Source organism: Panthera leo, chromosome A2 (assembly GCF_018350215.1).
Source record: "Panthera leo isolate Ple1 chromosome A2, P.leo_Ple1_pat1.1, whole genome shotgun sequence".
In the NCBI taxonomy this organism is placed as follows: Eukaryota; Metazoa; Chordata; class Mammalia; order Carnivora; family Felidae; genus Panthera; species Panthera leo.
The window spans coordinates 36,936,107-37,224,464 of NC_056680.1; the positions used below are offsets into that span (position 1 = coordinate 36,936,107).

Consider the following 288,358-nt stretch of genomic DNA (forward strand, 5'->3'; position numbering starts at 1 on the left):
TTAATTTAAATGATCATTTTCTAATCACAGAAAGATTATATTTAAACTACAAAAAATTCAAATAACACTGGAACATAAAACAATTTGCCCATCTATTTTCTCCTGCTAGAGATAACAATTATCAAGAGGTGGAGTGGGCAACACCATTCAAGATCATTTTTTCTCAGCTTGTTTTTTTTATTTAGCAGTGTTTTCTTGGACACTTCTTGTTTTTAAGTCAGAAAACAATAACCACCAGTACTACTAGAAAACATTAACAACAATCATTTGTTGATCACCTGGGTTATGCCTCCACTGGTTTAGGGATGGGGTACTCACCACTGAACAAGACAGCATCTCTGTCCTATATTCTGCTAAGGAGAGATCTGTACCTGGTCCTGCCTCTATCACTAATAGTTATGAGACATTAGTCAACATCTTGATGTTATTGTTTCTGCGTGTTTTTGACTCTTTTTCAACAACAACAGAAATCAAGGTGTGAGCCAGATGTTCTCACTTGACCTATGGGTCTAATTCTAACTGTATGAGGATTTGTGGTGTTGTTGCTGTAAACAACAGATCCTGACTTTCACTAACTAAAGCAAGAAGAAAGAAATTAATTGGAAGGATATTATGTAGCTCAGAAACCAGAAGGAAGAGTTGAACAATCATGTCTGGGAAAGGGCAGAAACAAGGGGTCATTGGGGGAATCTCAGCAGCAGGAACTCATGGGTTGGTTTCGAAGGTTGCTGTTCTTGGATGACTCAGCTCCAACAGCCTTCCCTCCCAGGGTTTCTCTGTAGAGGATTCAGCTTTCTGGGAGAGAAAAACTTATTGTTCTAGCTTGGGCCAGCAGTTTGTTCCTCTGACCAGAGGGAGTGGGATACTGTTGAAAGACATTTGTACCGATACCACCTGGGATGGAGGTTGGGCAGTTCCCCAAAAGCAAAAGGAGGTGCTCTTAGGAGGAGAAGGAAAGAAGACAGGCAGGCAGACACAACCAAAAACGGATGTTCACTGCATGAATTTCTTCCTTTTTCCTCATCCTGTCCCTATTTTTCTCCCTTACTTTCTTTTTTAAATTATTGTTTATTTATTTAATTATTTTTTGGGAGAGAGAGAGAGAGAGAGAGAGAGCGTGTGCATGCTCACGAATAGGGCAGGGGCATAAGGGAGACAGATAGAGAATCTCAAGCAGGCTCCACACTGAGTGTGACCCACAGGTGGATCTGACAATCGTGAGATCATGATCTGAGCAGAAATCAAGAAGCCCACACTCAACTGACTGAGCCACCCAGGTGCCCCTCCCTTACCTTGTATTATGAATTTTCCCAATTTTCTGCTGTGTTCTGCCTATTGATGGCTTAGGTTTGGCCAATGCTAGGCTTTGTTTAATTGTGCTGGTGGGATTTCAGTGTCTGAGGTTTCTAAACTCTTCTTTGATGGCTCTACGAAAATGCCTTCTGGATAGATCCTTGAATGGTATAGCACATTCATCTATTCATTTACATAAGGAGACTCAATGATATCACAGTACTTGGTGCCTTCCTTGTTTTCCTGAACAGCAAAACTGAAAATTCCTAAATTTATTTGTGGCACTGTTTATAATAGTGAAAATGGGAAACAAACAAAATAATCAGGAAGGGATTGGTTAGATAAGTTATGCCATCTCTTCCACAGGCATATCAGCCAGTGACTCAACTCTTTTTTTCTTCTTAAGCTGTGGAATCCTCAGACAATGAGTAGAGATACGAGCTCTCTCTCTAGAAAGATGCAGATGTATTTTGCATGCAACCTAGATGTTTTGGATATTTGCAAACCCAGTAAAAGTTTACATATAAATCCAGAGGTGTTTTATAACCATTTTATATGCTATTGATGTAATGGTTTAATCATTATCATAGTTTTAATCATAGGTTTAATCATTATCATAGGAGTATGAGTTTTTTAAATTTTTTTAATGTTTATTCATTTTTGAGAGACACAGAGAAAGAGAGAGACAGAGAGACAGAGAGACAAGTGGGGGAGGGGCAGAGAGAGGGTGACACAGAATTGGAAGCAGGCCCCAGGCTCTGAGCTATCAGGACAGAGCCCGATGCGGGGCTCGAACTCACAAACCATGAGATCATGACCTGAGCCGAGGTTGGACACTTAACCAACTGAGCCACCCAGGTGCCCCAATATGAGCATGTTTTTAATATGAGAAGTTGTTCAAAATATATTATGTAAACAATTATACATTGAAAACAATGCATAGAATATTACCCATTACTTTGAAAGGAAGAGAATAGTTTGTGTGCATGTGTGCATGTACATATGCATGCATGTGTGTGTGTGTGTGTGTGTGTGTGTGTGTATAACACTAGAAATAAGTTTGGATAGTTGTTAGGAAAATACTTAAAAGCATTTCTCTCTGGTGGGTCAATGACAGGTAATTTTTTTCTTTTTGTTTGCTGTAGTATTTTCCAATTCTTCTCAAATGCACACAAATCATTTATGAAATTTTAAAGACAGTAAAGTGTGATAAAGGAAATACATGCTTTCATCACTTATGGCTCACTTTTTATGCTGTGTGGTTCTCATAGCTCTTTGATGTACAAATCATTGGGAAAAATGGGTAAGAGAAGATCCTAGATTAGGTACTCAAGAGAATCAGAAGGGTTAAATCTGTAATTTATCACTCTTTCTCATCACAATCATTGACATTTTTATTATTGACGCAAATGGCATATTAAAAATTTACTGCTTCTCTCCCTGCTTTCAAAAGAAATATGTATATGTTGTAACGAAATAAAATATTACAAGCATGCGTGATTTTGAAAGCCAAATTTCTTTATAATTCCTTAGTTCCTGTAACAGCTGTTAATGATTTAATCCAGGTACAACATTATACACACACACACACACACACACACACACACAATTTGTTTCTTAAATGAAAATAGAATTGACATACATCATTTGCAGCATGCTTCTTTTTCCCCATGTAAGATCTGTTTTGTGCATCTTTCTATGTCTGTTCACAGAGTTCAGTCTCATTATTTTTTTAACACACTTCTGTAGTATTTTTAACACTTACATATAATTCAACTGTAAGGATACACCCTAATTTATCTATAGCCTCTGTGCCATGGATCTAGTTTTTCAAGGTCATGAAAAACATTGCAGTGAAAACTCTTGTATATACATCTGTGTAACCTTTGTGAGAGTAGTTTTGCCCCATAGATTTCTAGAAATGGAATCTTACTCTTAATTTTTCATTAGGTGCCTGCCTTGCCGCCCACATTTCTTAGTTAATCTGTGGGCCCTACTGAAACAGTGGCAGAGGGCAAACAACTGAACTGTCCTGCTTCCTGTTAATTGGAGGTGCTCAGGACTCCTGCTTGGCCACACAGCTTCAATGTTAAGGAAACATGACTTCCTGAGTCTGCAGTGGCCAAAACGTTTGCTTTGGTTTAATTGCCAGTCAGAGGAAAATACATCCCGGGAGAGAGGGCCTGTCTCTACCTCATCCTCTTTTCTCATTTTTATTTGAGAAGCAGAGAAGTCCAGGGGCTGTTGGGGCACGATGAGGGATAGTAAGTTTGTCATTCAGGATTGTCAGATGACTTTTGTGACAGTGGAAAGAAGAATTCTATATGATAATGAAAACAAACAAACCCCACACAATGTCATGGATGAATCTTTGAAAAATGTTGAGTCAAAGAATCAAGATACAAAAGAATTTGTACAGCGTCATCTCTGATTATCTCCCGTTGTGTAACAAATTACTCCAAATCTTCTGGGTTTAATACAACAGAAATCACTTATTATTGCATATGCTTTCTGTGTGTCAGATATTTGAGAGTGGCTTGGAGCAATTCTGCCTCTGGGTTGCTCTTGAGGTTGAGATTGCAGTCGAATGCTTTTTTGGGGGTGCAGGCATCGGAAGGCTGGACTCGGGCTGAGGATCCACTTCTAAGGTGGTTCAATCACAAGGCTGGCAAGTTGGTGGTAGCCACTGGTGGGAGGCCTCAGTTCCTGTCCACAAGGGCCTCTTCAAAGGACCACTTGCATCTCCTCATGCTCCCCTCAGAGTGAACAATCTGAGAAAACTGGGAGGAAATCACAGTTAACTTTTGTGACAGCCTTAGAAGTTAGTCACACTAGACCAGCTCTGATTCAATATAGGAAGAGACCATTAAGAGACCTGTATCATTGGGGGCCATCCTGGAAGCTGGTGGCCATAATTTCATTTATCTGAAGTTCGAAAATAGGCAGAAAAACCCTATATTGCTTAGGGGCCAAGCTTATGTGTTAAAATTATAGAAGAAAAAGGGCAATGATCACCATAAAAGTGGTTGTCTTTTGAAGGGAAATATTTGTGAGAGGGTAAGGATCAATTGTGAAAGAATACATTTATGTTTTATGTACTTTTCCCAAGAGTAATAAGTTTCATGATTGCAAGAAAATACTCTTTAGAAAAATTAAACCAAAAGAGAATTGACATGAGAAACAGAAAGTGTTCTTTTGTCTTTTAGGTCTCAAACATAGGATTCCTGAAGGCTAATTGAAAGTCTGGCCAAAAAAGGAAAAAACAATAGCAACAATTAACACTTAAAATTAGCCAACGGTTCTTATGTGTTTCAGAAAATAAAAAGCAAATGCTTTATACAGATTTCCTTGCTTAATCCCCACAATAACTAGTTTATTTTTGATTATCCCCTTTTTTTGTAAATTAGGAAACTGAGAATTAGGGTGATTTAGGCATCCTACAGACCAGGCAATAAGTGGTAGATGTAGGGTTTGAATCCAGCCACTGTGCCTTTCTGATGCAGAAAAGAAGGTCAGACCATTGGTATACATTTTAACTCTATTTTTTGCCTAGATTGAACAAACTTTGGAAACCCTTAGCTGGATCAGTCAAGTAGTCGGTCCCAGTATGCGACTGGCACGGAGTAAGTACTGTAAACTATACTTCAATTAAAAAAAAATGAGAGGGGCGCCTGGGTGGCTCAGTCGGTTGAGCGTCCGACTTCGGCTCAGGTCACGATCTCGCGGTATGTGAGTTCCAGCCCCGCGTCGGGCTCTGTGCTGACTGCTCAGAGCCTGGAGCCTGTTTCGGATTCTGTGTCTCCCTCTCTCTCTGACCCTCCCCTGTTCATGCTCTGTCTCTCTCTGTCTCAAAAATAAATAAACGTTAAAAAAAAATGAGAGACTGAGGTTCCTGGGTGGCTCAGTTGGTTAAGTGTCTGACTCTTGATTTTGGCTTAAGTCATGATCTCAAGGTTTGTGGGTTCAAGCCCCGTGTTGGGCTTTGAGTTGACAGTATGGAGTCTGCTTAGAATTCTGTCTCTCCCTCTCTCTGTCCCTCTCCTGCTTGCACTCTATCTTTCAAAAAAATTTTTTTTTAAATGAGAGAAAAAAATGAAAAGAAACAGATGTTTCCTAAGTGAATAAAGAATTAAAGATTAATTTATTCTATTTATTTATTTATTTTGCAAAAATCTTGTATAAAGCACATTATGTGGCATGCCCTGGCTAATGGTCTGTGTGTCTTACAAGTATTAATTCTTTTACTGTTTTGTAACTGTCCCCTGATGTCCACTCTAATTCATCTCTAAAAGGTAAGTCGCTGGGGATATTCCCTTCTTCACTTGCCTTGAGGCAAGCTGGAAGTTTTCTATTTTTCCAAGTACTTGACTTTTGCCCCCTGGGGCTTGATATTTTAGCATCTTACTTTTGCAAATCAATTCCACAGCAGTACTGCTGAACTCTTACCCCTACTGGATTTGGGGGGGGGGGGGGGAATGAATGTATTTCCTTCTGTAACCTAACAAATGAGTCCTTGTTTTGTCAAACTTTCAGACAACTTTTTGGGTTAATGTGGATGGGAACATCAAAACCCTTGAGGTTTACCTTGTAAACTTCATGACGGGAAATGTGCATAAATCGTGGTTTATTTCAGTTTCTCTTTTTAGTTTCTTTAACAAGTGCTAAATAAGATTCATTCAGTTATTTTCTGGCATGATATTTCTCCAAATCACCCGTTAGCAAGTCTGAACGTGTCTGCTTGTTGTTCTAATGAAGAAATCTCAGCCTCCTTATCAGCAATGCCTCTGGGACACAGGCTAAATTCTACTGTGATAAATCAATTTAGACTGGGAGAGAGTCCTAGTGATGGAAAGTTATTTCGTTCAATCAATATTTGCCTGATGAACAAATGGACACTGGAAAACTTAAGTTAAAAATTCCATTTTAATTTGTATTATCTTTGCTATCATTATAAAAAGGAACAGTGTAAATTTGCTAGAAAACATATTTTCTTTTACTTGATGGCTAATCCATTTGTTTATTCAACAGTTATTGAGTATCTATTGTGGGCATGGTCCCAGCCCTCAGAGGGCTCACAGTTTGGGCAAGGGCAGGGGTGTGTTGGGTCTGTGTACCTGTTGGTGATGATAGTGGGGTAGTAGGGTTGGAGGGGGGGATTTGTATAAAAAGTTAAACAAATAAATATAATGTGGTATATTGCAGATAGTGTATTTGGGGAACTTAGGGATGGGGCTTCTAAATCAATATGGGGGCCTGGTGAGGGTTGGTAGGGTACAGCAAGACTTCCTGATGAAAGTAACATCTGAACTGTATGTTAAGGTTAAAGATGTGTTTGGGGCAAAAGAAGAAGAGAAAGGCACTCTGGACAGAGAAACAGTCTGACCTATTTCAGGAGCTCCAAACAGTTTGGGGTTGGTGAAGCTACTTAATATGGAAGTTAGAGAGTGATCTGAGAGGAGGAAAAGGGCGTGGGAGAATCCAGGGCCTGAAGAGCTGGGTATCTAATATTAAAGAGCCTGGTCTACATATCTATAGCAGTGGGGATCCTAAAATGCCTTAAAATAGGGAAAAGACAAGATGAGGTTTGTGTTCTAGAAAGATCTCTCTTGGCAAAAGTTCAAAAACCTGTGCTTTTTGGTGTAGCAATTCAATCTCCAGGCAATTGGTGTGAATGGGAGTAAAGATTTAGCCACTGAGAAAGAAGTGAAATGCTCTTTATCTCTAATAGTAAACAATTGAAAATAGTCAAAAGGTTCAACAATGCAGACATTAGAAAAATAAATGTAATAAATTTGAAAATGGCAAATGTGTTTTAGAAACATTAAAACGAGGTTTTAGACAAGGAAAGCTATTCATGATACATGAAAAGGAAAGGTGTGACCAAGAAGTGGTATATTCAGTATTACCTTTCGAATATTTACTGAGACTGTACATACATATATATCTATATAACGAATATATTGAACATTGAGTGACATATACTTAGGTATGGGTATCGCTGGAGAGTGGTATTATGGGTATTCAAAAATGTTTTTCTTTTATTTATCTGCATTTTGTAAGTTTTAAATAATAAATCTTTTTACTTATCCAATAAGAAGATAACTTTAGGGGCACATGGGTGGGTCAGTTGGTTAAGCGTCCGATTTCAGCTCAGGTCATGATCTCGCAGTCCGTGAGTTCGAGCCCTGCATCAGGCTCTGTGCTGACAGCTCAGACCCTAGAACCTGTTTCAGATTCTGTGTCTCCCTCTCTCTCTGACCCTTCCCCGCTTGTGCTCTTTCTCTCTCTTTGTCTCAAAAATAAATAAACGTTAAAAAAAATTAGAAGATAACTTTAAAATATTTTACATAGAAGCCAGTAACATTTGGCTACTTTGGTAGCTGTTTAGAGGAAGACAAAAAAAGCAGGAATGCCCTTTCTGGAGTATGTATTCCATCTTTTGGAACATTTTGTATTGTACTGCTTACTCTAATTCCTGTGACTTCAGATACCTTGGAACGAGAATGTACAGCATGACCTTTATTGATTGTTCTGTATTGGGTTTGGAGTCACCAAGTTCATACCAGGGTCAAATCACTCTTCCACCATTGCTGTTGTATTTGTGAGGTGAGAGCTACTTGGTGCCATTGGCTTGTCTTTAGGGTCTATTAGCTACAAAAGGCACTTTTTTGGTTTGAGTCTCTCCTCGATCAAATTTTAGCCACCCTCATCTGAATCTTCTTCTCAAATAGGCCTTGACTTTTGGGCTTCCATTTACATTGACCAATTTTAGCAACAATCCTGTCAAGATGGTTTGGCCATCATCCCCATCCTCCATATCCGATCACCTTCCTTATCTCCCATCCCTCCCCTTGCCTGCCTCAGGAAGAATCCTATTAGGTCAGTTTAGCAAAGAATTATGCTATGGCTAACCATAAGAGACTCTTAAATACTGAGAACAAACTGAGGGTTGATGGAGGGGTGGGGGAGAGGGGAAAGTGGGTGATGGGCATTGAGGAGGGCACCTCTTGGGATGAGCACTGGGTGTTGTAAGGAAACCAATTAGACAATAAATTACATATATATATATGTATATATGTATGTATATATATATGTATGTATATATGTATGTATATATATATATGTATGTATAAAAGAATTATGCTACCTCTTTAATACCCACCCACCACCTTCTATGTCTACCTCACTTATGTTCTGCTTCTTGACTAGAAATCCCAACTTTTCGTGGGGCATGTGGGTTGCTCAGTTGGTTATGTGACTGGCTCTTGATTTCAGCTCAGATCGTGATCTAATGGTTATGAGTTCGAGCCCTGCCTGGAGCACACTCCACCTATCCCTGCCCCCACCTTAGGCTCCATGCTTACAGTGCAGAGAAACTTGGTAAAAATGTAGGTTCTCAATCTCTACCCCTTCAATATCTTGATTTAGTCGTTCTGTTGCTGGGCTTGGATATCTGCATTGTAATGGCACCTCAAGCGATTCTGATGGACATGGATCATAGACAACCCTTTGAGAAGAGCACACCACTTTCCTCTCCTGGTCTACACAGCATATCACCCTTCCCTCTCCCTGGGCCCCTGTCCAGTGGCTCTGGAAAACCATGGTAGACAGTACTCATAAAAACAATATATTTAGAAGACCAAGATCCAGAGACTCCTGAGGAGCAATAAATGACCACAAGGTGGTCTGTGGCACCTCTGAAGTTGCAATGGTATTTGAGCATGTTCTCTTTTCTGGCAAAAAAGTGTACAGCTTTCAGATTCTCAAAGAAATCCACTATCCAAACATTAACCCTGCAAAGCCATGAAGCAGTTTTATGCCTTGAAAATTAATTATCTTCCCTCTTGATATGTTTCACGTCTGAGCTTTGTATAGCTTAGATTGTTTTTCTCCGAGCACGCCCATGTCTGGGCACATAGTCTACTGCCTTGGCAGATGTAGGAAGGACATATACTGGAAGGGTAGTGGTGAAGGCTTTTCTGTTGAATGCCTCATTCCCTTCTCCTCTATTATCCTTTTCCTTAGCATTTTTCTGTCATTTATATTGTTCTGGGCCTTTTTTGCCTTCTTTTTGAAGTAATTGAACTGGCTTCTTCTTTTGAAGTAACTGAGCCTGAGTGGTTCCGTTGATTGAGCGTCTGACTCTTGATTTTGGCTCAGGTCATCATCCCAACCTCGTGGGATGGAGCGTCAGCTCCACGCTAAGCCTGGAGTCTGCTTAAGATTCTCTCTCTCGGTCTCTCTGCCTCTCTCCCATGCTCTCTCTCTCTCTCTGTCTCTCTAAAAAATAAACAAAAATTATGTAAATCGACAGCCTCATTCGTGTTCAATCCTGTGCTCATTAAAATATGCTTCAAATAAGAGAAACACAAGTTGAAAAGGGGGGTAGCTTTATGTGTTTCTGTCTACATAACTGAATTTTTTGCTCCTAGGGAGACTGCAAAATGGTGGGTTTTCTTTGTTTGTTGTTGTTGTTGTTGTTGTTATTGTTGTTGTTGTTTTTACCTTAAGTCTCTAAAGTAGTGAGAGAGAAACAGGGTAGGGAATGGCTTTGGGTAGCTAGCATCCTTGCAGTCAGAGGTCAGAGTTTGGGCACAAAACCTAGGTCTGCCAATTGCATCAAGCCTTGACCTTGGACAGGACAACACCTAGGTGAAGCAGCTGGGACTCAGCCTAATCCCTTCTGGTGATGGGCAGTTGTGGCTATATCCAGTTCCCAGAGGCAGCATCTCGACAGTGTGCCATGTTCAGTGTCAAAGGCACAAGCTGTGATGTTTCGTGACAAAGTGTTATCGGTGGTGGTGGCTTCACTAGCCCAGTTGTATGGCATAGATTTTGGAGTTGTTCCTGGTTGCACAACTTCTGCGCCAGGTCCTGCGGCCCTTCCAGAAGGTCTGGGGTTACTCAGTCTACTTTCAGTGAATTGCTTTCTGCTGAAATCAACCATCTCCTGTTGCTCTTGGATGTTTCCTCCGAACATACCTTGAGCAGCTTTGCTTCCACATCTTCCTCATGTCCCGTTTCTCCTTTTCAACGACATGTTTTTTAAATCTAACTTTATCAGCAATGGTATACCATTTAAAAAATCATTCTGACTGTTCCCTTTTTTTCTGTTTATTTATTTATTTATTTTTTTAAATTTTTTTTTTTTAACGTTTATTTATTTTTGAGACAGAGAGAGACAGAGCATGAACGGGGGAGGGTCAGAGAGAGGGAGACACAGAATCTGAAACAGGCTCCGGGCTCTGAGCGGTCAGCACAGGGGCCTGATGCGGGGCTCGAACTCACGGACCGCGAGATCGTGACCTGAGCCGAAGTCGGCACTCAACCGACTGAGCCACTCAGGCGCCCCGCTCTGTTTATTTTTTAACATGGAGATGTTAAAATGTACGCAAAGGTACGGAGAGTTGTATAGTAAACTTCCAAAGCACATTACCCAGTTTTACCATCTTATTCACATTTCCGCTCTCTTTTTCCCACTTTATGGGGGGATAGTATTGTATGGAGTATTTTATGGCAATTCCCAGACATCATATCATCTCACCCATAAATACCTTATATGTATGTCTGACTATCAGATAGGAACTTCGAAAATAAGATAAGCACGATGTCACTATCACACCTAATAAAGTTAACAATAATTAAGAAAATCTTTTTTATGTTTATTTGTTTTTGAGAGGAGAGAGAGAGAGAGAGAGAGAGCGAGAGAGAGAGAGAGAGAGAAAGGAAAGACAGAGAGACAGAGCACCAGCCAGCGAGGGGCAGAGAAAGAGGGAGACACAGAATCCGAAGGAGGCTTCAGGCTCTGAGCTGTCAGCATAGAGCCTGACGCGGGCTCAAACTCACGAACTGTGAGATCATGACCTGAGCTGAAGTTGGACACCCAACCGACTGAGCCACCCAGGCACCCCAACAATAATTTTTTAATATCATCCAATTCCAGTCCATGTTCCTACACTTCTAGTGTTCTCCAAAATGAATTTTGACAATTGGTTTGTTCAATCAGACCCCACATAATATGTACACGACATATGTGGGTGATATGATGTGTCTGTTTTCCCAATTTGTTTTCAAAATTAAATATAATTCACATAGATCTTATGTATGTCTCTTACTTCTTTAAAAATCTGTAGCAGTTCCTCCTTTCTCTTTATTTCATGCTATTTATTTTTTGAAGTATTTCCCAATGTCTTGTAGAATTTCTCAATTTCTTTGTTTGTCTGAGTGCAACCTCACATGTTCCTCTATCTCCTTTCCCCCCCTAAATTGGTGGTTAGATCTAAGGGCTTGATTAGATTCAGTTTTCATGTTTTATGTCCTATATTTTTCTCTTCTTTATTTTTCTTCACTTTATTTATTTTTAATATCTAGCTTAGTCACATCTCCTCCAAGAATTCTTCACTTTATCTCCACCTCTGCCCTCGGTGGTGGCTCCTTTCTCAGACACATGTAGCATTTATCTATCTATTTATTTATCTATCAAAGCATTTTCACTTCTATTCTTAAAAAGGCAAGGACTAGGTCCTGAGTGCAGAGATCATGTATGGCTCAGAACTGCTATTTTTCTCCGTATCTAGCACATAATGTGGCTGACACAGAGTAGGTGCTCCATAAATAGGTGTTGAGATAAATGGATATGAAAGTCCAAATCATAGATCAACTATCAGCTGCTTAGTACTTGCCGCCTTCTATGTGGTTTCTCACTGGGTTACAAGCCTTGACTCAACTCCTGGACTATGAGTCTCTTGAGGGCAGAGAGGAAGTCAAATACATTCTTGTAGTCTGGTTACTTAACACTATGCTCTGTTTATGACCAACGCATGTACAATGTGTCTTCAAGTGAGGACCCTTTCACATTTATCCTTGCTGTTGGATTTTTATAAGCTTAAATGAGAGGTGCGTGTGACAAGCATGAGCAAGAGTAAAATATTACATAAATGTAGGTAAGTGTGACAATAATAATCTTCTGTACTTCTTTTGCTCTTGTACTCTGAAGAGACCCAATCTCTGTTGAAATGTATGAAGATATTGACTTTCATCACCTTTTTATTTAAAAAAAAAATTTTTTTTAACATTTATTTATTTTTGAGACAGAGAGAGACAGAGCATGAACGGGGGAGGGTCAGAGAGAGGGGGAGACACAGAATCAGAAACAGGCTCCAGGCTCTGAGCTGTCAGCACAGAGCCCGACGCAGGGCTTGAACGCACAGACTGTGAGATCATGACCTGAGCCGAAGTCGGCCGCTTAACCGACTGAGCCACCCAGGTGCCCCTCATCACCTTTTTAAAGAAAAGGTATCTAATCCTAGGGTTTAATTCATTCATGAAGAGGGATTACAGGGCCATCTACCAGGGGGCCAACTTTTTATCATGTGGATTAATGGTATGGCCATCCCTCAAGATGGGCCATCTATTTAAAGGAGTGAAAAGCTTTTAGGGTGATTACTCAAAGGTCTTTTGGCTGCAACTGACAAAAACCTAAAGCATAATAGTTTCAGCAAAAAGAAAAGAGTTTTGGATTCATATCTCTGAAAAGTGTAAGGATATCTGCTTCTCTGATTGTTGATCTTATCTTACTGTCTCATTTTTGGTCAGCTTTCCAATGTGGCCATAAGTAATTAGCTTTAGGTTGTCTATGTTTGAACACCAAGCTTCCACAAAACAGACAGTCTTTCCCTGTTGCCCTGTAGAAAGGTTCAAAGGAGAACTTTTAATCATGTTACTGTCCTGTGTCCATCCCTAAAGGAATCACTGTGGCTAAGGAAAAGGGGTCATTCATTGGTCAGGATTAAATCACATACCCACTCTCACTGGGTGGTAGATGGCGCTCTAAATGACAAATGTGTCACATGTGACGGAAGAGGAGTTTTCCCCAACTCAGAGTAGGATGAGACTAGAAGAAAAGGTGCAGGGGAAAAATAGCAGCTGTATGTGCCTCAGGGCAACCTCAGCTCAGAGCTCTGTAGCCTACAGATCCCTCTGGAAGGTGCACTTGTCTGGTGGTAAGTTCAGGGCTCTTAGTTTTCTTGATAGTTTTTTCCCCTTCACGTTTGGTCCCTTTGGTCTAGTAGGTCACTACTTGATATGAGTGCCATAATGGGCTGTTCCATTTCAGTTCTAAAGACGTTACACAGTGCAGTTCTAACATGAACTTCTTGATAGCCTTTAAGGGGTCAATGGAATTCTGGGAGATGCCCAATCATTAATCCAAACTTCTTAGAATTTTATCCTAGCATGATCATTTAGTTTAATACTTCTGGAAGGAAAAACTCACAGATGAAATGTTAGTCTGAACGGAATATGTTTAAGATATTATTTATTTTTAAGATATTTACCTTAAAGAAAAATAAAAGAATGACCAGGAAGCATCATTTTTAAAGACTACACATCACCTTCCCTTGCATTTGACCTTGCAACATCTTCAAAAACAGGTTTGCTAATCTCCTCTTTTACAGATGAAGAAATTGAGGCTTCTAGGAATCAATGACGTGCCCAAGATTACACAGTGCTTTAGACAGGATTTCAGGATTTCACCTCTGAGTCTCATAACTTTAAATACCACCCTCTCTCTACTGCCTCCCTGATGCCTTAAGACATTTTTTAGAAGAAAGAACACATTCTACTGGAAGTAATCAGAGGAAAGGTCTGGAAGTAAACATGAGCCATAACTGAGCTTTTTATTCTGTTACCTAAATGAGTGATGGGAAGCTCAGGCGGGAGGATGACACTCAAACAGTTTACGCACCCCCAAGTTCACTCCTGAATTGTTAGGACAATCTTGTTTGAACTCCCAGACAAGTGAGAAATTAAAAGCAGACAGTGACGACTCTGTTAACTTGGTGCCTTTTAAATTAACCGGACCTTTCAAGTGCTGCTTTAGATTAAAAGTGGCTAATTGGATAAAGGGAGCAGAGCCACTCAGCTGGATGGATAGTATTGTAAAAGCTCAGACTGAGTTACAGAAAAGGAACGCACAAGAATAATTTTTACGATAATGTTTTAATTATAAAGTGAAGGCAAATTCCTCCACTCTATTCCAATCCGAGGACAAGGTAATATGTCACCGCGGCGCTGAAAAGCATACAGGCTGATAGATAGTTAGGTCCTTTTATTTTAAGGCAGGCTTGAAGGCAAAAACTTTCTAGTGCCAAAACCCTTCACGATTAAAAAAAAATTTTTTTTTAAAGGATTTGGCGTGCCCTCGCAAATATCTGCACAGGGAGTAGGGCTGACGGTAGGAGAGCAAGGCTGAGGCCATTCTTATTAATATTAAATAGCCACGTCCGTATCCTTGAAGCAAGAGAGGAGAGAGGAGGGAGAGGAGCTGCTGACATTGACAATGAATCCAAACAGGAGTTGCAATAGCGGTGTCCACCACGTTGCCTCTGCCCCCGCCTGGCCTTCTGGGAGTTGTAGTTTTCACGGGAGCGGCTCCCCTGGAAAGCCAGGAACGCCCCGTCCGGACCGAACTACAGATCCCAGGCTGCGCGCGGCCGCCCGCCCCTCCCTCCCGGGTGCGAGTGTAAACTCGCCGCGCCGGGGCGGGTGGCCGCGCGCGGGTAAGCGGGCTGAGCTGGGCACTGCGCGGGGGCACACCGCTCGGGGGACCCAGGCCCCGCCACCTTCCCTCCGCCCCAGGCTCTGTTCTCACTTTTGAGCAGTGGAAGGACGGGAAGCGGGAGCCATGCAGTCGGAATCGGGGATTGTGCCGGATTTCGAAGTCGGGGAGGAGTTTCACGAAGAGCCCAAAACCTATTACGAACTCAAAAGTCAACCTCTGAAGAGCAGGTGAGTGGTGACAGCTGGAGGGAGGCGCGGAGCGCGGTTGGGGGCCCCGTGCCCCACACCGTGGGGCGAGGAAAGCCGGTTGTCCGGGCTCTGGGACAAGGACCCCGTGTCCTTGCCCGGGGGCAGAGGGCGAACTGCCCCCGCAGTTGGGGGGCCGCGTCCGCCCGGGCGGTGCGCCGCCGGGGGCTCCGTTCAAGTGCGCTGCGGGGGCGTCGCAGGCAGCCTAAGACCGCCGGCCCAGGTGAGGGGTCCCTGGGCACTGCATACTGGCCGCTGAGACCGGGTGGGGGCAGGGGAGCGACCGGGCGAGCAGGTGGGGGAGGAGGAGCGCGGGAACCGGACGCTGTCCAGGTGGGAAGGAGGAAAAAAGAGTTTCTAGTGAACCTCTTTTCTGAAGATCCCGGCGGGCTGAGTACTCGGAGAGGGAGTGCTTGGGGTGGATTGAAACGCGACGTTGATGGAAGCAATTAATTCTTTGGGTCTCCTCCTCGGAGTCGGGCTCCTCTGGGAAAGTCCGCCCCTGGCCGCCTCCAGGTGATGTTTCCCGGAGCCCCGCCTCTCACCTTGCCCACCTGGGCACGGCGGCTCGGGCGGGTCGGGGGCAGCGGGTGGGCGTGTCACCTCGTTCAGATTAAACAACTCCCTGGGCACTAGAGTCCCATTCAAATCCAGGCCTTCCCTGGAGGGAAAAAAAAGAAGCCTCGTAACTGGCGGGTATTGGGACAGACCTGCTTGGCAGGGCCCCTGCTTGGCAGCGACACGCGTTTAATTTGCAGGGGAGTTCAAAAACTTTTTGGAGAGAAGTGAAGACACCCGCTGGTCTGGCGCCCCACCACCTCTAGTGCCCATTTCTTATGCTACCTCCGTTCCCACTCCGTTCTGTCGGAACGGGTTGGGTATCTTTCTTTCTCTGTCCGGGGGCCGCTCCAGACATTTCCCGTGTTTACGAAGAGGGACATGGTCATTGGAGGTTGTGATAGTAGAGAAGGTTTTATGTCCACCCCTCTCAGTTCTGAAATAAGGTGAAGCTATAGCTGGAGGGTTAAGCAGTGCTTCTGCACACCCATCTCAAACCTTCCTGCCTGCCCCTCACGTGGGTAAAGTCAGGGTGAACAGACCTGGCTGGCAGAGGGGGAGGAGGGTTCAGTAATCAGGGTGAATGAAGAGAAGGACAACTGGCCGGGGGGTGAAGTAGTACATAGTCCAGTCTTTGCTTCTGGGGTGCACGGGGCTCCTGTTTGCTCTAGCCGCAGGCAGAGCCAGGTTTGTTTCCTTCGGGGCTGCGTCAGGACTCTGAGTCCAAGTTGGGGAAGAAAATCTGGGAACGGCGTATCCACTTCCCCAGGTTGCTGAAGCAGCCTCTTTGCAGTCGCTTCACAGTGATTGGAAGGAAATGCAGTTAGATGCCTACAAGCAGCCTTTAGTTGATGGTTTCTCTTCATAATGGCTGTTTTGTGTGTGAGAGGAGATTGTGTGTGTTGGGGGTGGGGGGTTTTGAGTAATATTGTGTGAAGGGTATTGTTGGTTATGCTCATTGGGGCTTTATGTGCATTCGGCTGAAGGGACCAGTGTTTTACTGAGCAGTCTCTGCTTTTGCTTCTATAAGCAAATGCTTACATGGCCAGAATGAGGGAGTGAGTGTTTGAGTGTGTGTCTGTAGTCCTGAAAGAAATGAATTAACCGGACTGTTTGGAACATTTTTGATGGGAGCTGATACATAACATTAAATGAGTTTGAGAGAGTGAGGAAAATACCATCTGGAAAAACCCAAATGAGTGCCATGAAACTCATGTTGAAGGATTTGGGCCTGTTCTTTTTCAGAGTCGGCAAAAAATTACTTGCAAGGGTGAGCGTCCTCGGTAGCTAGCTAGCATGTGTAAGGAAAAATGTGGCTACGTGGGAAGCAATGGCTTCACACGTTGAAGCTAGAAACAGGTGCGGGACAGAACCGGTATGGAGAGGAATGCTAAATTAAAAAAGTTGTTGTAAAACTTGTCTGTGGAGCAGACACATGCTCTTTGAAATAAACCAGTTAAATAAAATCTGTGAATAAATATATGGGGTTGGCAAAATTTCCCTATACTGTTTTCCACAGTTGTCTAACTTATTGTCATCGGCATCTGTTGTGTGACTTTAAAAGGGCTACATGTTGTTGGGGGCCTCCTCATGGCTTTTTGTCTGAAGTCTTTGCCAGGGTATCTCCTTTCTTGCAACTCTTGGTTGGAAAAAGTAGAATTTGAAAGGTCAAGACTGCTGTAGCCATTTCGTCTCTCAGTTATATTCCCTAGATCGTCTCTTGGAGTTGAAAATATGTTCAGAATCTGCCCCCCTCTCAGCAGGTCCCCTGCTACCACTTTGGTCCAAGTCCTCACCAGCCCGTGCCATGGTTATTGCAGTAGCCTCTTGCTTTCTACTGTTACCCCTTCCGGTGGATTTTCTATGTGACAGCCACAGTGTTCCTGTTAAAATTGGTTCTCAGGCAGGATAGATATTGCTGCCCTCCCCAGGGGTCATTTGACAATGTCTGGAGAGATTTTTCGTTGTCAGAATGGAAGGGTGTTGGTACTGGTCTTTAGTACATAGAGCCCTGAGATGCTGCTAAACTTTCTGTAATGGACAAGGTAGCAGCAGAGAATTATCTGGCCCTGAACTGTCACCGCTGAGGCTGAGAAACTGTGGCTTAAAACGTGCCACATCATGTCGTTCTCTGCTTAAAACTCTCCAGTGGCTCTTAGTTTCAGTAACACTCGAGATCCTTTAAACGGCAAAAGGCAGCCTGTATGGTCAAGTTCCCTGTCAGCTTCCTTGCTGTCCCGGAACACTCTGGGCTCCTCCACCATAAGGCCTTTGTATATTGTACTTGGCTGGTGCCTCTGCCTGGCCCATCCTTTGCCCAGAGAGCCACAGGACTCACTACCTCACCAACTTCAGGTCCTTTAATATTCCTAGCAGGCCTACCTTGACCTCACTAGGTACAATCACTATCCCTCCAGACTCTCATCTTCCTTGCCCTGTACTATTTTTTCCATTGTACATCTATTATAACCGACTCTCATTTCTACTATGTTTATAATAGGTTCCTCCACGCTAGACTGCCAGCTTCAAGGGAGCAGAGATTTCTGTCTGTTCCTTGTTTACTGTTGTGTCCCTAGAGTCTAGAGCAGAGTTTCTCAACCTCAGTGCAATTGACATTTCATGCTGGATTACCCTTTGTTGTGGGCACCGTCCCGGCCATTGCAGGATGTTGACCAGCACCCCTGGCCTCCGTCTACTAGAGGCCACTAGCGCCCTACTCCCAATTGTGACGTCCAGAAACGTCTCCAGACACTGCCAAATGTCCCTGAAGGGTACAGTCACGCCTGCTTAGAACAATTAGCCTTGAACATTGCCTGGCACGGGAATGATTTGTTGTTTGAACAGGTGTTGCTTTCTCCCTTAGGAGTCCACCCAGGATGGGGTGCTTGGTTCTGATTTTGCCTTCAACCTGGCGGCCTTTTAAAGTAGGTATCCATCAGGGTCTCTCCAAAGTGGAGATTATATATTCTTCATTTGGGATGAGCTCGGATGTGCAGGTGTTTCATGAGGAAAGACACGTTTTCATTCCTAACCGAGACCTCCTGGCCTTTAGGAGTGTGAGGTTGCTGGAATTAGATCACGTGACCCTCCTTTTGGTCATAGTCACTGGCAAATCTGCAGTGGAGGAAGACACACGATGAGGAAAGGTTCTAATGAAGAATTGTTTGCAGTGTGGTTCCCCCAGCAAGATTTTTGAAGCCTCTGTGTGTTCTCCTGGGAATGAGCTCTGAATGGAGGGCGGCAGGGGAAATGTGCCGAATTTCAAGGGTGAACCCAGAATTCACACGCTGATGCAGTCACATCAGGGAAACAAATGTGGAGCTGTTAAATGAGCTCCTATCAGTGTAGGCACTCTCTCTAGGTCTTTGGGACCTGAAAACAGCATTTTATTTTATTTTATTTTATTTTATTAAAAAAAATTTTTTTTAAGTTTATTTATTTTTGAGACAGAGAGAGACAGAGCATGAACAGGGGAGGGGCAGAGAGAGAGGGAGACACAGAATCCGAAGCAGCCTCCAGATTCTGAGCCATCAGCCCAGAGCCCAACGCGGGGCTTGAACTCACGGACTGCGAGATCGTGACCTGAGCTGAAGTCGGACGCTTAACTGACTGAGCCACTCAGGCGCCCCTGAAAACAGCATTTTAAAACATGTTAGCCTCTGTCAGGTTTATGGTCCTCTTATTCGATTGACTGGGTGCACAATTCTGTGGCTTTGTACTTGCTAATGCCCTTTTCCTGGACAGACTTCAAACTTGGCCTAATCTAGTTCCAGTTTCTTCTGTCAGAATTTTAGTTATGTTTCAGATAACTGTTGTTTAACTTCCTGCAAATTAGAAATGGGAATGAGGGCAAGTCTTGGGTTTATTATGGCAGGACAGGATACAGCGGTGGTTTCCGAAAGCTGATTCCTGGAGACATGTGTGAAGTTTTCACAGGTTTGTGGTGAATGAGAAAGACAACGACTGTTGTGTCACACGCGCACATACACGTGTTTTGGGATAAGGCCACTGCCATTTCTTGGATTTATTCTGAGAGTTTCTCTCCTGTCTTCGTAGTAAAACTACCCTTTCTTTTATGAAATGATAGTCCATTCTTGGCAAAATACAGCTGTCAATCTTTTACTGGTTTCTGAGAGTTGTCTTGATTTTTCTGCCAGTCCAGTCTGCAGGGAATTGTCAGCATTATTCTGGCATCACTGTCTCCAGCTAGCTGAGACCTTAGGCAGGCTGGGTCTAACTAACTTTAGTTTCCTCATCTGACAAATGGCGGCCTGCATCCTAAGGGGTCTTAGGAACATTCGCTGTCATGTTGACTGTGGAAGAGTATTAGCCTGGTGCCTGGCCCATAGTAAGGGTTCAGTAAAATGTTAGCAAGTGGTGTTCTTGGTGTTATTTCTTTATTACTTAACAGTGAGTCCTGACATTCCATGAAGCATTTGCATGTGGTTGTCCTTGGCTTTCTACCTTAAGGCCAGGGTTGTTCGTGAACAACAACCGATCTCCTAATGAATACTACTGCCACCTAATGTTTAGATTTTTTTTTTTTTTTTTTTTACATTTTATATTTTTGATCCAACCCATAAAAATTTATGCCGGTTAAAAAAAAAAAGCAATTGTGGCATCAGTACCTACAGAAAACTTCATATTCAACATGTGTCTGTTGAGCCCTGTGCAAATTGCTTGTGTAAATTAATACCAGTAAATGTAGCTAACATCTATTGAGCATGCATCACGTGTCAGTGCCTATTCTATGTGTTTTTATGTGTGTGGACTTAATATTTGCACACCTGCGAGAGATGATAATGATGAATAACAACATTAATGATCTTAATTATATTTTTAAAACTGGTAATTCTTAACGCAGTGCTTACTACCTGCCAGGACCAAGTCTGAATATTTTACTTGTGTTAATTCAGTTAGTTTTCACGTCCACCCTGGGTGTCTGTGCTTTTATTATTCTTATTTTCCAGAGGAAGAAACCAAGGCATAGCAAGTAGATGGGCCCAGGTTTAACCTGAGGCCATCTGGTTCTAGCCCCAGAGTCTTGTCCACTAGCCTGTACCGCTGTGTAAAAGGCACTGTGCACGACAGCAGAAATGGAGAGGAACATCATTCTGCATCTTCTCTAGAACTCTCAGTGGGTGGAGCACCTGGGGGGCTCCATCCGTTACGCGTCTGGCTTCAGCTCAGGTGATGATCTCACGGTTCATGAGTTTGAGCCCTGCATCCGGCTCACTGCTGTCAGCACCAGGCTGGCATCGGATCCTCTGTCTCCCTCTCTCTCTGCCCTTCCCTGGCTTGTTCTCTCTCTCCAAATAAATAAATAAACTTAACTTAAAAAAAAAAGTCTCTGGGTGAAGGAAAGAACACATGGATCCAGCTAACCATTCAAGACAGAGTGTGACCTCATGGGAAGGTGGGCATCAACAGTGGCCATTTCCTAGAGGACGGGAAATAGGAGGCCAGTTTTGTGAACGAGCAGGGCTCTATGAGTTTGGCCTGGACGTTCAAGCAATACTCAAGCATATTTCTCTATAACATTAAATAAGATGTTAGACACCCTGGAAGACATATCCTAAAATAGACTTCTGGGGTTTTGGTTGCCTTTCAAATGTTTAAGCAGACTCTCAGACCTTCCTCACGGTCTGGGAGCTCCTGGTGGTGGCAGAGATCTGATGCGCGTGAACAGGTTCAGAGGGGGCTGTCCTGAAGTGCTGTGCCCACGGCTCTGTCACTTAACTGTGACGTGTGTGCTTGAGACACTTAGCTTCGAGGAGCCTCAATTTCCTTACCTGTAAAATGGGGCCAACATACTATTGGTAGAAGTTTTAATTTTTTTAAAAAAATTTAATGTTTATTTATTCTTGAGAGGTGTGAGCAGAGGAGGGGCAGAGAGAGAGGGAGACACAGAATCCGAAGCAGCCTCCAGGCCCTGAGCTGTCAGTGCAGAGCCCGAAGCGGTCTTGAACTCACGAACCATGAGATCAGGACCTGAGCCAAAGTCGGATGCTTAACCGACTGAGGCACCCCTATTGGTAGAAGTTTTGAACTGGAAATAGAATCTGTGAAAATGCTTTACAGAGTGCCTAGCACACATCAGTAATAAAACTCCTTCTTTTCTACTTTACCACGGTAATTTTTTCCTTCCTCATAACAATAACTAAGAGGCAATCTCCGAAGCAAAAGAGGCAAGATCGAGGTGCCTCATGCTGGCAGATGTTCAACTCTTCTTATGCAAATTAGTTTTGTGGTATGATTAGATGGAAAATTTGATTAAAGTGGATTCTAACTGTTGGTTCTGTGTGTTATTGGAGATTTCCCTTTCCTGAGTCCTATTTATAGAATTTATTTAAGCGTGTGTATATGTGTGTGTGTGTGTGTGTGTGTGTGTGTGTGTGTGTGTGTGTGTTTAAATCCCTTTGAGTTCTGCGGTGCAGTTTGCACAGGCTGATGTTTATATCTGCTCCAGTTGTGCAAGAAGTGGAAAATATCCTTTTTTTAGAACAGGTCACATGTGCTTACTGTCAGGAATAGGACCTCAGTGTAAAAAAATGTATCTTGGGACAAATCAAAGTTACTAAATTTCTCCCTCCAACTGCTTTGTTTCAGAACTGGCAGTATTAGGATAAATAATAGGAAAAAAAAACCCACTTGGCTATTTTTTTTTGTCATTTTTCAAGGACAATAAGCAAGAATTTCACTTGTTTTGTGTGTGTGTGTGTGTGTGTGTGTGTGTGTGTGTGTGTGTTTGCGTGTTTTAAGTATAAAATGTACTTTGGTGTTATGTTCATCTCATCAAAGTAAATTGTAAAAATATGTTTGACTGCCTTCCAAATACACATAATTTGGAGAAAATAATCAAGAAGGTGGGTCAAAGATATTAAATGCTGTTACTACAGGCTTTTGATATTGTAAAGTCAAGTTTACAGTTTATACGGAGGTTTTTGTGAGGCAAGTGAACATTGTGTACTCGAGGTAGGGCAAGAGGGAGTCATGCAGTCTGAGTCTTGATGGGGGCAGATGGAGGCTGAGGGCAGGGAACTGTGTAAGCAGGTCTGGGTCTCTTTTCCAGTTCCTTCCTCCCTGCCTGCACTCTCTGTTCCTCAGGATTTGGGGAGAGGCCCGGGCTCCTCATTTCTCTAGGTTGCTTCTTAAATGTGGCTCCCTTAATTCTTTGCTACATCATTGCCTCCTGTGGCCCTCTATGCATGCCACAGAGAATAGAGTACGCCTTTGTGGTGTCCACGCGAGACATCTGTCTTGAGATTCAGAACCGTGAGGTTTTTGTCTTCAAGTGCCTAAATTCCCAGGGTTCTCAAGCTCTGGGCACTGCCCAGAGTGTGTTGCAGATGGTAACCCATTGGCTGTTTTCCACCTGAGTTGGAAGTTGAGCCGGGGGAGGAGTGGAGTAAAGGTGAGAGAAAAACCCGTAGGGAAGTAAGTAAATGGTACCTCAGAATCATGAGGGCCCTGGTATCCTCCCCAAGGTGCATCGAAAACATCCCTCGGTCACTTTTAGCAGGGGCAGTAGAGCTTTGGGTCAGAAGGACCTGGGGGGCGCCTGGGTGGCGCAGTCGGTTAAGTGTCCGACTTCAGCCAGGTCACGATCTCGCGGTCCGTGAGTTCGAGCCCCGCGTCAGGCTCTGGGCTGATGGCTCGGAGCCTGGAGCCTGTTTCCGATTCTGTGTCTCCCTCTCTCTCTGCCCCTCCCCCGTTCATGCTCTGTCTCTCTCTGTCCCAAAAATAAATAAAAAAAAAACGTTGAAAAAAAAATTTAAAAAAAAAAAAAAAAAAAAGAAGGACCTGGATTTATTTGTTTTTTGTTTTGTTTTTTTCTTTTTCCCTTCCCTCCCTCCTTTCTCTCTCTTCTCACAGCAGTTATTTATTAAGCGCCTCTGGTGTGTCAGGCTCTGTGCTGGCCAGAGGGGATCAAAGGTAGAACCAGATAGGCAAGGTTCCCACCACCATGGTGCATCCATGTTGGAGATGCGAACACAGTTAACGATGTGCCAAATAAATGCACAATATAATTTTTGTTGCTGAAGAGGGAGTAATTGATACAGTGTGATTAGGAAACACAGGGGCTTTTTAGAATGGGTCTGATATCAGGAATCACCTCATGGAGGAGGTGATTTTGAGGCAAGGCTTGAATGCCTGAAATAAGTGTGCAAATCTTGGTGCTTCCCCTCCCTAGCTGTATGACTTTGGACCAGTTGCCCAACTTCTTTGAATCTCAGTTCCTTCTTTTGTAAAATGGGGCAATAACTACCTTATAAGGCTGCTGTGAAGATAAAAAGTATCGCTTGTAAAGCAGCTAACGTTAGGCTTTACCTTATAGGTGCTCAGGGAGATGCATTGGAAGGGTTTAAGGTCATAAATTGAATAGTGGAGAAAAATACAGACGTTAATCTTCCCTGCAATTGTTTATAACTTGGTTTTAAGTGTTTTCCTAATGTTGAGTGAGTCAGAGATTTATGGTTGTCTTTATAAACCTACCCTCGGACTGAAAGTGAAGATGGGTCTTGTTCTTTTTATTATCCTTTTTTTTCCTCCGGGATCATCTTACTTGAGTTGTCCCCTTGCTCTTCTCACTGTTGTCACATTGAGATTATTCATGTTTGACCATGCTTTCACGTAGGAATGGTTTCTGGCTGGGTTTTGAAGTAATATTTGGTATATAGGACAAGTCCAAGGGCTCTTGGAGAAAAACGCAGAGCTTAAGATTCATTTAAGAAAATACACACGCGTACCACAACCAACTCTTCTGGAACTCCTGACTCGCAGTCCTATGTTTCGACCCCTAGATCATGCTTCCTGTCCACACTGAGGTGAAAGAAGCCTCTCCTCCCACACAGCACCTCGCAGCTTTGGTCAGTGTTGACATCTACAGGCAATAGCGTGTGTTTTTAATTCAGCAACTTAAAACGAAAATCTTCAAAGCTTTTGAATTCCAGTAGCTGCGTTCTTTGATTCAAGTACCCATGGAGTGGTGACTTTTAAAAGGAAATATCCTGGGTCATGTGAGAACAAACATTTTAAATACAAATGCAACGACTTACAAGTCTCTGGAGTACACTGGTAGAATCCTGTTCTTCTATAAGAAAATTGTGGGTTGTTGAGCAACTTCAGGAAGGCATGTGTAGCCTTCACCCTTTCCACCCCCACCCCTTCCCCAAAGTGGGATAACTTGCTGAATCATTCACATGCATTTGTCTGTTTTCCTATGTGATCAAGGGCAGAATGGGAAAAGTGGTGGTCGCCGCTGTTGGGCATGCGTAACTTGTTTTTGTAGAACACATTTTCTCTCTAGGAGGCTTAACTTGTGTCAGTGAGAAGAAGGTTTGAAGCAGGGAGGATTCATTTCTCCTGATGGCTGAGATTATATATGAAATTATGGGCTGACAGATAGGACTGCTATGTTGACTTCAGTACCTTTATTATAAAATGTTCCTAGGTACTAACTCGTTTCAAGAAGTATGTTTTTCAGAACATACCTTTTATTTTTCTAACTGGAGATTTGAACGTTGGTGGAAAGAAAAGGAAAGATGATTTTCCTGATTAACTTGGAACCTAGCACAGTCCTCACAGAGCCTACCAGAGGACCTCAATGAGATATGGCCATGCTGTTCGTGTTGCATGCCTCTGTCCCAAGCAGCTGGAGGTAGTACTCTAAAATTGAGTCTGTGAACAGACACACAGATATTGTAACAATCCCTTCTCCATCAAAAGAACTGGGTACAGTTTTGCTTTATTTTTCAGCATTTGAAGTTTTTCAATAAAAGATGGAAAGGTACTATTTCAGGGTTAGCTTTGCTTTATTGTATTACTGAGCCTGCATAACAGCACCATCTAAATTTAGAACATTGGCACCTTGGCCAGTAGAACCCTTTGCAACTAATTTATAATGTTTTGGCAGAGAATAGCTATGAATAAACATGAAAATAGTATTGGCCAGGTAGGGTCATTTACTTTCAAGAGAAGAGGATGACACCAGCCAGGCGTTCTTGAAAATTCCCTTTATTTATTTTTGAAGGAAGAGCTTGCGGTAGCTTAGTAAAACAGCCTCTAAAAATATAAGCAACTAGTGCGATTCCTGGTGACATTCCAAATAAATAGTTTGTCCATTTGCTGCAAGGAAGCATGCCTGGAGAGTCACTTGAGAGATTGGCACTGGCTTGTGTATTGGACGATTGGTGTGTGCAGACTTTTTGGAACCATACCTTGCATCATTTAGCAAAGTCATTTGTCCATTCATCTTTAGGTAGATAAACACTAATAATGTTTTATCTAAGTAAATGCTGTGTGTGTATGTGCTAAATGATGGGATAATGGAACGCAGCTTTAATGACACTGATTATGTATGGAAGCTTTAAATCTTTGTTGATTCAGAAACAAACAAGAAGGTTTGATGGCTCTTGCTTGGTCATAGCATCATAATCACCAACAGGCACGATTTAACAGCAGGAGGCTGAATGGCAAGGACAATTAATTGGGGTTTGTTTTTGGAGTCAGTGGTACTGACTGGAGTCAGTCATTTCTGCTGGTCCAGTGGACCCCTCTTTCTCACACTTGGGTTCATATACATGACATCTTTCTAATCACTTCTCACTGGCAGCCAACTTCCCTTTCTTTACGTGTTTCCCCTAGGGGACACTTCTGCCTGCCCTTAATCTCCTTTCCAAATTCTTGCAACAATCCCTTCCCACATGCTCGGCCCATACTTCAGTTTTGTGGCTCCGGGAGTGGAGGATTTGCCACAGGCCCGGCCACGTTTCTTTTTCAGGGAGACTGGTTTTGGGGAGGTACATGTTGACTAGTGAAAATGAATCCCAGGATTTTGCTAGGGTGCTAACAGAAAGAGATTCTCCCTTTATTTTCATTGATCTTGAATTTGGGAAGATGTTGAGGTTTAGAATGAAACCATACCTTGTAGACAGAGAAAAAACAAGTTTTTAAATTAGGTTAACTTTGTGACACCTGGGTGGATCAGTTGGTGGCGCATCTGGCTCTTGATTTTGGCTCAGGTCATGATCCCAGGGTCATGGGATCAAGCCCCACATTGGGCTCTGCACTGGGTGTAGAGCTCGCTTAAGAGTCTCTCTCTCTCTTGGGGCACCTGGGTGGCCAAGTCCGTTAAATGTCAGACTTTGGCTCAGGTCATGATCTCACAGTTCATGGGTTCAGGCCCCGCATCAGGTTCTGTGCCGATGCTGGAGCCTGGAGTCTGCTTTGGATTCTGTGTCTCCCTCTCTCTCTCTCTCTCTCTCCCCTTCCCCTGCTCATGCACCTGCTCTCTCTCTAAATAAAACATTGAAAAAAAAGATTCTGTCTTTCCCTCTGCCCCCTCCCCCACTCAAATGGGCAGCTTGACAGGCAGCTTTCCTCCACATGGCAAACCAACTACTCAGTCTCCTTCCATCTTCTGGTTTTCCCGTTGCCTAGGGCCCTGGAGTCTTATGTCTGGTGGTAGAAAGGAAAAGAAGAGAAGGCATAACTAAGGTCCACAAATGACAAGCATCGTTTTTGCTCAAATTCTATTGGCAAGGACCAGACTCACGTCTTTTTCTGGTTACAGGGGTGGGAGCTGGGAAAAACAGACCCCAGCTGGACAGCGACACCTCCGTGCTAGAAAGGAGCATACAATTTTGGTGGATGGCTAGCTATCATTGCCATGATCCTGGTAGGAGTGTTTTCACCTCTGGACCAAGTTAGGCCTCTCCTTGGAGTCTTCTCCAATTAATTGTGTATTTAACCAATAAATTCCTTTTCTAAGTAAATATATTTAGTTTGGATCTTCTGCCACCTCCATGGAGACTGTTCCAGCTTATGCATTGTCTGAATCCCACCTTTCTGCACTGCTTCCTATTCCACATTTATTGAGCAAAATCACCACCCCACCTCCCCACAAAGCAAGACATCCACCACTACTACCACCTGAGTGCAGCAGTTTTCAAAATGTAACCCTCAGGCTTGTTAGGAATGCAAATTCTCAGATTCCACTGCAGACCTGTTGAATCAGAAATCAGTGGTGGGTCCCACTTGTCTGAGCAAGTCCCCCACAGTTGGTGGTACTTCCTCATGTTTGAGAAACACTACCCCAGTGCTTTCACCATAAATCCTTTGTCTCCATATTGAGTTATTCGCCTCTTTCTGTTTTGGAATGAAATACTTCCTGGGTTAGAATACATTGAGTAAAAAAATGGGGTGCTGCTTGTTATGATCAGGCTAGAGGTGATCCTTGACAGTAATTCCTCACTGATTAAAAACCAAAAACCAAAAACTTTGCCTTCTAGGAAGTTAGCTTTCGGGTCTACATTAGTGAAAACAGGTAGGATTCTTGGTTTTCTAAATGTGATTTTTGGGTGACTTGAAGTTAACTTTAAGCTTTACTGCCATCAGGAGCCCTGGCCCACATCTCAAAAGAGGGTTGTAATCTAGACTCAGAGTGTGAAGCTTGAATCGTGCTGCAGTCACTTGACTGAAAAGATATGGTTGAGAAACAGGGTGATGATGATTTTGAGCATGCCTGCATGACCAAATTGTTTTTCACAAAACTTCTGCTGAATAAAATTTGAAATACGGCTTTCAGCCTGTTTTCCCATCTTAATGAATTCCAGACAGTTTGCAGAGCGTAGGAGCTTCCAAAACAGAGGGACAGAATGGCTGGGACCCGCCAGCCTCTGTCTTGTCACAGTGGGGGTGTTGTGACTTCGTAGAGTTGTTCCCCTTGTTCTGAATCTCACCTGGCTGTTCACTTCTCTGATGGAGAGGTATAGACTGTAACAGGGAAGGGCAAGGCCAAGGTTGTCAGACAAATAGAGCCTATAGAAAATTTCCAGACTCCTTACTTTAGCAGGAAACTCAACCTACCCTTATGTATTTAGACCCAAGCATTTTTCTTTTCCTTCCTTCCTTCCTTCCTTCCTTCCTTCCTTCCTTCCTCTTTTCTCTTTTCTTTTCTTTCTTTTCTTTTCTCTTTTTTTCTCTTTTCTTTTCTTTTCTTTTCTTTTCTTTTCTTTTCTTTTCTTTTCTTTTCTTCCTTTTCTTTCCTACATGCTGATCTTCTCCAGAGAAAAGACCCTCACCTCTTTTTGTGAACTGGTTAAAAGCCCAAACCCATCTAAAAAGTCTGAAGTTCTGGGTTTAACTTCCAGAATAAGACAGATTTTTAACTTAAATTCCAATATGATGATCTATTAGCTTTTTTATAGTTGGGCAAGTTTTGCTTGTAGCTTCTGTTTCAATAGAGGGCTAAATGGGGCTCATGGATGATAGTATGATCTAGGCTATAGGGTAATTGTGTGAATTAAAAAGAAATAGGTGGGTAAAGTGCTGGGCCCAAAGCCTGGCTCTTGCTGCTTAATACCTGGTTCCCACATTTTGGTTCCCTTTGCATCCATGCGTCAAAAAAGGTTTTGACTTGAAATGACACTTTAGTAGGCAGGAAAAGAAGAGGGTCCAAAGAAGCGAAGGGGAGCCCTAAATGATTCGTAAACTGGACAATCAGCATCAGGATCTTTGAGAGTTGATGCAGATCAAGTAGTGGTGAAGCGTGGGGAGCCTAGCAGGGCGTTTTTCAAAGATGGTGCCTGCTGTTTATAGGTAAGGCGTTACTTTTGTGGCCAGAACAATCTTTGCCTTTATCAACATGTTTCCTTTCATCATAATTACAGACTGTAGCTAGGTGGAAGAATAAATAATAAGATGCACTAATTGAGGTGTCACAACATTGAACAGTATAGCAGCTGGTCTGTATTGCACTTGACACACGGGTATCTGTCATTCCTAACTGTCATGTTTCATCTTTGCCTCTAGTGAGTGCCTGCTTCATCTTTTCACATTTAACTTGGCAGCCTCTTTGGCTGCCTCTTGGATAGTTGTCTTTATCCAATATAAGCCACAATGCCCTGTGTTCTTGAACCTCAAAATCTTTGTTATCTTTTATTGTTTTAAGATTTTTCCCTCCTTGTTGCAATGTATAGCTATTTTTGAGACTAGACCCTAAGTTTTATTTATTTATTTATTTATTTATTTATTTATTTATTTATTCATTTTTAAGACACTGTTTAATTTATGCTTGCTTTTTACCCTTCATTCTGAACTTTCGGAAAACTTGATTGCTAAAGTCCCTCTCATTTGTATGAGCCATTTCATTCAACCAGTGGGTTTCCATCTACTGGTTAAATGGATCCTGTGATAAAACTTAAATGTTGTACATCACACATCAATATGATAGCTTAACTGTCTTTTTAGTTTTTTTCCCCTTTATTAAGGTATAGTTGACAAATAAGAATTATATATATTTAAGGTGTGCAGCTTGATTTTTTGCTGTGTATACGTTGTGGAACGATCACCACAAGATAGCTTGCTTTTCTTGAGCCTCAGAAAGTTTCCCCCTCAAACCTAGGGCCAAACTGGTCACTAGAAAGCAGAAAGGGGGGTTAGCCCCAATAGTGACCATCTGTCTTAGGAAAAACATTCACCTGATACTGCAAACATAGGTGGTTGCCTTCATTGTTACGGCTTTGATGTGTTACATGGATAATGAGGTCACCTGCCTCATCAGATCTCTGAAGATTCAGTGAGGTAACAAGGACTCTCTATAGGAAAGGGGCAGTAGATGCCGGCTCTCTGTCGGTGCCTGATTGCCCTACCATTCCTGCCGTGCCACCATTATGTCTGTCTCGGCTTGCCAAGCTCCCATGTGCTATTGCTGGTCATTGCCATTAGAATTTAGGGGTTTACATACGAATCAAAGAAGTGGTTAATCTGTGCAGGGGCTTTGACTCTACCATTGTGTTGTCACTGTTAAGTAAATAAATAATTGGATTCTCCATAGCTTAAAACCCCCAGCCATATAGTCAATTTACAGATATTGGGGATATATGCAGCAAATCTTCAGACCTGTACTAGCACTCATGTTTCTCCCAGGAATCTGCCAGAACACTTCCGCCAGCTATCAGCTGTTGTGTGCAGAGGAATGGAACTAATTTGATTACCAATTAATGGGAGACATGTTTTGGAAGAATCCATGCACACATTCATACCGGTACATACTGGATTCTCAAGGCAGTGTTTTTCAGAGTGTTTGCATCTTTTCTCTGGTATTACCATGACTAATCAAAACTTCACTCTTGGTTAAACAATTCCCGTCCTGAGTCTTATAAAGAAACAGCAAAAATGACAGTTTTCCTCTTTCCCTGTGATTGAAACACACACACACACACACACACACACACACACACACACAGCCACATGCACACACGGAAGCAAAAGTCCATAGAGGGAGATGCTTTTGAGTAGAGCCAGTGTGCTGTGAGAAGTAATGAACACAGGGGAGAATGAAGTCTGAGGATTGTCAGATGTGCACAGTCTGAGGGCTTCTGAGCTCTGTGTTTTTGTGAGAGGGCAGGATGAATCAGGTGCGTAGGGTAGAGTTGAGAGTTAGCACACCCATAACTAGGGGAAGAGCCAACCATTGGCCATGGACAGGGCAGTTTGGGAAGTTTTCAGAGTCGATTTAATTCTTGGGCATCTAAATAGGTGGATGTTAAGAGATCTGACACTTTACTCTTACTTTCTCAGAGTCATGGTTTGGGAATGATTGGCAGGATCTTTGGGCCAATGTTCCCTGCCCTCTGAGGTAAAATGATATTCAGTAAGTATTTGTTAAGCTCACTGTGGAGTCAGGGGATAATGTTGAGCATATACCTTTGTCATCTTTGGCAAATGAGTGGCCACTGAGGGATGGTATGCAACCCAGATCAAGCCATCAAGGGCTAGGGGTGTACTCTTTCTGGGATCGGGAAAAGAGCCCACTTGGTGGTCACATCAGTTACCCTCTGAAAGAAATGTATTTTAAACGGATATTCGCTGAAGAGAGCCTTCAGCTGTCACTTCACTTGAAGCTCTTATTTAAAAGATAATGAGTATTTCATTTTATTTTATTTTTTAAAAATGTTTTTATTTATTTTTGAGAGAGAGAGACAGAGCGCGAGCAGGGGAGGGGCAGAGGGAGAGAGACACACACAGAATCAGAAGAAGGATCCAGGCTCTGAGCTGTCAGCACAGGGCCCGACACAGGGCTCTAACCCACGAACCGTGAGATTATGACCTGAGCTGAAGCCGGATGCTTAACCGACTGAGCCACCCAGGCACCCCAGATAATGAGTATTTTAAGAAATCAAACATCTTCTGCCTACAAGTAGGTACTTTATTGTCTGTCAATTCTCACTTGAAAGAGGCCCAGTGACAATGGGGAGTTTGTTCACTGAACATCTCCAGAATCCAGGATAGCAAGAGCCCAATAAATAATTGCTGAATAAAAGTGACCAAAATGATGAGGTGTTTCTGGTGTGCAAGAAGGGGTCAGTAGCTCTTGGAAAGTCGGTTAAGCTCTTTAAGGAAAATGTGCAAGAAGTTATTTTGACTTTTTTTCTTATTAGCTGTGGGCCCTTAAGTTTTTCTGAGGCTTATTTTTCTCCCTTAAAATATGGGAGTGGTCGTATTCCTTCTTAGCAGAGCTGTGAAGATTATAGAAGGTAATGTGTAACACACCCGGTGTATGTAAACACCTGATTAGGCTAGTAGTGGCCATGAGTGTTATTGCTACTATGGGTGCTCAGAGATGAAATAAATATACAGTCTGTTCTTGTTATCTGTGACAGTTAGGTTCTACAAAGCCATTCATTTAGGGAGCACTGAGCCATTGCTCCTAGAGGAAGGACACAGTTGGGTTCCTAGGAGCCTCTGGTTACATTTTTGTCACCTGATTGATCCATAACGTTGTTTTATGTGTGTTTCTGTTTAAAGACACTTTATTTAACATATATTATTGATTCATTAATATTGAACTCAAGGCTAACACCGCTGTAATTCACACTTTATTGAACCTTATTCAACACATGTATTTTCTGGGCAAGCCACATCACAGCCTTCTTATGTAGAGTAACACTAGATAACACTTCAGTGCTGGTCTTTAAGCAAGTAGGTGAATTTGCAAATAGCGAATCCATGCACAATGAGGGTTGACTGTATTAAAAATTGTTTTCTTGAATCTTTCTCTAGCAGTTCTTTCTCTGAAGAACTTAAAACACGCTCATTTGGGAAAACATTTTCAAACACTGTTTTCCTCCAACCTTGTTGCAGGTTCTACATGAAACCTCATTAATGAAGCTTTTCTAAGCACTAGATCTTCAATTTTTATGTTTATTTGCCAATAAAAATGGCCCATTACTTCCAAATTTTTAAAGTTGAGTGGGATTGTTCAGATATGTTACTTTTCATTTTGATATATTTCTACCATTCTTTAGGAAGTGGAGTGTGAGAGTGAGGACCTGGAAAAAGAGCACAGAGATATTACAGGGGCCACTGTTGATGACATGGAAATTCTGGTGTAGGGAGTTTCTGAAGAAACTGGGCTCATCTTACTCATGGCCTAGAAGACGATGGTGATGATTTTGACTTCTCGTATTGCAAATTAGCATATTATAAGGATCAGCATGGTTATTGTTACAAACATTACCTGAGCACTTGTTGGGAGTGCTTGAAATTCTTTTAAGAAAGGAGAGAAGAAAAGAATTGTTTTCAGTGGGTCCAGTAGTTTCAGGTTGCCTAGGAGACAGATCACCAAATTTAACAACAGCAAAGAAACCCAAACACCAATGATAGTAACACCAGCACCTACCATTTTTGAAGCCCTTACTACAGTGTGTGTCTTGTAGTGGTTCTTTAATCTCTTATGCTTTGAGGAAACAAACTCGCTGGGATTAAAGTTTTACCTTTCATATGTCACCCACCTTGTGCATCTTCCTACTGTACTTATGTGTAGTATAAAAATAATAGCTTGTTTAGTTTGTATGCATGTGCACATGTGTGCATGTGTGTGTCTAACTAAGTCCTGGGATCAGGAAGGTACCTGTGTACATTTTTTTCCCCAGATTTTTCCTGTGTTAGAAAAGTCAAGATGCTGAAAGAGAAGGAATGAATAATTCAGATCTAGTTGAATTAAAAACATATTAAGACACCTCCTATCTACCAGGCACTGTGTGAAACATTTGAAATGCCTCCTATAATTTAATTCTAATATGAGGTAGGTAGGATCCCATTTTATAGATGAACAAACTAAGCTTGGCCGTCTTCATTTCAGTCACTTGCCTGAAGCCATTCAAATAAGGGTGGAAGCAAGACTTAAACTGAGGACTGTCTGACTTCAAAGCTCACCCTCTCTAACTGCCATACTGCAGTAGTTACTGCATATATTGGGGTGCAGAGAGGGAGGCAGGGTAGGAAGTGATCTGGGGTGACAAGTCATGTTGATTTTGGAATAGCAAGAGGACTAGGTTTCTGATGAAGCAAAGACAGACTCTGGGTGTGGTTGGACATCTGTATCCAAGATAAATAGGTCTATCTATTAAAGATAGTCCTTTGTTTTCAAAGCTGTTTCTAAAGAAAGAAAGGTGTGAGGCTGTGAGGACTCCAAGAAAGGTAGCAAAAGGTGGGATGGTGGACGCTTAATTATTCACAAGGATATGGTATGTAAGTTGTAGGTGTTCCTCATTCCTCATTCCAGATCTTCAGATTTTCCTTGCTGATGACATCAAGAAGTCTTGTCTACATACCCATCCTTAAGGCCTGCTACTGAACATAGAGCTCCTAACATCTTGATGTTTTTCACTTATCTTTCTCTCCTTATCTCTCCCTCCCTCCTCAACTTGACTGGTTAATTGCTTTTCCTGTGTGTCTTCATAAAGTTGTAGCTAGTTTATTCCATTCTGGACTGTTTATCTTTGAATGCCAAAGGTCTTGAAACATCATAATGTTGTGTAATGAACATAACTTCTGCCTTGACATGTGGGTGTTAAGAACATTAGTCATTGCAAAGTATTGAGTTAAATATTTTCAATAAAAAGATATAATGATCTAATAGAGAAGAAGGAGTTATAAAAATACTAGTTGGTGACTTTACTGGTGGACTATATATTTAGTGGGTTCCATCAGTGATGGGCTAGAGATTCACAGAATGAACATAAAAACATTCTTACTCCATATTAGTGGGAGAGGAGAAAGATCAACAATAGGAAAAAAGCACTTGATTCTCTTAAATACTGAGAAAAAGGCAGGCCATCAGATTTTCCAATGCTTTTGCTCTCGATTTACTTCTTCACATGCACCTTTAACTACCCCAAGAAATGTTGGAGATGACCATGAGATAGTTACCATAGGCACTCCTGGGAGGCCTCTTGCTGGAAAGCCCTTAGCTTTGTAATGATGTCTTCTTTTTTTTAGAAAGCCATCAGGGCATCCCTTGCAGCACCATCTGAGAGCCAGGGCCTTCCTGAGCAAACAAGGTGTTTCTTTACCCGTGGAGTTGATTTTATTGAGAGTTTTGGTCAGCATTAGTCATTGTGAAACTATGTACCTGCTGTCCTGGTTTATCTCTGTAGACATCTCCCTGAGGCAGAAGATTGAGTCCTCATCTCTCCAGGTCTCTGGGCATCTAAAGATGTTGGAGGTGCCCTGTTTTGCTTCTTGCTGGGGAGTGTTTAGTAGGTACCGGTCTTCTCTGATGGAATATTGCCTAGATGAGTGACAATCCATTTAACAGGTTGATGTGCTCTCTTGTTCCTTGGGGAGGTTTAAACCAGTGACACTGTGCGCTAACTCTCCCTTACCTTGCCGGCAGTCTTCAGTCATTCCAGTAGATAACTTCTGAGCTAAATACCTTTTCTTTCCTAGAGAGGCTATAAACAAGGAAATTAATATCGGAGTAGAAGGCCTAAACTCTGTCTATGGCTGCCAATAAAAACTTCTCAACAATACTGGATGTTATCAAACGATGTCCAAATTAAAAAAAAAAAACAAAAAAAACAAAAACGCAGGAGACAATTTTTTCCTAGTATGATACCTTTTACCAATGGATAATTGTTTTCATGATCATGTTAGGCAATGAGGCCATTTTTGTGGTTGGGGAGTGTGTGGAGTGCGTGGAGGGGAGATCTATTTTCACGAGGTTTCCTTGCATTTGTGGCGATATTTTTGGAAGGATTATTGATCTCTGGTCCTCCCGTGTAGGATTTTGAATGTAATTGCTATGCTTATTAACTGAATCTATAGTTAAGAAGGTAGTGTTGAATGGGAGCCAAGGAACCTGTTGATGTAAAGTCTGTTTTACCTTTTATGATTCCCATCATTTAGCACCTCCCTCCTTCCTGGCTCAATCCCCTGTCATTTTAAGTAGGCAGCAATTACTGGTTTACTAAAGAAGCTGGCTCCTGCTGCCAAGGATCCTATTAATTATCACTCTATCTCTAATTTAGCCTTACTAGTGTTGAGAGAAGGTGCATGTAAGCGTGTGGCAGAGCAGTTGCAATCACATCTTCTTTGTAGTAATCTCCTTTCTGAGACGGTTCAGCGGACTCAATGTTCAGCCAAAGGGCCGCGGAGGCCCTGGTGAGTGTTTTCACCTCTCTTCTGTAGGTTGTTTCGTAGGTCAAGTTCGGGGTGGTTTTCTTCTCCCTTTGACTCTGACCTCAGTAAAAGCTAATGCTTGGCATTTATGTTGGGAATTCAGACCTACTTCTGGTCTGCCTGTGAACTCAGATGGGACACCTTGAAAATACTATGGTGGTTTCCCCGAGAGCTATTTTCTCTACCTGGGAAAAGGAGAGCATGGAATTGACCCCCTGCCTGCCTTCAAGAAGGTAATGCAAACGCTAACGAAGGTAACTCAGTTCACAGGTTGTTTTATAGCAGATTTTTAAAAAAGAGAGTGGCGTGCTTGATAGAATATCGAGTCTTGGCTTCTTATCGTTCATCAATGGCTAGATCGCTTGCTGTTTGTTTTTAGAAATGTTCAGTTCGCTTGTTTGAGTGAACCTTTTTTTCAGACGTTCCACTGGATCATTGGATTAGGTTTGGAGTGCCTAAGCTTCCTTTTCCACTTTTTTTTTTTTGTTGTTATTTTTGGCAGTGTTGGTGTTTGAAGCTGTTGAAGTGATTCACTGCAAAGTGAATTAATTTTCCACATTTTCAAATGTGTTTTCCAGTCGCCCCCAAGTTTCTTTTCCCCTCTCATATGATTCTGCAGTTGTAGTTCTGTCGTTCTTGCTGGATTATATATAAATGCTGATGTCACCGAATTTCTTAAATTACAGCTGGTGGGGATTAACAGAAATTGTAAAAGAATACCACTTCCTCATTTTGCTCCCTTCTTGACTAATTATTGTCCTTTCAAGTCCTGTCGGAGGATGGGGATTTGGAAGTAAGTTCTCTGTCCTCAAGTCAGAACAGCAATTTTCATTTTCCTTTTTTTCTGTTAAATCTTGTTTTTCAAAAATCATCTCGAGTTACGGATGCTACTTGCATATGCCCTTTAATAACCCCGACAGACTCTCCCCACTCATGACCTTGCATGCTCGGTTGTCTTCTATCCCGGGTGAAGGGTTTTGAATACTTCCCTTAAGTAAGTTTCCTTATATAGAATATTTTTACTCAACAGTCTTTTGCCAGCTCCAGACAGTTACTGGTATTAGGTGGAGAGTTGTGATTCATTTGTTATGTTTTTCCACAGCCTTTTGTTTCTCAAGGAACGCCGACTTCTTTCCCCATTGTTTTCTTGTTTCGAATCTTCTATGTTCTTTGCGAGAGTTCTGTTTGCTTGACACTCTCAAACATTTATTTTTCTGACCTTCTAGCCCTTGTTCTAGGAGTTGGAGCCCAGAACCCAGGCTTTCTGGTTCCCGGTTTGTGGTGTGAGTGATGGCTCCCTAAACCTTGTCCTGGGAATTCTCTGGACTTCAGGGCAGAATATCAGAGGCCACCTGGAAGTGTGTATAAATGGTGGCTGAGCACTGCATGGCTGTGGTATTGATCGAATTGCAGTCCCGTGGAAACAGAAATAGAAAGGGTTCAGCATTTGCACTTTCCTCTGGTGGTGTTTTTGCTTATTTTGTGTATTTGGAAAAGGCAGCCGTATGCAAACTGCTGACTTACTATTTTCCCTGGAATGGAAACCATTTGGATTATTTCAATGAGTTTTAGCTAAGATTTGTTTGTTCACAGTATTAGTTTTGTTTTCTGGTGTCCTGTTTAGAATAAGACCAGAATGTGTCTTTTTACTTTATGGAAATAAGTGCTAGTTGGTAACTTGGGATTTTGCAAAACAACGTGAATTTGAAAAATTATGTTTACTTCAGAGTCAAAATGGAAACTCTGTAGTGAAAATTCTAGGTACTTAAATATTTCCATTTTGGGTCACTTTCTTTGAAAAAAAATTTTTGATTAAATTATTTAAGGTTTCAGAGGAGTCTCTTTCTGGTGAATTTTTCCTACTAATTAATTTTTTCTAATTTTTAGAAAAGAAAATGAGATTAAATAGAAGAATTATAGGACACAAATCACACGCTCCATACTATTTGATGGAGGATGGAAAATGATGACGTGTACTTTTCTGTCGCCTTTGAGGATTGAGTGAATCTAGTTCAACTTTTAGTGGTGAGGTTTAGATTAGGAATAAATATAGAATTTCCTTACTATAAGAACTATTAAGCACAGGTTTGAGTTCCTGAGTATAAGTTATGACTGTTCAGCCTCTGGAAAACGTGCACTGTAAGATCTGTATGTTCTTAGCCAACACTTGCTTCCAACATTGTGATGTTAAATTCTTTGAATTGAGATGAGAATGGTATAGCTATCTGCAAAATATTTCAAATATCATCACAGAGCTTTTGGTTAAATGTGAGTTTCAGAAAGCTTGGATAAATAGAATAAAGGTCAGGAAGGATAGAATAGTTATGAATTGATTTAATTGTTGGGAATGAATTATTGTTTTAAAAAGAGTTTTTATATCTATTTAGATGACTACATCTAAGAAAATGGGCATTTAATAGTTGAGGGGAGGTGGGAATTGGAAACATATCATGAGGTAGTAAGAGGATCTATGGATGAGGCGCCAAATATATGGTACAGTTTACTAGGTTGATGACTGTGAATGTTTTTGTTCATTTTATCCCAACAAATGGCACCATGCAGTACCTAATAGTTACTGAATACATGCTTAATGAATGAATGTTTTGGGAGGCCTGGATTCAGGGTCAGTTGTGCCACTAACTAATCCTGCGACCCTGAGCTAACCACTTATGGGAACTCTGTCTCCTCTTATGTATAGTGACGGATAAGGACTAGATCAGGGTGGCTGTGTGTTCCTCTGCGGCCCCTTCCCCCAGCTACACCATGGTAGATGATCGCCTTGCTCTGTCCGATGAACCTGGGAGGAGCCTTAGGCCCTTCTGAATTCAGTGTGCGAGGCTTTCACAACTCATCATGGATACTACAGGGGAAACGTACTTGTTATTTCGGAAGTACCTTCTCTCTGAGGTCCCTTGATTTGGGGTCATTTTCTTTTTGATACCTCAAGCCCACTTACAGATAGGGAATAGTCTATGAAGTTTCTTGGTTAGCATGCGTTCGCTCAAAAATGCAATAACAATATCATACAACATTGTCTCTCCTTTCAATAATTTTTTTTGGGAGATTTAGCAGATAAAGATAGACTTAATGAATGGGTAGAGACCCTATGTCTCCAGTGGAGTAAGATATCTAGAATTGATCAAATTAACAAAGGTTTTCACTTTTACTCTCTAAACCTTACTTAGCCATCTAGGAAATGATTGTTGAACACCTATTACATGCTAGACTTTATGCTAGTGGTAAGATGGCCAGCCCATAAGGCATGGGCTCTGCTTTACAACTTACAGCGACATGAGTATTATCCTGGGTTCGTAATTGTATCTTTGGGGATACAGGGATCACTTCCTGAGAGGGGAGGAGGGAAGAGTAAAGTCTTACAGAAGAAATGAAGTTTGTCTTCATTATCAAAATTTGACTGCCAACCAGATGAGAAGAGGGCTTTCCAGGTAGATGGGAGATGCAGACGTATAGTCCAGTATGGTGCCTTTGGGGCAGTGTAAGCTTTTGAGCATGACTAGAGCATCAGAGAGCATGGTTGGATGGAAGCAGAGGAGTAGCACTCTGGCTGCCAAATGAAGAAAGGTTTGGAGGATGGCCAGATCTGGTGTCATGGAGGCCAGTTAGGATAGTTCCAGCCTAACAGTCTCTGTGAAAATGATGATGCACATACACACTGTTCGGCCCTTAGAGCGATTGTGATTGTGAGAGGATGCAAACTGTGGGCACAGATTTTAAGGGCATGAAGGCAAAAGTAAGACTGTGTGCACACTGCTTATTAGTGACAAAAGTGAGCGCTCATTCATTTATTTTTAAAACATAGTTGGATTCTTATTCTGTACCACATACCTGGAAAACATAATGGTCCCTCCCCTCAGGGAGCCTATATTCTAATGGGAGACGTGGTCAAGTAAACAGACAATGAAAGATTACTGTGTATTCTTTATAGGTTACGTGAGAAGAATTCTAAGTGTCCATCCTGTGAACAGACCCACCCCTCTTTTTCTTCAGCTAACTCGTACTCTGACATGCTCTCTCATCCCTATAGTGGGTTTTGAGGATAAAGTTAGATAAGCATAATATTTTATACACCTTGTATGGCACATGCTTACACACACACACACACACACACACACACACCCCTGGTTAAAGACATCTGTCTTTACTCCAGAGGTAAACAAGCACCTAGAATAAGACATACGAGACTTCCTAAAGGTAAGTCTGCTCCAGGTAAAGTGCCAGGTTCCGGATATCTTCTGACATTTTCTAACTCTCCTGTTTTATGTGGAATAATCCTGGCTGTTGAGTTTCAGATCCAAGAAGAAGCATCTTGGCTGTTGTGGTCCTTGCTGGTTTTGATGGCTGCTTTGAATTGGGTTTCATGTCTGTGTTCCAGGTTGCTTCCAATGTTTGGGATTCATGTGCAGGAGCAAGAATTTGCTTTAGGGCAGCAAGCAAGACTGTTTGACATTAGATAAGTGACTTATTTTAAAGAGATGCTTTGGTACAAAAATGGCAGCAACAAGAAGTTCTTCCCCCAAATAGAAATCTCTACATTCCCCATGCAACCCTGGATAACCTCTTGATTCTGAGGAGTCAAAGTTTAGCTGAGTGGATCTGATAAAAATTCCTAGGAAGCCGTTTGAGGTTCAAACAGGGTTCTTTAAAGACAGAGCATTACAATGGCAATTGCAGCTGGTTTTTGTGGGAAATGCTCCTTTTGCATTTTTCCTGGCTTGTACAGGTGGTAAACTGTAAGTGCTAAAACTCTGGAGTCAGACTGTCCTAGGCTTGAATTCTAGGTGCACTGATGAGCAGCTGTCTGAATTGGGTAAATCACTAAGACTCTCTTTTTCTTCACCTGTATATTGAGGTCATGGTTAAGCTTGTAAGCCCTATTGTTAAACCTGCCCCTGTTTGAATCTCTGCTCTCCTGTTCCATGACATTGGGCAATTCTCTTTGTCTTTTGCTTTAGTTAAAAAAATTTTTTATTTTAGAGAGGAAGGGGCGACAAGAGCACTGAGAGGTGTGTGTGTGGGGGAGAGAGAGAGAGAGAGAGAGAGAGAGAGACAGAGAGAATGAAAATCTCAAATTCCAATGTGGAATTTGACCCCATGACCCTGGGATCATGACCTCAGCTGAAATCAAGAGTCGTTGCTCAATTGACTGAGCCACCCTGGTGCTCCAAGTATTTTGCTTTCTTTACAGGTGAAGTAGTAGTAGTAATGTGATGATGATGATGATGATGATGACGATGATGATAACTCCCACCTCATAAGGATGTGGTTAGAATTAAATGAGATGATGCACGCAAAGGGAATGGTATATAGTACTTGGTACATGGTTAGCCCTCAGTTATTTTTCTTACATTGAGCTTCCTAAAATATTCTGTAAGGCTATTTGATGACTTATATTCTTTTTGAAAATTAAGGCTTCACAAACTGCACATGTGCTTTCCTTTTTTCTGTTTTAAAATTGAAGACACAATACAATGTTAAGGTTTGGAGTAGGGTTGGCAGATTAAATTCTGGATGTGCAGGCAAATTTGAATTTCACATAAACAAAGAGTAATTTTTTTAGTATAAATATGCCCCAGATATTTCATGGGATACTTGTTCTGAAAACTGGTCTTTGTTTATTTAACTTCAAATGCTACAGGGCATCCTATGTTTTTATTTGCTAGATCTGGCAACCCTAGTTTGGGGGCAAAAGTTACCTCTTCATGTTCTCATCTGTTTTTTTATGCAGATAGATGTATATGGATGCTTATACAAGCACAGTGAATGACACCTTTGGAACATGAGCATGGAAATAGTGACACAGATTTGATGTCATATTCCCTAGTATCTCTAGTAAATCTGTCTCCTGATTCATGTAAGCAATGGGACTATCAAACTGAGATTATGTTGACACCTGAGTGTATATAGTACGAAGTTGCTTGAAAATTCTGAAATGTTCTAGTGTTGGTTCTACCCAGAGGGAATTACTAATAGTGACACATTATTGGGTAGGTATGCATTCCAGAGAATCCTGAAAACGTAATCATCTTTGAAGGAAATTACCTCATTACTCTTTGAGTCGCCGATGTAGGGAGGGTCATTTCCTATGGCTGGCCTGGTTTTCCAGGTAAGAAAATAAACATACCAAGTGGTTAGGTTAATAACTTAGAATAATTTTATTTTACTTACAGTTGAAGTTAATTTTTTGGTAGGTTTGGTCCTTAAGCTATTAGACTGTTTGGAGACTTTGAGATAATTAAATCCGAGACTGAGATCGTTTCATTTCAACCAGTATTGACAGAGTGTATAGTGGGCAGAAAGCAACTGCATAGGGGTAGAGAGGAATTTAAGGTTAGCTTCAGCCTTCAAACCTTCAAAAACTGTAGTGTTAAATGGAGCAGCAAGGCCAGAAACAATTATGATAAAAGACAGAATACATAAGGTCAGGATCCAAGGCAAGTAAAGCCAAGTCGCAGATGGTTGAAGGTAGGAAGTGATTAATTCTGAAGAATAAGTAGAATAGGAACATAATATATTAGGAATGACTTTCCTAGAGGGTCATATTTGAGAGAACTTTTCAAAGATGGGAATGATTTCTTTTGGGAAATAAATTGTTTGAGCTGTAGGCTTAGCATTAACAAAGACCTAGAGGTGGACACATTTTGAAATGTATATTATTTAGACTCAGCAAAAATATATCCAGCACGACAACTGGCTGTGACCTCTTCTCTCCTGTGTCACTGTTTCTGGTCTAGAATTTCCAGATCAGAAACTTGACTTTCTGTAGGTGGAGCTGGATTTGTTCCATGTTGGTTTCTTAAATATTTATCATGGACCTGATGTTGCTATGTATGTAGTGGCCAGAGAGACTTGAGCAAGTTTAGACATTGTTTCAGTTGGTCACTTAAAACCAACTGAAAGTCACTCTCTTTAAGTATTTTTAAGTGGAATGAACATTTTTTTTCCCCCTGAAATGCCCATTTCCAGTGATCTTTCATTTAAATTGGGCAAAAACAAAGCAAGGATGTCTTACGAGGCAGTCTGACTTTGGGCATTTGCTTAAATGACTCTGAAGGCCAGCTGAACTCATTTCCTGTTGGGATGACACTTGTTTATTAGACTTGGCCCAAGTTAGAGTTAATAACCTTAATGGTTTCGAATCGTCCCCAGTGATTCTCTAGCAGTGTTCCATTACCAAATGGGGAGGTTTCTGTAAATGGTGGGCAACACACATACCTGCTTCAGCCATAGTAGATTAAAGGGAAGAGCTGTTGCCAATAGATTTACCTATGGACATTTGGAATCCTAGAAAGTAAGAATTACCATTGTAGTAAATATTAAATTATTTTCTAACAGTTCTTTCCTAGCACTTTTGGTTTTGTTTGTTTGTTTGTTTGAAATGATTACATGTGAAACGAATCCCATTTGAAAATGGTCCCAGCATTCGGAACTTGTTCAGATCACCCAGCTTCTCCAGTGAATGAATTAGACTATGATAGGGTGTCCATGTTGTCAAGGGATAATAAGGCATGTCCTGAAGAGCAGTGGGTTGGCAGTGTGCCCAGTGCCTGAGACAGACTGCTCAGGCTTTGGAATGGAAGACTCCAGTCTTCAGTCACTATGTGTATTGGGCTGTAAGGCTCTGAATTAGGCTGGAAATTAGCAAGGCATTTAGTGATCCCTGGTATTTTATTTTTGTAAATTAGGATTAGCCAGTGTCTTTCAAGTTCTGACAGGTAGTGCTTTGTGGATATTATGCTATTTTAGGTACTGGTGGAGTGAGATAAAGCCTGGATGTAAACCTTTTCGGGGTTCTTAACCATGAAAAAGCATGAACTGCTTATGTCAGTTTGAGTCTGTCTGAATGTTATTATTTTTTTTTTTCCTTGATGGCTGGGCCAAATATTTTGTAGTTTTAGTATCTACCCTTGGTTCCTACCACCTTATTTTTGGCCTCTCTTAATATCTTCCTTGATATATCTGTCATTAAGTTATAATTGAAGCTTGGTGTTTTATATTTAGAATGATGCATGGAGGTTTAGCTGTGCCAGCCATTCAGGCTTAATAGCAAATGTTGGCTCATGCCAGAAAGTTTTTGAAATCTGGTCTCTTTGGGATGTCCAATCTAAGCAAATCACCCCTTTCTCCTCTTAAGCTGAAGGCCATGGGGAAGCAATTCAGAAGAGATTTCCGTATCTGTACATGTAAGAGCATCTTGTTTCTGATTAAAAAAAAAAAAATTGGTTGGCTAGTTCACTCTTCAACCCAGAGTCATGCAGCCTCAAAGGGACTGCTTTGACAAGTCTTTATATCGCTGCGTTTCTTAGTTTACCAACTTTCACACAAGGTATCAGTGAATGCCAGTTCTAGAGTGGGCGCATAGTGATGGTAGATGACGCCCAGGCCACAGGCTGCTTCCCAGGGGCTGCCAGACACTATCAGACATTTCACAGCTCTTGAATTCTCTGGATTTGGGCCACTTTTGAACTTCATCCATCAATCCACATAACCAGTTATTCAGCTAATATTTACTGAGGTTATGCCATGTGCCAGGCACCCATCTCAATTTGAGGAGTAGAGCAATGAACCCAACTTTTGAAAATCCTCTTACTCATGGAGCTTATATGTGGGGGAAGGGAGGGCTGTAGAAATAAATACATACATAAAGAGTATAATGTATAATATGGTAAAGGGTGATAAGTCCTATACAGGAGATAAAACTTGGATGGGCTTAGGGTGATGGGCAGTTTAAAACTGAGTGGTCAAGGAAAGCCCTCCTGAGCAAATGACATTTGAAGAAAGGTCTTGAGGGGGTTAGAGAGTGAGTCATGCCAGCATTTGGAGGAGAAGCCTAGCAGACAGAGGGAAGCATAAGTACATAGGCCCTGGATAGGGTGTGCCCAATTCAGGACCAGCATGAGGGCCACAGTGGCTGGGACAGGCTGAGCAAAGGGAAGAGTGGTAGGAAAGGGATCCAAATGGAGGCAGGCACTACAGGGGTTTGTAAAGACTGCCCTTTTACTCGCTGAGAATGGGGAGCCATTGCAGATTTCCAGCTGGAGGAGTAACATGACCTGATTAGTTCAGGTGGCCCCTCAGTATGGTGAGGAACACAGTTGTCTGAGAATTTGGAGATCCTTTTAAGTCGTGGTTTTGTCATCACACAGGGAAAGATTTGCTCAGCATTCTGAGCTTCCATTGTTTTTCCTCCTTATAGAGCAGAGCTGGTGGACTAGATAGTTTTTATTGGCCTTGCAGATTGTGATACTGTCTCTGCATTTATTGATCCCTGCCTTCATCTCCGTGTGTGTGAGCATTTCGTGTTTGTGGCTTATTACATTTCTCTTTGAATATGCACAGCTGGACCTCAAATGTGTGACATATCTTACTGCCCTTTACTTTATATCTTGAAATTTTCCATAAACATTTCACATTGAAAACCTTGTAAACCATGAAGTAATTTTATATATTGATGTTAAAGATTGCTTACCAGTTAAGTGGTAGGGGTAAACCCAGATTAAAAGTTTTATCATATAGGCTCAATACTATTATTATTATTATTATTGTTACAGAAGATAGAGCTAATTTATTGAGTGTTACAGTGAGCTTTCAATTGAGATAGAGTGATAAACAAAACACAGCTTCTGCCCCTCAGGAAGTTGAGCAAGAGGAGACCATCCTGGTTAAGGGAGTGCTCCACAAAGCAGTCTTAATGGCAAAAATCGGGCAGGAAACATGGCCAGCTGAAGGCCTGTGGGAGTCCCACATAGACTAATATTCAGATGCACCTTCACATTGGTATTACATCATCCAGTTATACCTAGTGCCATGTAGCATGGGAGGTGCTAGGGACCCAGTAGCTTCTCTTCTGCAGCTTTGAGCAGTTTAGCTCTGCCCCAAACTTGCATCTCACCGTTGAGCACATCAAGGTTGTGCAATTAGCTGTCTCTAAGGCAGTTTAGGGACCATCTTTTGTTCCTCAAGAATTTGGGCATCTCAAGTCTCTGCCTTCTAACAGAATATTTCTTCCACTTCCTGTGAGAGTTTAATGCCTTTATAGACTGGTGCTTCCGGTAGGCAACGGCTGGTCAGTTCACTTATCTCCCCCGTGGAAAAATACTACCCTAGCCTTGCCTTGCCTTCAGGTCTTCAGTGTGCATTCTGCCAGGACTCAGACAGACCCCCGGTCATGTCTCCCACTGACAATCTATGCCTCATGTTCTATTAACTGGCTTCATCTTGGGCAGCTATGAAATGTTGTAAGTTTCCAGGTTGATGATTTTGGGAAGAACTCCCCAGGAGATAAGAGGGCTGCTGGTCGCCCACACTGGCCCTTCAGCTGTCTCCTGGCATCTGCTGGGGCAGTGGAGGCCTTGATGCTGAGGACAAGCTACCATGGTTGTGAGCACCCAGACTCTCAGATGGACGAGGCCAGCCCTTTGGCACCTAAGCTGGAAACAGAGCCAAGAACTCTTGACTCTGATGTCACACTGCTTCCTTTATTTTTTTTTCTATCTCGAGCCTTTCACACTTTCCTCCTGCCATCTGGAATACTTTTCTATCACTCTCCTCTCTTCCCCATCTTTCAGTCTCAACTTAAAGGTTGCCTCTTGACCCACTTCCTTGCCCCTTCACCTGCATTAGCGGTGCAGTTCCTTTATGGTTTCCTGATCTTTTCCTTCATACCACTTACTTACATACTTAATTACTTCCATAATTATCCTGTTTTTATCTGCGTGTTCAGTATCTGCCTTCCAACTTCATGAGGCCAGGGAGCACAGTGATTTGACTCGCTATTGTATTCCTAGAGGTTAGCCCAGGGCTTGCGCAGATAGGCACTGTATAAATATTTGTCAAGTGAGTCCATAAGTGAAGGAATAAAATGATTAAAAGGCAAATTCTGCATTTTGTCTTGTCTAGTCATATTAAGTGTCTATGTCTATCCTGGCGAAGGGTAACAACTGTTATTGACTTTGCATTTTATTGAAGATGCTGAAGATGTGATTTTTGTCTCCAGCATAACTCTGTGGCCTTGCAGAATTTTATTAAAGTTGTCTCTGCAAAAACCAAAACTCAGCGACACACACAAATCAACACTGTGTAACTGGTGTAGGCTTGACATGTTGGGCTGTGATTTATCAGTTTATTTTGCTGTAGTTGCATTTTTATCCCTTAATTCTGTTTCCAGAAATGAGCTTTAGTTCTGTTTACATCCTCCTCCATCCAATTTGTTGAAAATGAATAGAGAAACTTTTGCTTTTTCTTAATAGGATTCATAATGCTTTCTGGAGGGAATTATGTTGGCTCACATAATGGAACTTTTAAGACAGTAGGAGTAGAAAACTGAGTAGTACTTTCTCTAGAAGGAAGAGCAAACTTTCCTACTGTGTGTGGAAAAGAAACACAACAGCAGCAGTGGGCTTTCTTTATTTCTAAAACTAAACTGTCTTAAGTGTTCATATCACAAAGATGGGCTTTTCCCAAGCCTGGTTGGCATGTTTAATTTATAGAGAAAGCATGCATTGTTCTGCAGTGTGCATTGTGGTTACACTGGCTCCCATAAGATTAGCTCAAAGGTATCTATGAATAGTCACACCCTAAATTACATGAACTGAACAGTTTTAAAGAGGTGGAAAATCTGATGCATACTGTTTCCCAGACATACATGCCTCAGGAAAAAACTTGGGGAGGTGGGGAGTGAAACCCAAACATTGCTTACTTTATATTTCCCATTGTGCCACTTGTTGGTTATGTGACCCTGGAAAATGAAATTAACTTCTCTGAGCCCCGGAACCTCCATGTGTAGAGTGGAAATAAAAATATCACCTACCTCAGAGTTGTCAGAGAATTTCATGAGATAATATATGGAAAGTGTCACAATGCTCAGCACATTATAAATGCCTTAGATTCAATTATTCCTTGGAGGATAGTGCAGTGAATAGGGTGGTAGTTAAGGGCACAGACTCTGGACATCCTGGCCTGTGTTTGAATCCTGGATCTGCAGCTTATTGGCTGGGTCATCTTGACCTAGTAACTTGACCTTTGCATGTTTGAATTTCCTCATATGTAAAATGAGTATAGTAATAATACCTGCTACATAGGGTTGTTATGAAAGCTATTTGTCAACCCCTGGTACATGCTAAGTGCTATGTACATGTTTGCGGTTGTGATTAAGAAGGCTTGTCCTACGGGTAGATGATGTAGGGTCATAAGTCAGGTTCCATTATGTACCAGATGTACCAGCACGGAGTTGTCAATGTCTTTGACAACTTGGTTTCCTCTTTTTGTCATTTGAGGATGATGCTAGTTGTAGTGCCAAGAAATCAATGAAATAATGCATATGTAAAGTGCTTAGCATAGGGATTGGAACATGGAAAATACTCAATAAGTAACTACAGCGAAGACTTTTCTTATAATTGTTACTACTATTATATTTCTACTATTGTATGTTTCTACTATTATATGTTTCCACTATTATTTAAAAAATTTTTTAATGTTTATTATTTTTGAGAGTGAGAGAGACAGAGCATGAGTGGGAGAGGGGCAGAGAGAGAGGGAGACACAGAATCTGAAGCAGGCTCCAGGCTCTGAGCTGTCAGCACAGAGCCCGACACGGGGGCTCGAACCCACGAACCGCAAGATCATGACCTGACCCAAAGTTGGCTGCTTAAGCCACCCAGGCTCCCCTATTTCTATTATTTTTAATTCTATTGCTAGCATATCTCTGGCTTATGTAGAACCTGTATTCTAAGATGTATTGTATTCCATGGAGATCAACATGTTTCATATGTAGGAGATAACGTTGAGGTCTGTTGTTACTGTTGGTGTATTTATATAAATGGGAGTTATTTCAGGAAATTGAAAATAGTAGAATTCTTACAATTATGCATTTATGCTTTTATAGGTCACAGAAGATCGAAGTTAGTCAGGGTCAGTGTTAGGTGGGCAGTTTTATATTCATGGAAAATGACTCATAGGAAATACTAGGAACTAAAATTGCCAAAATAAAGAAATAAAAAGCTAGTACATAAACCATGTTCAAATCAAGTTTGTATGTATTTCATATCTTCACTGGGATTGTGTTCATAAAGTTTTGACATTTTCTGATGTTGAAGCTCACTCATGACTGATAACCATGCATCATCATTATAACCACGCGTCACCAGAAATGGATAAACACTGATTCCAGTGTTGGTAACATTTTCCACTGTAGTCATTTAGGTCACTATTTCTACAGTATCTGTATTTGAACTTTTGTGCTGTTTTGCAATATGTCTTTAAGTTCAACTTCCTTTTTTTTTTTTTTTTTTTATTTTTATATATAAGGTAGGGAAGGAAAAACAGTGGTTGTAATACGGAGCTATAAGTGGCTTTTGAGAAAAGCAGGCCTTTGACTAGCATTTGGTCCCAAAGTCCCCTGTGTTAATGGAAGGTAGAAGCTTGCATTGGGCAGTTGGATGTACAAAGAAGTGCAAATGGTTGTACTAAGCCTAGGTAGTTAGATACTTTTAAGTCAAAATGTGGAAGTGTTGATAAAATTCCTAGATTATATATTCTGGAAGGATGGGTAAAGTGGTTCAGCCAAAAGTGCATGGTAGAGTGTCCTTGGGACATGTGCAAACAATGCCAAGAGTATGGGAATGGTTTGAAGGCTGAAACCTGGAGAAGAAATTAATTCAAGTTCAGTGTCATGGGGGCCATAGAATGACTTTTTAATCCGTAATTAGGAGGATGGGCTTTATTCACAGGTTAATAGGGAGGCATGGAAAAATTTTAAGTAAGAACTATGGGATTCTGTTTATGTTTTTGAAAGATCATTGTGGCAGTGCCACAGAGAATGGATTACAAAGGGTGGTGACAAAGAAGACCAATGAAGAGTGAGCAGTTCAGGCAGGGGATGGTGCTAGCTGGGACTTGCCTGGTGGTTGGAGAATTGGAGAGAAGGGGGTAGAAATAGTAGATGCTGGGGGATGAAGAAGCAGAGGCCTGGGTGACTTAAATGGGAAGAGAGTGAGGAATGAAGAATGGCTTTCAATCAGGTTTACATTTTCATGCCTGAAACTCAATAGCCAATTAACATTTGTTGAACCAACTAGGGATTCATTTATCTCCCATTTAAGAAGCCAGATGTCTGTGACCACTGCCGTTCTTTTGGTGGCTCCCTGGTGTCAGAACCATCCACAGTGATTTGTCTTGGCGTTTTCCTAGTGTATTTCACTCTGTGTTTGCAAAATGGCTGCTACCCCTGCAGGAGCCACATCTGCTTTAAGAAAAGGGGAACGTGAGGAGGAATAGCAGCTCTACCGAGGGAAAAACACAGGCTTTCCCAGAACCGCTCCACCCGCCCTGCAGATGCCTCCTTGCATCTCAAAGGCTGGAACTGTGTTACATGGCACATTACCTCCCTGAGCAAGTTCTGGTTCTATTAGTAGGAAACAAAGGAAGTGGAACTTAGATCTGCAAATAGCTGCCGAGTTTGCCTCACCCAGGTTTCTGGTAAGGAGTGGAGGACCATCCACAGGTACTTTTCTCTCAACTCTGCACTTGGCCCCAAGCTGTAATTTCTCATTAGCATGTAAACTACCAAGTTCTATGTAGTTGTTAGTTACCTTCAAACACATAGAACTCAGAATTGTCTTTAAAATATATTAAACATACCTTGTGTCTTGTTTGATTATAAAATTCTCAGCCTCCAAAAAGACATTTTTCTCAAATTTATTCCAAAGTTTCCTTATCCCTAATCTCTCAGGGGACCTCTTTGGGTTTAAAGCAAATGAGAACAATTCCATCTGACATTCAGTTACTGATGTGCAAGTGAAAGCAGGGATTGCATGATGGTAAATGTCATACGCTTCACTATGACTTTTGTGTCTGTGAAGGATACAATTATGCCACGTTTATAAGCAGAGAGGGGAAATGTCTGTTCACTTTTTTTGAAGGTAACGTCATAAGATGCAAATATTTGTCTTCTACTCTTTTAATTCAAGCAAGTCTTCCCACCCAATATATGCAGAATTCTGTTAGTGACTGTTTTAGCTAACAGAGGAGAAATTATTTTCCAGTTTTTGAGGTATAGCAGAAAAGCAGAGAGTTTTGGAAAGAGGCTTCTCAAGTGTGCTGCTTTGCTGTGTGATTTTGGGAATATCACTTTACCTCTCCGAATTGGTTTATTCTATGGATTGCAATGACAGCAGGAGATAGTGTTACAGTCCCTACCATATATGTATGCAGAAATGGCTCAGACACAAGGATGGCTGGGCACACTGTGGGTGCAAGCAAAACACAGGGGGCTAGGGTAGGGAGAGATTAATTTCTTCTGGGAGACTTTAAAAAGACTTTGTGGCAGAGGGAATTTAAACTCCATGTTGGAGAATGCAGAGGGTTTACAAGATAATGGAGGATGGCCCTAGGCTGGACAAATGCACACAGCATGCAGGATGCATTTGAGGATTCCAGAGATTTATTGTTTTCAATAAAGGACAAAATGAGGAAAGCCTTGAAAGTCTGTTTGAACGAGTTTGGACTTTGATCTGTAGGTGATGGGGAGCAACCAAAGACGTTTAAAAATGTCATACACATTTAATTTTGATAGAAGTAAAATATATGGGTCCAAGAATATATGTACATTGAACATATTCATCGATTTAAAAATTAAACTTTTTATTTTGAGATAATTGTAGATTCCCAAAACACATGATTTTAAGAAATTATCTTGAGAGAGCCCGTGTGCCTGCCCATTTTTCCCCACTGGTAACATCTAGTACAGTATCACAACCAGGAAACCTATTGAAGGCTTTTGGGGGGAGTCCATGATATACCTGATCTGTGTTTGAAGTGGGTGGTCCTAGTGGGGATGGACTGGAATGGATTGGAGGTACAGCATGGGGGCTAGGAGACCCTTAGGAGAGAACCTTAGGAGGTTCTTGCAGTGATCTAAGAGAGGCCATGAAGGCAGTGGTGATAGGATTGGAAAGGAGGGGATAACTGAGGTAGGAACAATAGGATTTGGCAATCACGTGGGATAGACAATAAGACCAGTTGATACTTAGTGCAATCGCTCAATCAGGTGTGGACCAACTAGTGTGCCAGTCACTCTGCTAAGGACAGTAGGGGTGAAGAGATGATCTAGCAGAGACTAAGCCAGGCAGAAACTCAGTTAGACCCAATAAGACCATGAACCCTTAGTAGAGGGGCAACAACTATTCTCTCCTGCTGCTGCTGGTTATTACCGTGATGGACTGGAGGTCCAGTGTGCTGCTATTCCGATTTCTCAGAAATCAGAAATCTAGATTTTTATCTGATGTCTTCCAATTTTAAGTGTTACCTAATATATAAAAAAAAAACAAAAAACAAAAAACACAAACAAACCAGTGCTAACTAGCACTCATTTGTGGGCTGAATTCACCTCGTGGATGCCCTGTTCCTACCCTCTGTTTTCTCAGTGGAATGTTTAGAGCTTATTTCAGTTACCTACTCTTGTGTAACAAATGACCCAAACTAAGCGGCTCAAAACAATAATGATTTTATTATCTTTCACAGTTTTGAAGGTTAACTGGGCTCAACTGGGCAGTTTTTCTGCTGGTCTTGCTTGGGATCTTTCCTATAGTCGTAGTTAGGCGGTGACCAGGGCTGGAGAAATCTGGAGATCTGCCTTGGGCTCTGAGACAATTGAAACTTTCTTTTCCTCATATAATTTCAGGGTCTCTTGTGGCCTCTCTATGCAATCTCTCTAGTAGGGTCACTGAATTCCTTGCCTGGTGCCTCAGGCTTCTCTCCACAGTGAACGTTTCAAGAGAAAGTAAGTGGAAGCTACCAGTCTCCTTATGGCTAGGTCCAGAATTGCCAAAGCATCACCCTTGCCACATTCTCTTGGTTACACAAGTCAGGGGCCAGGCTAGATTCACTGTGGGAGGGAACTACAAAAGGATATGAACACTGGGCAGCCTGGTTCAATTGATTGACAGCCATCATTGGAAACTACCTGCAGCTAAAGTCAAGATGGCCAGATGGTGGTGACATTGTGTATTAGGATAAGTTGGGAAGACAGGGTAAATTCTTCTGTTTGCTAGCTCATGTCACTCTGAAGTTTTTGGAGCAAACATAATTTTTAGGTTTTTTTTTTTTTTTTTTATGGTGATTGTGATTACAGAGACATTTGGTTTTTGATATAATGACTTTCTTTGAATGCATAAATCATTTGTAGTAATTTGGATTCCAGCCTTTAAAAAATGATACGATTAAGTGACTAGACAGATCTATTCTGGTTTTGATGAGGGTGTGTTTTTCACATATGTGACCAGCTTGTTAATGTTTCATCCCTAATCATCCCTAATGTAGCCCTTCAGAAAAGGGGCTCTCAAATAAACTCTGTTGAAGAATTGTAAATCTTTCCTCGCTCCGAATAGGTACAGCTCAAAGGTCCACTATCCTGGTGCTTTTATATTCCTAAAACCTAGAACCAGCTACATAATTTGTGGGGCCCAGTACAAAATGGAAATGTGGGACCCCTTATTTAAAAATTAATAATTTCAACACATCAGCAGCAGGGTATTTAACCAAACCCAAGCCCTGTGCAATTACATAAGTGACTGCCCCTCTGGCTGGCCCTGCTTAGACTCTTGAACCTGTGGGCAAATGTTGGGGTAAAGTATATTTTTCCAATAGAGGGTTTTTGGCTCTGATGAAATTCTCAGTTGATTTTGACACCCCCAAAAGTTTCTGAAACACTGCTTAGACAAATCAGAAAAGGTAGAAGCTTTGTGTTTAAACAATCCTCTCTTCCAAGCAGACAGTATACCTTCTGGCCACAGCAACTGGTCTTGGCAGGTATTAGGGCAGGTATTAGAGCTTCCTGCTGTTCAGTCTTCCAGAATTCCAGTGGTGCCAGTGCAGTAGGGACAGCACATGTTGTGTAGTGTTTGACAGGTTGTCGCCTGCGTGTACTTTCTGTGCACCGAGCTCTGTTTCTGAAGGATGCCGAATAGATTGCCTGTCTCACCTGTGGGCACGTATGTTCGTTTGGGACAGACACTAGCACAGTTCATTGTGTTAGGGATATGGGGGTCAACATCTCTGGAAGGTAGTTGGTAGATTGTAGACAGGTCTGCCGCATTGCATTTATCGTCTCCTGGTTCTGGAGGTGTGAGTCCAGGATCAAGGGGTCAGTAGGGACATGCTCCCTCTGTGAGTGCTAGGGAGAGATACGTTCTAGGCCTCTTTCCTAGAACGTTTGGATGGTTCTTAGCATGTGGTAACGTAACTCCAAGTCCTCACATGGCTTCTCTTTGAGTGGGTGTCTGTGTCCAGATATCCCCATTTTATAAGGACATCAGTCATACTCATTTGGGGCTCACGCTATTCCAGTACAACTTCATCTTAACAAATTAGATCTGCAATAACCTGGTTTCCACATAAGGTCACATTCTGAGGTATTGGTGGTTGGGACTTGATCATATGAATCTTGGGGGCACATAACTCAACCCGTAGCAGGAGCGTGTTCTGACAGTGGTCTGGGAATGGCAGCCCCTGGCATTGTGCCATGCACAACCAAAGTGGCCATGCCCTGTAAGAATTTCAGTCTCCTATAACCAGTTTTTAAACAGTTTTAATTAATTAATTAATTAATTAATTAGTTTTGAGAGAGAGAGAGATAGTGTGTGGGAAGGGGCAGAGAAAGAGGGAGAGGGAAAGAGAATCCCAAGCAGGCTCTGCATCCGTCAGCACAGAGTCCTGTGTGGGGCTTGAACCCACGAACTGCGAGGTCGTGACCTGAGCCCAAGTTGGACGCTTAACCTACTGAGCCGCCCCGGTGCCCCCTAACATAACCATTTAAAGAGGTGTTTGTGCAGCTGAATTTTTATAATACATGAGCCACTTTGATTTACTTGTTTGGGCTCCTGATTTGTAGCATCATAATCTCTTGAGGTTTTTTTGTTTTGTTTTGTTTTTTGTTTTTTGTTTTTTTATCTTCCCTGTCAATCAGTGGATGCCAAGGTCAAATTACCCTCACACCCACACACCTGACCCTCATAATAGAGTAATAATAAGCTAACATTTATTGAATGCTCATTATGTGCTAAGAACTCTGCCTGCATTATCTAATTTTATCTTCACAACAACTCTATTAGATAGTTACTGTTATTCTTCTATTTAATAGACAAGGACACTGAGATTAAGGGTGGTTGTGTGACTTGCCCCTAGTCACGTAGGTAATTATGTGACAAGCTGTGATTTGATCCCACTTCTGTCTGATTTCCAAACCTAAGCACCATTGCTTGGGGTGTGCACTATACTTTTAGAGGAATGCTTACATATGACACTTCACCATTCAAATCCTGGTCTGTCAGGGGTCTGACAGGGGTTTTAGGGGTCTGTTTTCTTTCTTTCTAGATCATTCCTTGATTAAATATTCTCCATCCACGTTTATGTCTCTCAGGATTCTTAACTCTTTTCAAAGTAACCACCGGGCCTTCTGTTGGTTTTATTGGTATCTACTTAAGTCATTCTAGGAATATGCAATCTGAATTAATTGAAATTACAAATGGCAAACGGTGAGTGGGATTATATTCGAGCTGTGTGTTTTACAGATCCTTAAGAGAACATTAAAATTAACTCGTTTCCTTGACAGAGATGAGAATAGAGCCTTACGCATCACCAGAGAATTTCCTACTAGTGATAAGGAAAATTAGTCTCATCTAATTTATACTGCTTTTGGTATAATGTGCTCTGTGGTGAGAGGAGAAGACCATTCCCTTGATAAATATCTTTATGCTCTGTTCCACCCCCCCACCCCCACCCCGCCTTCCCTCGAGCCAGCACTAGAATTCTCTTTCTCTATCAGAGTGACTGTCAATTAAATTTATGCATATGAAAAGACAGGCTCTTTTCCAGGTGCGAGAACAATGCTGGTTTGGAAGCAGAGACCTGGGTAATCTCTGACGAATTATGGGGAAGTTCAGATACCGGAAATTTGGTTTGCTTGGATGCTTGTCTCACTTTCCCATCTGTACAGTATTAAAATTGCAAACAATATGATAGAGTCATCTTTCCTAAAGTTCAGATTATTTTTGACTATCAGTCTATGTTGAGCAAGTAGAAAAGAAAGACCAGGTGCTTTACTTGACTACAGTAGACTTAGCCTAGTATATACATATACACGTAGATGCATACATAGACACACAGATGCATGCATGTACATACATGTATCTGTGTGTATATGTATATCACCTTTGTTAAAATGCCAGGTCGGAATATATTGCTTTCGGCACTACAGATATTGACTGAGGACGTTCTTATTCTAACTAAAGTATTTACCAGGAGCTATGGGACCCTTGATTATACTTATCTGCATCACTTTGACGAAAAATGTTTTAAATTACCCAGAATATCTGTATTTTTCTGTGTCTAAAAGCAGTGTTTCACTAAACATAGTTTGAAGGTCACATGTGTCAAAATCATCTGGGAATGAATCAAAAATACGAATTCCTGGGACTCTAGTCCTACTGATTTGAGGGTTTTGGGAGCACTGTATTTTGCTCAGCCCCTCTCTGATTCCTTGCCACACCACGTTTGAGAACCAAAGGTCTTAAATGTATCAGCATGAGAATATAGGTTCAAGTTAATTTTATCTTTTTTTGGTTTACTTTCCTCTTGCCTATCTCTTCTCCTCTTCCCCTTCCTTTAAATACATTAAAGAAAACTATTTTAAGAGTTATTCTAACTGTTTATGTTTTTTTACTGTTTATGAAAGGCTTTTGTTAATTTTAGCAATATCAAAATTCCATCTTTTCCTTTGTGATCTGTATAAAAGGATCCATTGGGGAAGAGGTTTTTTTTTTTTTTTTTTTTTTTTTTTTTTTAAATACCCACTATTCTCTATAGCAGATCTCCAGGAAGGAACAACATGCTGTTTGTTCTTTTCTCAGGATGAACCATGGCTTTCTTTCCTAGTGGGTGTTAGAATCAATGCTTTTCAGTAATTTATGATTCCTCCTTTTTATAAATCCCAGAGTTTATTATAGACATTTCTAAAGATTATAAAGTTACTTTTTGGGGTGAGAGAAGGGCATCAGAATTCTTTGAGAAGTCATTTTGAAGGATTTTTTTGGATCTTGGAATAGGTCATAATGATTCCTACTGTTTAGTGTTAAGGATTTTAAGATTGCTAAGTATTGGAAATAGTTTTAGTGGATTTTTTAAAATGTGAAGTTTTTAAGTAAAAGTATTCCAGACAAGTGAATTTCCTCCCCTCCATCCCTCATATTAGAGAAGTTCCTTTGTTGAGAAGCTGAATTAGCAAATCAGTCTCTCCTTTAATCCATAGTATATAACTAGTTGGATTACTAGAAGTTAGGAATTTTTCAGGTGATTTGAATGGATATTAGTATCCAACAACTTAAGTGTTGTAAAGTTAACAAACTGTTGTGGTGACTTTTTTCTCAAGTGGCAGATCCGAGGTACGTTTTTCCATTGGAGACCCCCAGATAAATCTCAAGGGTTCTGTATCCCAATCTGGAAAGATTGGCCTGGATTGTGGGCTCTGGCAGCTCTTTGGCTCTTGTTTGTTCAGACTGGTTAATACAAGTGAGAGCCTGTGATCTTTGTCAAAGTGCTGCGGTTGGATTTTTTTTTTTTTTTAATGGTACAAATCTATTATGTTCCTGCTGTGTCTCTTCCATGAAAGCTTTGTACTGGCAGAGAACTCTTGGCTGCAGAGCTGGGCTGACGGTCATGGTGCTGAATATAATTCGGGTTATCCTGTGAGGGGCTCAAACATTCCTCATGAGGGCTGAGGCAGGGCAAGCTGAGTGGAGCAGTGAGTCATGGCGTGCTGGGGCAGTTGTGTCCTGAAATAACAACAGCAGTGGTGGCATTTTAATAGCAGTAGCCAGTCTAGCATTTATTGATGCTTCCAGCATGCCAGGCACTCTGTTAAGTGCCTCACATGCATTATCTCATTTACATCAGCAACAATCCCATTAGCCGAGTTCCGTCTCTTACCTCCACGTTACAGATAAGCATCTCAAAGTCACATGACTAGCAAGGAGTAGAAGTGGGACTTGAACCCTGATCTTTTGGATGCCCAAACTCATGCCTTTCACAACAGCACTATGCTCTCTTTTACTGAACTGCACGTTGTTATTGGCTTCCCTCTACCTCCTCTTAAATCACATCATCATCAGTGTTGACTTGGTAATTTTGATTTAGTAATCCAAGGACCTGGAGATACCCTCTTCTTGTTTTTCAGTGAGTTCAGGTTTTAAGTGAGAGGCAATATGACTTGAGAAAGTTTAACCTTGGGAAATTGAGCATGATCTTCTTCCTGCAACCATGTCCATTTACCAAATAGTCAAGGAAAAAAGGAATCTTATGGGGTGAAAGGTTGGGGGGCATTCGGTAAGAGAGGAGATAGGCAGGTGGACACATCTGGGGTGATTTCTCCTTTCAGAGAGAAGAAGGGGGGATAGTAAATAAATTTAAGAACTAGACTTGAGGGGCGCTTGGGTGGTGGCTCAGTCGGTTAAGCGTCCGACTTTGGCTCAGGTCATGATCTTGTGTTCATGAGTTTGAGCACCGCATCAGCTCTGTGCTGACCGCTCAGTGCCTGGAGCCTGCTTGAGATTCTGTGTCTCCTTCTCTCTGTCCCTCCCCTGCTTGTGTGTGCTCTTTATTTCTCTCTCTCTCTCAAAGAGTAAGTAAACATTGAAAAAATTAAAAAGAAAACTAGACTTGAAAAGTTAGCCAAAGGGGCGCCTGGGTGGCTTAGTCAGTTAAGCATCCAACTGTTGATTTCAGCTCAGGTCATGATCTCATGGTTTGTGAGTTCAAGTCCCCCATCGGGCCAGGCACTGACAGTGCAGAGCCAGCTTGGGATTCTCTGTCTCTCTGCCCCTGCCCTGGTTGCTCTCTGTTTGTCTCTCTTTCTCTCCCTCTCTCTGTCTCTTTCTCTCCCTCTCTCAAAAAACAAAAAACAAAACACATTGAAAAGCAACTACTTAAAAAAAAAGATCAGCTGGATAATTATTAATGACAAAGGAAGTTTTATGAAAAACAAAACGAAAGCAAAAGATTCTGTGATTAAGTAAATTTGAGGAACTATACACTCTAACATCCATTTGGGGAACAAGAACAACAACATTAGTACCCACAGCAGCTAACACTTACTGCTCTCTGTGTGCCCTTTAAACACTTTATATGCACCCGTCCTGTAAAGTAGGTGTTGCCGTTGACCCTTGAATGTCACAGGGATAAGGGGCGCCCACCCCTTGCACACGTGAAAATCCACGTGTAACTTTTGACTCCCCCAGAACCTAACTACTAATAGCCTCCCATTTAATGGAAGCCTTACCAATAATGTAAACAATTGACTAACACATATTCTGTGTGTTATCTGCATTACATGCTGAATTCTGACAATAAAGTAAGCTGGAGGAAAGAAAGCATTATTCAGAAAATCATAAAGAAGAGAAAGTACGTTTACAGTACTGTACTGTAAAAAAATCCATGTGTAAGTGAACCAGACTAGTCCAAACCCAAGTTGTCCAGGGTCAACTGTATTTTAATCCCCATGTCACGGATGAAGAAAGGTCATTCTGTTTTTGTGTGGTAGAGCTGGGATCCTAACCAGGGCTGTTTGGTTCTAGATACTGGACTTCTGTCTACTATTGCCTCTTCTGGTGACACCTGCTGAGCACATATGTATGCGTCAGGCCTTTTCTGAGTTCTTACACGTATTTGCATTTACTCACTTAACCTTCTCCAGTATCTTAATGTGTATCAGCATATTAAAGGTTCTGAAATGTGTGGTAATCAACAAACTGGTGTATCTGTGTCTGGTGTTTCTCAGATTTACTTGATGACACAATTCTCCTGCCTGTTTTTTGGAGACGGAAGAGAATTGAAAGCAGAATATCTGCCAGTGTGTACTTTAGGAAATCCCAAAAAAGAGAATCACTGTATTCTGACCCCTCAAACACATGTTTGGGACGTGATTTATTTTCAAGATAGAGTAGGGACTCCCTGAGAGCCTGGCTTCCTTCTGTAACTACCTGGCGCTTGGTGACCTTCATCAGAGCTTTATCTTTCTGCCCCCAGGCACATGAATACCTGTTTCTATCTCTTTTATAGGAATGTTGACAGTAAATGAGCATAAAGCTCTTTGGGCTCCTTAGAAGAAAGAAGTTGTTGATGTCCAAGGTCTTCATAATGTCATATCAGATCTCCACAGTTCTTTCATTTTGGTTAACATTGAAAAATGAATGTATATTCTAGTATGACAGAGTAATTAGCCTTAGATTACTCAGAGGAGGGGAAAGGAAATATACCTGGAAAATGTTTACAGCTCTCATGAGTTAAATCTTCAAGTTCTTAAGGGTGGCATTGAGATGGTGGGGGACAGTCAATTGAGTAACATTAATACTCAGTTTCCCATAAGACTGTGAGAGCCAGTCTTATGGGTTTGTATGGTCTTATCCTTTTGAAGTCCAAGTGTTTGAGGCCAGAGACCCAAATACATGACTGGGCATATATTTTTCAAAGTGTGTTTTAGCATTAGAGTTTGATCACCGTTTGTATAGGTAAAAATTCATATAGTTTGTAAATGGCATTAAATGCAACTCAAGTGAAAAAGATTTATTAGGGGCTCCTGGGTGGCTCAGTTGGTTGGGCGTCCTACTTTGGCTCAGGTCATGATCTCGCGGCCCATGGGTTCAAGCCCTGTGTTGGGCTCTGTGCTCACAGCTCGGAACCTGGAGACTGCTTCGAATTCTGTGTCTCCCTCTTTCTCTCTCTGTCCCTCCCCCACTCACTCTCTGTCACTCTCTGTCTCTCAAAAATGAATAAATGTTTAAAAAAAAATAATTTATTGGTTCATTTAGGTGAAGAGTCCAGGTCCTTTCAGAGTTGAACTTCAGGGTTGGTTTGACCAAGAGGCCTAGCATTACTGTCATGGGTCTGGTTTCTGATCCAGTCCATTCTGCCTTTATGGTGTGACATCACCTTTAGTGAATTGTTGGTTCTACTTCATGTCAGGAGACTACCATGTACTCCTGGGCCTGCTTATTCTCCATATCCAGAGAAGGAGAGAGAGAGAGAGAGAGAGAGAGAGAGAGAGAAAGAGGGAGAGAAAGAAAATGCAAATGAGAGAGAGAAAGAGAGACATACTTCTGGACGCTCTTTCAGAATAGCAAGGAAGAAGATCAGACCTTTCTTATTGGCCATAATTAAGTCGTGTTCCCAGTCGTCAACCACAGTGAAGTGAACTTTGCTGAAGGAGCTATGGATCCTGTAGGAAAATCAGGGTACTTTCCAAAGTAAGGAATGGGTGTAGATATAAACAGTTGGGACACAAGACACAATTTATCTGATAGTTTTCTCTTAGACACTCATTTTAACAGTTACTTGTGAAACTGGCCTGTTAATGAATGGTGCCTTTGAGAGGCACCTAGATTGAGATTTAACATTTATTTATTTATTTATTTAAAACATTTTTTTTTAAACGTTTATTTGTTTTTGAGAGACAGAGAGCATGAGCTGGAGAGGAGCAGAAAGACAGGGGGAGACACAGAATCCGAAGCAGGATCCAGGGTCTGAGCTTGTCAGTACAGAGCCCGATGCAAGGCTGGAACTCACGAACTATAAGATCATGACCTGAGCCGAAGTCAGATGCTTAACTGACTGAGCCACCTAGGCGCCTTGAGATTTAACTTTTAGTTTCACATTCTTAGTAGTACAGGCTACACCAGACTAAACTGAGATTGTTGAAAAGTCTTGTTTAGTATTGATTTGTAAAGCATTATGTTTGAGTCTGTATCTGCCCAGTGGTTCTCTGTGCCAAATACCTTTTGGACAAATGAATCTGAGGGTTCCTTAAGGTAGTATAGATTACCGTAACTTTGTTTGTTTGTTTCTTTCTATCGATCTCCTTGCTTCTGACATTGAACTTTTTGCTTTTAATAAGTAAAAGATATGTTTCCACCTGGGTCTTGTAGGTGCCTGACTTTATGTTTTATTCTATAAAAATTACGCCACTGATAAAAATAGAACATTTAATACCGAGAGTCCTAAATTCCAGGAAGACTGCTAGTAGCCAGAAGTGGATGGAGTGCTCACTGTGTGCCAGGAAAGTACTATACTAAGTACCTTATTTGACTCGTTCTATTTGTTTATCGCAGCAGCCCTGGGAAAGAGGTGCTGTCCTTACTTCCATTTTACACATGGGGAAACTGAGATTAAATAATATGGCCAAGGCCACCTGGACAGGAAATGGTGGAGCCAAAACACAGATCTCTTTGACTCTGGGGCTTGTGCTCTTAACCACTGTTTCTTCCACCAGCAAAGGCAGGGTACTTCCAGTATGCTGCATCTTTTGTTAAGTTTGGAATTCCTAGGAAGTTATGTCTTTAAGTCCTTCTGAAGTTAGAGACGTCTATATGTTAGTAGTGATAGAGGATTGGAAGAGAGCTTTTACCGGTGTGAGCCTTGGAAAAACTGGAGCCAGGAGTCTTTCATGAAAAATTTGCATCTGCCCCAGTAGCCAAAAGAATATTGAGAAAGAAGAACAAGGTTGGAGGGCTTACATTTCCTGATTTGAAAGCATATTGCAAAGCCACAGTAATCAAAACAGTGTGGTATTGACATAAAGACACACAAAGAGGCCAATGGAATAGAATAGAGCTCAGAAATAAATGCACCTGTGTGTGGCCAAATGCTCTTTAATAGGGGTGCCAAGACCACAGAATGGGGAGAGGACAGTCTCTTTAACCAGTGGTGTTGGGAGAATGGGATATTCACCTGCAAAAAAATGAAATTGTACCCTTATATTACACTGTAAAAAAAATAACTCAAAATGGATTTGTGATCTAAACATAAGAGCCCAAACTGTAAAATTCCTAAGGGAACACATCAGGGAAAATTTCATGACTTTGGACTTAGCGATGATTTATTCAACGGGAAAACCAAAACACAGGCAACAGAAGGGAATGATCTAAATGTGAGACTATATCAAACTTCAGAAAACTTTTGTGCCTCAAGGGACATAATCAGCAGAACGAAGAGGTGTGACCTATGGAAGGGTAGAAAATACTTGGAGATCATATACCTGGTAAGAGGTCAATATGAGAATATCTAAAGAAGTCCTGTAACGAAACAACAGAAAGTCAAATAACCCAATTTAAAAATGGGCAAAGGACCTTTCTCTGAAGCAGACAAATGACAAATAGGGATATGAGCAGATGCTCAACATCACAAATCATAAGGGAAAAGCAAGTGAAGACCACAAATGAGGAAAAACCTCACACTTACTAGGATGGCTTTTATTAAAATAACAGAAAGTGTCAAGTGTTGACACAGATGTGGAGAAGCTGGAAGCGTGTGTGCTGTTAGAGGGATTGTAAGATAGTGCCCATGCCATGGAAAACTTGTGGTGGTTCCTCAAAAAATTAAAAAAAGAACTACCGTGTGATCCAGCAATTCCTGCTGGGCATGTATCCAAACGAATAGAAAGCAGGGCATCAAAGAGATATTTTTATATGTTTGTTCTTAACAGCGGTATTTACAATAGCCAAGAGGTAAAAGCGTCCCAAATGTCTCTGGACTATTATTGAGCCTTAAAAAGGAAGGGAATCTGTTAAATGCTCCAACAAAGATGAACCTGGAGGACATTAGAGTATGTGAAATAAGCCAGTCACAAAAAGACAAATACGGTATGATTTAACTTAATGCGAAGTACCTAGAGTCGTACAATTTATCGAAACAGAAAGTAGAAGGGTTGTTGCTAGGGGTTTGGGGAAGGGGAAAAGGGGATTTTTGAAATGGGTGTTGTTTCTGTTTTGCAAGATGATAATGTTTTGGAGACTGGGCTGTACGCTTAAAAGATGGTAAATTTTGTGTGTGTGTGTGTTTTGTTTTGTTTTGTTTTAACCAGAATTAAAAAAAAATTGCATTTGTCTCCTGCTGCTAATTTAACTGCTTAATTGAGTTATGTGAACATTTTACTCAAAGTTGCAAACCCCAGGCCTACAGGCTGAGTGTGGCCTGCAGACACATTCGGATGGAGCAGTAAATCTGTCCTTGACAAAATATGAATTAGTGGTCAACATTTTAAAAAATTAAGAAATTTCACATAAAAATAACTTCTCTTAGAAGACTGGAAAATCTGGAAAGTCTGGAACCACATGTCTGTCTAATCACCAAGTGGCTGGAGCTGAGGAGTAGTCCAACCTCTTTTAAGACTAGGCAGGAAATTCAGACTACCTTTCACTTGTTCTGTAATTTCTTAGAGCAGACTCAAGTCCTCAGATGTATACTAACTTCCTGGCCATGGTATTTGTAGGTTTAACATACCAAACTTCTTTTTTTTTTTTTTTTTTTAATGTTTATTTATTTCTGAGACAGAGAGAGCATGAGCAGGGGAGGGGCAGAGAGAGAGGGAGACACAGAATCCGAAGCAGGTTCCAGGGCCCGAGCTGTCAGCACAGAGCCCGACGCGGGGCTTGAACTCACAAACTGGGAGATCATGACCTGAGCTGAAGTTGGTTGCTCAACTGACTGAGCCACTTAGGCGCCCCTAACACACTAAACTCCTTAATGCCAGGTGCGTCTCATAATAATACACTGTAGATGCTCTCTTAGTGCTACACTAACTATACTTAGGGGGCCTCAGCTCTAAAGTAGCATATTCTGTATTTAGGTCTGGGGAGTTAGGATCTGTCTTTCCATAGGAACAAATACAGCCGCAGTGTGTGTGTGCGTGCGTGTGTGTGTGTGTGTGTGTGTGTGTGTGTGTGTGTTTCCTTTGCTGTTTTGCTTGCAGCAAATGTTGCCCTACAACTCATGTTCTAAATATAGATGTGTTAAATTTCAAATGTGAAAGTTTTTGATGGGTCTGAAGCCAGTTTGCTAATCAGGGGAAATGCTGTGATTGGCGCCAGTGTCTTCACAGACCCTGGGGGGATTGTGAAATCCTGCCGCAACTGTGATTCAACTCTGGGGTTGAAAGAAAGCTCAGCGACCGCTCAAGAGTTTTCCAAGTTGTTTTTCTTCTTAACAGTGTGGTGGTTCTTTGAATGTCATAACTTGGAGAAGATAAATACTTGTTCCTTGGTTCATTTTACTAGTACCGGATTAATAGTATAGTAATAAATCATTTCTGCAAGCAAAAACAAATCACATTTTCTGATTCTTTATGTGCTATCCGTGAGTAGAAAGAAATACAGAGACCCAGGGCCTACTTGTCATGGGAACTTAAGAATGGTTACTTGTGCAAAATATAAGAAGTTCAGACTGGTCCAACTTTTCATCTTGTATCTTTTATTTTTATTTTTTTAATGTTTATTTATTTATCAGATAGGTGGAGGGAGGGGCAGAAGAAGAGAGAGAGAATCCCAAGTAGGCTCTGCACTGTCCCGATGCAAGGTTTAAACCCACAAACTGTGAGATCACTACCTGAGCCAAAATCAGGAGTTGGATGTTAACCTGAGCCACCCAGGGCTCCCCATCTTGTATTTTTAAATCTTATTATGTTGGCTTTCAAGATGGGGCTAGTGATGTGCATTGCAAGTGGGAACAGAACACTGGAAAAGTGTCAGTTGTACATTTTTCAAGGTTACACATTGCTTGACATTCATACGTGCACGTAGGTATGTGTGAGTGAGGCGTTATTAGAAATGCCTCTGTGGCTCATGCTGGGTCTGTTTCATTTGTGCAGTAGATATCGTTTATCTATCTATATTGACCGATATCGTTTGATGCTTTGAATAATAGTGACCAGCAGTAAAGGAGCCCTTAGTTTTGAGTACTGGTAGAATAGAGGTATTCAAAGAACTCTCTGGTAATGAGACTTGGGTAATTAAGTGCCTGTGCCCTGAGTTGCACCTCAAAGGAGACTGATGTGCTGAATCCTTATCTATGCTTGCCAGAAGTGAGGCTGCCATCTAGCACAGTCGGTGTCTCTTTTTGAGAAGAGATATGACCATGGTTGATCCCATCACTAGGCGGTACAGAATTTTTGAAGATGGGCAGTGGCTCCGAGAAACCAGACCAAACAAGCCAGTGGAACGAAACTGTGCATTGCTGGTTGCAGGGGCCCGATAGTGAACAAAGGGACAGATGTTTGGAGTTGCTTTCCCCATTTTTATTTCACTGCTTGTAGCCATTACATCGGTCAACAGCAACACTCACTGGTAAAAACAGGAACAGCAGATTCAGGTTTCCCTATCGGCTGCCCTAGTGATGCTCACTTTCCCTTTCCCCGCTCTTCTCTTTCCTTTACGTGCTCCATCTCTGCTTCCCTGAGCCCAGTGGCCTTGATATGGCTTTTGTAATTCCAAAAGAATAAAACATCTGAAGAAAAACTTGTTAATTTTCCTTCTCCCCATCTTTAATCCTGCCCTTCTAAAGACATCATTATTAACAGTTTGGTTTGTATTAACAATCCTTCTCTTGGTCATGCAAAACTATATATATATCTTATGTTTATATATTTTATATTTTATTTATTTATATATGCATATTGTATTTATTATTTTATATATTTATAAATTTATAAATATAATTTATATAATATGTACATATTTTATATTGTATACATCTAAATATACAAATTTATTCAACTTTTTACAAAAGGAGACTCATGCTGTCTACAGTGTTCTGTAACTTTATTTATTTTCCTGACACTGTTTCATGGGTGTCTCACCAAATCAGTACATTTAGCTAAAAACCATTATTTTTAATGGCTACAGAAGATGTCATGGTATGATGTTATCATAATTTATTCACATAATCCCCTCCCTATTCATTGATTCAGATTGTTTACAGATTCCCTTTCCGCCTCCCCCCCAAAACAAATAGTGCTGCTTATTTTTCATGTTTTTGGAAAAGCCATTAATTGAAGAGGAAAGTTAGTGGGCTTATTTTTTCACTTTGCTTTTATTTATTTATGTTTTGATCTGGCTTTATGAGCTTAAGTCTTTAAATTTGCTAATTTGCTAATTTGCCTCTTGTAGTCTTTGCATACTGGTTCCTGTAGGGCTTTTCAACCTAGGCACTATTATCATTTGGGGCCAGATGGTTCCGGTTGTGGGGGCTGTCCTGGGGGCTGTAGGATATGTAACAGCATCCCTGGTGTTTACCCACTAGATTCTGGTAATATGCCAGTCCCCACATCAAAGTTGTAATGACCCAAGTTTTTCTAGACACTGCCAGTGTTCCTGGCAAAATCCCCCTGGTTGAGAACCATTGCTGTAATGTATAATGTATAATGTATATAACAGGGTCCTCGCTTATAAGCAATGCTGTATTCATCAAACAGTTTATTATTTGTCTGTGTTTGGGCAATGCCTGTTCAAATTACAGAACCGTGGGAAGGAGTTGGGATTGCGAATTGAGTTGTATATGGTTTTATCTGACTGGGGTTCAGGCCCTTCATGTGGTCCGTGTAGACCTGCCCATGGCCCTCCGGACATTTCCTGTGTGTAGGAAGCAGTGGCACTCAGAAGCCAGTCACCTGCCACCACTCCTTATCTCTTTTCTACGGGATCTCCGCAGCTTGGATCTCCCCAGCTTCTAGCCGTGGGCGAAATAGCCCCACTTGGGAGTATCATTGGGGGGCTCTCTACTTTCCGGGATGACTTTTTTCTGGAAAGAGATGCATTGTGTAATGATTTAAGTAGCTTTACATTTTGCAAATGACAATTTTTGCATGGTATGCTTAATTAATAGGGTATGTGTTATCATATCTGAACAAAACTGGGCATCAAGCCCTTAATCAGAAATGAGACCCCTGATCAAAGCGTTGTTTGTTTGTTTATTACAGAAAGTTGGATGGCCTTGTGTGGGTTTGACTTAAAGCCTTATTAAGATAGGTGACTATAAAGATTACTCATGTGTCTGTGGGCTGGGGAATAAGCCATCTGCATATCCCTTCTTTGGCTTTAACTGAGAGCTTAGATGGTTGGGACTCAGTTGTCCTGTTTGGTTTGCTTTTTAGCCCTGATAGCTTTATTGTTAAGGTAATAGGCAAACATTACAATTTACATGCATTTAAGAAATGGAATGTTATCTAAGCTGCTTTGTGTTTGTGACTTATTTATTTATTACCCCCCACACCCCCAATACCCATGTAGCTACTACCAAGATCAAGAATTCAACAGTTTTCGGGGGTGCCTGGGTGGCTCAGGCCATTAAGCATCCAATTCTTGGTTTCGGCCCGGGTCATGATCTCACAGTTCTTGAGTTTGAGCCCCACATCAGGCTCTGTGCTGACAGTGAAGCCTGCTTGGGATTCTGTCTTCCTCTCTCTCTGCCCCTCCCCTGCATACTGTCTCATTCTCTCAAAATTAATAAATTCACATAAAAAAAAAAAAAGAATTAGTTTCCAGCACTGTAGAAGGTTCTCAGGTACCCTTCTCTGCCAGTAACCACCCTCCAAAAGAACCCCCACTTGTCTGACTTATCACTCTTAGTTTTTACCTGTTTTTGAACTTCATGTAAATGTAATCAACTAGTGTTTGTTCTTTGCTTTCTTTTTAAGAACGTCTGGTAAAAAACACTTCCACTAAAAAAAAAAAATACAGAAAGTTATGTAATCACTGTTCGTATGAGAAAAAGATCACCTTTGGTTTAAAAAGATAATTTTCTTTCATCGTTTAGAAATCAGTTTTTCATTGTAAAATCTTTTGTTAGGAAATAAAATTTTAATTTTCTCTCGTCAATTTTTGAGGATTTGTGTTTCCTTGTTATTCCTTTGAGAAATATGGCAATTATCCTTCTTGGTGGAAAAAGAGGATCTAGTCTGGCAGGAACTTTTCTTTCAGTGCTTATGAGGAATCTTTTGAAATAATTTTCCAGGTAGTAAAACCTTTAATGCCTTTTGGATTCGACGTGGTTTGAGAGGCTGACAAGCAGCATCTTTTTAGGATAGTTGTGAAACAAAACTGGGCGGGACTGACTTGTTACTTATTCCTCATCTGTTGCCTTGGCAATAAAGTAAACATTTCAAAATACTTGGGCAAATGCCACAAACAAATGATGCCTAGGGGTTACATTGTTTAAGCAGATGCACCAAGACCTCATTTAAATGATAAAGTTTGCAGAAACCATACCCATTTAATAGGGGATTTTTACTGTAGGTTTTCTGACTCTAATATAAGCTAAATGCATTAGCAAAGGGAGAGCTTTCTGCTCTAAGTTTACAAATTATATTTTTATAGCACCGTGCTGTAATTTGCACTGTACTTTAGTCCAAAAGGTATACCTCTAATTATTTGGCTTTCACCAAACCAGTGTAAGGCCACGTGTGAATAGAAAACTGGATTACACCTGTCACAGTAGCTGAAGGTTAAGGTGATTCAGGGAAACATGAAATACCAATCTCTCTAAGCAGCTTTTTTTTTTTTTTTTTTTTTTTTTTATAACCATCGTTCTCACTTTGTATGTATTCACAGAGGTGTTGGTTGGCTGGCTGGCAATATCTGCAAGTCATATAAATGAACATTTATTACAGTATCTATTATTACACTAGAGATCATTCATTAAATATTTTTGGGAGTGAACAGATGATAGGAAAAAGAAAAGATTCTCTTTGACCAAACAGAAGGGATTTTCTGTTTTGTTGGACTCGGTGTGAGATAAGTAAGTAAGTAAATAAATAAATAAATATCCTACCTCAGCGTTAGAGTTTTGGGAGAGGGCAGATTATGATGGAGTAATTAGGAATTCAGGGAGTCTCTTTCACTCTTTTCTGTTTTTCTGACTTCTCATAGTCTAAATTCTTCTTTGGTGGTAAGCGATGTTTGTTTTCGGTGTTGATTTTGAAATGTTGATACTTTCACTACACATTTGGTGAAAATCATGTGATTCGCCAGAGATGACTTGATTGTCAGAGTCATTTCTTCTTCTGCCCGATTTGGTGGAAAGACTCCCATGTTTTTCATCTATAACCGCGATTATCTTTGTCTGTAGGCGCTGTCAGCGGTGAGGTGACACATGTAGTGATACAAATCTGGGACTCCCAGGGCTGTGGGCCAGAGATTACAATGAAAACAGGAATGTTGATTTCAGAAGCAGCCTCATTTTAGGTTTTACAGACGGCTTTAACCCAATCAAGTGCTGCCTCAGAGTTTTAGTTTTTAATTAATCGCCATCCTAATGGAGAAGGAAAAACCCTCCAGAACTTTATTGTCGTGAAAGCGTGCAATTCCCTGTTCTATGGCTCTGTGACAACGTTTATGTTACCCTCAAGTGACTTGGCCCTGCCTCAGTTTCCCTGTCTGTACAGTGGGGATGCTGCTGTCCATGGGGCACCATTGTTGGGAAGATTGAAAACCTAACTGATTTTAAGCCTCACAGCATAGTTCCTGGCCCTACAGTGGTTGATATTTTTATTCCTTTTATGATAAGGAAACTATGTTGTCAGTGGAAGCTGGGCAGATAGACTTCATTCAGTTCCTTGCGTATCACATACCAATAGCCTGGGGTCCGGACCAGGTGATTTAAGTCACTTACCTTCCTCTGGGTCTCAGTTTCCTTGAATGCAAACTGGGAATCACAATATTTACCGTTGAGAGTTGTGAGGAAAAATGATAATATATTTAAAATACACAGCATGGATCTGGGCACGAAATAAACATTCAGCAAATGACACCTGTGGCCTGTTATTATGATTGCTGTTACCATTTTTATTGTTACTTAACTGTATATCCAGATGGTAAAAGTTTTGTTGCCATTTCCATAGCCCAGCTACTATCCTCTCTCCCTGTATTGTTGCAGTAGTTTTCTAACCCTTGTCCCTCTGTTGGTAAAAAGAGCCTGCATAATTAGGCCTTTGTCTATCACCTCCCCCGCCACCCCACCCCAACTCTCCCCAGTCCTTCTCCCAACATTGCTTCCCTACGGTTGTGGACTTCATTTATTTCTTCAAATGCTTTTTGCTAATTCTCTGCATGGGGGCCTTTGCACGTGCTGCTTTTTCTCCTTGGAATAGGCCTGACCTCTTTCCCCCTCCAGCTCTTCACATCCCTTGCCCGCTCCTTTATTAAGGATCCTCGCAGATCCTGGTCCTTAACCTTTGCCTTGTACTTAGTTGTTTAAATCAAGTGTCATTTTATACTTTTTGTGTGCTCGTTTAATGAACTCTCTGTCCCACCCTAGACTGTAGGTGCTGATGGAGCAGAGATAATGTCAGCTTTGGATTACCATTGTATCTTCCTATAGTTCCTTACCACGCTCGTTTGCTGGGGCAGGGGGTAAATAAGTGGATGAATGACTGACCCGGTAATAGAAAATATGTGGGCAGCGTTTGAGGGAAGCAAGAAGGTTGTGGGGTGTGAGGTTCATCCCTGGGAGAATGCATCCCAAGAAGCAGATTAGCTAAAGGTCTGGCCCACTGTGGAGGAAGAGCGATGTGTTTATGCAGGAGGGAAAACCTGGAAATGAAGGAATGTGGGGAGGAAGGAAGTAGCTTAGCAGGAAAGAGTGGCGGAGTATTGGAAAGGGGAAATAACTGAGAAGTGACTTGATAGAAAATCGTGCATTTATTTCCTCAGCTGTAGTTCTTATTTTTCTGGTTTACACATTTGTCACCTTTATTATTATTTTTTTTTAAGTCTGTTTTTACAATACTTACTTTCGTGCCCTAGGATGCCCTGTCTACTAATTTACACAGACAGGCTTATCTACCAAAAATGAGCAAAGAAACAATAGCGGTGGAGCCTTTAATTGTGTTCTGCTTTCCTAGGACACCTCCCCCCCCCAACCATGTATTAGTTTCTTTCACTGTCTTATTACTTATTCTTTCAAAAATACAGAACACTAATCATAAATTTATTTATGTTCCCTACAGCGAAATGGACTTAAACACCCTTACCACACTCTCCTTACCATTTCTCGTTGTTCAGAGCCTTACCATATGCTTCTCATCTCCATTGTCTCTGTCACTTAAGTGGACAGGGAGACTTTTCAGGGAAGAGACCACTGTCAGGTGCTGAGTGATTGCAGAGCGTGAGGAGACAACTCTACATCTCTAAGTTTAGTGCTTTTCTTTTATCATCTCTGACCTTTCCTTTGGCCGTTATGTTACATTAAGATATAATTCCCATAACACAAAATTCAACATTTTGAAGTATTCATGTCAGTGGTTTCCTGTGCAGCCATCACCACTATCTAAATTCTAGAGTGTCACCATCCCTCAGAAAAGAGGGCCTGAAATAATTAGCAGTTAGTCCCAACTTCCTTCTCCCCCTATCCCCTGGCAACCACTGATCTACTTTCTGTCTTGATGAATTTGCTTACTGCATGTTTCTTTTTCTTTTTTGTTTTAAACATTTATTTATTTTTGAGAGACAGAGTGAGACAGAGCACGTGTGGGGGAGGGGCAGAGAGAGGTGGGGACACAGAATCCAAAGCAGGCTCCAGGCTCCGAGCTGTCAGCACAGACCCCGACACGGGGCTCGAACTCACAGAACGGACTGCGAGATCATGACCTGAGCTGAAGTCGGATGCTTTACCGACTGAGCCACCCAGGCACCCGGCTTACTGGATATTTCTTATAAATGGCATCATGCAACATGTGGCCTTTTATGTCTGGCTTCTTTGAGTGTAGTATTTTCCAGTTTCCGCCTTGCTGTAGCATGGGTCATTGCTTCATTCCTTGATATGGCCAAGGAATGTTCCATTGTAGGGATATGCTAAATTTGCTTATCCAGGCCTCAGTTGACGGACCTTTGAGTTGCTTCTGCTCTTTGGCTATTATGAATAATGCTGCTGTGAATATTCTGGGACAGGCTTCTGTGTGAACATGTTTTCGGTCTTCTTGAGCGTGTACCTTGGAGTGGAGTTGCTGGGTCCTGTTGATACTCTGTGTTCACCTTTTGAGGAACTTGGAGATTGATTTTGACAACAGCAGTGCCATTTTACATCTCCACCAGCTGTGTACTGGTTCCAGTTCCAGTTTTCCCAATATTCTTGCAACACTTGTTCCTTTCACTTTTTTGATTAATGTTGTAATGATGTGTGTGGAGTGGTCGTTGTGTCTCTTAATTTTTTTATTTTTATTTAAAAAAAATTTTTTTAATGTTTATTTATTTTTGAGACAGAGAGAGACAGAGCATGAACGGGGGAGGGTCCGAGAGAGAGGGAGACAGAATCTGAACCAGGCTCCAGGCTCTGAGCATTCAGCACAGAGCCCGACGCGGGGCTCGAACTCACGGACCGTGAGATCGTGACCTGAGCCGAAGTCGGACGCTTAACCGACTGAGCCACCCAGGCGCCCCTGTGTCTGACTCTTTAAATGATGGTTTCTGGTGGGCCGTGATTAGTCCCTCTCCCCGAGTCCTTTTCACTTAGGGGTGCCTAGGTGGTTCAGTGGGTTAAGCATCTGATTCTTGGTTTTGGCTCAGGTCATCATCTCACGGTTCTTGGGCTCTAGCCCTGTGTTGGGTTCTGAGTTGACAGCGCAGAACCTGCCTGCTTGGGATTCTCTTTGTCCCTCTCTTCTGCACCACCGCCCCCCCCCCCCCCCCCCCGACCCCCTGGATGCACTCGCTCGCTCTCTCACACTCACTGTCTTTTAAAATAAGTAAATAAACTTTAAAACAAACAGTTTTGTTCTTGCTATTTTTTTAGACCTGGGTTTAGAAATGGGCCTTTTCTAGGACTGAGGGAATCTTGAACAGTGTTTGAAATAGTGCTTTATGATTGGGAAGGACATGCCTGGAGAAAGTCACTGAACCGGAAAATGATAGTTATGGCCTACAAATTAGGATTTATTTCACCAAAATAAGCCTCAAGCAAATATTCTCATGTATAAATTATAGAAACCTATCATTATAGGGAAAAAAAAGTCAAAAAAGAAGTTTGCGTAATAAAAATTTATGTCTATCTATGGTTTGTTCCCTCCCTTGTTTAACTTTTTTTTTTTTTAACTTTAAATGCTTATTCTTCATATGCTGTTACCATGATGATTATTCATTTGAAGGTGAATCTTATAAGATCCTTTAAACCTGTGGAAAAGGATTTTCTACACATTTTTTATTCTGTTGTTTTACGTGGATAAAACATCATGGCCAAGGGCCCAGCATTAGGAAGCGGAAACAATTACAGATTCCTTTTCCTCACATTCATTAGATGTAGTTTAGTGTTAAAAAAAAAAAAAAATTTTTTTTTTTTTCCTCAGCTTCCATTGAAGTTCAGCTGTTTTAACCCCTCCTAAAATTCTGTATGTAGCTTTTTGTTTGGGGGAAGAGAAACTTAAGAAAAATGTTGGAAGGAGACAAATATTTGTTGAGGGCCTATTCCTGACAAGCGATGCTGGAGGAGTATGGAGGGTAAGAGCTACGGGGCTTGGAGTCACATGGCTTCTAACTGAATCTTGGCTGTGACAGCTCTTGTTTGTGCAGATGAGAATGTTCACAGCCTATATGGTCATTGTGAGGCCTGGAGGGATCACTGTAGGTAACTCCTCTGTTCGCAGCCTGACACATAATGATCACCCAATTAATATTAGCCTTGTTGTCATCAGAATTGTTTGTAATTACTGTCATTTTATAATTGAATTATTTCCAGCATTACTTGAGGACCGTTTTACACTCATTTTTCATGTGAGAAAATGGAGATTAAATAATCAAGAAATTTGCCTACAGAAGTGGCTCTCGTCTGGGGATGATTTTGAGCCCCAGGAAACATCTGGTAATGTCTGCAGCAACACTTTTGGTTCTAGCCCCACATGGGGTTCTGAGCCGACAGGGCCGAGGGTGCACTGTGATAACATCACCTAGTGAGTTGAGGCCAGGGATGCTGCTGAACATTCTGCACCCGCAGTACAGCCTCCACTAACAAAGAATAATCCGGCCTAAGATGTCAGTAATGCCAAGGTTGAGAAACCCTCGCCAAGAATCATGGGCCTTCTAGGTAGAGGAATAGGATTTGAACCAACTTTTCTGAATCATCTGTTTATACTTTCCCCCTGAAACCATTCCATTTCTTCATGAGAGTCTAAGGAGTCAAGTAAATTAAGTTTTTGGCAAGTCCCTTTAAGATAATCTCATGGCTTGAGACTCAGATATGTCTTCCGGGGGAGGATGACAAGCCAAGTCCAGAGAAACCAAGGTGATACTGGAGGGAAATGCCATTCATTTATTCCCTCACCATTCATTCCTGTATTGGTTGGATATTCATGGATGGATTCACGTGTTGATCATTAGTTCTCTGAACACTTAGCATCAGCTCCGTGCTAGTTGATGGTCTCTGTTCTCATGCCACTTCTCTTCTGCTAGCCAGACATCCACCCCAAAATGGGAGAGAATATTTCTGAATTGTAACATAAGAGAAAAAAAAAATATTCAGCGTGCAAAAATCCAGTTTATGAAGTCGTCTGGTTGGAACCCTCCCATTACTCTTTGTTTCTTCATTGACACCTCAAATACATTGATGCCCTGGCATCTTCTTGCTAGGAACTGTGTTAGGTCCTGATCCTGTATACTCAAGGAAATCTGTCCTCCATTTATCTTTCCAGATACCCTCAGATAGTCCTCAAAAAGAATTTGCAGTTTTATCATTCTCATTACCAGTAAAAATCTTTTCAGAAATAAGAGATGTTTGGTCTGGATTTCAGATGACTTCTGGAATTGAGGTTAAGACTCGGGGAAGGAAGATTCTTCCTTGGATATTTACTGAGCCCTGTGGTTTACTTTTAATAAGTATTTTAGTATGAACTACTTTGCTGGGTTTTGTGGGCAAAATCATAAAATACCTAATTTCCCTCACAAAAGTAAATGCTTGACTTATAAAAAACAGAGAATGGGATTGGAATAAAGCAATTCTATTTTTTACAGTGTGTCTATTAGAATAGAAATTTCCTTACTAATGGAAGGCAAGTATGTGCACCCATACCTCAAAAAGGTAAATCAAAGGCCTTGATTCTCAGCAGTGTGGACTTCTTTCCTGTGAAGAAGCAAGAATTGCTACCGTTGTTGTTATTAATATGAACTCCAGTGACACAAGAACTGTGTTTTAAAAAATAAATTTTTTTTATTAACCACAAATTTTCTCATAGTGAGGAAGAGTTGAATAGTTTCCTTGGTGTTGGGAAGTCCCTTTTTTAGAAGCATGTCCATCATGGATGAGCTAGGCTAATATATGTATATTTCGTGTGTGTGTCTGCATGTGTGTTTCTGTTCTTGACTAAAGAGAAGAAAGAATCTGAGAGGCAGACATACCCTGTGGTATATGCAAGGAGGAACTGAGTCAATGCCACAGAGCTCGGTTTCTCTGGTCATTCCTGCATAGTCTGCACCATTTAAACAGTTTAAATGAACATGCACTGTCTGAGCAATTGAATTTTTTCACTGTGGGGCAGCCAACTGTACAATCTTTCTGAAGTTCTACAAATGCATGACCATTTGTCACGATGAATGGTATAATATTTTGTTGCTTGGTCAATTTTTGCCTGTTTGGTTTGTCTCCCCTCTCCTCCTGTCGACAGTTAATTTCCTTTGAACCCTCTGCACAACGTCTGGGGTCAAGGGCTCCTTTCTATTCTGCTTTTCCTCCCCTTTTCCTGTTCTTTACTGCCTGTTTCTTTTTTTCCCTATGATTCTTCCATGCCCACCTCTTACTAATTTTTATGGTCAGATCTCTTAAAAAGTATATACACTTGTTATTATTCTTGTGTTTATTTTTGTTGCTAGAAGTTGGGACAGCTCGTGTACATAATTGCAACTAGAGTTGATAGTTTGAAAATGTCACTTGCTTTTGTGACCAACGAGGACATGAGTTTTTATTTGGCCCTAATGTGTGTACCTTCAGCCGCTTTTTGTTTTGCTTTTCAAGAGCCTCTGAAGGCCCTCAGAGGGGCCCTGAAGAGGCAGAGACTGTCTTCAGCGAGGGAGCTGTGAGTGCAGGAAAGACGTACAGTGTTGGCTCTTGTGTGGAAGACCAGCCTGATGCAGTCCCGAGACTTCGCCATGTGGGATTTTGTCCCTTGATTTTGAAAAGCTCTGAAACAACTTGGTTCTGCTCATTGGAACAATGGAGCCACTTGAGGGTATGCACGGAGCTCACACATCTCTAGGACACATGTAGTGTTCATGACTCTACATCTTGTTTTCAAATAAAGCTTGTCATCTTCTGGATATATGGTGGAGCCGGGTGTTACAGGAATCGTTCTCTGACTTTTCCTGCAGGTTCTATTTAAACTAACAAGAAACTGAGTCTAGAAGATGAGGTCATTTTGTCTTGCAGCTTTTTATGACCTTATAATTTCCAATTTTGCTTTCTTAGCTAGCTAGTTCAAACTAGAAAAATAATTCATCTGTTGCCACATGTTTCTTAACCTCCTCTCCATTTCTTGCCCATTTGTTCTTACTTAGCTAGATGGTAGAATTTTAAAGTAATGGATATTTTAACAATGGTTCACTATTTAAAATTTTAATGGTTACTCGATATTTTATTTGCTTATTTATTTGTAATTTAATAAAATTTTTTTTTGTTACTTGATATTTTAAAGGTGCTCTCAGCTAAAAACAAGAAGCTCTTTGTGGTCTCTCTAGCTCCAATTATTTAAAGATTTTTTTTTTTTCCTTCGGGTTAAGGGAAAGAGAGTGAGGCCTTCCTTGACCACTTGATGTTATACTTAATCACGGTTGCCTATTGGTTTCTTTCATAGTGATTCTGAATATTAGTGATTCTGTATTTTAATGATTTACTTATTTGTTTGTTTATTGCCATCTCTTCCATGCTATAAGGACAGGAAGAATGTTAATTTTGTTTACTATACTCAGTACCTAAAATATTCACAATTTATAATAGATAATATTTGGTGAGTGAAGAAATGCGTTTTCAGAGGAAAGACATATGGAGTTATTATAATTTAGTCCATTTAGTGTGTAAGAGTTATGTGAAAATCTATCTTGCGAACCAAATTTTGGGTGCTGGCTATCTGTTTGCAGTACTTTTTTAAAATTTAAAAAAGAATTTTTTTTAACATTTATTTATTTTTGAGACAGAGAGAGACAGAGCATGAACAGGGGAGGGTCAGAGAGAGGGAGACACAGAATCTGAAACAGGCTCCAGGCTCTGAGCGGTCAGCACAGAGCCCAACGTGGAGCTCGAACTCACGGACTGCTAGATCATGACCTGAGCCGAAGTCGGCCGCTTAACCGACTGAGCCACCCAGGTGCCCCAATACTTTTTTTTTTTAAGCTGAGGGGTTCATTTTATTATCCTGAGAGATTTTTTTTTTAATGGGGAATTCATGTAATAATAAAGAAGCTCAACTCAAGAGTCAGTTTATAATTTGAAGCTAAGAATTCTTTCCCTAGAAAAATATAGTTAGCCTATTATAAATTTGTACATGTAACAGTAAGGTTTATGGACCTTTATATGGGATCCTTGAACCCATATGTTGAGAACTTAGGCTCTTGTCTCTGAAGCTTTGTATAAGGAACAAAACTCTGATAGGTTAAAGATGGAGCTCTTTTACTTAAAACTCTGTGAGCCTATAGACTTGTAATCAAAACCACAATTATTGTTAGATTGGTTCCATGTGTAATTAAGACAGGAAAAAAACACAAGCCAGTAAAATGAGTAATGCAAGGAAATTCTGATGCACAGCTTCCTTTTGAAGAGGGTTTTACACACTCATCCCTGTCTAGTTCTCTGTTGAAGATTCTTATCTTGGCTACATAGATTGTTCAGAATTTTCAACATGGAGGAAAACAAAGTGGTCTGCCTTTTCTCGCTGGAGCCCCCACCCCCGCCCCCAAGAAAGTAATCCTGGCTGGGCCAGATTCTCTTGTACATGGTTTCTCCCCAGCATGTTTGTTGGTGCTCTTATTGCCTGACTTCCCTTTTATCTAAAATTCCTGCGGTACATGATAACTCTCATGGAGCTGTGTTAGGGATGCCACAGTATACCTCAGATCTGAGGAACGCTTGGATGTTATTTTATTGCCTTGGGCAGTTTATGGGTCTCTAACTTCTTCATTCTGGTTAATGGGAAATTCAGAACTGAATTAGGAGATGGTTCACCCGAACCATTATTGCTTTCATGGAATTAGTGATCAGGGACTGGCTAGTGCCCAAAGCAAATATGTGAACTGTGCCTAGTTTTACATTGCCCTGCTCTAAGGCAGTTGTTCAACAAAGGCCTTTTATATTGATTAAAGCCAATTAATAAATGGGAAGGTAATCTAATTTCTTTCACACATATGGTTGAATTTGGTGAGTCTCAGTAATGTATATACAGGCAACACCTTTGTTTTGTTTTACTAGGTGCAGTAATTAAGGAGGAACACTTTTTATTGAACTTCTGTGGTAGATTAACCACTTTGATACCTTTGTTTGCGTCACAGTGTTCTTTACACGGTCTTTGAGGTACTGACCTCATCGAAGCAGCTAATCTTCCAGTGACCTATTTTGGCGTCATATGGACACAAAGGTGCTTCTCTCGACCGGATCTAAAGTATTGCATATTTAGTAACTCAACTTAGCGATTCTGAATGTCAGAGACTTAAGAGTTGGGTATATATTGGATGGTTCTCTCTGTTTAGCAATTTCCTATGTTGGAAAGCTACGTGGTAGATGTTTTTTAAAAAATATGAATATATATGTATATAAAATTAGACTTGATCCTCGTTAATAATTCAGTCACTATCTACTGACTCGAGAGTTCCTGTAGTAGTAGTTACTGGGGATTCAGTGGTGAACTAAAACTAGGATAACAGTATAAGTTTTAGTGCAATTGAATACCTTTAGGAAGCAAAGATCTGTGGGCCCATGGAGCTGCAGTTGGTGGAAGAGATGGAGACTGATTCAACAATCAGATAATAAATACCAATTTACAGCTGTAAAAAAACATTAAAAAATACCATATAATAAGGGAATTTGACCTGGTCTTGGGGTTAAGGAAGACCTCTTTAGGGAGGTAAATTATGTATTGGGATGTGGAAGAAGGTAGGGGTAGAGTCTTTAAGAAGGAAAAACAATAACCAAAAGTCTTTGGGGTCGGAAGGGAGTATGGGTGTGTAGGACACTACGAGAAGACCGGAGTGACTCAAGCATAGACCTCAAGCAGAGCACGGGGTGGGATGAAGCTGGTAAGCCTGGTAGAGCCTATACCATGCAGGACCTTGACTGCCCTGGCAGGATTGAGATTTTTACGCTAACTGAAATGGGAAGCCATTATTGAATTAAAAAAGTGGGTGGGGGGTTATATAGGTAGGTGGGCAGGTCACACGGTCCGATTTGGTTTTTGAGAGGATCATTTGGGCTGCAGAATGAAGAAGAGACTGAGTGGGGATGGCTGGAGGGAAGCAGGACTAGGGGCAGGGGTAAATCTGGGGAGGGTCGTTGTCCAAGCTGCGGTGACTTCAACCAGGGTGGTAACTAACAATGGAATTGGAACAAGCGGATGGATTTCAGAGGTATTTAGGAACAAAACTCAAAAGGACTTGGTAACAGAGTGTTATGAGGGAATGAATGGTGTTTAAAATTGTTTTGTATGTGTCTGGTCAGCCTGATTTGTAAATTAAAAACGGAAGCACTGAGCAGAAACCACAGGATAGGTAGAGCTGGCTTCACTGGCTTCTCAGATAGTCCCTGAGTGATTGGAGATAGAAGTTTGAAACGCAGAAATATCTTTCTTTTTCTGTAATTGTTCATCTGACTTTTTAAGTTTGTATTACAGTGTGCCATAAACACTTTTCCATGCGATAGACAAAAATCTGCTCCTGAAATACTGAGGGCTACGTTTGGATAACAGAGGTGATTGCTAAAGCAAGTATTAGCATAAGGTTAAAGCACAGGGTCTGGTGAATGCCTGCCAGGGACACTACACGAAAAGAATGTCTTCAAAGCCCCTTTGTATTTAAAAGTCGGACTCTGCACCCACCCCTGGAAACTCAGAGATATTTTAACTCTTCAGTATCACCAGGGTGCCTGCCATGTAGTGTGTGGCAGAAGAAGAGCACAAAGAATGAGTTGAGTGGGGCGTGGGGGGAGTGTATTGTTTTTTACATTCTTATGCAAGAAATGAACTTATAGTATGATCCCAACCAGCATTGCTGTGTCATTGATTTCTTACCCTGATCTCTTCTCAACTAGCCTGTAGGGCAGTGTGACTAAGGTATCATTTAGGAGGCCAGGACAGTAATTTTCTAAATAATCCCCTGGTGCATTGAAGGGGTTAAGGGAAGGATTCCCAGATGCTTCATCTGCGATCAGGGTGCATCTTAGACTTTGGGCCAACTGGTTTATCACATGGTTCTTTTATAAGGCTGTTGCTCATCTTGAAGTGTGATGTAATAGAGCTTATGAATTAAAAATAAAAACCCACAGGGTCACGTGAGTGTGTATTAACACCAGTGAACTAAGTATATCTTTCTTTGTAGGACATAATGCCGTGGGTACAAGACTTTTGCTTTTGCAAATGGCATAGCATCAGACTAACCTTAGTATTTAAATATTTGCCAAATGATGAAATATCGTAGGCTGCCTTTCTCCTAGACTCTGCATTCCTGTTTCATTCATTCTGCCTTTATCGCTGGTATGGCGTGCATACTTTTTTAGTGACGGTTAAACCAGGTCTGTCTCTGAGGCCTTCCTGCACTCAGTTCAGAGGCTGTGCTAAGAACATCAAGATTTATGTGAACATAAGAAAAATTCTGTTTACTCCTTGGATATTAAATGTCAGTTTTATGGCATTCTCAGATTCTTAATATGGTATCTTAAACGTTCTTCCCAAAATACTGTTTCAATTAAGTAAGAGGAAGAGGTTCCTTCCTCTTCACTTCTTTTGCTGAGCTCTTTTAGCTTGGAAAGTTATGAAATGTCTACCCCCGTTGGGACACAGAGATACAGTTTCCATCAGAAGTCACTTTTGTGTGACTGGAGGTGAGGAAGGATGTTGTTAAAAATTCTAATTTTCTTTTAATTTTTCGTCTCTTCCCTTTTTCAGGTTCATTTTATTTTTTCTAAGCCGAATATTTTAAGCAGGCTCATCTATCTTTAGTCCTTCATCCTGAGCCTGGCATTGGCTGGCCAGAAGAATTGGATATTATTTTTCAAAAGCTTAGAACAGATTTTGATACCTCGCTGCAGCATTTAACACTGGGAAGGACCAAGGCCAGTGTTCAGGGGTAATTCAGGTGGCTTTGACTCCTGCTTGCCAACTCATTACTTTAGTAAGCATGGAATCATATTGTAGATTAAATGTGGTTAATTTTTCCATTCATTTCTTAAAACCTTATATACTGAGTTAGATGTATGACTTGAGTTTAAACTCTGTTCCTGGATTATCGTTCACTATGAACTTGAACAGTCCAAAGATTTTTTTGATGGCAATATTCTCAGCTTTTGAAATTAAAAAAATTGAGCTAGTATTCAGAATAACTTTTTTAACAAGACACTTTTGATCTTTGATCAAAAGATCAGTTTTGGTTAAGTCCCTGAAAAGACATGTCGTTTCAACATTATGTGTATGGTAAGTGGAGCATATATGTTACTTTAAGTTTATGAGAGTCTTTCTCAGCTTCAAAAATCTGCATTAGTGACAGGGGCCACTGTGAGAGATAAGTAAGACCATTCATTTGTTCATTCAACAAATATTTCTTAAGCATCTACCATGTTCAAGACACTGTGGTAGATAGACATTGGGAATATGAGAGAAAAACAAACCAAAGTCTTGCCCTCATGGAGCTTATATTCTGCTTTATGTTTGTAAAACACATTATAGGTGATCAATAAATGGTAGCTCTGTCAGTATAGAAGATTTTTCTGAAAGTTTTGGTTCAAAACGTGTTAAATTATTTGAGAACTTTATTTTGAGTTTGAATTCAAGTAGGGTCACCAAAGAATTTCTGTGGATTTGCACATTAATTTTAAGGTTTTGAAATAGCGATTTTTAACTCTGCCCATTAGAATGAAATGGGGGGCGTTTAAACTAAAATACCAGTGTCAGAAGGCTGTCCTCAGCGATTCTGACATAATTAGTCTAGTGCGGGGCACAAGTAGTGGTATTTTTTAAGCCGTTCCTAAGGTGATTCTAATGGGTGACTGTGGTAGAGAGTTACTGCTTTACAGGTAGGAAATTTTATGAGTATTTACACATTGTGGGTAATCATGGATTTGCTATTTATATATCAAGATGATAGCTTGATATGAGAGAGGAACTATACCACTAGCTATGGATTGAAAAATTTCAGTGATGGGTTCCAGAATAAAATCCGTGGCCTCAGAAAACCAGGATATGTGGACTGTCGACTTTGACTGCCACAGTGCACCTGTTACTTTAGGTAAGTCATTTTAGCATTCAGACCTTAGTATTCTCCTGTTTAAAATGAGGGATTTGGTTAAATGCATTGAGGGTGCCTGGCAGTGCTAGGATTTTGCTGTGCTATAATGTATTGGTTTAATGGTTTAATGCCCCAGTGTATAGTTTACCTGTTACCGGAATGGTTTCCTCGCCTCCTGCCTCGTTCTCTCCCTTCCCCGTAGCTAACCAAACCAATGGTAGGCACCTAACCAGAGCCTGCCAGCCCTCGTGGGGCCAACAGACAGCTAATTCACTCTGGAGAGAGTTTGAGTAAAGCTGCAATGTTGTCTTAGTCTGTGAAGCATAGAAGCATGAGGAAAGGATGGGGGACCTTGATGTTCACTTTGGACCGTAGGTGAACTGAGGCCAAGTGCACAAAGGGAGACTCCATAGAGTAGATGTATAAGGAGAGGCATAGATTTCACAAGAGGGCCTCTAGATGATCCCTGAGAGTGATACCAAGGAGAGCTTTGCCTTTGACTTCATCCCCAGGGCCCCAGCCGTATGTAATTCTTGTCCTTGGGCAGCTGTCATGTCATCTGCTAATTCCTTCATATATTTCCTTCCTTGTACTCCCTTCAATGGGTTTCTGTCCTTTGCAACCCTGTGTACTTTGAGCAGGATATGAGGGTGGTAGACACTTTTGAGAAACAAATGGGGCAATAATAAAAATAGAAACGGGGTAAGGAGAATAAGCAAAATCGTGCAATGTTGTGGAAAGAATGAGGATAGTAAGTTATAGTCTTAGCTCTGTCCCAGAATAGCTCAGTGACCTTATCCAAGGTGCTTGACACTCCCAGGTTTGTCTGAAATGGGAACAGTACAGTCTCCTAGGGATGCTGTAGTGAACAATTAGATACCGTTAGCATTTCAAAATGCTTTGAAAAGGTAAAGGGGCACCTCAGTGAGGGGACTGCCTTGTCAACAGGTATTTGGAGAATGTGTTTTGAGATGTTTGCTCTCAGAGATGGAGATAGTAGAGAACAGAAGCTGAGTTATAAAATAGACTTAAAGGAGCAAGTTTTTAAGTGTGAATTTAACCCTAAGCGGAATACTTCTCTACTTCTGTCCGTTTTTAATTTCCATAGCGTGATTTTCCTCCCAGCGGTTATTATTTCCTTCTCAGAGCTTCTAATTATTTGTTGCCTAATTGTTTCTTGGATTCTTTGAAATATATATTTTTAGGTATAGTTCATTTTTTTCCACGAGGTTCTGCTGCAGATATGAATAACAGGGTTCTTTTGTGTTGTGAGTTCATGCTAAAGTTATTATTTTTCTTTCTTTGGGTTCAGTGAAGAGCAGGAATTGGGTCATGAATGCAAATGATATAGTTGGTTGATTTCCTTCTTGTCCTCATTTGGCACATCGTAAAATCATTTTGTTGTCTCCCACTCAGTGGGTTGGGCAGACAATGGGAAAGGCTTATAATTGGAGTAGTAAGGGTGTCAAGAGTTCAGGACTGAGGGAAATTGGCCCTCGGTGAACATGCTTAGCATTTGGACACCATGAAGCCTGACTCAGACAAGATTTTCTCATCCTTCTCTATTATTCTGGAAGATAACTTTTCATTGACATTGTTGGGTAACTAAGACAGTTAAGGTAAAATAAAAAGGAAGATTGGCTCAGTCAGCAGATAGAACATGTACAAAATCTTTCCAGTCATTTATGCATTTATTTACAACAAGTGGAATCATTTTCTCTTTTGGAAGTGCTGTTACATTTCCCAGTATACTTGGGCATCCATATCATCCCCTTGCTCAGAGCCACTTAACACATTCAATTGATGTAAGACGCAAATGTATAGGAATTTCGACAGATTTTACTGCTGGAAAGATCAAGGCCATTTTCCTTGCATTTCAAATTGTTTTCTATTACTTTAGTGGAAAAGGAAGTCCATCAAATGCTGCTCGTGGATCTGACGTTGAAACACAGGTCTCTTTGTCGGCAGCTTTTATGGAGTTACCTAGCTGATATTTAAGATTTCTTTAAAAGGTGTGAAGTTTATTATTTCCAGTCAAGTATGAATGGAGTATGCAGTACTGTTCTTTTTAAAAAACTTACTGACAAGCTGATTGAAGTTTGTAGAATTAAGTTCAGGGGACAACCAGTCGTTTTCAGAGGGTGCCTTTGTTCTTTGGGTTTTTTGGTTGTTGTTATTGTCATTGTTTATGATGGGTGTTGTGAACAGAATGCAAAAATACTGCAGGATTAATAGGTAACATTCTGCAAAAACAGATGTTCACCCTGAATCACATTGTTAGGAAAATTTTTCTAGGATAAACTTTTCTGGTACACTAGTACAGTATGGCCCATGGCCTCAGGCATACAAAACACTCTGATCAAGCAGAATATTCCAAGAGCTTAGAGGTTATCTCCTCAGAGCCAATGAAGGCCAGTCCTGAAGATAGACTTTTCTTTGGAATGTGCAGGGTTTGAGCAACCCAGGCCTGCTGAGTTAAGTCCCAACTGCCCACATGTCTAGCAGTATTGTATTGCCAGTAGTTGTGAATGTCATGCTTTTGTGTCTCTGGATTTTGTTGTGTGTTGAGTTTTGTTCTGGCAGGCAGTTAATTTACCCCAAGTCAACTTGATTTAAAAAAAAAAAAAAAAATTTTAACGTTTATTTAATCTTGAGAGAGATAGAAACAGAGCATGAGCAGGGAGGGCAGAAAGTGAGGGAGACAGAGACTCCGAAACAGGCTCCAGGCTCCACACTGTCAGCACAGAGCCTGACGTAGGGCTCGAACTCACAAACCATGGCATCATGACCTCGCTGAAGTCGGACGCCCAACTGACTGAGCCATCCAGGCGCCCCTGATTTTTTTTTTTTTAAAGGTTGTTTTTAATCTTTGTGAGATTAAAACCAGAGTAGCTTTATTGTATGGCTAGTTTATCCTTACTCCCAAGTCACGGACTTTCTGGAGCCTCTGTTGAATGCTGCAGGTGTTTAACGAAGTCTCTGCACTGTGAGGAGTTGGACTGTGAATGTCTCCCAGACCTTTGTGGGCTCTGAAAGTTGTTCGACCTAATAGCTTCCCAATAGGTGCTTTTTGTTGGTGGCCATTCTTTCTCTGACACCTGTTCTTTCCTCAGCCTTGTAGAGTCTCACCCTCTGCATATACATCTTGCTATTTACCTAGGAATCAAGGAGGCTCCTGTGAAGATTTTTAGATCTCTCTCTCTCTCTCTCTCTCTCTCTTTTTCTTTTTTTTTTTGGCATCGTCACTTCCTTTCTCTCTCTCACTCTGGCCTCTGTACCCCAACCTCCTCGTTCTCCCTGTTTTCCAGCCCTTTTCCTTGCAACTCATTGAGATTGCCGTGCTGTGCCCATGTGACCCCGTCTCTGCTTCACACTCTGGAAGGTACTTCTAGGCAGAAAGCTTGGTTGGTCATAATGCTTATTTCATTTGTTTCTGTTCCTTCAGAGACCACGGTCATGACATGCCTGTTGTTTTAATGACCAAAAACTGTGGTTTCATATATTTTGTCTAATTAATTTTTTCTAGTTAATTACAGTAGGAGAGATTATCTGGTATCAGTTACTCTGTATCGCTGGAAGTGGAATACCCCCCCCCCAACATAGTTATCATGTAATATTTAAGAGCAGGGCTTGAGAATCAGACATATGTGGTTCCATGAGATTCCGGCATTATCATTTCTTGATCTTTGGCATTTTGTTAACATCTCTCTGACTTACTTATTTCATCTGTAAAAACCCCTCATGGAGTTTTATGAGCATTATTTGTGAAAGTCCAAGTAAATCGCTTAGGATAGCTCTTGTCACATATTAGAGCCGTTTTTTGATGATGATGATGGTGACAGTGATGATGATGCTACTGATATTTACTTTGATAGTACTTGGCTGTATTTGTACCTTAAGTGAGGATATTACATGGAAAAAATGCTATTCTTTTGTTTTATTTTTAAATGTTTTTTTATTTATTATTTTTGAGAGAGACAGAGAGACAGAATGGAGCGGGGGAGGGCAGAGAGAGAGGGAAACACAGAATCTGAAGCAGGTTCGAGGCTCTGAGCTGTCAGCACAGAGCCTGATGCGGGACTTGAACCCACAGACTGCAAGATGACCTGAGCCGAAGTCGGATGCTTAACCGACAGACCCACCTAGCCCCCGCCACCCTGCCACCAAAATGCTATTCTTAATGTTTGAAAGTCAAGGTGCTGCAAATCTGTGGTTGTTAATTGTCACCAAAGTGGGATAGGATAAAGGAGACCATAGACAATTTTTCCTTTTCTCTGCCTACAGAACTGTCAAAGAAGTACACAAAAATTCACTGATGACTTCTAGGCATGATTGCCAGCAGAGTTGATCTTTGTTTTGAAACTACTCATATAGCCTTTAAGGGTACACAACTCCTGAACAGTTTAACTTTGTACTATGAAGTTGTCCCAGGGTAAAACAGAAAGCAGAATGTTTTTATCACATACAAACGTCCCCAAAAGCCTTGATAAAGAATGCCTTTAAAAATCAACTTGATTATGTCTTTAATATTTTATTTCTTAAGCTCTGTCGTGAGTGTGCTTATTATATTTGTTTCCTTTTTTGGGGGGTACACCTGAAATGTTCCATAGTTAAAAAAAACACCTGGGGCGCCTGGTGGCTCAGTCGGTTGAGCGTCCAACTTCAGCTCAGGTCATGATCTCACGGTTCGTGAGTTCGGGCCCCGCATAGGGCTCTGTGCTGACAGCTCAGAGCCTGGAGCCTGCTTCGGATTCTGTGTCTCCCTCTCTCTTTCTGTCCCTCCCCCCCACACACTCTGTCTCTCTCTGCCTCTCAAAAATAAAGAAAACTAATAATAAAAAAAAAACACACCTATCTTAGGCTCTCACATAGTCCTGATGTATTTTTAAAATTTATTTTTAATGTTTATTAATTTTTGAGAGATAGAGACAGAGTGCAAGCAGGGGTGGGACAGAGAGAGAGAGGGAGACACAGAATTCGAAATGGGTTCGAGGCTCTGTGCTGTCAGCACAGGGCCAGATGCGGGGCTCGAACTCACTAATTGTGAAATCATGACCTAAGCCAAAGTCGGAGGCTTGCTTAACCAACTGAGCCACTCAGGTGTCCCCTGATGAATATGTTTAAAAAAATATTGAGAGAAACAAGTGGCAGTATGATGGGTAGGATAGGTTGCACTTAAAATTTATATAGAACATTACCATGTAGCCTTAATGAAAGTGTGTGTGTATGTGTGCGTGAAAAACGTGGTTTGGAAAGAAACATCAGCTTCAGGAAAGCAATTTCTTTGTGAGGAGAGAAATGGGTGGGAGAAAGAGCAAGCAAGAATGCAAGAAAGTCTTAAATCGAATCCACGATGTTTTATTTCTGAAAAAAACAATAGAATCAGATATTCAGAATAGCATCTTAAGACCTGGATGGTACTTATGTGAGTGTTTGTTAATTTGTTGTATGCGAGGTACATATACATATAAATAGAAGTATGTAACATTAAGAAGAAATATAGTAAAAGAAATATAATAACGTTAGTCTTCAAGTTGGAACTAAAACTTTTTGCGTTAGTACCTTGGTTCATGTTTTATCAAGGTTTTTTGGGACGTTTGCATGTGATGAAAACATTCTGCTTTCTGTTTTACCCTGGGACAACTTCATAGTACAAAGTTAAACCAGAGGTCAAGAACACCTTTCCTCCTGTGTATGTATCTGCTGTTGCTGTGAAACTTGGTGCACGATCTACCTAAGTTTGAGTTTTAGGAATCCAGACTGCAGGAACTTTTTCCTGGGCCCGATTGTGTTCTATGCTTCCTCTTGACCTCCTCTGAGCCTTTCAAATCTTAAAATTATGGGATGGCTCCTCATTGAGGGGACAAAGTCCTCACACACCCCCTTTTTTTAATGTTTATTCATTTTTGAGAGAGAGAGAGAGAGAGAGAGAGACAGAGCACGAGTGGGGGAGGGGCAGAGAGAGAGGGAGACAACAGAATCCGAAGCAGGCTCCAGGCTCTGAGCTGTTAGCACAGAGCCCGATGTGGGGCTAGAACTCATGAAAGGTGAGATCATAACTTGAGCCAAAGTTGGACGCTTAATCAACTGAGCCACCCACTCTACCCCCCCCCCCCCCATTTTTTCTTTTTGAAAGATGTTTTCTTTTCAGTGTTCCATTCCATCTACTCAGGGCACTGGACGAAATGGCAGCTCAGAAGCAGAGAAGCTGGGGACCAACCTCCACCTTCGTGTGGGTACCGGGAGTGCCTGCTGACAATGGGGTGCGGGGGCATGCCCACTCGTCAGACCACAGACCCCACAGTCGCACGGTGCAGATAGGAGGGCACAGGCTGCACGGGACAGGAGGGCCCCACTCCAGCAGCCCTCACAGGACAGGACCTGACACACTGAGCAGGGGGTCCCTTCTCAGAGAAAGTCCTTCCCTCCTACCCTCTGAGGCTTGGCCCTGGGGAAAGAAGTCAGACCCAACCCAGGGAGATGGGGATGAGTTTGGGGCCTGGAGCATGAGCAGTCAGCAGGAGAGGACAGAAAGGGGGAGGGGGCCAGGGTGAAGGGCCACCCCCTGCCTGTAGCAGGGACACTACATGGTAGTAAGAGGAGAGTGTGGCAGAACGACAGTAGAAGCCGGGCACCTGTGAGGCCCACCCCCTTTCTCCCTTGTTGCCTCCCACCACCCTCTCTTCTTTCTTTTTGTCATTCACCCATCTTTGACTTACTTTCTTTTTCTTCTTTTGTTTCCTGTGGGTTTCTTGTTCATTCCCTCGCTTGTGTTCTGGCATCTGCAATTGATTTTTCCCTCCCACTTCCCTCAATTTTCTGGGCTGTACATCCATTAAGTCTTAGCATCACTATCCCTGTCTGTCTGTCTGTCTATCCATCCATTCATCCACTTACATTGTACAGTTCCCCCATGTTAATGTCATATCCTTACTGATATTATTTGCTTGGCCATATTTTCAGTTTAGATTTGGTGCTTCACCAAGGAGAGACTATATTTGTCTCCGTTTCCCAAGTACCTCTATAGCACCTGTCTAGTGTCTAGTATAACTTAGGCAGTAAATAAATATGTATCAAGTGAATACATGAATGAAGTACAGTTTGGGCTTTTGACTTAACATATTCTCATTAGCTATTTCATCATTTTTAATAGAAAGTAGATTTAAATGAAACATTTATGAATATTTTTATGAATACTTTCATAAAACATAGAAGGATTTGGGGTCAGAGGTATTTTAAAGCCAGAGAAGTAAAGTATTTACTCATAAAGGAAGCACTGTTAGAATCCATTAATAGACTAATTTTCTTCAAATAAATTAATCAAAACATTTCTTACAAGTAGCACATGGTATGCAAAAAAATCAAAGGGGAATGAATATTTCAAATAAAAAGCAGCAGTTCTCAGCTCCACTTTTCCTTAATTCTATCTGATTAATAGGTTGAAATTTCAATAAGAAGATTCACCTTCAAGAAGAAAAAAATAAACATTTATATATTAGAACATTGTAGTGGCTTAAGAAAAGCAGGTATAGTTGTTCAGTTGCAGGTAGGATAGGAATAAAGGTTCATACTGAAGAGACTTTTTAAGTCACGATTTGTTTTTTTAAAAGTGCCATATAAAGGGTGCACTGTCTCCTCCAGTGTTAGCTTGTGTTTCCTGTAACCTTCTTCCTCAAAGGCCTATCCTAAAAAAGGTTCAGCCTTCGGTTTTTTTTTTTTTTTTTTTTCCTTCTCTTTCAAAGACAGTATCTCAAAAATGGTACTAATTTAAGCCCTGCTAAAATGTCCAGATGCAGCACCTGGGAAAAATGAAGTTCAGAAGTTCAGAATTTGAAACTGCTTAAGCTAGGAGAATCTTCTTGCTGTCGTTGCATGTCTGGTTTTGGAAGCTGGTAACTTCTTTCGGGTGGGCATTGTTCCATTATAACAGATGGCCCCAAGTGTGGACATGCCAGAGAGTGAAGCCCAAGTGTGAACTTGTCCAAGAAGTTGAAACACTTCTCAGAATATCTTCTGATGATAGCCATGTCATTGCAACTGAGTTGAAAGAGCAAACTCAAAGAAGCTTAAAAGAAGCCTTTAGAGCTTTGCCGTCCAATATGGTAGCACCAGCCACACGTGGCTATTGAGCACTTAAATGTGACTGGTCCAAATTGCGATGCACTGTGAGTGTAACATGTACATCAGTTGTCTTAAGTTTAATATAAAAAAAAAGAATGTAAAATATGTGGTTACTGGTTTTTACTAGTGGTTAATGTTGAGACAGTATGTTGGGCGCCTTAGGTTAAATTAGATAGGATTAACTTCACCTGTTTTGTTTTTCTTAGAAACAGTTATGAGAAAATTTAAACTTATATATGTGGCTCACTTTATATTCCTATTGGACATTGTTGTTTGAGGGAGTATCTTTACCAGGGGTGTCCTGATAAACTTTGTCCAACTTACACTTCGATGTGATTGTTTATTCTGAAATACGTCAGGTCAAATTTGGAATAAAACCCTTGGAGTTTCTAAGTAACTTGCAGGTTAAATGTAGCAATAAAAGCAAGAGTAGGATTTTTTTTTTTGTAGTTTTAAAAGAAATTTCAAGAAACAAAGAGCGTTGCAAAGCTAAAAATTCATTCTCATTGTTTTATTTTTAAGCTCTATTTCAAGTTTCTTCCAGAACAAAAATGTTCAGTCCCTTTTGGGTTCTGATGGCCTGGTAAAACTTCTTTGTAAACCCAGGGGATGTGATAGAATTGGCACAGGAGAAAATTAATTTGGTTGGGATCCATGAGTGGAATGGAGGTAATGAGCAAAGCTTGCAGAGTCCATTGTAATCAGTCCTTGCAGAGTTTTGCTGCGGTGCTGGGCTGCCCAGCCCCCTGCACTGTGGGCAGCATCATGTCAAGGTACCTTCCTAGAGAACCCCACTCTTGTGTAAAAAAGAAAAGAGTAAACATACCCACAGAATATGTGTATAATTATAGGCCACATATATATACCTTCAATAACATTGCTTGGCAATGATTCTTGTGTATGTGTGTGCGTATGTGTTTTTCTGGAAAAAAGTCAAATGGAGTTTTCCACAACTTTTTTTTGTATCAACCTAGTTGTAGGATATTTTCCGACCCCATATTTTTCCAGTAACTTAAGCTCAAAACTCATAGCAGTGAGTCTTGTCAAAGGTGAGTCAAAAACAGGAACCTTTTAATTCTATCACATGATGCCGGATGTCAGAAAATAACAATCGCAGGGAGTTCTTCCCCCCCCCCCCCCCCCTTCATTCGTCAGACTCTTAGTTGCTTGACTTCTTCACCATCGCTAAAGCCAGAAATTCAGAGGCGTAAGTCGGATATTCTCCGTAGAAAATGCATTCAGGAGCATACACATTACACGGGTTATAAATAGTATCTACCCTGACAATGCTGGAATTTTCTCAGCTGCTGGAGACATTGAAGTCTTTGTTTTGTGAGTCGCTGCCCTCTCTCCCACCCCTAAGCTTGAGTCATAAAGCCTGAAAAACTAATGAGGCTACTGAAACTTAAAATCTAATTGGGAAGATGTACGGGGAAACAATGCGAGATCGCATAGACCGTGTGGAAGCCTGGATTCGGGGCACCTTCGCCGGAGCAGTGCTGTAACCTGCTCACTGTGCATTTTCCTGTTTCAGGACCCTGCATTTAGTTTTTTCCTTCAATAGCATCCAGTTAGATATAGATGGAAAAAGTTAAAACAAAATCTAAGGAGGTCATCATCGAAGCTAATTCTAGGTCCTGAATTCCCCACTTAGAATAGGAAAAAAAAAAAAAAAAATCTATCCATGAAGACAAAAGTACAAGCCAGCTTTTCTTGATTGTGTGTGTATGTGTGTGTGCATTCTGAGTTTGTATATGATACTGTACGGTAGGAATTAGTAAGCTATCATCAGCATCCCGCTTGCCACCTGTTCCATATATAGCCATAGAACTAAAAATGGTTTTATAATTAATAGTTGCTTTCAACCATTTAAACAAAACAAGACAAGAAACATGCACTAGAGCCCATATGTGGCCCACCAAGCCAAAAGCTAATATTACCCGGCCCTTTACCTAAATAGTTGCTGACCCTTGGTTTAGAATGTGCTTGCTGTTGTGACACTTGATATTAGGCATATAATTGAATAAAAAGTTCCTTTCTTGGATTTTTAAAAAATTCACCCAACAGAAATTTCATGAGTATTTGTTCTGTTCCTAGCATTGTTCTAGGTAACTGGGGAAATAAAGTTAAAAAAAGAGCTTTACCTTCCTGTCAAGGGAAAAAAAAAAAAAAAAAAAAAAAAAAAGACCAAACCTGACCAGATCCAATGGAAATAAGAAAACGAATTCGGGGGGAATCAAAGCAGCCGAGTGTGAGATAAAGAAAAAAATCCCAAAGGCAGTTCTGTGTGTCTTGTCCTCTGTTATTCCTTCCATGGACTGTGCATTGAAGTGGTGACTAAGTTATTTCCCACATTTTGAATTCACCCCCCACACGCCCACACACAAACAGAAGAAACACTTATTTGCTTTTCCCTGTGATTTCCTCATTTTCTGTTTCAGTTCTTTGCCAAAGTCGCTCTTTGGCCCGAACTGAAATTATTCAGCCTGGGCTTCTTGAACCCTTTAGATGGGTGCTCACAAGTTCTATTTATTTCCATCCTTCTGTTTTTCAGTCAGCTCTTTTGTGTCCTTCTACCTCAGTTTCGCTGCTTATATGCAGCATACAGTTGGGTTTTGAACTTTAGAAATCCTAAGCTCCCCCCGCCCCGGCCCTGCATCTTTGATCTTTGCCAAAGTGAGTTTCGGCAAATGTTTATTCTCATCATCTTGGGTCTTTCCTGTTATTGGAATCCTTTGTGACTCTACCTGATCGTTAACCCCACGATCCTGAACATATGAGTAGTTGAGTGATTTCTTCTCTGGTTTAAAATATGCCCTCCAGCCTGCATTTTTGGTTGCAGAATGACCAGAGCTTGGACGAAAGGCCATGGCTGACACATACACAGGCCTGAAATTATCTTGTTACAAACAGTGACCACATTCATGTAAATGGCTAGGCAAAGGTCAAAATATGAGCAACATTATTTATGGCCCAGTGAGCGATTTGTTGTTCAAAGTCTGTCCTCTTTTGTTAGAATACTGGTATTATCAACGTCGGTGCCAGGCTGAGGACTGTCTATACAGTGACTTAGTACAAATCAGGGGAGGGGACAATTGAGATGTATCCCAGGAAACCAAAACCCCACACCTGACCCAGAAGTAGTGCTATTCTCTGTGCTGTCAGACTTGTTTGTTTGCCTATTGACACGAGAATTTTCCTCCCTGTGTATCAGTGGTGTCATCTGTAGCTGGGGTAGTTCTCACAGGATTAAGTTAACATCTGTGGCAGGCCTGCGGGGTATTGGGGTATTAGAACTTACTGTAACTGCTTGCTGTAGGGTCTGTGCTGGTTGTCAGTTTATTGTCTCTCAGGTTCAGATTCATCTTCCATTGTCTGTTCTGTGACAATGGATATGGACTGTGAATGTTCTTCCTTTGCCAGTTGGCATGATGTGGAGCACTGTTCGGAGAGCGTTCTGGAGAGACTTTGTAGGAGGAAGGAGTTTTCTTTGCTGGCTTTTCCAGCCCCTGGCTCCTGCGGCATGAGAGACATCTCTAGTGCTTGTTTCCTGCACTGCATGTGCCTCTACTTTCCCCCAGCCCCTGTGGCAGGGTGCTTCTCCAGTGCCAGGCTCCTGTAGTCCCTGGTGGCCAGGGACTGCCTCTAGTAGCCTGCAGCTTCCTCTGACCTCCCTACTTGGGCAGTTTTGGAGCGGTGTGCCTCTGGCGAGCCACCTCTGTGGGGAACGGCTTTCCCTGGCACGCTGGAGGATGGATTCCGGTGAGTTCCACACATGCAACACCACAGTGAATTTCCCGCCCTGCTGGGAGCACAGTGGAACCTGGATCTCAGCCCTGGGGAGGAAGGCTGTCCCTTCGGCACTGAGGCTCAGCCCTAGAGGTGTGGCTGCTCCTTGTATCTTACATTCTTAAAGGTTCTGTTCCTATTAATTTCTCGTTATAACTCATAATTCCCTCCATGAAACTTTCTCTGTTGAAATTACTATGTCGTTTCTCTCTCCTGTTTGGACTCTGTCTAATACAGGGTCCCATCTCATAGTGTTAGGTTCTGTGCTTGCAATGCAAGAAACAAGTTGGTAAGAGAGCCTATTGGATTTATACAAAGGAGCATGAAATAAGAGTGCATAGGCTACTGTGTATTTCTCTGCATTCTTTTGATCAAATGAACACATCTTACAAAATTCTGGAAATTTGTAATTATCTGTAGTACAGGAGGAGGTGAGTAGTTCTCTTGGTTCTAGAATAAAATACCCACGAAAGATTTTGTGTGATAAATTGGCCATTCTGTTTTTCGTGGGAGCTTTAGACTGTGTGAAGAAGTTCTCTCTCTCTAAATAAATAAACTTAAAAAATAAATACATAAAGGGGCGCCTGGGTGGCTTAATTGGTTAAGTGCCCAACTGTTGGTTTTGACTCAGGTCATGATCTTACAGTTCTGAGTTGAAGCCCTGCATTGGGCTCCAGTGTGCAGCCTGTTTGACATTCTCTCTCTCCCTCTCAGCCTCTCTCTTTGTTTCTCTCCCTCTTTCTCAAAATAAATAAATGTTAAAAAAAATAAAAGTCGTTACTTTAAGATAAAAAAAAATAATATATGAACAAGGGTGCTGATAGGACCCATTTGGTGAGTGGTAATTCTGTTTCTGGTGATTGTCTGCAGCGCTTAATATCTACATCGATAATCCAGTGTTGATGAGATAGAGGTACATGTCAAGTTTGTTTCCTTCTACCCTAGAATCATGTGATAAGCTTGCAAGCGGTTGCTCTTTTGTTCCCCTTTTCTGTGTGAATGCTGTAGCAATGTGATAATGGCAAGTGTAGGACTCAGAAAAAAAGAAAAGACCAGAATGAGGTGCCATGAAGATCTTCTGGTCTGATCCCTTCAGTTTTATAATGGGGAAACTGACCACAGGTGAGGCTGAATGCCTTGCTCTGGAGTATGCACCTAGTCAGAGAATAAAAGAGTACCCTCAGACAGAGTTTTTGATCCCTAGTCAGTTGTTTTTCCCTGACTCCCACCTTTTAAATTTCTCATGTATTTTTTCTTCCTATTTAAGATTTATAAAGCTTGAGAAAATATAGTACGCACTCTACTAAAGAATATTTGAATCTAAATACGTGAAAAGGACAAACCAGAAAGTGCCTTGAGTATGTGAATCATTTTTTTTTTTTATTAAAAAAATATTTTATTGGGGCTCCTGGGTGGCTCATTTGGTTGAGTGTTCAACTTCAGCTTGGGGTCATGTTCTCACGTTTCATGGGTTCCAGCCTCGGGGCTGGCTCTGTGCTGACAGCTCAGAGCCTGGAGCCTGCTTCAGATTCTGTGTCTCGCTCTCTTTCTACCCCTCCCCCGCTCATGCTTTTCTCTCTCTCTCTCTCTCTCTCTCTCTCTCTCTCAAAACAAAACATTACCTAAAAAATAAAAAACACTTTATTGAAGTGTAACATATGTAGAGAAAAGTGCGCTTACTATAAGTGTATAGCATGATGAATTTTGTAGAAGTTGGCCTTCTGTTTACAGCATTCAGTCTAATTCATAGAACGTTACCTTGTACCCCTGATACTCCCTTCTTGTGCCCTTTGGTCGCTAATTCTCCCAAGGGTAGCTACCATCCTGGCTCTTAACAGCATTGGTTAATTTTGCCTGCTTTGTACTTTTTGGAAATGGAATATCCTATAGTCAGACAGTAACTACTCACCTGTGCCTGGCCTTTATTAATCGTGGTTATGTTTGTGAAATTCATCCGTGTTGCTGTGGTTGGTTGTAGTTCAATTGTTTTCAGTGCTATAGTATTTAGTTGTATGAATCTTTTGGGATTTATTTATTCATTCTACTGTCGATGGGCATTTTCTAGTTTGGGGCATTTACAAATACTGCAGCTATGAACATTTGTCATTGTTGTTACTATTTTTTAATTGTTTGGGTATGAAAAGACTGCCAGGTACGAGCTTAAGGGCACAAGCTTGGAACTGGACAAACTATTAATCGTGTGTGATCTTGGCCAAGTTTTTTTACCTTCTTGAGCGTGTCTCCTCATTTGTAATGGGCATATGAATTCCAGTCTTGCGGGATTTTGGAAAGAAATGAATAAAATGATGGATGATCTCCATAGCGCTTGACATAAAATGAGTACTCACAGAATGGAAGTTGCTATTACTTTTTTATTTTTATTTATTTATTTATTTATTTATTTATTATTTATTTATTTATTTATTTATGAGAGACAGAGCACAAGCTGGGGATGGGCAGAGAGAGAAGGAGACACAGAATCCGTAGCAGGCTCCAGGGTTCGAGCTGTCAGCACAGAGCCCGACGCGGGGCTCAAACTCAGAAACCGCGAGATCATGACCTGAGCCGAAGTTGGACGCTCAACCGACTGTGCCACCCAGGCTCCCCGCTATTATTTTTTTAAATTAAACTTTTGTAAATTATAGCAAAGCACCCATGCAATTTATTCTTTGTATTCTATTGCTTTTACATAGTGTTTCTTTTTTCTTTTCTCTCTCTTGTTTTTTCTTCAGAGGGTGCACAGGCTTTGTTTGAATCTTCTTTCTCTTCCCTCTCCCTTCCTCTATTCCACTCTTTATCTGCCTGTTATAATCCAGGTATAGGGGTAGAGACTGAAGAACAGAATTTTTACCAGACTTCACTCATCCCTAAATCTTCTCAGTTTTTGCCATATAGGTTCACCATTATACTGCTATTTACTTACGTTTTTTTCTGATTTTGCATTTAATCAGCTCACTTTCTTTTACTTTGCCTCATCCAAAGATGCAAGATCCTTGAGTTTGTGGCAGTATTTCGAGAGTGGTTCTTTACCATCAAAAACATTTCATGTGCCATCACTGCGTGTTACACTTTTGAAAACATTCCATTAAGCAGGGTCCTCCCTTATTGGAATTCATGGCCTGTGGATAGAGGTAGACAATTGAGCAAATAGTCCTATGTCGTATAATTTTGCCGGTGTCCTTCCTTATTGCCACGGTCTTGGCTCACCTCCTCCTCACCTCACACCAGCCTCTTAATGCCAATATGGCTCCTCTTCAGCCTCTCTTTCGAACTAACCTAGGCTGCTTGCGGTTGATGGCATGGTCCTTCTCCAGCCCTGCCACTGTCACTTGGTTCCTGTAGTAAGAACTTGAGAAAACTCAGCTTTACCATGAAGTCTTCAACAAACATTACAGACCTGGATACACACCAGGAGAAGGTCCTTGTGTCAGTCAGCAGAGGCCAAGTTTTGCTGCATTGACAAAGGACTGCAAAATGTTAGGGATTTAGAAAACAATCTCAGCCTGGCAGTGGCTGTGCTCGGTGTCCCTTTCCTTCTCAAACTAAGACGTAAAGAGCGGCACCTACTTGGAACGTATTTGTCTCGAACGGAAGGAAAAGGGAAATGGTGGAATCACACACTGGCTCGTAGAAGAACTTCCCCCTGGGAAGTGGCACATGGCAGTTGTACGCGCGTCTCGTTGGCCATAACATGTCAGTGGCCAAGCCTGGTACCAGTGGGAGGGAAATACCTTCCTCCTGGAAGGAGCAGTCAGTAGGAAGGGACGTGTCAAGAAGGGGCAGCGGAGTCAGGTTTTCAACATTTCATCGCTTTAGTAGGTAGGGTTTCTGGGATATATAGCTCCCAATTTTTTTTTTCCATTGTCAGCTTTATTAAACAGCTTTATTCTTTTTTTTTTGCGGGGTGGGGGGGGGCCTTCACATCAGTTGATGTACTTCCATGCCAGCAAACAGGCAATGCCCAAGATGTACAGAAGACGTAGGCTGCAAGTCAGTGGCCCAGGTTCCCCTGTGACTTTCAACTTTCTTACAAAAGTCAGCCTGAGCATCAGTGACCTCATCAGCCTATAAAAAATGAGGAATCTCAGTTTCATCCTTGGATTCAGTACATATTTACTATTTCTGCCAGATGATGTGATAGAAGCTCTATGAAGCTTGAAGGCCATGGTCTTGAGTTCTCCTTCTAGGAAATTCATGTTATAAATACAATCAAGAATACCCTCATTTTGGGGTGCCTGGGTGGCTTAGTCGGTTGAACATCCAACCTCCCATGATCTCGTGGTTCACAAGTGCGAGCCCCATGTCAGGCTCTGTGCCGACAGCTCAGAGCCTGGAGCCCGCTTTGGATTCTGTGTCTCATTCTTTCTCTGCCCCTTTCCAGCTTGCGCTCTGTCTCTCTCTCAAAAATAAATAAAAAATTTAAAAAATAGTCTCGTTTTTATTTATAATTGACCTAAAACTAGGATTACTTGCATGAGTACTAGCTGACTAGTCAGTCAGTCCATGTGGACTGCTTGCACGGCTTCAAGCATGCTTTTCTCCAGAATGGATGTTTAGTTGGCCTTTGAGGAAAATCATGAACTCATTCCAACTTAAGAAAGCTTTGTGAATGACTAGAGCTTTCAGGATTGTGTTTATGTAGTTTCAAAGATTATGTTTTGTTTTTTAGATGAAAGATAATTTAAGAAGATTAGCTAGCATCCTCGTTAACCTGGAGCTATTTTAATGGGGAAAAAAAGGGCAACCTGTTTTCTTCTTAGGAAGTCGTATATTAGTTTAATTTATAAATTATATTTAATCAAATTTTATTTAGGTTGTATAGGATAATTTTCAAGTACAGAATGTTAGCTAACCTAGAAAACACTGTGGTTCAAGTGAACGTCATTTTATTAGCATTTTTAAAACCTCATCATACTAGTTTATACAATAAATGTCTTTCTATAAAGGTACAGATATATAAATAAAGAAGATAAATATATAAAGATTACATTTTGGAAATGGATGAAAGTCACCATGGTACTTAGGTTCCTAAAACCAATCCTACAATAATTATTTTCCTAAATGTAGGACCTATTATAAAATGAACATTGTGATCCTGATATCTCTTTTTAAATCTTGGGATGATTGGGAGGAAGTCATAATCAATATATTAACATATTTTTGGAGTCTGATATTATGAGCATCATGGATAGACTTGAAAGTCAAAATAAGTATTTGACAGAATTTTAATAGGTAGAAGAATTTAATTTTTTTATTATCAGATGGAGAGCAAAAATAGTTGCATCTGCATTGAATACTGGACTTTCCAGAGTGTGTGTGTGTGTGTGTGTGTGTGTGTGTGCACGTGCGTGTGTGATCTAAGACTCATGCTATTCTAAGTGTGACGCATGAGTTGGACTAGTTCATGAGCTGTGTGTTGCTGGTCTGCAGTGAGATAAGAACAGAAATTTAGAGTGTTTAGAGATGTTTATAGCAACTGAACAGAGTAATTTTAGGTCTGTTGAATCTGATACAAACTTGGGCTTGCATATTTGTGCGTGTTTTGTTTTTTTCTTTCCATTTGTCTAAGAATTCATTTTTATTTTACTTTTTACAAAAGTATTGGTCTATGATGGATTTGGGAAGAGAACGAAACTGGTAATATGATTGATTTGGGAAGCATTGGTGAGAAACCTGCATTACTGTGGCAGAAAGGTGGTATAATTTTTAATATTTCATGTGACATTCCATATGATGTGGAATAGTGTGGCTTATGTTGCCACTTTACTAATCCCTAGTATAGTCGTATTCCCTAACCCTTCCAGCATAACTGTTCTTTCCATTTAATGGTGTCATTTTACTCTTCTTATTTCCTGGAGTGATTTGCAAAGAAGTATTCTTTGGATTTATTTATTCATTCAACCATTATTTACTGAGCATCTCTTAGAACAGTGTGGCGGGTACTGTTCTCAGCATTGGGAGTTCAGCAGTAACAAAACAGGTATACAATCCTGCTCTCATAGCTTATATGAAAAGAATTAAAACATATAAATATGCATGTATATACAGGCACAAATATGCATACACACATGAACTATGAGGTGGTTGATTGATCCCAAGTGTCATCCAATTCCACTTATGCCCGTCTGATGCATACTTACCTCTCCTTGGATATTACGATCACTGTTGATGTAGTTTTGTGTCTGAATGCTATTGTTGACAAAGTAAGAGTCCCCAGGTGACAGATATAGGTGGCTTCCCCTAGGGCCACTGGTGCTTGAGTGTGGCTTCCCCATATTGGTGAGGACGGTGAACAAATAAAGCCTCAGAGACTGGAGGAACTTGGTGTTCACTGTCCTGAATCGCTGTCTCCTTTTGGGATGCCATTAAATGTAGAGTTCAATTGGGTACATTTCTTTGGTTCAGCAGGAAGGACTATAGTCTTCTGCAGGACTGTGTTTCAATCCCGATAGTCTAGAGTGTAGCACTGGGGAGGCACTGACCCTCTGAAATTAGGACAGCATTTTGTGGATGTGTACTTTTCTGGGGTAAGTCACCCAACTTTCATCAGCTTCTGTAAGTGATTTATGACCCCCAAAGCTAACAAATCATTGGCGAACAGGGGCCTCCCATGCAATTTATAGTTCGGCCCCTATTATTTAATCTGGTTTCATCTCCTCTTGTTTCCTCCCTTGAGCTTTTCTGCAACGCCTCGACTGGTCTCCTCACTGCTGCTCCTGTGTGCCAGGCACAGTCCCATCTGGAATGTATCATCTCCAACCACGCACAGGATTCATCTCCTCACCTCCTTTAAGCCTTTGCGCAGATGTCATCCTCTGGGCTTCCCCTGACTGGTGGATGTAGAGTTGTATCTCTTTCCTGGCCCTGACTTGGTTCCTTTGATGCTTCTTGCTCTGCCTTACTTGTATTCCTTTAACATATTTTGTGGCTTAATTATTTCTTGAATTTGTTGTCCGTGGACACTCTACAGGGATTTTTGCCTCTTTGCTCACTGCTATATCCTTAGCACCTTGAACAGTGTCTGGCACATAGTAGAAAGATGGTGGCTTCCATACCTTCTGAAGGAGGAAGGCTTTGGTGGTCTGTTTATACCCCTCAGCCATCTTTCTGCGCCCTAAAGGGACAGGGCCAGTGTAGGGTAGGGTAAGCAAGAGAGGTGGATGTCCTGACTCCCCCAAGGACTGAAAAAAACATAGTAGGTGTTCATTAAATATTTGATGAATAAATGAATGAATATGGGATCTGACTCTCCCCTTCAGAGTGTACCACATGGAGCATTGGCCAGTTTAGCTGAGATTCCTCATGTTGCTCTGTGTGTACTCCCTCCCATAGGTTATGGTTTCGTGGATCTTAGTTCTTATGTTGCCGTAAATTGGCTTTCAGTGCATCTCTTTACTTTTCTCTCCAAGTTTCCAACATTCCATCTTTGTCTTGCTCAGTTTTGCTGTCTATGTCATCTTACTGGACCCTAGACTCTCTAAGCATTTATAGACAGTACCTTAGGCAAATTAGCTGGCCTTTCTATCCCCTGGCTTCCTGATCTGTAAAATGGGGGTGATAACATATATGACCTTGCAAGGTTGCTGTGAGAGTGAAATGAGATGAGGCTTGTTAAGTAGATTAGACAGGACCTGACATAAATATTGGTTGCAGTAATGCTGATAAAGATACAAGCATGTCATGGCTCAGCATCACGCGTGGCATGTGCAGGCACAGAGTAAATGGCACTTGTCGGAGTTGTTATGCTTTTTCCCAACCCTTTATTACCACCACTAATGATACCGTTCCAGAGAGTCATCAAAGATTGGGGCGTTAGCAGAAGACCGTAGAGGAGAGTAAGCGTTGTCTTCCTTTCTCTTCCCGTCCCTTCTTTGACCTCGACCTCCACCTCTTCCTCTGCCTCTTCTTCTTCCGTGCTTGCTCCCTTGCCAAGCCTTGGAAGACCTTTCAGGGCTGAAACTCACTCTGTGCTGTGCAGTGTCACGGTGGTTGTCACCATGATACAGCACTCAGCCTTTTGTGCCACATTCTCTTTGAGCAGATAGCAGTAGGAAACTTGCATGTTCCTCTGAGACATATTTCCACCCATGTATGCAACAACCGTCATGATTTCTGGCAAAGTATTTATTTTTTTGGAGGGCATTTCAAGGAGCTGCCCTGTAAGCCTCTGAATGCATGAGTTGTTTGTTTTTTTCTTTTTTCTTTTTTCCCCTCAGTGACAGGTTAGTAAAACTCCCCAGATTTGAATCTTACAATCGATCAATCAGCAAAGATTTATTAAGTATATATATTAAACCTTTTTTTTTTTTTTTTTTTTTTTTTTTTTGAGCAGCAGAATGGCATGGTGAAAGGCAGGTTTTAGAAAGATTAACCTGGGGACTGTGTGCATAGTTGGTGGAGGGGGGTGTTGTAAATTCAGTAGAGAAGGGAGAGGGGGATATATTATAGGAATTGGTAACAGAACTGCAACAGTGCCAGTGGCCGTGGAAGCCTGGGTGGTATATGGGGTACATCTATTTTCAGATTTCTTAAGCACTGTTGGACAGTCTCCCACGACAGTTTACCAGCAGTGTCTGTGAGGTCTGGAAGCTCCCCGTTCTTGCCAACACTTGGTTACTATTGCTGCCTAACAAATGCTGTGAAAATACAGTGATTGGAAAACACAACTATCATTTTCTTATCTGTTGTGGTCTCTGTGAGCCAGGCATTCAGGAGGAGTGGTCTCTGTGAGCCAGGCATTCAGGAGGACTGGACTGGACTGGGAAGCTGTGGCTTGGGGTCTCTCATGACGTTGTAGAGAAATGGTGGCTTCCGTACCTTCTGAAGGAGGCAGACTTTGGTGGTCAGTTTTTACCCCTTCTTGTCATCTTCCTGAGCCCCGAAGGTACAGGGCCAGCGTAGGGTAAGCGAGAGAGGTAGAATCCTGGTTCTCCCAGGGATCGAAATAAACATTTATTGAGCACCTGCCGTGTCCTAGGCCTTGTGCAGGGTATTCTACTATTATAGCAAATGTTTAATTGACTTCAGCACAATCCTTCCTTCAGAGTTACCTTCCTAGACAAGGCTTTCCTTAACAACCCTACTAATTAAATATGCTTCCCTTTTTATTTCCATCTTACTGCTCAAATTATTACCTCTGTAACTCTTTTCTCTATTTATACTGTGTAGTTGTTGGCTTGTTTGTTACTTGTCTGGTTTCCTCCTCCACTCCCTGGTAGCAGACTGAGGGTCCATGACAACAAGGACTCTGTCTCTTGGGTGCGCTACCCTTTACTGAGGTGAACGATAGGAGAGGTGAAATAGAGGGCACCAGAGAAATTTGAATTTCAGAGCAGAACATAATATTTTAATGTAAGTATGTCCCCAGTATAGAACATTTTAAAGTATAAGTATATCCCAGATGTGGGACTTGCTTATACTAGATACTATTTGTGGTTCATTTGAAACTCAAGTTCAGTTTGATGTCTGGTAGTTTTATTTGCTACATCTGAGCACTCTAGTACCTGATATTTGAGCATAGTGTATATAGCACATAGTCGAAGGTCAGTGAAGTGTTTGAATGAATGAATGAGTGAATAAATGAAAAAGCTCATTTCTTTCTCCTGAACAGTTTTGCAAAGTGGGTATTATTATTTTACAGATAGGGAAATTGACGTTCAAAGAAAATAGTAAGCTTGCCCATGCTCCGAGAGATAGTTGGTATAGGATGGGGATATGAGTCCAGTTTTGAAAGCTGCTATCTTTGGCTTTTAGTTAGCTCTGTTTTCTTTCCACTACATCATGTTGCCTTGCCTTGTTAAGAGATTTCCTCCTTGTAGCACATTTCTTCACTGTATCAACAGACAGCTAAGCTTGGTTCAGTTTAAGTAGAAAGAGTTTATTACACAGAATATTCAGGAGCCTGGGACTCTTGGGAGGCCAGTGAAGCAGCCTGAGGCTGAGTAGTAAGGAACCACGCCCCAGCACACTATATAGAACAAGGACACTGATGTAGCTACCTCTGGGTGCATACATTGTAGCTTGCAACATTGACCTGACTGAGGCAGACCATTAAACCATACAGCCAAATCCTATACCCCTATGCCTTCCAGATGTAGCTGTTTCTTTCCTTGTCAGAGCACAGGTCTGCACAGTGTGGCCCAGGTACGTCTGATTGGTGGAATGGAAGGCACATGTCTTACCCTAGCTGCAAGGGAGTCTGGGAAAGTGAGCCCTTGGCTTTCACCATGGAAGTTGTCTCTGTCTCCCTCTGAACTCATAAGAAGAGGAATTCCCCCAAACCCAGGAAGTGTCTTAAAAGGTGCTGAGTAGCCTAAAAGATAATACACGTCCACCTAACTAATACCTGCTTCAACCTTTGTTAGCATAGTGCCTTCTAATTTTTTAGAACAGGTATTACTTTCTACCTGGTATGAAAACAGGAATTACATTTGGCTGAATTTTTTAATCTGCCCAATAAAGGACCGAGTCTGTGCTCCCTGGAGGCAGTTGATACATTAGTAAATAAAACTCACTTCTTCGTGTGGTGGGATTTTACAGGTGATTTTAAATTTATGTATATTTTTCTAAATTTCCTATCACAAACATTTGGAATAAAAAGGAGAGTCTTCAAAATTTGGTAACTGGGAGAAATCCCGTGAACTTCCTTATCCGCAATTCTGAAATCCAGAAATCTCTGAATATTGAAGCGTTTTTTTTTCTTTTTTAAATTTTACTTCATTTGGCAGAATTATCTGACCTGAAATGACTTGAGGCTATTTATCATCTTTATTGTCTCAGTTTAATATTCATATGTTTCCAGCAGAAATATTAATGCACTTGATTATGAGCTATTGCCCTATCCCACTGGGGATATTATACTGTGTGTGTACTGTTCTCTTTATAAAATCTGGAAAAATCTGGTGTCCAAGACTTACCAGTCCCCAAGAGTTTCTTTGAAGTGTGTGTGTGAATACACAGGCATAGTATGTAAGTAGAAATTTGTGGAATGACATATTAAAAGCTTTGGGCCAGTGATTACCTCTAAGAACAGGGATTAGATGGGAAGACAGTGAGGGATCAATTTATCCCTTCCTATTCTTCAGTATTTCTAATAATTTTTATAGCAAAACAATTGCCTTTTTCAATGAAAAAAGAAAGAATTGGCTGGAGGTTTTATTTATTTGGGAAAGCAGTGGTGATATTATTATTATTATTTTTTTGGTACTATTAATTTTAAAAGATATTTTGTCAAGCAGTCTCTGCCTTTACTTATTAGTTCAACATTACCCACTGCTGACAAGGACCCTCAGAAAATTAGGTACACACCAGGCAGTCTGCTGCCTTTTGGACAGTAAGTGCATGCTCTAGTGGCAGGAAATTTGCATCAGCAAAAAAACACTAATTTTGCTTAGAAAAATAAAATAAAGGACTCAAAAATGTGATGAGTAAATGAAACTAGTGTTATTAGTGATGGGTTTGGCATGTTTTACGAAGTCTGAATGATTACTCATCCACTGTACGTTTGCAGAAGTTCTTTAACAAAAGCCAGATGCATACGTAGTAGCAGGGGTTAGTAGGTGGATGAGAGGATTAAACCCAGCGAGTTTTTGGAGCATTGGTTTGTAGCTGTTTTTGGCTTGTCAACAGGCTGCTTTTCTGAGTCAGCCTATAGGATGGCTTCCCAGGGTAAGTCTGATTTTGCTTTTCTGGGTTTAAACTATAAGTGGTGAGGAGGTCTGACTAGTTGCCTTTTTTTGCACTGGATTCTGTAAATTAATAGTGCCTGCATTTCTTCTGTGAGAAAGACATTCATCTTATTCCAGCATTTTCCAGTGTTCCTGCTGCTGATTTTTATAGCTTTGCCTCACCTCCCCCTAAGCTTGAAAGTGGAATGCCCAAGTGCTGAAAGAATTTGCAAGGGGAATTGCAAAGGTCATATGTAAGTTCTGCGGCTGGCGTGAGGAGAGCAATGTGATTGAGCCCGAGCCCTTTGTGACCCTTTCTTTTAAAGAGGATGTTTCCAATAAATTAGTGTAGCACACTTTATGTGGTTGTTTATGACCTTAAAAATGGTTTAGCTATTGCTGAGTGGCCATTACTGATGCTTTATGACATGTTATAATGATTTCAACCTGCACACTTTTTTTTTTTTTTGGATTGGAACAATGTCATGCATCAGTCGATGTGAAGTTCATTTTTTTTTTTTTTTTCTTTCCTCTTAAAGGGACTGGGGAGAACATTCAAGATTAGAATAAGTCCCTGGATTCTAACCCCAAAGAATGTTGGTTCTCGAGGTCGGAATAAATGAGGATTCGCCAAGCTCTTACAAATGAGCTTTGTAGTAATTGCTGATGAAATTATAAAACCCCTGCTTTTCCCACTGGATATTAAATGCCCCTTTCATTAGCTATAGTATGGGGAGCAAAAGCATGTGATTTTTTAAAAAATGTTTAACCGTAGCTAAAAAAGGCAGTTTTCATTTTGTGGCTGCTCTTTTCCTTCCGGTATCTAGCACAGTCGAGGACTTTATCTTCTTGTATCTTCTTAGGACACTCTGATGAATAATGGGGTCTGACTAGCTCTCTCTAAACGGAAGAGCGTGCGGAGGATCCTGGGCTGGAGGGTGTGGAAGAGCCCAGTTGCATCCTCCGCCAGCCATGGGTTGGGGGTACTGCCCTTCCCCCCTTCCCCACCAGCTCTCAGGCTGACGGAGGTCACTGTGATGTGAAGGCCAGGCCATGTCGGTGGCTGATACCTTCTCTGAATGGCGCTTACATCTCTGTGGGCTCAGAAGGGACCTTACCTCAAGATTTCTGTTCATTACTGTTCAGTACTCCTGAAGGAGAACATTGATCTTGCTCTAAATCAGTCGATGAGTCCCACCTCAGGAAAGACTGGGTAAGGGAATGTCCGTTGATTTTTTTTTAAAAAGTGAAAACATTCACATGAGGAGCCTATAAAATAGGCTTTAAAAATTGAAGCACCCATGTCCTTAGTGCTGTGTGTGTCACCTAGAAATATCTGGAGCCCAGACAGTCTGAAGCCTCTCTGCCAAGGGCTCCCTTGTCAGTTGGAGGTGGTTAATGGGGGGGGGGCACCTCTTTCTTGAGCATTGGTAGTTCTTGTATATATTTGGAGAAGGGGAGCAAAGGTTGCAGTAATCCAACTGGTCGGTTATTTAGGAACTTTTTTCTGCTGATAAAAGCAAGAGTATATCATGGAGTAGAATTGAGATAAAATCTGAGGCTGCAAAGAGATGTCTCCTTTACTGATGGTGGATTCAGACACTGCCCCCAGGCCTTGCTTTCAGCCCTCCGGGCAAGGATGTGAGTGCTGTGATGCGAGATTTGTGGTGGTGGGAAAGTTAGAGGGTTCGCTTTCACCCCTTCTCAAACCCAGCCTTCCCAGGAGTTTGTAAAACAAGGTGAAGTTGTGAGGTTTGAGGAAAGTTAGAGCCCATGGGGAGCTGGACACTTAATCCATCATGTCGCACACCCAGAGAGGGATTTGGACTGAAGGCTTAACCACCACTGCCCCCCAGCCTCTGGAAGTTCTTAAAATAATGAAACAATTGTCTTTTTCAATGAGAGGGAGAGAAGAGTGAAATGTGGAGATTGGTACCTGAAGATACCTTGTGACCTTTTCCAGTGTTTTTTCCTCTCTTCTGGTCTGGAACTTGCACAATGACTAAGCCAAGCACCTTTTTTTTTTTTTTTTTTTTCCCCTTTCCTTTCCCTGTAAACGGTAGAGTAAAATCAATTATCAATGATTTCCAAAAAGATTATTATATGTATTATGGGTTATCAAGCCTCTTTTGATTTTGTCCTATTGCCCTTATTTCTTGTTTTTTTTTAGCATCTCATCAAATGGCAAGAGTGGATGAAATACCAAATAGCTTTTTATTCCTAGTTGCTTGTTGCTAGTTAGGGGATTCAGCTTAAACAGATAGAATGGCAAACAGATTTCACATTTAGTAGGAAGGAAAATTTAAGAATATATATATTTGAGAGTCACCTGGGTGGCTCATTGCACCTGGGTGGCCCAGTTGGTTAAGCATCTGACTTCGGCTCAGTTCATGATCTCTCGGTTCATGGGTTCAAGCCCTGCATCGGGCTCTTTGCTGACAGGTTGGAGCCTGGAGCCTGCTTCGGATTCTGTGTGTGTTTGTCTCTCTCTGCCCCTCCCCCACTCACTCTCTGTCTCTCTGTCTCTCTGTCTCTCTCTCAGAAATAAAACAACATTAAAAAAATAAAAAAAGAATATTTATATTTGAGCCCAATCTTTGATTGATACATATGCGTGTATGTATATATCTATATGTGACTATATCTTGCACTTAATGTATCTCCATCTTCCATGTAATACATTCATATATTTATATCTGTCTATATCTTCTGTGTAATATATACATATATTTGATCCCACACACATATACATGTGTATATCTGTATATCTTAATCTGTATCTTGTATGTAATTTACTAAAATCCTAAATCTGTATTCATAAAAAAATCAAATCTTAAAATAACTCTGCTGGAAAAAACAAAGAGGGAAAATTAGTAGGCAGTCTTCTTGATACTTTAATGTGTGTGTTTACTACTTAGAAATATTCAAATGCAGCTTTGTTTCCTATAGGTAATTTTGGTGGTACAATATTTGAAAAGGTGACAGATAAAAGGGCAGAATGCGGTCCTTGAAGCTGTAATTTGCAGGAAAGTAATAGTACAAGTCCATTTTCTTTTCCACATGTGCTATTTATATAATTTGTACTTTTAACAAATCTTAGAACTAGAATGAAAATAGTGATTAATCTTAAGGGCAAGAAATGTTGTAATTATGCCAGATTTGGAAAGTTAAAGAAATTTTCTTGGTGGTTAAGTACAGTCTATTGAGTATTCTAATTTGTATGTCACAGAGCATAGTGCTCAGCAGATACTGTGTGCTCATTAATGTTAAATGATTGAGTCAGTTTGTCAACACTTCCCCCCTGCCCCCTCCGCCACCTGGAAAATAAGCATATTTGACTTAGAAATGGCGGGTCAGCTTTTAAGCCAAGTTAAGATAAGTAGGTCAGATGAAGTAGCATGCATAGCAGGGATGGTCGTATTACATATGCAAAGACAAAAGACTGAAAATGAAAACATAAAAATGTTTGGATTTTAAGATTGTGGATGGTATTTATTTTTATGCCTTTTTTGGCTTTCTTTTAATTTTCTAACCTGAGCAGCTACGTTCTTTGGGACTTAGTACTTTCATAAAACATATTAGGCTTCACATAATTGTTTGTTAAGTACCAGGTTAATTAATTTATAATAAAAAGGATACACATCAAATAGGATGTGAATGATGTCCGGAGTACAGAGCATGGTAGCTTTGAATAGAACTTACATTGTAGCAAAATTCATCTTTCCAATTATTTTATGTCTAGTCCTAGGAGAGTCACTTCTGCTATAACACAACATATGCATTTCTAAAAAAATCACCAGGCTAGGCAAAATCATGCAGTAGACACCATGGAGTCTATTAGAAAAAATTGGGTTAGAGGTACTATACTCAAAAACTTTATCACTGACATATTAAGAGAAGAAAAGATAGGAACCTAGTTAAAAGAGTAGACAGTGTTATACTTGTTAAATGGTTAAGCAATATATAAATAAGGCAATAAACTTGGTAGTTTGCCTTGAAAAGACCTGGTGTTTGCTTGTGGAAGTGAGTGTTAGAAGGACAGTAGCTTGTAAATTACAGTGAGAGGGTGGAAGGAAGCTTATCTGAAATTGATGGAAAGTTATAGCTCCAGAAGTGGATTGGTGTACATAATGTGCATGGTGAACTGTGATAGGTGGCAGATGTTTGAGGTGTGTGCATTTTGTGTGTTCCTACATGGCTCGATTCAGCGGGGTGCATTTTCTGTGTTTACCCACTGACCTTGCAAACAACATAATGCATAGCAAACCAAAATTCATTTGAGTTAGGTGCAAATTGGTCTCTCACGTGGCAATCCATGTATCAGTTGTGAACAAACTTGCATTTTAGAAACAAGCGTTATAGCAGAACTGAATGGACATGAGATAGATGAAATAAAGCTGCACTAGTCCTACATATGTCAAGAGCCCAGGTTGGAATCCACCCTCACTATCAGCACCCCCCCAGGGATTCCATTAAGCATTGCTGTGCGGTGTAGAACTTGATTGTCCTGTTGTTCGTGACCTGGAACAGATGTAGAACAATGCTCTTTTGAGACGTTTGGTCCTATGTGTGTATCCTTCCTTGGCCAGTGACTGGAAGTGTGCCAGATTCTTCAGCATTCACAGAGTTCAGCCCCACTGCCAGATGGACCGTCCATTAAAGTGAATGGCCTTGAATTTATTGGCCCCATAGAATACCTCCATCCGGGACCTAGTCAGGGAATCTATCTTGAACATGGTGCTACTCAGTACTTAATCAAATCCTGCTGTGAAGGGTGCCTGGGTGGCTCAGTTGGTTAAGTGTCTGACTTCAGCTCAGGTCATGATCTCGTGGTCTGTGAGTTCGAGCCTCAAGTTGGGCTCTGTGGTAACAGCCCAAAACGTGGAGCCTGTTTTGGATTCTGTGTCTCCCTTTCTGTCTGTCCTCCACCCTCACACTTTGTGACTCTCTGTCTCTCAAAAAGGAATAAACATGAAAAAAAAAAATTAAAAATGCTGGTGTGAAAAACCAAGATTTAGGGATTATAGTTTGAATGATGGAGGTTCATCCATCCCTTTGGATACTCTAAAATGGTGGGGGAAGGAGAGAATGTTGTTTGAAAAATTATTTTCCAAGGTGGCTTTTGCTTTGGTTTGTGAAATAACATTGAAGAAAAGCATGAGAATTTTATATTTATCAAAAAGGGTAATTGGTTAAAAATTAGTTAAGGGAAATCTGTAAAATCAAAAAATAAACCAGACCAGCAGAAATCTCTGTATCTCAGAATTTGCCACCTGTCTACCCTGCCTTAGTTCTACTAAATTATACTTAGTATGATGCCCTTAGCCTCTTTTGAAGATCATTATAAGATAGAGGCCTATAAATCTTGAATGTATGGGGTGCTTATCTTGTGGATGTTCTAGAGGCCTCTGGACTCTTGGGAGAAGTGTCTCTCTGGTTTCAATACCACAGATGACTGTACTTCTTTGCAGCTTTGGGTTAGTTTATGGATATAGTTAGTCATGTAACTGATCATGTCTTCTTCCTCTTTATGGTCACACGCATGTTTTCTTTAACTCACACATGTTTTTTTAACCAAAAGAAAAACTAGTTTGCCAACATTGGAAAATGGAAAGATTTCACACAAGCATGTTTGAATTTCTGGCATTTCTTGAAAAATCAGATCTGATAACATGGGGCTCACATGTCTCCATGGCAACCATGGGAGTCAGTAATATTATGGCATTTTCCTTAAAATAAAACAGGCACTCTTCAGTTGCTTTTCTACCTTTACTCTAACTGCTTGGCCCCCATAGACATTGGACTCTCTGTCCCCATCTTAGAAAGCAGTTTGTGACCCACCTGTAAAAAACATGCAGACTCTATTTGCATTTTATATACTAATTTTATTAAGTTCATTTTATTTTTTTTTAATGTTTATTTATTTCTGAGAAAGAGACAGCATGTGAGTGGGGGAGGGGCAGAGAGAGAGACACAGAATCTGAAATAAGCTCCAGGCTCTGAGCTATCAGCCCAGAGCCCGATGCGGGTCTTGAACCTACAAACTGCGAGATCATAACCTGAGCTGAAGTTGGACGCTTAACCGACTGAGCCACCCAGGCGCCCCTTATTAGGTTCATTTTATTTTTTTCTTGAATTCTCTTTCCTTCATCTTACTACCTTCATCCACACACGTTAACTTTCTGTTGTTTCATCTTCATGCTGTGTGCTTTTACATAAGCTCCTTTAAGTCCTTTTGGGAAGAAACAAATGAAAAGTGAAATAATCAGAGAAGGAAGAAGTTACTCTCCTGTTTTTAACTTTTTGTCCAACAGGAGTTTAAAATGATTTCAGTGCTGAGACACCTGGGTGGCTCAGTTGGTTAAGCATCTGACTTCGGCTTAGGGCATGATCTTGCGGTTCATGAGTTCGAGCCCCACATCGGGCTCTGTGCAGACAGCTCAGAGCCTGGAGCCCGCTTCAGAGCCTGTGTCTCCCTTTCTCTTTGGCCCTCTCCTGCTTGCGCTCTGTCTCTCTCCAAAACAAATAAACACTTAAAAAAATTAAAATTATTTCATTTCTTTCTCTGACTTATTTTAGTGTCTACATGATTCTACCATTAGGATCTCTATAAGTATTTGCTGTCTGTTTGTAACACTTCACAGAAACTCTGAGAGACATTGTTTTGTAGCAAAGATTGGTTGACTTTCCATGATCTTGTGTTAAGAACTGAAAAGCCAAGTATGTCAGAATAGCTGTTCATTCAGTTATAAAGAGGGAGGATTAGGATACCATGAACCTCCTTGGAGGTTACTTGCCAACTGCAAAGACCATGAGAAGTCATCATTCAGTGCCCTACAGTTGGCCCTGCCGTGGCGCCTGGGGAAGTGGCCAGAGAAGACCATAGGTGTCTGAATCTTGCTGTTAGATGTGAGGGTAGCCCAAGTGGTATTGATAACAGCTCTGAATTAATGTAGAAGCATTATTTTTCATACAATTCAGGTGTCCATTTTCCTTTGAGAAATCTGAAGACCCGCTAAGAATGAGCCAGCATTCGCCCCGGGATGGGTTTGTGTCTCGTTCACCACATCCTCCCATCTCTGTTCTCTCCATGACACTAAGGCTGAATGCCATCGCTCTGAACCTCTGCATTTCCTCCATGTGTAACCTGTTATTATTAATGCCCTGTTGGTGTACCACCCCAATTCACTTTGCTGGCTAAGTGTATCTCATACTTCAGCATATTTTCTACCTGCCATAGTTGTATTCCATGTGCTTCACAGTCTGTCAGCTCTTTTCATAACATTCACGTTGAATGAGTTGGATTCTTACTGGATTCTCTTCTCCCCGGTCTCGGGGTTGTAAGCTGCCACAGCAGGCGTATCATAAAGATAGAGATGTAGAAAAAAGGACACTGGACTCATTCATGCAACAGTATTTACGGAGCACTGACTCTGTGCCCAGTACTGTTCCTATGCTAGGGATAGAGCAGTGAATAAAGCAGGCAAAAAATATGGGCCCTACTGGAGTTTACTTTCTGGTAAGCGGAGGTAAGTGCTGTGAAGGAGAATAAAGCTGGGAGGGGCTCCTCCACTTTCATATGAAGCTGATAGATTGGACCTCGCCTCGGAAGTTCCTCTTGAACAGAGATGTGAATTAACTAAGTGACAAGCGAGCCATGCAGCTGTGTGGAGAAGAGCACTGTAGGCTGAGCAGGTAGTAGTAACAAGAGCAGAATTCTTGAGAAGGGAACATGCTTGGATTTGACATTAGATACAGCCTCTGTTTCAGTGTTACCTCTCCTGGCGGTGTGAGTTAGGGTTAGTTGCTTTTGCCGTCTGGACCACGTCTATGTCTGGACCACGTCTGTGAACTCACCTCTAAGATGCTAAGATTCTCCACTGGAGAAAGACCATGCCTCTCTCTCCAGTCGCTACCCAAAGTCACATCTGGTCTTCAGCTCTTGACACATGTTCAGTAAATAGATGTTCAATTAACAGATGGATATATTAATGGTTTTAAAAGCATACAAAGCATTTCAAAAGCAGGGTCTTAGCTAGGTATATATCACAGTCCCCTAGAATAATGACATGACCAGCCAGGAGACACGTGTACAAGGAATTTTTCTTTAATGGTGAGTCTGTATTCTCTATGCTTAGCAAGACATGTCTACAAAGTACCAGGGGGAACTCTTAGGACCCAGGAAAGGAACCTGGGAGTCCTTGAAGGTTTCCTTTTGAAGGCATAAGCCTACGCAGTAGAGGGCCAGTTCCCCAGATTCAACTTAACATTGGTACCCCTGCACAGGAAGGTAGACTGAGGGCAGGGACTATGTCTTTGTTGTTGTATCTGTTGCTCATTGGTATCTCCCAACTTATAGCGTAGTAGCTGTGGGCTCATAGTAGAAGCTTAATATAAATATCTGTTAAAGAGTGAATAAATCAAAACAAGCATACATTTTCAACTCTTTTATAAGCAGTGTGGGAGTCATAATGGAAAGATACTGTGCACTCTCTCTATTTCCTTCCCAAGAAAGATACACTGGAACTAGAGAAGATCAAAAAGACTACAAGGGTGTCAAGTGTTAATGTCTTGTTTGCTTTAACTCATTTAGTTACTAAGCCCATTTGCAGATGGGGAAATGAAGGCTTAGAGCCAGTAAAGGGCAAAGTCAGTTAGTTTGAGTCCGGGGTTGTGTCCCTAACCCCCATAGGGTGTTGCTTACAGGAAAGTATCACTAACAACTATAGAAATACAAATATGCAGGGATGTCTGTGTGGTTCAGTCACTTATGTGTCCGACTTTGGCTCAGGTCATGATCTCATGGTTTGTGAGTTCCAGCCCCACGACGGGCTCTGTGCTGACAGCTTGGAGTCTGGAGCCTACTTCAGATTCTGTGTCTCCCTCTGTCTCTGCCCCTCCCCAACTTGCGCTCTCTCATTTTCTGTCAAAAATAAAATAAACATTAAAAAATTAAAAAAAAAAGAAACAGGAGTATGGAAAAATGCACTTAGGCTAGATGGACTGTGCTTGTGGCATTAGTAACTAATGATGCTTACTGTGATAGAATTTTTCTTTCACATATGATAGGTTTTAGATGGAGAGAAAGAAAGATCTACTTTGTCAATCATACTTCTTGTTTTCTTGTCTATGCTCCAAATTCTGTTTCTTGAGAATTTGTCAGATTTTCTAAAAGGCACTTGGGAGCCCTTTCCTAACATGAATCTTCTTTTGGTTCTGGTAAGAATTTTCTAACTGTCATAATCACATTCCACAAGCTTCACAGCCTATCAGCTCTTTCCATCACATTCACGTTTAATGATGTGCTAGAAATACTATCTTTTTGTTGGCCTCAATTCTTCCCTTCTGCCCCCAACTCGTGAATACAACATTCTTCTGCTTGCTCTAGGACAATTGGGTTTTCCATTGCTTATTTCTGTTTTTGATAGGATGAATCCATTTACTACTGTGCTTTCGCAGGAGAACAAACTTAAAGCTGAAAGGAAGCTCGGTCAATTTGTAAGAGTCTCTTGGGCTCAGGAAAGATCCCTGGAATCTCTACATTTTTCTTTCATTTGTGTGCTTTAAAGTGAGGGGAACATTTTGATTTTTGTGGATGGTGTCAGCGTAGACAGCCGAGGGAAGCAGATATCCTGGCCAGCTTTTTGGGGAAGATGAGAATGGTTGTGTTTCTCATGACTTTATTTTTCCAGTGCTGACTCTATGGCACTATCACTCCGGCAAATATTGACTGGCCATGGAACATTTTTAAGAGCAAGGGTTTCATGAATGTTCTGTCTATTACCATGGCTGAGGAATCACAACAAAATATTCTCTACATTTCCTCGAGCATTTGTGGACGGGTTCCAGCGTATTACTTTTATGTTAGCTCCTAGACCACATGAAGAATTTAAAATAAAGTATTACTGGACACATACCGACTAAGAAGAACTGGGTAGAATATTTGCACCATTTTCTTCTTTTTGAATAGTAATGCCATGGCAGGGATAGTGACACAGAAGAATTGGGTACAGAAGGGCTTTGCAAGAATGTATGTTCTCTGACTCTCGTTATGGACATGATAGTAACGACAGCAGCACGGAACATCTCTTTAGCTCTTGATAATGACCTCTATTCTCATTTAAGAAAAGAGCAGGCACTGATGATGTTAAAAATGCAAAAGAAGCCCACCACAGATATTCCATAATTTCTCATAATTTCTGGTTTTTAACTCCCTTTTCTAGAACGTACCTCTCATGTCTTTATGTGATTAATAAGAATAATAAGGTGTAAGTGTACAAGGAGAGTATTTTGAGGGCTGGCTTTTGGCACTGATTTTATTTGGGCAAAGATCCTCCTGCAGCCCCTCATGCAGCTAAGAATGTAGCGGGCTGACCCAAACACATATCAAAGAGTTTTCCTTCTGCGGGGCTGTGTTAGCATCAGGCCATGGTGCTGATGGTGGTGGTGGTGATGAGGTTGTAACAATAGCGGCTGCACTGTGCTGAGTGCCCATACCCTCTCAGGTTTTGTGCCAAGTGCCTGCCATGCTTTTTTCCATGGGCTATCTCACAACAGCCTGTGATGTTGGGGCTCTTCTCCCTGTTTTACAGAAAAGGAATCTGAAGCTTGGAGGGTTGCAGTAATTTTCCCCTGGGTGCACAACTGATGAGACAGGAATGACCTTGGATTTGAACCCGGTTTCTTCTGACCCTAGTTTTTTCTGACCTCAGAACCTAGGCTCATAGCTTATCCTTACCACATTCTTTCTAGAAAGAGGAAACTTGCCCGGACTGTTTATGCATCCTGCTCCTCACTTCCCTGCTTCCCCCACCTCTTTCGTCATTAGATCTTTCTCCTGGTGCCAGCTTTCTGAAGCAAGTACCTCTCCATAGAAGTTCCCCTTCCTTCCTTCTTGGTCTGGTAGATTCCTCTCAGTCTTCAGGACTCCAGTGCCTTGGCTTTCTCCTTTGAGTTCACCCAACACTTTCTTTCTTAACCACCCAAAACCTCTTGCAGCTAATAGTTAGCTTATTTAAGTGTTCTGGGGATTCCTAGGATATGGCCCAAGCATTTAGTGAGTTTTGTGGGTCTGCCAGTGTGGACTTTTTCTGAAGAGCCAGTAGTTATCATATGAGTCTCAGGAAAGGATTTGATCAAAAAGGTTAAGATATTATTGTTTATAGGATTCTCCACCCTCCCCCCAAGTAAGGACCACCTAGAGGGGCGGAGCATATTTTATTTGTTTATATATATATGTACATATATATATATATACACATACACACACACACACACACATACATACACACACCTTGGATGGGTGTAAGATTAGATGTTTTGAGTATCAGGATAAATGAATGTATTTTCTGATTGGGCTATGGAGTGGTGTAGCATCTGGGTTCAGATGCGATCAAATTCAGACTGCCTTGACCGAAATTCCTTGTCTGCAAACCCTTCAGCAAGTCATAAAATCTCTCTGAGCCTCATTCTCCTTGTTGGTAAAAGGGCCAGCATAGTAGAATTTAAGTTAGAGGGGTTTTATTGAGGATTAAAACAAGGTGCTTCCTGGAAATGTACAGGTACCAATGTACTTAGTACAAGAGTGCATAGCACACTTTCCATAATTTGTTGCTATTATTATTATTATTACTTAAGAGCTTTTGCAAAGGGGACAGGATGAGGTTTTCACGATTCTTCTAGTGACTGTCATGGAGATACCACAAAAAGAGTTAATCATGTCAGTCTTGAGTTTTAAAGGCTCAGAACTAACATGCTTCCTCTGGCTACAGTGTCAGGTGCAGTTCAGATACCAACCAGAAAGTCGTTCTTGGACATTTCCTTTCCCTTTGGCCTCAACCTTGGTCACACAGTGGCTCAGGCTCCACAGACGGACACCTCGAAATGCCAGCTAATGGAAATTTTCTGATGTGGACACTCTGCCCCGGAGGATTTGGACATATGCTTTTTGTGTTTAAATCAACAGAAAAAAAGTGCAACTGTAGCCACCCCTGTGCATAATCGTTACAGTAGCCCATTTGCTCGCATGTTCCTGGAGCCCTTGAGTGCCAGGCCTGTCACTAGCCTCCCCTCTATGCATTGCAAGTGAGTCCAGTAGGTCAGATGAAAGACAGAGGCCAGCAGGGCATCATCACTTATTTACATAGCACTGATGAATAGCTGTACATAGATCAAGACATACACATTATTTCTAATAGCACAGCCATAGGGTCACATTGGCAAAAAGCTGCCTTTAGAAAAGTGCTTTAGTTGGATCCTTACAAACTCTGGCCCATTAACATGCACTAAATATAGAAAAGGGAGCTCAAAAATCTCCTCACAGAAAATGTATTGTGAGGTGGGTTCATTGACATCAGGGGAAAATATTGTCGACTCCTACTTTTCCCAGTCATTAAAAAAAAAAAAAAAAAAAAAGCATATAATGTTTCTTTTTGTCACTGGTAACTGCATGACCTTGAGTGAGTGACTCCTAAGTATCCATTAAAAAAAAAAATCTTTAAAGTGGATCACAGCTTTCTTCACGATCACCACAAACTGGACCCAGCCTGAATGTCGTCTCCCTGGAGGGAGGATAAGCCAGCCACGGTTCCTCCATAGGATGGAGTCTAAGTAGCAGTGAACAGGAAGGAGCTGCTGACGCCTCTGACAACACCAGAGATCTCAAGTGTTCTTGCTATGGGGCAGGAACTAGACTCAAAGGCCAGGTATTTGATTCTAGTTACATGTAGGACAGAACTGTACGAACGGAAGCGGGTTTCTGGGAGGTGGGAGTGGGCAATGTTTTGGCTCCCAGAGGGGCAGCCCAGGGCTGTGGTTGAGGTGGTAGAACGGCTCTGTATCTTGGTTGTGGTGGTGGTTACAGCAGTCTGTATATTTCAGAACTGGCAGAACTGGACGCCCAAATGGGGAATGTTAGTGTATAAAAATAAAATAATTTCAAAAAGGGAACACCGGCATTTACCCAACACTCAGGAACGTAGACTTGCTTTGAAAGGGGTAATATGTGTCATTTAATCTCATAAATATTCACGGATGAGCTACTACCATGCAGTACTTTATGGGAAATCATAAAAGGAATACTTGCCTAAGTGCTCAGTGCCGTAACAATTGCACTTTGATAGACACGCACAAAAAACCGTAAGGTAATTTTAGGGTCGTCATGACCTTTTGGGAACTAAATGTAGATGGAGGAGGAAGATACATCTAGTTGGGATCATGGATGGAGTAATACTGAACGGGCAGATTTTGAAAATGTTTTTCCATAAACCCTTAATCGAAGTCTAACATTTCTACTGAAAAGTCTACACGTCTTATGTGTACCACCTGATCACTTTCCACCCAGTGTACGAGACCATCATAGCACTCTTGTGCCTTCTGGTAGGCAACCTTTCCCTGGAACATAATCGCTATCCCGACTTCTGACACCATTGATTAGTAATGTCTATGTGTTATTTAACTTTATACAAATGGAATCATGCAGTATGTACTCTCACGTCTGTGTTCTTTTCCTCAACGTTATGTATGTGAGATTCCTCTCTCTTGTATGTGGCAGCCCTTCATTCCCATGCAGTATTCCCCTATCTAATTACGTCACTGTTTATCTCTTCTGTTGATGAGCATCTGGGTTGCCTACAGTTCTGCGTTCTTATGAGAGGCGCTGCCGTGCACATTATTGCTATATGGTTTTGGTGAACACACATAGACGTTTCTGGTTGGTATGCAGTAAGAGGTGGAATTATCAGGTTATAAGGTAGGCATATGTTCAGTTGTCTTCTTAAAAGTTTTGATTGCATTTGACGCACAATGTTGTGTTAGTTTCAGCTGTACGACATAGTGCTTCAGCTTGTCTATGTTATGCTGTGCTTGCCACAAGTGTAGCTACCATCTGTCACCATACAGTGCGAGCAGAGTATCAGTTAGTATATTCCGTATGCTGTCTTTTATTCCTGTGACTTAGCTATTCCATACCTGAAATCCTGTATCTCTCACTCCTCTTCACTCATTGGCATACTCTCCCCATGCCCAGCCCCACTAGAGACCATCATTTTGCTATACTTATACTTTTGATTCTGCTTTTTGTTTATTCATTTGTTATTTTTAGATTCCACATATGCGTGAAATATGTAATTTTTTTTTTTCTCACTTGATTTATTTCACTTAGCAAAATACCCTCTAGGTGCTTCCATGTTGCTGCACTTGGTATGATCTCATCCTTTTTATGGCTGTGTAATATTCTAGTGTGCGTGTGTGTGTGTGTGTATGTGTGTGCATGTATACATCACTTCTTCTGAATGTTCCATTTGCTTCCTTCCTGACCGACATTTGGTAATGCATCTCTATTTCATTTTATTGAGGAATGTATATGATTTTCCATAGAAAGGGATGATGGGTGCATGAAGGGTAGTCTAGGCAAGAGGAACAACCCAAGCAAGAGTATGTAGCTAGGGTTAGAGAATGAGTATGTTTTACTTGCTTGGAAATTTTATATTGCTTGGAATACTTATAGTAGTTGAGACTAGAAAGGTAAAGTTGGCCTTGATTACCTGTCTGCATTAGAAAATTGAACTTCATTTATTCGGTGTTGATGACACTTTAACTTTATTAAAATAGTTGCATAAAAATAGCAAGCCATGCTTTAGGAAGCGTTATCTAGTAGGTTGGTGTAGGGTACTTGGAGGGGAGTGGAGAGAATAACTTACCAGTTCAGGCCAGAACTGAATCATGGCAGAATAACCATGAAGGCAGAGGAGATGCAGTTTGGTGGCTGATGGGTTAGAAGTGGCAAGTGGCTGGACAGTGGAGGGTTAAGGGGGTAAAGACTAAAAGATACCTCTGACCTGGTGGTATGTTAGCCAGTTATGACAAGATTCACTATTAGCCTTCTTAGTGAGGGACGTCTATTTGCTGTCTCTATTTCTTCACTTCCCATACACTTCATACTTTTTAATGTTTTGTTTCAAATTGTTGACTCCATCTAATCATTAATATGTCTAAAACCTATTGGTTTGGTAAAGAGCAATAAAATGAATAAACATGTACCCATTATATCTAAAGGCACAGAGCATTCTAGAAGTCTCATCTTTGAATTACAGCCTTCCCTTTACCCCCCACCAAGCTAACTGGTACCTTGAATTTTAGGCTAATCCCTCTCTTGATTTTCTTTCTTTCTTTCTTTTGTTTGTTTATTTTTGAGAGAGTGAGAGAGCGAGCCAGCATGCTCAAGTAGGGGAGGGGCAGAAAGGTGGTGGGGGGGGTGGTGGACAGAGGATACGCATGGGCTCTGTGCTGACAGCAGAGAGCCCAATACGGGGCTAGATCTTGTGAACTGCAGGATCATGACCTGAGCTGAAGTTAGACCCTTAACCAGCAGAGCCACCCAGGTATCTCTCTCTTGATTTTCATTATAGTTTTTCTGTCTCTTATCTGATGTTTAGCAGCATCCCTGTGCCCTGCTTACTTAATGCCAGTAGCACGCACTTGCCTATTTGTAACAGCTGAAAGTATCTCCAGACCTTGTCAAGTGCCCCCTGGGGACAAAATCATCCCCAGTTGAGAACCACTGCTCTCCAGTGTTAGGATTCAGTGAAATGGCATTGAGTTCCCAGGACTGACAGGAAAGAGCCATCATGTAACTTCCCTTACTTCCATCCTGCCCCCTCCCAGCCCCAGGCTAGTGACTGTGGACAGTGGTACGTTCTTGCCTTTTGGTGCTGGACCTTCCCTGGTCCTGGAGGTCAGCCATTTCCTCTGCCAAGTGCTGGTGACTATTTTCCATATTCCCATGAACCATAAGTCCACTTTATATCTACCTGCATCTCTCTTTGCACGAATCCCTCTGCTCCTTGAGGGAGTCTTTATGGGCCTGATAAGATGCTTATTGCATTTCTTCCCAACAAAAAAGCATGTAATTTGGAGATTGTCGTGAAAAAAATATAATAAATATATATTAATAAGTCAAAGTTAAAAGTGTCAATAAACTGAAAGATGCCCCTATTTTAAACACACATTTTATAGCATTATCGATAGTTTGATACTGATTCGGGCTTAGGCATTATGGAAAATATGCAGATTGGTAAAATGATGGGGACTTTGATCTTTAAAATTAAAATCAGAGAAATTTAAGTGAAAATATATTTTGGTGGTACACAGCATTCCCATAAATTTGTGCCTGAAAATTTTTTTTTTTTTTTTTAAGTACAACACAAACCTGTCCATGAATCCCAAAGCATTATAAAGTTGGCTCCATCTAGTGTGTGAAAGTATTATACAGCTAGGGGGGAAAATCTGTACTGGAAATCTCTTGGCACCTCATTATGAAATTAGAAAAAAAAACAAATTAAAACGAAAGTGAACTGTAAGCTATATTTGTGCCCTAGGAGGTAACACAGGCAGAAGTGACCTTCATAGTGAGAGAGAAGTCGTTATATATTGAAGCATCAACATCAAACATGCCTGACATTGTGTTCCAACCCAGCCTTGCCCTGCCCACTACCCCCCCATCCCCACCCCGTCCCCCCCCTTTTCTTTCTTTCTGTAGGTCTTGTTTACAGGCACGTGATGTGTCACTTCCATTATGATATTCTCAGTCCTACTTGGCCAGGTCCCCACTCTTCCTGTATGGAACCATATCTGAGAGTCATGCTCATTTTCGACTGTTCGGTGAGCAGTTGGGGCTAGGCCCACTTCAGAGCCCTACTTGGTTCAGAACCCTACATGATTTTCTTTATCCCGCTAAAATTCTTTGTAGCTGTCTGAGCTTTTCACTGCAGTAGAGTAGGTCCCTATTTCCAGGTTGTGTTTGATCTTGTTACCTCTGAAAGATTCCGGCACATTCTTCACTTCTTTCAGTCAGCGTTCCCCAGATTTTAGCCATTCTCATGCTAGCTTCATGACTTTTGCCCCCATTTACTATTGGGGGCTTAAGAAAATTAAAAATATATTTCAAAGGAGATGATATAATGGCAACCACAAGTGGAAGTACATATAAAATAAATGCAATAAAATTGAAAGAAAATTGTTAGATTCTTAAAGGTGTATTGTCCGAAAGTGTCTGAGCCTGAGGTCTGAGCATTTTTGGTTTACAAAGGGCAAGTGTTGAGAGCTTGAAGACATATTTGCATCAAACAGAGACTTTTCCTGGGATGAAAGACATTTGAAAGGGCTTTTCTCACTGTGTAATTCTGTGGTTCTTTATTGTGGAGTCTGTGTGTCTCCATTTGAGATCATCTTGTGTCCCACACTTGGGCAAACTGCTCAAGTTCACCATCTTTGCCAAAGGAACTTCATAATTTTCCTCCTCGTTTCCCAAAGGCCTTGTTTCCCCTAAAAAGGGGAATAATTTTTTTTGACTAATTCTTTTCTGAGCACTTCCTTCCTTCTTCTTCCATTAACAAGTATAAATTGTGCTGATATCTCACATTTTCTCACTCTCTTTTCCAACTAGATTAAGTTACTTGAGGACAAAAATTGTGTGTTTATGCTTCCTTCTAGCGAATACCATTCATTTAATTCATGCTTGGCATAAATATGCAGGGAAGCAGGCTTCATTCCTTTTTTTTTTCTTTTTTTTTTTTAAGGTAAATCATGGTCAGAAGTGGTCCAAAAGATCACCATGGTCAATTAATTAATCATTTAGCTCATTGACAACTAGTTTTGGGCACAATCTCTGGATCTGGAATGGTGCCGGGTTAAGAATGAGGAGGTGAACTTAACAGACCTGCTTTATGCCTTCATGGAATTCGGAATCTGGTGTGGGGGGTGGGGCAGAGACAACTAAAAAGCCCAGTGCAGTACAGGCTTCTAATTATAGAATTAGTCTGCTTTTGTGATTGTTGGGTAGCTCACGTAAACTTGGAACAGAGAAGCATAAAGGAAAGCATGTGGGCCCTGGAGTTTCAAACCCCACATCTATACCTTATTAACACCCTTACTTTGGGCAGGCTACTCACCTCTCTCCCTGTCCTTTAGTGTCTTTATTTAAATTAAAAGCGATGAAATACACATAAGGTGTGATATGCAAATACAAGGTATAGTTATCATTGTGACAATATAATAAATTCTATCCTCTCTCCTCCCTGCCCTTTTTAAAAATGAGATAGAAACACAATGTCATTTTTTTCAAATAATTCAAATTTCCTGTCTGGCACACTTGTAAATGAAAATGTATTGATCTTCCATCCAGTATTAGAAAGCAAGCATCCTTGTTAATGGGAATATCATTGTGGATAGTGCTTAAAGATCGCAAAGCCACACAATTTTCAAACGGTGTTTAAATTAATAAGTGATTTGAGCATTCAGAGGCACTCCAAAACATTTGTCTCTTCAGGCTCTACAGTCCCTGATATCAGTGTTTTATGTCAAGGATATCCAACAGTGCCTGGGACATAGAAGGCTCTCAAAAAAATATTTGGTGAATTTTTACCAGAATCAAGTTCCTGGGCCTCCCATAGATAGAAATGAGAACAGATCCAAAAGTCAAGGCTTTATTGGAGCTACAGCTGGAGCTGAAGGGAATTACAGCACCCAAAAGAGTAGTCAGGTTGGCCTCCCTGAACAGAGAGGAGAGGCCCCCTTATACCGAGAATGTACCTCTCAGGTTGCCGCTCTGGTCCAATAGGTTGAGGAGGTAAAGGGAAAAAAGTGGTGCCTCCTCCTGATTGGTTGGAATGGCCTCATCCTGATTGGTCGATATTGGCAGGTAAGTCAGGCAGCTCATTGGAGATTTTTGGAGCCTGGGTCCTCTGCTTTAAGTCTGGCATGTATATGGGGCTGCATCCTTGGCCACATCCTGGTTCTGCTCTGTGAGAGACCTAGTTTAACAATAACAGCCCACAGAGAGTGTCCCAGGTGCTTGTTTTTTACTTGGGGCTTGTTCCTAACTGTTAGAAGGAGTGAGTTTGAATGAGAATATTTTGATTTTTCTTATTTTTTTATTCATGATTTAGTTTGCATCTCTTAAAAATGAAAAAAAAAAAGTTATTTGATATTAGAAGCCAGATAAGCCTGAATAAGAATGGTTATTGTTATCCGCATCTGCTTTGCCATTATGCCTGTAATACCTGGCAGGTAATTAATACTTAGTAAATATTAAAATTAGGTAGCTTTGTTGGCACTATTTCTTTTTTAAAGGACACATGGCTGAATATTTTAAAGCAAAGATTTAATTTTTCCTTTTTGTTAGTTTATGGCAGTGTTACTTGAAATTACACAGGCCATTAATTTAAAATATTGGTTATTTTAACATTTTACTATCCACATAAATATACACTTTGATTATAGGCAAGACTCCCTAGGGTGTAAATTAGGTACAGAACGCTAATATGTATCGAGTTTATTATGATTGATTGGATTTAATCAACAGACAGGAAGGATTTATGTGCAAATATTATTTTTCTCATTTTAAATCCTGTTTGCTCAGCATAACTGAAACAGGATGTCATTAGAATGAGAGTCAGTACTCAGATGCTTTAGAAGTTTGGGAAATTTGACTAGTAACACAAATTTAATGTAAGGTGATCTATTGAACACAAAGAGGTTGTTTGGTATAGTTTTGCTTATTTAAATATATGATTTCCTGCTTGACCTCTGGGTATATTTATATAGTAAAAATACAAGTTAAAAACATAAATGGCATACTGCGTCAGAGCAGAGGGTTCCCTGGGCTAGAATTTTTTGCCTGTAGCTAAGACAGCCATTGAAAAGGCATAGTTAGTTGTCCACTATCACAAGTTACAGATTATCAACTTTTAGTTTTTGGTTTTTTATTATGAATGTATAATTCACAAATATCCCTCTGGACCTTTCCTGACCTCATATATATTGAGGATCTGTGTAACCTCTTCAAATACCAGTTTTCAAAAGTATCTTCACTATTGCCTCCAAATGGTAACTGTTATTTGCCATAGTGTTGAGGGTCTCAAGGCTAACTTTTTATTCCCTATAGTATTTTGAAATCAAGTACCTATATATATAGAGAGAGAGAGAGTGAAAGAGAAAGAGAGAGAGCGTGAGAGCACTCACGGGAGGGGCAGAGAGAGAGAGGGAGAGAGAGAATCCCAAGCAGGCTTCGTACTGTCAGTACAGAGCCTGACATGGGACTTGATCTCACGAACAATGAAATCATGACCTGAGCCAAAATCCAGAGTCAGACACTCAAAACTGACTGAGCCACCCAGGTGACCCGAGTGCGTTTTTTTTTTTTTTTTTTTTTTTTTTTTTTTTTTTTTTTAAGGCACTGTGCTAAGTATTTGCCTTACTTCATTTAATTATCACGTTAATCCATCAAATAGGTAATATTCATGCCCCATCTTACAGATGCAGATTTTGAGACTCAGAAATTGAATGACTTACCCAAGGTAAAATAATGAGATGAACACAGTGTGTGTGTGTGTGTGTGTGTGTGTGTGTGCACTTTACATGCACCACTACACTATTTTGTCTCTGATTGAAAAGTGGTTCTGTTTGTACCTCTAGGGGAGACATCTCAGCTACTTGTTCATTCATAAAATAGTGGCCTCTCAGGTTTGCTGCCTACTGATTGAAACCACTTTTCTGGGTCCTTACCACATCTTGTACAGATTGGGAGTTTTTGTACCTCACTCTTGACTTCCATACCACCTTCCACCATAGCGTGATTGTGTACAAGAAACAGTCTATCTCTACCTTCAACTCAGGTTTTGGAATCCAAGTACTAAAATTACATGAGTAGATGAGAAAGTTTAGCTGACGAAATATCCATCCCTTTCTTACCTTCGTGCCCTTTTCCAGCTCCTCTTCAGACCATAAGGGATTTAGGTGGTTCTTCGAGTTGTTCGTGCCCTGATACCTCTTTCAGAGATGGTAGGTTGGGAAGGATAGATTCCTTCACTTCAGCAGCTACAGTGATCTGTGGAGGCCATTTCTTTTTTTTTTTTTTTTTTTTTTTTTTTTTAATTTTTTTTTTTTCAACGTTTTGTATTTATTTTTGGGACAGAGAGAGACAGAGCATGAACGGGGGAGGGGCAGAGAGAGAGGGAGACACAGAATCGGAAACAGGTGTGGAGGCCATTTCTAATAGATTCTGTTGCTTTAAAATATTTTAATGTCTTGACTCTTGCTGTGAAGAAGAAAGAATCTGAAGTCTTAGATGATGAGGATGATGGTGGTCGTGGTAACGCATTCCTGCTTCAGTCCTCAACACCCTTAAGAGGATGGCAAAGACACCCTATGGGCTCATTTGCTCTCCAGTCTTTAATTATTTCCAAAAAGTGACTACAATAAAAGAGAAGTCCACATTTTTCTTTTTAAATGAGTTAGGCGTTAAACACTACGGTGAGAGAAAAATACCATGGTTTTAAACTCCTGAAGTGGAAAATTTTATTTATCATGAAGTCACATCGTAAATAACTTTGGGCCCCCACAATGACGACAGCCTTATCTTTTCCTGTTTATTTCCCCAGATAAAGGAAAGTAAATTGCAGTTTTACTAAATTTCTCGTTTGAAGAAATGTCAATCAAAGTGGCATAATCTCATCAGTGTTTGTCTCTCCAGCTCCTTGTTGTCTCATGAACTTGGCCTGTATTGTAGATTGTGATCTGCTTATTGCAAAATACCCCAAATAACAAAGAAACGGCCTCTGAATCTCCGTTAGTGCAAGAACCAGTGTTTCTTTTGAAGTGAACCCTAAGAGAATCTCAGAAAGCTCAATATAAAATTATTCTGTTATATTGATTATTATATTCAATGAAAGGCCAAACTGTTACTTCATGTATCTCTCCCTTCGTTAATTGCTTAAAAACTGACTTCACACAACATTTGAGATGCCTCTTTGCCAATTATATTTTTATTCTCAGGACAGGTTTTTCTAAATGGTCTTTAAAAAATTAATTTTTCGTTCCAGATGTTTGCATAAGCATTTAAACGGTTCTTTAATAATGTCGGAGTGAGCCTAAATCAAGTTTACCTGGGGTCATCTTGGTCTGCTTTTCCTTGTTGCAACCTTAAAAGGCTTCTTTGTGTGCCAGGTACAATGAGCCGTCTTTCAGAAGATGCTGGACCATCATTTTTACAGTGAGATCTGTTCTTGGTAGTAGAAGAAAATAGAAACAGGATGAAAGAGATCATCGTGATTGAATGGTACTGAACAGTTATTTCTGCAGATAGGTGGTCATTAAAAATTGCCTTCAGTCAGGCTGTGAGGGCTTCAAATTAGAACTGCTGGACCCCTTTCTTGTCACTTTGTATCTCAGTACTTACTCATGAAGGTCAATTGTGTTCAGCAACTTAAAGTTTCCAAACATAGTATATAATTGTGCTTCCCATTCATGCCTGTTGACGCTCCCTTTCTAATTAATTAAATGCTGTGAGATTGTTCCGTGGAGGGGCCTTTGTTACTGATCTTTTTTAATGTTGTTGTTCGTCTGTCCATTCTTCTTTCCTTCCTTCTTTTCACCCATCCAGCCATCCAGCTAGCAAATATTTATCGAACACTTAATCTGTGCCAGGCACTGAGAATAAAATAAATACAAAGGACCCTGCCTTCAAGGACAGAAGACAATTAGACAAATAAAATGATCATACCTGGAGAGGGAGGTGGTGGGGGTGGCGGAGGGGACTTCTCTGAGGGAGAAATGTCACGCCTGTAAAGCCCTCCTCTGGAAGGTGAGGAGGAGCCGGCTGGGGGGGAGTCTCTGGAGGAGGCCGAGGAGAACACCTGGCATGCGTCCCCTCAACCCGGTATTACGACGGCACGGGTATGGGAGTTTGGGTTTCTGTGGTGTGAACCCCTGAAGAACAGAGTCCCTGGCTTCCTCACTGCTGTCTTGCACACGGCCCTGAGAAGACACCTCGCACATGCTGGGCCAGTCAATGTTTGCACTGCAGGGGCCTTTCAGTGCCTCGTACTTTTCCCAGAATGGGGCATAATGATGTGTGGGGAGAAGGGGGCGTGTGTTCTTTACTCTTGAGAGATTTTTGAGTTTCATCATCACACTCACGGTACTCTTTAATTACCTCATAATAAGGCTTTCACTGAACGTTCGTTCAAAGTATGTCCATAATTCCAAGTGGTTGTTTTAAAGGAGTAAGCTCTGCAAGTAGAAACCTCTCTATTCAACAAACGAGGATGCTTACCTTCTGGGGTATTTTCTTGCCACTCTTAGATAGTTTACATAGAATATATTATATGTATATATGCTATAATATATTATATATTAGTGGGAATATATATTATATTCCTGGACCTGACTTCACATTGGACTTTTATGAGAGTTTTTTTTTAAACACACAGAATTCCAAACTCACCTGCTAGAGTCTCATTCAGTCATTTGTTTCGGGAAAGATCCCTGACATTAAATGCTCCTGTGTTGATGTTGAGGGAATAGGGTGGGGAGAAGAGTCCCCAGGCGCTTGTGATAGGAGTACAGGCTCGGGAACTATTGGCTGGGATCATACTGAAACATTTGAAGAGAAGGTACGTGCTTCCTAAATTGGCTGTGGGGGGTAGTTCATGCATCAGTATAATGCTGGTCACACAATGATCCCTCAGCTCTTAACTGTCTGAGGCCAGTGAGTAGTAGAAGTGTGAGTTTCCTAAAAACAGCAATGACTATCAAAAGAAAAGACAGAAGAAAATGGTGTGCTGTGGGAGCAATAAAACATTTGATATCCAAGTAAAGTAAGAATTATGACAGCGATAAGGGTTCTCTACTTTTCCTCTGCTGAGTTTTGGACAGGGTAACAAGTAAAACCTCTTATCTCTTCTCTCACCCATTCAAAGTGGTGATTGGATTTTTCCTTCCAAAAAGATTCCAAGGCCCAAATTTAGCATCTAAAGGAAAATTTGACTGTCACTTGGATGGTTGATACTTTTAAGTTCCATTTTAGTTAAGGTCATCTTTGTAAAGGTCAGTAAGAATTCTGATGACTCTAGTTTTTTTTTGCTGAAATTTGGGGCAGGGAGTAGTAATTAAGATTTGAAATGCACTGGAATACAGGTAATATTTTTACTCTGCATTTGGTGTTTTGTGTTTTTTAAATATTCTTTTTCCTTTTTCTCCACTTGCATTTCTTTGTGTTTAAATTTAGGGTGTGTGTGTGTGTGTGTGTGTGTGTATGTGTATGTATGTGTATATAATATATATATGTATATATATATATATATGCATAAACATATGTATATGCAGTTGGGATACTCATCTGGATAATACAGATGTGCACAAGAGAGTTATTTTCATGTTATAGATTAATGCATTTTAAAGATTTTTTTTTAAAGTAACTTTTTAAAAAAAATTTTTAGTTTTAGAGAGAGTGTGAGTGGGGGGTAAGGGTAGAGGGAGAGAGGAAGAATCTCAAGTAGGTGCCACAGAATTGAATCTCAGCACGGAGCCCAACGCAGGGTTTGGTCCCATTGTCCTGGGATCATGACCTAAGCTGAAATCAAGAGAGGGATGCTCAACCGACTGAGCCAGCCACGGACTCCCATTTTAAAGATATTTATTGAACATCAACCACAGACGAGTAGATTCCACTAGGTTCTAGGGATACAATGGTGAACAAAAAAGACAAGGTTCCTGCTCCTCTGAGACATTTGTTGAATAATGGGGTGACACCTTGAGGACTGGTATTTTATTTTATTTTTAAATTTGTAATTGAAGTGTAGGTGACATACAGTATTATATTAGTTTCAGGTGTACAACATAGTGAAATGACAAATACATTGCAGAACACTCACCATGATAAGCGTACTTACTGTCACTGGACAAAGTTATTACAGTGTTACTGACCGTATTCCCTCTGCTGCACTTTCTGTACCCATGCCTTATTTATTTTATAACTGGAGGTTTAATCTCTTCAACTCTTGCCTATCCTCCCACCCCTCTCCCCTCTGGCAACCACCAGTTTGTTTTCTTGTATTTATGAGTCTGTTTCTTTGTGTTTGTTTGTTCGTTTGTCTTCCAGATTCCATATGTAAGTGAAATTATATGGTATTTGTCTTTCTCCTACTTATTTCACTTAGCATAATACCCTTCAGGTCCATCCATATTGTCACAAGTGGCAAGATTTCACTTTTCTTTATGGCTGAGTAATACTCCATTGTGTGTATATATACCACCTCTTCTTTATCCATTCATCTATCATTAGACACTTAGGGTTTCATATCTTGGCTATTGTAAATAATGCTGCAATAAACGTAGGGGGACATCTATCTTGAATTGGTGTTTTGTTTTCTTCAGGTAGATACCCAGAAGAGGAATTACTGGATCATATAGCAGTTCTCTTGTTAATATTTTGAGGAACCTTTATACTCTTTTCCATAGTGGCTGTACCAATTTACATTCCCACCAACAGTGCCTGAGGGTTCCTGTTTTTTTCACATCCTTGCCAATACTTGTCATTTCTTGTCTTTTTTATACTAGCCGTTCTGACAGGTGTGAGGTGGTATCTCTTTGTGGTTCTGATTTGCATTTTCCTGATGAGGAGTGATGTTGAGCCTCTTCTCATGTGTCTGTTGGCCATCTGCATGGCTTCTTTGGAAAAACGTTTATTCGAGACCTCTGACCCTTTTTTTATTCAGGGGTGTGTGTGTGTGTGTGTGTGTGTGTGTGTGTGTGTGTGTGTTAAGCAGATAGGTATTTTAGTATTGGGGAAATGTATGTAATATTTCATAAATTTTGTACATGGCAGCATATGTACACATTTAAGTCAAACTTTACTCCATTTGCTGGTGGGTATTTCAATGCTGTGGCCAAGAACACTGCTGTAATATAGATCTTTCTAAAGTACCATGAATAGTTGAACACATGCCCCTTAAAAGTAATTTTATTTAAATACTTATGTAAACAGTCAATGGACAGCCTTCTTGGGGGTGGTGGATTATCTGGGATGAAAGGTCAGGCGATGTCATTGGCTGAACGTGCCAGGGGAGCATTTGGCACCACTTTGTGTCCCTGATGGAATGGCTGGAATTGATACCATTGGTTTCATGGTCAACATTTGAGATCTCATGGAGGGTACAAATTTTCCCTGTGTGTAAGCATGTAATAAATCAGGGTTTCAGTTCTAAAACTTACCCGGTACCTTGTAACTTAATGCACTTTCAAATAGTGCCCGAAGTAAGAGGGAGTCCAGCTCAGTCTTTTTAAAGATAATCTAGCTATCCCTTAAAGTTCCAGATACAGTGATTTCCTACCCTTTCTATTTTCCTTCATCTTCTACTTTCTCTATGGTTTTTCTTTTTTTGCTATGTTCGTTTTACTTTGGTTCTCTAGGTCGGTCATTGTGAATCAAGGATAACAGCCCTAACCGTCATCATAACCATAACAGCTGTTTTTTAATTGAGAGCTTACTATATGTCAGAGACTAACACATCACTGTATTATATTCTTCAGTTCTAACAGCATCCTGTGGGATAGGCACTTATCATTTACCTTTCTCAGGGGAAGAATCTGGGGCATGGCAAGTTTGGTAAATTTGGACAAGGTCACAGACTTAATAAGTGGTGGAATTTCAGCCTGGATAAGTTGGCACCAGAACCTTTGTACTTTATTTTTATGACATTTTGTGACAGAGGTAGGAGAAGAGAGGTTGGGTAGGTTAGTGTGTATGTGTGTGTGTGTGTGTGGGGGGGGGGGGGTTAGATAGTATAGCATCTTACTCCTCTGTTTACCCCAGCACCCAGCACAACACCTGGTGTGTAAGAAGTACTCAATAACTATAGTTAGTGAATGCAATTATATTACATTAGGGACCTGGATTCCCTACCCTACCCTACCCCAAGTCTTTTTATTGGTCTTTAGTTTTGTCAGCACTCTGTTCACTATTCTGAACTTCTCTTCACCCTTTCTACCCTCGGTGCTCTCTCATCCCCCATGAACTATCATCATGTCCTACTAGGACCATTTCAGTAGCCAATCTTGGCTCTCTTTTAGCTGAGTCTCAACATAGCAGCTAGAGGGAACTTTCTAAAACTCAAATCTGAGCCCTTTGCTCCTCTGCATATAGTCTCTCTGTGGTTTCCTGTTCATCTTGGATCAAAATCAAGTCCTTCTCCCTGTCCTACCAGATCCTATGTGGTCTGGCCCAGGTCATTGCTTTGGTTTCATGGACACCATGCTTTTCCCTCCCTCTCTGTCCTCCCAACTATAGTGGATCATTCTTGTAATTCCCACCTCAGGATTCTTGCACGTATATATTATTACCACTGCTCAGAAGACTCTTCTTCCACGCTCTCCTTTCCCCCGAGAGGCTAACCCTGCTGAGATCTCAGCGCAGAGGTCCCTGCCCAAGAGAAGGCTTTTCTGACCCTTACATTTTAAGCCTTTCCAGCTCCCTGTAGAAGTTATTACATGTAGTATTATCTGACAGTGTGATTATTTAATATGTGTGTCCCACTAGCCCATAGACTCCAAGAGTTTACACAGTGCCTGGGACGTAGTAGGTGTCCCCTAAATATTTATTAAATAAAAGAGTGAATGAATGAACAAATGAGCAAAGAATAAAAAGAACTAGCAATAGCCTGCCTGAGACTACCGACTAAAGATTTCCTATTATTAAAGGGAGGTGAAAACAAAGATAATTTCATTGCATTATGGAATTCACGCTTGATTATGGCTTGTAGAGAATGCATTGTTTTCCCATCATTAACTTTGGAGATAAACTCTTAGGCACAGAGAGGTGAAGTAACTTGCCCAGGGCACACAGCTAACCGGTGTCACATGTCTTCGTTCTGACCTTTGAATGGTGTGTAGAGAGAAACATACATATTTTCATAACTCTCCAGCACTCTGGTGTGCTGAGTCTGTAGGATTTCCATCAATATTTGGTAATATTGATGTTGTCATGTTGGAATTTTAAGAACGTCTTTTGAGAATGCGTGTTATTTTTATTTCTTCTTGTACACCAATGCTTCCAGAATTAATTGGGTGACAGTCTAAGAATACACAGATATATGGCCTGAAGATGTGTATGTCCTAAAAGATGGTGTCCACAATTAGAAGCAGCTTGTGTTTGGCTCCCACCAGGACTTGGTAGGGACAACCCTCATCCGCTTGGGGTCTGAGGGTGAGGAAGTCTGTCTGGATCTCTAGCCTGCCAGTAGGAGAGCATGTGCGATTATCAGATCCAGTTCCAAAAATGCCCGAGATCTCTCAAACTGAGAAGGGACGCAAGCAATCCTACAGCCCTCCTAAATTCTGAGACTCCGTTAAGTGTTAAAAATTCCCCGGGATGTGAAATTACCTCCCTTTCAAGTTCTCCACTAACTAACGCGCAGCCGCTGCAAACCTCAGCCGGTACCTGCAATCTGGAAGGCTAAGAGAGAGCATCCTGAGGTGCTTGCCTGGCTGCTGGGTGAACTGTTGGCCTGCCTGGGTCCTTGCATCGTCCCTTTAGCAGTGTGAGGCAGCATTTTTGTCCTGCAGGTACAGTAGGTACTGGATTAAACAGGTCTGCTGTTGAAGACAGACACCAGGCACCGTTCTAGCACGAGCTGTGTTTGGATTGGAGTTTCCAGGGCCTTATCAGGAGCCACCCCTAGTGACACAGCCAGTGCCAGAACTAACTTTGACTTTCACTCTTCGCCAAGGGCTTGAAGAGCACCTTAAAGGAAAAAAGATGGAGGCGCTTAGAGTTCAGATGTTCATGCCTTGCTCCTTTGAAAGCTTATATCTGTAAGTGAAGTTTTATTCTGGAAATAATCCCGGGACCACTTAACAGGAGCGATTTTTTTTTTTTTTTTTTTTTTTTTTTTTAAGGGGGAGGCTAGAGAACGGGAGGGTTTTATTGGGAGTTAAAAATACTGGAACTGTTACTTTGTTACTGTGGCTTTAATCAGCTTCAGCTGTAGCCTCTAATATGTGGCCAGGACAAGGATAACAACTAATTTGTTGGTGGGGGGGTGGAAATGCTGGCCCATTAGCTTTGTCTTGTTTAAAATTGAATGTCGGTCTTCAATTAATAATGCCAAAAAAAAAAAAAAAAATGACCGCTTGAACAATCCGAGAACAGAGCTTGATTTATGATTATGGGGTAGGTTGCAGCTCAGCTTCGTCATGAATAAAAAAGGATTTTCTTCAGGAAAACGAGTGTCCCTAGCAGTAGCATTTGTCAAAATTGCCTTATTGCAAACCCTTTGGATTTTTTGCTTTCTCCTTTTTTTTTTTTTTAAACCTTACTGTGGAACAGTAGCAGTTGCATTTATAAACATCTCGTTTGCATTTCTGTATATTGATTTCTTTTTCTCTTTGAGAGGAAAACAAAACATCCAAACATCAGAGTCATCTGCCTGGCGTGTAAGTGTAGAACAAATTTGAAATGGGCAGTTTCAAACAAATACTAAAAAAGAGAAAGACTAAGTAGATGATAGCGCCCCCCCCACCCCCCTTTAACATTTACTTTCAATGTTAGATGATAAGATTTGAAAACAATACTAAAAGCTGTGTCCCTAAGTGAATAGGCATTCAAGCAAATCAACTTATGCAAAAGCCACCTTTGGAGCTTAATAATTATTTACTGAACGTTCCTGGGTCATGAGAGAGGTTGTGATTAAGTCAGAAAAGCATTATGTTCAGCAGCTTGTGAAGGTGTGTTTAAAGACGACAAGAATAGTGGAAAAATACTAAATGTAGCAGAACTATTTTTAGAATTTGATTCTTAAAAAATGAATCCCCACAAATTGAAGCACAGTTAGAGTTCATTGTGTTTAGTAGGTACATCTTTAGAATTTCTTATAGTAGCTTTTAAAATGATTTCTAATTTTTTTGCGTGATTTTTGCTGTATTGAGTTTGCTTTCACTTGTATTTTTCATTCTGTAGGTCATAAAAACAGTTTAATGACTTATTTCTTTGAAAAAAATGAGTATTTTATGGACAAAGTTTATGTATATTAATTATGTATTTAAAATGTCATTATGCTAGAAATGTTATAAATTTCTTCCTCGCAAAGCAGATAATAGTTAGGGAGATGATGTCTGCTCTTTGTGATTCATACCCCACAAGAATGTACTATGTAACTTACTAATTTTTTTAATATTAATTTAATGCAAATTAACAGATGACATGAAAGGATAAAACATGCCATTCTGATGCAGCCTAAGGACAGTGATGATGTCACCCTTGAATTTACACCAAAATTAATTCTTACAACTGCTTTTGCTTAATTGATTTTGAATTTCTTTTTCTGGTTAAAGAAAATACTCACCATAGGAGCATGCTTCCCTTCTAAACTCTCAGAATGAAATTCTTAGCACACATCTTTGACAAAACTGTTCACTGAGCTGTTGCCTATTAACTTCTTTGTGCCTGTTCTTTTAGGGAGGGCACATGCTGTGAATTAATTGTTTCTTTTGTATTTTCCTCTAGGAAAGCAAAAGAACACCATAGCAGAAGGCAACATTCTAAGAGTTTTGGCTTCCTAGAAAATAACTTGTCAGTTTTTACTAGTTTTGAGATTTTAAGAAGATGCTGAGGATACCAAATCAAGAATTAAAACATAGAATAGTATAGTTTGTACTTACGGCCCACGTGGTGTGCTGGCCACCATTCTAACCCATATTAACACATTTGATTCTCATAATTGCTCTCTACCTAAGGTACTGTTTTCTCCTTCCATTTTGCAGATGAGAAAATTGAGGTTTGGGTAGGAGAAAAATCCTGCCCATGTCCTGTAACTGAGACATGATAGAGCCACATTTCTACCCTTAGGTATGCTGGCTCCAGGACTTCTGCTCTTTTCTGTTATGTTTTATGGATTTTCATTTAAGATACTGAATGAATTGATGTTTCCTCCTCTGCCTTCTTACGGAGTGGTTTTCCGCAATGCACAGATTTCTGAATTACTCCAGCCATTCCTCATTTGAGCTTTTGAGGGGGGACATACCTAGTCTAGTGCCACAGTATTTGTCTTTCAAATGTATTTCCTTGTATCCAGTTCACTATTGATAATAATTATAAGGCAACTATTTGGGGCAATAGATCTACAAAATATATACATCAATTATAGGATCTGTTCTGACTTGAGAAATCTGAAAATGTAGAAGGAAAGTTTGGCTTAGAATTAAGGAAATGCAGTAGGAGTCCAGAGCTCTTGGGAAAAATATATTCTCTGTCACTGGATGATTCAAGCAAATGGTTTGACTAAAAGGTCTTCTGACACTAAGATTCTAATATTATCTGATTTTAAGAGGTGGAGTATTTGTTAGGATAGAGCCACCACATTTATTCACTGAACAGGCATTTATTTGATCCTACTGTGTGCCAAGTATTCTTCTGGGTGCTAGGGAATCTATATGTGAATAAAACATAAAACAAAAATCCTGTCCTCATGGAGACCGGGTCATGAAGGACTATGCACATTTTAGCTCCATTCTTAAGTCTGGGCCTCATCTTTGCAGTTCAGAGTGACTGCTGGACCTCCAACCATTACAGCCAAAGTCTAGGAGACATGATGGCAGAACTTAGACGTGAAGCTAAACTAACCAAGTTCCTGGAAAGCTGGGTAATGTTGTGAGTGGCACTGTACCAGCTAAAACGAGGAGAAAATAGGGAAATGGATATTGGATTGTTTGAGTTATAGATTTTAGGCCAAAACTTTACTTTTTCCAGAATGACTTATATTTCCTAAATGTCACAAAAACCAGCTGTGGTACTGCAGGGCACATCAAACTGGGCTTAATCAAAAATGGAGGTTGGCCTTTGCAAACGAATATCCGATGTTCAGGGTTTTCAGGGCTTCACAGGTCATTCGATTCATTTGCTCAGTGTCATCCAATGCTGGCTCCTTCTTTGCATTTCCTCCTTCTCTGTCCTTTCTTCCTTCAGTCCACATTACTGTTTCAACTAGTTGGGCTTTCTTTTCAGTTGGTCCAGGAACTTCCAGACTTACATCTCACCATCTTTCCAAATCTTTGCATAAAGAGAGTTCTTTTACCCCAGTAGTTATAGTCCAAAGCATTGGACTGACTCTTGCTGGACCACTTTGGAGCACAGGCCCATGTGATGGATATGCTGATTGGCCAATCCTGGGTTGTGTTTCTATACCTGGAGTCAGCAGCAGCGTTATAACCTCATGAACTGAAAGTGAGGAGGCTGGTCCTTCAAGATGAAATCAGGGTGCATCACCAAAGAAGTGGGGCAAGATGCTGGGCTGCTCATGAGGCCATCACTTGTCCTTTGGTCTGGATTTCCACACAGTATTGCAGACTTCCCATGTTGGGAAGGTATGTCCTAGGCATGCATAAAGAAACTTCTTCCTTTTAAAATACTGCAGGTGGAGTGTCATGTCATGCCATCTCAATTATTTGCACCTTACAGGGGATGAGTCTTTCAGAGCATTTTAAAACATAGCAGCTAGGCGCGAATGGGATTCCACAGTTGGATAGAGTAAGCAAGAATTGTAGAGTGTGGCCTAGTGGAAGGGAGCTTGATATGAAAGACAGAGAGCTTGACTGTGCAGCATCTTAACTTTATAGGTTTTATAACCTTTTGATGGCCTGGCTCTCCGAGGCACTTTCCTGTAGGGAATTGAGGGCTAAGAGTATGCCAGCCCGTAGTGGCATCTGTGGAAGATGGAGAACAGTTGTGGTCATAAAATGAGGAAATGGCATCCTCGTATCCCTGGTTGAAAATATCGTTTAGTAAGAGTTGACATTCTCCTTAGTTACAGAGTGTACTGAAGTGAGAAACTCTGCGAGTGGTGAAAATAACCAACTTAAAAAAAATCTGATGATGAAATTGCCTGGAAGAACACTGGTCATATATTACTGAAGTCTCTTAAACATTTTTGGTAATCCTTCCTATTTAAAGAATTTTTTTTTCAGGCAAGGGCTTGCAACATATTTTTATTTTATAAACATGTCAATAATGTTTATATGTTAAACACATTATTTACATTATAACTATATTACATTATTTACGTGTGCCATATTGTAATGGTATATGTATTACATTGTACAACATGTACAAAAAGAGAAAATAAAAGTGAAGGATAAAATTTTTATATAAAGAAACGTTCTTTAAAAAATTTTTTTAACGTTTATTCATTTTTCAGAGAGAGATTGTGAGTAGGGGAGGGGCAGAGAGAGAGGGAGACACAGACTCTGAAGCAGGCTCTGAGCTGTCAGCACAGAGCGTGATGCGGGACTTGAACCCCTGAACTGTGAGATCATGACCTGAGGTGAAGTCGAACACTTAACTGACTGAGCCATCCAGGCACCCCTATAAAGAAATGTACTCATCTTTTCTTCCTGAGCCCCAAGATATCGTATTTTGTATGATATCTTTTGAAGAATACTGATAGACTGGGGGTCTTATTAGGGTTCTCTTTAATTTTGATCTAATCAGTTGCTGAGATTATTCTTGCTGATACTAGCTTAAAATTATTAATCCCGGGGCTCCTGGGTGGCTCAATTGGTTAGGTGTCTGACCCCTTATTTCGGCTCACGTCATGATCTCATGGTTCATGGGACTGAGCCTCGCGTTGGGCTCTGTGCTGAACATGAAGCTTGGGATTCTCTCTCTGCCTCCCTCTCTGCCCCTCCACTCTTTCTCTCTCAAAATAAATAAATAAACTTTAAAAAAAAAGAATATTAATCCGGAATAGATGCAGAGAGTCTTCAGTTTTTACCAATGAATTGGAATCTAAGTGTTGTTGAGAAGTAGAGATTTCAGATTTTAACTTCTATGTCATTGGTGTGGTTCTTTTTAGAATGTTTTCTTCCTTTGGTACAATGAAAGGTACAGAACTTCAAAGGACAGGAGTACTGTCCACTTAGGGCACCGTGATCTTCCTCACTCCTGGCAGAACCTGTCCCTTGGAAAACGTCCAAATATTTGGGGAAGAAAAGGAGAGGAGAAAGACAAGCTGTACTTTGCAATCCTTTTTCTTTACTCTGTGCCAGAAACCTGTAGTGTGTACTGTTTGAGCCGGTAATGTTACCAGAAAAATTTTGGCAGGCTTTCATTTTTTTTCTTGACCACTAAAACCCAGAGTTGATCATGACGGAAGTTCAGAAGATCTCCATTTTTGAAGCCGAGCTGTGAAATCTGGTACTTTCACATTTACATGGATTATAATCCATATAAATATAGTCTTAGATGTTTTCAGTACAAGTAACAACACCTTTTCTTACTGGTGCTCGGTTGAAAAGGACATGCTTACATTTACAAAGTGATTACGTAAGAAGGAATGGGAAGGTGAAGATAATGGAAGGGCTGATCATCCAGAAATATTGGATACACAGACTGTCATTTGAAGAGATAGATCCATTTGCCAACTCTCATTTCAGTGATTTGTGAACTTGGACGCACTGGTAGAAGATTCTTCAGAATTTCCTTTTGCTGACAGAACAAACTGGTTTGAGGGGAAGTTTCTGTAAATTCAGCCTGCTGGTTCCTTTTTCTTATGATAAAGTAGTTGTGTTGTAACCATGAAGATCCATTGGCATTACTGGAGAGATGTTTTTCATTTGTTTGGTTTTAGAGCCTCTAGTCCCCATTTCATTCCATTCCACATGTTGAAATCAGTGCAATAAAGACTCTTCGGAGCTCTTGGAAGGCTTGCTGGAGATGTGGACGGAATGTGAGTTTCCTCAGATGTGGAAGACAGTGTTCTTGTCGAAGAATCAGAGATGTGAGTTCCAGTCCCTACTAAACTCCTTGAGCATGGCTAGGCATTGGATTCAGCTGCAAAATTTTTACAGACAAGCTTATTTCACCATACCTGAAATCAGAATGTCCAGGGTGGGAGACTGGGACACAGTCCTCAGCTAAGTTTGTGGCAGTCACTCTTGGATTTGGAAACTCCTGTGGCTTAACCTATCTATGACATGGCTTTCTCACCTGTGTTTTGCCTTCCCGTGTCTCCAGTGTGTATTTGACCCTCAGTCCTTGTGCTTTTCTGGACATAATTATATTATACTCCAGTGCAGGCTGATGCTAGGCTTTGAGCTCTATCGACTTAATGATTATAATGAAGATTAATTTTCCCTGGAGAAAAATGCTAGGATTTTTTACTTTATATTTCATGAGAGAATTGCAGGTTTAAGAATCTCCCTCTACTCCTGCAAAACTTTGTCACATTCTCTGCATTAAATGGGGATTCCCTAAATCTTAAGCGACAGATCCGCTGTGGTCCAAACTTGCGTGTGGACTTGTACAAAATTGTTTCTTGGCATCAAAAAAGAAGAAGCATGTTTATGGTTTAGCATTTCTTTTACTACTAATTTTTTAACTCTGTTCCAGTTTACTGGACTCTGTGCCATTGTGGGTTTTTTTTTTTTTTTACATCTGTTACAGATTTTGATCCTCATGACAATGTTGATAGGCAGATGCATTACGCAGTCCTTATAAATAAGGAAAACTGAAGCTCAAAGAGATTGAGTAACTTGGCCAAGGTCACATGTTAGTAAGTGGTGGAACTAGACTCTCGGTGGAGAGTCCTCGGTGGAACCGAGTCCTCTCGGTGGAACAGTTCCTCGGCCTGAGGAACTGAAGAGAAGAAATGAAGAAAAAAGTGTATTAGCTCCTTCAGCCCAGAGACTAAGTTTCAACTGACAACCACTTTTCTGCCGTGGGTGACCATGAGAGGGCGATCAAACTGACTCAAAAGGTCTAGTAAAGGGATATTGTCATCACTGTCAAAGATGAGGGGTGCTTGGGCAGATGTCGTGTGGATGGCAGGGGACTGGATTTCATGGAATTTCTGATATATTTAAGTGGTTGATGGGAGCAGTGGAATTCACTGTTTGGATTTAGGAATAGACAGGATACTCGGAGCACATGCCCACATACCTGTACCATCTCAGAGAAGGAGGAGGCTTTGAAGTTAAAATACAAATTCAGCCATGGAGGGCGGGCGGGGGACTCTGGTGACAGGTGTGGCTGCCTGACGTCTTACAGCTGCTGTGTTTCCGAATTTACCTTACTTAGCTCACTCAGTCACTGCCGGGCATTAAGGAGGTGGGGTTTGGAGAGGATCAGAGAGGTTGAATGGCTCATTAAAGATCAGACTGCTCAGCAATGACTAGAACTTGTGTCCGGTTGATGGCCTTCCTGCTTGAATCACTATTGAGAAATTCACAGCTCTCCGGGAAGTTGTGCGTCTAGCTTCAGTGCTTTGGGGAAATGTTCGTAAAGGCGTTTGCCTTTCCTTCATTTGGCTGTAAAAGGGTAATTTCTTACAGAGAGAACACCTTCCCATGTGGAACTCTTTAAGAGTCAGATAATCTGGATAGCTGACTTAGTTTTGGAGCATCTCAGAAGAATTTTGTGACCGTGGCTTTAGATGCTGTGAGATTAGAACCAGATAGTCCCGGCACCTGGCACAGAGGAAGCACTCAGTGACTAGTTGTTGAATAAATGACCTTTCCATAATCTGATTAAAAGGAATCAGACTCACGGAATTAGGATTATCTAGTGCAGATTGAGCTTCATGGGCCTTGGATGAGCTCAGTTAGCTTTTAAAATTAAATTCATTTGGATGACTCTCCTTGCTTATCACTAATGACTTAAGCATCAGATCCTCAGTTTAAAAGTAAGCTTTTGAAAAAAAAAAAAAAAAAAAGGTTTTGTAGCCACACGTATTGTTCTCACATAAACTTCGACTTTGAGTTTAAAACATGATGCTCATTTGTCCTGCTAGCTTTTTGAGGGGTAGATATCTTCATTTTTGTTTGTCTATAAGGTGATGATTGCAGATTCAATTACTTCTAAGAGGCTGAGGATCTGGGAGTCATCTTTAACAATGTAGAAATACCCCTCAGGGAGTGTGTGCAGTGAAGTGACTACAGTCTTCCTTTTGCATTTTTTTTGAGAAGATTTATTAAAATAATTTCAATTAGCCAAGCTCTGCTACATTTTCTTTATTGGAGTTTCAGTTTATTTATATGGGTATACTGTATAAATATACATTTTTCCCCCCGATAGGATATTTCTATAAATGCCTTAAATGATATTGTTGTGGGCTTAATGTCTGGAGTCTTAGCGTGGTTGATAACTAGTAATTTTAATTTAAGATGTCTCAAGAATGCTTTACTGTTAATTGAAAGGATTTTTCCCCCAGTATCACAGCCAATGGCTTGTCTTGAGCAGCTAATTAGTGCGATTATTCCACAGCTGCATTTGCTACAGCACAAAGGTTTGCTCCTGTTTTTATCAAAAGGATCAGTCTCTCTGGGAATGTTTTAACCTGACAGGCTTTGAATAGTAAGACCGTTTATTTATTTATTTTTTAATAGCTACTCCCCCCTTCTTTTCTTGGTTCAAAAAACTACATTTGAGCTTTGAACACATACTCAAAAGCGGGAAAATACATTCGCTTTTTATGCACTTTTCCAGAGCCTTACCTGCTAAATGTATTATTTTGGGTAACGTCCAGGTATTTTTTCTGTGTGCTTGAGTGCATCATATTAAAATAATAAGCAGGGTATTAACGTTGTTCAATCTGTGTGCGTCTGTAGGAAACTGTGAAGGAAAAAGGGTTTAAGTCTTCTGGAATGCTCAAGACATGCAAGAGAACCAATGCCCTGGGTACCATCATCACTTTCCCTTCCTACTGTCAAAATACAGTCTGCGATGTACCCCATCTCTTTTGTTCCAGGCAAAGGGGGACTTTGATTATTCAAGTCATTCCTTCATGTTTGCAGATTAGTTCATGTTCATCTTGTTCTTAAATTAGTGACATGTATTCTGCCATTGAAAAGACTGTTATGGCTTTATTGTAATTTGGGGGGGGGGACTAAAAAAAAGAACGAAAGAAGTTTATCTATAATTCCACTTTCCATCTGGCAGCTAAGATGACATTTATACAATCCCCGCTAAGCATGTGTATTTGTGTACATAAACACACTTTACTTATTTTAGACTAAAACATAAATACACTTTTATTTCCTACTTTTGTTCTTGTTATATACATTTTTCACTTTGCTCTGTAGTACAGTTTCTTAAAAAATAGTAGTATGTGATATATATATATATATATATATATTCACCTATTATAATTTTGTTTTTTAACTTATTTTACTGTTAAATATTTTAAATGGCTTTATTTTTCCCCCAACTTTACTGAAGCATAATTGACAAAAATTGCATACATTTGAGGGGCATAACATGATGACTTGGTATATGTACACATTGTGAAATGATTACAGTCAAGCTAATTAATATATCCATCACATCGTTGCTATTTATTTTCCTTTTTTGCCGTGAGAATACTTAAGATCTACTCCTCCACCACATTCCAAGTGTATAATACGGTATTATTAACTCTAGCCGCCATGATGAACATTGGATCCCTAGAACTTGATCTTATTCCTCAAAGTTGGTGCCTTTTGACCAGTATCTCTCCTTACAATTTAATGATAAAGTAATCACTCTCATATTCAGGCAAAATTTTAGGTGGTTCAAAATATTTTGCAATTTGTCAATAGCTTTGTGATGTCAGGTTTTCCACGTTTTGAATTGTGTTCTTAGGAAAATTGTCCCTGGATGTCATTTTTGAGTCATATTCTATGAACAGTATTACAGCTTTTTGATAACACTGTTTTACTCATGCTTTTCTCAGTATGGTTTTCTTAAAGGATTGTAATAATATATATCCGCAGTGGCTCAGACTAAAATGATCAGTACACTTTCTCTGGTAGTGAATATTTTTTTAATTGGGTCACACTGTGAATACTTTTTTTGTAGCTGCCTTCTGTAAGTTTGTTATATTGTGTAGTTTTTATTCCAGTCACAAATCTATTTCTTCACCATTTTTAATGGCTGCATAGTATTACATTATATGAACCTGTTATGATTTCCTGTACTAATTTCCTGTGGTGAGTGTAGTTTTTATTACGTAGCTTTCTGGAACCGTGCAAGGGAGAAGCACAAACATCTTTTCATCCGTTAGCATGTGCAGAGTTTGAAGGTTCCTATCTTTTAAGGAGTTCGTAAGATCTGCCAATGGCTTGAAGGCTTTATTTTGCCTTTTGTTGAAAGGTAAAGAAAATACTGGGATTTATACTCAAGGAAGGAAGCTAAAACTACTCATGCTTCATTTGCAGAGGGACTTCCTTGGGAGTGACTGTTTTCTCAAATGTCACTTTTTTTCCTGTTTCCAGGTACTAAGGTTTTGTACCGTTAGCCCTAAGCAGAGACTTTTTTTTTTTTTTTAAGAATGCTATATTGCTGGAAATAAACAACCGAAAATTCTAGCTGATAATAATAGCCATGACAAAGCTTTATTGAGGCAGCACTACATGGCACTCATTATACTAGACAATTTATGTGTATTGTTTTATGTATTATATTATTTAATGCTCACAAAATCCCTGAGAGGTTGGCTCGTAAAATGTAAGTGATGTAAGAGAAGTTTTAAAAACACCTCCCTCTTTGATAAATGAGTAAGTGTGTAAAAAACTATTATTATCCCTCCTTTCCGGATACGGTAACTAAGGCAGAGGGAGGTTTAATAACTTGTTGATGCTATAGAGCTGGCAAGATAAGCAGTCACAACCCATATTTAGGAAAATTAGGAAGTCTTTTCTTCCTAACATAGGACTGGTGTTTAAGCTTTTTCTGTAATTTTGGATAGAGCAAGCACCAAAACCATTAGAAGTAGGCCGCATGGGGAACTCGCAGACACATGTAGGAGAGAGCTTGCCAAGATGAATCAGGAGAAAAGACGGCACAAAGAAAACCAGATGGAGAATAGGGTTGTCAAACCGGCTCGTCCTCTGCCCCCTTTCCCCCCCACAGCCTGTAGTCTGGTGTTAGCGTTCTGGTGCAAATGCTTCTTTCATCAATGGTTTTTACTTCCCATATCCTTGCAGAATTTCCCCATGACAGAGTTCACCCATTCTTGAAATTATTCCCCGTTAGTAAACACCTTAGACATCTTCAAGGAATTTAGATAGCGCGTAGGAGTAGGTATTCGGTGAGATTCAGTTATGAAAAAGCAAATCAAGCAATTTATTTTTACATGTGGAAATCTGGGTGCCATTAAGACGCAGTGCCTCTTGGCACTTCATATGGCGGTGCTATATTTGGTGGTGATGAGTAGTATGTGGTATAAAATGTTCAAAAAAAAAAATTAAGCCGCATGAGAAAAATGCCTAGATGCAATCAAGCTGACTTATTTTAATTCAACTCCTAATGACTTCAATCCTGTCACCTCTTGATTTTCAATTACGCAGAGTACCCTTCTGCAACTTGATTTTATCTTCGCGCAGGATCATTTTTGTAGTCGGGCGCAATTTAGGATACCCCCCAAAATGCAAACGAAAGGTCTCATTAAGAAACTAAATGTTGTGCCTTTTTTTTTTTCTTTCCCTTTTTGGTTCTCCCACAGCAGTTCCGAGGAGCATCCTGGGGCCTCCAAGCCTCCGATAAGCTCCTCCAGTATGACATCACGCATCTTGCTACGCCAGCAACTCATGCGTGAGCAAATGCAGGAGCAGGAGCGCAGGGAGCAGCAGCAGAAGCTGCAGGCGGCCCAGTTCATGCAACAGAGAGTGCCAGTGAGTCAGACCCCGGCCATAAACGTCAGCGTGCCCACCACCACCCTTCCCTCTGCCACCCAGGTGCCGATGGAAGTCCTCAAGGTACGTGAGTGTCGCTCTTGTTGGTTGGGCCAAGCCCTCTTCGAGAGCAGCATTTTCCATTTCCTAGGTGTTTTCTTTCTCTGACTGTGTTTTTGGTCCTCTTGACCCCTCTGCATGCTGTCTGTCAAGGCCAACTCTACTCATGCTACCTGGCTTTGCATTTTAAAGGAAGGACGGAAAGTAACTGGGGATTTAGTAGTAGCCCTCACTATGTGGGGGAAGAGTGTTGATGTTCTATAAGAAACAGCCAGTGGGGACAGGTGCCTGTTGCAACGCTATCTTTCCATTTTTCTTTAGGAAAGTTTCAGAAATGGATCTCTGCTAATAACTTATGTATTTTTTTTTTTCCTCCCTCCAAACATTCCACGGCCATTCTTTAATTTTCTTCTTTATTTAGTAAGTAATCCTGGCTATAGAATCTGACCGTTTGGGAAAGTCCCTTCTGAGATAAACCTGTAGGAGAGCGTTCTTCACTTTAATAACCAAAATGCATAATCCTTTAACTGAAGTGGTCTGTTTGGGGCCCCTTTGATTTCTTGCTAGAGTAGAACCTGCAGGAGCTTGTTAGCATCATTCTATCAGGGACATATAGCTTCCTAATTACTGGGGAAAACTGTAACAAGTCTGAGAATAGAATTCCATCTCACACATGTGTTCCTTCACATCACACAGGGACATCCTCCCTGTTGAAAGATGAGCATTCCAACTCTTAAATATGACTGATGCAGGGAAAGCTAAAAGCAAAGTGAGGGAACTTCCTCACTTAAAAGAAAATTTTTTTAACCCATTCACCTAATTGATTCATTGTAAAGAATCCCAAGTGTTACTGTTCATTAAGCAATGTGAACTTTACACACTGGTGATTCATTGTTGGTCTTTGCATTCATTCATGTGCTCAGGAGAAAAACATCTCCCGCTATTTAAAGTTTACAATTAAAGTAAATAGAGAGATGATGTGTTATAACTGGAAGCAATATATGATTCTTACCAGGAAGTACGAAAAGATTCTTTAAAAACAAATTGGAAGTAATTGTTTTTTATTTGCAAAGACCCCTTTAAAGCGTAGTGATGAGATAATGAAGCTCTTTCATGAAAAAACAGGAATTTTGTGAGGGCAAAAGAGATCCAAACAGTTTAGCATAAACCATTACTCTGATGTGATTGAAGTTCTGGATATTGCCACAAATAATGGATATTTTGTATCCTCCCCACCTCCCGATAAAGGCAGGTTTTCTTTTAGAAATAGATTATATATTACATCTCTCTGTTCCGCTTGGGTGAAAATTGGTAATCGCTAAGTTTTTATAAATTTAAGATCTACGTTGTCTGGTGTTCACAGGAATCACATTTGTTTTGTCTGTGCCTTTTAAAGTTCTGTGAATTAAGTGATAATAAAATGTGGAGAAATATGTCTATTTTATTCACCGTAATAGTCTACTTTTCAATCTGAAGGATAAATTTTAGAAGAGGTGACGTGGATTTGTGCTAGTAGGTGATTTATGTCCAATTCGAAGGTAATGTTTCATATTGTATTAAAGTATATGAATTGCAATCACTACTTCTATTAAGGCAGTTATATGTGATGGTGTGGAAACCACCCACATGCAGATGCATTAAAATACCATTTCCACATCATCTTAAAAATGGACATCATTCCTAAATGTTTTTATTCCTTAAAATGTTATTTTGGAATTGCTTAACATGAAAATCTGGACTGAATGGTTTGAATAATATGCCCATTTTTCTTCACACGTTGCTGTGTCCTGATAACAGTGAGTTGAGCTACAACCCTCAATTTACTTATTACAGAAAAATGTCCAAAAGTAAAGCACACAGACATTGTTAGAACCCGGAGTACTAATCTACAAAGGAGCAATTGGTAAATTTATCTTTCACGCTGAATATAGTTTATTCTTGATTTCGTCAGTATATAAAGTAGCGAAGTGTGTCATGTAAATAAAAAGAAAGTATAGTTGGCATAGCAACGCAGACTGGTTTGATAGCTATTTAGACAAATGGTAGTACCCTTCGATAAAACACCAAATAAAAACACGTAATTTCCTATAAAATGACATCCTGAGAAATTAAAATAATATTTTGGAGGAGAGTAGCATGTAAGGGATGGCTTAAGATCTTTAAGAACTTGGTCCTTAAAAAGAGTTTACATATTTTCAGAACTTTAATGTATGAAAATACTGTTATGAAGTATTTACTATAGAAAGGTAAGCGAGAGACTGTGATCTTTTTTTCTTTTCCCTTGTACGGTTTTTAAATCGGAAGCATAATTTGGTAAATTTAAATGGTCACTAGTAAAAACTTAATTTGCTTAATCTTGGATCATTTTTCTATGAATATACATTTTCAAGGAATGAGTACTAGTATAGTAATTGAGTGCATTATGATACAGATGATGTCGAACAAATATTTTTTCATACAGTAGCCTGAGTCACTTCTTCATTTAATTTTTAAAGATTTAAATTGCTAAAGCAGAACATACCTACCTCTCATTTAGGTAGATGTGTGCAGTCAGAGGTACTAGCATGTGCTAGAGAATGCTGGTTAAATTTCCCCATCTCCCACTGGTTTTCAAGAACTTGATAGAAGATCACACATGCAAACTCGTTACCGACATTTTACTATCAGTGGGTTGAATGCTTTTGAAAAGCTAACTTCGTGTTTTCAGGTTAATTCCTTTCTTTGGCAGAGTTAGGCTTAGAGAATGGAGCTTTTATAAAGCATGTTTAAAAATTGTTGACAGCTTCCTGTAAACTTAGGTCCAGTCTTTGGAATCCGGATTAGAGGTTGGAAATTTGCATTACGACTTATTCCTCACATTTTCACCATTCAGTCTGTAAATCCACAAAGTTTTGCAGGATTAGCTTCTGGTTTTTTTATTTCATTACTTTATGGCTTTATTCTTCTTATTGATTTTCATGTTGGGTGATATGGACTGATTGATTAGTCTTATGGCCTTATATTAAAGTATTAGATGTATCATCTGGATTTCTTAAGAACAATCTAACTCATTGGCAATTTAGGGATGCCTCTTTGTCGTAAGTTAACCCCTGCTTCGAGTACGTAATGCTTTATTTATAGTAGTGAACACATCTCATATTTCAAATTATGAATTAAGAAAAAAGTCGCTAAGAACCGTTAATGGAAGCATTTCTTCTACAGGTGGGTCTTGTAGACTTGGGAGGTCATGCAAACCTTAGTTTTGCCGTTTGATCTAGCTTCTTTCAAACAAAAGCAGAGGAACCAGGGATAGACCCTGTGGACACATTTCAGGTCTCATAGCTGAAGAAACATCACAACACCAAGTAGTGTGTTACCTTCTGCACATTTACCAGGCAAGTGTAATCATAATGCTGACTGATTATAGGAGTGACTGGTTGCTCCGATCTTAGACTGGCAAGTTCATCAGAATTTCTTCCTCTGTTCCCTTCCATAGCATGGACTCTGACAGCTCATAGCTTGAAAACATGTTTGTAGTTTGAGGACATTTCTCTGTTCAGAATTTTGTAGAGAATTGCCAGCTCTTTCCCTTCCTTCCTCCATCCCTTCCTTTCTTTCACCTTGGAATTTAACAATTTAATAGCTAAGTGTTCTGTCTGGACTGGATGGTACATTGAAATGTTCTGTTCTACTTGGGAGAAAGGCTGTATGAATTTAAAAGAGAAACAATGTCTTTTTGTAATTTTGGGATATATTAAGTAGTTTGCAAGACTATACATTTTTATTTTTTCCTTTTTTTGATCTCAGATAATCTAAGAAGTTGGGCAGATTGCTACAAAAGTTGAAATGGCACTTGTGTTCATGAAATGCACAAACATTTTGCCGGAGCCTGCTACGTGGCAAACTGAACTTACTTTGGCATTTATTGGGGTGTATAATAATGTGGTACCCCATTTAGATACTCTAGCAAGTCAGGATGGAAGTCCCGCTTCCTTGTCACCTATCTCTACACCCAGTATCCCCTGAGATTTCACTAGTGAGGGAAAGGGTAGATGACTGAATTGCTGGCCTTTGTCCATAACTTTTGAAAACTACCTGGTGTAGAGTTTTCAAGGTGTTGCTTCTTAAGGTTTGAATACAGAAACATGAGAAAGGGTGTGTGGAGTTCTGTGGGCCGGTGGGTTATAGATCAGCAGAAGGGACTATTTCCACACTCCTCTATGCATTTAAGATGTCTTATTTTTTTTTTTTTTATCTTTTTAATGTTTATTTTTGAGAGAAAGACAGAGAGTGAGCGAGCGAGGGAGGGGCAGAGAGGAGACAAGAATCTGAAGCAGGTTCTAGGCCCCCAGCTGTCAGCAGACAGCCCGACACAGGGCTTGAATTCGTGAACTGCGAGATCATGACCTGAGCCGAAGTTGCCTGGTTAACCAACTGAGCCCCCCGCCGGGGACCCATCCACTGTGCATTTAGATTTTGTTCCTCATTTATTAGCTGGGAGTACAGAACCTTATTAGCATCATGGTGGTCACAGGAAGTAGGAACAGGTTCAGCATGCTTGCCTTGTTCCCCTTAGTTAGGGGGTCTCTTACTAGAGGTGCTGACCCCAGAAGAAAGGATGTCTGAGAATTCTTCTAATACCGTAGTCTGTGGGCCACCACATATTTATTCTTGTTCATCTGTGGTCCATCACATATTTTTGCCACTAGACAGTGTGACCTACACATTCCGTGAGCCTTAGTTTCAGAACTATTTATAAACGTTGGTGTCCTTTCATTTTTGGATCAAACTCTGTGTCTGGAAGGCCACATCCTTCTTCGGGCGGGGCGGGGGTGGGGGGTGGACAAACAGATTCCAGATTCAAAGAGCTTTTCATCCTCCCGGAGACCTCATTTCCCTATAGGGTCTTTGAGTCTCCTGGTTGTATCACTTTGATGTGTTCAGTGTCACACATTAGGTGATTTTTTTTCCTCTTTAAAACTCATTTTATTGATTTTTAAAAATTACAGACAATGTCTGTTAACATGGAATCTAGTTTAATAGCGGGGAAGAAAAATCCAACAGGAAACTCCCTCCTGCCTCCCCCTCCCTTCCTCCCTCCCTCAAGGTCCCTGGAAGGAGCTGCTATTAGCAGTTTAGGGTGCAGGCTTCTTAACCTCGCTGCTTTCCAGCCCTACAGTTGCCTTCGGTGGGAGCAAGGTCCGAAGAAATACATTAGGCAGTTTTGAGCAGGTAGACATACACCCTATCTTTCTCTGTGTTCACATTTACATATAGAACAAAAGAAATAAAGTTTCTACTTCCGGATTCTCTCTACTTTTGAGAATATTGCTTCAAACTGTTCTCCCTTAAGCAGAGTGGGGACTTCTTACTCTGTGTTTGGAAAGCAGTTGGATCATTTTGGGGTTGCAAGTGTGTGTACTAGCTTCCACGGGCACTGATTGACAGACCATTTGCCCCACCCCCCCTCCCCACCATGCTGCCTTACAAACCTCCGTGGGTAAGGATTTAGTAATCTCAGGGCTGGCGTAGGAAGGTGCTCCATAGACTTGTCTCACGTTGGTGAAGTCAAGCTTAACACAGGCTAAAGTAGTGTAAGAATCTCTGTAAATGTACACTGATTAATTTTAGATATTGTTTTCTGTCTGCACTGCTTGCAGTGACTCGTAACTAGTAATGAAATGCTGACTGAAGAGAGTCACTTTTGCTTAGATTTTTAGGCCTGGTCCACTTAAGTGGGCAGGCCCGTGGGGAGCAACTATCTCAAACAAAATACTCAATCTTGACACAGCTAAGCCTATGAATTAATTCCGCTTTTCTGAAAACACTGAAACATCAGCTCTGATCACCTGTGCACCTGGTAATGTTAGCACTAAATGTGAATAATTTCTCCCTGTGAGACCACAAGGCCATTTTTATGTGGCTGAGGAGTACACTAGAATCTGGGTGATTTGATTTCCTTAGGTAGTAGATAGACCAGGGGTGCTCAGTAGGCACGTGAACCATGCAGGTTTGGGAGGGACACTCTCTCTTTAGGCACAAGGATCTTTATCACCTTGTCACTGGGCTACTTTGCAACCACCAAAGTCATCTTGGGGGTTTATGTGAGGGAGTGGCTGCTTAGCTCCTTTGCTTTCTGCTGTGAAAAGAAGCCACGCAGATAGATGTGTCACCGTTCATCGACACAGTTCTCATAATTCAGTTCTGGTGGCGGTCAGGGTAACATCTTACAGAGAATATTAAGGTCTGGGGCCTGGGAGTAAGGACCGAAAACTAGAGTGGATCTTTTTTTGTTTGGCTCTGAAGGGTAATTTCTTTTTAATGTGATGCGATCTGTAGAGCATGCATCCTCAACCAGGGTGATATTTCCCCCCTCCCCTGCGGGGGGCAGAGATTGGTCCTTGGAGGGCGCAAAGTTGTAGACATTAGAGTGGTTTTGGCCTCTGAAGGGCCTTAGTATATAAACAGTTTATGTGCCTGTTAAAATTTCATGGGCGTGGGATTAAGAAGAGGCAGTTTGGGGAGAAAATGTCTCAAAAGACTCCTCAAGGGGAGTGATGATGAAAAAAAACGTTGAGAAACATTCCTGTAGAGTACTTAGCACTTTGCTCAACTCCTCTTTTTGTTTAGAGAACACTTCTCAATTCCTACATTCCAGCCAGGCTGCGTCTCCCTAGGAGAGGTGCTAGAATATCAGTAGACATGGTTGGCGTGTCCAGCACTGGGCAGTTAGTATTAGCATCCCCATGTCAGAGATATGGGAACTGAGGCAAAGGATAAGCAGTTCATCTAAAGTCGAGGGGGCAAGTGGTACAGTCAGGATTCGAACCCCCTCAGGTGGACTCCATGGCTCAGATTTCATTCGCGGGAGAGTAAATGGTCTAAGAAACTTCTGGAGGAAGGAGTAGCAGGGTTACTCTCTCAAGTGCCATGGCAGCCTAGGGCCTGCAGATGTTTATGAGAGAGCTTCAGGCCGTAGCTTAAAATTTTAATAAGAATTCTTGGTGTTAGGGGTGCCTGGTTGGCTCAGTCAGCAGAGCATGTAGCTCTTGATCTTGGGTTCATGAGTTTGAGCGTCACATTGTAGAACTAACTTAATAAGAAAATAAATGTAAATAAATACATAGATAATTAATTAAATAAATACATAAATAGATAGGAATTACTGGTGTAAATGTGGTATGGCCTAAAGCAACTTGGAGGAGGAATGGCAGTGACTCTACAGATATGGATCATTGGCTGTATTGGATTATAGGCTAAAGGCTTGATCTTCTTTATCTGATGTATTCCTCTAGCAATCCTATGGGATAGGTAGGATAAGCACCATCTTCCAGGTGAGGAAACTGAGGCAGAGAGAGATTTGTCACTGTGGTCAGACAGGCTCCACACCCTACCCTGTGTCTCCTTGGAACCACATTCCCTGCTGCCTCTGTGTTTTCCACAAAACTCAAGGACATACATTTCTAAAGAATCACTAATAACAGAATATGTTAGAGTCAAGTGGGAAGTCAGAGAGAAGCTAAAGAGGAGTTTTATCGGAAGGATACGTGATCTTAAGCATTTAGAATTATTTAAGGGCCCATCCATATTGAATAATTAGAGTGGGTCCCTCAGTCTCCATGATATGCCAGATGAAAGATCTAGATGTGTTCTTACTGTATTAAAAAGCCTGCCTGGCCACACTGACCACAAGGGTAATTTATGGTTTAGTTACAGTGTCATTACTGAACAAAAAAGCACTGCAGTGAAAGTTGCTGTGACAACATCCAAAAATTGTACCTCAGGATCACTCGTGTTCTAAAGATCGTGTTGGCTCAGGCTATCGCGACTTATATCCTTTATAGTCATGTATCTTTTAGTAATGCAGTAATGGCGCTAAATTGTTTTTGAAGTACTCATTTTGATGGACTCACACACATCTTTACATCCTTTAATTAGGAATTTTCTCCTGAAATTATGGTTGCATTTAGAGTTCTTCTTCCCCTCCCCACCCCCTGCAGTATTCTAGCTTTTGCTGTATTTGAGCCCTTAAAACTGAAGCTTCAGTTCTGATTCTTTTTCCCTTTGCTTTTAAGTGAATAACGTCGGCTGTAATACATCTTATATTACTGCACAGAAAGGTCAGAGGTCTTCTTCACAAATGTTACCTACTTATTCCCAACAATGAAAGGAAGGACTTGGATTCGAAAGACCACCTTCTATAAATACGCTCTTGAACAACAGAGATTGTGGACATGTGTAAGCACAATCTAATTTTACCATTGCCCTACTAACATCAGTGGGTGGGATCTGTGTTTGAAAAGATGTAAATCAGCACGGTGGCTGTGCACAAGGTTATGGCTGCAATCAGCGCTAGAATATTAGCTCTTGTCCTGAATATGTCTCTTCTTGTTGACTTCTTTGAGTATCAGCCTGCACTTTAAGGAAAACTTAACTCCTGACAATACACGGGTCTTTCCGACCTTGTTTATAAAGTAAGATGTTTTTGCGTGTCAGTTTATAACTTCGCACAAGTGGGATGAACCACAATTGGAGTATTGGAGGTGGAGGTGTCAAAGGCCTTATTTTATCGTTTTTCATGGGAGAGTGTGTGCATTCATTATGAATGTAATTAAAGTGAGCATCTCCAGTGCATTTTATTTAGGAGTCTTGACAGAGTCGTCTTCACTCACAACTTTCTGAGTGGCACAGTTCTTCTGCCAGGTGAGTTGACTAGACTTACATACATGATGTAACCCTCGTGGCCTTGCCTGCCAGAAAGATAGCAAGGTGGACGGGTCCTGAAACTTAAAAATGAAGAAAAGGGTTTGAATCACCCTGTTGTGAACAATTTTCGAAAGTAGTTAAGAGGCCCAACATGAAAAGCAAAATTCAGGTTTTTGCCCCCTTACCACCAGGCATGGCTTTGTCGTAATCTCCCCTGTTGGCCCTGAGTTTTGTATAATTAAAATTTAGGAGCTAGAAATTTTGTTGAGACTTAATTAGAAGCGACAAACCAGAGACATTCCTGCTGGTTAGGAAGGGCTTAAGAAATTCTTATTGGCTAAATTACAAATATGTAACATTTTTTTCTGAGCACTGCATGGTAGTTCTGACTGCCTAAAGGTGACAAGATTAGCTCTGTTTTTCTAGTGAGGTAGTAAAAATTAGATTAATAAGCACCAGGCAAAGAACCTTTTCTTTTTTTCGAAAGAAATCTTACCTTGAGTATTTCTGGCTGTGGAGATCGCTGCCTTAATTAGCCACATGGTCTTTTTACCTCCTGGGAAATAAGTATGGGATAAAATTGGGGATCAAGACGTAGGCGCACATTGACTTAGCACACGCCGCTAAGTAATTCATCAAGGAATGTTGGTAATTAGTCCTGCCTCTTTCAACTCTTGGCTTATTTCATAAAACCAGTTGATTTAAAATAATGCCTGCTGATTTATTACCAACACGTTTCAAGCCTGAGACTTGGCTTTTCAACAAAAGCGATATTGTGCAGTGATGGAAACGCGCCCTCTTGTTTTTGCGTTTTTACGAATTCTGAAGGGCCATTTACAGGCCCCTCTTAACTTTGTTGTGTTATTATTATTATTATTATTATTATTTTTACCTCATTCAGCATTTTACTGGGTTTTCTTTTGTCTCTTGCTGAAGAGAAAGGGGGAGCAAATTAGAAAAAAAATTCCAGGCTCTTGGAGGTTTTGGATGTGAGGTGCTTGTCAAAGTGTATCGGCTCACTGTGGTTTGATGGAATTTAATTTGAATCCTTCGCCTGGTCAGACAGGCTGTAGTAATGGCCTTTGCTCCTCCTGCACTCTTATGTGTTTGGTGATATTTATGACAGGCAGGTTCGTCTTAAAAGATTGAATTTATGAGAAGTACAGAACCTGATGACTTCGGCCTCATAGTCTTGGTTTCCGCACAGCCAGGTATATTATTATTCGGATCCTAAATTTCCATTCATGCACTGATGTGCTTCTTTATGCTTTGGGATGCAAGCACAATCCGCTTCCTCGTTGAAAAGCCAGGATTAGCTTGACTCCAGTACATATACTGGGTGACTTTGGGCAAGCTCACCGGTTTCTCTGGGCCTCAGTGTTCTCATCTGTGAAATGGAGGTCACAGTTTTTGTGAGGACCAAATGGGATCGTTCCCCCAAAGCAATGCTGCCTGGTAGAGAGGGAGCCACATGTGGGAAGCTAAGTTTTCTGGTAGTCACATTAAAAGCAGTGGAAAGAAACAGGGAAAAATGAGATGAATAATACACTTTATTTCATCCAGTATATCCCCAGTATTATCATTTCGACATGTCATCAATGTAAAGATTATTAGCAAGATATTTTCATTCTTTTCATTTTTCATACCAAGTCTTCAAAACCGAGTGTGTATTTTACATCTGCACGTATATCTCAGTTCGACAGTAAATTTTCGCCAGAACTACTCGATCTGCGTTAGCTTTTTTGAGGTTTAGAGTTGAAAAAGTGACTCATAACTCCAGTTGTCTCACACAGATTTAAAAGATTTCTAGTAACTAAATTGAGTATATGTCTTTAACTTTCGATTTAAATGAAGTAAAAATACAAAATCCATTGCCTCACTCACATTGCCCGCATTTCCAACACTAATGGTAGCCACACGTGGCCTGTGACCTCTGTGTTAGCCCAGACCCCAAAGCATTTAGCACACTGCTGGGTAGATTGAAAGTGCTCAGTCAGCGATTCTGCTTTATTGTTGTTGATAATGAATGATAGAATGATTCCTAGTTACTGGACTTATAACCTAAATATACTAATTAATGTCATCTCCATGTTGACATCTTTCTATGCCTTCATTACTCCTGCCTGGTAAACTGGGTTCCCTGCTGCCTCCCTCCTCACCAAAGAGAACATAAAAAAAAATTAGTCATTATTTTCCTTTTCACAACCCTTTGGAGCCCAGGTTAGCTGGGCTCATGTATGGTTGATATTTCCTATCAAAAACAGCCTCTCACAGGAGAGCACAGTGAAGGATACCCCTGCCTAAGGTGGCAGGGACCTGTCTCTGTCAACAGCCTCCCATTCAGGCCTGACTGTGGTAACAGCTCTTGACTTGTTAGTCACGCGTCTCGTTCATACTCTCGATCCAATTTCTTTTCAGACCTCTACATGTCACACTTACGTCGTGCCTGTCCAGTGTGTTCAAGATGTCTCAAACCCTGGGAATATATAAGCATTTTGTCGTTGTTCTTGATGCAAAAAAAAAAAAAAGACATTGAAGGAAAAGGAGATTGGTTAATCCCAGGATTAACTAATGCACTGTTTATTCATTAGTAGCTAAATTAACGTGTAGGTTATTGAAAACTTTTTTTTGGTGGTTTTTTTAAATATGTGTATTTATTTATTTATTTGCTTATTTATTTATTTATTTATTTATTTATTTATTTATTTAATTCTGTGCTCATGTTGCTAGGGCAATTTTTTTCCTCCGCTAATTTGCAGTATATTTTTAGGCATTTTCAGCACAGCTGATAATTCAGTGAAACCATTTTTCTTCCTTTTCTTGCTCATTGGGCACTCAAGTTTTCTGTTTTGCTACCAGTTTTGACCATCTATTAAGGCAGAAATAATTCACCTAAAATGATAGTTTATATTTTATCAGGTACTTTGTTATTCCTAATGCAAGCAATGAGTTGATTATATTGGAATTAAACTGTGTTTGAGAGATTTAATTTGTTCTTTATGTAATACTTTAAAAGTCTACAAAGTAACATTGTTGTTTAATTATAATCAGCAATAAAGTCAAGAAAGCAAAAATATTAACTATGCTATGATTTCCAGAAAGAAAAATCATTATGTTGTTAGATTTTATGATTTCCTTAGCTTGGAGTTTTATATTTTCTCAATGTTTATTACTTATTTTATTATCATCTTAATGTAAGTTAATAAACATAGAGGCCATTATAAAGTTGATTTCAATTTTCCTAATAGGTTTCCAGGTTTATATTAAAATCATATACCTCAAGAATTTTTTGACTCGTTAATTGGCATAACCTTGATAGAATTTATAATTCAGGTTTAGGTAATTTTGCCCATTTTTATTGATACTTGGACCACCAATATCTCATAGACAGGGGGGAAAGCAAGAACATTCTAGAAGGATATTTAATCTTGATGTAAACTTTTTTATTCAGTTTGACATGAAGCTAATGTGTGTAGGGCTTAACCCTACATGCTGTTTCTGGGAGAATATTCTGTAACTCAGCAGCTCTCAAAGTGCAGTTGGGGGGCCTATAGCACTTACATTATCTGGGAGCTCTTTTAGAAACACAAATTCCTTGAGTCAATCCCAAACCTGTTAAGCCAGAAGCTCTGGGGGGAGGGCCATTGATCTCTATTTTAGCCAGCCCTCTGGAAGATTCTAATGCATGCTCATGTTTGAAAATCACTGCTGTGGAATTCTGGAAGTTAATTTGTAAGAAACATAAGGAAAATTGGGAAATGCCAGTACTAATGGAGCCAAGCAAGATTCTTTCCCGTAGGGCTCCTTAGACCTATGGTAAACATGTGAAGAGCTATGGCACATCTCCAGCCGTGGGCCAGTAGGTAAGCACTTGCTTGAGGAGAAAGTGGAGGAGGAAGCCAAGCAAAGTAGATGTTGCTTTCAGGTAAAGTTGATCATTAGAGGTTGCAGAATATCCAGCGGCTCTTAAGAGTCTCCTGGACGTGGGTACATCCCATTATATGCGTATACTTGTGCAAAGTTGATGAAAATAGATTAATCCTGTAAAATCCTGGGTAGATAAGAAATAAGAAACTCTAAAATCACATATTGGTTCCTGCTTTAAACTATAGAAACCACTGTACCTTTGAAGGAGCTCTCAGGAGTCCGTGAATCCATTGTCCACAAATATTTATCAACTAAATTTATACCTCACTTACATATATGCCATACATCTGTCTCTCAAATAAATGTTGATGCTGCTGTCATGAAAAAAGTGCAAATTGATACAAAAGCCATGGATTTCATTGCTTTCCCTTATTTTTATACATTTTCTTTTTTAATATTTATTTATTTTTGAGAGAAAGAGAGAGAGAGGGAGAGAGAGAGAGAATATGAGGGAGGAGGGGCAGAGAGAGGGAGACACAGAATCCAAAGCAGGCTCCAGGCTGTCAGTACAGAGCCCAACGTGGGGCTCGAACCCATGAGCCATGTGATCATGACCTGAGCCGCAGTCTGACGCTCACCCGACTGAGCTACCCAGGATCCCCTTTTTTATACATTTTCTTAATGAAAATGTAAAATACAACTCCTAATCAAATAGGGCCTAAAGGTATTTGACCTGAAAGAAAGGTTAAGAGCTACTTCTTTTTAAGAAACTTTTTTTTTTTAAACTATCAAGTGTTATTTAAATTCTGCTTTCTGAAACTACATTCCTTTTGCCACATTGGATTTAGTTAAATGGTAACACAAAATGGCCTTTCAGAGTCCGAGGGACCCTAACATCTATAATTTCACAAGCAGCAGGCCCTTGATGGTCAGTCTGTGACATCAAAGGTCTTTACTGACGTGACCGTAGTCTTGGCTTTGCCTTTTACACTGGGGCATTGACATCAACAGAAAGTGTTTTTCCTTCTTTTTTCTTTTTCAGTATTCGTGTTCTGCCTGAAGGCAGTATATCCAGTGCATGTGGCCAGCTTGCCCCCTGGTTGGAGTAAAACAAAGGTTCATTTTTGGAAGCTCCACAGGAAAGACCAACTCTTTCTGAAGCTGGAGTCCTTAACTTGCACAGCCAGCATGTGGACCTCAGTCCAGCCTTCAAAGAGCCATGGCTCACGTAGGAGCCATCAAGTGTACTTTTCTTCCACTGGAAGATAGAGATTATATTCTTATCTTCTCCTACTGAGAGGTGGAAATCAGAAATAGCCCTAAGATGCCCCTGGCTAATTTCTGCACTGAAATTTTGTCTTTGTGGTGGAGTTACCATTTTTCTATTAGTGGTCATTCACAGAACTCTTGCCCAAAGGTGGGTGTTTGATTTTGTGCTGTGCCTGCTCTGTGGTCGCACTCTATACACCGAAGGGCATGGGACCCGGAGTTAGATTGGCAATGTCCAGATCTTTTCTGAACCACAGTTCCCTTGTCTGCATGACAAGGATAATAGAAGTCCCTAGTTCCTAGCGTTGCTGTGAGAAGCCATTGTGACATGATGCTTGCAAAGCACTTAGCTCTGTACCTGGCATTGTGCTTATTATTAATGCGGATCACTGTCGTCAGCATTTCAACTAGGGACACACACCAAGTCCACAGTGACTCAGCCACATAATGGGTGCTTGAGAAATGATTAAAAGGGTAGTGCTTTGGCAAAAGGTGGGGAATGTTGATTCTATATATGATCTGGAATTAATTTCTCCAGAGGCCTATATTCTTTAACTGGTAACTATTCAGTTATATTTCAGCAGCAAGGAATTTTTATTCTTGAAAAAATTTTTTTTGATATTTATTTACTTTTGAGAGAGTGAGAGAGAGAGAGCACAAGTGAGGGAGGGGGAGGGAGAGAGGGACACACAGAATCCAAAGCCGGCTCCTGGCTCTGAGCTGTCAGCAGAGAGCCTGATGCGGGTCTCGAACCCATGAACCATGAGATCATGACCTGAACCGAAGTCTGACACTTAACTGAGCCACCCAGGTGCCCCAGGAATTTTTGTTTCTAAAAATCATCTGACTTTGAAGGTTCCCTTAAGAGTGACTTTTTTTTTTTTTTAAGAGAGGAAAGATAGTGGGATGCTTGGCACAGGTTTTAACTCCCTGCCCCCACCCACTCCAAATTGCTTTACACGCATTACTTAAAATTTTTAGAAGTTGTTTTGATGATTGACCATAAAGATAAAATCTTTATTTATAAAAAATTGTGGGGAAAGTGGTATGAATTGGGGCTAAATTTAAAAAAAAACATTAATAGGTGTCAGGCCATCAAAATGCTCCCTGATTGTGAAATTAACCTTTCACTTACAATCTGAGAAGTTAACAATTTTGCTTCTCGAACTCTGGTTAAATATAAGTGACCATATATAATTTTATGAACTTTTTACTTTTGGAGGCATTATTGTTTTTAGGTAAGTAGAGATTCAAAATACATTTAATCACAGCATCTCATCCACGAGTTCCAGGGCCCAATTTATAGAGCCAGTCAGCTGATGGAAACCACTGTCTATGTTCAGAAATTTTCATCGCTAATCATATTGCATAATTATTTTTTCTCATATCCAAGTATTTTGATTCACATGTTCTGGGGTTACCTGACTTGTTCCTTACATGATATATCTTTTTTTTTTTTTCCTTATCTAACATCCTGCTGTCCCAGCACCGTCTCCTGTAATTTATATAAAATTTTAGTCTTGCCTTTTTGTTTTTTTGTCTTTCAGAAACATGTGTTACCTGCAGTGTTCTACACATGACACTAGCTTACTAGCTGACCTTTATTTTTGCCTTTAAGCCATTTATCTTATTTCTTTGGTATCTATTATCTTAAGATAAGACCAAACACCATTGTCTTCAACTGATATTACAGTGTTTGCTAGTTTATAATCAATACCACAGCGCTGAAATCAAACATACATACATGGTATCCATCCACAAGTCGGACGACCTTGGGGAAGTTGCTTTCCTGGGCCTCAGCCTCCCCATCTGACTAGCTGGTTTCAGATTTGCCTCCTAAAACTGACATTCAATGAACTGTCTCTTCTTTCTTCCATGAGAAGGGCCCACCTACACATCCCTGGAATTTAAATCGTGGTAAGATGAAGACGACAAAGGACTTTGAAAGCCCTTGAAGGAAACATTGGGTCTGTTTAAAGATGAGATACACAGAACAGTTGTCACGACAGAGAATCTCTCAGTGTACAATATGGCTCACAGTTCCACTGTAGTGTAAATGACCAGTTTCTCCTCGAGGGTGGCAAAAAGTGAGTTGGAAAACCTCTTGTATTATTATTTAGACATTCTGTTGTTTTGCCTACATGCGTCGTGCTTACTATAATAACAGCAACAGTGTCCCTACTGACTGTTGTGAACCGCATCTCTGAGATGTTCCTGAAGCCTTCTAAGTGGAGACTGAGCACGGGCATAATAGGATGAGATGACGAGGGTGGGCCCAAAGCTACCACGAGTTCATGTATACAAACTGTTTAAAATCCATCTTAAGTACTGAATTCTCAGGATTACTGAGTGTCTAACATGAAAACTCATTTCTCACGTGATTTGTGGTCACAGAACGTTCTATAGCTATTATTCTCTTCCCTTCGCTAAGCAGAAAAATGAGTGGAGGCTAAGGATGTTTGTTTACGATCAGTGAGTGTGAGACCAGGAGCGTATGATTCCTTTCTCTAGATTTATTCATTTGACTTTGGCTTGTAAATACTGACTTTAATTCTTTTGAGAGAGAGAGAGTGAGCATATTTTCAAGTTTTCTCAAAGGCTTTCCTTTTTCAGTGAAATCGTAGCTCCTCCTTCCTTCTTCCTTAAATGCACAAATCTGGAATTACACGGCTTGTCTAGAATCCCTAGCTCTATAATTAGTAATCTTGGGCAGGTGATCTAATCTCTAGTCTGAACCTTAGTTTCCTTATCCGGAAAATGGGCACAGTATCAGTTCCCACCCCCCTCTCTATCCTGTTGCAGTGCGTTTCTTTAATGTGAGCACCTCCAGTGTTACTGGTGAATGAGGCCCTCGTGCTCACGTAGCATGGAATTCCTCTTGAACTCGTTTTCCACACACGTAAACGTTTGAAGCCATCAAGGACAGGCTTTATCATATTTAAAGAGAAAGACTTCGCCATTGAGGAAGACTTTAAAATAGGCCAAATATGTATGGAGCATCTGCCCCTCCCTCAGGGTTAGTGGAATTTGGGCTTCCACAACCGCTTGCCTTTTCTACCACGCTCCGCCGTCTGGAGGGGTGTGTGCAGAAGAAGCAGGTACTAAGACATTTCTCTTTACGGCAATGCAGTCAGTCACAAAGAAGGCTCTATCCGGGATCAGGTTGTAGTTTTTAAAGAAATGATCTCCATCAGAACCACCTCACCGTCTGTACTCCACCTTGCGAGGGGAGGAAGCGGGAATCCCAGAGCTTAAAACTGTCTGTGAAGCTGGCTGCAACTGCCAGTAGAAATTTAACCAGCTCGTGTTGAATTAGGGTTTACTGATTGTTGTTATTCACGCTCTGGTTACAAAGGTCCAGCGGTTTGGCGAGGTCGGCCCCTAACCTTCTCTTTTCCTATCTGCCCTGTTGTTTATAGTGTGCGATTTTGCGGAACATGGCATTTTTTTCAGGACGGTACAGATGGAGCTCGAGCAGAAACACCTGAATCAACTCCAGAGGTGTGGTCATTTAATGAATTCATGTATGTAAAGTACGCAGCACCGGTCGTGAGGTGGTTGCCTTTGAGTGGAGTCCTGAAGAACAAGTTAGGAAAGCGCTCAATAAATATTAGCCAGGACTAGTAGAGCCTTCTAACCCTGAACACTTCACTTCTCCAGCAACACGGGCAGTCGGTCTGCCTGGTGGCGAAGTACTATGAGCCCACGGAGGGACTGCGGTTCAGCCCCCCAAGGTGAGGTGGTTACTGTTGAGTGGAACCTTGGAGAACAAGGCGGCCCACACCAGCAGGACTGGGATAAGGGGAGCATGGCATGAGGAGAGGAGCAAGTCAGTAGCACATGCTCTGGGTCCTGGTGTGAAGCAGTCAAAGGGAAGACAGGAGAAGGAGGGACTGAGTGTGAAGTCACCTAACGGAGGTGAAGCGGGACAGGTGAGCAGGGGCCGGGTAATAAAGGGCCTGTATATGACCCTGCGCGGTTTGGATCTGATGTCGTAGGCGTTAGGTAGCCACTGGCGGCATGTGTTTGTGTTTGTTTCTGTGGGTTTGTTCATTGAGTTTTCAAGTTTGAAAAGAGAGATGTTCAGAAAGATGCCTTTGGGGGCTGAGGGAGGCAGGGGTTGGTTTTAGAGGAATGTGATGGGAGGTGGGGAGCCTATCAAAATAATTTGGGGAACAAATTATGAAAACATTGACCCAGAAGTCTTAGAAAGCAGTAATTAAGAAAGAAGAAGAAGAAGAAGAAGAAGAAGAAGAAGAAGAAGAAGAAGAAGAAAAGGAGGAGGAGGGGGGGAGAGGAGGGGGAAGAGGAGGAGGAAGAAGAAGAGGAGGAGGAGGGGGAGGAAGAGGAAAAAAAGCAGTAGTTAAAAGAAAACCACAAAAACCTGGGGCACCTGGATGGCTCATTCAGTTGAGCATCTGACTTCGGCTCAGGTCATGATCTCACAGTTTGTGGGTTCAAGCCCCGTGTCAGGTTCTGTGTTGACAGCTTGGAGCCTAGAGCCTTCTTGGAATTCGACGTCTCCGTCTCTCTCTCTCTCTGCCCCTCCCCTGTTCACACTCTCTCTGTCTCTGTGTCTTTCTCAAAAATAAATAAATATTAAAAAAAAAAACCAAACCCTTATGGGTTAAAGTAAATGGAACCTTGTTAGATAGAAAGGAGGAGGAAGGCAGCATAATACTCCATATATTTTACAGAGGAGAGAACTGAGCATAGTAGAGATGAAGACATTGGTCTATACCAGGGGTTGGGAAACAATGTCTGCAGGATTTTCTGCCTTCTGCCTATTTCTGTACAGTTTTATTAGAATGCAGCCATGCTCAGTCATTTTCATGTGGTCTCTGGCTACTTTCACACTACAGAGGAGGGATGAGTAGTGCAACAGAGGACTCATGGCTCACACAGCAGAAAATAATTACTTTTGGGATCTTTATAGAGAAAGTTTGCTGACCTCTGGTCTCAGCACATGGCTAGTCAGTGTTGGACCTGGGCTTCCAGCCTTTGAGACTGGAGAAACCTCTGACCAAGAGCATTTTACACCGTGTCCAATATGCAGTGAGGCCTCATAAATAAACTCTAAGTGGATTAATGAATAATGAGTGTGAATGACTGAATGAATGAGCAAAGTAGCAAAGTTAAACTACCTGATTTACAGCCTGCCCATTTACATTTATTGTCGACTAATTTTTATAAAGCTATTGAGCAGGAGTTATTATATAAAACGGGTATTGAGTGGCACCAACATGCAGGGCAGTATTCTTGGTTTGAGGGTTTTAACGTGTCCTTGTGATGCTCACCGCCAATAGAAGAGACAAGTGTTCATCAGATGATCATGGAAGTGAGTGCATGGTTGCAGGGTCAACCAGAAAAGAGGGGGGCACAGTGCTATGCGAGCTTGTGGTGGAAGATCAGTATAAAAAGTCAGAGAAGACTTTCTCGGATACCCCCATCCTGCAGTCTAAAGAGTGAGTTGACTGTAATTTGGCATAGGGACGTGGGAAGAGTATATCAAGTGGATCCATGTGCAAAGGCCCTGTGCAGGTGAGAACAGGCAAACAACAAAGAGAAGGCTAGCCATGCTGGGGGAGTGAGACTGGAGAGAGAGGTAGGGCCCTTGTGATCAGGATCAGGGAATCCGTCTGTTTCTAGAGTCGAGTCTCAACTTGAGCTACAAGTTTGAGACTCAGTAGTATAGAAAGTATTTTAACCCAGAGAGAGTATGGGTTTACCAGAGAGAGTGTTGTAAGAGAAGATGTGGGTCTTGAGAGCTCTGGAGCTCAACATTAGAGGGAAGGACAGCATATGGAGAAAAGAAGAGATCCAAAAAACTGGAGAGGAACAAAACCTGGAGAATCTAGTATAGCTGGTCAGTTGTTGATGGGGCGTATACGTCCAAGAAATCAAGGATTGAAAAGTATGCATTGGATTGTTCCATTGGGAGATCACGGTGACCTTTGGAAGAGTACATTTTGGGCAGTGGAGGGGGAAGGGTAGAGCCTGTCAACCTGTCAAATGAATAAGCAGAGAGGAAATGGAACCAAGTATATATTTGTTCACTTACTCAGCAAGTAGTTATTGAGCATCTGTGTGTTAGGGATCCAGTGTTAAGCAAAACCAGACAGGGTCTTTGTTCTCCTGGGGCTTACTGCTGGGGGGAGGGTATGAAGGGGAATGGACACTTCATCGAATGATCTTCCCATCACCACCCAAAAAGTGAAGGAAGTGCTATGAAGGGAAGAAAAAAGATTCTGTGAGAGTATGTAGCAAAGGAAAAAGGAGTAGTCTGGGCAGGGAAGAATTCTCTCAGTGATCCTGGAAGCATAGATGATAACTCTGACATCTGTGGTGAGGGAACATTTCAGGGGGCAGAGAAAAGCTTGCGGCCGGGCCTTTTGTGCCAGAGGGCTTGACGGCTCCAGCAGACAGGAAGAAGTGAAATCAGGGTGGTTGTGTGCAGAGACCGAGGGCGAGAATGGTATAGGAAGTACAAGGCTAAAAGGTGGGCAAGGGCCAGAGTATCCAAGGCTTTGGAGACAGACCATCTTAAGGATTCGTGTTATCCCAAGAGCAGTGTGAAGCCGTAGAAAGGGATTGACCAGGATAACCAGACTTAACTGACTTTAAGTTTTAGGAAGTGTAGCTTACTATTTATCGCAAGAATGTGAAGCTGTTGTGGCTTTCTGAAGCAACGTGAGCAGACAAACCCAAGAAGGACCCTCCTCTCCAGGGAAAGTCACTCCCTTCTCTGAGACTGGGTGTTCCAGAGCTGTTCAGGGGAAACACTAGCTCACATCCAACCTGCAAACAGCGTGAAAGTTTCTCCTGAAATCACTTGGAGAAGATACTCTTGAGGAGAATGATATCCATCTTGACTCTATACACTGTTTTACCAGGTCATTAGAATTTCTGGATCAACCAATTTTATGGAAAAAAAAAGTGCAGGTGACTTCTAAAAAGAATCATTTTCTGGGTCACTGGCTCAAGTTACCTTGGGCGGATTTCTGTGGGGACATGACTGCAAAGCAGACAAGTGCTTTTAGAGACCTCTCTCTTAAAAAGCTGTTTGTGCACCTCCTTACTTCCGCACTCCTGTTCTTAGATTTAATGAATCAAGAAAGTTGCAAACAGTAACTCACTTACATGATTTGCCCCAAGAAATCTTAGTATGTTAAGAGAAATTGGGTACTGTTGGTCCGGATGGCCAGGCCAGGGAGAAACGATAGCTTCAGTAGGACTCTCTCTGCCACACTTCTGATCACAGTAGGTGGGTGGGTGGCCTTTTCTCTGCACCCAGTCAAGGCTCACCTCAACCACCCCTCTTGTAACTGGTTAATTTTTGCATCATTGATAGCCTTTCTCCATAGAATTAAAACATCGTGATACTTCCCTGCCTTGTTTGTGCCTGTGTTCTGTTTCTAAACCCTTTCTCCCTCTTTTTCCAACAGTGTCTTAATTAGTTTTGCAAAAATATGTGTGGTACAATTACCTGAATTTCTTCTCATCCTTCCTGGCACCATTTGACCAAACCCCTCCCACATCATTGTTCTCTATGCTCATCCTGATTGACCTAGGAGGCTGACACTTGGCAAACCAGTGACCTTCTTTTCCAGCTGAAGTTGACAAAAGCTGATAAAAGAGGGGAAAGGGGAGCTAGAAGCCTGCAGCCAGCCCTTTCTTTTCTTTCTTTCTTTCTTTTCTTTCTTTCTTTCTTTCTTTCTTTCTTTCTTTCTTTCTTTCTTTTGTTAGTTTTTTTAACATTTACTTATTTTTGAGAGACAGAGACAGAGGGTGAGCCAGAAAGGGCAGAGAGAGAGAGGGAGACACAGAATCCCAAGCAGGCTCCAGGCTCCGAGCTGTCAGCACAGAGCCTGACTCGGGGCTCGAACCCATGAACTGTGAGATCATGACCTGAGCCCAAATCAAGAGTCGGACTCTTAACCGTCTGAGCCACCCAGGCGCCACCAGCCCTTTCTTTAGTAAAGAGGAAGCAGCTTGGGTGAATATATTAAGAGGAAATTGTATTTTGAATATTTGGCTAGATCATTTGTTCAGGGACAAAAGTAGCATAATGAAGGCAAACAGAGGATGTAGGGGAGCACTCACTAAAGGAAAATATGATCAATGGATAGAGTAAAAAAATGAATGTACAATGTCTATTTAAAAGGTAATACTTTGTGAAAGTACTGATTTATTACCTATTAAAATTAGAAGAATTTGCCTGGAAAAATCATACACAGGAAAAGGGGGCTTAAAGTATGGTAAACACCAGAAGTCCCCCCACCTTTTAAAACCTCCCCAGAAAAGTTATTTCAATTAAAAAGGAAAAAAAAAAAAAAACGTGTGAGGATGGAATGAGATATGTGTGAAGTATATTGAGCTCTTTGGATGAAAGTTGCTGCAGTGTAACTTTTATTTATCTGTGACTTGGGTTTGGGTTGTAATTTCAAGCAGCATGCTCCTAGGCCAGCTAGATAAAAGGAATTGCTTTTTAATTAAATTAACAGTCATATGAACTGCTGTGATGTTTCCAAATTTCATATATGTTAACTAAGTCTTTGCCTCTGTCTGTGTTAGAATTAGTACTTTGCTTCATTGAGAGCCTAAATGTGAATAATTTGTTATTAATAATGCAAGTGTTACGGCTCTTTTTTTTAAATTATTTTTTTACTTTTTATTTAAAAATTTTTTTAACATTTATTTATTTTTGAGAGACAGAGACAGAGCGTGAGTGGGTGAGGGGAAGAGAGAGAGGAAGACACAGAATCCGAAGCAGGCTCCAGGCTCTGAGCTGTCAGCACAGAGCCTGATGCAGGGCTCGAACCTATGAACTGTGAGATCATGACCCGAGCTGAAGTCAGACGCTTAACCGACTGAGCCACCCAGGCGCCCCTAAAATTATTTTTTTTTTTTTTTTTTTTTTTTTTAAATTTTTTTTTTTCAACGTTTTTTATTTATTTTTGGGACAGAGAGAGACAGAGCATGAACAGGGGAGGGGCAGAGAGAGAGGGAGACACAGAATCGGAAACAGGCTCCAGGCTCCGAGCCATCAGCCCAGAGCCTGACGCGGGGCTCGAACTCACAGACCGCGAGATCGTGACCTGGCTGAAGTCGGACGCTTAACCGACTGCGCCACCCAGGCGCCCCTAAAATTATTTTTTAATAACAATTTTTGCCATTGCTGTTTTGCCAAGGTTCATGTAAATTTTATGGGTCTGAGCACGTTTGTTTTCAATTTAGGAACCCAAGTTTTGAGTCATTATGCCACTGGCTACTCTTCTGCTCACCCTCCGTCCCTCTCCTACCCACCATAGTTCGTATTTCTTGAAGATGATTTTGTCAGACTACACTCAGAATGAATAGTGTGTGAGCCCATGGACATGAGTGATCACTTTTAATTGTTTTTTCTCCTCATGGCCCCTGGTCAGTTTGAGACAAGGACCACTGGCCCTGTCTTGTGCGTACCTCCACGATTCCCCATAGATTGTTACCAGATGAAGAAACTGATTAGTATCATAGTAAATTCTGAATATAGGCCTTGAACATGTCCTCACCTATCCAGCATTACTTGGAGCCTCCAAGATGTGCTGTTGCTGAGTGCAGCTTCCCATCCCTATGTCATTAATTGCTCACATGGTGTAGACAGTTAATTGACCCATCTATACCCAGAATATGTCAACCTTGCGGGTGCAAACTGGTAGCTATCCACTCCATGAGTACATAGGGATAATAAGGGCAGATGGAATCCTGGTCAGTGTGTTAAGGTGGGAGCAAACGGTAGTAGTTCGATTTGCTTTGCCCTGGAAATTGAGAGGTGGTCCCATTCCAACTGGGAATAGAGAAGGGCACCTTCCTTCTGGATTGTTTGCCTCCTGTTTGGTGAAAATAAAGATGGCAAGGGGACCTTCAATGGAATTGAGACCTTTGACATTGGAATCATAAGATCTACTAGAAATAAATGTATTTATGTTGTGTGGCTGTTACTTTCTTTATTTTTTTCTTTTGCTTCTCCAGTGATGGATCCTTGTGCTTCATCTTTTTTTCTATTTATATACATTCATAACCATTCCATACTTAATGTATTTACACTTAAAGCTTGGTTTTAGCTTCATGATAACATGGGTCTTGTCTACTTCCCTTATTGCTGGGGCCTCAGCACCTAGAGAGTACTGAGACATACTATAGGCTTACTAAGTATTTATGGGGTGGAATGACGCTTGAATTCACGACTCACTTTTCATCTTTTGATGTTTATATTTGAGCGACCTAGCTGTCCATTGGACTTGTATGGATGATTTATGTTTTCCTCCAAATGAAGAGTTAAACAGATAGCTCATAGGTTATTCTGGTATAGAATAGACCCCTTTGAAAACCAGCCTGAGGCTTTTTTTTTTTTTTTTTAAATATATGACGCTAGTTTGATCTTCTGACAAAAATACTACTTTTAATTGCTGTGCAGTCTTTAGTTACTCTCATAACCTCTGGAACAGTGAGATGGTAACACATTCAATTCTTTGTCTTTAGAGATTTTGCTTTTTGACTTGATTATTGGCAGTCCATGACATTTAATTAGAATTGCCTCTGGATGGAACACTTTAATATGTATTTTTTATTTAAAGATAAAAACAAAGAAAATCCAAATGCATTCGTTTTGTATTTTAAAATAAGTTACTTTGTTTTGCTTTTGTTTTGCAAAAATATATAATAATGAAAATAATGCAACAATGATATTTTCTAAAATGTTTCATTATTTCCACATTTGTTTATGGAGTTTATAAGCTATGGTCTCTGAATATTCAAAGAGTTTACGAACTAGATTTCCCTTTTAATTTGGCAACACTTTATGCATTTAAATTATTATGAAACCATAGAGAAAAAAATTCAATGTGTATCATAAGAATAGTTGGGGTTTTTTGTTGTTGTCTTGTTTTATTATTTATTTATTTATTTATTTATTTATTTATTTATTTATTTATTTTTACCTAGGATGTGGGTCTAGTTTGTGGTTGAGAATAATTTCCAAACTACCAAATCATTGGGATACTGGAGAGTACAAAATAAAAATAAAGATAGCTGGGCTCAGGTCTAGGATGTGGAAGTGATCTTTCAAAAAAAATTTTTTTGGAAAAATTCCCCAGTGGTTTCTGATGATAAGCAAAGTCTTTTTTAGAACATTGAATCAATGAGTTCAAGGTCATCGGTGTGATTTGTCTGCTGGCCTATTGATTGTGCTCTGTTCTGTGACCTGAGACCTGCTTCTGACCCTGACCAACTCTTGGATGATGGGGTGGCTGTGGTCATCTTCTCTAAAGGCAGCTCATTTTGTTAACTATGCCAAGCAGCAGCCTTATCGCTGGGGGCTTCTTTCTTAATTTTCTAAAAATCCGTAGTCAGCAGAGGGGTGTTGTTGAGCTGCCACGAGTTGATATTTAGTGGTCCTTTGCAGTATCCACTGAAACTGGAATTCAGAAACTCAACTTCCTTCTGAAGTGTAGCTTTTAACTCTGCCTTGGTGTGGGATATGTTTTGGGAATGTCTGATCAAAAGTGCTGGAATCAGATCACCCAGGTTTTAATTCTGCTTCTTTCATATACTAGGGGTGTGATCTTGGCAGCCAAATTACTTAACTTCTGAGACCCTCTATTTTCCCATTGGCAAGAAGTCAATAATAATGATGTAAGGTTGTTGGAGACACAAAATACTGCCTATACATGCAAAAAAAGTAAGTGTTCAGTAAATGTTAATGGCTGGTATTATAACCCTATTACTAACTACAAATTTTGAATTAAGACTCTAGAGACAACTTGTCATTGTTTTAAAGCAGTGCTACTTGTAATTGTTTCTTAATTATTGTCTTCTTTGTCCTCTCTGGAGTTTTTATTCACCTCACAAATTCTGATTTAGTATTGAATATATGCCGGCAGAGTACTAGGCATTGGGAGTACTGTGGTGGAGAAAAGAGGCAAGATGTAAATGAGGGCCTAAAAAATTTACCTGTTTTCTTGACATTTGGGATGTTTTTCAGTCTTGGAATATTATAAATAAAGCTGCTATGAACAGTTGTGTGTAGGTGTCTGTATGAATGCATTCTTTTTTTTTTTCTCTTGGGTCAACACTTGGGGGACCAGCAGTATGGGACCAGCTGGACCATACAGTAGACACGTATTTAATTTTTTAAGAAGCTGCCAAACTTTTTTTTTCAAAATGGTCGTACCACTTTATATTCTTACCAGCAGTTCATGGTAGCTCCATTTCCTTACATCTTCCCCAACACTTGGTATGGTCAGTCTTTTTAATTATCTGCGAGGTGTGTATACTGGTAGGTGTATAATGCTATCTCATTGTGGTTTTTATTCATAGCTCCTTAATGACCGATGATGTAGAGCATCTTCTCATGTATCTGTTTGTTACCTGGTATATTCTGGTATAGAATATATATCTCTGTGTATCTTCTTTTGGTGAAATGGCTACGCAGATCATTTGCTCACTTCTTATTTGGGTTCTTTGTCTTAATTGTATTGTGAAGGTTCTTTATTTGCTCCGGACCGAGATGTCCTATTTTAGATGTCTGCTTGGCAAGTATTTTCTCACAGTTTCTACTTTATCTTTTCATTGTTAATAGTGTCTGTTGAAGAACAGAAGTTTTTAATTTGACACAGCCCAACTTATCAATCCATTCCTTTATTAATCATGTTTTTGGTGTTATTTCTAAGAACTCTCTGCCTAAGGCAGGATCATAGAGATTTTCTTGTAGAAGTTTTACAGTTTGAAGTTTTATGATTAATTTTGAGTTAATCAGTGTATATGTTGTAAGATATGGGTTAAGGTGAGTAACACATACATACACACATCCAATTGTTTCAACATTTGTTGAAAAGACTATTTTTTTCTGTATGGCATTGCCTTTGTACTTTTTTCAAAAAAGCAGTTGATTATATATGTGTAGGTCTATTTTTTTAATGTTTATTTATTTATTTTGAGAGAGAGACAGACAGACAGACAGCAGGGCAGAGAAAGAGAGGGAGAGCGTGAGAGAGAGAATCCCAAGCAGGTCCACGCTGTCAGTGCAGAGCCTGATTTGGGGCTCAAACTCACGAACTATGAGATCATGACCTTAGCCAGAATCAAGAATCAGATGCTTAACTGACTGAGCCACCTAGTCACCCCTCTATAGGTCTATTTCTGTATTTTGTCTTTTCTACTGGTCTGCCTTGACACTGATACAAACTGTCTTGGTTACTGTAATGTTCTAGTAAGCTTTGAAGTCAGGTAGTGTCTGCCCTCCAGTTTGTTCTTCAGTTGTTACTTTTTAAGTAGAATATAATGGTTAATAGTGTGTGCATGACATCAGCCTTTAGAGAAGTAAAACTGAAACTTTGCTTTATCACTCTGGTTAATAAATTATCATGATCTGGCATTCTACTAGATGTCTTTCTCTTAAGATAATTTGTTGTTTTTTATTTTTCTGAGACATTTCAGAATATCCCCAAATAGCTGAGAGATGAGTTATGTACAAGTCCATTCATGTATTCTTTAGTTTTTGCTGTTATTTTGCAAAATATTTAATGATATAGTTATTTAGCATTTAGAAAGTAACTGCGCAGTGCTTGTTGCAAGACTCGTCCAACTCTGGTAGATTCTAAAGTGGATTGCAGAATCCGTCCAGGAGGGTTGTGGTTGGGTTTTTTGTTTGCTTGTTCTACGAGGTGCCCCAGTGGAGAGAGTCTAAAATGGAGCCTGGCAACCCATAGACTTTTGGGGGTGATATATAATCGGGGCTATCAACACACTTCCTTTTCTACTTCTTTGACCACATGTACATAATAAAAGCAGCAGCTTTTATTCATTGGCTGCTTAATATATTCTGGTCACTGTGCTAAGTATTTCACACAGATTGTTGTATTTGGTACTTAGATTGTCTGTGTAGGTAGCTTCTGTCAGTGCCTCTTTGACTTGGAGAGAGGTTAAGAAACTTATCAGAGGCCACACAATTAGAAATGATGGATCCTGTATTTGACCCTTTCCTCCCTTCCCCAAATAATCTTTTGTTCCGAACTACTGTGCTGTAATACCCTTTGCAGTGAAAGAATGAAAGGGATTTAAAACTTGAAATACAACTTAAATAGACCATTGATCTCTGGAATTCTTGCTTTCTATGTCCAAAATGTTTTCTTTTGAACTACTGGATGAAAAAGTCTCATGGTATTTAGAGATAGGGCCCTGTGGGTCAAACTGCTTGAATAAATAAATACCTCATTTATTTATTGAGTAACTCACCACAAATCTGATATCTGTATAGCAGGCACGTAGAGATACTGAGTATACAGCAGCAAAACAAACAAAGAAACAGACACAAAGGTCCTTCTTTGATGAAGGTTATTTTCTGTTGGGAAGGGACATATGATGAACAACTTTGAGATAATACAGGTGAATTATTCTACAAGCTGGATGCAGTGTCCTTCTCTGATCCCGGGCTAATGGTCTGTATGGTGACAAAACTTGTATTGAAATTACCCTTGATTTCAGACAGGAGACCCAACCTGTCTGTCCCTGGCAGTTTCAAATGCTCTGTGTAGTTTGGTAGACCATCTGCTTTATTTTAGCTGAGATCATTGGCTGTACTTTCTAGCATTGAGTTTTCTGCAAGACCACTCATCTCTCCCTGTGCCCTTCAAATGTATGAGTGCAGCCCCCCCAAAACACATAATAATTGTTGTTCTAGAATAAATAGCATTTGCATAAACACAAGAGAAAACATTTCTGTTGGGCTCAAAGAGAATTTCTCAAAGTTGACTCAGGAGAAGCTTGAAAACAAACATTAAAAACAAATATTAAAAACAACTTTTAAAAGGAAGAAGGAAATGATCTATGTATCATCTTAATGGTTTTATTTCAAGAGTGAGGGAAATAACCCAAAATATTCAGGTCTTTTTCTTCTAAGACTCTTTTGCATAAGGTCTTACTTCACTTGTCCCACCCTTTGCCTTTTGGTTTTGCTCTGGTATCCAGGATGGATGCATGAGGTGGAAAAATAACTAAGAAGTGGTCAAAGCAGTAGGTTAACCCACCCCGTTAACTCTGGAGGTATGACTCAATTTTGTAGCATTTTAAATAGCAAGAAAACGTTCTAGGAGTATTACTCTCCTTGGGCATAGTTATGTCTTCTCCCTGTCTCCAATGCAGTTGAATAGTAAAGAAGGATTTCCATTTTTCTGCTTTACCTGATGAAATTTTAAAAACAAAACAAAAGTCTTTTGTTTTTAATCATATGTCACTCCTTTATTTGGCATGAGTTACCAGATGGACTCATTTCCCTTTATCGCTTCCTTCCCATTTAAAAAAAAATGACTGGGTGGTAGAATTTTTTTAAAAATTCAACGATGAAAGATGAAAAAAAAATAGTTGCGCTTTAATAAATGTAACACAATGATTATTCTTAAAAAGTTTATACAATAACAATAATGTTATATATTATATTATATAAAAATAAAATAGCATTACATAAAAATGAAATAGTAGCTTTTTTGTATACAAAATTATTTGTATATCTGTGGTGGGTTTATGACACTGCAGTACAATGTTTTATGAATATGTGGGGAAATGGACACTCTATACACTGCCTGTAATAATGTAAATTGGTATAATTTGAGGGGTGGAAATTTGGCAAAATGCATCAAGAGCTTCAGTGTTTTGTTGATATCCTTTTATCTGGTAATTCCACTTAGGATTTATTTTTCTCTTTTGGAGAAAAGAATAAAGAGCACTCTGAGAGTATCTGTTTGTACTTGAGCAAACACAATTTCTGAAGATTGTATCAGAATTAGTTCCTTTGTAGTATCAGTTCTGCTTTTAAGTTGAGATTATTTGTGTTTTAAATGTTTAATATTAAAAAAAAAATTAAAAGGGGTGCCTGAGTGGCTCAGTCGGTTAAACGTCTGACTTTGGCTTAGGTCTTGATCTCACAGTTTGTGGGTTTGAGCCCCACGTCAGGCTCTGTGCTGACAGCTCGTAGCCTGGAGCCTCCTTCTGATTCTGTGTCTTCCGCTTGGTCTGCCCCTCCTCTGCTCACTCTCTGTCTCTCAAAAATAAATAAACATTAAAATAAGTAAATAAAATATGTTTAACATGAAGTAAATCCCTAGAAAATATATCTTTAATGCTTATTGTTATAGGATATGGCAGTTTCTTTACCAGTTGCTAAATTGTGTTCTTAATTTTTTTTTTTACGTTTATTCATTTTTTGAGAGACAGAGAGAGACAGAGCGTGAGCGGGGGAGGGGCGGAGAGAGAGGGAGACACACAATCCGAAGCAGGCTTCAGGCTCTGAACTGACAGCATAGAGCCCGACGCGGAGCTTGAGCCCACAAACCGTGAGATCCTGACCTGAGCCCAAGTCGGATGCTCAACTGTCTGAGCCACCCAGGCGCCCGTACTAAACTGTGTTCTTAAAAACACTGTCAGGAGATGGTCTTATAAAAGTTGGGACATTGATGCTATGATTGTGTGAGTTCTAACTTGAAAGGCAAATTGAGTTGCAACAGAGGTGATTCTTTGTTATCATATAGGATTTTAATCTTTTAAATTTGAATATTGTAGTGAGTGATTGTGTTTAAATAGTGAATCTATTTGCACATAGAAGCTTGCATTTTTTTTTAAAAGCTGATTTTCCAATGTTAAGCCAGATTTTATAGAGTGACACCTTTATTATAATATTTTGAGATTAGTTCCTTAATAGGATTATTAAAAATAATTTTGGGGAAATAATTTAAATGCAGTGTTTGTTTTTTCACACTCTTTAAATTTCACTTTGGGAGATTGATGACAGTGCAGTCAGTACAAATGGAGCAAATGACAATGGAAGATCTCTTCCTAATAAGGCTGGGGTAAGCAATAATTAGGAAAACAATGTTGATAACATAAATAACAAGTTCAGGATTAGTACCTAGAATATATAAAGAACTCCTGAATATCAGTAAGAGTGGGGTAGAAGGAAGGACAAAGAATATACAGAGACAATTCACAAGAGCTCAACATGATTTATGATCTGAGAACTGCAAATTAATCAATAACCATATAATCTTTCAAATACAATCAGATTGGCCAAAATTAGAAAGTCTGATAATATCATGTTTGGACAGAACAGAGAAATCACAACCCTCATATGTTGCTAGTGGGGGCACAGTTTGTACAAATACCTTGGGAACAATTTGGCAACATTTAATGAAGTTTTTAATGCATGGAACCTACTCTGTAGCAATTCCTGTAAAGAAACTGTAAAGGGGACATGCACAGAGATGTTCCCTGCAGTATTTGTGTGTGTGTGTGTGTGTGTGTGTGTGTGTGTGTGTGTGTGTGATTGTAACAAATTGCAGTTAACCTAAATGTCTATCAGTAAGAGATTGGATTACACAGAACATTATAAAGTGGAGAAAATAAATGAATTAGGTGCATATGTATGATCATGGATAGATCTCAGAAGTGTAGCATTTAGTGATAAAAACAAATTGGTTCAGTCATACATATATGGTCAACATGTATTTTTTTAAAGAAAAATCACATAAATTAACAGATATTTTATAGGTACTGTCTTGTAAGTGCATAAAGACCTGAACTGAATGGATACACAACAAATCCTGGGTAATAGTTGCACCTGGGGAGGGAGGGAAGCCAATGGGACTGGGCAGGGGAAACTGAGGGGCCTATTGTTGTTTCTAATATTTAATCTAAAGCAAACAGGCAGTATTTAATTAATTTATTTATTTTTGTTCTGGGGGGCAGGAGGATTGCTATCATATCATTCTGCACAAATTTAAAAAGTAAAAAAAAAAAAAAAGTTATAACTGTCTGTGGTAACAGATGTTACCTGGACCCATTGCAGTGATCATTTCACAATATATATATATATTTATTGAATCATGCTGTACACCTGAAACTAATATAATATTATATGTCAATTATGTCTCGACAAAAATTTATAAGTTTTTAAGCCATTTAAAAATTATATATTTATTTATTTATTTACTTTAGAATGTATTTATTTATTTACTTTTGTAATGGGCAGAGAGAGAGGGAGACAGAATCCCAAGCAGCCTCTGCCCTGTCAGCACAGAGCCCAGTGTGGGGCTCGAACCCACAAACCGTGAGATTGTGACCTGAGCCGAAATCAAGAGTCAGATGCTGAACCTTAGACTGAGGCTCCCTGGCGCCCCAAAATTGTTTAAAATTTTAAACACTTTAAGGAGAAAAAGTAATGCATTGAGGAACATCTCAACCAAGAGACCGCGGAAGTATTTATCACAGAAGTGTATCATGCTCTTGTGCTTGGCTAGCTCCCTTGAGTGCTGTCTTGGATATTTTTGTCTTTTTTTTTTACTATTTTTCCCTTATACTGAAATTATCTTTGGGGCAGGAGCTTTCCCTGTGATTTCTTCGAAGTCAAACTTCGTAACTTTTTCCTATGTGACATTCATTCATTAAGCTGCACACAAAAATTGTTAGAAAGCTTCTCAAACTTTTGGAGTCCCTGCTGGGGAAGGATTGGGTAAATGGGCAGGCGGATCCTCTGTTGGTGGGAGTATCAGTAAAATAGGCTTTTTGCAGGGAATTGGGTAGCATCTATCCAAGTGTAAAATAAGCATTCTCCTTGTCCAGCTGACTTCTACCTTAAAGATTCACCCCTTCCGAAGTGCATCTAATGGCGTAAAATATTCATGTATGCAAGAATATACACTTTTGCCTTGCTTATAATAATGAAAATTGGGAACCACCTGAATGTCCTTAAATCTGGGAATGGTAAAAAAAAATATTAATGGCATTGAATACTAGGTAGCTGCTTTAAAAGAAAGAGAGACAGATCTAGGTGTGTTGACGTGGAAAACTGTCTAATATTATATTATTTTAGAAAGGCAAACTGCAGAAACATATGCATCACACAACCAGGTGTTTGTTTTAAATGCATATATTATATATATGTGACTATATTTTTTATGTAATTCTATTTGAATTAGCCTGGAACTATAGAAAATGTGTGTAATTTTAAAACTGATTACTTCTAGAGAGTAGAAATAAAAGAGAAGAATGAGATAGGGCGGGTTTTTGTTCTAGATTTTTGTCTTTACTGTTTTAAGATTTTTAAAATGAGCTTGTTTTATCATTGTGTAATTAACAACCTGGTCATATTGCCAAAGTCTGGGTGACATTTCTGTCTAAATATGTGAAGGAAGCATGTCGCATGTTGCATATCATGCTGTGTGCCATTATTTTTCTTTAGGAGGTCAGTTCTTCCTTGAGAGCTCTCCTTTGCTCTGCATCTGTAATGTAAGGTTTTTCTACAGTTCCAAAGAAAAAGCTGAGGTAATGGAGCAGTGACAATAGCGCATCGCTGAGTTTGCATGAAGGTGACTCAGATTTCAGCCCTTGAGAGACTTGATCACCATGCGTGGTGATGGACTGCATTTCGTTTACGATAATACAGTCCATTCTTTTGAGATATAAATAATAGCACAGCTCATTGGACAGGAGGGCATAGCCGGGCAGTTCCACGGGTGTCATAAGCGTGTAAACTAAGCCAGTGATTTTATGTCGTTCTAACAAACGTGTTAATAGCATGATAAAACGAAGGCCCTTGGATTGTTTTGGTGGTGGTGCCTACTCAACCTTCCCACATTCAGGATGACATAAAGCTGTAACTGGCTTTCACGAATGCAGTATAGGTTTGATACTGCACTTTTTATTAACTGTGACACTGTGGATTATGGCACTTTAAATGAGAACAGGAATTCTCTCTTTTTGAAACGTGAATTAATAAAACGCTTACTCTCGGGAGAAGTTCTTTTCATGGCCTTCTTCATTTGTTTTTGTTGTGGTTGCCCTCGTCTCCTGTCCCTTTGTTAGACAGACAGATACACACACACACACTTCATACTCATCAATACTTGCTACTAGAATTGAACATTTTGTTTAAAAATTGTTTTGAATCTTTATTTTTGAGAGAGAGAGAGAGACAAGAGTACAAGCAGGGGAGGCACAGAAACAGAAGGAGGCACAGAATCCAAAGCAGGCTCCAGGCTCTGAGCTGTCAGCCCAGAGCCCGATATGGGGCTTGAACTCACGAACCATGAGATCAAGACCGGAGCCGAAGTCGGAGGCTTAACTGACTGAGCCACCCAGGCGCCCCAACAATTTTGTTTTTAAAGGACACTTTTGCATTTCAGAAGAGGATATTTAACTTGGGCCATGCATCGAACCTTCTTTAGCGGGTGAACTTGACACTCCCAGCATGTAGTCATTGTCTGTCTTTGTGCATTTTGTTCCTTCCTCTTAAGGGATGCTTCGTCCACCTGTGAGGTGGCAGTAGTGACACCTGCCCCACAGAGCATTGCGTCATTGTTACCGTTGCACCGGGTGGGATGAGAAAGTGATTGCTAGGGGCTGGTTGCTCTGCAAGGGAGTGAGTTGTAACGGTTGGCTGGTTGTTACATAGGAGACTGAGATGAGGGACCCTGAGCTTGACTCCTCCTGGGGGTACTTAACCTTCACAGATAATGAGCACTTCAGGATAGTTCACATCAATTTGGTATTTGAACAGATATTTATTAAACATCTTGTATAAGTAATGTATCGTATTAAGCAAAGGAGGAGCTATGAATCCTAGTTTAGTAGGTTCTAATGAAATGTAAACACCCTAAACAGGTGTGCTTCTTTATGTAACAAACAAGGCTTATATCCTGTGGGTCACTGTAGGTCGCTGTGCAATGCGTAGATACAAATGTGGATGTTAAACATAATCAGTCACCCTTTCCTCTAAAGTTAAGTAAAGATGCCATCTGCTTCCACATACTAATATTTAATTGTAACATAGAGCCCAGAGAGAAATGTTAACAGCTATTTTCCATTCCTTGCGATTGGGAAGACATCTAAGAGAATCCATTCATTTGCAGTTCTTTTATATCACAGGTTCCTTTTCTAAACTAGAGTTTGTATTCTTTTAAACACAAATTAGTCATAATCAGGCATAACTAAAATCAACCATATAGTTCTTGTTGGATAAAAAGTTCCTAATACATGAAGATTAATGAATAATTCCCCCTTTATAGCTATGGAAATACATTTGTACATACAAATGCATATATTCATATATATTTAAGTTTGTAATATTTTATAATAAATACATATTTATAACACACTGATATATATATATATTTATAAAAGAAATCAAATCTTATATCAGAGTTTTTAATAGCTAGCAGTAGTAAGCAACTTTGGTTAATTTTAAAAGAAAAGAAATATATAGACAGGATATCGGGATGCCTGCAGAGGTAGGTGGGAGAACCAGACTTGGAGTTGTGTGGACAGGACCAGAACCTCAAACCCTACAACAGAATTGGTCTGGGGGCGACTGCTGGAGGCTGCTGCATTCCTCCTCTTCCATGAAGAGCCCCATCTTCTCGCAGCATGACCATCCCCAGCTGTGCCTGCTACCTTTCTCCCAGCACCTCAGTCCAGTGCAGGCACATTTGACTGGTGGATCCTAAGTCATGGGTTCATGCTGTGCCGCAAGGGAGGTTAGAAGAGAAGGACCTAACCCTACCCACTTCATTAGTTAGAGACCAGGACTGCAGGCTAAAATAAAATAAAATAAAATAAAATAAAATAGGCAAATTGTTATTGTAATGGTCATATCACAAACTTTGGAAATGAGAAGAGATGAAAATGTCATCATATTCTATTGTTCTGACATAAAGCTCTTTTAAAATAAAATTTTCTTGGGGTGCCTCAGTGGCTCAGTCAGTTAAGCGTCCGACTTCAGCTCAGGTCATGATCTCACACTCCGTGAGTTCGAGCCCCGCGTCAGGCTCTGTGCTTACAGCTCAGAGCCTGGAGCCTGTTTCAGATCCTGTGGCTCCCCCTCTCTCTGCCCCTCCCCTGCTCATGCTCTGTCTCTCTCTGTCTCAAAAATAAATAAAAATAAAATAAAATAAAATAAAATTTTCTTGAAACTAATATAACACTGTATGTTAATTAACTGGAATTAAAATTAAAATTTAAAATAATAAATACATAAATAAATAAGTAAATAAATAAAAGCAAAAAAGATTAAAATACAATTTTCTTAATCTTTTCCTGCCCTTCCAATTTGTTTTTATGCCAGTGTGATAATAGCTTATATACTTTTACTGCATTTTATTTTTAATATCATGTTTTTATATTGCTGCATATTCTTCATATATATCATTGTTAATAATTACATAGTAATTCAAATGAATGTACCTACTTTGCCATTTTTTCTAATCTTGGAAGTTGCCAATACTTTTTTTTTTTTTATGATGAAAACTGCTGGCAAAGGTGTTCATAGCTGAAGTTCTGTCATCTGGATGTTGGGGGTTAAGAACCCAGAGAGAAATCTTATTAGGTATTTCGATGTGAAATTTTATAGGTTCACAATTGATTGAGTTAAATTTGAGGCTGTTTGAACTTTTAAAACTTTTTTTTTTTAAGTTTATGTATTTGTTTTAGTAATCTCTACACCTAGTGTGGGGCTTGAACTCACAACCCCGAGATCAAGAGTCTCATGTCCTTCTGAGTGAGCCAGCCAGACATAGGCAAGCTATGTTTGTTAAGCAAACATTTACTAAATAGCACTGCTTTTAAATTTAATATTAGGATTACAAATACATGACCTAATAATAAATATCCTGTATCTAGACTAAGTAATTTGATGTGCATGGTAATAAGCTGTGGCTTATTGTGTCTTGCGACTATAAACACTTGCCTCTAATTATTGTTTAAAGTAAAACCTTTCAGTTTCATCAGGATCACATACGTTGGAATGATGCTCTCCTTATTTCGTGAATGTTCTGAGTCAATTATAGTATGTACAAGTGGATTATTTTGCTTTATTTTAAAAAATTATTTATTTAAATTCAAGTCAGTTAACATAAAATGTAGTATTGGTTTCAGGAGTAGAACCCAGTGATCCATCACTTACATATAACACCCAGTGCTTATCCCAACAAGTGCCCTCCTTAATGCCGAATTAAATGGTATTATCATAAAATGATACCATAGTTGATTAGCCAGGCTCCTTGGTAAATCTTTCAAGTCTGCCATCTTCAATCTTTAGAAGACTTGCTCTTTCTTGTGAGTTTCTTTTATCACTGTTTGTTCATTTGGGATATGTTTATTACATGTCTCATGCATGTCAGACACTGTGCTAAGTACTAGAGTACAAGAACAAGAAGGAAGTCTATTCTGCTCTCAAGGGGCTTCCTTCAAGTAGGTTAGGGTATATAGTTTGAGAACTCATGTCTGAAAAATTCTCAGATATTATTCACTATTTTTGCCTTTGAAATAGGATATTTGATTTGATACATTTTTTTTGTTTCTTTTTGTTTCTTTTTCTTTTGCTTTTCCTTTCCTTCCCTTCTCTTTTCTTCTCTTTTCTTTTCTTTTCTTTTCTTTTCTTTTCTTTTCTTTTCTTACCATTGTTAACCCTTGAACCCAGTCTAGGTTGTAATGCTTTCTTGGGGGAGGGTGGTTGCATTTATGGTATGATATAGAAAAGACATTGGATTAGCAAAAGTAGAAAGATTGGGGGGAAGCACAGGACTTTTCAGCATTAAGTGTCTCTTTATAGCACATTCCTTGTATTCCTCACGTTGATGATTCCGTTTCTACTCCCTTGGTACCTAGCAAAGGGCTAATTGTAGCTCCAAGTGTTCTTGAATGGGGATCCTACAACATGTAATTAGAGTCCAGAGTCAAATGTAATTTAAATCAATAATCCAAATCTGAGCTCGACTTTCACAGATTGAATTAAGTGTAATCTTGTAGGATCTTAGTGGGTAGGTTAGCAAGTATGTCTTCTGTTTTAGAGATATGTATAAATCCCACTTTTTGAACATGGTAACTTTCACTCTAGTTGTGCTAACATTGCCTGGAGGCCGCATTACAATTCTCCTTTGACCGGTAGAAAGATAAATACCATAATGCTGTCAGGATTTGTCTCCCACTATGGGATAATTTGTGATTTCTTTTTCTTTCCTTTGCTCATCTTTATTCTTTAAATTTTCTTCAACCACATACATTGCATTTTTAATAAGAAAAGTCATAGCATTTTTGTTCTGTCCCTAGGCTTGAGAATGATAATAAATTTAATAAAACTCCCTCAGTGAATTTTCTCTGGTGCATTCCTTTTCATGGTGACAGTTTTGGTGGTCTTTAAATAAGCGTATTTGCCATATTACTTGTTGCAGGACATTGATCACTCCTGAGTAGTGCAGCTCTGATGAACCCTGGATATTTTGGTTGGTTTGGAGCCCAACAAACTAAAGTTTAGATATTCACTATATGAGAGCAAGCAGGTGACATAGGACTGGTTAGTTAACCTCTCTGCTTTTGTTTCCCTCATCTGGAGACCAGATGAGTGAGAGCACTTAACCTCTCTTGTGCACATCAAATGAGATTAATGTATTTAAAGGCCTGAGTATTATGCCTGCTATAGAAGAAATGCTCATTAGAAGTTAATTTCCTTCCCTAATTACTTTTCTCTAAACAGAGAGTGAACATTGTATTATAACTCGTACTCATACCCTCCAATGACCATGTTGAACATGGAAAATAATATTGCTTATTGTTAAGTCAAGAATCATGCTCTGTCTAAAGGAAAAGAAGCCAAAAATATTGTATCATCAATCCTTTTATTACACACTTTTCCTTAATCATTTCTATTATTTGGAGAACGCACTCTCTCTCGCACACACATACTATTTTATATTAAAGGTGTAACTAACTGCATCATCACTCCCTATTTTAAGGCCAACAGAAAGAGAAGGGAACGCTCCCATTTGGTCACCGCAATGCATTTCCTAGAGTGCTAATTAGATAAAACATGTAATACAAAGAAGCTTCAGTTTGGCAGTTGAAACTTGTCATTTTGCTGTAAGAAAGAGTCCTTTTAAGGTCATTTAGGTCTGCCCAATTTGTCTGTTGTAGACGTCACTTGAGACTGAAACTTTGTGGGAAGAGTATTGTTTAATTAGTGCTATTTCTACAGTTTTAGGGTTTTTTTGTTGTTTTTCTGTGTAGTTTGTAGATTTCTTTTTTTAATATAAATGATGGAAAGGCAGATAGCAAAATAAAAGTTGATCTAGAATCTTTAAGACCGCGGAGAATTTGTCACTGAAGTCATCAGGATTATTTTATGAAAACACACAAGGCCACATTTGTGTGTGTGTATGTGTGGTTGTCTAAGAACTAATTCTACTCTTTTCCTTTTTTATAACTATTATGGAAAATTTCTAATATATATGATATTGGGAAGAATCGTCCAGTGTGACTCCTTCTCCTCCATTCTTCAGCTTTAACAGTTACCAGGATTGCTATGCTTCCCTTTATACTTTGAAAAGCAGTAAGAAAATAAAGTCCGTATCATATGCAAAATGATAAATTAATGGCTGTTCAAAGTTCTTAAAATATATTGAAAAAGATGTATAATATAATATGCAGCCATGGAAAAGGAGGAGATCTTGCCAACTGTGACAACACGGATGGACCTAGAAGGTATTATGCCAAGTGAAATAAGTCAGAGAGAGGAAGACAGGTATCGTACGGTTTTGCCCATATGTAGAATCTAAAAAACCCAACAGATGAATAAACAAACCAAAGAATCAGATTTCTAAATAGAGAACAAATTGGTGGTTGCGAGAAGGGAGGGAGTGGGGACAGGGGCAAAATGGGTGAAGGGTAGAGAGAGATACGGGATCGAAGTATTTCAGTGAATAAGTCAGAGGTATAAAAGGCTCAGCCTTGGGAATATAATCAGTGATATTACCATAGGGGCTGTATGATGACAGAGGGTAGCTATACTTGCAGCGAGGGTAGTAGAACATATAGACTTGTCTGATCACTGTGTTGTACACCTGAAACTCATGTAACATTGTGTGTCAACTACACTCAAACAAAAATACTTAAAAAACTCCACCCGCTCCTCACAAAATAGGAAAAAAAGAAAAAGAAAAAGATATTTCCTCTCTTCAGATGTGGAAAATGAGGGGCACATGGGTGGCTCAGTCAGCTGAGTGTCTGACTCTTGATTTCAGCTCAGGTCATGATCTCACAGTTGTGGGTTCAAGCCCTGTGTCGGGCTCCGTGCTGAGAATGGAGCCTGCTTAAGAATCCCTCTTGCTCCCTCTGCCCCTCTTCCCTGCTCGTGCACGTGTGTGCATGCTCTCTCATTCTTAAAAAAAAAAAAAGGTAGAAAATGAAGAGATGAAGAACTATGCTTGTTTTGCTATTGACGCTTTGGGACGGGAAGGAGAATTGATGTGAAGCGCTCCAAAACTAAGCATTAGTGAATGGCTTTATTTGCAAGTACTTGTTCGGTATTTTATTGGACAGAGGGGACTTGTAAGTGACACTCACTCCCAGATTATCGACAGTGCACTCAGAGTTCATGTTCAGAAACACCAAAGCAGGTTCCCAATGTGCTTTTGAATAATTGGAATCATTCACATTTGTTCTGTGTAACTTTAGGGCACAGTTTATTGTTGTGTTGAATTGATCATTCTCCATTTACCAGCATAACTTTTCCTTCCCACGTTACTTTCCAGAAGTCAAGTTGATATGAAGGGTTTTGAATTAAGCTATTGACTGTGATGACATTTCCTCCTCCTTCCAGTTAACTAAGAAGGTGTCCTTTGCGTGTCAAGACAGGATATGAAGTGCCCCTTGCTTAACTGTGAAGCCCAGATACAAGGAGGAAGCCCATCAATGGTTCGTGGGGTATCTGTGCCCTTCCTGTGCCTTGAGTGGTTTCATTGCCTTTTTCTAAAACTACTCCCTGCAGGCTTGGTGTGGGCAGTTGACACCACATGTTCTCACTGTGGATGTGGGAGCCAGGTAATTCTCTCTTGTGCGGAGCTGTGTACCATGTGCAACATCATCCCTCCTCTGTACCCACTAGGTGTCAGCAGCAGCTCCTGCCCCCAAGAACCCCCCCTCCCCCCCCCGCCCCCCCCCCCCCCCAGCTGTGACAACCAGAAAATGTTCCGTGCAGGGCAAAATCGCCCCTGGGTGAGAACTGCTGTTTTATGTGTGGGTTTCTTTCTTCACACACTCACCCTAACCCTATACCTGTAAGCTCCTTGAGGACAGGAATGAGGGATTTTCATTCCTATCGAGGGCTTTTTTTCTGTCTACTGCATATAATATACAGGGTTTTGGGGACTGATTGAACCATCGCTTTTTGTTTTTGTTTTTATCCTAACTATATAGTGCACTGGGTCTTTTTACAGAAGAGTGATCTGCACATTTCTCTTCTTCTCTATTTTGATAATGGTTTATAATTAGGTGTATGGCAACTGGCATTTCCATAACACAGTGGCCTATTTTCTTTCTCATAAAAGAATGACTATATCATACAATAGTTTAATCTTTCCTTTAAAAACCCCATGATACTTAGATGCTTTTGGTTAACAAAATTCCTTTTGAATCTGGAAGACTCTGTTTGCCCACCAACCCCCCCCAGCCCCTCCCCCACCAAAAAAAGAGAAAAGAAAAAGTAAGAAAAAGCCGTCAACTCTTAAATTATCCAACGTCCTGAGGCATTTTTCCCATAACAAATGTTCACTGTAAGTTTCTCTGTTGTAAAGTCCTGTCTTCTTTGACCCACTGCTGGCCTGAGTGCCTGTTTCTGTTCACTTAGGGATTGAGTAGAGCTTTGGTTTAAATGATCCGTGTCCACCCAGGTGAAGATCAAATATTAATGAGAGGCTTGTTCATAACAAAAGTGTGAAAGAAAACAAATACACAAAAGAATTATTATAGAGGCTCTCTGTACAGAATCAAAACCAGAAATCCTATGTTGAAGTGTAAATTCTAGAGATCACTCATAACATGGCAGTGTTTAATATAGTGGCTGGGAGCAAGCCTCAGTTTTCTCATCCCTTAAATGGGAGTAATGATAGCTCCTACCTCTTAGAGTCGTAGTGAAGATGACATGACCACGTCCATTGAAAACTTTTAGAACTACCTGGCACATAGTAAGTGCTAGTAATTACTTCATTTCCACTTTTTAATTCTTTATCCTTATTATAAGAAATCCCAGTATATTCCCATTTTCTTACATCTCTTAGAATTCTCACCTTTCTTCCCCAAAGAAGTATTTTGTCTTTTTCATCTTTACTCCTTTTATCCATTGTTTTTGTCACACACAAAAATCCAAATGGGACTATCCCATTTTTTGGTTTTGCAGTAGCATGTCTTACCCTTATAAATTTGTATGTATTTATAGCATATTTAAAATCCCTCTGAGAGTTTGCTTTGAACAGTGTGATGAGTCATTTTTTTTGCAAGTGTTTTTAGTGGATAAAAACAAAACTCCTCCTAAATATATTTATGGGGTGCCTGGGTGGCTCAGTTGGTTAAGCGTCTGATTCTTAGATTTTGGCTCAGGTCACGATCTCACAGTCCGTGTGATCAAGCCCCACATCAGGCTCTGTGCTGACAACGCACTTAAAAAAAAAAGTCTTTATAAACTTAAGCTTCAGTTGCTTGTGTTTTTTTTATATGACATAAATGTAGATCATTGGCCATTTTGTTTGAAAGAGGTATTTCTGCTTTTGATCTGAAAAGGTCAATATGAGTTCACTTTTATACCCTCTGCACAAATAAAAAATGTTTCATTCATGGCTAAAATATACATTCCTGCTTTGATTGGTGAGAACACTCCATGGGACCCAAATTACTTTGTGAATAAAATGTGTCTCTGCGAGTTGGTCAGGCTGACACCACCACAGAGGAATGGCGTGGACCATATCGAATCCATAATCGGTTCACAAAACATAAAATCAGTTCTTTGAGAAGCAAGTTCAGGCATAAGTCCAGAATAACAAGCAAAAAAGCAGACATTTATGCTTATGGTAGGTTGATGGATTAACCACCTGCTTGCTTAGTAAATGTGTTGCCATCAGACTTGCCTTCTTATAGGAAAGATAAAAATGAATATAAAGAAAATATCTAATACATAAATATGTATGCTGTATGTGAGTGTGTATAGATTGTTTCAAACTCATATAAAAGCAGGGAGAATAATATAATGAGCCCCCCAAGTCCTCATCACCAAGCTTGAACAGTGACAACTCAGGGCTCAACTTGTTTCATGTGCATACCTCCCTCTCACTTGTAAATTCTAGACAGAATTTCTTCTTCAACTGTTTTCTTTTGTGAGACCTAGGAAAAATGCATCCTCAGAAGGTTTGCATGCACTTTTCAGGAGTGTCCAGGTTCCCTGAAGCCCCGTTTAAGAATCAGTGCCTGGGTTAGCTCCTTTGGAAGTGAGAGAGAGAATTTCACAAAAGCCTTCCAGAAGACACCCCCTGCCAGCAAGTGCCCCCAGGCACTAAGATTGTTTTTTACCCACTTTTATCCATAGTATCTGTGATACCTGAGTCAGCTAAAGAGAAGAGAAAAGGATGCCTGGAGGAGGCCGAACATCCTCTCCAGCCCCGCTCTCCTCTGCCCTCTCTACTCCTTCAAGGTGTCCTTTACTTTTTTTTTTTTTTTTTTTTTGAGATGTATCATCTAAATGACCTAACACTGGTCAACTTGAATGTGAAAGCAAAAATTCCAGGGCTAACGATAATAGAGAACAGTATTTATTTATTTATTTATTGAGGATTTCTTATGTGCTAGGTATTTTTTGGGCATTTCGTCACTTAAACTAATCAATCTTAGCAACTACCCGGTGGGTATCCATGATCCCACCTTTGCAAATAGAAAACTAAGATTCAGAGCATCTAAGCCACTTGGCTAGGATTTTAACTCAGGTCTATCTGAAATTCCAGCTAAATATTTTTTTTTTTTTTCTCAGCTCAATATCAACAGTACTAGATCAGTTCTCTCCACTGTACTCTGACAGCTGGCCGTACACTTAGCTTATGGGCCCCAAGTCTATATGGGATACTTTATGATGTATGCATTGTTGATAATAACTTCTTGATGCTGGTGTGAGACTTTTCAGAGCATTGTGCAAGATATTTTCTGCTTTTGTTAGTTCATTAATAGACGTGCTGTTCTTAAATTTGATGTAAGCCCAGGAGAAACCAAAGAAAAGATCCAGTAACACGTGTCTCCCATGCAACTGCATCTTAATATTTGAGGGCAAGGCATCATCATTTCTCATAAACGTGGCCACAGGAGCCTCCGAACTGTTTCCCCTGTGTCCGTTCCTAGCTTCTCTCTACATCAGCCCCAGAGTGATGTGTTACGAACGTTCGTCAGATCTTGTCACTTCTCTGCTTAGAACCTTCCAAAGAAAGGATTCTTCTAAGTAGCAGAGAAGAAAACTCACATTCCTTACAGAGCCTACAAGGCCTCATACACCTGGCCACGGCTGGCTGTCGCAGTTCACACGCTGACCGGCCTGCCTGATCATAGCACCGCCCTGATTATTGTTACCGACGTTCTTGTTTCTCCCATCTGCCAAGCTGCTTCCCACCTCGGGGTCCCAGCTTGCTGGGTTCTCCACATCCCTGGCTTCTTCATATCCCTCAGTCTTCTTCAGTTGGAATGTCGGCACCACGGAAACTTTGTTTTATTGTTTGCTCCAAATAACTCCAAAATAACTTTGTTTTATTGTTTGCATTGCACTGAGTCACTGTATGAAATCCTTTCTTTGTTGATTTGTTTCCTTCCCGTTTGTCTGTGCTTCCCCAATTTAAACAGGCTCTTTCGTGGGTCCAGGAGCCCAGATGTAGTTGCTGCTCTCCATACACTCAGTACCTGTGTACCTGCTGGTTAAGTGAAGTTGGTAAAGGGGGGGCCTGCAAAGCGCTCAGTACAGGGCCCAGCATGCTCGAGAGAGCTCCTGCGGGGGGGTTGTTCGTTTCAACCTGGGTTTTCATCATCCCATAATCTAGGCAACAAGTTTCAGGAATTACCCAAGACAATGCACCTCCTCAAAAACCGGGAGACCCGTCGAGTCTCATGATACGGACCCTGAAGTCTGTGTTATTACGAGGCGGCAACTTTTTGCCAGTTTTCAGCCCGTGTGGACTTGACCTTCAAACCGGCAGCCTTCAGCTCTCATTTCTGACTGACCTTTTGCTTAAGCCCAGGGCAATGTTTTCATCTCTGACAAACTTGACCACTGCCAGTTTCTTAGGAGCGCCGGCCCTTATGAAAAGGAGTTTTGCTGCCTGTGCCATAATGATCTCTAATACCCGATAAACTGCAAACAATGGGGGCATTTTGGGGGGGAAATACTAAAACAAAAAGGCGTCTGCAGTTCTGAGGCAGTGCTAAACTGGGGCAGATGGAAAAGTTCTAGCACGTGGAATGCTGCTCTCACAACTCCCATTGGGAGGGGGAGAAGTGGACGGTCCTTACAATGGGCTATTATTAGGGGACCATTGAACCACGTAATCGCAGCCCTTTACAAAACCATAAAAATATGTCAAATATCATACAAACTCAAACGGTCTGGGCTTGAATGTTGGACTAAAACTGTCATAAATAACGGGGTCCTCTTAATCTGAGCAAGTATTTAAAGGAAAAATTGGAATGAGGCAGATTTCATTCCTTATATAACAGCTTTGTGGGTTTATTTATTGTTTGCAAAGTTTTCAGGAGAGGGATTCTGCCTGAACATATCTTTATTTGTCCAGACCCACAGAATTGAGTTTCTGTGGAATCTGTAGGTTTTTTTTTTTTAATTACAAAATTAGCGTCATGTAGATGATATAGAAAATAGGGGGGGGGGTGCGGGGAGGAACCAATAAAGTAAAAGTTCCCTACAATTTCATCACCTCAGAACAGTTATTGTTAAGTTTGGTGAATGATCGGTAATTGGTCTTTTTTTGCCTCTGCAGATGTATAAGTAATATTTTGAAGCCGGTGTAGGATCACGGTGTATGTAGCGTTTCTAAGTTGCTTTGCCATTCTGAGCGTCCCCTCTAATTAAATAGGTTTGTAAAGCAGGGATTTTAATGACTGCATTGTATCCATCTGTGTGCAGTGGTTCTCAACTGGGGGCAGTTTTGCCCCCCCAGAGGATGTCTGGAAAGTTTGATGACATATTTGCTTGTCACCACGGGTGTTGCGGGGAAGGCGCTGCTGGCATCTATTGGGTAGAGGCCAAGGATGCTGCTGATTGTCCTACAGTGCACAGGACAGCCCTGTAACAGAGAAGTGTCTGGCCGTCGGGTCAACAGGGCCAAGGTCTGGGGAACCCTGAATGTAGGTGGCGGCCTTGTAATTAATTTAATCCATTGCCTGCTATTAGATTTTTGTTTTCTTTTACTTGTTGGTTTGTTTGTTTTACTAGATGTAAGGTTGGCAAACTTCCTATAAAGGACCACAGATGAAATATTCTAGGTTTTGGGAGATACAAGTTCTGTTGCTCAATTGTGCCATAGTACTGTTGTAACTCGAAAGCAGTCACAGACTATTGGGCTTTAAGGTAGTAATTTGACCATTCCCATGATGGTTAATGCTCTGATGGACGTTACATCCATTGTACCTAATCTTAAATCTTGCTTATATCTGTTGATTTCTGTAGAAAAGTGCTTGATTGTTTAATTACTGGATGGATGTGCATGTACCTTTTAAAAGTTTACATCATTTTATTTTATGTATTAAGGTTATACCAATTGACTTTTTATTCTCTCCCACATCATTTAAAATTGTTCATTTAATGTGGCTCTGTAAGCACACGTATGCCACCCATTCCATCTGATTTGGAACAACGCCCAGGAATGTGAAGTGTTTAAAGGGCTCACAGTTCATGTGCCTTCAGAAGTCAGGTAGATGAGTGAGTGGAGCAGGCCACACATCAGTGTGGGTACAAGGAGTGGTGGAATGGTGGCCAAATGAAGAGCCCGTAGCTCATCCCAAGAGGGAAGCTGCCACTCAACTCTGTCCAGTGCTGGCCCGTGTGCTTTAGCATCGCTAGATCTCCTGATTGATCCAGAGAAACTAGAGATCCAAAACTTGGTTGAAAATTCCTAACTTTTAATTAACCGACTGCACAGAATGGTTTGCCATACCTGTGGACTGTGCCCATGGGTGACCTGTTTGGGGACCTCTGTTTTCATGGTGACTCATTGTGGGGTCTATAGTTTAGACATGGAGGCAGGTATCCAGGCTCATGGCCATTTCTCCTAGACTCTCAGGACCCCAGGCCTCATAGATGAGAGCTATAAGAATTGGCAGTCTCAGGGAAGATGCTGAACAGAAAAGGGAGCTTTAACTTTATCTCTCAGAGTAGGGAGGCAGACTCTGAATCACATGCTGGCCTGGAGACATAGTTCCTCCAGAGCTTTCTGAATTAGGAAGAGCCAGCACTTGTCACTTCTCCATTTCCTCAGGACATTTCTGGAGGCTGTCAGAATCCTAGCCTCCAGATACTACGGTGCCCTACACAATCTGACTCCTTGCCCTTAGCACCTCTTCCCCCCAACGTCCATGGGCTCCATTCATTCACCGATTGACCAGATACTTGTTGAGTCCCTACTGTGTGCCAGGCCATGTTCTGCACAAAGTAGAGCTGGGTACGGGGGTCAGGAGCACTGGCAGGGTATGGGTTGAGAATTTAAATAAACGCTTAGGATGGTTGTGGGAGACAAGAGCAGACAGGTCATGATTCCAGGGTGGAGTGGGCAGAGATCTTCAGACTTTGACGTGCATAAGAATCTGCCTGGTTAGCTTGTTAAAACATGGATTTCTGGTCCCCACTGAAAGAGTCACACTCATTAGGTGTGGGGTGGGACCCAAGACTGAATTTCTAACAAGTACAATGAATGACACTGGTTAAGGACTTGTAGGCCATTGTAAGAACATTTTTTTCCCCTCAAGAGATAAATAGGGAGCCATTCCAGAGTTGTTTCCCCCCACCCCCAGGGTAGTGACATGATCTGACATATTTTACAAGGACCACTCTAATCAGTGTCTTCAACATAGACTAAAAGAGGGCATAGACAGAAGCCAGAAGAGACTCTCACTACTCCAAGTGAGAAATGATGATGGCGTGGATCAGATGGTAACAATACACACGGTGAAAATCAATTAAATTCTGGATATATTCTGAGAAAGGAGCCAATGCTTCTTTTTTTTTTTTTTTAAGTTCGTTTGTTTGTTTGTTTATTTATTTATTTATTTATTTATTTATTTATTTAGAGAGAAAGAGAGTGTATGATAGAGCGGGGTAGGGGCACAGAGAGAATCCCAAGCAGGCTCTGCACTGTCAGTGCAGAGCCTGATGCGGGGCTTGAACCCATGAACTGTGGGATCAGGACCTGAGCCCACACCAAGAGTCACATGCTTAACTGACTGAGCCACCCAGGTGCCCTGGGAGCCAGTACTTCTTTATAGATTGGATAGAGGGTGTGAAGAACAGGGTCAAAGATGACCAAGGTTTTTGAATGAACAACTAGATTGAACCATATGAAGGCCACTTTTTTGATCTACAGGGGACAAAAAGGTAATTTCCTATGTTTCAACCTAAAGGATAGAGTTTTCAACTCTAGAAGGATAGAGTTGCCATCTACTAAGGTGGAGGAGCTGGTTTGGAGGGGATGATGACCATGTGAGGTTTGAGATGTCTTCAGTCTTCTGGATGGGGCTGTGGGGTAGGCAGGTGGAGGTGAATCTGGAGTTCAGGGACACCTGGAGACTGATATAGATCACCAGGGCTGTGCATTTCCATAGAGAAAATCAAGCTCTGAGCATTGAGACACTCTGATGCTTAGGAGAAGACAGAACCGGCCAAGGAGACTAAAAAGAAATATTACAAGAGGTAAGAGGAGGGGTGCCTGGGTGGCTCAGTTAAACATCCAACTTGGGCTCAGGGTTTGTGAGTTGAGCCCTGCGTCAGACTCTCTGCTGTCAGCACACAGCCAACTTGGGATCCTCTGTCTCCCTCTGTCTCTGCTCCTCCCCCACTTGTGCATGCTCGCTCTCTCTCTCTCTCTCTCTCTCAAAAATGAACATTTAAAAGAAAAGAGGTAAGAGGAAAACCAGATGCAGGTGGTAGATTAGAAGCCAAGTGAAGTAGGTATATTAAGAGCCTCTTGCTGTTCCTTGAGCAGGCCCGGCTTGTTCATACCTGAGGACTTTTGCACTTTGGTGGGATGTTCTTCCCACCAATCTGCCTCGTTCATCTCCTCCCCAACTTCAGGCCTGTGCTTAACTGTCGCCTTCTCTCCAGAACCTCCCCTGAACAGCCTGTGTAAGAGTAGGGCAGTTGTCTGGGATCTGGTTGGTACTCAAGCAATATGTATTGAATGAATCATGAACATGTAACTTTCCTGGGAGCAGAAGTCCTGGTGAGCACGTATCACAGCCTTGCACTCCAGGTGTATGTAGCATAGTCCGTGGACCAGTAGGGTGGGCATCCCCTGGGAGCTTATTATAAATGCAGGATCTTGGGTCCCACCCCAGACCTACAGAGTCACACTGCATTTAACAAGATCCCGGGTGATTTATGTACACGTTAAGGTTTGCACTCAAACCTATATTTAGTTCTTTCTGTATACAGCACAAAGGCAATTGGGTATAGTCTCAGACAGCAATGACCCAAAATAAAAGGTTAAAACTATCAACATAAGGTTTCTTCTGTAGTTGTTTCTGTATTCAATCAGTTGCCATCATATGATTTTTATTTTTTTTTCTTATTGTTTTTTAAATCTTTAAAAAAATTTTTTTTAATGTTTATTTTTGAGAGAGACAGAGACGGAATGCAAGTGGGTTAGGGTCAGAGAGAGAAGGAGACAGAATCGGAAGCAGGCTCCAGGCTCCAAGCTGTCAGTACAGAGCCCAACGTGGGGCTTGAACTCACGAGCTGTGAGATCATGACCCTGAGCTGAAGTCGGACGCTCAACTGACTGAGCCACCCAGGCGCCCTGATTTTTTTTTTATAAAGATTGCATGAAGAGGCTTTCAAGAATATTTAATGTGGTTATGCAAGTGACTTCTTAGTTTTATTTTTAAATGGCCTCAGCTTGGAGTGAATATAAAATGCACAGTGTCTGGTTACAGGGTAGAGATTTTTGAGTGAATGAATGTTAATTCTGTTCAGTATACGTTTTAAAATTTGGTATTTAGTATGACATATCCATGCATAATGGCTGATACAATCTTTATAGTACAGGACCTGTAAATGCATAGTTTTGTATGAAGGTGAGTAATAGATTAAGTTTATTGGGCTTTGCTGCTTCTCTCATAGGACTTTGATTCTAAAAGTTGTGTTTTTATTTTGGGATTATAAATACTCTGCAGATAGTTGGCTACCAGTCTTAAATCTCATATTTCTATTTGGCTGAGATAAAAACTTGACGTTCTTTTTATACTCAGACCTTTGGCATGTTTTAGTCTGGGAGGGAAGAAAAAACAATGTATATAGTAGGAGTTTACTTATAAATACTCTATTTTTTCCCCTGGGGCTACTAAATATTGTTTGTCCTAACCCCAAAGCATGCCTACCTTGTGGTTTATAATAAGCATACTGTTTTATAGGTCATCAGCTAAGGGAGGAAGACCTGTTAGGCATTTTTGGTAAAGTTGGTCTACTTTATTCTATTAAAACATCAACATTTTAGAAAAATAGATTTGCTGTCCTCTCCTTTTGTACACATTTCTTTAAAAACTTTTTTTTTATGTGTATTTATTTTTGAAGGAGAGAGAGACAGAGTGTGAGCGGGGAAGGGCAGAGAGAGAGGGAGACACAGAATCCGAAGCGGGCTCCAGGCTCTGAGCTGTCAGCACAGAGCCCGACGCGGGGCGTGAATCCACAAACTGTGAGATCACGACCTGAGCCGAAGTTAGACGCTTAACCGACTGGGCCACCCAGGCACCCCAACCTTTTGTACACAGTTCTAACTCATTTCTCTGAATTCAGAAGCCTAGATCCTGCAAAGTGATGTGATGGGAAGTGGTGTGAACGTATAGAGGCCAGAGAAACTGGATATAAATTCGTACATATTTGAGCGTGTACACACAGAGTATGTGAGTGCGTGTGGGTTTACATTGTTTTATCTTCCCCTGTTAGCTCAGTTAAAGCCCTAGATTAAAATTCATCAACAGCCAAGGGTGTTTGTATGGTTTGCCACTGGCGACAGAATGCGGAAGACCTTGGTTGAATGTCCAGCCTTGGCAGGTCTTACAACCTTCTTTTCAGAGTTTCTGTCTGTCTTTAAAATGGGGAATCATTGAGTGCACCCGGTGTTCCTTCCCGGCTGCTTGTCCAGTTTAGACGATATTTGGAGAAACCACCGCAAAATTGTATATACATATACTATATTTCAAAAGTCCCCTCGTTCTTTCCTTCTTAAAACTTGTATTTCATCAGAAAAGCTGAATTCCAGTTAGATGAAACTTTCTTAACAGAGCAGAGGTTGGCATTTTCCGTAAAAATCCAGAGAGTAGGTATTTTAGGGTTTGGGGGCCAGGCAGGCTCTGTTGTGACTACTCATCTCTGCCACTGCGGTGTGAAAGCAGCCATGGGCAATATGCAAATGAATGGGCATGGCTGTGTGCCAAGAAAACTTTATTTATGGACACTGAAATTTGGATTTCATATCATTTTCATGTATCATGAAATCTTCTTCTTCTGCTTCTTTTCCAACCATTGAAAAACGTAAAATGTGTTCTTAGTTGACAGGCCAGACCAGAATAAGGAGCAGACCCAGCCGGCCTGGTGGGCAGACTCCTGGGCTAGGGAAAGGGGCTTGGGCTCGTCAGCCTTAGTCCCTTGTCTGTCTCCTTTACGGAAGCCGCCTTTGTTTTTGCTTCTTGTTTGCATCTCATTTTGATTCTTTTCTCTCTTAGGTCAGGATTCATATCCTCATGTTTATTTTCTGTGAAGAATCCCCTTGTACAGACTGTACAGAATAGATGACTGTTGGAGAAAGTGTATTTTGGGCTTGAGTCCTCTTTCGTGGCATAATTGGCACAATTCGTATAATTGTGGGACTGAAAAGAACCGTGTGCCTTTCAAATGTGACCCTAGACAAGTCTTCTCCCAAGTCATTTAAGAAAGCTAGCTTTGTCAGTTCTGCCATGTTTATCAGGGATGGTGACTGCTTAGTTGACCGTCTCTATAAATTGTCATTTTAAAAACCAGTGTAAAAGAATGGTGGTTTGGAGGCTGTAGTGGATAGCAGTTGATGGAGTTACAATCCCTTTACTGTTCCTTAAACTTGCTAAGCAGCAGGGCACATTTTCTCCCTAAACATAAAATAAGAAATCTGCACTTTGTGTTGAAAAAGTGTGTGTTGAATCTGCACGTGTTGAAAAAAAAAAAAAAGATTATGAACTAAAAGGATTGCAGGAATCTTCCCTCAACTTGATTATTTACATTCTGGTTTACAAATCATAGAGGGAATAGAAGACCAGTGGGAATTGTTTCTTTCCCTCCAGTGAATTCTTTTGTCGGTCAAGATGGTAGTTTTCTCTAGGTACCATCTCACACTGATGTGCTCCACGATCTTTTTCAAATGAAACTGGTGGAAAATAACCTGTCATTGTCACCTAGGAAGTGGCACAGCAAAAGTGTGACAGTTAGAAGGTGATCCATTCCACCTCTCTTGGTATCAATGCAGGATCTGAAGGAAGAACAGAAGAAGCACAAAAAGAGTGTAGCAGTAACAAGGAAGAAGAATTTCAAAGCCTTTGGAGTTTTGCACTTTAACGTGATAGCTAACATCCTTTATTTATATGAAACATCCCTTATATCGACAAAAGAGTATCTTTTGAGAGAGTATGAAGTATTCTAGCTTTATTCTGTGGTCTGTGCTTCAAATGCTCAGCAATACCTAACTTGACTCTCCAAATTCATTAACTTGGGGAGGGTTAGTCTGAAGGTCACCAGCGTGCAAAAATTATCAGGCAGTCATACAGATGTTTACTGCTGCATATATGTTTTCATTTGTATGCTTGCTTGATTAGCTATTGAAAAATTAACAAAAGGGAAGTCTGAGGAGCTATGATTTAGGATGGTTTTGTTTATATGGCTTTTAAAATTGTCACAGGACCTTAGAGCCTCATAATATTGCTGTGAGAAGGTTCGAGGGTTCAGGTACTCGTGAACCTGTGTTCTAGATCAGCAGGTCTCAAAGTTGATCAGAGAGCCCTGGGGGACTCCAGGACCCTTGTAGTGATTTTGCCAGGTCACAACTACTGTCTTCATAATACTAGATTATTTTCCTTTTTTTCATGCCCCTCTTGCGATTTTACAGAAGAGTTTTACAAAAGCTTCGTGTGTGTTAAAATGTCATTGTTCTGAAGACCAGTGGAATGTACGGCAGCTTGTCATCTTGCGTTTTAAGATTTTTTTGCTTTAATTCCTAATATGGTAAGCACCGATAGCTAGGACTCACATAAATACTCCCGATTAGAACGGTTTGAAACAGTCTTAAGACAAAAAACGTTTGAAAACTGCAATGTTTCAGCTATGTTTCTAAGCCCGTCAGACGTGTGTTCATTTAATGCGGAAATACCTCTATCATGCAGGCTCTGTTCTCATCCCTATTGAGCACGTGGGGAGATGAGAGCCTGGAAATGTTCATGACTTGCAGAGGGTCATCTAAACAGTTAAGTTGCAAAGCCACAATTCGAATGCAGGTTTCGAATTCTTAACTGTGCTGCTCGGCATGCTGTCTCTCAGGGAAGCAAAGTAAATGCCTGGATTTCGACAGTAACTTGTCCTCAGAACCTAGGCCACCCCCAGGGAATGTAGATAGGAAGATTATCCTTAAGGGTGGTGTGAGGCAGAGACCACATTCTAGTGGCTTCTGGACTGAGTCCAGCCCACACATGTGTTTAACTTGTCTTATGCAGTGTGAAAGTCAAACAACTGGATGTCATTTTTTTAACCTGGGAGATTTAACTTCAAAAAGAAGTTTACATTGCCTAGCTACATCTCAGAATTGGAAGATCTCGACTGGATTGATGTACCCATGTGGCCACCGTCAACCACGTTTCATGTCAGCCATTTCTTTTAGATGAGACGTGTGTGTTCCAGTTAGGCACAGACCTCACTACTCCCTATTAACCCTAGAGCTCATGTTCCTCATTTATGTTACCTGTTTCCAGTGTTTGGAGACAGTTGGAGATGTTCTGCTTCCTGCATAGTGTGTATAGCTAGTCTGTTCTCAACTTATTTGGAAACTAAAATGACGCTGACCGTGAAGGGACAGAGTACATTCAACTCCGATCACCTCAACCTGGGTATTAGGAAAGAGCTTACTGGCAATGCTGAATAGAGAGCAGGTCGCTTCCTTTCTCACTAAAGCATAAAATTCTAATTCATTAAAGAATAAGGATCTGCCAGTGAATTAACATTTATTTTTAAATGTGTAGCCCTTTCTTTGTCTAAGTGTAATAGTGAAATAAGCACATTACACGCATTGCCCTCATTTTATGTTTATTTTAGTAATGTCTGTTGTCCTCATCATTATCGTGTCTGGACCCTTTCATAAACTTAAAATGTCTCTGTGAACCTCTGTGTGCATGTTAGATCAGTCATTTGAAAACTCTCTGAGATTGTCAACGTAAAGAACTTCCATTTTCCTGGGCATTTGGACAGCATTACTGAATTTCAAATTTTTATGCTTTAAATATCTCCCCATTTCAGCAGTTAATATTAACCATTTATCACAGTTTTTAGGTATTTATTTCTTTGCCTTTTTCTTCTTTTGTCTCACCCCAGACTACAAGCTTCATGAAGCTGGTAGTCAGATCTATTTGTTCGCAACGTATATTCCGTGTCTCACACGGTGTTTAGCACATACTAACAGTAAATAATGGAGCAAATAAATGAGTAAAGATATAAGTACATCGGTCATGTATATGATAACTCTTACTCTTCTCTATCCCTAAGAGTTATAATAAGAGTTTTGCTAAACACTTTCATGCTTCCCACCTTGGTGAAATTGGGGAGACGTTTATTTCTTACTCTTCACGTAAATATACATCCAGCCCCGTGTGTGTGTATGTTTTTCCTGTTCTGCTTAGGGTAGTTTCCCTTCTTCCTGATTTTAAAGTCAGTAGGAGAGTTACATATCCATGCAACTAAGAATAAGATGCACACTGAGACTAGGATATAGGATGAGGCCATTGAACTTGAAAGTGCAGCACAGAGACTCCTCCAGAGACGCTCTTCCTGCAGTTGCCAGTTAGAGAGTTATGTGGCCATTAGAAAGTCTCGTGTGTAATAGTAGCTTTTAGGCAGTGTCTTCTCCAAAGGGGGCATCTAGCTCTTAACCTATTGCTGAAAGAGAAATACCATTGTCTATTAATACTACTGGAACTAAAGATGAATAGTGAATCGGCCTTGATCTGACAGTGAGTTTGACTTTGATAGCTCATCACTTAAAAAGGTTCTTTTATAGTTATGAAAAAAGCATGACGTCAAGCCAGGGGGAAAAATTGATATAAATATTGAAGACCAAGCTCGTTGAGCTTTCAAAAAAAAAAAAAAAAAAAGAAAAGAAAAGAAAAAAAAAAAGCCCCTTGTGCGAATGGGTTTTTTTTTTTTTACACGCATAACTAATTAGCTTAGGTTATTATAAGCAGGGCTGCTGTGATAAAGTTTCCGGTGGTGTCTCGGGATACCTTGTTTATAGTGCCTTCTCTATGCCAGTCAGTCTTCGAATCGGCATTACAGAAAGTAGAGGGAGTGAATAGCCTACCGTTTCTCGTTGGATTGGGGCCACCTAAAGTGTTGTTATGCTGGAAATGCTAGAATATAATCACTATCAGGTGAGCTTTACTCTTATTCATATTTAGTGTCTGAAATGCAGTGCAATAAATTGAGTAATTCACCTTTTCATTTTATTGTACTCTTTCCAGTAAGTGCAAGTCTGCTAGTTTAATGCTATTTACTGCTTGTTACTATAAGAAGTAATTCAATGTGGTTTTGAACAAAGTAAATATTAGTAGGGTTTTTTTTTTCCCCCTAGTGCCTGGCTGTGCTCTCTCCATCAGCTCCTGTTCGGAGCTCATAAGATCAAATTGTATTTCTCAAGGAAAAAGTAACTTTAAATTGACTATCACTGATTTTTTTTAAGCCATTTTTAATCCTGTATTGTTTATAAGAAAGGAGAAAAAATATCCTGGTGCCTTAATAGCCATGCCTTTAAAAACACATACATGTAAGTGTGAGGTGTTTGAAAGAAACTGCTTAATGTTGAGTTCAAGATCTTAATTAAAATGTTGAATAATCATGTCCAAATGAAAGTGGGAGGAATTAATCTACAACTAGTTGATTTAATCATCAGAATGTTTCTGTTTATTTTCTACAACCGTTTTACAGCTGGTTCTTAAGGAGGTTTTTGTTGTTTTTAAACAGAAAGCTGTTCTCTTTGCCAAGGAAAGTAAAATAAATTGTGATGCTCCTTTTTCTGGATTGTTTTGATTTCAGTAAGCCCTTCCAGTTGTGTTGGGAAAAGTTTTGCCCTACAGATGGTTGCAAATTTTAAATTCTTAGACATGAGCAGAAGGGCACAAGGTTTCCAAGAGATGTGCAGCTAATTAGCAGGGAAATAAAACAGGGCAAAGTATTACCCCAAATCCTGAGAGTTAGACTTTAAACTTCAGTAATATCAAAATCCATTAGCACAGTGCCTGGTACATAAACAGGGGCTTAATAATTTATTCTGTTGGTGGACTGGCCAGTCTCATGTTTGTGCCTGAGAAAAGAGCCGACCGAAACTCACGAATAACGGCGCTGTCTTCTCTTCCCTCCGTGGCTATGTTCAGGTGCAGACCCACCTCGAAAACCCCACCAAGTACCACATACAGCAAGCCCAAAGGCAGCAGGTAAAGCAGTACCTTTCTACCACTTTAGCAAATAAACATGCCAACCAAGTCCTGAGCTTGCCATGTCCAAACCAGCCTGGCGATCATGTCATGCCACCAGTGCCGGGGAGCAGCGCACCCAACAGCCCCATGGCTATGCTCACACTTAACTCCAACTGTGAAAAAGAGGTAATTCATGTCTCCTCCCCTCTCCTGTCTTCTTACACTAAATGAATGTCTGTTGGATATTATTCCCACACTTGACTGTGGACTCTCTAGTCTGTCTGTGGGGCCACACGCACTGGCCTTTGTCCCAGTTTCTGCTACGTGGCTGCCGCTCTCCGGCTTCTTTCTCACCATCACCGGGTTATTGGGTTATGGCTCAGGACGGGACACCTGGCCGCTCCCGAGTGGGACGTGGAGGTGAGGACACTTTCTCTCCCACCCTGTTTCGGCTCCGTTAGCCGAGCGCTCTCTTCTCTTCAATGCCTTTCCATTTACAAAGCAGTGAAAATGCAGAGAGAGGAGAAGGCAAGGTGGAGAAGGAAAAACAAAAATAGAAAAGGTGTGGGACAGGCGGTTTAGAAGTTCCGCTTGTTGTGAATGCCTGGAATAGTATTTTTATTTCTCCCTGAGTTGAAGAGGAAAAAAAAAAAAAAAAGCACAGAATGTGCGTGGATGGATTTGAATAATGTAGCACATGAGAATTTAACAGAGAAGCAAAGGTTTAATTGCTAGATAAATTCCGTTTCATAATAAGATTGCCGCTGCCGTGAAATCTGCTTTTGTAAAGGCTGGATTGGAGACAAGATTCAAAACACACCTCAAGCTAATTGTTGCATCAAAATTTGAAGCATAAAAATACCTGAGAGGAGAGTTGTGATTCAATGCCTGTTATTTCCAAATTACGAGATGATAAGCCTCATTTTAATGGAGTTTTACAGTACTCTGAAATGTTCATGTGATTTCAGAGGTGACTTTTCTGAAGTTTCTGTATTCTAGTTTCTAGAGGGACTCAGTCTTTTTTCTCCTGGGCCCAAACCAAATGTCTTATTTTTCTCTGTCCATATTTGTCATCTATCAAGCTGATTTGATGGAAGTTCTTTGTGCACTATTTTATTTCTTGGTCACTTTTACTTTGTTTGAAAGCTTATTATTTCATCTTGTTGCTGCGCCATCAGCCTCGTGTGAACATGTCATTGAAAAGCCATTTGCAAATCCAAGTCATGGGCTGATTTTGCTTGTGTTTTTACAGGGATTTTATAAGTTTGAAGAGCAAAACAGGGCGGAAAGCGAATGCCCAACTATGAACACACATTCACGAGCGTCATGCATGCAGGTACTGAATGACTCGGCAGCCCAAGGATGTAACACTTTGTAATGAGAATCTATATTTGTGGCTCATCACGCCTTCCTGATGACTTCAGGGTTTTTTTCCCCTCATTGATTTTTTTTTTTTTTTAAATGGAGAAAGCTATGAGCAAGGCCATTTTCCTCATTGTGGCGCATGATTAAATAACTAAATGAAATTAAACTTAAAATACATTTTCCCTAAGTTGCTTTAAGTGATTAAAAAGTGCTTGAAATCCATAAATTGTGAGACATAAAATGTAAAATGCTGTACTCATTTAGGTACCGTCATCAATGTGTTACACAAATTTGTAAGATATCAACTTCAATAGGCTATTAATAAAACCAAGATATGCGTGTTTGTGTGTGTGTGTGTGTGTGTGTGAGAGAGAGAGAGAGAGAGAGAGAGAGAGGGAGAAAGGTCTACATATTGTTTTACAAAATGGACTCTCATGAAACATGCATTTGAAATTTATTTAATAATATTTCATGGATTTTTTGCAAGTGATTAGAGATTCTTCTGTGACATCCTGTTTAATAGATGTATAAATAACACCACAAACATTTATTAACATATTTATATATTTTACAGTGTGTGTATAGATATATAAGAGAAAGAAGAATAAGCAATGAAAAATTGTTTACTTTTCTGTATTTCCAATTATTAACTTGCTTTAGTGTTTTTTAAATCAGAAAAAGAAACGATTTAAAAAATTCTATCTATTCTATTTTATTAAAAATAAAAATTCTATTTATTCTATCAGTAAAACCCACTAATTTTATTTCCCTAAAAATTTACAAGGAGAAGTTGTGCATAAGTCCCCTGGCCCATTTGACTGTTCAACTCAATCAGAAAATCATCCCGTAGAAGCAAACAAACCTAACTGGTCAATCTAGAAATGAAACTAAACAATGTGCTGGACGTTATTCAACCCGAAATTATCGTTGTCAGAGGTCACTTAATAACTCTCATTTTTTGGGTGTTTACTATATCCATGGCACTCTGAGCCACTTTTTATGCTTTATCCTGAGATCTCACAAGAATCTAATAAGACAAGGAGTATTATTAACCCCATTTTCCAGATTGGCCTGTTGAGGCCTTTAAAAATTGAGGGTGTTGCCCTTACTACAGAAAGCGGGAGAATGAGGATTCCAATAAGCCCTGTGACATTGGGGCCTGTCCCCTTTCATTGGAAATGACAAAAAGACATGAAGAGCATTCCTCTGAGCTCTGAGACCTCACTGTGTACTTGCGAAGCATTATTGAGATTCAAGCCTGAGTGCATGCTCGCAGACACACAGGCACATACCCAGCTCAAATACATAAGGTGTTTACAACGAAATGTTCTCACAGCCTTGTCTTTGCAACTGCTGCAAGGCACATGTAATCACTGTTGTTTATTATCATAACTGATGTTTTGGTACTTGAGGAATAAAATTGATCTAGAGGGACTGTCAGCTCCACCACTGTAATGATAACCCCGTCCTGGTGTACTCCTGGGGGAGCCCCGTGCACATTGGCAGCCGCACAAGGAGACGCTTAGTTTATATAAGTCACTGTAAAGATCAGTGCAGGGTTCGCCAGTAGCCTGAGAGCCACCGTGACCCCCCCCACACCAGTCCGTAGGAGAGCAAAGGTCTGAGTGACCGCCCGTGTTTTCTTACTTCAAGGAGGGTCTACAAAGGCTATGGGGTATAGTCCTTAGAGAAAAAAAGGAAATCGCAGCTGTCTTTCAAGATGAGGTTTCCCAGTCCAGCTTTCCTGTCTAGGAGTGGCAGTTGAGCATAGCGCTTGAGAGAATGGGTTCAAGTTGTGGCTCGAACTCTTCTTCATTGGGCAAGGTGCTTCTCCTTCATCTCACCTGGAGAATGGATATACTCATAGCCCCTACGCTGATGGGGCTACTGTGAGGGGGAAATGATTGAACCCGTCCAAAGCCCTGAGCCCAGTGCCTGGCACCTAGTAATCCCTCACTAAGCACTGGTTACAGATATCATCCTTATCACCGGTTAGTGTCAGTGACCTTCAGTGATGTTCCTGTTTGGCAAGAAGGGATGGTAACTTAGAAATCTAAGTGAAGAGCATTCAGTGTTGAGGGTAAGAAGAGAATCATGGATCTCTCTTTGGGTTGCTTTGTACAGTTTTTGCTTATATTTGTCTCTTCCATTGCCCTTTTTTTCCTACAGATGGATGATGTAATTGATGACATCATTAGCCTAGAATCAAGTTATAATGAAGAAATCCTGGGCTTGATGGATCCTGCTTTGCAGATGGCAAATACGGTATTGATGACTTTTTTTTTTAAAGAATATCTTGAGTTATTGCCAGTGTTCTCTCCTTTTTTTCCTGAGCTTTTAGTTTATTTCTACAAGTGGCTGATTGAGAAATTTATTAATACTAAACCAAGGAATTGTCTCAGGATCACAAATAAGTGACTTTGACACCAGAAATTAAGAATTTCTCATGGGTTTATCAGTAACCCCATGATAAAGCTCCACGTTCCCTGGCATCCAAGTCCACTGTCACTTGGACAACAGGCTTCCCCTGGACATCTAGTGACCAACATAGTGCCCGCTGCCAGGGGCAATACTATGGAGTATACTATTTACAGTAGCATTCTCCTTGGCATGACAAATGAATGCACCTTTTAAAGTAAAAGGTGGTACCTTACTATTCACAGATGATAGACTGACGTTTGAGTTGCCTTTCTTCATCTAAATCTATTCAATTTTAGTTAATAAAGCAGTGGTTTATTAAATTTCCTTCTCTCTATAATTTGGAGCCTTGCCTGTATTGGTTTTTTTTTTTTTTTCACTCCTTAGAGTGGTGGCTTATGTTACCACTTAGCAAAGCCTTACTGTAGATCTTATTTAGTCCTTGTACTAATTCTGTGACTCTAGTCCTTGCAGTAATTCTGTGAGTCAAGTTGGGGTCGTATCATTACCCTCATTTTTAGGATTAGGAAAGGTTCTCTGGTCTTGCACAGATTTCCATAGCTTGGGTGTGTCAGAGACAAGACTCTTCAATTGGCTTTGGAATGCCTTGTCCAATCTTATTTTGTTTCCTCTGAGATCAATGCCACGGGGCTATCATATTCTTGAATAACCTATATTTGAAAGGCCAATTTCCATAGGAGAGAGGGATGTGAGAGGAGTTCTTCTCTGATGGGTACAGAGTTTGGTATTTGTAAGATGAAGAAGTCCTCGAGATCTGTTTCACAATGATGTGAATAGACTTAGCGTTCCTGGGCTGTACACTTCAAAATGGGCAAGATGCTAAATTTTATGTTATAGGAATTTTTACCACAATACAAAATCTTTTTAGAGCGTAGGTTCCTATAAATAAATCCCCATGGCCAGGGAATATGATAGCCGTTGCTTATTTACACCAAAATAGTTTACTATAGTACACTCAAGTTTTATAGGTAGCATTTTCTTTTCTTTTCCATCTTGTTTCACTTCTTTCAGTTCACTTACCTGAAGTCCTGAGGGGTGACAACCCCCCTTGAAACCCCAAAGTCTTTTCTAGGATCCTCAGTCTTTGTCAACTTCCTCCCCATTTAAACTCACCCCCCCCCCCCGCCCCCGTTTTTGAAAGATCTGGATGTTTTGCCATCTTGACAGATGTTTCCATGCCACAGTCTCCCCACCCTCTTGGAGCGCTTAGTTGGCATCAGTCGGAACCCTTCTGCTTCCAACTTTGTGCCTCTTGTGAGGAGGGCTACCCTTGTCAGCAGTCGAAATCCTGGGATGAATATGAGCAAAACACTTGGGAGAGCTTGCACGGTGGAATGTATAAATATACTCGGAAACATGGGTATGTTTACAATGTTTTCAATGCCCTCGCTGCAATTATTAGCAATGGCCCAATCAGCCCAAAGGAACTTTGCTTGATGAAGGTGGTCATTTTGCCAGTGGTGTCGAGTGGTATCTGGGCGCACTCAGGAAGACTATAAAGTTAATATGATTTTTTTTTATAAATCATTTAAAAAATTTTTCTCCAATAGTGAGGACCTTTGAAGTCATCTGAGCCAACCGAGTACTCTGTGCATTAGCCTTCCCTTATATATCTTCCGTTTCCCCCGCATACACACATAGAATCAGTCGTGCATCTTCTTGAAAGCCTCTAAAGAAGGATATGCACTAGCTCACAAGACAAACAGGAAAACACAATGGTTAAGACTTGGGGATTTGTGCTCATATCTGGGTTCCTATCCAAAGCCTTCCATTTCCTCTGTCATCTTGCGTGTTACGTAGCTTCCTGAAGTCCTACATTTATCCATCTGTAAAATCAGACTGATAATTGTACCTGCCTCACATGGTCATCTCATAAAGTATGTGTAGCATTCAGCATTGGAAACAAGTTGTACTTAACAACATCGAAATTATGAAGTAATTTTTTATACTATCAAGTAATTTTGATAGTATTTTATTCAGGTGATATTCCTTGAGCATCTATAATGTGTCTAGTTCTACTGTAAAATAACATCATACTTAATAATTATAATTCAGATGTTACAATGAGTTTCTGTATGAATTCTAGACATGGGTCCCAGTTTGCCTCATGGAGAACTTGTGCTCAGAACAATCCTTCTTCTTTTTTTAATGTATTGTGTGCTTTTTTTAATATTTGTTTATTTTTGAGAGAGAGAAAGAGACAGAGTTTGAGCGGGGGGTGGGGGGGAGAGAGAGAGGGAGACACAGAAACAGAAGCAGGCTTCAGGCTCTGAGCTGTCAGCACAAAGCCCGACGTGGGGCTCAAAACCACAAACATGAGCCGAAGTTGGAAGCTTTACCAACTGAGCCACCCAGGTGCCCCCTCATGACGAACCTTTTGAAGACAGTTTTCAAGACCCCCATTTGCTTCTCTTCTTTATTTTTTTTAATGTTTATTATTAGAAAGAGAGAGGGAGAGAGAGAGAGAGACAGCATGAGCAAGGGAGGGGCAGAGAGAGGGAGACAGAATCTGAAGCAGGCTCCAGGCTCTGAGCTGTCAGCACAGAGCCCAACGTGGGGCTCGAACTCACAAGAGATCATGACCTGGCCGAAGTTGGATACTGAACCAACTAAGCCACCCAGGCGTCCCTGCTTCTCTCCTTTAGACTGAATACCCATGTCTCCTCAGTCATTCTACAATAGAATGGAAACCTTATTTCTTGATTATCTGATTGCTCCTAAGCTAACTTTATGATTGAATTAGCATTTACTGAATACCTACTGTGTCACCAGCCCTGAGTGAAGTGCTGTGGATGAAGATGAGTGAGGTTTCCTACCTCTGCTCATAGAGCTTCCCAGCCTGGAAAGAGGAGACTGCGTCAGACCTTGAATAGAGGAGGGTAGTTCGGGAGTAGAGGCGCAATCTCAGGAGAGCTCCTAGGTGGGAAAGATGCCCTGGGCAGCGTTGAATTAATTCCCAGCCAGGGCAGGAGTCACCTGTAGCACCCTCAGATGTCGCTTACTATCCAGGCATTCATTACTTTTCTATATTTGCACGCTGAAAAAGTCTAAAGGTAACCCCAGCAGAACCAGACCATGACCAAAGCGGTTCATCATTTTGCTATTAGTGGAGACCCTATAATATAGAGATTAGGAACTCAGATCATGAGCCAGACAGCTGAATTGAGTGCATACTCTTGAGTGAGTTATTTGACCTCTCTGACTCACTTTCTTTGTCTGGAAAATGGGAATAATAATAAGAGCATCTAAGACAATAGAATTCATATGAAAATGGCAAGAGCTAATCTACAAAAAGCATTTAGAAGAGTCTTGATTCTGATACGCACTTACTAAATGTTGGTTCCTAGTTCTTATTCTTGATAAACTTGGGCTTGGGTTGTCAAAAGAAACAACAAAGCTACCACACGTCACTCACATTTTAATTTCTCCCCCGACAGTAGAGTTTAAACTTCACGTTCTTTATGTTAGGCATTTCTTTTCCGTTTGATTCTTTGATATGCTTTATTTCAAGTTAACTTCTTGAAAAAAAAAAGTAAAGTGGAAGGGACACTTAGAGAGGAAACTATCCTAAGGGAATTGGAGTCTAGAAATAACTATTCTAAGAGCACAAGGGCCCTCTTGTACCATTACAAACAAAGAATAAAAGTCCCAGTTTACTTGTGCTCACAGTGCTCAATTGAGATTCAGAGAAAGGGAACATCCAGAAAGAAAAAAATAATAATATTTTACAATGATCATTTACTTGGAAAAATATTCATTTTGGTGGAGCAGAACATTGAAGAACACAATTCAGACCAAGTTTGGGGCACAGACCCATAGGCATTCAGCCCCTCTTTATTTGTCCCTATCAGACTGTGGCTTCGATCTGGACATTGTACACTTCTATGCTGGAAGTGAAATTTTTTTTTTGTTTAATTTTTTTAATGTTTATTTTTGAGAGAGAGGGAGAAAGACAGAGCATGAGCGGGGGAGGGGCAGAGAGAGAGAGGGAAGCACAGAATCCGAAGCAGGCTCCTGGCTCTGAGCTGTCAGCAAAGAGCCCGACGCGGGGCTCGAACTCACGAGCCATGAGATCATGACCTGAGCCGAAGTCAGATGCGTAACTGACTGAGCCCCCCAGGCGCCCCACGACATATCCATGTTAACAGAAGATGCCTCTTCCTCTTCCTTAGCTTCAAAGATATTATTTTGCCCTAATTATAAATGTTGGCTATGTTTATGGGGCAGTTTTTCTAACCCAGAAGGGGAACCACAGAATCCTTTCTTAAATATGCATGGCCGATTTGTAATTAGAAAGCCATGTTTATTTTTGTATTTATTTAAAAAAAATTAAAACAAATTTTTTAAATGTTTTATTTATTTCTGATACAGAGAGAGACAGAGCATGAGCAGGGGAGGGGCAGAGAGAGAGGGAGATACAGAATCCGAAGCAGGTTCCAGGCTCTGAGCTGTCAGCACAGAGCCTGACGCAGGGCTTGAGCTCATGGACTGTGAGATCATGACCTGAGCCGAAGTCGGATGCTTAACTGACTGAGTCACCCAGGCACCCCTAAAAAAATTTTTTTTAATGTCACTTATCTTTGAGAGAGAGAGACAGAGCACGAGCGGGGGAGGGGCAGAGAGAAGGGGAACGCCCAGAATCCGAAGCAGGCTCCAGGCTCTCAGCTGTCAGCACAGAGCCTGACGTGGGGTGCAAACCCACAAACTGGAAGATCATGACCTGAGCCAAGGTTGTATGCTTAACTGACCAACCAGGCACCCCAGAATGATGTGTAATCAACCTTCCACTTAGTAGTTTCAACGAATGACAGCCATTAACACAAACAACATAAGGCACCATTTAGGGGCAGAGTCTCTCAGCTTCAGCCCCACTAACATTCGAGATGGATAGTTCTTTGTTATGAGGCTGTCCTGCTCATTGCAGGATGTTTTTAGCAGCATCCCCAGTCTCCACCCATTAGATGCCAGTGGTACCCTCCACTCCCCCCCAGTTATCACACCCTAAAATGACTCTAGAAGTTGACAGATCCCCTCGGAGAATGGGGGGGGGAGGTCCCCAGTGGAGAAGACTCGATTTGAACACTGAGCCGTTAATACAGCCCTGTAGTTCCCTTGATTCCTATATTTAGATTTGCACTGCAGCCTGGCAAAATTGGTACAGTGGTTGACAGGCTACATAGTAATTAACATGGCATATGTGGTGTCATTGATCAAAGTTTAGAGCGGATTGGGAATACAGTACTTTGTAGAAAATCATAATATTACCAAACCTGGCAGTGTACTGATCACTTAAACACAGTGTTTCACCCCCTGTTACCTCTAATTGTTACACAACCCTGTGAGATGGGTGATGTGATCACCACTCTTCAGAGGTGGCACCATGCCTCAGAGAGGTTAATATCACACAGCAGGTCAGTAACACAGGCAGGTTTTAAGCTAGTTCTCTGGCTCCTAAGCCCGCCTATGAATGGCTGCACTACTAATGTATAAATTTGAGCATCCATACTTGGCTAGTGAGCAACTAGGTTTTTATTTGCTTAGATCCAGTTGGAGATGACTTGAAAATTGCACTTTCTAATTGGTTTATCAACAGATTGACACTACCCCTCCCCCAATACTGTTATTAATATAGTATATGAACCTCCTACCACAAAGCCCTGTTCACACATAGCTAGCCCCATGGTGTTTCTGCCATAAAAGCCATTAAGATGACATCCACAGAGTGCCTTTCTAGTTCTGTACCTGGCCCAGAGTAGGACCCCACACAAAAAACTGTCCCCAACAAACTATTCTGGCAAGGTACATGCTGCCAGCTCCTGTTCGGCAAGTGTTGGAAAAGCAGCTAGAGCAGGAAATCTTTCAGAGAAGTAGATGGACACTTATGAGCCGTTCTGGGGACTGGAAGTAATGATGTCTGACCTCAGTGGAGTACCCGATAAGGCGTCTTGTTCTAGAGATTTTAATTCATCTCCCTTCTTGGCGGCCCCACTGTCACTCCCTGCCATTCACAGCAATCTTTTCTGGAGTTTTCAGCTCCCTCCCAATCCATTTCTCTCCGGGGGTCCCTAGTCTTGCTCTCTTTCTCCCCAACGCCATCCTGCATGTCTCTCCATCTGTCTGTCCACCTCTCTCCCCGTATGCACATGTGTCTCTCTCTTCCTGTTTCCACCCCTACTCTGAGTCTTTGTCTCTGTCTCCTTCCCAATTTTTGTTTCTTTTGCTCCATGTCCGTCTGTCTCTGTCTCCCTCCCGCCCTCCCTTCCACGTGAGTCTGCATTTATTTGGTATATGTACACACATTTTCCTTTAGAATATGTTTAGAAAATATGTTCTTGTCCTGGAAAAGCTTATAATCAGATATCTGTTCACTGTAAATCCTTTGGTGACTTAAAGATTTTTTTTAAAGCTCTCTATGTATGTCTTGTCTATTAATTTTCCCTAACAAATCATCATAATAACACAACTGCACGTGTTGCTTACAGTTTGCATTTGAAAATATAATAGATATGATTTGTATTTCTAGAGGAATGGAAATATATTTTTTTAGCTTGTTGCATTGAATTTTTAAAGCCACATCCTTAGTTTATTAATACTCAGTAGTTCCTCAAAAATCTGAAACTCCGGAAAGATAGGAGGAATCCAGAGGGGTTATGAGATGTCGTAGCAGCTTTAGAAGTTTTGATGCTCTCTTTACAGTGCTGTGCTGAGAGATTTGCACCCCTTTCCTTCTGGTGTCTTAAGTTGGACAAGAGTACGACTGAACACACACAGGAAAAGACTGACCCTAAGAAGGTGACCTACTTCAAATAAAACCACTTAGTAAAATGACAGCTAATAATCACAGTCACTTTTGATCAGGTTCTTAGCTAGAGGGGCTTGAATTGTGGTTCAAGGACATTTTAAGTTATCACAGCGCATTGTTTATATGAATCTGTATAATGGGATATATATATTACATTTTATATACATAACATACATCCTGCCTTCAAAAAGAAGCAAAAGACTGAGTGGAAAAGAGAGAGAGGTGTTCTGCTGATCTGTCTGTCCTCCCTGCCCTCAGGCCCCAGTCATATTAGAGCTGGTATCCTTGTTTACCTGCCAGAAAGTACAGGCCTCCCCCATCTCTTTCGTTTGGGGTTTAGTTCGGGGTTCATTTCATAGAGCACATACTTAGAAGCCACGGTGGATAGATGGTCGAAGGCTACCGATGAAGGGAAACACATTTCTATCTTTATTTTGTGAGATATTTTTATCTGTATGTTAGTAGCCACTGGAGAAAATGAAAGGTGAAATCTTCAATATCATCTTTATTGGAGCCCCTTGGTCAGTAAACATTCACTTTTCTCAGATGTGGAGTAAAACTTAGAATGTATAGTCAAGGACAGGAAGGGTTAAATGATCAGTTTCTTACACGGTGTTAATAGTTTACAGGAAGTGTTTGAATTAAGCTGGGAATGGGGAGTTCCTGCAGTGGCAGAAGTGAGGTCACTTAATTGTGTCCCCAGAGTGATAGTTGAGAACTTTATTTCAGCCGGTGGGAAGAGGAAATGTCCGGGGCCCCTCTTGTGCCCAAAAACGGACACATCAGACTCTTCCAGTGAACTCAGTACAGGAAAAGCAGCACTGGGGGCAGAAATAAGTTCACTACTTTAAATGATTCAACTCAGAACTGGAGAAAAACACTCTTAAGCTAGGTAGAGAAGGCTAAATACTTCCTTTTTTTTTTTTTTTTTTTTGTAGTGTATGTTTTGTTCTTTTATTAAAGTCAGTGGGCTCCCTCTTGTGGCTTTGTGAAAGATTTCACTCTCAAGGAAAATAGCTCTTCTTTAGCAATGAGGAAACCATTTCTTTGCCAATAGAAAACACTTCTCAGTGCTTTTCCGCTGCAAAAGTGCTCTTTATGGTGAAGAGAGATAAAAAGGAAAGGGACGGAAAAAATGACTTTGATGAAAAACGTGCTTTGGTGAAAAAGTCATGCCACACAGAACCCTGTTTTATGGTAATAGCCGACCTTTACTAAACATATAGCGTATGCCCCTGGATGTGCTAGATAGTGAGTTTGCCACATTATCCATTGTCTGCACGCTCAAAATGTATGTATAAGCTGGTAATATAGCCATCTTATGGGTAGGAGATTCCGCGTCCTTCCTTCTCTCAAAGGGAATGAGCTAAGGTGACCATGTCTCTGAGTGAGTGAAAAAGTAAACATGTCGTGCTTTCCTGTTTTAAAAAAATGACTTTTTTGCATCCTACCATTTCTTTTAAGTAAAGCCTGGAATCGATACGGGTTCTAGCTGAATGAGGAGCTGTTCAACAGTTTGTTTCTATCACTGTTTTTCTGTCTCTAGTTACCTGTCTCTGGAAATCTGATTGATCTTTATGGCAACCAAGGACTGCCACCCCCAGGCCTCACCATCAGCAACTCCTGTCCAGCCAACCTTCCCAACATAAAAAGGGAGCTCACAGGTAAATCCTGGCAAGAGTGCCTCTTACTGGGGATTTTCTGTTGATTTCCTGACAAACACAGTTCTCAAAATTGTGACCTCCAGACTCTTGCCAATTCGTAGACATACTTTTTTTTAGGTCTATGCGGTGGTGAAAACATTGAGCAATATTTTAAGATGGAAGATTTATACTTGAGAATTTCCAGTATTTGAGGTACTGGGAATTGGGACTGCTGTCACTCCATGGCATTATTAGAACTCCATGACACCCCTCATTGTGTCTTTGGCTGCTGTCCCCTTTGGGCTGGGGGCACTAGGCAACATTTTTAATGATCAGATGTCTCTAACCCATCTGGTGTTTGTGCTAAGCCCCTAGAAGCATTTGCGTTTGAGAACCCTGGGCAGATATTTTGTTGGACATACATTCAAGCCCACAGTTGTCAGGATAGGGTAAGAATGAATTTCTTAACATCTTCAGATGCCTCCTGTTATTTTTGCTAAGTCACATGCAAAAGATTTATTACACGGAGTAAAAAAATAGATTATAAAACCAAGCAATGGGTATTGTTTGTTCCTGGGGCAAGTGTGAAATTACCTGTTTCACCATTTTGTTTAACGCTTTAGGGAGAGCATTTGGCCATTAAAACATGACGAAACGACATTAGAACTGGCATTCTATCATGCTGAATTTTATGGCCCTCACCTTATCCCCCTTTTTCATGTTTGGTCCTTGCATCTTGCAGGATTACGTGAACACGCTGAAAATACGGAAAATATATTTGGTGCGAAAAATTCCTATTTGTTCAAGGGTGTCTTTTTTAAAAAAATATTTCAGAAGATAGTGGCAAGAGAAAGACATTTGGAAAAACAAACATTGATTTGGTTTAAAAGAGATAATTAATTGGGGCACCTGGGTGGCTTAGTCCGTTAAGTGTCCGACTTTGGCTCTGGTCATGATCTCCAGGTTCGTGACTTCAGGCCCCACATCAGCTATGTGCTGACAACTCAGAACCTGAAGCCTGCTTCGTATTCTTTGTCTTTCTCTCTCTCTGCCCCTCACCTACTCGTGGTCTCTCTCTACTGTAAATAAACATTAAATTTTTTTTTAAATAAAGGATAAAACTAATTAATATTAAAACTCATCGGAAATCAACAAAAAAGTAGGAACCCTACCAGGAAGGAACAGTGTCATGAAGTTCTTAGAAAATAATGCTGAGATCTATACTAAGTAATGATAAAATGTGGTTAGCGTGACATGAACAGAATTCTTACAACTTAAGTGCAAAGTGGGGTTTTGAATTATGTGTTTGCTTCTTCAGAAACAAAAGAAAACAACAGCGGCAACAGGTGGGAATGAGACAAATAGGTAAGGGGTAGACGTTGATTTTTTAAAGAAAGTAAGCAGATATAATGAAGTATACACTTCCAGAATCACTTTCTATCGTAGAAAATGACCTTTCCAGGCAGGAAAAGGAAAAATAGACAGGAATTAGGGTTCTGAACATTGCTAGTTGGAGCAGGAGTATAATGTAGCCAAAAGCTTAGGAGTCAGATCTGATCTACAGGGAAAAAAATACCTTTCTTAAGTTTGGTTTTCCCACCTGTGTTAGATTCTGGTCAGGAAGCAGAGACCACATGGTGATTTGAACAGTGGATGTTTAAAATATAGAATTGTTAACCAAATACAGGCTAGCAGCTACTTAGGATGATATGTTAAAGAAGATCCTGAGGCTGCAGGGGGTATCCAGGCTTGAGAAAGAACCTCCCCCACCCCTCAGGCCTAGAGTCCACCCCCTTGGGGAGGATGTGGGTGAAGCTACCAGATGGTAGAGAAGTTCACCAGATTGCCTTGGCCAAAGCTGGTCCACAGTTAGTGGGTTGAAGTTGGAAGGCAGAAAACCATGGTGTGTGGCTGGCAAACTGAAAAAAAAAGGCGGGGGGGGGGGCAGAAATAAAGTGAGAAAACAAAAGATAGTGAAGTGGAGGGTGTATGAATAAAAGTTGTCTGTAATGCTCATGTGAGAAACAAATAGAAAATCATTTGGATTGAACTTCCCAGTTGAAATAATTTAGCTTCTGAATTATTTATTTGTACATAATAATACATGCATAATACATACATACATACATACATACATACATACATACATACATACTTTAGTGGCTATGAGTTATGCTAAAAAGGTTTCTATTTTGGGGTAAGATTCTGAGTTAAGGTAGTGTAATCTTTCAGATAACTCTTCTGAAAAGGAAATAACAAAGGTTCCAGAATCCCGGGATTAGTCAAAGGACTGTTTCTCTCTTGTTTTGGTTTGCTGTCCTGAAGGGTGCAAAGTAATCCCTCATCACAGAGAACTCACAAGAGTTGCTATGCAAATACATCTTTTCCAATAGAGCTGCTTCCATATGCTTTAGTACCCTATTCCTCTGTTTGTTTTCATAAACCCAGACTAGGAAAATAGTTGCTCCTAAGGATCATAATTTCATTCCAGCAGGTTCTGTTGGAACCTGGCTTCCAGTTCTGAAAAAATGAGTCCATTTCCACCAGTCAGTTAGAGAGCCAATGTGATAGCTTCTGTACCCAGTTTTTTATGTCAATGTTACAAAGGCCTCAAAGAAATAACCTCAAAGTTCTGTTGCATGAAAAGAAAATTTCACTCCTGATAATAGAATATCAGCTGCAAATTTCCCTAGTTCTCTGGTTATTTATTTTTCCTCTTGTATGTTTGTAGTGTGTCAGACATCTTTGTTACTGGTCTTTTACCATTTTGTAGAAGCCAAGTCTTTGCATTTATTTCGTAAGTATTGCTTTGGAAAAAATGCAAGCTTTTTAAGAATGGTAATTTGAAAAACCCTCTTTGGATTGTTAGAATCTGGTCGGATAAGCTTCTATATATTTAGAAAATGAGGTGTTTTGTAGTTGACATCATTGTGTGCCTTGAACCGTTCCAGTTTCTAATTACTTCATTCACGTGCACAGCGTGTATTTTTCCCACAGAATCTGAAGCGAGAGCATTGGCCAAAGAGAGGCAAAAAAAGGACAATCACAACTTGAGTAAGTTGGTTTTACGTTCATGATATTTGATTGGAGTGGATGTTCCCCCTTATGTCAAAATTGTTTGAAATCTTACAGGGGAGGAAATTGATATGTATAGCTGTTATAAAGATATAATTTATGGAAGAAAAATTGTTTTTCAGAGAAAGTAACATGTATTTTCCCCATATTTTATCTCCAATCAAATTGAATTTTTTCCAGTATTCTGAAAAGTATTTACTTGTTTATAGTAATGGTGTGTGTGTGTGTGTGTGTGTGTGTGTGTGTGTGTGTGGTGAGAGGGAGACTTGATCCCCAACTACCCAATTATAAGTGTTGCTCACACTGGAACTTATTAACAAAAGGGGATGATGGGATCACCTTCTCCAGTGAGATTTGAAAGAAAAAAAAATAAAACACCTGGAGGGGAGTCAGTGGGTAAGGTACCCTCCCAAATTTCTGACTTTACTTGTGACTTAAAAAAAAAAAAAAGTCTCCTGACATGTAAAAACACATTTAATTTACTCTTGATCAAATCTTTAAGCTTTTTCCTATGAGAACTTAAGGTTTTTGTTTCATAAACAAAAGTAAAAGAGGCTGCACAGTTAAAAATAATTTTTCATCTTTTGGCCTCCTGTCCTCTTCTTCCTAAATTGAGTTTTAAGAATGTAATAAGTTATGTATAGACACTTTGTTGTGGTAAAAATGATAGAATTAGACCCGAATTTAAAATGATAGAATAAAGCTAGAATTCTCCTCTGATTCGTAAAAGTCATCATTGTTGGTTTGTTTTTCTTTTTTCTTTTTTCCAATTTGTTGTTGATCTTGCCAGTCTCTGCCCATGTGTTTAAGAATACACACACGTGCACATGCACACCGAGAATAAATAGTGGGCTTTTTGGTGTCTGTTTTAACACAAGCAGTATCATGTTATCCATATTTGTTGCTGTTTGCTTTTTTATACTCAGCAGCCTTTCCTGAAGAACCTTTGCAGTTGTTAGTGTAGGTCTGTCTCCTTTTAAAAAACTGTTATATAGTATTCCATAGCATGGCTGTGTGAAATTGAGTGATTCTCCTACTGCTAAGTGTTGAAATTACTTCCAGCTTTTCCCTGTACTTTTTTTTTTTTTAATGTTTATTCATTTTTGAGAGACAGAGAGTGACAGAGCACGAGAGAAGGGGCAGAGAGAGAAGGAGACACAGAATCAGAAACAGGCTCCAGGCTCCGAGCTGTCAGCACAGAGCCCAACATGGAGCTTGAACTCACAAACTGTGAAATCATGACCTGAGCCAAAGTCAGACGCTTAACCGACTGAGCCACCGAGGTGCCCCCAGTTTTTCCCTGTTCTAAGCAATGCCACAGTGAGCATTTGCACACGCGCCACTCTGTCTGTGTACAGGGGAGTTTCTTTCTCCAGGTCAGGTACTGAGAAAAGGAATCGCTGGGTCCCAGAGGGGATGGGTTCTTTCTTTTAATAGATACTGTCCTTCCTAGTTCCCATTTCAGCTGGGAGAAGCTCTGCTCCTTTTAACCCAAAGATTGGGAGTAATATTTCTAAGATCTCCTCTGGCTTCCAAGTAATTGTACTCTAAGACATTTGTTCTTTCTATATAACTTAGAATTAAGATCATCAGGCGTTACCCAAAACTCCACCTAATTGACCTGTGGAAAACGAAGTTGGATCTTGTCAAAAACAATACCTTTACATAGACACCTGAACTCTCAAGTTTAGGGTTGTCAGTAAAATATAAACATGATCAGGTCATACTCTGAGGTCTATAAAAAAAAATCTTAAAATCTCATCTAACCATTAGAAATGAATACTCAAGGGGTGCATGGGTGGCTTAGTTGGTTAAGCATCCGACTTCGGCTCAGGTCAAGATCTCACAGCTCCAGAGTTCGAGCCCGGCGTCAGGCTCTGCTCTCAGCGCAGAGCGCACTTTAGATCCTCTGTCCCCCCTCTCTCTGTCCCTCTCCTGCTGTGTGCATGCTCTCTCACCCTCTCTCTCAAAAATAAACATTAAAAAAAAAGAAATGAGTACTCAAGGTTAGATTGTCCATTGACATAGCTCTTCCTCTTCTAAGAACTTACCTTGTAAAAGTAGTTGCCAAAATGTGCAAAATAATACATTCATTTGTTTACTCATAACTATTTACTGAGCCCTCATTATGTCTGAGGCATTTTTCTACAGAAGTGAACTAGACAGATAGGCTTCTCACTTATGAGCTTCCATTTGACTCAAGGGCAGACCCAATAGATGAGCAAACGAATACATTAAGGTGGTGTTTTCAGTACAGAACAAAAACCACGATAGGACTAAAATGTGTATGTGAGCACTGGCCAAAATATTCATTATACCACTGACAGAGGGAGAAATTAGACATAGTCTAAATATTCATCAGTGGAGTATTTGTAAATAAATTACAGTATATCCCTATAAAGGATACTCAGTGTCTCTTAAGAAGAATGGGGTTGGTCTTTTTTACCTGATTTACATGGATAGCCACAATATATTACTGAGTGAGAAGAGTTAAGTGGCAGATAATATACATATTATTATCTCAGTATGTAAAAAGAATACACTAAGTATGTGTGTGTGTGTGTGTGTGTATACATACATATGTATATATATATGTATATATATGTGTGTGTGTGTGTGTATATATATATATTCCTCATAGAACCTTCTATCATCTGCATATTTCATTTGTTTATAACATATAATATGCAACATTTAATATAAAACATTTTGTTTATATTATAGTATATTAAATTATTATATTATGTTATGTTATCATAAATTATATATTACATCAGAAGCAAACGAATGAAATATGCAGATGGTTGAAGGTTCTATGAGGCGAGAAAGTACAGACAACAGGATAGAGTGTCAGGATAGGCATGCGAGGTGGTGGTTCAGTTTTAAATAGGGTGGTCAGAGAAGGCTCATAGGTAAATCTGAGGCACTACCTGAGGTTGGTGAGGGCAGAATCATACAGATGTTTGGGGAAGGGTGTTCCACTCGGGGTGAACAGCAGTATGAAGTCCTAAAGTGGGAAGTGGATCTCGTTTGGTTGAGGAATTGCAGGAAGCCAGTGGGGCTAATGGGAGGTGGGACAGCGGTAAGTCACAACAGAAGATGTGGTCAGAGAGGGAGAGGAGCAGAGCATGAGGTCACAAGGATGGGAGCCCACCAGATCCTTGAGGACCTGGCTTTTGTCTCAGTGAGGTGGGAAATGATTGGCGGGTTTTCAGCAAGGGGTTGGATGCTCTGCCTTTGGTTTTAACAGGATCCCTCTGGCTGTTGTGGTCTAAATAGACCAGAGTGAGTAGGAAGCAGTGGGTGTGGGTGACAGATGGTAGTTAGGAGAATTGCAGTAATCCTTAGGCAAGAGATGATGGTCGCTTCTCTCAGGTAACAGTGGAGGTTGAAAGTGGGCGGATTCTGTAGATCTTTTGAATATAGAGACAACAGACTTTGATGACGGATCCGATGTGGGATGTGAGAGGAACAGAGGTGTAGAACTGATTCCAAGGTTTTGGCCTAAGTAACTAGAGGAATGGAGTTACAGTTAATGAGGTGGGAAAGGCTGTGGGTGGAGTCGTTTGAGCATGGAAGAACAGGAGCTTGTGTTTGGACTCTTGGGGCTGCCCATTAGACCTCCCTGTGGAAACAACTAGTAGTTGGACATACGAGTCTGGAGTTTCAGGGACCTATCTAAGTTGGAAATACAACTGTGGGAGTCATCAGTGTTTGTGTGGCGTAGAAAACCATGAGACGAGATGAGATCACGAGTAAGTGAATGTAGATGAAGAAGAGTTCCAAGAACTGTGCCCTGGGCAGGCAGCTTGGTTAGAGAATAAAAATCATCACAAAGGATATATAAGAAACTTAACAGTGGTCGTATCTGGATCACAGGAAAGTTTTACTTCACGTTATGCATTTCAGTGCTGTTTAAATTTTTCTGATTGTTATATGCTTGGAAAAGTAAGAAAGCATGTCATGCTTTTAGTTTTGGAGGAGGTTAGCTACAAGATCAGAGGTCCAAAAATTCCTTCTTTAGAACCAGTGAGTATCAGTGTATCTGTTTTATAAAAATTTAATGGTAAGGCAGTATTTTAAATGCCTGGTTTAATCATAGAAGGGATCCCTCTGCTAAGAAAAAATACAGGGTGTGTTGGGAAAGTAGCATATATCATGTACCTAAACGTATGGACTACTAGTAGGTCAAATATAAAATGTGTATTAGGTTATATTATGTTTAAAGTAAAATGTTAACTTTTTAATCTGATTTATTAGACCTTAAGTTATTTGGAATTTATTTGCCCGGGTAGGTAAATTAGAAACATTTATTAACCCATATGCTTTACTGTTTCACCCTCCCAAAAGAAGATGATAATTTAGCTACACATGCAACTGAATTGATAAAATAGGGATGCTGTTAGGACTCATGGTGTAGTTAAACAAGCTTAACTTAACTTCTAGGATGTGTTACCCAGCACTGTATCCCCTCAACGCATCTGCCTATTGAACACTTGAAATGTGCTAGTTCAAATTGTGATGTGCTGTAAGTATAAAATACACACTGGATTTCGGGGCGCCTGAGTGGCTCGGTCAGTTAAACGTCAGACTCTTGATTTCGGCTCAGGTCATGATCTCACAGTTTGTGAGCTCGAGCCTCCCATCGGGCTCTGTGCTGGCAGTGCAGAGCCTGCTTGGGATTCTCTTTCTCCCCCTCTCTCTCTGGCCTTTCCTCTGCTCATGCCCTTTCTCTCTCAAAATGAATACAACCTTTAAAAATTATAAAATAAACACTGGATTTCAAAAATTTAGTACAAAGAAAAGAATGTTAAGTATTTAGTTACAATTCATATAGCTTACATGTTGAAAGGATGGGTATATTGGATTTAACAAGATATTCAAATTAATTTTTCCTCTTTCTTTTTACTTCTTCAATGTGATTACTTAGAAAATTTTAAATTACGGAATTAACTCACATTGTATATATCTGTTGGGCAACACTGGGCCTAGGGCAGGGAGTTTTGTACGGCCGGTAGGCTAAGAATGTTTCTTATGTTTCTAAATGGTTAAAAAAATCCAAAGAGGAATGTTTTGTGATATGTGAGAATTATATAAAATCCAACTTCTGGCATCCAGCGCTTCTCGTTAGTCAACTGGCATTGCAAAAAAAAAAAAGTATCCAGTTAATATTGTCACATTTTGAATGTTGTCAATAAACAAAGGGAACTTATTTTCTCTTTCGTTACATAAGTATCTACATAACATCCTCAGTTTTGCCAGTTTGGCCCTCAAAGCCCAAAGTCCTCATTATCTGGGCCTGTAGAAAATGTTGGTTGCCCCTAGTCTGAATGGTCAGGGTTGAGTTCAGGCTGTTTTCACTTGCTCCTGGGTACCCTTGTCAAGTCCCTAATATCCCCCAAAGTAGTTTTGTCATTTATCATTGAGGATACTTAACTCCAGTGTCAGGGTGTTATAGAATCAAAGGAGAAATTACAGTCTCATCACTTTGTAAATGATGAAGTTCTGTACAAAGGTAACTCATTTGTTTGGAAGCACTTGAACCTCAGTCCCAAAACCATGATAGTATCTGGAAACCCAGATCCGGAAACACAGCCTTGGGCTGGCCAGGCTAATGCGTACATGGCTTTAACGAGATATGCTACATGTGTATGTGGTGCTGTTACTGACAGTCCCTTCCTGTCCTCTTTTCTTGAAGTTGAAAGAAGAAGACGATTTAACATAAATGATCGCATTAAAGAACTAGGTACTTTGATTCCCAAGTCCAATGATCCGTGAGTACAATTCCATGTTAATCTGCATTGTATATTTTTGGGGACCTTAATGCTTATTCATATGTTGCAGAAAGGGCACAGTTCTAAAAACCAGAGTCAGGAAGCACCCCCCTGAACCATTGGTTCCACGTCTGGTATAGTTATCCCTTTCCTTGTTAGTCTGGCCAAACTAAAATTTTGAGAGAAATGAACTGAATTGTATTAAAGGGTTATTGAGCATAAGGTCTTCAGCTTTGGATACGAGGAGGTGGCTTTCTGAAATCTGAGACTCCTTGGCAAATGATCAGCAAGCTGTTGGAAGAATTCTCTTTAATGGTTGCAGGATAGAGATTTCAGTAGCTGTTCAAGCAAGAGCTGTTGACCATTTGCTGGAGAGCTCAACAGTATCTGTGGGCTGGTATGGGAGACTCCACGTCTAACACTCAACAGCCATAAGGTCAAAAGAAAAATTTTTTTTTAACTTGCATGCCCTTTATATGCTTTACCGATCTAGAAAAAAAATAATTTTTTAAAATTCTTTCAAGTACTGGTCAGCAGATTTGGATTTCAGCTTCCAGTCTCTGCCCACCTTCCCACCCGCACCACCCCCCTCCCCGTTTCAGATGGAGAACAGTTGTAAAGATAATTTTCCTACTGTGTCAGCAAGTAGGACAACAAGTACACAATTTTTATCTACCAGAAAGTGACCCGTTTGATGTAAGAGGCAGGAGGATGTATACGTTTTAATGACCCCCAGTGGCATTGTCTGAAATTAGCCTTTGAATAGAACCTTTTAGCTACCTAATAAAATGTAAAGATGAAATCAAGCATTATTCATGCAAGCCTTATTAAATTTGCTATTCACGTTATTGTCAGGGAATTTGTGACAAAATAAAATAAAATCATGGCCCATTGTAAGGTGGCTTTGATGAATGTTCAAGCACAATTTCCATCATCCACATTTTGCTTTGCCAGGTTTCAAGGAAAAGCCATTTTGAAACTCACAACATTCAAATTCTCAGTTCTGCCGCACAAATTTATCCTACTAAGGGGCTGCGACCTTCATTTCCTATAGTCAGTCTTGCATGATAGTTGAAATTGAATTCCCATTTTCCTGTTCTTTATCAGCTTTCACTTTTTAGCATATTCTTTTAAACTGTAGCATGTGAATCTCTTTAGCAACATTATGAAATTATGGGGCTGCAGTGAAAGCCTCTATTTGCATATCTTCTTTCTCTATTGTATTAGAATACTTACGTGTTTATAATCTGAACTGATAACGATCTTTAATTGTAGGCATTGTTTTAAGATAAATGGACTATAATCTCTAATGGGAGTTTTTCCCTACCAGGTTTCTGGAACAGGCTCTGGGGCTGCTACAGAGACACAATCTAGTGAACCAGGGTCTTAGCCCCACACGCTCTCCTCCCCTATAGCAGATCTGCTTTCGCTGATTTATATATTGGGAATCTTTATACAGTTCTGTGTGGAAAAAGGGTTGCTCTCATTACAAGAAAAAAAAAGTTTGAAAACCCTTCCTTTAAGCCTAAAAGCCTGATTCATTGGATGTCACAAGGAAGCAAAACCTGAGATAATTGGTTGAAATAGTCACTTCTTAAAAACTGAGTCGCTGCTCACGTGTTTCACCATGGGTTTTTCAACCTACTGGTCTAGTTGAGGCATCTTTCATAATGGTTACATTCCTCTCTGGCTGCTCAAGTGTTGGTTACTTTGACCTCAGCCCTGAATATTAAACAAGTCTGTGCTCCCTCTATCTTAGCACACCTCCCTGGGTAGCCATCTTTGGTGCTCAAACCCCAGGGATAAACCTCAGGGAATTCTCTAGAGGCTATAAGTCTGCCTCTCGTGGGAGAACTTCTGTTTTGTTCTTCATCTAATCCATATGAGGATCAATTACTTGGTGGCTTGTTTTAATGGCTCTCCATTCACACATCCCAGCTGATACTTCAATCTGCCTTGAGCAGCTATAGATTAGGGGGTAGGAGAGTTTTCATACATTAAGTCATTTTTTTTTTTTTCATTGTCCTCGTCATCATCGTCATGAACACTGTGAAAGAGCTCTGATTAATTTAAAGTACTACAGAAATACCATTTATGTAATTATAATTTCATTCTTAATTATTTTTCTGAGAGTGCTCTAAATTTTTCAGCTCACTTTTACCTACATTTTAATGGTGTTCTTAATTTCCTTATATATGAGTGCATTACAGCTACAGTGATTAAAAACTGAAAGGCACCAAGCTCAGGCTGCCCAGGTTTGAATTCCAAAACAGTCCCTTACTAGATATGTGATCTTGGGGAAGATGCTTGAATTCTTGTACTCGATTTTCCTCGTCTGTTAAAAAAAAAAAGGCTGGGTGTTGGGGGGGGGGGGTTGGAACAGAATATTCCTACCTAGTCTGCTTGTTCTAAGACCTCAGCCACGTAAGAAGAACGATATTGTGGTTTAGTACATGGAAGTCTGGAGCCAGATTCTCTAGGCTTTCTGGCTCTACTGTGTGACCCAGCTGTGTGGCCTTGGGCCCTTTACCTCTCTGTGCCTTTTTTTACCCAATCCATAAAATGGGGATAATATCAGTGCCTAGCCATTGAGGTAGTTACGATTAAATGAGCTGTAAAACACCTTAAAATGTACCCCCATAGTAAAAGGTATTTAAAGGTAGCCATGTTAATTCTCATGTTGAGCCCTTACCACAATGGCTGCTCCATCATTTGAATTGCATTCTAAACTTTTCATAGCACCTTCAGGTAACAAGCTTCCTTATATTCTAGTAACATACCTGTGAGGCTGCTCATACATGTGTAGTATCACCATTTTATAGATGAAGAAACTGGGACACAGAGAGAGGTTAGATAACTTGTCATGAATATTCATGAGAAAATCCAAGGATACATCTTTTATGCTTCACACAGTCAAGTAGTAGGATCTCATGGAATTTTTTTTTTTAACTGTAGCTTATTCTGTCTGTCTGAATGAGTTAACATTGGTAGTCCTAGAAACCTTTAACTATTTAATATAGTTTTTAAGAATACTGATTATTGTAATCAACAGACCTAAATCTAAGTCCTGGCTATACCCTATAGTAATTCTGTGACCAAGGGCAAGGTGAAGAGTGTCTTGTTTCAACACGTGCACAACGTCCCTCCCAGTCAAGGCACTTGTTTGGGTTAAGATCATGTATAAGAAGTGGGTGGACAGCATCTGGCACATGGCAAGCACTTGATGAATGACAGCTGTCATCAGCTTGCCGTTGTTACCATGCCTTTAGAAATGGAGTGCACTGCATCATGGATCCTCAGTGTGCCTCCAGTCCTGAGAAAGGCTGCTCTCTTCTGTCTTGGTTACAGAGACATGCGCTGGAACAAGGGAACCATTTTGAAAGCCTCTGTGGACTATATTCGAAAGTTGCAACGAGAACAGCAACGTGCAAAGGAACTTGAAACCCGACAGAAGAAACTGGAGCATGCCAACCGGCACTTGTTGCTCAGGATACAGGTACGGGCACGTACGAAGTGCCACCGACTTGGAGGTTGGGAGGGGAGGCTGTCTAACAAGCCATGGGGGACTTGACGTACATGATCCTCGTACAGTAGGTAGTCGTTATTCGTGGATTCCCAATTTGCGAATTTGTCTACTCGTTAAAAATTTGCTGTAACTCCAAGATCCACGTTTGGGGTGCCTTCATGGTTATTGATGGATATGCTCAGAGGGGCAGATTTGAGTTAAGGTTGAACAAGGCATTGACCTGCTGTCTTCTTTCAGCTCACACTATAAACAAGCATCCTTTTTGTAGTCGTTAGTCCCATGCTTTTTTCACATTTTTGTGGGTTTCATGGGTGAATTTTGCTGCTTAAAACAGCCCCCAAGTGTAGTGCTGAAGTTGTCTGGTGTGCAAAGCACGAGAAGGCCGTGCTGTGTCTTTTGGAGATAAGTTTCCTTCATATGTGACTTGCAGTGCTGTTGGCTGTGAGTTTGATGTTAATGCATCAATGTTATATATTAAATAAGGTCTCTTTAAACCTAAAATAAGGTTGCATTATGGATCAGTTGATGAAATGTTGTGGCTGGACACTCACAGAAACCTAACCCCATATTTCCTCTGGGAATAATCATTTGGTATCTACTAAATCAGGGTTCAGAGTGACTTCATAGAACGTGACTGTCTTAGTCTGTTTGGGCTGCTGTAACAAAAATACTATAGACTGGGTGACTTTGACAACAAAGATTATTTCTCAAAATTCTGGAGACTCAGAGTCCAAGATCAAGGTGCAGGTAGATTCAGTGTCTGATGACAGCCTACTTTCTGTTTCATAGGCCGCTGTAGTCTGTAGTCTCACTGGGTGCTAACATGGCAGTGGAGGGAGGGAACTCTCTGGTGTCTCTTTTATAAGGGCACAAATCCCATTCATGAGGACTCCACCCTCATGACCTAATCACAGTCCAAAGCCCTACCTCCAGACATATCACATTAGGAATTAGATTTCAACAAATGAGTTTTCGGGAGGGGAGGGATGCATTCAATCTATCGCAATAATTACCTCAAATAATGAGAACTGAGTATAGTTGTTGAATGCCAAGATGCCTTAGGATTTGGTGGAGTTATGTAGTCTATGGTCAAAGCCCATGTTTGTAGGGAACTTGAGGACATCCAGAAGATCTTATCCTCAAGATACAAATTTTAGAAATAGTTACAGATAGTGAAGTTATACTGTATGTGTCTGTAACTTACACTATTCATTCTTAGAGGGAGATATACTAATTTTAATGAAGAGTGGAATTCATCTGTCATTCTGTGTATTGACTGTATGTACAAGTGTGAAGTGTGAGATGGGACAGTCTTTCTGTAGTATCAGCTCTTGGTACTTCTCTTAGGCCCTTGGTCTCTCATGCTGAGTGTAAACATAGCTTCCTCTGAAATTGTCTTGAAGAAGAGAAAGAACAACGGGCTCTGCCAATGACCAAAGGAGTTTGCAGGAGTGATTCTCATTTACCTGCTGACTCTGCGTGCAGGCCACCAGTAAGAAGCAATTAACAGAACACATTCTTCTTGAGTAGATGGACCCGCCTTTTACCATTTTTTCAGGTGCCCAGTGCAACTGTTTGTGGAACACCAAAGGCACAGCCTGACCCTTCAGACAGCGTTGTGTTTCAGCTGGTGGTGTTAATCCTGGACATTGAACCGCTTTAACAGAGTAATTCATTTATAGTAATAGTCTCCGATCTTTTGAATGCCCCACAGCACTGACATTTCCATGAATGTCACTTCTTTCATTTCAGCACTGGGTCGGGGTGGCAGAAGACGATTCTCCTCTAGGGGGTGCATTTTAGAATGTCCGTAGTGCAGTAGAGATTGCTTGTCATTTGAAGATACCTTTTTTTATGATCTTTTTTTTTTTTTTGGTTTTTGTTTGCTTCATGTTCGATCTCTTCAGTTTGTAGCCATACGTCTTTTTCTCTTGAACTTAACATTCCCATTTATAAAAACAGCTCCTCCTAATGTGTTATTTCCTTCTAGAAATGTTAAAACACAGGAACTGTTTTGAAAGAGAGGCTAGGTTTTGTTTTAAGCTTCCCAACATGTCTCTTCATGTGGAATGGAATATTGTGAAATGTGTGGATTGGAAATTCCACAGTGATGATGTCTTGGGTTTCTTCCAGTGACCCTGTGAGGCAGCCTTTCAAACTTTTGCCTATCACGGAAAACGTTATTAATTAGGAAAGCACGGCCATGCAGTGAGCCTGTGGTCTCCAGATGAGATTTATCACATTATTTAGAAATCTAAGTAACGCTTTAATCAGCTGATAAACATTTTTAATTAAACAACAAAAGATCAGAGTAAGATGTTTGCCTCTTTTAATCCAGCTGGTTTTTTTTTGTTTTGTTTTGTTTTTTTTAAAGACAATCTTCATGTGTGGGGAGCTGTTCTTATTAGCATGTTGGTGTAGATTTACAATAGTGCTTGTTTTCAGCTTGGGCCTAAGGGCTTCTTTTCATTTTTACTCTAAGTGATGCATGCAGAAATTTTCACAGAAGAAAGAGCTTGAAGCCTTCGTATCATTGGAACTGTAATTTTATTAAAGAGCCCAAGGCTTTAAAATGATGCCTGGAGAGACTTGTGTTTCTGGAGATTATGCACAGGAACATGCACATACTTGGGTGACATCTCAGGCTCCCATCTCTTATTTGTCATGCATCCAGAGAACGATCTTGCAAATTGAATGATCTTGACTGCAGACTGAACGTGACTTTTCAGGAACATGTGTTTCGAGGCTCGTGGGCAGAGATTGGATGGCCGGGCCACGTTGGAGGCTACTCTTCCCTCCTTCATGAGGCAAGGTGACTTGCTTCAGATTTATTTTCTGTCAGTATCACGTTAGGGTACACGGCAAGCTTAGAAAGGATCGCCTCGGCATGTAGAAGCAGAATGCTCATCGAGAGTCAGTTGGGTTCATCCTAAGAGGGTCCAGGGAAAATCACTAAGAATGGAAAGAGCTTGCTTGGAAGGCATTTTGAGGTAAGGAACCAGGGGAGGCGAGGCTGTGACACTTAGGAAGTGCGTCAGTCTGCTCAGGCTGCCATAACAAATACCACAGGCAGGGCGGCTTAAACACCACAAAGAAACATAGCTTCTCAGGGTTCTGGAGGGTAGAAAGCCAAGGTCAGAATGTGGGCAGAGTTGGTTTTTCTGTACTTCTCTTAGAGGCTGCCTTTTCCTTGCGTTTTCCCTGGGTATGTCTCTGTGTCCGAGTCTCTTCTTAGGAGGACACTGGTCCTTTTGGATGTTGGACTAGAACCCACCCACAGGACCTCATTTAATTTAATTACCTCTTTAAAAAAAGCATCTCCAGGGTCACCTGGGTGGCTCACTTGGTTAAGCATCCGACTTCAGGTCAGGTCATGATCTCACAGTTCATGGGTTCAAGCCCAGCATTGGGCTCTGTACTGACCGTGTGGAGCCTACTTTGGATCCTCTGTCTCCCTCTCTCTCTTCCCCTCCCCTGCTCCTCTCTCTCTCTCTCTCTCTCTCTCTCACTCTCTGAAAAATAAATAAACATTAAAACAAAAACAGTATCTCCAAGTCACATTCTGAGGGGTTAGGGTTAGCACTTGAACCTATGAGTTTTTCAGTTCACCCCATAATGGGAAGGATGTGAAGAAAGTATAGAAAGAGATTATTCACCCTCCCTATAAGAACTTTCTTTTGGGATAAAAACAAACAAACAAACGAACAACAGCAAAAAAAAAAAAACAAACCCAAAAACAAAAAACAAGCGAAAACTTCCCTTGGCCTTGGTAAGATGAATTAAGTGATGTTTCTCAAACCTAAGTTACTTGTGTAGAACTTTTGTCACTACTACCCAGACTTTATCAGCTCATGGTACCCTTAGTACCTTGGCAATTTTTTCACTGCGTCCTAGACCAAAGAAATATGGACCATTTCTTTGTTAGGTCCAAACAGCTCATTGAATATTTAGGTCCTACCAACTTAGCAGCCATTGGAAATTATAAAACCTATAAACTGAAAGCAGAACACTAGCATTTTTATTTTATTTTTAAATAACCACATTACCTACTAATGGGATACATGTGTCTGTTGGCCACCACACAGCTTCTTCAGTCTTGGAATCCGATTGGACAGTGCCACCCTCATGTCTCACTCCTTGGTTTTCATGCAATTCTTTTTTTGTTTTATCGCAGCAACTGTCGAAGACTTGGCTTTGCAGGGATTATGATGTGATGGAAAAGAGTGTAGCGCCACCTAATGCTGAAACTGTGAACTGTCTTGAATTTGGTAGTTCTCAGAGTAGTGCACTATTTCCCTGGGTATTTAAAAAAAATGTTTTTAATGTTTATTTATTTTTGAGAGAGAGAGAGAGAGAGAAAGAGAGAGATAGAGAGTGAGTAAGGGAGGGACAGAGAGAGAGACACACAGAGAATCAGAAGCAGGCTTCAGGCTCTGAGCTGTCAGCACAGAGCCCGACACAGGGCTCGAACTCACAGACCACAAGATCATGTCCTTAGCCAAAGTCAGACACTTAACTGACTGAGCCACACAGGTGCCCCTCCCTGGGTATTTAAAAATGTGTCAGTGTCCTGGAAGTGTGTGCACAGTGGAGGGACCCCAGAACTATATTATTTACCAAATGTTTTCCTTTAACCTCACATTTTGAAATTTTATTTTCATGTTTATTTTTATTTTCATGTTTTTAAAAATTTATCTTCATGAATATTGATATCTCAGTCTCTCTATCATTAATAGATAATGAAATGCATATACCACCTAAAAATCATGTCCTTATATGATCAGTGGTTCCTATACTCTTAAGAAATAGTATTTATTAATTTAATGTTTTTTGACATTTATTCAGTTTTCAGAGACATAGAGTGACCGGGGGAGGGGCAGAGAGAGAGGGAGACATAGAATCCAAAGCAGGCTCCAAGCTCTGAGCTGTCAGCACAGAGCCCAACATGGGTCTCCAACCCACGAACCATGAGATCATGACCTGAGGTGAAGTCGGATGCTTAACCGACTAAGCCACCCAGGCACCCCAGCATTTATTAATTTAAAAGAACAAAATAATTGTTTTCATAATGTATTGGGTTTTTTTCCCTCTAAATGTCTGATTCTTTTTTAATACTTTACTTTTTAGAGAAGTTTTGTTTATATTTTTTTAAATTTTTTTTAATGTTCATTTATTTTTGAGACAGAGAGAGACAGAGCATGAGTGGAGGAGGGTAGAAAGAGAGAGGAAGACATAGAATCCGAAGCAGGCTCCAGGCTCTGAGCTGTCAGCACAGAGCCCGACGTGGGGCTTGAACTCATGAGCTGTGCAGTCATGACCTGAGCTGAAGTCGGACACCCAACCGACTGAGCCACCCAGGTGCCCCTAGAGAAGTTTTAGGTGCACAGGAAAATTGAGAAGGCAAAGAGATTCCCCATTGTGCTTCTTGCTCTCCCACATGTACAGCCTCTGGAGCTGTCACCATCCCCCGTCAGAGTGGTACATTTGCTGTCACTGATGGACCTATACTGCACAACGCTGCCCCCCAAAGTACCCCCTTACACTAACGTTCACTGTCGGTGTTGTACATCCTTTGAGTTGGAGCAAATGCAGAGTGACCTGTATGCCTCATTATAGTATCCTATACAGTGCTTTCACTGCCTAAAATCCTTTGTACTCCCCCTTTTTAAGCATCTGATTGTTTGCTTTTATTTTAGGAACTTGAAATGCAGGCTCGAGCTCACGGACTTTCGCTCATCCCATCCACGGGCCTCTGCTCTCCAGATTTGGTGAATCGGATCATCAAGCAAGAACCCGCTCTTGAGAACTGCAGCCAAGACCTCCTTCAGCACCACGCAGACCTCCCTTGTACGACGACACTCGATCTCACAGATGGCACCATCACCTTCAACAACAACCTTGGAGCCGGGACCGAGAGCAACCAGGCCTATAGCGTCCCCACGAAAATGGGATCCAAACTGGAAGACATCCTGATGGATGACACTCTTTCTCCCGTTGGCGTAACTGACCCACTCCTTTCGTCGGTGTCTCCCGGAGCGTCCAAAGCCAGCAGCCGAAGGAGCAGCATGAGCATGGAAGAAACCGAGCATGCTTGTTAGCAGGCCCTCCCTGCTCTGCGCTGTCCAAAACTGCTTCCTTTCTTGATTCGTAGGTTTCATAATTTACCTGAAGGGGTTTTCTTGATAATTTTCCTTTAATATGAAAAATTTTTTTTCATGCTTTTTCAATAGCCCAGGATATATTTTATTTTTAGAATTTTGTGAAACGGACTTGTATATTCTATTTTACAACTACAAATGCCTCCAAAGTATTGTACGATAAGTGTGCAGTATCTGTGAACTGAATTCACCCCGGACTCTAGCTTTCTGAGCAAGAGGATTTTTGCATCAGAGAAATTTCTGTCCATTTTTATCCAGGGGAGACTTGGTTTGAGATTTTTATGCCTGTGACATCTTTGGAAATTAAATGTCAAGTTTAATCGAAAGAATGTAAACCAACCAAATAAAAGAAACCCAGAGAGAAAGAGATTGAGGAAAGAGAAGAAGAAAAGAAATCCACACTAACCCTTTTTTTAATTTGTAAATTTATTGATTCATTGGTACTGCCTTAAAGATCCAGTACCGTTCTAACGCCATTTAGTCTTTCTGCTGCGAACTATTTAAGGCAATACAATATTCTGTAAAAGAAAAAAAAAAAGTGCAACCAATTTTGTGAGGATTGTCTGGTTAGAAAATGTAACTGCTCTACCATACTTAGGTGCAAGTGAAATTGAAGGGTTAGAGACCAAGGATCTGAAACATGGGTCTCATCTTGCTGTCCTTCACTCTCTGCTCTGATTACAGTTACCCTCATCCATGAGTGTGATTCTGTTTTCCCTAACCTATATTTTATTTTGAAAAGGAAATGCATGTCCTCTCAAAGGAACATATTGAGGAGCCCTGAAAGTTGTCCTATTTGTTTCTCCCCCCCCCCCCCCCCCCCCCCCCCCCCCCGCCGCCCCTTCAATTTCACTTTTGATAAGAAAACCAAACTGGGCACATTTCTAATCAGCTTTCCTATTTTTATTTTTAAATTATGTTTTCCTGTTCATTTGATTTGTACAGATTCTTTATTATCATCGTTCTTTTCCATATGTTTGTATTAATTTGTAAGAGTATGCATCTTAAAATGGCAAGGTTTCAATATTTTTACAACTCACTCGTGGTTTTCCGCATTCTTTGTACACACGTGAAAGAAAACTTTTATGCAAGGTCTTGTGTTTCAAGAGAGCTTTGCGAATATTTTGTATATGACAGTCTCACTCAGAACTGTTTTTTCCACACATTTAAGGTGTAGTATTAATAGGTGAAAACCAGCTTTCTAGAGAGAATAAACTTGCATATTTATTTTTAGTGATATAAAAGTAGCAATATTCTTGGAGACTGATAACCATAGCGTTAATACGCCCATTGTAGTCACTTAAATTGGGGTTCATTTCAGCAAACTTGCTGAATTTTCTTGAAGGAGCGAAATACTGTGTTGGCAAATTACTGTTACTTGATAACAGTGTTTTAACAAGCAGCGACGTTGTAAGTTAGTCTCAGTGCATTATCTTGTGTAGTCCTATGCAATAATAGTATAGTGTTACATGTAATCTATCTGGCCTACGTGTTTTATACAGCTGACATACGGTGTTAAGAGCCAGGCTGTTGAATGGAATTTCTCAGTAGCAGCCTACAATTGAATAGCAAGGGGCATAAAGCATATCCATTCAGAATGAAGTGCCTTAAATATAGCAGTAGTCTTTTTTGGACTAGCACTGACTGAACTGTAATATAGGAGACAGTTTCAAGATGGTATCTATAGTCAAGAGGATCATGGAGCATGGTGCCTATGTAGACAATATAAGAGCTTCCAATTTTCCTTCAGATATTTTTAATATTAAATATATTTTAGTGACAGAGTGCCAACTTCTTTCATCAGGAAACCTTATTCAGGAGGGTTTTTTTTTTTTTTTTTTTTTTTTTTTTTAAAGAAAACGAGTTTAAATATCAAATCTGAATTGGTGGATGGGTATTGGATAGTTCAAAGCGAAGGTGTGATTGTCAGGTGTTTGAATGGATGGCTTCCATGAAAATAATCGACTGCATAGTTCCCATGCACGTCGGGCAACGAAAATCCTTGGAGACATTGATGATGCTATCAGTTTTATAGCTTTATTACTTAAGGGGGTAGGGAAAATTAATTCCCATTCTTTCAGTCCCCTTAATTGTATAGCTCTTTTCCTAGAATAGTGATGCAGATTTGCATGAACAGCTAACTGTACCATAGTGTTCATTGATACAATCATAGCATTGTCTGGTTTTCTCTTCATATCTCTATGGGGGGAGGGGAGCCCGGTGAAGAAGTCAAAGATCACGATGGTATGATGCTTCTTTTCTTTAGCTGATTTTGAGGGTTCTTAAAAAATGGTGCAAGGTTGCGTAGCCCCTGGCCCAGGGAAGGTGACCAGGGCCAAGTGACCTCATAGAAAGCTCTGTTGAGAGGAAGCATGGCATCTTGTACCACTGTCCTGACTTTCGCAACTCCTGAGCTCACTGTTGCCTGCTTCCCCATCCCCCTCTTCTTAAGAGACAATTTCTGGGATTGGCGGGTGAGTAAGCCCAGGAGAATGCTGCAGCCTCGGGGGTGGTTTTATTTCTTTCTTTTTTGCCAAATCGAGTGTGGATTTGTTGTAGGGACTAGTTAAGCCAAGAAGCGGTGGTTTGGGGTCGCCGTTTGTGACGAGAGAATGATCCACACCACTCCCCCCATCCCCGAGAGCAGACTGGTGCCTCGGGGTTGGGCCTCCATGTGGAGGGACCAAAATGCCAAACTTGCCCACCTGCCTCTGGGTAAGGCAACGGAAACACCAAACCTTTTGACTTTGCCAAAAACCCTACAACCAACCTGGTCATACATAGGACGACAAAGTTCTTTCTGGTTGTTTTTTAAATAGTAAAGCAATAAGAACAAATAAAATACATAGGAAGTTAAGAGATATAAAATAAAGCACAAAGGAATGCACTTATTAATATTTTTTAAAAATGCACTGGGGAAAAGTTGGTGTTGATAACAGTATATTAAAAAACCCTATGTCTTGAAAAAAATGACAAATGACTGTCTCTTGCGGACGCTTGGTACTGTAATGTTAATAATATAGTCACCTGCTGTTGGATGCAGCAATAATTTCTGTATGGTCCATAGCACTGTATATTATGGATCGATATTAATGTATCCAATGAAATAATTGAACTGTTGTTCTTGATAGCCTCATTAAAGCATTTGGTTTTTCACATAGTGGTGGCCAGTTTTTTTTAGTTAATTGACAATCTTGAATATTGCTTGCCTTATCAGGAATGGTAGCACACGTTTTCTTTTGATTTTACGAATAACAAATTGCATGAGAAATTTTAAAATGCCAGTAAGTACTTTTTTGGTTTTAAATGCCATTCTAAGATATTACTTTTTGGTTTTAAACATTTTTTGATTATGACTTGCACTCAGATGAACTATAATTATACAGCTTTTTTCCCCCTCTGAATTTGGGGGAGATTTTAAACTCCCAGATGCCAAGAATTCATTTTACATATAGGAGTTTTATTTAACATGTTTTAGTGAGAGGTGGCTTTACAAAAAGAGAAATTGTCGGAGAAGCCCTTGCATATTTACGAAAAAGATACTGGGTTTTTAAAATACAAATTTACAATAATGAAAGCTTAATATACCCAGGTTGCCAGCTCCTGGATGTATTTTTTTTAAATACAGCACTTAGGAATCATTTGATAAATGTTGGATTTGACTTGGGAAGTGTCAGACAAAACATGTCTTTATTCCCCAGCTAGACCTTAAACTTCTGCCCTCTCTAAAACATTTTCTGGTTTAACCTCTGGAGAAAATGCGCAAAAAACTTCCTGTAATGCTTCTGATGTGATTGTCAGCTTTTTCTTAAATTTGATTTTTTTTCCCTTAAGTTGTAATATACAATAATCAAAACCTTTCTTTTTCAGAGTTATTTGAATTATTTATATTTCCCATAGAAATGTGATTGTGTGATGCCTTAAAAACGTGTAAAAATAGGAAGATTTCCTCTCTGAACAAGAGGTTTTCCGGGCAACGCCGAAAGCAGGTAAGTTGAAGGTTGAAGCTCTGTATCTCAGGATGTCTACCGCGGAACCTTAACACTGACCTGTCATTTGCCTGTTCACATTCACTTCACAGTCTTCTTGGATCCTTCATCTGTAGCTTCCCCCTGCCGAAGGAAAAGAAAAGAATGCATACTGTGTGTTAGAGCACTGTTACCTGATCGTCAGACATTTGCCTACAACCTGTATGACTTTCTTTCGTATTCACAGACTTACACATTTCTTAAATGTTTTCATTAAGCGAACCCTCGTAACAAAGAAGCCTATCTATGAAGTGACAAACCGTGGACTGTCAGCTAAATGTCCTGAATTTGACTCTTGTCTCTCTGCCCATTTCCAGCTTGTGATTTTGAGCAAGCTACTCAGCGCCTCAGTGCCTCAATTTCCTTTCTGTTCATTGGCCAATAACAATAGCTACCACGTGGGGGTCTTGTGAAGTCCATTCAAAGTAACAGAGTGGAATTTTTGCTTGGCAGCATGTAGTAAATGCTCAGTAAATGGTAACTGCTTTTATGTTGTCGTCATCACCTTCATTATTAAAATGGAACGCGTTCCCTGGACTCCCTCAGGTCAATGTAGGTATCGGCGGTGGCATGCGCTGTTTGAAAAACGCTGCACGTTGGCACAGAGCTAATATTTGTGAGAACTGGCAAGGTGACAGAAGCCACAGGGTACATTAGAGAAGAGGACCTCACTGTATCTAAGACCCTGGATTAGAATATTTTAGAGAATAATAAACCCCATTTATCACCTTTTAAAAACATCATCAACACAAATGACCTAAAATTTAATTGGTATTAAATGTGTATAATCTGCACGTGTACCTCTGCCATGAGAATAATTACACTATATTATTCCCAGAAAATGTGCTCTGCTGAAGTTGAAATGTCTATTCTATTCCCTAGAGGATTAAACTTTTTAATCCTTTATGATACACACTGATGTTATGTATCTGAAGAGCGGTGTCTTGCCTATATCCTATCTGTTCACTTTCCTATCAATATTTAAATGATTTTCAGGTTTTTATTTTCAATTATACTTACATTTGATGACTTCTTTGGAATACCATCTGAGGAGTTAATCTTCATAATCCAGCCAACATAAATGAACCTTTAGAACTACCCTGTTTTTATTTTTTGTGTATGCCAAGATTTAATGCATAGCCAAGTAGCATGAGGAAAGCTCGTTTAACAGGAGTGTTGTAAAGTTAGATTTTCATTATATTTAGAGAGAGATGGTGATGATCTCTTAATTCTTTGCTGCCACATCTGAGGCTCAATAGCAATGGCTTCGTGTCTTCACCCATACTAACATGAATCCTTAATATACATCTTGTGCAGAATATAAATGAAGAAGCTTCCATTCCATTCCCAGTTTTCCCAAGAGGCATGTACCAAAAAAAAAAAAAAAAAGTACATTTGCCATATTAAAATTGTCAAGCCTTTGTTTATACATAAAATTTAGACAAGGCTAATCTTATTTGTGTTCAATATTTATAGGTCTTTGGAGCCTATTACCTATCCCAGATATACTGGAAAGTAATATAACTATACGCAAATCCAAGTAAGTCTCAGCAACATTTCTAAATGGTAAAGGCAGTTTGCTTTTGAGAAATTTGCATTTTAAATTTCTAATTATGGAGTCAGTTGAAGTTATATCCAAATGGGTGCAATTGTCACTCAAAATGCCTTCCATATTATTCAGACAGCAAAATCTGTGTAGATAGAAACCACTAAACTAGTGTTTCCCAAACTTTGCTTTATGGAACTAGTTCCACAAGCTGTTCCAAAAGTTGCTTTGGGGAACAGGGGCTTGGAGGTTGGGGTCAGAAGCAAAATGCTGTATTTAATTTTGAGGACGTTAATGCTGGGGAATGCTGCAGTCAACGCATTTGACCAGTGTGTCTACTGAAAGACTTGTCACATTCTCAAATACGCTAATATGTCCTGAGAGTTTTCAGGATTGAGAATAGTTAGTATTTAATGTTTCACAATCTTATTTGACCACAGGATTTTGTCAGTATGTGTGTGTGTGTGTGTGTGTGTATCTGTGTAAAACATTTGCTGGTGGTTCCAAAGGACAGAATTTGGGAAATTCCAGAGATTTTTCAGGAAATTATATAGAATTGATAAAAGATAATTTCTTTCATTCCCTAAGATAAGTATGCTTACATTTGTTTATTATTCTACAAGTAGAAACCATTGTCGCCAAAAGAAATTACTCCTGAATCAGCAAATTAGCTTAGGTTTGGAATTCCATTCAAAGTATAAAATTCCGGGTAGGGAAATTATTGCCATTAAAATATTATCATTCCTGAATTTCAGAAGTAACCTATGTTCTCATTTTCAATGGAAATGTAAATTCTCTTATGCTCACGTTCGATATACCTTTTCTATGACTGGTAAAAAGTAGTCCTTTAAACTGCGTGTCTCCCCCCCATTTAAATACAAATACCCAATGTTTGGGAAGTAGGATGGAGATCTTGGCTACTGTTCAATTGGTTTATAACTCTGGGTCCTGCTCATTGATTTTTGGTGGAAGGGAGTTAGGAAGAACTGTATGGTATTCAGAATTACATAGTCGTCTCAGTGATTTCTTTTTCGATGTAGGCAAATCCTAACATTTAGGTTATATCTCAGAAGTTCAGTGAATGGGTTGTAGGCCAACCCACACAAGCCACACCAATCATCATTTGTTTGGTAAATCATAGTTTTAAGATTGTTCAAGAATTGAAATACCCTAGATTACAAAGTCTGAGGGAAAACACATCTTTCTGTTCCTTACAAATGAGATCAGACACTTCTTTCATTCAACACCTTTTTAAAAGTATGTTTTTTTTCAGGCCCCACTCTTTGCCTCGAAAGAAATGGTGAATAGAGGAACTTCGCTTCGGTGGGACAGAGGAATTAGTTGGCTCATAGGACCACACAGTTTAAATGGTAAATGTAACTTCACATATACCTGAATTTAAGGGCTCAAAGGTATTCGATTGCCCTGTCCTTCATTTTCTTGATTCTCTACTCCTCTCTGCAGGTGAGTCTTCTCATCTAGACCCCAAAGTCTACAAAGTCCAGTCGAAAACCAGTACCTCTTTCCCAAGGTCCATGGCCAAGTCCCCATATCAGTTCTGGTCAGTCCTATTGAGAGTAAGATCACCCTGGCAGGAAGATGGAACATGCCAATTGGCTAGGTCTGGATCACATGGTCCACTCCACTAGATTCCCTCGGTGGCACCTAAACCCCGGGGTCTGAGGGAAAGGAGAGTGGGGTTGATTCGCCTAGACTGCAAGGGGGTGATGCCACTCCTAAAATGGGGAGGAGACTCTGGGCAGGCAAAACCACAAGCATTCATTATTGTAGCTCTCAAAAGTTTTGGCCAAGCTCTACCTTTGCCAGTCTCTTGCTTCTCTTGGGTGCATCAATTTGGGACTTTTCCCCTCTCTACTTTAATGGCAGGATGGTGGAAAGGGAAGGGTAGAAGGTGTTGAATCCCTTTAGTTGTATCTCCCTCCTCTCCATTTGTGGCTACAGTTTCAGAAATAATTCTCCAGCTCTCACCTCCAGTCCCTACTCAGTCCTCTACCATGTGGACATCCTAGGACCCCAGTGCTTCCATAAGATGTTGAGGGCGCTCACAAAGCACAAGTTCCTCCAAATACCCAAGAACTCTTACTTCCATCATTCCCAAAGCCCACTCGGCTGTCAGGGTATTTTCACTTGCACCAAACTTTTCATTTGGCTCAAACGGAAAAGAGGGATTTACTGGTCACGTAACAAAAAACCTGCATGGATGAAACTCAGAACAGTGACCTCAGGTATTCAAATGACAGTGTCATGAATGGGTGCTGTCTCCTACTCACCCCTGCTCTGCTCTCTATTGGCTGTATTCTCATGCAAGCTGTCTCTGGGAGACGGCAGAATGACTGATAGCCCCACACTTCCCCTTGCAGTTTTATCAACTAGCATGGAAAAGGTGTCTCTCTCCTTCCAGAGTCTCCTTAACCCACGTTAGCCAGTGTGCTTATTCCTGGACCAATCACTGTTGCCAGGAGATGGAACAGACTGCTAGGTCATGCCTCATCATATTTCCCCCCATCGAGCCAGATGGACTCTGTCCCTCTGCAGGGAAAAGAGACAGGCTGAAAGCTGAGAAGGCCACCATTTCCTCCTTTGGCCCTTGTTCAGGTGTCCTTTCTGTCTGTGGGTGTCTACTATACAAAGTCAACATCTGACTTTGTATAATAAGTTAGGGTTCAGGTTAAATTTTACCTCTTCAGAGATGAGGGCACTGACCACCTTTCAGAAAGGAAGCTTTATTTGTATTTTCTTAACACACCATCTTGTTTATTTTCTTCATAGCCTATTTGTTCTTCTCTTCCTCCCCGTCCTGTTCCACCTTTTCCTCCACCTCGTCCTCCTTTCCTTAAACAAATGAGCTGCTTTCCTGTCACTTGTATGTAAAATCATCAGATTCGCAATCAGTAGAAAAGTACTGGCAATTTTTGCCACCATGTTATCAGTAAAGATGTAGTCTTTTTAAAAAGTAGCATGAAACATAAGTAAGATTGGAAAAGAGTACTAGGTTAAAAGAGTCTGTTTGCTAAACTGTAGAAATAGCTGGTCACAAGGGTGGTCACCACATCCTCTTCATGAGAGTTCTTGGGAGAGTCCAAGCTCCATATGAATTAAATAATGTAACTTTAACTGGCCCAAATGTCCTCTTCACTATTTTGATGATAGACTTTCTCAAGTGTACTATTCCCTGCTTTTTGAAACAGAATATAAAGAATATAAGTTTACCTGAGCTTGATGGCACAAGGTCATCTTGAAGATCATCATTTCATTGAGCTGTAAGACATTCGTGTCCTTGGGGGCTTCAGAGATGGAACAGAGGTTGTGGTCCCTGTATTAAGAGGTGCTAGCGGGGCACCTGGGTGGCTCAGGTGATTGAGCGTCCAACTCTTGATTTTGGCTCAGGTCATGATCTCGTGGTTTGTGAGTTCGGGCCCCACATGGGGCTCTGCACTGACAGTGTGGAACCTGCTTGGAATTCTCTCTCTCCCTCTCTCTACCCCTCCCCACTCCTTTCTCTCTCTCTTTCTCTTTCTCTCCCCCCCACAAAATAAATAAACTTAAAAAAAAAGCGGTGCTAAAGATGGTACTCTTACCCTGTCTTGTTTCCTCCCCAACCCCTTCCAATTCACTGCTGTGGCTCTGCCATTGGTTTGGGAGAACTGCTAATCTGGTTAAGCTATTTACAGTTAACAGAATTGTGTCTTGGGCCGTGTATGAAGATCTGGGCATTCTTCTTAGGTGCTGTACATCGGCTTTCTTGCTTTGATTATGGCTGTGAAGAGAAGTTTTTCTCCTCCTCTCCTATTCCCCGCTGGGATTTAGCTAACAGAAGTTACTGGCTTTGTGACTTGCTTAGACAAGTGCAACTATGGTTAGAAACACAGGCCAGAGTGCTTGGGATCCTGGGGTTCTGTTTCGCTCTGCCCCTCATAAACCATTCTTCTTTCTGTCCTTGGCAAGAGTTTCACTAAATTAGTCCAACTCAGACTATGACAGTGGTCAGTGAATCTTTCTGGGAAGAACCAGGTAGTAAATACCGTAGGCTTTGTGGACCTACAGGAAAAAAAAAATCAAGGATATTATGTTGGTACTTAAATGAGAAGAGGGAAAATAAATTGCCGCAAGTTTTATTTACATTAATGAGTTTCAAGGGATAATAACAATAATTGAGTACAATTTTTGCAACACACTTGTAATCATGAGACTAATGAAGTTTTGGGAGGGAGGTAATAACATTTTGCCTAAATTGGGGTTCATTGTTAGTGTTCTCTAGCATCAAACTGATTGTAAGTGTTCATCTGTAAAAGCCATGTTAGCTCTTGAGCTATTCAAGAATAGGGTGGTGCCGGAGTTGGACCATAGTTTCTCGACCCCTGTGGCATAAGCTGATAATAGTCCCCCAATACCTATTTTTTTCTTTCTCCTTTCAGTGATATAATGCTCTAGATTTTAGCTCAGCTCATAGCCGCATTGCTGGGTTCCTTTTCTTTCAAGTTCCCTCGCAACTCCATGGGACCAGGTCGTTCAATGCCAGATGATAAGATGTGAACAGCCCTCCATTCCTGGCCAGGAAATAGTAGATGTCCAGATGACTATGGCCAACCTGCCCCACCAGCCCTGGACCTTTCATCTCTGGACTATTGTGTGAAAAAGAAAGAAACTTATTTAAAGTATGTATTCTGAGATTTTGTTGTATAGTTGTATTTGCAAATACTGTATACTATATATGCTGTACAATTAAAAGGAAGAAATGTTTTCTCTCCTCTTTTTACTTTCCATCCTCTTTTTCCTTCTCTTCTTCTTCATCCTTTGCTTCAATGACATTATTTTTAGGACTTTCACCCTTTCCTCCTGGCCTTCCTACTCAAGTCATTTAAATCATTGAGTTCTTTTTTTTTTTTCTCTTGCTTAAGCAAAACCAAATTAAATTCCCTTTGCAAAAGTTTGAATGAGAATTGTTGAGTAGAATTTAAAAGCTACCTAAGGATTTGGTGTGTTACTAAAACGAAGCTCCTGAGATGAAGTTACTCTTTTATAATAGCGAGAAGCAAAACAAATTTGGCAAAATGTATCTTACCTCAGTTAGTGAAACCATCAGGCCCATTTTATCTGTTTACGGGAATTATTATAAAAGTCTGGATAATAACCTTGAATATTTCTTTGGTTGTCAGCTGAACGTTAATCCTATCCTGTTGGAGATGAGAACCTGCTGAGCACATTGTGTTACACACACACACACACACACACACACACACTGCACAAAACTGAAAATCATACAAGAGGCACTGAAACTAGTACAAATGCTGTTGTCTGTGCTCTGATTTACTGCAGGAAAAGAAGGCTGTAAAGGCACGTTTCTCCTCCTTTTTTTAAGGCTGTGGGAAATGTGATGATGTCTTGGAAAAATAATTTTAGTGTTCTGAGGCTCAGTTTCCTCATCTAGATGAGGGTAAAAGTGCCCATCTCAGAGGGCTGGGGTGAGGGCTAATGAGAGAAAATGGAAAATACCCATACTTTCACACCTGGTCACACCTGATGGCTATTGTTATTTTCTCTCTGGTTGCACTTATACGACAGTGTTTTCTTTTGAGCAAGAGTTGTCTTTTCTCCGTAAAGCAAAAACAAAAACAAAAACTCCATTATTAGCCAACATAACCTAGTGGCTATATGAAGCCCCAACTGCATTTGGTCATAGTGTTTGAAATGGTATGAGATGTCAAATTTTGTTTTTGTTATCTTTTAAACAGAGCTTCTTGAGGAAAAAGGCTGGTAGTTGGTGGTTGGCTTTTTTGTTGTTGTTGTTGTTGTTGTTTTTGGAGACAGAGTGCAAGAGAGGGAGAAACAGAGAGAGGGGGACAGAGGATCTGAAGCGGGTCTTTGCTGACAGCAGAGAGCCCGATGTGGGGTTCAAACTCATGAACTGTAAGATCATGACCTGAGCTGAAGTAAGACCCTCAATCGACTGAGCCATCCAGTGCCCTAGTTGGTTTTCTTTTATCAAAAATGCTAATAGGACACTCTCTAGGTTTGCAAATTTTTCTATACAACCCACACAAGTTCTATCCCATAGCAGACTTTATAATGTGATTAAGATCATGGTTGCTGGAGACAGACTTGTCATGAGGGGCAAGATCTCTAATATCTGCTTTACCTCTTTTTCCTCACGTGTAAAATGTCAGTAAATAACATTCCTTATATCGCAGTGTGGGACTAGCAGAATCAATACATATCAAAGAGTCAGTGCCTGTTACAGACTAACATTCAGTAATTGTTAGCTCTTACTGTGCCACGGACGCTGAGTTTCTTTGTTTTTTCTTGGATGGACCTTCTGTTCTAGCAATAGGTAGCTCCAGCTCATTACTTTTCTGGTGTTTTGCTTCTTTCTGGTTCCCAACGGTAGCACTTATCTATTGCTTCATTAAAAAAAAAAAAAAAAAAAAAAAAACCACAAAATTATGGTGCAAAACAAAAAGCATTTTGTTATGCTCACAGATTCTGTAGGTCAGGAATTTGGACAGGACGTAGTTGAGATGGCTTGTGTTTTCTCTGCTTCGTGATGACTGGGGCCTCAGCTGGGAAGATTCCAGCGACTGGTAGTGACTCAGTAGCCCAAGGCTAGAATCATTTGGAGCTTCTTCACTCACAAGTCTGGCGCCTGGGCCGTGTGACTCAAAAGACTTGGCTCGGCTGGGACCGTTGACCAAAGTGCCCACACGTGGCATTTCCATGTGGCTTCGGTTTCCCCAGCATGGTGGGTCGTTTCTGAGAAGGAGCACCCCAAGAGGAAGTATTTCAAAAAACCCAGACAAAAACTGCATGGCTTTGTGTGACCTGGCCTCAAAAGTCAACAAATGTTGCTTCTGCTCTGCCGATGGCAGCAATCACAAGTTTTCTCTGATTCCAGGGGAGGGGACATGGACGCCGCTCTGGAAGGCAGAAGGGTTGAGGAGCTGAAGTCTTATTCTCTTTTTTAAAGCCTTTATTCCTATAGTGGCGCCTGGGTGGTTCAGTCCGTGGAGCATTCAACTCTTGATTTTGTATTGGGTCATGATTCCAGGGTGGTGGGATCTAGCCCCACGTAGGGCTCCATGCTGAGTGTGGAACCTGCTTAAAATTCTCTCTCTCTCTCTCTCTCTCTCTCTCTCTCTCTCCCCCCCCCCCTCCTCTCCCACTTGCTCTCTCTCTCTCTCAAATTAAGGGGAAAAAATCCTATAAATATGGCTCTGTTTGGAGCTTTTTACTCAAGTTCTGTGAGTGTCCCTAGTCTTCCCTGGTTTCTGTGTACCCTTGACTAATCCCAACCTGTAGGATTTGGACTCTAGAGCATCCTTCTGTCAACCTTCACTTGCTCCTTCCACAACCCGGATAGAATTCCCTGTCACTGCCCACTCCCCAGCCCTGCCTCCTTCCTCCTTTCTTTGCTTCAGCTCATCTGCCTATGGAAGACTCATTGGGTGGAAAAATATTTTTTTATAATACTAGCCCAACTTTCCCACTTCTTCCTTGGTCTGTCCACAACTTGCTGAAGCTCAACTATCCTGTGCTTCTGGACTCAGAAAAGGGAGGCATTTTCAGAAAGTAGAAAAGAGAGGAGGCTCTTCATAGGAAAATAGAAAAGATTATCACTGGATAGGACAAATATTTGGATACAAAGACTCCCTGGTTAGTGGGGAAGAGAAGGTCAGAGGGAGAATAACGAGAACAAAGATAGGAGTGATACCAGAAAGGCCCTGTGCAGTGTTACTTCTTTGGTTGAAGCCTGGGGAGATGGCAAAAATCACAAGTAGTTTTATGGATCTGAAAACAGAGGAGGCATGAAGCTCTTCCCAGTTGAGTTCCTGGAGAGGTAGCAGTGCTCTAGAAGAAAACATGACGACCGGAGCACTGAGGTAGGATGGGGCCTAGACGCTTAGCACACCACTAGGAAGACCTGGAATTGAAGAAGGAAACAACCAATCATAGAAGGATCTTGTAGAGGAGGATAAGAAAAGACGCACCAGTAACCCACATGGGCCTATTGCCAAGGACCAGAGAAAATGCCATGGGGGACAGGGTGCTCCCAGAGCCTCTTTTCTACAGACTCACATGAAACTTAGACAAAACCCCATGGGAAAAGGAAGCAGATGACCTGCACATAACGAAGATGAGCCTTCTACCTCCTTAAGAGGAGGTGATAGACTCAAATGAGAAACTAAATCTTGTTTTAGAAAAATGAAACAAGTTCTATTTTTTTTTCTTAAATTTTTGCCCACCTAGATACATGTACTGCAATCCATGCTCACTATATATATTCACTGTCTCATACTGAAGTTTCTGGGGAGAGGTGAACGTATGCAGTAAAATTTTACATGGCACTGAGGGTTTCTTTTTTATAATCAGTTCTCATTTTTGTTGGAGTTTTATTATATATTGCATTTCTGTCAAATACATTGATAGGGACTTAGCTGTTGATTAAGCAGAAATGGTGAATGAGAGTTACCATTCATTCGTTTAAACCTTTCTGAGCAACTACTCTATATCAAACATTGTTTTAAGTGGAGTTAGCACAGGTAGAAAGGCCAGAGTCTTTGCCCTTGAAAATGAAGCTTACCTTCTAACAGCTTTAGAACAGACATGATTTTTTGATGTCATCACTAGGTTTTATGTCCCCACATATAAATGTGGGGGATCTGATCTGAACTTCTTCCTCCAAACACATAATGATAGTCCCCACGGCAGTTCCCTTCATCGGTAGTTTGGTCAACAGAGTCCAGAGAAAGGCTTGAAACACACATGCACACATGCATCCACACACACCATCTTTTTATTCTGTGGTAGGGCGTGTTGTCATTGCATGATATATTTAGACAAAAACCGCTTACTTTAGAATGATCTTTGTTCACACGAAATCTGCAGAAATAAATAGTATTACTGATTTCTTCTTTTGTTTGATGTCAGCGTGAGATATTTATTAAGAAAATGCGCTGGCTGTAATGTCACCTTAATTATAGTATGAGAAGGCTTAATGAAGGCAAATTCCCCTTTATAGCTTTAGGCTTTAATGCCACTAGGCTCTTCTGTTTATTCCAATGAATTGCATTCTGGCGCCCACGATCTCATGTAACAAATGCATAACTAATGTGACATTCACACAAAACATCGCATTAGTTCCATACGATCAGTTCTATTCCAGTGAACACCAAACCAAATCATGTTATTGTAATGTGAGTTGTGATTTAATACTCTAATTTGTAGGTAGTTTTGTCTGAATCTAGCATTATTTACACCACTCACAGTGGTTTCTAAGACATACTAGATGCCTACTTTATTTGGCTTGGCTACCTTCCCTCCCACAATAGACACACCCCAAAAAATATATCGAATAGTACTGTATTCTGGTACTGAATGTGTTCTCAACTGTCTTCCTACCAGGTTCAAAATTACTGTGTGCGAATAGTTGGCTGTTTCAATAATTCAAAAATTCCCATAAGGTAACATGCTTTGAAGTTTGGAGAACTAAGAATTATGGAAGAGACTATCATCCAGCCCAGGAAAACGTAATAGTTGTGTAATATTACTTATAAAGTAAGGTCAAGGTCATTCTGAAGATGACTTCAGTCAATATATTTTGAAATAAGGCATTCTCGGGCACCTGGGTGGGGCAGTTGGTTGAGCATCTGACTCTTGGTTTTGGCTCAAGTCATGATCTCGCAGTTTCATGAGTTTGAGCCCTGCGTCAGCCTCTGTGCTGAGTGGGGAGCCTGCTTGGGTGGGATTCTGTCTCTCCTGCTTTCTGCCCCTCCCCCACTCCCAGTGTCTCTGACTCTCTCAAATAAATAAAACACTTTAAAAAAAAAGTTTGAAGTAAGGCTCACTTGTATCCTTCAGTCTTCAACTTAATTGTTAACCTCCTAAGAAGGCTTTGACTACCCTATTTAACACAGCCCCCTCTGTCTCGCTCACTATCACGTCACCCCGTGTGGCCGTGTCTGGTACCTGTCTATCTGTTCTCCCTTTTTCCTTAGTGATAAATTATTGCATAATTTCCAGGTGGGCAAATGACCACCTAGAATGAAGGCTATACATTCCAGGTTCTTTTGCAGCCATGGAATACAGCAGACTCCGAGGAGACTATGAGGAGACGAAAGCATCTTTAAGTGGGCGAGGTATGGTCCTCTTCGTGCCTTTGTCCTTCATTTAGTCGCCATGGCTGGGACTCAGGCCAGCCTTTCTGGACCACGCAGTAGAAGCCCTGTGTTTAGGATGGTGAACAAATCTAGGTCCCTGATGAATTCATGAAGCTGCCTTACCCCTTTGGAAGGAACTCCTCTAATGTGAAAGGAGAAATTAACTTTTGAAACCGTGATCATCGTTTAACATATATAGTAACTTGTCCAGCATATTAACCTGAACCCACCAGGGGGAAGAGGTACTGATCCATCAGAATAGATGCCAGTGTCAAAAAAACTCACTCTAGCTGAATCACAGCCTTGGTTAAAGCAAAATGAGTTTGAGTCTTCTGTCACTTGTAGCTAAACCTAATTTCCAGTAATATACTCTCCTTCTTTTTAACCCTGTTAGCGTCTGTGATTATCCCTTCATTGTTTTACTTAATTAACGATCTTTCCCTCCCCTTAACATCTAATCTCTGTGAGGGCAGAGAATGCCTCTGGGGTTTGCTGCTGGAACACAACTTTGTTGAATGTGGAAAGAATGAATGAACTAATTCTTTAATTTTTTATTGCGAGATACAATATTTTGGGAATTGCAGATCTGGAGGAGTGAAAAGAATTCTATTTGGAGGACTAGGGTTGGCAGTGCAATTGACAAAAGTTTTTTTTTTTTTTTCTTCTGACTTGGAAAAAAAAAACCTGATGAAATTAGTGGTAGATAAAAATTCATTTCTCGCTTCTAACAAGGAATCACAAACAATGGAGGACATATAAATAGAGTAGCAGCTTTATTAATAATACTTTCCTACTCCATTCGTGATCTTTTGATGACAACCCTACCGGAGGCACTCTTTATCAGGCACTAAAGCAATTTAGATGCTGTCACATGCCTTTCTTGATATATACGTATTAGACATAAAGCAGTTTTCTGTTCTTTAGCTTATTTTAGTATATAATTAAAACTCTGACTGTCTGCTACTAAGCAACGGAGCATGGCAGAGGTTGATCACATGCTATCACAAAGATAGAAAGAGGAAAAATAATAAAAATAATCATACCCATTCCTGTAATCAGCCTTCAGATCTTAATTATGTTTTAACTCCTTTGTTATGCCAAAGGCAATGCCTATTGGCATTTAAAGGACACTCTTACTTTTCTGCCTCAGTTCAATCTAGTTGTTTCATTTGGATCCTAGTCCATTTATGGAATCCTTCTGGGGACATTTAAGGTCACAAAGGATGATAGAAAACAGATAGGAGTCTGGAGGTTTGGGTTCCATTCAGCCCCAAACCTGGTCAGGTGTGCGCAGGGAAGCAGCCAGATTCTAAACTGAAGGAAAGAGGGGTGGGGTGAGGGTGCATGCAAGGCTGAATGTGGGGGGAGGGAGACATTGGTAAGTGAGCAAGTGCGTGCATACCCAAAACAGCCCTTTACCACCTTTCTCCCTGGCTCGTGGTCTGACCTCTGAAGTTTCAATTGTGTATTTCACTCTCCTTCTAAAGATGCCTTTTTCTCAGACTCTTAACTTTTATATGAGTGGTATTTCTGTAGAGTTGTGAGATGCACCGGTTTTGAAGGATATGTGTTCAGAGGGAATAGCTCTTGCTCTGCTCTGGCCCCCACCTCCCTCAACTCTCCAAAAGACTTCTGAATATGAACTTTATTCATTCACTCATTCACTCTTCCATTCGCTCGTGAATAACTTCTGAGTCCTTATTTTAGGTCACTCCCTATTCCACACGTTAGGGCTATAATCGTGGGCAAAACCGATGCCTCTTACAAAGCCCCGGTTCCATAGGAAAGACGGCCAATAATTAAGAAAAGCTTTTTTAAAGGCAGTAAAGATTTACCATGTGTTGAGCTCTCCCTATGCCAAACACCACAGTCTCGTGATGCCGTTTACTCTTCAGCTAACAACAGAGGTATAGAGGATGCAGGAGACGGGCAGGAGACGAACTGCCTGAGCCTGATTCCCACCTCTGTCACTTCCTAGCTGTGTCATCTTTAGCAAGTTAATCTCCACTTGCCTGAATTTTCTTATCTGGAGAATGGGGGTTCTATCTTTTGGGCTGTTGGGAGAATAATTATTTAATGTATCTGTAGCTTTTAGAACAGTGCTCGGCGGTTGTACATGGGTCCAATTTTAAAGATAAACAAACCGAAGCATAGATGAAACAACCTGACCCAGTCCATTCAGCTAATGAAAAGCAGGAACCAAACTTCCAACTGAAGTCTGTACGTCTACGTACTGTCTACCCTTAACAGTTCTGTTTTGTTCTGCCAAAGTTTCCTAACTTCTTGGAGAATCACTTCCTGCACCTGCAATCTGGGCATGATAACACGAAACTCTCTCCCTTGCAGTGTGTTGTGAGATTTGCCTGTGAGGACGAATTTGAAAGTTCTTTAAACACTGTAAAGCATCATGGAAAATACAAATTGCTATTATTGTTATTATTATTACTGATGTGTGTTGTTACATTCCACATTTCAGTGTTGCCTGTGATGAGTTTTATTTGCATATTTGTCAGATAAGACTTTCTGCTTTATCTTTCCTGTATATTATAAGACCTTTAGGGGTGATTTGGTGCCTCAGTCAGTTAAGCGTCCAACTCTTGGTTTCAGCTCAGGTCATCATCTCGTGGTTCATGGATCAAGGCCTGCGTTGGGCTCTGTGCTGACAGTGCAGACCCTGCTTGGAATTCTCTGTCTCTCTCTCTCTCTCTCTCTCAAAATAAATAAATAAACATTTAAAAAGAAAAAAACATGTAACCCGCCTGAGAGTCTCCTTGCCGCCTCCTGATGGTTCATTTGTTGCTCATTCCACTTTGACAAAACAATCCCTTCTGTCACTTCTCCTCTAGATGGAAGAGAAAATACAGAAGAGAGGAACCTGATGCCATCTAATGTTTCGGATACTTGCCAGATGATGTTCTAATGTTCTGTGAAAGTTTTAGTTCGGGTGGTGGGTGAAAACATTCAAACTGTTGGCCAAAAGCATGGGACCAGAATCTGACTTACATAAGGCTAACCAAAGGAGGCTTCACTGAAAGGAAAGAGCAACAGCTTGGCCAATCCACAATAGCCAGCCTCTTTCAGGAAACGAAGTTATCCTCCTTGGTAGCAGGCTTGACCTCCTGAGGGTTCCAGATAACTTAACATGGCCAATTCTATACTGTAGCTTGGGAAATGTTTCATCTGGAGAAATGGCTCCCCAGGAAGAAACAATGTGATTTCTGTAACTTAATTTAAGGAATCACCTGTTGAATCAGATTTATGGAAATCAATACAAGTCTTTCTCTCCATGTAAGCATGAGGAGGGCTATTTAAATGTCCCTCTTTTCCAAAGTCACTCATTCTCTGACACCCATTTACGACCACACCACCAAAAGATTTCTGACCATGTTAGATGTTCCAGAGCCCAGACCTTGTTACTTTCTTTTGGAGGGAGCATAGGGAGAGATGATGATTGGCAACTCTTAAGGACATCCAAGGAGATGAAGAAGATCTGGAGTTAAAGGGGACAGGAAAAGCTGATTGAAAACAATTAGCTAGATTAGGAAAACCCAAAAGAGTATATTTATGTGCTGGTATCTCTGCATTTGAACTATATAAATTCATGGTGGGAGGTGAGCAAGAAGAAAGAATTCTTGAGGGTGCATGATAGTCTGCTCCATTCTTTTTCTTTTTCTTTTTCTTTTGTTTAATACAGTCTTCCTGCATACTAAGAAACTGAAGCTGATATGACCTCTTGTCTTTGTTCTTCTCGCCATACCTGAGCTCTTCTCCTCATAGGCCGACTGGTCTCTCAGTCATCTTTATGCCTAAAGACCCTCCATTGTCTGCCACAGAAAGAGAGAGCATGTGTAGAGGAGATTGAAAGGCCCCAATGTAACTGGTCAGCATCAGCCAATGAACCAGCTCTGTTGGAATCAGATGTCTGTCCCTGACCCGATCAGCTCTCAGGGGGATAGAATAAACTTTTGAGACTTGTTCTTATCGATAAAGTAGTTGCAGATTGGGGAAAGCTTTCCAAAATTTTTCTATTTTTGCTAGTCTCTGGGCTTTCATTTTCCACGCCATGGGTCTAACTCCCATTACCTCTGGTCTCAACTGCACCTTGCAGATAGTTAACATGAGTTATATTGTCATACTTAATATTTATTCATGACTTTCTTAACTGTAGCAATGTCCAGACTACTTTTTTTTTTTTTTCCATCGTTTTTATTTATTTTTGGGACAGAGAGAGACAGAGCATGAACGGGGGAGGGGCAGAGAGAGAGGGAGACACAGAATCGGAAACAGGCTCCAGGCTCCGAGCCATCAGCCCAGAGCCTGACGCGGGGCTCGAACTCACGGACCGCGAGATCGTGACCTGGCTGAAGTCCGACGCTTAACCGACTGCGCCACCCAGGCGCCCCCAGACTACATTTAAAAATAGCCATTGGTTGGGGCGCCTGGGTGGCTCAGCCGGTTAAGCGTCCGACTTCAACCCAGGTCACGATCTCGCGGTCCATGAGTTCCAGCCCCGCGTCGGGCTCTGGGCTGATGGCTCGGAGCCTGGAGCCTGCTTCCGATTCTGTGTCTCCCTCTCTCTCTGCCCCTCCCCTGTTCATGCTCTGTCTCTCTCTGCCTCAAAAATAAATAAACGTTAAAAACAAATTTAAAAAAAAATAGCCATTGGTCTCTGTGAGTGGAGGAGCTGAGAATCTTACACACCAGAGTTTCTCTGTTAACCATAGCCAGCCATGGGCACTCTCAGCCTGACACCTAAAAGCAGATTTACATGTACGTCTGTGTTTCATGCTTCTAGTTAATCTGTGCGGTCCCCCTATACTTAAAGTACTACGAGGAGCAACAGAATTTCTATCCTCAGGGAGTCTTAATCTCCTTGATTATGACAGATCTAAGATTTTAATGTTTTCTCCAAGCTCAGCTGTGCAGTGGATAAACTGACTCCTTGAAACAAAAGATTTCCTTCAGGAGCAACTTCTATTACAAGTGCACGTAAAAGTTTTAGCTACTCTCTTGCTCGCCTCCTCTCCTTTTGGGGTGGTGCCTAGTGGTTGGCTACCACTCAGGAAAGCTTTCTAATTGTAGGCACTAGCTGAGCCAAAAGGCCATGTTTTCGCTTTAGGGTAAACTTGTTAAAATTGGGCACTCCGCCAGGGTCATCCATCTAAGAACATTGTGAAAGCGCCTTACGGTTGTTCATCCAGCTACGGTCTAATTAATTTTCAAATGGACAAAGTAGCTTCTTGGGCCATGTAACAAGCATTTTCTTTCATTTAAGCGAAGCTGGATTTGGCTCCGAGCAGGGTCACGAGAAATTCTAATGGCTTCTTCTCTTCTTTGTGTGTCCTCAGGAGAGCTTGCGTTGATGTCAACAAAGCAAGATTTGTGCTCCGGGCAATCGGAGTAGAATCAGTTTCCAGAGAGCCAAGTTCTTTGACTTCCCCTAGAAGGAAAGGGTATGGAATTGAGCATATGGGAAGGCTCTCTAAACCCTTTTACATTATTGGATTTAGCTACGCTCACATAATGAAATTGTTGAGATTGTTTAAACCTTCTGCAGGGACTTCTGTTAGCAGAGAAGAAACTTGTACTAAAGCCATAAGAAGATTGTGTTATAGATATAATGGAATCTTTTTTATCTTTTGCCTGGTTTTCTGTAGAGGGCTGACATTTTTTTCTGGGCATGAAGCCAAAGGTCTATTTAATTTCTCAAAACTTCCCATGGTCACTAATACTGTCCCCCTGATGGCAGTTTCATAAATTTATAAATAAAGACAAAGCCATTAGAAAGGTTGTGAATCCTTGCAATTAACTTCAAACAACATTTAGAAGCTTTTTTTTTTTAAGGTGCTTTTTTGCTCAGTAAACATAACACCTAGAGAAAACATGCTCTTGATTTGTCAGTTCATTTTTCACTGATAGTCCCTAAATTCCAATAAAATATTGAACTTTGTCTTGAAACCACATCTATGATTAAATAGGGTTTGAATATAAAAACGCAAGTCAACTTACATCTGATGGATTCTCATGAACAGTTGAAACTATATCACTTTTATTTTTATTGCATTTAGGATTTGGGGGCGATAGTGGCATTTTTATTTTGAGTAGAAAATCTTTCTTTCTTCTTTTTTTTTTTTTTTTACTTTTACATTTTCTAGGAGGATTTTGCCAATTTAGAGACAGAATTTGTTTGTTTTTGTTTGTTTTTTCTTTTGTCTTTTGTCTTTTGGGTTTTTTGAAAAAAAGAGAGGTTGGGGGGTAGGCAGGACCCAGGTGTCTTTTGGGTTTTTTGAAAAAAAGAGAGGTTGGGGGGTAGGCAGGACCCAGGTGGCCATCATGAGAGTTTGACCATGAAAAATGTACCGCATTGAATACCACAATGTTCCAGTAAGTGACTGACCACAGAAAACCCTCTGTCCCTAGCATCCAGTTCAACAATGTCCCCAAATGGCTAGCTTGCTTCTTTGCAGCCAACCAAGGACTGCCACACGTAGCTGTAGAGAGTCATCCTGGCTTCCAAAAATCCCACCTTCACAGACACCTTACCAATCAGAGACTATCTTAGCTTTTCCTTTTTCAATCTCTGCAGAGATTCTAATACCCTTGAATCTCGCCTGAAAGCGAAGTGACAGCCGATGGGTTCTTTTGCAAGTTTATGAATAAGTAGTCTTTGTTAATTTTGTCTCAGACTTAGTGTTGTCTTCGACAGATGTATCCCCAATTTAGAACAGCACCTCACCCAGAGAAGAGTCAAATATTTTCTCATTCAACAAATATCTGCTGATTACCTACCATATGCCAGATGATAGTCCCAGCACTGAGATAGAAGATATATAATCTGCCCTCTGTCCAGTATGCTAAAGTTCATGAATAATCATTTTAGAATCTAATAATTTCATAAATAATAACTTATCACTAACAATGATATTGTAAGAAATAACTTATTAGCAATGCTTACTGAGATATAAAGCTGATTTTTATGCTTGAGAGAGGAGTGGATGCTCTTTTAGAAGTGGAAGGGGAAACCAAATTGTTCTACGTGCCACCAGAAACTACCTGTGATAGAAAAGCAGCTGTTGTTATTGTTGCCATCCCGTCCCCTAGATGTGGTAAGAGAGGCATTGGATTTTCAAAGAAAAGAGGAAATTAGTTGCCACTTGCCCAGTAGAGTTTTCTCTGGCTGGTGGTATATATGCGCTTTTACTTTTTAATTTCCGAAAATAAACATAATTGTGCAGTGTCATATATTGACAATATTCCTCTCTCACCCACATTTTATATCTGCTTTCAACATTAAATGAGAAAGGATATTCTCAAAAAGCTAGCAAAAACAATGAAAAGCAAGACTTTATGCCAAATATAAACATATTTCTGTTTAGCAAATAGCAGGGGCATATAAAACATTCCCATTTCTCTTCTCACATAACAGAATGTTCTATGCTTACTGTATTAGTTAACAAATTCAAGTCTGTTTATTTTGTTTGAAATTCCACTTCATCCATAAATTACAGCGTTACACAATAACACCAGAAGGACAATATCACCATTGTTTGCTTTTACAATCATCTCAGCCCACAAAATTCTGTTCCATTGTCAGCTTGCTGTCATCAAGCTATTGTTGTTTTCCTCTTTCCAGGGTCTCCCTACTAATATCATTCACATTATTTAGACACTCAGCAATGTTTTTGCTATCAGTGCAGACTTCTAAAGAGCTGGAGCCCCAGTGTGATGACCAAATCACCCTTGACTATTTGTCTTTCCACAGTCATTATTTCCCGAGGCCTGGAGTAGCTGAGTTGCAGTGTGTGCAGAGCAGGGTGGGGGAGGGGGGGCGGGGAGGGGAGCTTCCCCTGCCCAAGCTGGTTCGTTCCATTGGACAATGAGATCTTTCTGCTTCACTCTCTCTGGGCACGTACACAATGAGGTGGTTCGGGGGAGGGCAGGCAGATCATTGCTAACACCAATTCCCAAACTTCCTAGAGTAAGGAATTTTCAAATAAAAACATACATACATAGTTTTATTTCGCAGGTCCCTTTATCTCGTTTTCTAGTTGCAAACAGGCTCTTGACTCCTCCCCCCCATAATAATAATAATATATGAACAGTAAGCCTCTCTCCCTGCTCTCCTCCTTAGAATTGCATTTTTTTATTCATTCTGCATCTACTTATTATGAGTGTCCTGTGTTTTTTTTAATTAAAAAAATTTTTTTATGTTTATTTATGAGACAGAGACAGTGTGAGCAGGGGAGGGGCAGAGAGAGGGAGACACAGAACCCGAAGCAGGCTCCAGGTTCCGAGCTGTCAGCACAGAGCCCATGGTGGAGCTCAAACCCACAAACTGTGAGATCATGACCTGAACCGAAGTCGGATGCTTAACCGACTGAGCCACCCAGGCGCCCCTCCTGTGTGTTTGTCATTGGAAATATACACACAGTTCTTGCCCTCATGGAATGAAGGGCCTAATGGGAAATACAGATGTTAAGTTTTTTTCTAATGTTTTTTTTAAGATAACTTCTGTGCAAATACATCTACATAATATGTATTCTCTATATACCCTCTATATGTAATATGTCTTCTCTCATTTTTAAAAACACACCTGGTGATTTACTGTACATACACTTTTATGTTTTGTTTTATTTCTGTAATACTGTGTGGAGGGCATTTTAAATTTTTTTCTGTACAACGTTCCTTCTTCCTTCCAAATAGCACCCTGATTTTATTTTGGAGAATCACCTCTTTCTCACTTTGCTTATTCCTTGTGGAAATGTAAATCACTCACGTCCCTTGCCCTCTGGTATCCAAGGGTTACGTATGCGCCCTGGGCTCACTCTCCCTTTAGAGTGAGTCTCAACCCAAATGACTCAGGATGGAAACAGCAATATCCAGACAACAAGATGGAGTGATACTTGATGTTGAGTAGTGTGGAGCTACTAATTAGTCCTGTGCCCTCCAGCCTCCTGGCCGTTCTGTGGGCTAACTCATGTTGTTCCAATCCATTTCATTTTTGCTCGACCACCCCAGAATTGATTTCTGCTGCTTGTAATCAAAGATATTTAATCGGAGACATACAGTATTTCAGCATACTTAGACCTATCTCATTCTTCGTTAGCTCCTGAAAGGCATTCCATTATGTCGATGTTCAGGTTTCCCCCACGATCTGGACAGCAGCGCATTCCATGAAACCTTTTGTAGGCCGAAATGGTGTAAAGTGAAGAGGCAATTACCATTAATTTATATGGAAAAATGTTGAGCGTTCCCAGACCCCCAAAATAACTCCTTAGGCTTTTATGGTACCTTAGGACACATCTTGCCAACAGATGAGCAAAATCAATGGAGATAAAGCACAGATGGTTGCTGACACAGTTCAAAGCTCTGGCAGCTTGATGCTGAGATGCTGAGTGTAGTTCCTGGGAAAAGAGCTTGACGGGGCCTCTCTCACTGCTCATCGTTTGCTGCCTCTGTAACAGTTCCCTGCAAAACAAACACCGAACTCTATTTTCGCTTTTCGTGTTTTCTAGTAAAAGTGCAAATCCTCTTCAGGTTTCATGTGGTTTGCAAAAACAAGTACTAATGTAGGTCTTTTGTAAAAGCCAAGGGGCATAAAGCAAACTTTTGAGAAGCGGGGACTCCTGTATCATAATTTCGTGAACCATCACTTGCTAGTGGATATTTAAGATGCTTCCAGTATTCTGTCAACAAATACTTCAGAAGATACATCTACACACACCATATATTCTTGAATATCCATCTTTGGACAGTTATATGAATATGTTTTGGGGAATAAACTTCTAGAAGTGGAACTGCTGGGTCAAAGGATATTTTTACACATTTTTAGTACCATCAAACAGTATTGAAGGGTTTCACATGAGAATGATCACCCTATTATAACTATTGGTTGAATATATAAATAATGAAAAAGTTTTAATGATGCTTTATTTGTAATAACTCTTTATGGTCACTAATTCTTCTGAATTTAGAGAACTGAGAAAATAAGTATAAACGCACAAAAAAGGCAATTTATTTGCCTTTAAGTTTATTTATTTATTGTGAAAGAGAGTGCATGTGAGCTGAGGAGGGGCAGAGACAGGGGAAAGAGAGAGAGAATCCCAGACAGAGTCCATATTGTCAGCACAGAGCTTGATGTGGGGCTTGAATCCATGAACCCTGAGATCATGACCTGAGCTGAAACCAAGAGTCAGGTGATTAACTGACTAAGCCACCCAGATGCCCCCCACATCACTTATAATTTTCTCACCCACAATGGTAGAATTACATCTGCTCATCGTTATTATTTTTTTATCCAGCATTTGCAAGTCTTTTTAAAAAGGATTATTATAAACAATCAATACCATCATAGCTAGAAGTAGAGGCCATTAGTTGTATTTCTTGAATTCCAAGTATATGGGATTTCTATCTAACTTATATTTTTGATTTCCAGTTTAATTGCTAGTGGTAAGTGAACATACTCTGTATGGTTTCAGTGCTTTGCAGTTTGCTAGGTCTTGCTTCATGGACCACTTTATGTTCAGTTGTGGTTGCATTTATGTGGTTGAAGAGTATCTTCTCTACTTTTGAGCAGTGTTCTTTGTACTTGCTTTGGATTGGGTTTGATATTTGTGCTATTCAAATCTACACCCTTACTGATTTTGTTTATTTGTTAGTAACAGAGAAAGGTATATTAAAATTTCCTACCATGATTATGGTTTTGTCTATTTCTTCTTATAATTCTCTCACTGTTTGCTTCATATTGTCTGAGGCTCAGTTGTTAAGTGCATATAAATTTAGAATTGTTGTATTGTCCTGGTGAGTTACATATTGATTATTTATATTTTTCCTTTTCAACTCTACTAGTATTTTTGGCTTACATCTATTTTTCTTATTTCACAGCTTCCCTTTTGTTAGTTTATATAGCATAAAATTTTCTTCTCTTGAAAATCTTTTGCTTTTGATCCATTATACTTGCTCCTTGTAAACAGCTTGTAGTGGATTTTGTTTTGTTTTGTTTTTTAACCTAGTTAAATAGTCTTTGTCATTTCAATGCAGCATTTAGTGCATTTATATTTAATATAATTATTGATATATTACAGAATGTATTCTATCTGTTCAGCCTGTTATTTTCCTTTATTTTCTGGTAATATTATTTTGAATTAAAGAGTTCTTTTTTTATTTAAAAAACTTTTTTTTAACACTTATTCATTTTTGAGAGAGAGAGAGAAAGACAGGGCATGAGCAGTGGAGGGTCAGAAAGAGAGAGAGGAGACACAGAATCAGAAGCAGGCTCCAGGCTCTGAGCTGTCAGCACAGAGCCTGACATGGGTCTTGAGCCCACAAACCGTGAGATCACGACCTGAGCCAAAGGCAGACACTTAACTGACTAAGTCACCCAGGTGCCCCCTTGAATTAAGGAGTTCTTAATTGTCTCATATTTTTCCCTAGGAGTTTGAAAGTTTTATTGACATGTGTCTGTTATTTATATGGTTATTACATCCATCCTTGACTTACCAAAGTCAAATATTAGTATTTTTAACTTGTTTATGGATAATCTGAGGAATATAACATTAGTCACTTTAATGCTAATTTATCCCCTGCTGATGAATATGACATTGTACACTTTAGTTTTGTACATGACAAAAGCAAATAAAACATTAGAGTTATTGTTTTGTATATTTAATATCCATTTTTGCATATTCACCTATTTACCATTTTTGTTGCTTTTCACTCTTCTGCATCTCTGGGATTCTTTCATCTGGGATAATGTTTTTTCTACTTAGAGGACCCTGCTTAATATATTCTGTAGTGAGCATCTGTTGGTGACAAATTCTTTTAGTCTTTTAGAATGAAAATGTCTTTATTTTGCCTTCATTGGGAATTAATTTTTTTAATTTGCCAGTTTGACAAATGATAATGGTATCATACTGCTTTAATTTGCATAGATTTTATATATTTACTACCTTTTCTCTTTCTTCTCTTAGGTATTTAATTTCTTTATAAAGTTAAAAGCATCTCTTTTTTTTTTTTTCCAGGAGATGAGGAGAAACTAATTATTCACATAAATGAGGTTAAAGTAGTATAATATATATTTTTGGGTAACTTGGCTGCTAATTTTGCTCATGTGTCCCTGCACACACAAAGACACAGGAATCTAAAAGCTGCCTCTGGCTAATAAATTAACTCTTAAGACAGATAAATACATTATTAATGCCACCAAGACTTTTAAACCATTCTTGACAGTCACTCATTTCACATGGTAAAGTCCTGGACCAACTTTTCCACAACTGTGTGACACTTTGAGCATCTCTCTCTTCTCTGCAATGTTTCACAAGAGGTACTCATCCTTGAGAAACCGTTTTGAAGGGAAGAGATAATCCTAGGTCAATAGAAGCTCAGTCATTTAACCAGGTATTTTATTTTGAGGACTTACATGAAAAGTTGTGTTCAGTCCCTTATTTATCCTGCCTCTATTTAAGTTGTGTTTTTTTGAAAAACAGAGTACCCTCAAACGTAATGGCTTAAAACAATTACGATTTATTATCTTTCACAATATTTGCATCAGGAATTCTGGTAGAGCTCATCTGAGCAATTCTGTTCCATATGGGTAGGCTCGGCTGAAATGTACAAGAAGATGTTACTTGCTTGTCCAGCATTGCAGCTCTGTGTTGTTCCACATGTCATTTCTCTCTCCCCGTGCATCTCATCATTTCGTATTCTGGCCTAAGCTCCTTTAGAGATTGACATCTGGTTTCCTACACTGAAAGTGAGGATCTTGAAAGCTCTCTTGAAGACCTTGAACCGAGCTGGCAGACTTTCATTTCTACCATATATCATTGGTCAAAGCAGATCACAGTACAGGTCCAGAATCAGGGGAGGGGAAATTGAATCTACCTCTTGATGATTGGAGTCACATGCTTGTACAGGGAAGGAAGGAATTAATGGAAGCCATCTTTGGATACCATTCACCACTCTCTGTTAGCAAGTATTTCATATTTCTTTTCTGAAGACCAGAACACATTGCTTCTTTCAAACTTGTATTTATTTTAAAGCATAAATTAGAACATGAGTCGCGCATATGCTTACCCACTTGGTCCTTTCCTTATTGACTAAAGATAGAACAGACTTGTTCTAAACAGGCTGCAGTTAATGCAAAGTATGTAGGCCACCCCTATAGAAGCTTGCTTTATAATCAAGAATTCATGTAATGTTTTAGTTTTTCATTTGCTTCAGCCCTCCTGGTATTAGCCAATAAAAGAATTATAGTTTTAATAACTAGTTGACACAGCTGATTTTATCGATTTTAATAAATAATCAAACATGCCTAAAAGCGAAAACATCAAACAAATGATTTAAATCCCTAAAACCTTGCCTGTGCTAATCACAAAACTCAGTTAAATGACAAAGATAAAAACAGATTAGTGTCATTAGGCAAAAAAAGAACACGTACCAATTACAGAATATAAGTCTTATCAGTTTGCTTAATAAAAACCTGAAATGCTAAATGAGCAGCTGCGCTCACGCACATTTGTGGAAAGCTTCAGCCTCTTGTTTCAAATAGTCATCCAAAGGAAACCAATAACCACAGCAAATGGAGCAGCATGAGAATATCAATGGAGCGCCTGCCCTTTCTTCATTGTGTCCTCTTTTGTTACTCTTATGAGACCTCTGACAGTGACAAAGATGGAAACTGAGACCTGCAGAGATGAAGCATGTAGCTCAAGGACCTACACCTCCAGAGAGCTGGAAGTGGGATTCAAACCCAGGACTCAGTGCTTCACAAAATCCATTCGGTTTCCTCTCCCATACTGTCTCTCAAAGGAAATAAAACTGTACCTGGGACATACGGCCGGGATCATCCTGGGGCCCAGCCTGTTCTATGGTCTGTCGGTGTTCTCAACAGACAAGAGAACGAGGGATGAAGGCTACTTACGTTGATGTCATTCTCATATCTCACGGTTTCTATTAAACCTCCCCAACTTCCTTTTAATAACCTACTTACAATTTCATCATACGTAATCCCTCAGGAAGAACTGGCTTAGATAATACAGAGCACTGGCTATTACACTTTGGGGTGTTACTTGGGAGTTTTTAACCTTTTTTATGCTTCAGATCCTTTGGCAGTGTGGTGAAGATACCTAAGATTAATGCTTCTAAAAGCATACAAGGAAATACAAAGGAAGCCCTTTTTATTGAGATATGGCTTAACTTAGGAACTAGAATTTAACTTAGCTCAAGCAAAAACGGAAAACATGCTAGGAATGAAAATGAGCTGAACGGTGTGAACCGATAGGGTAGGTCTTAGCGCACTGTGGCCCATGGGCCAAATACGGCCCATTACCTATTTTTGCAATGTTTTTGTGGAACCCCTTTACTTTCATCTGTCTATGACTGCTTTCTAAGGAGATAAAAAGAAAAAACAAAAACTTTCCCATTTCCTTATGCAGTGCAATCCACTTCTCCCTTGCTATTCCTCTGAATACCTAAGGGTTTGGCCAAAGCTTTGAAAGTAGCTGTAGTTAAGATCTGGCCATTGACATTGTTAAATTTAAACCCAATATGTACCTGGGGAGAGTTTTTTTTTTTCTATTATTCATTCGAAATGTATATAATTTGTAATCTGAATGAAAGTCTACTTTGGCTGATGCCTGCTTTCATTTAATCTGAAATTCAAGGGAGTGAAGATATCTCAGAATTGTATGGAGCCTGAAATGGCCATCGATTTAATTTTTAAATTTATTATAGAAGTGAAGTTCATTGGTGAAGAAGTGGATGAAAAGAAAACTCTGGGTATTTCAGTTCTATTTCTCTAATAGCAAAGAAAACAAAGATTGGGCAAATCTGATAACGCCCATTCAAACATGACCTGGGAGGGAATCCAAGAAAGCTAGCTATAAAACAAATAAATCATTGGCTGTTATGAAGCATGGAAAGCAGCACACTGATCTCAGACCTAAACAGGGAAATAATCATGATTCATATCACTTTTAAAAACACAATTATTTAAGAAGGATCTATGGAAACTTATTCTGGAAGTAGCAGATGAAATTAGTTCCCGTAGGGGACTGCGCCCGTGGTAACCACAATTGGCAGTGCTCCGGGTTAAAAGGCAGTGTGACCTTTGGCCCAGAAGAGACAGGGATAATTGTGTGAATTATCTCCACGCCTTCATCTGACATCCGTCCTAAGCAGTAGGAGGGCCTGGTGGTTTCACCCCAACATCATGAGCTGGAGCAGAGAGAGACTACTTCATACTGCAAGCATGGAGCTTGAAATTATTTTCAGAAAGCAGCATCTCTTGACCTTGGGGGAAGCTAACACCTCCTTTGCCTCTGTGGGAGCCAAAATAATGTCTTCTCAAAGATGTCCATGCTCAAATCTTTGGAACCTGTGGATATTGCACCTTGCATAGATGATGAAAGAGATGTTGCACATGCGATTAAGTTAAGACACTCAGGATGGTACCCTGGATGATCCAGGTGGGCCCATTGTAATCTCAGGCATCCTTGTAAGTGAAGGAAAGAGGCCAGAGAGTCAGAGTCAGAGAGAGATTTGAAGATAGACACTGCTGGCTTTGCAGGTGGATGAAGGGACCGTGAGTCAAGGAAGGCAGCAGCCTGTAGCAGGTGGAAGAGGCAAGGAAACAGATTCTCCCCTAGAGTCTCCAGAAGGAATGCAGCCTTACTCATCACCCATTTTAAATGTCGGATCTCCAGAACCGTAAGATGATACCTTTGTGCCTCTTTGCACCATTAAACTTGTGGTAATGTGTCACAGCAATGATAGGAAATACACACCTACTTGCCCCTTTCCTGTCTAACTACAAGAAGGAACGTTGGTGTGCCTTAGTCAAATCAGAAGACCCGTATCAGGTTACAGTTTAGAAGGTGAAGCTTTGAGTGTGATATATGTAGGTGGGGTTTTGTGTGGCAGATTTTCTGCTTCTTTAGTTTTTGATGAAAAATTAGGATTTCTTTAGTTTTTAGAAGCTCTGGTTTCTTATGTGGATGGGATAGCATAAAGGTCCTGGGGCCTATTTTACCTTGGAAGGAAGCACTGCTGCTCTTTTTTATCTACCTTAAAAGGCCACGGAGAGAAGACAGTAGATTGGCCAAGTTTGCAGACTCTGGTGCGAGACCATCTGGTTTTGAACTGGAATGTGATACTGTAGGCAATTAAGTTAAACTTGGTCTCTCCATTTTTGAGTAAAGGATAATAGTATCCACCTGATGAATTATTTATATAAAATCCTTGAGCAGTGCCTGGAGCATGGTAAATGTGATGATAAAGATGATGATGGTGATGGTGAATTGTCTAGATTTTGATTCGGGCTCTCACATTAGGTTTGTGATCTTGCACCATGTTTTTATACCCAAGTGGATCCATTTTTTTTTTCATCTATGAACCAGAGATAATAATAGTAACCACCTCAAATGCTGTTATAAGAAGTAAGTTCATACATATAAAATATATGGCACATAGTAAGTGCTCAGTAAACAAGACATGTTGTGGTCAGTGGGAATCCAAACAAAGCAGACCAGGAGCCTATCCTTAAGCCTCCCTAGGCTGTAATTCTTCTTCATCTTCTTTTATTCAGCTTTCCCTTCCCCAACTTTCAGGATAGAAAGATTAAAATGACTAAGAAAGGCACTCTTACATTCTTATTCCACAATCATGCAACTCAAAACTGGGGTCCTCAGCAATGAACCGTTAGGTGGGTGAAAAGGCACTATATAAACATGGCACATCTTCCTGGAAAGTCAACTTTACTCAAAGGTAAATAATTTAACATATTTTTCTTTTAAAACAAACATGGATGTATTATGAAGGAGAATGCAAATTTTGCATGAATTTTTAAGAATAGGAGTGGATTATTTAACCACTTATCGAAGTGTTAGAAACCCCAACTCAAACTAGCTTAAGCAGAAAAAAACATTACTGCCTACTACCACTGTAGTTTTAAACTTTGGAGGGCTACATTTCAGAGGTACGGCTGGGTTCAAGGGCTCTAAAACTGTCATCGGTAATCTTTTTTATTTTTAATTTTCTTTAAGTTTATTTATTTATTGTGTGAGAGAGAGTACAGGCAAGGGAGGCGCAGATAGAGAAGGTGACACAGAATCCCAAGCAGGCTCTGCACCAACAGCACAGAGCCAGATACGGGGCTCAAACTCACAAACTGTGAGATCATGACCTGAGCCAAGATTAAGAGTAGGACGCTTAACCGACTGCACCACCCAGGTGCCCCTGTCATCAGCAATCTTTACTTTTCCATCTTCCAAGTTTGTTTTTTTCAGGACTTTATCCACACGACAGAGGAAATCTAATTGGCCAAAGTAACCTGCTTTCCAATGAGGGTAGAGTGTCTGGGCCCTTATCTTGATATTCCACCAAGATATGGACATGTCTAAAAAGAAAATAGGAGCACTTGGGTGGCTTAATCGTTTAAACGTCCAATTCTTCATTTCGGCTCAAGTCATGATCTCACAATTCGTGGGATCAAGCCCTGCATCAGGCTCTGCACTGATAGCACAGAGCCTGCTTGAGATTCTCTCTCTCCCCCTCTTTCTCTGCCCCTCTCTGACTTGTGCACATGTGCCCTTTCTCTCTCCCAAAATAAGTAAAATAAAATAAAAACATTTTTAGAAAGAAAGAAGAAAGAAAGAAAGAAAGAAAGAAAGAAAAAAGGAAAGAAAGAAAGAAAGAGAAAGAAAGAAAGAAAGAGAAAGAAAAAGGAAGAAAGAAAGAAAGAAAGAAAAAAAAAGGAAAGAAAGAAAGAGAAAGAAAGAAAGAAAGAAGAAAGAAAGAAAGAAAGAAAAAAGGAAAGAAAGAAAGAGAAAGAAAGAAAGAAAGAAAAAGAAAGAAAGAGAAAGAAAAAGGAAGAAAGAAAGAAAGAAAAGGAAAAAAAAGGAAAGAAAGAAAGAGAAAGAAAGAAAGAAAGAAAGAAAGAAAAGAAAATACAAAAATACATTCTGGTAATTGAAGAAGGTAGAAGGGATTATAAGCATAACCACCCTTCATCTTCAATAAGGAGACATCAGAGAAATTTGCTTGCTTCTGAAGACCACGCCCCCTGATTCTTCGGGACAAAAATGTATTCTATGCTTTGACACGTTTGTCTGCTCTCTAAGCAAAAAGTCTCCCTTTCTCTGAGTCCACACATTCCAGCCAAATCCAGATGCGCTGGCTCTGCTCTGTGGGATAGAGATGGAGTGAGCACATGGAAGATGCACCCGTCTGTGAGTCTGAAAAGGTGCCACTTATGGAAAGTATGTTCAGGAGCAGAATCAGTCACCCTGACTTTCCTCTAATCCCCGGTGTAACTACTGGCCTTGATCTTCAAGGGTTTACACTGAAATTTGAAGAAAAGACATTTTCATAAAAGTCAACTGTGTGATTTTGTGTGAGTTGTCCATCTGCGTATCTCTCAAGGACTTATGCTTCCATTAAAGATCCAGAGCTCCCTGTCCTTAAACATCAGACCCACATTACTAGGAATGATTACAGGGTTTCTAAATTCCTCCCTTAAGCAGATAGTATGGACTTGAGTTTCTGAATCTATCCAAGTTAAGACAGAAGAAGCAAATCAAGATGAAAACCATCTTGGGACTTGCCAGAGCATTTTCTCAAGTGTTTAGGAGACCACTAATCCCATGAAATGATCTGTGAAAAAAAGTGTTGCGATGATTAAGGAAGTGCCTCTCTGTGGAGTTTATGTTCCATATTAGCACATTAAGGCTCTGAGAAGTCTTGTAATAAGGGAGCCTGTCTGGCTTCCTCTGACTAACCTTTCTCGCCCTGATTAACACCTTGTATGCCATTTTTTCAAATTTGGAACACTTGGTGAAGAAATGCTGCCCCGAAGTCCAGGAACTGGAAGCTCGGGAAATTCTTGCTTGGTGTCTCAGTTATAGGCAAGGAGTGTCCAAAGACTTGGTGGACCTTGTGCATCATGTCCATTACCACCAGACCAAAGCTGGCATTTTTACTACGTCAGGGCACTGAGCTGAGTACCGATCGTGAATATGATTGTGTGATCAGGCAAATCCCTGGATGAATATTGGAGAAACGAATGCTGGGCGTAATAAGGTTGGGTCTAAAGTTATCTTTTAATCCTTTCTTTTAATTCTTTTCTGTCCCCTCAACTCTCTTTCCTAATCAAGAGTTAAGAGATTTAAAATGCAAGCAAAAATTCCGTAGCAACAGAATGATTCAATAGCATCCTACATGAAAGAGTAGAACTTTAACATCTGTAAATTGGCCAATGGAGCTGAGATTATCCAAATGCCTTGTATTTGGACTTTGTACTAACTCCACTGCTATGATGTTTATGTTTCTCCCAAATTCAAGTTTAAACTTAACTCTTAAGGTGATGATATTAGGAGGGGGATGCTTTGGGGCATACTCTGGTCATAAGGATAGAGCCCTCATTCAGGAGAGTAGTACCCTTACACAAAAGACTCCAGAGAGCTCCCTTGTCCCTTTTACCATTTGAAGACACTGTTAGAAGGCTGTCTATGAACCAGTCTCACCAGATCTTCCAGCACCTTGATCTTGGACTTCCCAGCCTCAGGACTGTGAGAAATAAATCTCTATTACAAGCCATCCTGTCAGAGCGCCTGGGTGGCTCAGTCAGTTGAGCGTCTGACTTCAGCTTAGACCATGATCTCACAGTTCATGGGTTCGAGCCCCGCATCAGGCTCTGTGCTGACAGCTCAGAGCCTGGAGCCTGCTTCGGATTCTGTGCCTCCCTGTCTCTCTGCCCCTCCCCAGCTTACACACACACACACACACACACACACACACACACATACTCTCTCTCTCCAAAATAAACATTAAAAAAATAATTTAAAAAAAGGCATTCTGTGTACAGTATTTTGTTATGGCAATCCCAAACTGGGGCATGTGTAATAGGAGCAAATGAGTCAAGCCAGGCCTGGGCATGGGCAAAATTGTCACAGACTGGTATTTATCTCACTTCCCCACTACCGCAGGGCTGGACCTGCCAGCCCGTCTTTCACTGCTTTCATTGTACATTTCTCTCAGTCCTTCCTCACTGGCTAATCCGAGTAGTAATAATAAGAAATAATAATAATAGCAGTAACAGTTACTGTTGATCGAGAACCTTCTCCAGTTCATGAGGCATGATGCAAACTAAGCACTTTACAGACATTTTCGTATCATCTCCCCAACTTTATGAATCATGCATTGTTATAGAAATACACAGTGTTACTTACCAAAGGAAGGATTCAGACTGTGAAGGTGTAAGCCAATTTCTGTGTTCCACAGGTTGAGATAATGAAGGAACCACGTTTTGAAAGAGGTGGTAACAGCAAGTAAAATGTTTTACCCTCCTCATTGTAATATTTGTATATTACGATGAGTATTCTGGAGATCACGATGCCCTAGCTTCCAGGAGGGAGCTAAAAGTGGGAATTTTATGTTTCATGGGAAATGACTTGAGAAATCTTTCTTTTTTCACCACATTGTCTGTTCATGGAGAGACTTCTGTGTGTGTGTGTGTGTGTGTGTGTGTGTGTGTGTGTGTGTAGGGCTGTGTTTGTGTGGGAAGGCCAGGAAGGGAAGAGGGGACAGGAGGAGAGTTGACACACGTAAGAGGCTACAAAAACCCATTTCCTGCTATTATAATTAGTGTAATGAGTTTTTGTTTTCAGTTAAAAATGTACATAATTTTTTGTATTAGATTTTTCTTTTCTTTTTGTTCGGTGGGTTTACTTGTCAAGAAAGCAGCTGGCATCTGGCCTTTCAGCCTGGTTAGCTTTTTGCTGTTTTTATAATCATTTACCCTGTCTTTACAAATTTTAGTCTATAGAAGTTATGAGATTTACCAATTTATAAAATAAAACATCTGTGGCAAAATAAAGAAATAGCAACATGCTAAAAGAGCAGTCAAGAAAAACATACCTTGTGTAAATGATGCCAAATGTATGTCTAGTACACCTGATTATAATTTTTTTATTTTTCAAAAGCTCCCTTTGATTTTCCATAATTAATTGTCATTAAGGATCCAAATCATATTTTAGTGCAATGCCCCAAAGGATTTCTCAGATTGTGGTGATATTAACAGGGGGAAAAGTCAGCATTATTATATATTTTATTATTTCGGGATTGTTTTCAAGCCACTGGAATAATTGGCCTGTAGCCTGTTCCAATTAATAAGGTTTTTAAATGCATTCATACAAATCTGTATTTTGGAAGCAAAAATCTTGACTTAAAAAACTTGCTCGCAGCTGAGGCTTATTGCTATGCGTGGGTAAAGCCTGGGAGCCATGTCTTTTGCAATAATTATTTTCAAAGAGACCTGTGAAATCTTCGTCAACACTTTTAAAGAAGTAGTCCTTATCAAGGAGAAGAAAGACTTTGAGATCTAAACCTGTGTAGCCACCATGGTAGGTGACAAAGTCTCATGTCACCTGCTGAGAAGTAGACTTGTGGAAGGCAACATATTAACAAGCAGGGCCTTTTGTTTTTGCCAACCTAAATATTTTGTTTCTCCGGTAATATCTTGTCCTTGATTCGAGGCTGGAATATATGGAGATTTTTCTACACACTGATTCTATACGGAGACTCAGAGGATTCAAATGACATTATGTTCCCCACTGGACCCCAAAGGTACATGATTTGATTTCATTAAGGAATTATGTCATATGACAGGACAGAAGGGAGACAAGTGATTTTTTCTTCCTTTCTTTTTCTTTCTTAATTTCTTTCTTTCTTTCTTTCTTTCTTTCTTTCTCCTTCTTTCCTTCCTTCCTTCCTTCCTCTTTCTTTCTTTCTTTCTTTCTTTCTTTCTATTCTTTTAGTGTTTATTTTTGAGAGATAGAGAGGCAGGGTGTGAATGGGGGAGGAGCAGAGAGTGAGGGAGACACAGAATTCAAAGCAGGCTCTAAGCTCTGAGCTGTCAGCAGCTCATGGGGCTCGAACTCCCAAACCATGAGATCATGATCTGAGCTGAAGTTGGATGCTTAACCATCTGAACCACCCAGTTGCCCCAACGAGTGATTATTTCTAATAGTCATTGTGTTTTTTGTTTGTTTGTTTGTTTGTTTTGGTTTTATTACTGCTTTGGGGTTTTTTGCTGTTGTTTTGTTGTTGTTGTTGTTGTTGTTGTTGTTCTTTTGGTTTTTCAGTTAGGAACACTTATGGGACTAATTTCATTTCTCATTGCGAAATTTATGTAGTAGTCTGGCTTGAGTCATGAATTACAAAGGCAATTCTAATTGACCAGATGAGGTCCCTTTGGACTGAAACATCACACCATTTCACTTTGTCTTCCCAGGTTGTTTCTCCAGAATATCATTGAAGAACTTGGTGATTCTGACTCAGTTTGGTGCACAATAAAATGGTAGCTGCCATCATTTTCAAATGAAATCACTTCTGTCATTGTAAATAATTTTCATTTATTTTTATTCTGGAGACAGAGGAAAGATTGCAAGGGAGATGTTTCTTGTGAGGATAAAGGTGTGTGGCTCTCCCCGAATTATGAAAATGGTTAGAGAGATTGAATCCAAACCCCCTCTTAATATGATATTACCCTAGATTCTTGGACATCTTGCTATGACATCAGAATTGCAAAACCTTAACTAATTTCATAATCTCTCTCCTGAAGTTGCCTCCCTAAAACATTATTCATTACAGCGAAAACTGCCAGATAATTTCCAGTCTCCAGGCTAGGAATCTTACAATAATCTTTTCTGACTTTTTCTGGATGTTTCTCAGTCACGCCTGTCTTGTAGGTTAGCTGTTCATCCTCACAGGCACTACTGTTGACAGTTTCCATCTGGGAGGCCGTCTTCATAGTACGTATATATTTGCACCCTGACTTTGCCACCCCCTCTCTTCATGCTTCTTGACTCAGGAACTGTCAGTGGCTCCCAGTTGTCCACCTCACAGACTGAGCTCCATCTCTTTGCTGTCTTTTGAAGCGAGGTCGGTTCTCCATTTCCATCTCTCGCCATGCTCTTCTCTGTCTCTGTCCCTCCACTCACATTGAGGCCTCCTCCCAGAGTATCCTCACTTCTTCCATCTGCCAGTCTCAATCTAAATTTTCTTTGGGTCACACTCCTTCCTCGCCTCTTCCCAGCCATTATCACCCATAGCGGTCCAACCCTTGCTCTCAGATCTGCCTCAATCACTAACGGGTCCAAATCCCACTATTCTATGTCCATCTTGTTTTCTCAGCTAGATTGGCAGCTCTTTGACTCAAAGAACAATGTCCCATATCTCTTCTATGTTCCTGCTGTGACTGTCACAAGGCCAGACATACATACATACATACATACATATATATCCTTGTGTTTAATATTAAATGAGTATATGTGAGTATATGATCAATGGAATCATTGCGTGTTTTCCTGGTTTTCATTTGATATGCCGTGGCAAAAAAACAATAGTTTACTGTGATTTTTCATGTCTTAGCCTGTTTGTTTTTGTAAGTCACCCCTTCTATTTGCCTCAAACTAAGAATTAGGCAGACCTATCCTTTCTAATTGAAATAGAAGCTAGGAGATGATGTTAGACAAGCATCCCAAGACTCATAGTAAAATTAAGTGGTATTTATCAACAACTTATCATATGCCATCAAATGAAATGGAACTTGGAGAAAGTGAGATGCTTGCACAAAGGCACAACTAGAAAGCAGCAATGCTTCTGATGCCAGAGGACCACTCAACCAATATGATCCACTGCATCCCAGCTGAATTTTGCTTTGTCCTGAGTTCTGTCATTCTCCACAAGGTCCCTTGGGGAAAAGGTGAAGGAAATCATCTGAATGCTCTTTTGTTGGCTGCACGTTTTACTCCAAACTTCTGACATTTAGGTTGATGCCAAGCAAAGGCTGGTTTGTTTTCCAGAGATGAGAGCATAAATCAAATTATCTGTTTCCTCCTACCTCATACAAATTTTGTATCTTAACATTGATGTCAAAGAAAAAAGGATACAGAGGAAAAGGAGTGAGAGAAGCAGAGAATTCCAGAACATTTGACTTCTTGGGTCTGTTTAGTCAGTTGTGGGAGGAGGTGAGAGAGAGATAGCCTGACTCTGTTGTGGTCCTGAGTGTGTCCCATTCTTGGTGAAAGGAGTAAATGGGCTAGAAGACGACTTGAGATTCCCACAGAGACCACCATGGGCTAATAATCCACTTAGGTGCAGAGGACACGTTATTTTTAAATGAAATCAGCCAAACTCCATAATGTTTGGGGATTGCTGAGTCGGATAATGTTTTGAGGCACACTTACTTAAAAGAGTCTGGGGGAAAAGGTATCTTGGAATAAACACAATGGTTGTATCTTAATATTGAGCCTCCAGTGGCTTTTTTATTTAATTTGCTCAGTAAATCAGAAATCCTATTCTCAGAAAGAACTTAGAAAAGAAAACAAGAAGCAGGAAGGAGAGCAAGCTAGGATAATGGAAACGGTAAGCAGCAAAAGTTCCCTAACAGTGAAAAAGGAGGAAATAATTTTGGAAAATTATTCAATGACACAATGATATGTTCCTTAATTAAATATTTTATTTTGCCAAGGTTTTCTATTTCATGAAAGGAAATAATGTCACTGGAAGATGATATTCAGTGCTGCTCTCCAGGCATTGAATATATTCTCTTTTAACATCTGAGGATAGGATTTCTGATTTAAGATAGTTGTTAGCTCATTAAATATGAAACAATTTGAAGCTCAGCAATTTATTTCTTTTATCCCCTTCTTTTTCATTCCTTCCTCCCTTCTGCCCCCCTCTCTGTTTCTCAGTCTCTCTGACCCGTCTGTATTTCTGTCCACCTCTCTGTTCCTTCCCCACCAAAATCAAGATTCCCTGCTGGTTTAGTAAATCTGTCACAAATCACATAGGGAGATGCCCTGGCAGAGATGACAAGATGACAGAGTGTGGGAGCATCCCTGATCACCACCGATGAGTGGTCTAAACTAGGGTTTTTTTCTTCCTCCACAACATCCTGTGGGAGGAAAGAGTTTGCTTGTGAAGGTCAGATAATATGATGCTCTTGTAGCAGACTGAGAGCCCCAGGAGCCCCAAGTCTCTTTTGAGATTCATGTTGGTGGGGCATGGCGTAAAAGGAGCTGGTGGTGTCTTCTGAGTTAACCACACTCAGATTCCAAGCTGATTGGCGTGTTAACACAGTTATAGGAAATACACCATTTGGACATCATGTGGGAGGGTTCATGCCTGGCATTTTATCCACTGAATCTGTTCGTCTTCTCTTAGCATGGGGAATATTGATCATCTCCAGCTGAGGAAACATGATGGGCTGATGGGATAGGGTCGCAGGTCGGACTGTGGCATCACTTGGCCCTGACTCCTAGAGACACAGTGCTTAAAATGGGAAAATAAGGCCAGTTCTTGAACTGTGCTGGAGAGTTTGAAAAGCAGGCACTCCCTGCCCATTTTAAGAATGACCTTGTGGCTCTACAGATTACTGTAGTGTGCATGAATTGGGCCAGTGAGGCATTTTCATTTGCCATCATTTTCTTTGAGGTTGAATGTTCATAATGATTTATTTCAGTAGTTAGTTAAAATATTCGTGTCCTATTTAGGCAAAAGTAATGGAAAGGACAGTATTCTGGACTTTGAAGAATGAAAATGGGGGAACTAAGCTTTGGAAAAAAATGTATCATCCACCATGTAGAAAACTAGAATTTGGTATAGACTAATTAATTGTGACTCAATTTTGGTTCTAATACCCTTGAAGACACCAGACGTTAATATCTGCTCTCTCCTTTGGAGAGTCTAGTGAAAAATTTAAGTGAGCAAGAGGTGGACTAAATTAGAGTTTTCTTGAAAGCCACGATTGAAATTTATCATCAAGCTCCTGTGAGGTTATCCCTCAATGAACCAACCCACTAATTTTAGAGACCTTCCTTCTTTGTCACGAAAAATCAATTTAATGTCATGAATAATTGTCTCTTTTTTTTAAATCAGGGAAGTTGTAAAGATTGTTATAAGTGTTAGAGGGACTGGTTGAAAATAGCAAACACTGGTTTATTTCAGAGTAACATTACCAAGGTGGATCTATACATTTATTCTCTTACCCCAGATCTATTCTTAGACTCATTTGTCCCCAGATGTTGCCATTTTTGGAGTCATACATCATCAGAGTGAGGTGTTCTTATAATGTATTGCACTAATACATTGTGTGAAGGACAGCAGCGATGATAAATTTCTTAAATGATGGTGCTGTCTAAGGCTAATGACTCTAAGAGCAAATGCAAGGTAATGTAGTGATTTCTTTTCAGGCCCCAGCAAAGAATACAGAAGACATCTCAAAACCATTTTCACTTGGGGGTAATAGTGAAATAGACAGTATTTCAGTGCCTTCACAATAAGCACTTAGGCAGCATTAAGGAAAATGTAAATGGATTGGCATTTTCCGTGAAAACCAGTTTAATGCTTGCCCACACGGGAGTTAAGGTGGTTTTTTTTTTGTTTGTTTTGGGGGGTTTTCTTTTAGTTTTATACATCTCTCATCCAAAATTATTTCTCTTTGTGGATGCCCTCTGCCTTGTGCTCTGAGCTCTTTATTTGAGCAGGAGGTATGTTCCCAAGAACACTGTTCTCATGATTGCAGCCAATCATGCTGCAATTGATTGGCTGGATGGATGTGGGTGGATGGCAAATTCCTGTGTGTGCCACAGAATTGTGTCACATCCATACTCCGAAATTGCGTGGTCATTCATTAGTTCTCAAACACTAAAATCGAGAAATTGAGAAGCAAAATGAAACATTTAATGGAATGTTTGGGTGGAAGCCATTCCTTTGGTAAGTGTGGTGTTTTCTCGTTGTGCTAAAGAAAGCAGAAACTGTGACTGAATTATTTCTTAATTCTTGGGGGAGAAGCCTCTCCACATAGTATCATTCCCGTTCTTTGGGTGTATCCCAAATAAGATGTGTCTAATGTTTTTCTAAGGAAAGAAATGTAAGTCCAAATATCCACCCAACAGAGTTTCTCCCTTGATAATAACAATAGCAATAATCACGGAAATGGATGGGGCGTTGCCGGCCCCTGCTCTGAGTGCTCCTGTGCACTGTCCCACTGAATTGAGGCAGGCACACGTTTTAGGCCCATTTTACAGATGAACAATTTAGGCTCGAGGTGATCTGCTCAGGGTGACATAGGAGATCGGGCATTTGGACCATCTGACTCCTGATGCCGTGATCTAAACTATTAAACTATCTTGCAGGCTCATGGGCTTTAAAGTGAAACTTACATCTCCTTCCACATCGCAAGGTGAGAGTGTAAGCTTCAAGTCATAGCCTGGATTTGAAAATAATTACTTCTTTGCCCAATTTATTGACATTTACTAGATGATAATACATTTAATCCATCTGTTTTTCCATCTAAACATACACCCAAGGGTCACCTCTACCCTCTTTAGCTAGGTGTCATATCAATTTCCAGGGTTTTTAAAAATGCCTTTATTCTTAACCTGTAAACAATGGAGAAGACCAACGTGGAATCTTTTCTTTGTCTAAAGTACCTTCAAAATTCTCTCCTCTCAGTTAAGGGCTAGAATAGTGGCTCTAAACTTCCCATGCTTCCAGAAGGCAGCAATAAATTTTTACTAATTATACCTTAATTTGTTGATGAAAACGGCTATGTATTGAGCTAGGTAGTGATTGGAATAGTGATGGTAGTTTCTCCTAATAAGAACATTTGGTTGAAATCCATGCTGTTTACTGTTTGCTTGTGGATTACATTAGAAATCATTTTTTGAGGGGCATCTGGGTGGCTCAGTTGGTTAAGCATCTGACTCCTGATTTTGGCTCAGGTCATTGAGGATTGACCTCACAGTGACATCCAGCCCCAGGTTGGGCTCTGCTCTTAACAGTGTGGAGGCTGGTTGGGATTCTCTCCCTCTCCCTCTCTCTGCCCCTCCCTGGCTCACAGGCATGCGCACACACGCTCTCTCTCAAAATACATAGATAAACTTAAGAAAAAAATCCCTTTTTTTAATCTGTTAATTACCTGATAGTTTTTCACTTCTTGAATTGTTTCCTTGAATTCATATTTACTCCAGCTCCCTTAATTGTGAGGAAAGGATCCCATTGTAATGATCTTTTTAAATGAGCTTAATTTTGGTTCACACTCTATGGAATATTTATCTTGTATGAGTGCCAATAAGAGGGAAATGGGATGACATTATAGTTTATTTGACATTTTTGCCAATATATAGGCAAAAAATTACTGATAAAATAGTTACTACGTGTCGTGCTTAGCTTTACATACCAAGTCAAGTGTTTTTTGAACTTTTTAAAAAAATTTAACAAATTATTGTTTTAATGAGATTTTCCTCTCTGAAGCTTAAGTGATTGAGAGACTGGAACCTTCCTATGTCTTCAGCTTTGTTCTTTATGAACTTTCTTTAAGAAGGAATGATACTCCAGGTGACCCTCAGAGATTATATCAAGCAACTAGTTCGGATGGGTGATAATCTTGCTTCATTTTCTACAAAGATAACCAGAGTAGATATATAGGAACCACACCACTTTCCTAAGAAAAGATAACTAATATATTCAGAATAGAACTACGTTTGTTGAGTCCTGACCATCTGCCGCCCACTGTACTGATTCTGCATTACTATCTCATTTGTTTGTTACAGCGATCCCTTAAAGTGATTACTAATAACCTCATTTTACAAATAAGGAAACTAAGGATCAAGTCTTTTAAGTAGGCTCATCAGCTTGTAAACATGTATTTGTTGGTGTTGATATTGTTCAATATCACTGACTTGTGGGATACGTTTCAGAAACTTCAGCGGAAGATAATGGCACAACCTCTGGTCACTTTTTGTTTTGTTTTGCAATGCACATGTAACATAAATGTCTTATTACATTTTAAACGTTTTATGAATTACACACTTTACATGTTTAATAAAAATGTTTTCAGTCATTAATGTGTTAAAGTCACAAATTGTAAGATGCTTTGATGTTTGTCTTATAAGGTCACACAAAGAATTGTGTAAAGCAGCAATGAAGTCTTTTTCTTCATGCCTTCTACCCCTGCCACTTACACTTGGCCTCCCGGTGTCTCTTCCCCAAGCAAATCACAGAGCACTGCTTTCTTAAAGAGCTTTCTTTATTAAACAGCTGCTTTCTTCCCCCAGCCCTTTCTCTCCCTGCCCCCAGCATTGCTGAGATAAAATTGACATGGTATCTTGTGTAAGTTTAAGCTGTACAGTGTGACGATTTAATGCAGGTATATATGGCAAAATGATTACCACAATGGGGTTAGTTAGCGTCTCCATCACCTGATATAATTACTATTTTTGTATGTATGGTAAGATAGCTTAAATCTACTCTAGTAGCAAGTTTAAAGTATATAATACAGTGTTTTTAGCTCTCGTCATTCTGTTGTTATTATGTTGCCAGCACTTGGTCATATTATAACGGGACGTTTGTACTCTTTGTCCAACATCTTCCTATTTGCCCCAGCCCCTGGAAACCACCCTGCTACTCTCTGTTTCTATGGATTCAGCTTTTTCAGATACTACATATAAATGAGATCATATGGTATTTGTCTTTCTCTGCCTGACTTATTTCACTTAGCATAATGCTTTCAAGGTCCATCCACGTTGTCGCAAATAGCAGGATGTTCTTTTTTATGGCTGAACACTATTCCACTGTGCATATAGACATCACATTTTCTTTATCCACTCACCTGCCAGTGATCACTTAAGTTGTTTCCATGGCTTGTCTGTTGTGAATAATGCTGCATGGAGCATGGGGACACAGATCTGTCTTCGAGAAAGTAATTTCATTTCTTTCAGATACATACTCAGAAGTGGGATCATACGGTAGTCCTATATTTAATTTTTGAGGAACCTCTATACTGTTTTCCATACTAGCTGTACCAATTTACATTCCCACCAACCGTGCACAAGCCCTTTTGTCCACATCCTTGCCAACATTTGTTATCTCTTGGCTTTTTGACAATAGCCATTCTAACAGGTGTAAGGTGTTATCTGTGGCTTTGATTTGCATTTCTCTGATGATTAGTGATGTTGAGTATCTTTTTGTGTACCTGTTTGAGCCATAGGCTTTATAATCTCTTCATTTACGAACGGTCTTTCCATGAATGACCTCAATTATTTCCTTTGAGTTTTAAAAAAACTTCTATTTTTATGGTTTTCTGTTTCGTTTTGTTCTATTTTGCCTGGTAACATTTTCAAAGGGAAATACAAGATGGAACTTCAAGATAAGTTTGAGGTAGCTGAGATGTTTCCATTACTTTTTCTGGGTCCAGGGAATTGTGTGCCCTAATCTTAAGCTAGTTCTGTCTGCTGAGTCCCTTAGCTAATAATTGATAATGGATTGAATTCAGCTCGGCAGTAGTCAGCTAAACGCAGAAGTGGGGACCCATTAGTTTGAAAGATACCGCCATTTGTATCTTGTAGCCTGAGAATTGTAGGACATGTTTTGTTCATTAGTGAAATTATCCAGTATGGTAAATGGTGTCAACTTGGCTTTTCACGAGAGTCTGATGATAACATCTCAAGACAATGTCATTAAAAGTCATTAATTTTTGTTTTAAGTTTATTTATTTATTTTGAGTGACAGAGAGAGAGAGAGAGAGAGAAAGAAGAAAGCATGCACACACAGTGGGGGAGGGGCAGAGAGAGGGAGAGAGAGAATCCCAAGCAGGCTTTGCACCATCAGCGCAGAGCCCAATTTGGGGCTTGAACTCGCAAACTATGAGATCATGACCTGAACTGAGCTCAAGAGTCAGACACTTAACTGACTGTGCCACCCAGTCACCCTAAAAGTCATTGCTAATGGAGTTATTGCTGAGCCCTCATGGGTTGGAGAACACTGAAGCAGGTGGGTGCAATGCAACTGACCCTTACCTCGGTGTGAAAACTGGAGTCAATGCTCCTCTCTATCTCGTGTGTCGTGTGACATATTTAGATGTGGGGCTAAATAATAATTTAGTATTTTTAATATCAGAACTTTTCAAAATAAGGGATCTAAGCGACATTGGCAAATACCATGCTAAAAATCTTATGTTTTGTGCCGTGTCAAAGACCATTTCTCTTTGCAGACAGTGTGAGACTTACTGAATTTTTGTTGCTCTCTAGTGCTTAGTTTTTACAAGTGACCCACTGGGACTAAATTCAAATATGTAAGAAGACATATATGGCCAACTGATTTTCAACAAAGATGCAAGGCCATTCAAGAGGAGAGGACAGTCTGGCATCTGCATACAGAGGAATGAAGTTGGACTTACCTTAAGTCACATACAAGAAATTAGCTCCAAATGGAATGGAAGGCAGGAACTCAGATAATTACACACTAGTGTTCATAGCATTATTTGTGCCTATAGTCAAAAAGTGGAATCAACCCAAGTGTCCATCGATGGAGAAGTAGATAAAAAAATATAGCATTTGATACAAAGGAATATTATTCAGCCTCAAAAGGGAATGGAATTCTGATGCACGCTAGAACATGGATAAATCTTGAAAACATTATGCTAAATAAAATAAGCCAGACACTGAAGGACAAACAGTATAGGAGTCCTCTTATATGAATTACCTAGAATAGACAAATTCTTAGAGACAGAAAGTAGACACATTGCGAATGCACTTAATGTCACTGAATTGAACACTTAAAATTGTTAAAGTTATAAATTGTATTTTATGTATATTTTATATAGGTTATATTTATTGTGCATATTTTATGCATACACATATGTATATTTATATAGAGTATATATTTCATATATGAAATATATTCATATATGTATTTTATATATATTACATTTTATATATTTTATGCATAATATATAACATATTATATATACACAGAAGGGGATAAAATACTTCTGGACAAAGAAAAGGGTAGGTAACAGCTGAAATGTAAATCTAAATATAGGCATTGGCTAAAACTGTAGGGACTATCACCTTTAACAGATGGTGAACATCTTTGAAGGGAGAAAAATTCTTGTTTTAGGTGTATGCACAATTAGTGGGATATTGGTTAGCTTTGCTAAATGGTGTCAACTTGGCTTTCCACGAGAGTCTGATGATAACATCTCAAGACAATGTGACCTTTTGGAGTCTGAGCTGGCAGATTGGCTCTGTGTGCTTAATAATAAATACAACTATTAGCACAATGCCAGCCCATGGTATGTGCTCAATAAATACCTGTTGAATGGCACGCCTAACCCTACCAAAAGTCACAATAGTTTACTTGACCTTTCAGGATTGTTGAGGAGTTGTGTACTGCACATTTCTTCCCAGCCATATGTTTTATAAAATGGAAAAATAATCAAAGGCACTGGAATATTCCATTTTAAATTGATAGAAATTTGGGAACACGATTGTTTTGGATTAGGATGTGCATCTAATCCTGCAATTAGGATGAGGCTGTTATTGTGATCAGCCAGTTAACTTTTCTAGGCTGCCCCTCTGAACAACCACCCATATTCGTATTGAATTTATGTCAGGGTCCATCAAGCAAACAGGAAAAGAAGGGTACAGAAAAAAAATTCTTCAGATTAATCTGAATGAAGTTGGAATAGAAAAAAATATATAGACACTTGCTTAAATTATTTTAAAGGTAACTTGTTATTGATTACGTTTACAGTAAGAAAAAATTTTGAAAATACAATAAAGATGTATTGAATACTGACTTTAAAAAATATACATGTATACATTTTACATTCCTTCAGCCTGGAGCGTTTGGCTCCCTCTGTCTTTGTTACTTATTACTTTTAAAATTACAAAGGACAAGATGAAAAGGACTTTACTATAGCGTTTTTGACTGAGTCTAAAGTATGTGGTTGTATATTTGACAGGGAAGGGCTGCGGATCTGAAACTTCACATTAAGGAATTGGTTTTCCTTTTTACCTGTGTTCAAAATATTTGGAATTAGACATTCAGTACCATGAAGTGGCTTCAGAAAAACTTTGTTGATTGATTCCTTTAATAGACATTTGAGGAAAAGTATAGACCCACTGCTTTACTAGCCCCACATGTCCTTTCAGAGCTCAGGGTGGAGAGAGAAAGAGAGAGAGAGTGAGAGAGAGAGGAAGAGAGAGAGCAGTAAGCAGACAATCATAACAGTCGACTAAGTGCTGTAGGAAGTCTAAGTGCAGAGGGCTTTGGAAGAACTGTCTTTGGAAGGGAAGGAGAAAGCTTTGCAAAGCGTGTGTAGCAGTGTTTTGGGGGGAGGGGCATTCATCACCTCCTCTTTGCCTACCTATGACTCCTTGCCAGACAGGCACTAGTTCTGGTCCACTGGCGGTGTGAATGGGGCCTCTCAGCTTTTCTGTCAGAGAGCTTTCACTCATCCATCAGGGCTTGAAAGTATGGTGGGAACTGCCCAGGTAGTTAATGCCCTCAAGGGCGACCTCCCACTGATGGGGGAATGAAAGCCAATAGGTAAATGCTCTGTCTCTCCACTTTTACAATAACAATTCTAAGGGGCGCCTGGGTGGCTCAGTTGGTTAGACATCTGACTTTGGCCCAGCTCATGATCTCACAGTTGGTGAGTTCGAGCCTCACATCAGGCTCCACGCTGACTGTACAGAGCCTGCTTGGGATTCCCTCTGTCTCTCTCTCTCTTTCTCTCTCTCTGTCCCTGCCATGCTCTCTCTCTTTCTCAAAACTAAACTAAACTAAACTAAACTAACAATTCTGAGAAACATTCTGTTTCTGGGGGAACATCCAGCTTCCGGCAATCTCTTCGCAAACCAATCATCTGTGCTCAAGTGCTGGATTCAGGCTCTGTTTTAGAAGAACCCAAAGGAGGACAGAAGGTGGCAGTTGAGCTGGGAGGAGTCGGTTGAGGGGAGGAGTCTGTTGAGGTTGTGTGTGGGTCCAGGGGGCAAGGTGCCTTCCACGTGGACAGCACTACAGCTGTAAAGTTACCCAGGACCAGGAGTGGTCCTTGGAGGCCTGTAAGATGACAGGATGTGTGGGGAGAAGTGGGAACGTCGGAGTATGCTGGGCTGAGGGATCTGGGAAGGTAGAGAGGTCATAGATGTCTGTTGGGGTCAATCAAGAAAAGCCTTATTAGCATGAGAAGGATTCGGGACTCTGTCGTCAGTGAGGTCAGGTAACATGCTCTGCCTGGATGCCATGTTCAGAGGTGAGAGACAGGAGACAGGGAATTAGGAGGATTTTAACAGTCCAGTTGAGAGAGGATGAATGAGGGGGCTTCCGGTGTGAAGGGGGAAGACGTGAGAGTGTGGAGAAATGTGGAAGCGGCAGGCCCAGTGGACTCACTGGTGACCTGGAGGACTGAAGGAGACCGAAGCCAAAGTTGTCACCCCATGTTTCAGCTTGGCAGGCCAGGTGGATGACGATGCCTCCATGCATAGAAACCTAGTCCCCAGTGTGATTATATCAAGAAGCAGTGCCTTTGGGAGGTGAATATGTCACGAGGGTAGAGCCCTCATGAATGGGACTAGTAGCCTTCCAGAAGAGCCCCCGGATGACTCCCTTGCCCCATTCACCTGTGGGAAATGCAGCCAGTAGATGACCTCTATGAACCAGAAATTGGGCTCTCACCGACCCTGAATCTGCTGGTGCCTTGATCTCGGTCTTCCCCACCTCCCAAAATGTGAGAAATTGGTGTCATTCAACTTACATCATCTATGTTATTTTTGTTATAGCATCCCAAATGGACTCAGACACCTCCTTGATGGGGAGGGATGGGCTGTCAGGTAAATTTAGCAAAGTTGTTGAGTGCAGGGCATGAAGGGAGTTGAATGCTGTATGAAGGCGTTTGGCTCTGTAAACCTACCATTCCATGCGGGGGTTCTTACAGAAGAGAAAGAAGGTCAGAGAATATGACTTAGAAATTTAAAACACTAATCTATTTGCTATGGAGAGAGAGAGAGAGAGTGAAAGAGAGGTAGAAAGAGAGAGGGAGAGAGAGAAAGGGAGAAAGAGAAATAAAGTGAAGGAGAGGGGGTGGGGGAGAGAGAGAGAGAGAGAGGATGAAAGAGAGGGAGAGAGACGGAAGCTGAAAAGGAGAAAGTCCCAAGCGAGGATACAATTTTATATGAAGTCTAGCTTCAGTCCGATCTATAAAGTCATTCTGCCTGAACCCTTTGAATCCTATATTAATCAGTCATTGGCCATCTGGATGCAGAAGGCTGGGGGCAAGCTCCAGTGAGAGTAAATTTTCTGTGTCCACTTGGTGAATGTTTTTGGGTGAGGTTAACATCTAAATGCGTGAGTTTTGAGTAAAGCAGATGGCTCTTCATAATGTGGGTGGGTCTTGCCCAATCAGTCGAAGGCCTGAATACAACAAAGAAATCCAGCCTCCCAAACAAGAGGGAATCCTCCAGCACATTGCCCGTGGACTTCATCTGCACCATCGTCTCTCTTGGGTCTCTGCCCGCCGGCCTTCGTACTGAAACTGTGCCACCAGCTTTCCTAGCTTCCAGGCTGCTGGCACACTGCAGAGTTAGACTTGCTGGCCTCCATGATCGTGTGGACCTATTCCTTACGCGAAATTTCTACATACACGTTCTCTGTGTTCTCCTTCCCTGGAGAATGTTGATTAACCCACCCCCTGCAGGTCCCTGTCTCAGAGGAAGCGGCTCCCGTCTGCCAAAGGCAAGTTTTCTGCAAAGGTCACAGGTATAAGCAGCAGCTGGTGGCTGGATGCCCCCGCCGGGCGAGGGGGCCCTGCTGGAGCACCTGTTTGGACAGCCCTTTTAGGGAGTGCTTGGACGATGATGTAGGAATAAGTAGCAAATCAAATTTATGTAGCTGTGGGGTAAGTTTATGGCCCTTCACAAATCTCTCCTCCATACTCTGTCTGCTCTTGCGGACCTCCTTTGAGTAACATTTATTAGCGGGGCAGCACAGGATGGCCCTGTAAGCTTCTCAAGATCTGATGTCAAAGAGAGATAGATGTCCCAATGCCAACTCTTGGCTTATCTTCTGAGCCGTATTTACCCATGTGACTGACTTTCTGAGTTTGGTTCCGCGTCTGTCTGACAAATATGGCGGATAACCTCTGTGTTAAGAAGATTAAACCGAAAGCTGTGGTGAAAAGCAAATGAATGTTACCTGTGACTACTGCACTCCTCTGTGCCAGGCTGTGAGTTAAGCAACTAAAAAAGGTTACCACCTTAAATTGCCACGAGAGTTCCATAACCTAGATAGTATTCATCTTATTTCCTAACGTGGAAACTGAGGTGCAGAAAAATGAAGACGTGTGCCCAAGGTCACCGGGCCAGGAAGTGAAGGAACTGACATGGTTCCCAGCATGTTTCGGGAAGTAAAGCCCTGACATAGTGTTTAGCTTCCGAGACATAGGATTCTAGAAGTGTTGTGACGTGATTCTCACTCTGTAAGCAGGAGATCTTGCTCCAAGGGACCTGAGGCTATAGGCCACTGTTGTGACGCTCATGGCCGGTGGGAACGTTGCAGCAAGGGAGGTGAGGGGTGGGCATGTCAAGGACTCCAGCCATCTTGAGTCCGACCCATCCAGTGGGCCTTGTGTATTCCCACTGCCTCCCGAGCACAGTGGCTTGGGGAGGCGAGGAAATGGAATCGAGAGGAAAACGATACTTGTAAACTCGATTTTGGTAGGTCATTTTGTTATGTTATCATTAAGATGGGAATCTTTGGCTTGAAAAAGTCATAAACTGAAAACCTGCTTCATCTCTGAGTTTTCACAGATTTCAAGGATTTGGTCCAAATCCAGAGCCTCGAGACAATAAAAAGGCTGCTGAATGGTTACTGAGGAGAACGGCTGAACTCTCAGTGAGCTACTTCGACAGTATCTGAGGCATTTAATTTTCATGGTCTTGCAGTAAATTTAAAGGCAAATTATAAAAGTGAGGCTCGGTTTTGGTAAGGCTCCAATTTATGCGCTTTGGGCTTCTTCTAACTAGACTGTGGGGGAAGACGGCTAAGAAAGTTTAGATTTAAAGACTTTTGCCAAGGTGTCCTGTGTGAAAACTTCTAGCATTTTGTGGTATTTCCAAAGGCGTCTCATTGTGCACTCTTGGGCCTCATATTATTCACGGGTTTGGAAAGTGGGCCTTGGCTTCTGGCAGGTAATATTTTAATGAGCAAGTGATAAGTTAGAGACCATTGTCTAGCGTGTTTAGGGAAATCACGCTGAATTTGTTTCAGCATTAAAATTTCATTATTGCGTTCGTTTCGTGGTTTGCTTTCAACAGAGAGCGAGGCCTGCAAGGGTCTGCGTAATCATTGAGACCTCAGAGCCTCAGTTTCTTCATCGGCGGCGTGTGATGTGATTAACCATCTCATGGTGACGTTTCATGGAATCAGTGGCATTAATTCAGTAATCATTGTGAAAACTTAAAGTTGTTGGCATATATTAAGTATTTCTATAGTCATCATTAACAGGAAAAAAAACCCCATCTGTTACAGGAGGAACCGAATCGTTTGTAATCCACGAGACTGAAGAAGAGCCATCTGTGGGTTTCAACCTAAACAGTAGTTGGACTCAGGTATCTGACTGAATAGCTCTGAGGAAGGTGGCCTTTAAAGGAGAGAAAATGGATTTCCTGTCTACTCTGAGCTTCAGCCGACTCTGAGAAGGCAGAGGAACAGTTTCTTGGTGCATCAGGGTTTCGTTTTTACAACTGGTTACACACACAGCCCTCCTCGGAGGGTTCAAATGGGTAGTTTAGGAGAAAAAACCCATGTCTCTGTTCTTGAAGGCCAATTTGGGAGTGCATATCTGGGATTTGGGATCT

The 288,358-nt window shown here is 40.5% G+C and overlaps 1 protein-coding gene and 1 long non-coding RNA gene across 7 annotated transcripts; both read left to right on the top strand.

The window, feature by feature from the left end:
- Positions 1–14,836: 14,836 nt before the first annotated feature.
- MITF (melanocyte inducing transcription factor) lies at positions 14,837–235,484 on the top strand. Of its 6 annotated transcripts, none has more exons than XM_042929959.1 (10): positions 14,837–15,081; positions 147,286–147,538; positions 204,086–204,313; positions 205,380–205,463; positions 207,662–207,757; positions 216,280–216,397; positions 219,356–219,430; positions 225,150–225,225; positions 228,574–228,721; positions 234,448–235,484. In XM_042929959.1, exons 1-10 carry the CDS (start codon positions 14,978–14,980, stop codon positions 234,847–234,849), a joined length of 1,584 nt encoding a protein of 527 aa, XP_042785893.1. In that variant the 5' UTR covers positions 14,837–14,977; the 3' UTR covers positions 234,850–235,484. The 6 variants fall into 6 exon arrangements, with proteins under 6 accessions (XP_042785893.1, XP_042785894.1, XP_042785895.1 ...); XM_042929960.1 differs by having other exon boundaries at positions 219,374–219,430; XM_042929961.1 differs by lacking the exon at positions 14,837–15,081 and adding an exon at positions 135,098–135,628.
- Positions 235,485–240,405: 4,921 nt separating this feature from the next.
- LOC122213403 lies at positions 240,406–245,141 on the top strand. The gene is made up of 3 exons (XR_006199496.1): positions 240,406–240,477; positions 241,757–241,853; positions 244,920–245,141. It is a non-coding gene; the product is annotated as an uncharacterized LOC122213403 (long non-coding RNA).
- The last annotated feature ends 43,217 nt before the right edge of the window (positions 245,142–288,358 follow it).

What these genes read in the sequence shown, in the direction of transcription:
- MITF (XM_042929959.1), top strand. Translation starts at nt 14,978, where the DNA reads ATGCAGTCGGAATCGGGGATTGTGCCGGATTTCGAAGTCGGGGAGGAG. An exon ending in CACGAGCGTCATGCATGCAG is followed by an intron (nt 205,464 to 207,661) that starts GTACTGAATGAC and finishes TTTTTCCTACAG; the next exon opens with ATGGATGATGTAATTGATGA. An exon ending in ATTCCCAAGTCCAATGATCC is followed by an intron (nt 225,226 to 228,573) that starts GTGAGTACAATT and finishes TCTTGGTTACAG; the next exon opens with AGACATGCGCTGGAACAAGG.